This window comes from Pongo abelii, chromosome 2 (genome assembly GCF_028885655.2).
Source record: "Pongo abelii isolate AG06213 chromosome 2, NHGRI_mPonAbe1-v2.0_pri, whole genome shotgun sequence".
In the NCBI taxonomy this organism is placed as follows: Eukaryota; Metazoa; Chordata; class Mammalia; order Primates; family Hominidae; genus Pongo; species Pongo abelii.
In genome coordinates, this window is record NC_085928.1 from 66,257,788 (window position 1) to 66,499,796 (window position 242,009).

At 40.6% G+C, this 242,009-nt stretch overlaps 1 protein-coding gene and 1 pseudogene across 5 annotated transcripts; one reads left to right on the plus strand and one right to left on the minus strand.

The window, feature by feature from the left end:
• Positions 1–48,481: 48,481 nt before the first annotated feature.
• Positions 48,482–195,150, minus strand: PPARG (peroxisome proliferator activated receptor gamma). 5 transcript variants are annotated; one of them, XM_024243965.3, is made up of 8 exons: positions 194,726–194,883; positions 169,505–169,581; positions 103,591–103,818; positions 102,039–102,208; positions 90,297–90,435; positions 76,784–76,983; positions 65,688–66,138; positions 48,482–48,928 (listed from the first exon to the last, which is right to left on the minus strand). In XM_024243965.3, the coding sequence occupies exons 3-8, from the start codon at positions 103,814–103,816 to the stop codon at positions 48,681–48,683; spliced, it is 1,434 nt and encodes a 477-aa protein (XP_024099733.1). In that variant the 5' UTR covers positions 103,817–103,818; positions 169,505–169,581; positions 194,726–194,883; the 3' UTR covers positions 48,482–48,680.
• A 29,139-nt stretch (positions 195,151–224,289) lies between these two features.
• Positions 224,290–224,946, plus strand: LOC100444079 (glutathione S-transferase Mu 1-like; annotated as a pseudogene).
• Positions 224,947–242,009: the final 17,063 nt, after the last annotated feature.

A 242,009-nucleotide genomic window follows, 5' to 3' on the forward strand; every position in this document is an offset into this window, starting at 1 on the left:
AGAGTGAGATCATGTCGCAGCAGTCAGTGGGTCCTCTGTTGCAAGGACCTTAACTGCTAGGCTAGGGAGTTCAGGCTTTAGATAAACTAAAATCAAAGAGCTTTGTGGTAAGAATGTTGCAAAAGAAAGGGAGAAAATTGGCAAGAGTCACAGGATATGGTAACAGGATGGATTGAGCAGGGGAGAGACAGCTGAAGACAGGCTGTAATATCCGACCAGAACATGCAAATTTAAGAAATACTGGTTTTAGAATTAGACGGCTTTAACAATGAAAGGGATTCAGAGGTTGTCCAGTTAAACTTCCTTATTTAACTGATAAGAAAACAGTTCTAGTGGCACTGTGAGTTGTCAGAGATAACCGAGCAGGTCTGAGGTGGGGCTGAGACTAGAGCCAGGTCTCTTAAATCCCAGCTCGTGGAAGGATTTGGGGTTTGCTGATAATGGGATCTCAAATTCCCCTCCCAAAAACATAAAAAAAAAATTTAAAAAAGAAAAAAAATCTGTAAATTTTAAAAAAGAAAGAAAATTTCCCCAAGACTTTCTCAAGTGCATTTTAAACCCTTTGATATGGTTATTTTCAAACATACAACACAAAAGTAGAGAAAACAGTCCAATAAATCATCACTTCTGGCCGGGCACGGTGGCTCATGCCTGTAATCCCAGCACTTTGGGAGGCTGAGGCGGGTGGATCACCTGAGGTTGGGAGTTCGAGACCAGCCTGACCAACATGGAGAAACCCTGTCTCTACTAAAAATACAAAATTAGCTGGACATGGTGGTGCATGCCTATAATCCCAGCTACCCTGGAGGCTGAGGCAAGAGAATCGCTTGAACCGGGGAGGTGGAGGTTGTGGTGAGTCGGGATTGCACCATTGCCCTCCAGCCTAGGCAACAAGAATAAAACTCCGTCTCAAAAATAAAAAATCGCTTCCACAACCTTCAGCCTTTGGTATCTCATTTCTTTTGCATTCTCGATATACACACTTTTATCTCCTTGCTGGAGTATTTTAAAACAATCCCAGATATGATATAACTTCATGATATTTCAGTAGGTATCTCTAATAGATAAGGACTTAATTTTATTACAATACATCTGCATCTACATATATATAATATACACATACACACACACATATATCAACTGTGTAGTTCATTCTCATTATTTGAGGTAATTCTGTTCTATAAAGTTGCCACAAACACTGAATTAGCAAATACTGAACCATGTTTCCAGGAGAAATACAAGGTTAGGTGTCTGTGAGTCTCTGGTCACAGCATTTTCATCAACTGGTCAATACATAACCTCACTTCATGTGTTTCTGTTTAAAGACACCTTATATAATTTGTTGATTCATCAACATTGAACTTGCAGCCAACAGCACTATAACACCTGCCTAAAGGAGGCTTATCTAACACACCTATTTTCTCCAATAAGGCACATTTCTTGGGTAGGGAACACCAGACAGCACTTCAGCACTCCACTTGGGGCCATTTTAAACAGTTAAATCACCAACAAAAAGCACAAAAATGTGAAAAACATGGCACAAACTAGAGTTCAAAAAAGCATACTTATGGTATGAGAGCTGAAACAAGAAGGCAGAGTCTCCTTGTTCAACTTCAGCTGGGAATGTGCACACTGACTGACTCAAATTTTTTGGTATTCTGTGTATGCACATATCTGCAGATGACTGTGACAGTGAAGTATTGATTGTGATGTTACAAATAAGTTTTAGCAACTAGGTGAGTTTGTAAATACAGAATCCAAGAGTAGGGAGGATGGACTATATCAACATATCCCCAGTATCACTAGCACATCTAATACAATGCACAGTTATCGGTGAAATGTGCCACAGAACCTCCAAGTAATATTTGGGATATACTTAAGAAAAAAGTTTATCTGAAATTCAAGTTAATCTGGGTGCCTTACATTTTATCTGGCCACCCTAGTGACAATTTATTGGGCATTTACTATGTGCCAGCCACCTTTGCATCCACGATCTTATTTAATTCTCATAACAGGGCTGTGAGATTGGTGTTCTTACCTCTGTTCTGCAGCCAAGGTTACCGCACATGCCCATGGTGTCATTGCTAGGAAGTAGTGAAGGCCAGATGAGGATATGGATCTACGGGGCTTATGCTCTTTTAATCTGTCATGCTGGATACAGGAGGGCAGTGCATTAACAAAACACGACAGGCCGGGCACGGTGGCTTATGCCTGTAATCCCAGAACTCTGGGAGGCCAAGGTGGGTGGATCACCTGAGGTCGAGAGTTCAAGACATGGCAAAACCTCGTCTCTACTAAAAAAATAAAAATAAAAATTAGCCGGGCGTGGTGATGCGCCTGTAATCCCAGCTATTCGGGAAGCTGAGACAGGAGAATCACTTGAACCCAGGAAGCAGAGGTTACAGTGAGCGGAGATCGCGCCACTACACTCCAGCCTGGGCGACAGAGTGACACTGTCTCAAAAAAAAAACAAAGAAAACAAACAAAAACCACACAACATTCAATACTGAAATGTGAAAAATAACCAACAGTAAGTGTTGGTGGGAGGTCAGGGAAGACCAGGATGGGTTTAAGAGCCTGGGAGGCTTCCAGGAAGAGGTGGCATATGAGCCGCCCCTGGAAGGGAGGTTAGCCTTAGGAGGAGGAGAGGAGGAGGGCAGGTGGCTGTCTAAGGCACAGGGCAGGCCCACGTGCAAGGCTGGAATGGGCCTTGGTTCCGGAGCCAGGGAGGAGCTCGGCCTGGCCGGGGCAGGAGGTTGGAGCTGTGATAAGGTCCGATAGGTAGGGCGGGGACCGATTGTGGAGGTGCTTAAATTCCAGGCTTGGCTTTTGGACTTTACCCTGCAGACAATGGGGAGCCACCAGCGTTTCTGAGCAGGGCAGGGCAGCCCCAGCTATCGCCCCATTGTTTTTCTGAAACAGCATTGAACCATGTAGTATTTCAGAGAGTCCACCAGATGGAGACATTTCAGCAAATTTAAACCACCTAGTGTCTGACAGACACTGCTTAAGCTCTAACTTTTTATTCAGCATCCTCAACAGAAAATGCAAGGGCTGTGAAACAAAAATCAAATCAGAGACATAGTCCAGCTTCACTCTGCTGGTGAGAGAAAGCCTCCGCTAATTTCACCATGTTGAAAGAGACATTGACCCTCAGCAGCTCTTTGAGGTCACTGATATTATCCCATTTACAGATGAGGAAGCTGAGATTCTGCAGCGTACATTTATGCCATTATTTACCAGACTAACACCAGGCCAGGCTGTGGGATAGAGCTGACACTGTGTGTGAAGGGACGGGCTGGTTAAGTCCCCAAGGCATTGCCTTGCTCTTTGGGCTCTTAGGGCCAAGAGTCCCTTGTGCAAAGGGTTAAGAATTACCTGAGATCCAGAAAGATCTGTAGCACTGATGATGAGAGCTACCTGGATTCCTACCATCTGCACTAATCCAGGTGTTTTTAAAAGATAGACCCACTTAATTCTCTCCAGCAACCTCTTTTTATAGGTAGGAAAACAGATTCAGAGAGGTGAGATGAGTTGCCCAAGGTCACACAGGGAGTAAACATCAGAGCAGGAGGCAGGCTCGGTGGCTCAGGCCTGTAATCCCAGAACTTTGGGAGGCTGAGGTGGGTGGATCACCTGAGGTCAAGAGTTCAAGACCAGCCTGGCCAAAATAGTGAAACCCCATCTCTACTAAAAATACAAAAATTAGCTGGGTATAGTGGTGCTTGCCTGTAATCCCAGCTACTTGGGAGGCTGAGGCAGAAGAATTGCTTTAACCTGAGAGGCGGAGGTTGCAATGAGCTGAGATCTTGCCACTGCACTCCAACCTGGGTGACAGAGTGAGACTCTGTCTCAAAAACAAAACAAAACAAAGAAAACAAAAAAACAAAACAAAAACATCAGAGGGTGGACTAGATTTCATACTCCTACTCCTGCCCTGTTTCTTCCCATGAGCAATCAAACAAACTCTAATTCTGTGTAAATTTCCTAGAGAAACTTAGGTATCTGTGCCCAAAGAAATAAATCCAAAGATTTTTATTAAAGCATTATGATTTTTTTTTTAAAGGAGACAACCTTTAGCCACGCATGGTGGTGAATGCCTGTGGTCCCAGCTACTCAGGAGGCTGAGGCAGGAGGATGGTTTGAGGCCAGGAGTTCAAGACTGCAGTGAGCCATGATCACTCCACTGCACTCCAGCCTGGGTGACAGAACAAGACATTGTCTTGAAAAAAGAAAAAAAAAAAAACAAAAAAAAAAACGTAAATGTTCATCCCTAGAGAAGTGGATACGTAAAACGTGGTATAAAATGTTCACACAGTGGAGTGCTATGTAGCAATGCAGCAGCTGAAAGGAGTGAGCAAATTCTTTTTTTTTTTTTGGGACAGGATCTGGCTCTGTCACCCAGGCTGGAATGCAGTGGAGTGATCACAGCTCGCTGCAGCCTTAAACTCTTGGCCTCAAGCCATCCTCCTGTCTCAGCCTCCTGGGTAGCTGGAACTACATGCCTGTGCCACCACACCTAGCTAATTTAAAAAATTTTTGTAGAGACAGGATCTCCCTATGTTGCCCAGGCTTGAGCTCTTTTATGGACAGTATATATTAACGTAGGTAGGTTTCAAAAACATAACATTTGTTGATAAAGGCAAGATGTACACCAATGTGAATCATATGATACCATTTATGTAAATTAAGACATAAATCAATATCAAATGCTAAATATATGGATAGGTATGTTAAAATATTGGAAAATAATGAGAAGGATATACACCAAATTCATTAGTTATCTGTGGGACTTGGGTAGTAGATAAAGGGACTTCAGCTTTGTCTCTATTGTGTTATTTCCTAAAAAGAAAAAAAAAACAATTAGAAGCAAATATGGGTGGTGGGATTATAGGTGATTGTTAAATGATTGTTGTCTTCATTTGTATATTTTAATATTTGTGCAAAAAGATGCTTCAAGCAAACAAATAAGTACAAAGCTAGAAAACAACAAAACCAAAGTAATTTTGCCATTTAAGATCAACAGTTTGAAGATGGAGGTAGCCAGTACTCCGGGAGGGCCTCGAGGAGGCGGGGAAGGAGGTCAGGAGCCCGCAGGTGCTGACCCTGCAAAGCCCAGGTCTGGGCTTTGTTGTTGTGGCAATGTGGCATGCTAGGGTCCCATTCGCCAGCATTTCCAGGGTAAGAACCCAGTCCCGGCATTCCACAAATGATCCCACCACCCTGCGACTGCTGTCCCTGCCAGAGAGAAGTGAGTGCCAGGTGAGGATCACTTCAAGGAGGAAACAGAGGACCGAGGAGCAGGTGCAGGGGCCCTGGGGAAAATGTGGCTCCTCCTGTGGGAGCACCCAGGGTGGCTGGCAGTGGCCACACCTTCTAGTTTCCCACCCTTTTCCCCTTGTTTTTGCCATTTTCTCTAAACTCATGGTCACATAGACCATTTCTTAATGTGTGTTCTTGACAGGCCACGCCCACTTTCCGGCACCAGGTGCTCCAACTGGAATAAAAGGGCAGTCCTCACTTTGCCAGCCTCCCAGAGCTGTGCTGACCAGCATGTGAAATCACGAGCCTTAGTGTTCTTTGGAAACTGTTCCTCACTACCAAGTGATAAAGGATCATCGCTTCTCCTCTTTCCTCCCTTCCTTTCCATTTGTCATAGTACACAAAATAATATGAGTACACATTGAGCCTAGAGTTTAACTTTCATCGGCCTGTTTTCCCACTCTTCGATTCCTCACCACGCCTGTTAGTAAATATTTTTATTCTCCCCATTTTAAAGATGAGGAAAGTGAGACTCGGAGAAGTTAAATAATTTACCCAAGGTAACCCAGCTAAGAGTGACAACGGGGATTTAAACCCATGTCCTCCAACACAACAGGCCCTTTTGCCTATGTTGATGCATTTTATGTACGATGTATTTTATGATCTCATATCTTATCCAAAAAGAAGGTACAAACAACCTTTAGTGCTATGTTTCCTCTCTTTCTTTCTCTCTCAAAATAACGTATGTATCTTCTTTGTTGCAAGTTGTTTTTGTCTTGCATGTGATCCCCCTGTAGGTCCCCACCTCTGAGCTCGGAATTTTAATTTTCTGGGTGGCTGAAAAACTCTGGTCTCCTCACAAGAGAGATGGAAGAAGAGGCTGAACATGGCCCAAACCTGGCTTTCCTGCTTGCCTGGGTACATCTGCCTCAGATGTCAAAAGGCCTGAATTCCAGGCAAACCAGGAATAATGCCCCAGTCATCAAATTTGAAACCAAAACTCAGCAAAGACATATATTTGCTGCCAGACAGCAAATAGCTTTTTCTTTTCTTTCTCATTTTTTTTCACCCAAACAAAACATCCTCTTATGAAATATGTCCAATTTGCAATATTTACTTTCCCTTTATTTAATAACAGGAAAGGGTTTGCTGGACTTTTGTTGATTTTTGCATTTCTTATTAAAATTCTTAAGGGGGTTTTGGGGGAACTTAATCAGCAAAAAGGAGGAGGAAAAAAAATCTCATGTGCATTCCACAGGACTTATTAATGGAGGAAGCTTGCTGTTTGTTTAAGAGCATTTTCTGATGGGAGAAGGCAAATCCTCACGTGTTCCAGAGCCTTCCTCTGACTCTTCCTTTTCTGTGCTTCCTTCTTGACTGTCTCCAGAGCATTTCCGAATCCCTTGTTCTAAACCTTCTGCCCAAGAAGATGGAGCGGAGTTTATGCCCCACTGCTGGGCTGGAGGGAAGCTCACATTCACTGAGTGCCCAGCGCAGTTGCTCTACCCTCGACCTCAGTTTACCTCACACTATCCCTCAGAGGGGGCTGTTATGGGGACATTTGGCAGATGAGGAAACTGAGGCTTACAGCATGGAGTCCCTTGTCCAATCTCCCTTTCCTTATAGCTTATACTCCTTGGGACTAAAAAGAAAGGATTCCTAGTATTCAGAGTCCTACATCCAAGGGAGTCCTCACAGCAACTTTCTGAGATAGCTACACAATCTCCAATTTTCAAGGCTCAGAGAGGTAAAGAGACTTGTAAGGGTCACACATCTACAGAATACAGAGCAGGGATCTGAGCTATGCTCGGCCTGACTGTCACATCCATGTTTATTTCCCTTCCCCAAGGGACCTTGTGGGGGCCAAGAGCAGCATTATGTTTCCTGTAATGGAATACACTCCCCTAAAAGGTCTTGGTCCTGCCTTCCTTGGTTCCAGAACTAGACCGCAAGTAACTTCAAGGACTTTGTCTTTATATTTTCATTTGACCAGAAATACTTATAGTTATCTACATTACTATTAGTATATACATTATACTATCATCATAGTATGTACATTTCTAGAATAGGGCCTCATATGGGGTAAGTCTTAATAAATAGCATTGCAGGATAGTCAAGTCCCAATGTTCTCCTTCTACAGACAAGGAAACTGAGGTCTAGAGAGAAGAAGGAATTTACCTGAGGAGCCAGAAGACTGGAATGAGAATCCAGGTCTCTTGATTCCCTCCACGTGGTGCTTCCCCCAGCGTGTCTGCTCAGTGACCTGCTCATCCATTCAGTTCCTACATGCCAGCTCTGCACTGGAGGGTTGGGACACCCAAATAAACCCAAGGTGATATTTGATGGCAAAGCTCTCACAGTCTAGCAGGGGAGGAAGCTCTGGAAAGTTGGACTCTCAAGTAGTGTGGCCAATGCTAACTGAGGGATGCCCAGGAGGAGGAGGCTGAGGAAAGACTTCTTGGAGGAATGGACTTTTGCTGGGTCTTGGAGAATGGGGAGGAACTGACCAAGTCAGAGAGGGCACCCCAGGCAGAGGGACCTACCTGAGCAGGGCCTCAGAGGTGTGGACACACATGGCATATCCACGAACCATCAGGCAGCCTGCCTGGGAGAAGCAAGCCTGGAAAGGAAAGTGGGGGCCTGGCTGTGAAAGGGCCTCGGATGCTGTCCTTAGGGGCTTGGGTCTTATCCCAAGGGTGGTAGGGCCACAGGGAAGGGTGGAAGGAGGGAAAGTCTCAGCCAGATTTGGTTTTGGAAGGTGGCTCTGGAGGCCTAGGGGCTGAGAAGCTGCAGGGAGGAAGCTGCTGCCTACTCCAGGGGAGAGGTGCCGGGCCTTGTGCGCCTACAGTCTTCTTTCTACCCCTCCCTTCCTTGAGTGAAGTCTTGCCTGTCCTTCAAGCTCAATCTCCTGCTCCAGGAGCCTTCCCTGACCATGCATCTACCCTCCCCCAGAGCCCCTCTGTCTGATTCCTCTCTTTTTTTTCTTGGTGTTACACCATTTAGCATCTTCCTTTGCATTCTCAAAGTCATTGGTAGCAACAGATCTTAGCCTTTTGGAGGTCAGAGACTCCTATGAGGGTATAGGGAGAGGCTTGATTCTCACTCCAGAAAAATGCTCAAGTATATAAATGCTCCAAATATGGACTGCATTGTGGAGTTTGGCAGACCCCCTGGAGTTGCTTTGGAAGAGGGAAGGGGACAATTCCCAGACAACCAGGGAGGCAGACACCCTAAAAGGTGTGAGTTACCCCTTGCAAACCCCTGAGGAATGGGTAGGCAGTCCAAGGAGGCAAGGGATTAGGAATGAAGATTGATGTTGGGCACGTTGGCTCATGCCTGTAATCCCAGCACTTTGGGAGGCCGAAGTGGGAAAATCGCTTGAGCCCAGGAGTTCAAGACCTGCCTGGGCAACACAGCAAAACCTCATCTCTAAAAAAAATACAAAAATTAGCTGGGCGTGGTGGTGCAGGCCTGTACTCCCAGCTACTTGGGAGGGTGAGGTGGGAGGGTTGCTTGAGCCTGCGAGGTCAAGGCTGCAGTGAGCTGTGATGATGGTACCACTGAACTCCAGCCTGGGTGACAGAGCAAGACCCTGTTTCAAAAAAATACATATTAAAAAAGGAATGAAGATTGCCCTCTGAGAGTTCAAGTATACAACCCAGAGGGAAACTAGGCCAGAGAGAGCCCTAAATGGATGCAGTGGAGTTTCTAAAGAAAACATATACATGTCCTTCTGAAGAAAGCTTGGGTAGCCAGGGAGGCAGAGGGAAGAGGAGGAAAAAGAGGACCCAGGCCAAGGATTTGGGGGAGCCTTGTGGTAGGTCTAGCTCGTCCCGATGCTGCTAAACACTGGAGTTCCATAACTGACCCCTCCCTTCTCATTCTGTGCTCACCAAGCACCATTTTGATTTGAACTTGGCTTTCTGCAGAGTGTGCCTGCAGGGAGCTGATGTGTTGGCTGGAGGACACGTGTATCCGGTCCCTTTGGCAGTTACATTTCTCGTTGTAAATTAGTAAATTGGGAACAGACAATTCACAGAAGAAGCAATTCAAATGACTAATAAGCGTATGAAAAAAAAGTTCATCCTCACCAGTATTCAAAGAAATGTAAATTCAAACCAAAACCGAGATTGTTTCCAACCTATTAAATTAGAAAGGATTTCTTTTTTTAAGTTAATACAGATTGCTGGGAAAGGTGTGGCACAAGGGCACTCGGGGGGTTCTGCTGAGGGGCATGCGACCTACTGGGGTGGGTGACACTGGGGCCCATTGTGGATGTTCTTTCAAGTCCTGCAAAATTAATCCAGGCAATCTCATCTGCCTGAAAGCAACGGATGGAGGAGTCTTTCAAGAATCTGTTCGACAAATGTTTGCTGAGCACCCATGACGTTCCGTGCTTACAAGACACCATCTGGGATAGGGGCCACATAGAAATCCTTATCCCAAATGCCAAATGGTCTCAGACCACGAGGGAGGCTGGAGGCCACTTCCTGGGTGGGCTGGAAGAGGAGAAGTAGTGGAAGGGAACGTGAGGGGGAGAAGAATCAGCTACAGGCCATCTCTTCCCCGCAGCCCCACACCCTTCTCCTGCTACTTCCGAAACTTATCAGACTTGATCAAGCTGAGGCTCAGGTGCTCTTGTTGGAACCCCAGGAACCTCCTAGAGCCAAGGTCTCCAATCTGGGTCCCAGAGAGACTGACGTCATTGGTCTCAGATGGGCCTAGCCACAGTATGTTTAAAAAGCATCTCGGGTATTTCAAATGTGCAGTCTGGGTAGAGAACTACTGAGAAAGTGGAAAATAAGAAACTCAGTCCAATGTGGTGGTTAAGAGCACAGGCTTTGGGGCTACATGGATCTGACTCAAGTGCCAGCTTGGTCACTTACTACCTGGGTCCCCTCTGGCAAGACACAAACACTTCTCCTATTCTAGCCTTGGTTTTTTTCTCTGCAAGACAAACATCAAGTGTCTGTCCCATGTTGTCGTGGTGAGGGTTAAATGAGGCAAGGCGTGTGAAGTGCTCAGCACAGTGCTGGATGATATTCATGATTACAACCATTCTGGTCAGCCAGATACTATCACACATGAAGTCCCAGCAGGAACAAGGGGCTCTAGGCTCCGAAGGTTTCAGAAAACGACAAAGAAGGAAAACTCAGCTGAAACAGCCATGGCCGTCAGCTTAATCTTTTCTGTGAGTTGCGAGCAGATCCCCACTGGAGCCTACTTGAGCTCCAGGAATTCTTTTTCTAGCTGACTGTGCAGATGAGGAAACGATGAATGATTCTATCCAGAGAATCATTCCTATAGGCAGGGTTAGTGCTGAACGGCATCAGAATTGCGCTGATTTTTCAATGCCAGGATGTACTGGCCCTTCTTCTGTGAAGACAGCAGTTAAGAGGCTGGGTTGAGGGGGGGACCCGCAGACCCAGTTCTGCCGGATTCCACCACTGACTAGCTGTGTGACCTTGGACAAGTGACTTTGCCTCTCTGAGCCTCATCAGTTTATTTGTCTCTAACATGGGAATTCAACTGGTTCCTGCCACAGCTGGCCCCCGGGAGGACTTGTGTGTAATGCTGGTAAATTCTGAGAGCAGGATATGGCTTGTGTTAAGGTCTGGAGGAATGGCCTCCATATGGGCCCCCCGAGCCAGGAACAGCCCTTCTCACCAGTTTCATTCCCTTATGGCGCTTACCCCAACACATGGGGCCTGGAGGTGTGACTGCTGATGTGTGTGTCCCATGGAGTGCTGGGAGCTGATTCTCCCGTTTCCTTAGGGCCCTTGGTTTACTGTATCACATTTGACCGCTGCTCAGAGGGACACGTGTGAAACTGAACTGACCCCTTTCCTTTCACAGATAAGAAACCTGAGGCTCCCAGAAGGATGACAATGGAGGCCGCTGAGGTCCCACACTCAGTGGGTACTAGAACCATGGTCTCCCCTCTCCTCACCAGCCACCTTGCTCTAGCCCTGGTGCTGGGAAAGAATTCTCGAAGGAACACACACTGAGAATGGAGGGAAGAGGAGTGACCTCCAACTGCCTCCTTGGGCAGTGAACTTGAATGAGTGGGGTTGAGGAGGAAAAGGAGATCGCAGACACCCCGGGGACTCCCGCCAGAAGTGGGCGAGGCTGTGCAGGTGGCTGGAGGACCAGGGTGAGCGAGCGGAGGGGGAGGCCGGGCGAGTAAAATTCGCGTTATTACGGGCAGGGTGACTCATCTGTGCCAACAGGCTGGTGAGACATAGAGAAACCCCAGGTACAGGAAGATGAAATGGGATAATGTGTTTGAAGGTTCTTTGAAAACAGTAAATCAACCTAACAGCAGGGGCGCCAAGAGAGCTGGATTCAAAGCCTGCTTCTGGAACGCACCTAGGACCTTGGGCAGCAGCTTAGCCTCTTGGAACTTCGGCTGCTCATCTGAAAGGTGGGGGTGGGGGTGGTAGCAGCCTCAGCAGGAGCGATGTGGATAGAGTGGGTGGCACAGTCCTGGCCTACACAATGCCTATCAGCCACAACGATGGAGAGGAAGAAACTGGGCCCTCCAAGACGCCCTTCCTCACTGTGTCTTCCTGTCCAATTCTTACCCATCCTTCAGCCTCACCTGATTCCCTTAGGCAGGAAAGCCCTCTCTCTTCTCTGCACTTTCATGACAGCCTTTCCATAGCTCTTATCAGATGAGGCCTGGCATTCATTGCTCTTTCAGGAAGGATGTCATCCAGTGGCCTGGGGGTCTGCAGGGTGGGGCCTGGGCCTTATTCATCTCTGTGCCTTGACTTTCTCCTGAGAGTCATCAGTGAATACTTGTTGAATGGCCAGAAGAGGCGGAAACAGCAGCAGGTGGTAGCTTTCTGGGCCTTGCTATCAGAAAAGAATATGTTATTTAAGCTAATGAAGTAAAGAGGAGAAAGGAATTTGTAAATGCATTTTTTAAAGCTCTACCAAGTTCTTTTTTTTTTTTTCTTGAGATGGAGTCTCGCTCTGTTACCCAGGCTGAAGTGCAGTGGCATGATCTTGGCTCACAGCAACCTCTACCTGCCAGGTTCATGCGCTTCTCCTGCCTCAGCCTTCCTAGTAGCAGGGATTACAGGTGCACACCATCATGCCTGGCTGAATTTTGTATTTTTATAGAGACAGGGTTTTGCCATGTTGGCCAGGCTGGTCTTGAACTCCTGACCTGAGGTGATCCGCTCACCTTGGCCTCCCAAAGTGTGGGGATTACAGGCGTGAGCCAACGAGCCTGGCCTGACCAAGTTCTTTTGATGAGTACTATTTAATTCACTTTTTTTTTTTTTTTTTTTTTAATGAATAGAGCCTCCTGTTTGCTTTTGTCTTTGGGCTCTGCTGCGGATTAATGAATGAGAATGTCCCATATAGCCCACAGGATGATAAATCCACCTGGAATGTTTGTGAAAGAGCTGGGCAGGGAAAGTTGGTCCAATTGTAGAAAGCCCTATCACCAGCCATCAGCCAAGACAAAATAGATAAAGAGAAAAAGCATTCACTCTCAAGGATTAGAAAAATCGAGAGCTTACACTTGTGGGCATTTGTGTGACGTGATCTTCCTAAGCCACGGGTCGCTCATCTGTAAAACGGGGAAAGCAGGGCTACCCCTGCAAGGACACTGAGAGGTTTGACGATGATGTGTGTAGTACCTGGCTGGGAGTGGGTGCACAATAACGCCAGCTACTCTTGCCATCACCACTCGGCGTGATGTGAGCTTCTTTTCTGGGCTAATTACATGAAGTTTAACATGAGCTTCTATAATAAAATGACCTGTATCTATTTCTTTTTTCTTTTCTTTTTTTTTTGAGATGGAGTCTTACACTGTCGTCCAGGCTGGAGTGCAGTGGCACCATCTCGGCTCACTGCAACCTCCGCCTCCCGGGTTCACGCCATTCTCCTGCCTCAGCCTCCCGAGTAGCTGGGATTACAGGCACCCGCCACCACGCCTAGCTAATTTTTTGTATTTTTAGTAGAGACCGGGTTTCACTATGTTGGCCAGGCTGGTCTCAAAATCCTGACCTCGTGATCCACCCACCTCAGCCTCCCAAAGTGCTGGGATTATAGGTGTGAGCCACCGCTCCTGGTGTCCTGTATCTGTTTCTAAATGTGAGCCCAGCCCATTCATGATCTCTTCAATGGATAAGGATTTCAGATTTGGGATTGTGATTTTGAGTGTTTCTATGAAATGGGAGGGAGAGGCCAGGCAGGTGGCTCACGCCTGTAATCCCAGTACTTTGGGAGGCAGAGGTGGGTGGATCACCGGAGGTCAGGAGTTCGAGACCAGCCTGGCCAACATGGCGAAATCCACAAAAATTAGCCAGGCATGGTGGCGGGCGCCTGTAATCCTAGCTACTCGGGAGGCTTAGGGAGGAGAATCGCTTGATCCTGGGAGGTGGAGATTGCAGTGAGCTGAGATAGCGCCACTGCACTCCAGCCTGGGTGAGAGTGAGACTGCGTCTCAAAAAAAAAAAGAAAGAGAAAAGAAATGGGAGAGAGAGTCGGGGAGCCAAAGGAGAATCAGGCAGGAGCTCAGGGCCTGGCTGCCAGAGTTTTCTTAAATAAGAAAATCCAGGAATTAATTCAAATAGGCAGCTGAATCTATGCTTTGTCCATTATTGATGATCCCCAAAACCAACCAGTCAACCAACCAACCAAGAAATAACACCACTCATCTTATAAATATTCAGTGGGCTGCAAGGAATTTACTCCCTCCCACCCTCCTTTCCTTTCTTTTTCTTTCCTTTCTTCCCTCTCTCTTTCCTTCCCTCCCTCTTCCCTTCCTTCCTTCCCTTCTTCCTCGTTCCCTCCCTCCCTCCCTATCAATGTTAAATTGCTCTCCTTCCTGTCTGGTAATTTCCTACATCTAGCTCTTCCCAATCTCAGGATAGAAAGGCCATGGCTCTTCCCCGCCCCTCCTCGCCTGTTGCTCACGGAGCAAATGCACTGCTCCTCTGTGCTTCTGATGTGAGAGCCAGAGTGACACCAACAGAACTGAGTGGAGAGTCTGGGGATGAAATAGTCTGGTTCTGGCTGTCGGACCTGTGGACAAGCCCTGTTTCCTCCCTGCCTCTGCCCTCTCACAGTGTGGTAGGCACAAATGATGCCTCGGTCTCTGCCTCTGTGGCTCCAGTGAAGCCAACTGTGGGTCTGGACTAGGGTTCCAATCCCTGCTCCACTCCCTACAGCTGGGTGGCCTGGAGCAAGGTACACAACCATCAAACGGGTAACACTAGGACCTCCCCTTTAGGGCTGGGGCCAGGGTTAAATAAGATGCTACATACTAAGGGCTTGCACAGTGAGCACTCCATAAATGTTGTCTGCTATTGCTGTTATGCAAAAGAGTATGCAATGGGACATCGGACCAGTCTCATACTGACAATGGACTCAATCCTACAGTCCACTCTGCCAGTTCAAAAACAAGTTAGCCCTATTGGCCAGCACGGTGTCATCTTATTATGTAACACCCATGACAGTGCTGGGTACAGTGGCTTCTGAGCTTCTAGAGAAGCTTAGGCCAGGTCAGGGCCTTGTCCCCTCTGCTCTGGGCTCCCCTTGGCACAAGGCTGAACACATCAAGCCAATCAGGTTGTGTAAATGAGTATCCTGTGTGCCCTGACAGAGCACTGGAGAAACATACCTGGCCTGAAGGCAAGGAGATCATAAACTGTTTTCAAACGCCACTAGCCAAACAAGCTCCCGCAGCCTGATTCAATCTGCAGGTTGCTAATTATGGGACTCTCCAGCTGCAAGACTGCTGGGGTTGGGCTGAATAATGATTACCATCCATCACCACAATTTATTTCTTTATTCATTTGTTTAAGTAACATCTTTATTGAAACAGAATTTACATACCAATTCATCCTTTTAAAGTGTACAATTGGGGGCCAGGTGTGGTGGCTCACACCTATAATCCTAGCACTTTGGGAGGCCGAGGCAGGTGGATCACTTGAGGTCAGGAGTTCGAGACCAGCCTGGCCAACATGGCAAAACCCGTCTCTACTAAAAACATAAAAATTAGCCAGGCATGGTGGCACGTGTACCTGTAATCCTAGGTACTTGGGAGGCTGAGGTGGGAGAATCGCTTGGTGGGGAGGTAGGGGTTGAATCTGGGAAGTGAAGGTTGCAGTGAGCCAAGATCATACTGCTGCACTCCAGCCTGGGTGACAAAGAGAGACTGTCTCAAAAAAAAAAAAAAAAAGTTTACAATTGGGTGGTTTTAATTTTATTGTATTTTAAGCCAAGCAGAGAGATACCAATGGTTGGTTTTTAGTATACTATACAGGTATTCACAGAGTTTTGCAACCATTACCACAATCAATTTTAGAACATTTTTTAGTACCCTAAGAAGAAATTCTGCATCCCTTGGTAATCCCCCCACTCCTCCCTCCAGCCTTAAGCAACCCTAATTTAGTTTCTGTCTATGGATATGCCTTCTCGACGTTTCATATAAATGGACTAATACACCATGTGGCCTTTTGTGTCTGGCTTCTTTCATTTAGTGTAACGTTTTTAAGGTTCATACATGTTATAGCATGTATCAATACTTCATTCCTTTTTATGGCTGAATATTATTCCATTGTATGGATAGACCACATTTTGTTTATTCATTCATCAGTTGATGGACATTTGGGTTGTTTTCATTTTTGGGCTATCATGAATAACGCTGCTATGAACATTTATGTGCAAGTCTTTGTGTGGCTGTATGTTCTCATTTCACTTTTGAAAATATCTATGAGTGGAATTGCTAGGTCATATGGTAAAGTGCATATTTAACTTTATAATCAACCACAGAAGTGTTTTCTCAAGTGCCTGTACCATTGTGCATTCCCATCAGCAGGGAATGAAAGTTCTAGTTGCTCCACATCCTCACCAATGCTTGCTATGGTCAGTATTTTTATTTTTATATTTTTTTGAGACAGAGTCTTGCTCTGTTGGCCCAGGCTGGAGTGCAGTGGTGCTATCTTGGCCACTGCAACCTCCACCTCCCAGGTTCAAGCAATTCTCCTGCCTCAGCCTCCCGAATAGCTGGGATTACAGGCATGGGCCATCATACCTGGCTAATTTTTGTATTTTTAGTAGAGACAGGGTTTCGCCATGTTGGCCAGGCTGGTCTCGAACTCCTGACCTCAGGTGATCTGCCTGCCTCGGCTTCCCAAAGTGCTGGGATTACAGCCATGAGCCACCACGCCCAGCCAATGGTCAGTCTTTTTCATTTTAGTCTTTCTTTTGGAGGTACAGTGGTGTCTAGCAGTTTTCATTTGCATTTCCTTGCTGCATTTCCCTGTCCACACTCTGAACCACTACACCCTGCTAGTGGGCCCTGCATTGGACACAGGACGAGGAATAGATAGTGCCAGCCCTGGAGGGACCCACAGTTGGGGTCCAGGAGCCTCAGTTGCAGAATTAGCCTCAGTTTCAAGGGCCGTCTCTGCAAATCCCTCAGGGTAAACAGAGAAGAGTAAGTGTAGGTAGTGGAAATTAAGGCAAAGTGAAGAGCGTTTGGGTGGCTCCAAGGGGAAGCTGGGCAGGGCCAGAGCAGGGAGCTTACTTAGCAATTTGGAGGTTGGCTGCCTTTGTTTTTTCAGCACGTTGGAATCTCCTGGCTACTAGTCTTTTATTTCCTTTAATTAGCCTCCCCTACTTACGGCGACAGGTCAAGATCTCTAGGAAGTGTTCCAGACGACTCTGCCTGACAGACAGATGTCCCAGAGACCCCTACGTTCACTCCTTAGAGTTAAAATGAATCCTGTTTCCCATCCCTAGACCTGACTTAGGGCAAAATAGTTTTACTTTTGGTGCTTTGACTTTTCATTCCTTGCTTTCCCTCTAACACTAAGAAAGTATATTATTTACGAAATATCTCTATCGCCTAGAAAATATCTCCCTGGGAAGAATTAAACAGTTACCCATTAAAAACTTTAAAAAATGCAGGCATGCATCAGCTGGCATTAGTGCACCAGTCACTATAGTTCCTTTTAGAGTCTATGTGGTAGAAAAACAAGTTACTATGGCGAAACTCTGTCTACAAAAAAACACAAAAATTAGCCGGGCATGGTGGCGTGAGCCTGTAGTTCCAGCTACTAGGGAGGATGAAGTGGGAGGATCACTTGAGCCCTGGGGGGTTGAGGCTACAGTGAGCCGTGATGGTGCCACTGCAGTCCAGCCTGGGCGACAGAATAAAACCTTGTCTCAAAAAAAAAAAAAAAAAAAAAAAAAGAAAGGAAAAAAACAGGTTATTGAAGCTTGAAGGCAAAGTCGGCTCCCTTGAAGGCACTTGGTTGTAAATGCGGGCACCATCAGAAATTCCTTTAACAGCAACTCACATAGTCACCACTTTGGAGGGGGTAATTTCCTAATGTGGTGAGGACGTTTTAAATGCGGGCACCATCAGAGATTCCTTCAACAGCAAAAACTCACACAGGCATCATTTTGAGGACAGCAATTTCTTAAACGTGGTGAGGATGTTTTAAATGCTTATAGTAAAATACTCAGAAATGGACTGAAGGCAAACACCAGAGACAGAGAAATCACAGTGGTCAGTGTCTTCCAGTTTCTATGGCTCTTTGACAGGCATGATCTGGTCTAATCTTGGAAGGTTAGTTACTTTTCCACTTTACAGATAAGCAGGCAGCAGCCAAGGGAGCTCTACAGATGTAGGAGAGACACCAAGACATGGGCTCCCCGCCTGCAGCAATTTCCCCAGCTCCGCATGCCTTGCCTGGGTTTTGAAGGAGATTGTGGCTGCCAAAGAATGTTTGGTACTAAAGAAGATTTTAAAGAAAAAACAGAAGAGACTTTGTCATTGCCCATCCTGCAGGTAAAGACAAGTCAGAAGAGGTCAGCCAGTGCTTGGTGCACAGACACACCCTCCTGCCCTTTCTCCAGGCCAGGAAGCTGAGATGCCCCGGGCTGAGCAGTGGGGACTTCTGAGAAAGCAGGCACAATTCCTAGCCTATCAAGCTTGTGGTCCAGAGCAGGAGACAGATATAGAAAGAAGTAAACAGGCCGGGCCCGGTGGCTCACGCCCGTAATCCCAACACTTTTGGGATGCCAAGACAGGTGGATCACTTGAACCCAGGAATTTGAGACCAGCCTGGGCAACATGATAAAACTCCATCTCTACTACAAATACAAAAAGTTAGCTGTTATATGACAGAGAGGTAGACAGGGCACTATGAAGCCCATAGGAGAAAGCAACTCTTTGGAGGATGGTTTAGGGTTTTCTTTATAGAAAAACGGACATTTGAGTTGGGGCTTGAAGGATGAATAGAAGTTCATTGGAAGATAACCGAAGGAACAATCTACAAGTCAGAAGAGCATGTGTGAGGCATCAAAATGTAAAACCATGGCAGGTACAGGAAGATGTGGGTCCTTGAATGATCTGGAGCATGGTGTGGAAGAGAGGAATAGCGGGAGGAAACTTGGTGAACTCAGTAGAGGCCAAACCCCAAGGAACCTTAAGGGCCAAGCTAAGGAGTTTGGGCTCAACCCGTTGAAGTGTTTGGAGCAGGGGAGTGACCTGATCAGAGTATGTTCTTGAGAAAATATCTTGGCCACCACAAGCAGAATGGATAGAGACAGAAAAGCTGGGTACAATTATGTGAGGCCCTTAGTCAGTGCCAGGCATGGCCCATGAACCTGTGATGTGCCAGCACTGTGCCAGGACCTGGGATTGGAAGTTGGCTGGCAGCACTTCCAAAGGAAGCTAGAATCCACCTGTTGTACCACTGATGGCCTCTTCCCAGTGCCACTCAGCTCAATCCCCAGCAAGCAGAAAGTGGACATTGACCTTATTCCCCTTTCAGGGCAGATTCCAGGATACCACATATCATTCTGATTCCAGGAGGGGAAAATGGCCAGTGCTCAGCTGAGATTGCAGTGGCCTCGGTAATCCAGGCACCACCTTCTTGGTTCACAAATCTCTCACAACTCAGTGTCCTAAGCCTGGTTGACAACCCAGTTCCCCTTATAGCCACAACATGCTTTGGGAGGTGGGCAGCCTAGAGCTGGTTAGACCCCTTGCTTTTTCAGAGGAGGAAATCGAGGTACGGAGAGGTGCCCAGGCTTGCCCAAGCTCTCAGGATTAAGAAACGGTGGATCTGGCCGGGCACGGTGGCTCATGCCTGTAATCCCAGCACTTTGGGAGGCCAAGGCAGGCGGATCACGGGGTCAGGAGCTCAAGACCATCCTGGCTAACACGGTGAAACCCCGTCTGTATTAAAAAATACAAATAATTAGCCTGGCGTGGTGGTGGGCGCCTGTAGTCCCAGCAACTCGGGAGGCTGAGGCAGGAGAATGGCGTGAACCCGGGAGGCGGAGCTCGCAGTGAGCCGAGATCGCGCCACTGCACTCCAGCCTGGGCGACAGAGCGAGACTCCATCTCAAAAAAAAAAAAAAAAAGGAAATGGTGGATCTGTGGATTCTCAAATCATCATTCCAGGTTGCTTCTCACAAAGGGTCAGAAAAATGAACACTGTGATACGTGCTACACATACATTTTCTTATGTCAGTTCTTATGACTACTCCCATTTTGCAAGTGAGGAAACTGAGGCTCCAAGTAAGATTACATGCCGTAAAAGGCCTGACTATCTGAGGCCTTGCAGATGCACCAGTTTGCCTCCCAAATCCGAAAACAGACTTGGATCAAAATATCTTTGTTCACTGCCAGCAGTCGAGCCTGCTTTGCTAAGTAAGAGCTGATGAAGACACAGGCCTCTGGAGATGGCAATATTTTCCTCATTGACATGGCAAATGATTTGCAAAACACTATGGCATTAAGAGAGGTTTTTGCAACAGGACTATTGTGACAAGGCAAAGAGACCACAATGCTCTGGGACTTTTCTTTTTAAAAAAAATCATTTTTTTCTCTTTTTGACAAATAATTCAGATCCTAGGCCAGCATCAGAGCAGCCAAGGGAAGTTGCCCCTCCCCCTGGCGGCACCCACTTCCTCCCAGGCCCAGGAGAGAGGGGCCGTGCTGGTGCTGCTATCTCCCCGGCAGCTGCTCTCTGAGCCGGCCCCAGGTACCGGGGGTTTGTTTTATGGATGGGTCTGTCGTGAGTCAATATGATAATGTTTCCTGTGAGAACTTTATTTCCCTGCATTGTTTGCAAAGTCTGTGTGTGTCTGAGCACGTACTCCTAATCTGTGGAGTTTGTTGTGCCCTGGTGTGCAGGACACCCCTGGGGGTGGGGAGCAGGGACCTCAGGAGGCCAGACACAGGTTGTCCCCAGCCCCGGTGGTGGCAGGGAGAGGAGGGCTGACTCCCTGCTCAGGCCTCGCCTCCAGCCTGTGCTGGGCTGCTGGCTCTCCTCCTGTTGAAGCCACTTAAATCAGTCCTCTCCAGCTGGGAAGGACTCATCGTGGGCCCCATGCCACACCAGCTGTGTGCACCCATGGCCCCTGGGGCCATCTTGGAAGCTTCTATTCAGGAAGGTCAGGAGAGGCCCCTTTCAGCCCCTTGACTTGCAGATGGAGAAATCCAGAGGTTACATGACTTGTCTAAGCTGAAACACCCAGGCCGGAGGTAACGGGAAGACAGGGTGTTTGGAGCCAGCTGGTCCTGGGCTCAAATTCTGACTTTGCCATTTATTACTGGGCAAGTCTCTTGGGCAGTCTCAGTTGCTTCAACGGCCAAATGGGCTCAAAATACTCACCTCATAGACCAGCTGTGATGATCTGATCAGAATACAGACACACAGCACATGCCACAGAAGGTGCCTGGGGAGTATTCATTCTTTCTCCATTCACCCAGGTTGGAATGCAATGGTGCAATCTCAGCTCACTGTAACCCCTGCCTCCTGGGTTCAAGCGAGTCTCCCACCTCAGCCACCTGAGTAGCTCGGACTACAGACGCGGGCCACCATGCCCAGCCAATTTTTGTATTTTTAGTAGAGATGGGGTTTCACCCTGTTGGCCAGGCTGGTCTCGAACTCCTGACCTCATGATCCGCCCGCCTCGCCCTCCTAGAGTGGTAGGATTACAGATGTGAGCCACTTCGCCTGGCCTTCTCATTTTCTCTTAAATAAGGACTGAGGCTGGTATGTACAGGCAAATGCTACACGACAAATGCCATTAAATGCCATTAGGTCTGTAGAGCCATCCACATACCTCACCCAGAACAGTCCTTTTTGGGGACCATTTAATCAAAGCTACTAGGCTCCTGAAGTTTCCAAAACAAAAAGGAAATCACCCTGGCATTAAGAGATGGCTATCAGTATTAGTCAGTAGCTTGGCTGAGAGTTTTAAAAGAAGCAAGAAAAAAAAAAGAAACTTTGTCACTCCCATTCTCTGTGGCTTCCAAGCCCACTGCTCACTTCCTTCTGTGCCCCCTGCCCCCACCTGTGTGTCGTAGTCAGGGCTGGCCCGGCACTCCTGGTTCTGACCTTACCTGGCTTTGTGGCATCTCTTTTTGTTATTTCTTTTGACTCTCGTTTACATCCTTCACTGGTATGGAACTTTCCAGCGGGTAGAGGACATTGATTGTTTTGATTTGCCCAGCATTTATCTTCCCTTCTTCTAAAATCAGAGCCCAGTTTTGGTTTTAAGACCCCCCGCAACACTCCCTTCATGAGATGCAGTCTTTCTAAGAATGTTAATAGGAGCGCCCAATGATTTTTGGCCAAGGGAGGGCATCTGACCCAAGCCAAGCCAATCAGAAGCCCTTCTCCTGGAACTTAAATCTCGAAGGGAATAACACAAGGACCCAACACAGTTAGAACCACATCATCCCATAGAGGTTTCCTAAAGAAATGAGCTGGGTCTGCAGCTTCCATCCTGGGAGCTGCTTTTGACTCTCCCTTACCACAGTATGACTGGCGAGCCCCTTCCCTCGTACCTTCTGAATAAATTGTTTGCCTTGCAGTTACAGTTGGTGTCTGTGGCTTGCAATCAGAGCATCCTAAGTCATACACAGTGTACATACATAAATGCATAGATAGCTTCCTTTTCAACTTGTATCAAGGGCAGGGACTGAGCCATTTATTCATTTTCTCATTCATTGATCAACAAGCCGTTACCAAATAACCTACTCGGTGCCGGTTATGTGCTGGAAGTTGGGAGTGCCGAAATGAACCACAGTCCCTGCTCCAAGAAGCCCAAGTCTACCCTTATAAAAAACGTGGCAGTTCTTCCTTCAGCCCTTCATTCACTCATTCACCAAATGCTCAGTGTGCACCCATTATGAACCAGAGGCTCTGCCGGAACTGGGCTGACAGTGTAGAGGACAGAATCCCTGCCCACATGAGATCCTTAGCAATTTGCACCAAGTTGGTGCTAAAAATAAACTCAGAATCCCAGAGGGTCAGAGTCTGAAGGCCACCCAGAACCCACATGGCCTGCTGGTTTTCAAACAATCCTGCTGGTGGGTCCTGAGGGTTGAATATTGATGTTTCATAAAACATTCTACTTTTTTTTTTACAGCTTTATTGAGGTATAATTTACATACCATAAAATTCACCCATTGTAAGTGTACCACTCAAGGATTTTTTTAGAAAATATATGGAGTTGTGCAACCATCACCACAATTCAGTTTCAGAACATTTCCAGCACCCTACAAAGTTCCCTCATGCCCGTCTGCAGTCACTCTTTGCTTGAAGCATTCTAATTTTTAGTTACATATTTGATACAGGGTCTTACTCTGTCTCCTAGGCTAGAGTGCAGTGGCACAATCATGTCTCATTGAAGCCTTGACTTCCCAGGCTGAAGTAATCCTCCCACTTCAGCCTCCTGAATAGCTGGGACTACAGGCATGCACCACCACGCCAGCTAATTTTTTTTCCATTTTGTGGAGACGAGGGTCTCACTATGTTGCCTAAGCTGGTCTTGAACTCCTGGCCTCAAGTGATCCACCCACCTCAGCCTCCCAAAGTGCTGGGAATACAGGCATGAGCCACTGCACCTGGCCTACATTCTAGTTTTTAAAAAAGAACAGAATTTGAGAACCAGTGACCGATTCTAAACCACTTCTTCTACAGATGGGGAAACTGAGGCCCAGAGAGGAGAAAGGGCCTGCTGAGGACAGTGGTGGGTCCATAGCGTCGCTGAGATTCACCCAGAGCAGCCTGATTTCAAAGCCCAGTTTCCTCCCACTCGTGGGAAGCAGTTCTGAGGTGGAGTTAAGAGTCCTCAAATCACACAGTGGGGGTTCCAATCATGGCTTTACCATTTATAAGCTGTGTGGCTGTGGGCAAAATGTTTAACCTGTCTGGGTCTCAGTTTCTTCATCGGCAAGCGTGGAGAAGCTTAGTCCCTGCCCCAGGGGTTGCTGTGTGGATTGTGCGAGATCACACGTGTAAGATGCATACGTAGCACAGTGCGTGGCACAGAGTAAGCATTCAGGGAAAGTTGGCTAATAATGATCATTTCACCACATCACCCTCTCCCTATTTGTCCTCAGAAATCTGGAAGTGGAAAAGACAGTGATTAAACAAAGCCCTGAGTAGACATGGGTGTACGGAGGCAGCTTTCTAAGAACCTGGTGCAATATCCCACCCTGGGCATCATCACCCCGTGTGGAGAATGGAGCAACTGCTGGGGACTTGCTCAAGTAGCCTCCGACCCCGCAGGGCTGTTCCTTCCTCCCAGTTTCAGGATTTCCCAACAGGCCCACAACAGACGCATTTCATCAGCCTCAGGGGAGCCTGGCTCCCTTCCCGCCCCCGCCTAGAGGCGCCTTATGGGATGGAGGCTGGTTTTATGCTTCTGGATCCCCAAGAATGATAGGGCCCCACCCTTCTGCCCTCCCCAGCAGCGTCTCTCTGCCATCAGTGAAGCAGTTGAGCTTGATGGAGATGGGGCAGGGCACCCAGGAAGAAGGCAGAGGACTTAGCACAATGTTACCTGCTGTGTATGTGTTATCTTCGTCAGCCCTGCCCATCATGCCTGCTTGACATTAGAAGAAATTAAAGGTCAGAGAAAGGGGGTGATATGCCCAAGTAAGGAGTTCCAAAAACATAACAGTCTGAGGCAGACCAAGAGATCAGAAACAAGAGACCAGAGGTGGGATCAGGTCTAGGTAATGTGGCTCCCAGGAAGCAGAGTGACTTTTTTTTTAAGCACACATACATTAGACATAATTTAGACACATTATAAAGAGCTCTGCCTTTGCAATGAAGCAAATACGACTCTGAAGGACTGTCTAGTTTGCTAGGCTATTCTAATGATTAGAGAGCCTGCTAGATGAGTAGCTATTTACCAAGCTCCTCCTGACTACAGGGGATCGAGATTACAAGAGGTAAAATGACACCCCTAATTCCAAGAGCTTCCCAGGCTATGGTGTGGTTGGACAAAATCCTACGATAATCTAAGTTTGACTGTGATGAGGATCAGAATCACAGGACTATGGGAGAACTAAGGAGGGAGTCAGGGAGTGTCTGGCATTGAAGGGTGAATTCACTGTTGACAGCTCAACAAGGCTTCGTGGCCCTGTGTAGCTGGAACTCATGGGTAGGAAGGGGAGAGGCTGGAAAGGCTGGCTGATGTCAGATTGTGAGGGTCTTGAATGATGGGCCTTTTTAACTTTATCATGTAGGTCATAGGGAGCCACTGAAGATGTTTGAGCAAGGGAATGACACAACCAGAGGGCTCTTTAGGAAGACTGATCTGATGGCTGCTACACTTGGAGTCAACAGGAGAAATGAGAGAGAGTGTTCTTTAGGCCCCTTCCTTTTTAAAATTTATTTATTTGTTTATTTATTTTTTTGAGATGGAGTCTCGCTCTGTCGCCCAGGCTGGGGTGCAGTGGCGCAATCTCAGCTCACTGCAACCTCCACCTCCCACGTTCAAGCAATTCTCCTGCCTTAGCCTCCCAAGTAGCTGGGATTACAGGCATGCACCACCACGCCCAGTTAATTTTTGTATTTTTAGTAGAGACGGGGTTTCAACATGTTGGTCAGGCTGGTCTCGAACTCCTGACCTCAAGTGATCCGCCTGCCTCGGCCTCCCAAAGTACTGGTATTACGGGCGTGAGCCACCATGCCCAGCTAATGTGTTTATTTTTTTGAGACAAGATCTTACTCTGTCGCCCAGGTTGGAGTGCAGTGGTGCAATTATAGCTCACTGTAACCTTGAACTCCTGGGCTCATGCAATCCTTCTGCCTCAGCCTTTCAAATAGCTAGGACCACAAACCTGTTCCACCACACTCAGCTAATTTTAAAGATTTTTTTGTAGAGAAGAGATCTCACTATGTTGCCCAGGCTGATCTCGAACTCCTGGACTCCAGCAACCCTCCTGCCTTGGCCTCCCAAAGTTTTGCAATGACAGGCATCAGCCACTGTGCCTGGTCTGGGCCCTTTCCTTAGGCTCCATGACTGAATGAAAGAGCAAACATGATGAACTGAACACCTACTATGTGTTAGGCACTTGCTGAATTTAGAAATAAATAAATGTCTTGTGTTAATGCGGTGATTACTCAGTCACCAGAGAGCAGATGATAATTTGGGGAATGGGCAGTGCTGCTAAAACCCAACACCAAGGAGAGGGGCAAGCTTCAGCAAACAAAGACACAGAAGAACCACAGGGTGGTCAGGAAAACTCGTTCAACAGCCTGGAGGCTGCTCTACAGCCACCCTTAGAGTTCACAGTGATGGCACTGGCGGTGAAAAAGTCACTGATAGTCTGGATGCTTTGCTTGCCAATGCAGGCAACCACTTATTTATCACGAACGTGAATAAATACGCAATGAGCACAAACAAAAACAGTGACAGGTGCAGCCCCTCCCTCTGAGTCCTCCTGGGCTATTGGGGATAGCTTGAATGATGCTCCAGTGAAACCAGATGAAGTGGGTGAAGCTGAAGGTGGACGGTGGGCCACACAGAGTGGCCTTCTCAGTGCTCCTGCCCTACCTTTGATTAAAGGTGGGCCATGGGGCTCTGGCGTTTAATCCAAGACCAGATACTCCGAGACCCACCACCTCTGTATTGCCTGGGCTCGGGCCACCATGCACAGGTGTTGCTGCCACTAACCAGAAAAATGGCTGTCAGCCTTGGGTTTCCAGTTGCTGCAGCCACAGAAGGGGAACCTCCGTGTTGTGCTGCTGGAGATAAGGTTTGGGGGGCTGATGTCCACTGTCCAACTCCATGACTCTCAGTCGAGGTGCATTCCTGCCAAGCCTCCAGCTGCTTTGTCCTGGATACCACAAAGGCAGATGCAGGCCCTGAGCCCACCTTGCTCAAGGCACGTGCCCGAAGGCCACCTGATCCCAGCTCAGGCACCAGTGGCTCCAGTTACTCCGTTCCAGAAAACCTAAGGTCCTAAGAGTTCAAAAGAGGGCGAGGCCATCGAGGGCCGGGATGACCGTGGAAGTGAACCAAGAAAGATGAAGAGAAGAGCTTAAATGAAGTAGGAGAGAAAATATTGAGAAGGGGAATAGAAAACAGTGACAAAAGCTGCAATTGCCTTTTTGTTTAGGGTAGGTGTATGCTCTTGGCAGGATAATTCGTTGGCCTATTAATTTCTGCCTTGTTCTTGTGAACATACGAGAGACCCAAGAAAGAGGCCAAGACCCAAGAAAATCAACTGTCCTCCAGAGAACGTCATACCCCTGAAATCCTGTGCTCCCAGAGGTGGTAGAGCTGGACTATTCTGGAGGAAGAGGGGCTCAAGGGCTAGACAGAATAGAAATCAGGGGGCTGTGTCCATGGAGACTGGTGGAGGCCTGGGAGGTGGCCTGGAGCTGAGCCACCAATGAGTCTGCCGGCACGGAGGCCCACGGCCTGGGGACCTCGGTCAGGGCCTCCTCCCTCTCTGGCTTGACCTTCAGGAACAGAACACCCAAGAAGCACTGCAGACATAGCCATGAGAAAAGGAACACTGCAGACCCCCTCTAGCACCCTTCCAGATTGCTCCCACTCTGAAAACTGACTCACCTGATCTAGAAGGAAAATATATTTATCCTCAACTGTTCAGTGGAACAATTTTGTACCCTGTTATAAAGGCATAGAGACGTCGATTGAAAAACAAATCACCACCAAATATTAGTAGTGGCATTTGTGTCTATGTTGTCCAATGTCTGTACTTTGTATATAATGGACAGGAATTATTTTTGTCAGAAAAATTTTTAAGAGGATGAAGCAGGTTTCCAGATAGCATTTCGGTTAAAAATTATGTAAATGTCTGTATGCATTTGGACAAAAAGCTTGAGAGATGTTAACGGCACTTGTCTCTCAGTTGCCAGCTTGTAGTGGGTTCTTGACTTCTTATTTTCATTTTGAAATGAATATCTGAAATGAATTCACTTGAAACTAATAGAGAATTTCATTCTCTATTTGACTATAGTTTTTTTTCTATAATAAGATGAATTACATGGTAAAGAAAAAAATAAATGGAACATTTTTGAAAGAGCGAGTAAGGAATGGCTCCCTCCCTACCCTCATAGCCCCTCCTGGACACAGAAGAAGGAAGGACATTGGGGACATTGGGGTGGGGAGCTGGTCTAAGTAGAGTCTTGCAGGTGACAGTGAGCCTGGGTTGAGTTGAGGACCATCTGCAGAGGTGCCTGCAGTGTGCAATAAGTTTGGCTGGGTAGGAAGGGTGGGACCAGATTTCAAAGCCTGTTCATCAAAATCTTTTTCCTCCCAGTGTGAGCATTTGCATTAAACTTTTGTGAAAGTGCCTGTATCTACCCTTGTGAGGCAGACAGCCCTGAACCCCATAACTGGATGGGGGGGGTCCTCTCATGCATCATTCAACATGAACCTTGGTTACAATTATTCATTCAACAGGCATTTATTGGGTCCCAACTATGCTAGGCTCTAGGATGTAGGGATGATTGTGGTGGAGCTGGTGGAAGGGGCACAGGCTTCTTCAGACAGACCTGGGTAAGAGGCCCAGTTCTACCTCTTCACAGCTGGGAAGGCTTTGGCGAGTTACTTAATCTCTCTGAGCTTCAGTTCATTTCTCTGTAACAATGATGAGACTACAACCTCCCCTGCAGGGGGCTGTCACCAGGGTTAAATGGGATAATCACATAGGCAAAGCCCCTAGTGTGGAGATGGACTGGCATATCATGGAAGCTCAATAGGGGTCCTGCTCCTATGTCCTTCTCCCCTGGGTCTCCTGAAACCTCCTGGCCTTCGGAGCCAGAGGGGAGAGGCAGATATGAAACAGAATCTTTACACAACAGTCACGATGATGAGCAATATGAATGAGCAATTTTGTGCTCAGAGCCTGAACGGCATTTCATTCTCAGAACAACTCTGGGAGCAGGGGTCATCATTCCTATTTACAGAAAAGAATACTTGGGGTGAAAGAGGCCAGGCACTTTGTCCAAGGCCACACAGCTAGAAAGTGGCAGAGGTAGGACTCCCTTCCAGACCTGTCTTGCTCTTGGCCATGGAACTATATTCTTCTCCAATCTGATCAATGCCAACGCAGGGATCTGTCCAGGGTGTTGCTGGACCTTGAACTATCTGCTGGAGTCTGCCAGGTTCTGGGTCAGGCAGATGCAAGGGTTCTTAAGATGGTGACTGTACCCATAGGGGTTCCCAGGCTCATGTGAAACTTAGATATGGAGCACCTTTCAGGATAGCAGCCTAAATTGATTTAAAAAACACCATCGGTGCATTAATTAGCCTGATTTAGCCACTCCACAACGTATATATATTTCAAAAGATCATGTTGTACACAATAAATACATACCATCTTATTTGTCAATTAAAAACAAATAAAATAAATTAAAATCTTAAAAAACCTCACTAGGTCAATGAGTATTTACCAATTGCTTCCAACAGGCCCTTGAATTCAGGCCCTAGAATTGTTGAATTCTGTCTTTGTTTTTAGATGGGGTCTCCACTGTGTTGCCCAGGCTGGTCTCAAACTCCTAGCCTGAAGCCATCCCCCTGCCTCAGCCTCCCGAGTAGCTGGGACTACAGGTGCGTGCCACTGTGCCTTGTTTTAGCTCACTGAATTCTCACAGTGACCCACAACACAGAGATTCTCATCCTTATGCTAGGTATAAGGAGACTGACAGCACACAGGTCCACAGACTTGTCTGAAGCCCCAGAGCTGGCAAATTATAGATCAGGACTTGAATGCAGGTCTGCTAGTCACTTAATGCCCCACATTTAACCCCTGGGTGACACTGCCAATCTTGACAGCCCTTCAATAGGGATCCTAATGTAAACACAAGGAAATGGCTGCCCACCCAACCATGCATCCTTGGAGCAGGGAGCGTTTTCCTTAAAGTAAGGTGGCAGACTGTGGTGGAGGGTAGCCCTGGGTTTGAATTTCAACCTGGGCACTTAATAACTTTGTGATCTTGGGTGTGTCATGTCCCCTCTCTGGCCTCAGTTTCCTCATCTATAAAGGGTGTTGTGACCATATGAAATAATGTCTATTTCAATGTCCTGTCTCGGGGCTGCCACTCTATGGACACACCCAACAAAAACTTGTTGTGTTTGTATCTAAGGAGCCCAGAGTTGTTTATCAGAGCCTCTGACTGGCAAACCCTTGACCCAAACCGTTGCACAACGCTGGTCCCGATCATATGAGCCTTTGCGCCAGAGCTCAGGTCCCCTGAGTCCCCATGGCCTTATCCTGAGATGCGGAGGCTCCATGCCTGTGGCAATAGTTGCTTCACATGGCGGCAACTCTTCTCGCAATGGGGAACATGGAGGCAGCCAAGAGCTCAGTGGGGTCACCTCGGTGTGCTCTGTCCCAGAGCGAGCCTGCTCTTCTTGGGGATTGCTAAATATGGCCATGTGTCCCTGGCACCATTCAGGGAGCTCCTGCCAGGGCTGGAGAGGGCTGGAGGTAGAAACAGTTCCCAGAGGCCACCATTGGTAGGGGCGTAGATGTCCGATCCTGCCATCTCTTCCATTTGTCCACCTTCTACCCCAGAGAGATCTGTGCTCCAATCTAGGTTCCATCACTTCTTCAGTCTGTGACTGCGGACAGCTCACTTCTCTTCACTGAGCCTTAGTTTCCTCATGTGTAAAACAGGGTATACCATTCCTACAGTTCAGGGTTGATGTAGAGATTAAATGACATGATGAGTGTGAAGAGCCAGGCCCACGACGTGGCCCAAAGAGGGTGCTGAGTACATGTGTTTCCTGATGACCTTGGACAACCCCCTTTTCTCTCTGGGCTTCAGTTTTTTCACATCAAACATGAGATCTGATGGCCTCTGGGGGCCTTTCCTGCTTTCAAGGTCTCCAGGCTTGTCCCCAACTGGAACAACAATCTCAGGTGGTGTCAGCCATTGGGCAGAAAACAGTGGGGCAGGATCAGCTCAATGTCACTCGGCCACCACTGGAGGCTCTGGGTGAGTTGCAGAGGCCTACGGCTTCCTACCCCCACCCTCCAAGCAGTAAGGACCTTCCCCTTGCAGGGTCAGAATAGGGGCACACCTGGCTCTCTGTCCACCACTAACTTATCTGGAGCTACTCCAAGGCCACTTTTAGCCACTTGAGCCTTTTCAATTTATGGTTCTCTTGAGCACTAGCTTGTCTGTCCTCTCCTTATTCAAACTGTACATTAACTTTCCCAAAATAATACAAGCTCTTGGGGAAAGGGGCTGTGGAGCAGGGCTTGCGTGGTGCTGGGGCACAGTCAACAGTCACTAAATACTGAGTGCCTGTACAAGCCAGCTCTATGCTCACACTCCAGGAGGATGCCCAGCCTCCTGGCATTCATGCTCTTGCAGTCCCTTGTTGCAGTGAATAGGGCTGGCCTGTGTGACCTATAGGATCTTGTGAAAATAATGGAATATAACTTCCAAGGCTAGGCCATAATAGGCACTGTGGATTCACCTTGCTCTTTTAGATTCCTCACTCGGGGAAGCCAGCTGCCATGTTGTGAAGATGCAGCAGGGAGGTCTACGTGGTGAGGAACTGAGGCCTCCCGCCAACAACCACATGTACTTGGCTGCTACGGCTGCCATAGCAAAATGCCACAGCCTGGGGACCTTCAACAACAGAAATTAATTTTCTCACAGTTCTGGAAGCTGGAAGGCCAGATCAAGGTGGCAGCAGGGCTGGTCTCTGGGGAGGGCTCTCTCCTGGACTTGCAGACAGCTGTCTTCTCGCTGTGTCCTCACAGGTCCTTCTTCCCTGTGTGTGCATGCTCCTGGTGCCTCCTCCTCTTTTTAAAAAGACACCAGTCTTACTGGATTATAACCATCTTTATGACCTCATCAAACCTTAATTACCTTCCCAAAGGCCCCAAATACAACTACATTGGGAATTAGGACTTCAACATACAAATGTGGGGGGGACACGTTCAGTCCATAATACCCTGTGAGTGAGCCATCTTGGAAATTTGTTATGCAGCAGTAGAATAACTGATGCACTAGGAGTATAAAATGACATATCAGTCTGATTAACTGTTCCTTCCCTCTTCGGAGGGACTCTGACTTGCTCACATCCTGCGGTGCCAACACATGATATTTTATCCTGCATGGAAGTTTTCTGCAATTGTGCTTTGCTGCCCAGCTCTTTTAGGGCCTCCTGGGATGTTGGTCTAGAACGCAGACAGTTAAGACTCTACATGAGACCTATTTTGCAGATGCCTATGCTTTTGGTATCCCGTGTCCCATCCCTCAGCTCACTTATGATTTCAGCCACAGGTGAGATGGTGAATGGTTTGGTGCAAGCTGAGACTCACTTGCATAATCAAAGCCCTTCACAGGTAAACGCAGCACATCTCCTCACCTTCTGCCCCTGGACTTTCTCCTTTCTCTGACTATGGGAGCCTTCTCCGCACACAAATAAATACCATCAGGATGCTCCTGGGGCAATCCTCAACCAATAGGGATGAGGCCTGTCCTTCAAACGAACCATCTTGGGAGTATTTCTCTATGGGGAGAACAGCAACTCTTCCTCCTTCTTTGTCTCACTCTCTCTCACACACGACTGATTCCTCTAAATCTCCTCCTCCAGACACTGCTGCACCCAAGTCCCTGTCTCAGGCTCTGCTTTCAGGGAGTAGTAAGATGTGCTGGGTGCCTTCATTGCCTCTCTGGATCCACACCCCATGCTTTGCACCCTGGGAGGCTGACTTGTATGGTTTGCATCAACAGGCATCCTCCCCCTCTGGTTTCTGGCCGGCTTCAGTCAACGGGATATATGCAGGAAGCCAGGTTGGGGAAACAGAGAGGGATCCGAGATTTATTCCCCCAGTTCCTTCCCCATGGTGTCCCCACAGGCTGGCTGCCTCCCTGGACCATGGTCAGGCTCCTGTCAGGCCACTGCCTTCCCACAGCTGGCTCCCTCTACAGGTTCTGGTGACCTGTGGAAGGTGACTGGTCCTGGACTCGGCCCCATCCCTGTGGTTTCCCTACACTCTGCCCATCCCTTTGTAAATGATCCCTTTATTATTAAGCACTCTTCAAATTACCCACTTTGAGTGTGCCTGCTGTTTCCTGGTGGGACCTTGACACAATTCTCTTTGTGCTCCATGTCCTGTTGTAGATGGAATAAACCATGTTTCCCTTAGGTGACTGTAGTGGTTGCAAGATATTTGCTCCAGAAACAATTTCCTTTTCCTTTGGCAACAGCCCTGGATTTTTGTTTGCAGAAATTCTTGTCTGCCCAGTGTGGTTTGGGTGGGGCTCCAACCTCTGCTTCAGGGATGTGCATGTGACACAGGGTTAAGCCCATTGGCTTTTTGCATCCCCCTGGACACAGTAATTGGTTAGGTGGTGCATCATGTGACCTTGGATAGACCAATCAGGTTGAAGTTTGAACACCAGCAGGGGCTGCCTAAAAAACATGGCAGTTTCTGGTCTGGAGCCCCCATGATCCTGCTAGATTTCTTGGGGGTGACTACTTCACCTTGAGCTTAGCTGCAGTGTGGTGTCTCTGCCGACTTAAAAACTACGTGTCCTTGGGTAAATTACTTAGCAATTCTGTCCCTCATTTACTTCTTAAAAAGGTACATGGTAATTTAATAAGTGCCTCATTGAGCTGTCGTGAAACTAAATGAGATAACTCATGAAAAGAACTTGGAACAGAGATTTTATTAAAGCAACTCTTCCAGGATTTACCCGGAGGCCTTTTCTGTTCTAGGACCCAGATAGAAGTCAATGGAGCTGGGCTGGGAAGACATTTGTGACAGCCTCCTGCTGAACTTGGAATTGCACCTACCACCACAGAAGGCTTTGCTACCAGGTCAAGCTCCTCAGACCCGTCATTCCTCACTCTTTTTTTTTTTTTTTTTTTTTGACAGGGTCTCACTCTGTTGTCCAGGCTGGAGTGCAGTGGTACAAACACAGCTCACTGGAGCCTTCCAGGGTCAAGTGATCCTCCTGCCTCAGCCTCCTGAGTAGCTGAGACTATAGGCATGCACCACCACACCTGGCTAATTTTTTAATTTTTTGTAGAGACGGGGGTCTTGCTATGTTGCCCAGGCTGGTCTCAAACTCCTGGCCTCAAGTGATCCTCCTGCCCTGGCCTCCCAAAGTGCTGGGATGACAAGCATGAGCCACCATGCCCACTCACCACTCTTTAAGAGGCTTCTGGTTGCTCACAGGTCTGGTTTTTGGCAGTTCCATTCCACTGGCTCCCAGATGTACCCAGGTATGTCAGAATCACCCCTCCCCATATCGACACAAATTAGCACCCAAACCTGATTTTCCACACTTCAAAGGGACAAGGCTCTCTGAAGAGGGTGGAAGCTGGGTCCTGGGAAGCATCATTCTGGAAGGGCTTTGACTACTGGCTTGGCTGACACAAGGGGGCACAGTGCTGCCCTGCTTGCTGTCCCTCTAGTCTAACCTTTCCTCCTAAGCCTCATCAGTCATTGCTGCAGAGACTACCCCCAGGACCCTTTGCAAACAGTCATTTGGTCTCAGCCAGGCCTGGACCCTTAGTGAAGCAGGACAAGGAGAAGGGAAGGAGCTTCCTAAGCTGTCTGAAATATGCCCTTGTTAGACCGACCGACCTTCCTTCCATTCCTTCCTTCCTTCCCTTCTTCTCCTTCCTTCCTTCCTCCCTTCCCTTCTTCTCCTTCCTTCCTTCCCTTCTCCTTCCTTCCTTCCCTTCTCCTTCCTTCCTTCCCTTCTCCTTCCTTCCTTCCCTTCTCCTTCCTTCCTTCCCCTCTTCTCCTTCCTTCCTTCCCCTCTTCTCCTTCCTTCCCTTCTTCTCCTTCCTGCCCTTCTTCTCCTTCCTTCCCTTCTTCTCCTTCCTTCCTTCCTCCCTTCCTCCTCTTCTCCTTCCTTCCTTCCTCTCTCTTTTTCTTTTTCTTTCTTCTTTCTTTTTTGGTCCCACTATGTTGCCCAGGCTGAGTGCAGTGGCTATTCACAGGTGCGACCATGGCTCACTGCAGCCTCCAACTCCTGGCCTCAAACGATCCTCTGGCCTCAACCTCCTGGGTAGCTGGGACTACAGGGGTGTGTCACCATACCCAGCTACAGTTTCATGTCTTCAGGTTAAACATTGATGTATTCAGATTCCCCTTTAAAAAATGTAATGTCCAAGAGCCCTTTTAGGAGCTGGAATCTGGCTCATTTCCCATTATTCTTTCATATATGCCCAATGTCCCATCCCCAGTGGATGGCTTAGTGTTTCTGGAACTGGGCTGTGCTTGGTTATACTTCTGTGCCTTTACCTATATTGTTCCTTTACCTGGAGCACCCTTCCTCACTTTTTCCACTTGAGCAGCTCCTACTGAACATTTAAGACACAGCTTAGGCCGGGTGCGGTGGCTCACGCCTGTAATCCCAGCACTTTGGGAGGCCGAGCTGGGCACTTCACCTGAGGTCAGGAGTTTGAGACCAGCCTGGCCAATATGGTGAAGCCCTGTCTCTACTAAAAACACACAAATACACCCGGCTTGGTGGTGCCTGTCTGTAATCCCAGCTACTCAGGAGGCTGAGGCAGAAGAATCGCTTGAACCCGGGAGGTGGAGATTGAAGTGAGCCGAGATCGCGCCACTGCACTCCAGGCTGGGTGACAGAGTGAGACTCTGTCTCAAGGAAAAAAAAAAAAAAAAAAAAAGACGCAGCTTAGTTGTTGCCTCCTCCATCCTCCAGGCTGAGTTAGGGGCTCTCCATTGTGTGCCCATAGCATCCCATACTAAGTTCCGTTATCGCCTGTATCTCTGCTGGTAACTGTTGGTTTACTTGTCTGCCTCACTCACTAGACAGTGCATTTCTTTCTTTTCCTTTTCTTTTCTTCTTTCTTTCTTCCTTTCTTTTTCTTCTTTCTTTTTCTTTCCTTCCTTCCTTCCATCTCCTTCCTTCCTTTCTTTTTCTCTTTCCTTCCTTCCTTCCTTCCATCTCCTTCCTTCCTTTCTCTTTCTTTTCTCTTTCCTTCCTTCCTTCCTTCCCTCCTTCCTTCCTTCCATCTCCTTCCTTCCTTCTTTCCTCCCTTCCTTCCTTTTTCTTTTCTTTTCTTTTTTTTTTTTAACGGGGCCTCACTCTGTCACCCAGGCAGGAATGCAGTGTGCGATCACGGCTCACTGTAGCCTTGACTTCCTGGACTCATTCCCCCACCTCAGCCTCCCAGGTAGCTGGGACTACAGGTGTGAGCCAACACACCCAGCTAATTTTTGTATTTTTTGTAGACACGAGGTTTTGCCATGTTGCCCAGGCTGGTCTCAAATTTTTGGGCTCAAGTGATCCACCCACCTGAGCCACCCAAAGTGTTGGGATTACAGGCTTGAGCCACCGTGCTCAGCCCAGTGCATTTCTTCCCCCCTCCCTCCCTCCCTCCGTCCCTCCCCCCCCCCCCGCTTTCTCTCTTTTTTGAGATAGAGTCTCACTCTATCACCCAGGCTGAAGTGCAGTGGCGCGATCTTGGTTTACGGCAACCTCCGCCTCCCCAGGTTCAAGTGATTCTTGTGCCTCAGCCTCCTGGGTAGCTGGAATTACAGGTGCATGCCACCACACGTGGCTAATTTTTGTATATATATATATATATATTTTTTTTTTTTTTTTTAGTAGAGACAGGGTTTCGGCATGTTGGCCAGGCTGGTCTCGAACTTCTGACTGCCAGAGTGCTGGGATTATGGGTGTGAGCCACTGCACCTGGCCCCAGTGTGTTTCTTAAAGGTAGGGCCCATGATGGGTTCACCCCAGTGTCCTCAGCGTTCAGGATCTGGCTATACAGTAGGTGCTCAAGCGTGTTCTCACTGACTATCTGTATAAGAGGGTGACTGCTGCTGTCCTAACTCCAGCTACCTCTATTGCTAACCTGCTGTCTTCTTAGTTTGGCCTCCTCCAACAAGCAGACCCTGAGAGAGGATTTGAGTGCAAGTAGTTTATTTGGAAGATAAGAGAATACGGGTAAGGCAGTGAGTGAGGAAATGAGACCTGGAAGAGAAGTCAGCCAGAAAAGTTGTTTTCAGGCAGGTTGGCACTGTGGGAGACTGGCTCTGAATCCCACTGGGGAAACTCTGGGAGTCTGTGCAGAACTGATACCCTACCTGAGATGTGAGGGAGCCGGGGTATATATGCCCCAACTAAATTAATCATCAGTCCTCAGTCAAGAGCTCTCCTGGGGAGCACTGAGACCCTGGCAAATCTAGTCGGCTGCATGAAACAGCAAAGCAGACTTCTGTGGCTAGAAAGGGCTCAGGCAAGGAACCACAGGGGCTGGCGGCCAGAAGTCGGGCCAGTGTGCACCCAGGTGGTAAGGCCGAGGGACACGGGCCAGCCTCCTGCATTGGAGCTGCTGCAGCAGCCTCCTCAGTGGTCCCTACCTCCAGTTTCTCCATCCCAATCCCGACCCACACACTGCTGGAGGTCAGGGATTGTCTCACTCATCTTTATGTCTCCAGCATTCAACAATAGGGCCTGTCTCAGAGGTGACACCTGGTGAGTACTGAACAAATGAATGAACAAATGACTGAATATGTGATTCAATGGAGGGCTACCAAATTAGCAAAGTTTTCATGCCTGGCAGGAGAAATTAGGGGTCTGGAGATCCCTGGGAGCCCAAACGCAGAGAGAGAGAGAGACAGAGAAAGAGAGAGAGAGAGAGCACACAGAGGTAGGTGGTGGGATGAGGGCAGGAGGGATGGAGGTGGGCAGTGATGGGGAGGAGAGGGGACTCCCTATGGCTTTGAGGCTGGCTGGCCAGGTGGCCATGAAGAAAGGCTCTTTTCATATATTTTATGGGGCGGGGAGGCTCCCCAGGCCCGAGGGCCTTGCTGCTGTGGGAACAGTTTCCGCCCTGGGCCTGTGGGATTGCGTGACTCCTGGAGCACTGGGCCCAGGGTGTGGAGGCGAGCAAATGCCATTAGCCCTATCAGTGATCTCCCGGCGCAGATATGGAAGTTTGAGGAGGCCCAGCCGGCTCTGCCCAACTGTAAAGAGACGTGATTGAGGCGGGTCATGGGAAGGTGGCAGTGATTAAGGGGGGTCGAGTCCTGCTGACTTCCTGCCTAGCAGGTAGTGGTGACCAAGGGAGTCAGAGGATGGGGTGTTAGTCACAGCAGAAACCCTCTCACGAAGCTCGTAAAGCCCAGGCAGAAAGTTTGCTGGGGGACCTCCAATAGCTCCAGGGAGAAAACCTCATTCCCTTGGAGCTGGAATTGTACCCGCCCTGAGGCCTGACTCAGGAGCCACGGGTACAGAGACACCAGGTCTGGTAACAGTAGTAATAACACGGCGGCCCCAGGAGTGCTGGTCTGTGGTGTTTGCGAAGCACTTTCTCCTCCCATTATCTCATCTAATCCTCCATATGGCCCTGTTAGGTCTGTAGAAAGGAGGATCACCTCCATCTGATTGATGAGAAAACGGAGGCCCCAAGGCTTCATGCTTGAAAACATGGGGGTGAGAAGGAAGAATGGGCGGGGCTTCCGAGCAGGGGCTGACTTTCAGCGCTGTTTTGGCGCTGGCTGGGGTCCAGGGACGCAGATCGGGGCGGGAGGGGGCGGTGGCAGCAGCCCGGGGAGAAGGAATCTGAAGAGTGAAAGGACTCTGCCCTGTGGGGCCCTGCCGTCTGGGCCACTGCTGCCCTGATAATAAAACTCTCTCTCCCAGAGGCGAGATAGGCACTCAGGGAAACTTTCCTTTGAGTTACCGGAGAGAATAAAGTCCTGTGAGGGAGTCAGCAAGGCATGCCTCTTGGACGGTGTGCGCGTCTGTGTGTGGAGACAGAGTGGAAGAAATACCCACTCTGGGGCAGCAGAAACAGCCACAGGGGAGGGGGAGGCCCATTTATGGAGGACCCTAACCCTCAATTCCCAGAGGTCCTTGGTTCTGCCAATTTGAAGGACAGTCACTGTATTTGAATTTAGAAGACCTGAGTCTAAACCCCAGTTCTGTCACTTAATGGCCTCAGTTTACCCGCCTGTGAAATGGAACAATACTATTTCTCTCAGATGGTCACTGTGCTGGAGAAATGAGATGACGGGCAGTTAAATGGGAATCCCATTTCTCCAGCAGCCCCTGGCATGCCGAAGGCGCTCTGTACATCTTTAGGGAGCCAGTGGATACAAAGACAATGCAGACATTCAGACCTCCTGACCCCAGTGGGAAAATGGGGTTTGCGGGGGCAAGACCTACGGTCCTACAGGGAACTCTGGCAGGAACACACGTTGGCCTCCTCTACTGCGGCTGTTCTGTAAGCCTGGTCACCTTCTTCCCCAGCGGGCCTGCACCTCTAAGCTCCAGACACCCATAGATCAAACAGCCAACGAGACACCCCCGCCTGGGTGCCCCACAGGTACCTCACCCTCAGGATTTCTCAAGCAGAACTTATGAATGTTCTCTCCAACAAGCCCCCTAGTCCAATAAAGAGCATGTCCCTGTCCCATAATCCATGTCACCTGAGTATCACCTTGAGAGTTCTCCCTCCCTCACCTCCATGTTAAGTAGATCCGGGACTGTTTCCCAAATCTGTCTACTCCTTCCGACCCCAATGCCAGTGCCATTCCCTCACCATGCCACTGCCACCTCTTATCTGTATGACGGTCACAGCCTCCTAGTGGTCTCCCACCCTCCAGTCAAGTCCTATCTCCTCGGCTGATGAAGGGATCACCAGAGGGAATATCTGATTTGCAACTTCCCTGCTTAAAACCTTCCAAGGCTCTCCATGCTCCCTGGATAAAGTAGAAATCACTCAGTCCATCAGTATAAGTCCTGACCTATATTTAAAAAGCCTTGATTCTATTCTACTGTTCCAGCCATTTCTCCTCCCCTAGCACCCTCATATCCCAGCCACATCTCAATATTTATACTTCCCAACATGCCACATGCTTTTGTGCATGAGCCCTTTGCCAGGTGTTTCTTCCTTGTCTGCCTGGGCCACTCTTATAAATCCTCCCACTCATCTCAAATGTCACCTCCGCTGTGAAGCCTTCCCTTACCTCCCCAGGGCAGAGTGAAACCTCTTCCCCACTTCCATAGCAACAGAAACCACAGAGCTCAGGTTATCTGGGAAATTTAAAATAAATTCTTTCGATGTCGAATCATAAGTGCAATGTGGGGCTGTAGAAACATGGCTGTCTTCTTTCGTCGTGACGTGCACAACCCTCTGTCCCGGCATTTGCGGCATTGGGTTACGTGCTAAGTGCTCTCATACTTCATCTATCTCATTCCTTAACGGTAACTTTGGGAAGTAGGTATGAGCTTGCCCAATTATAAAAGAGGAAACCTAGACGGTTACATGCCTCGCCCACGGTGATACTGCTAAGAAATGGCTGCGTGGGGGATTTGAACCCGCCTGCCTGCCTCCGAGCCATTCCACTCCTGGCACCTGTCGGATGTCTTGTCGTTGCCAGAGTTTATGTTTTTCTCTTCCACGAGAGTGAGTTCTTTGGTGACCCAAATCATGCCAGGCTTATCTATGTATCCCCAGAGCATGGGGACAGCTGGGGACAGAGAATGTCAGTGAGCATTTGCTGACACGGAGCTCAAATCTTTTCCTCTTCCCTCCTCTCAGGCTGACCATGAGCGACCTTTTCTCCCTTTTCAGGCTGTCTCCTGGGCTCCATTTTGGCCAGATTTCCTTTGTCTCCACCGTGCAAGAAGCAGGGTCATGGGACTCAAAGTCTATTACCCAGGAGATGCTGGGCAAGGAACTTCTCTCCCTGAAGGACAAGAGGGTCTGTGCCTCTCAAAGTGGGGTACACAGCCCTCTCTTTAGGGGCACCTGAAGCCATAGGAAAGATGTAGTGCTCCTTCCTGGGGACTCTTTTTCTTCTCAAAGTTTTGGGGTAGGTAGAAATAAATGAAGTCATTTAACTTCTAAATGATACTTTATACATTAATTTTAAAGTTACAAATATATATAATATCTATATATAAGGTATTTACATATATAGGAGTAAATGACAAAGCTCATGTTAACTTTTAGAGGAAAACCTGCGTGGGCTGCATTAGACTACACTCCTCACATCTCCAGGGAACATGATGGAAACATGCAGGAAGCACCCCATAGGGTCGCACCGGGTTCCCAGCTGCAAGGCCCCATCCCGGCTAGGGATGTAAGGAGATGCAGAATGAGTCAAGCTCCCTTTCCTTCTGCCCTGGTTCCTAGGTCCTCTCTTGCAGCGGGTCTCATGTAATGGAAAGACCATGGCTCTGGGGCTAGGAGGACCTAAGTTGGAATCCTAGAATGGAGTTATGGCTCTGTGACCTCAGAGTTCAGTTTCTCTCTTTCCCTTTGAGTATCATGGGCTTGACAATACTGTCCACCTGTGCGGAATATTCTCCTTGCCCCTCAGATACCCCCTCTGCTCTTCTCTACCAGGCTGTGTGCTCCAGGAGGCTGAATCGCATGCATGGTATCCATTGGCTCTTTTGCTCTCTGGCTTCCAGCTGGACTTGGCCAATGGGAGACTTTGGCAGGAGGCTGAGAGGAGAAAAGGACTCCTCTTGGCCATGCTGGAGTGACCAGTGGTTGCATTCCTTGGTGTTAGGGGTGCGACTCCTGCGGGGAGCCTCTTCTCTGCCTGCAGCCCTCTGGAGGTCATGTCACCTTTTCTTCCCTTGTCCTTTAGAGCTGCGCGGGTGGGGGGTAAAGGCTTTCTGCGGAGGCCGGCCTTGGCATGTTTCACTATCCTTTCCTGGTTTCCCTTCATTTTAACCCTCCCACGACTTTGAATCTAGTCTCTGCATGACATGCTCTTCAATGGTCTCTTTTGAGTGTGCCATTTCCCCCTGCTGGGATCCTGACCCATAAACCACCTCACCAGGCTTGTGGAAGGATGCAGCAGACAGAGAGCAGTTTATAAGTAAAGCTTGTACTTGGTGCTGGAGAAGAATACTTGCTATTGTGAGGTGACAGAGTGGGGAGACAGGGGACACGACGGGGGCAGCCCTGGCTAGAATCTTGACAGTAGGAGGCAACTCCTAAAACTCCTCCTTCCCCAGCAACCATCCCCCACCCTGCAGCCCCGGGAGGCCTGGCTGGGGAGAGGCTTTTCCAGGGCACGTTTCCCACTGCTGTGGCAGCAGCGGCAGCATCATCGATAACACGCTGGCTCCTCGGAGGCCTTCCTGGCTCCAGCCCATCTGGCAGGCTCAGGCGGCCAGGGACCCCAGGCCAGGAGCTGCCAACCCGCTGACTCAGCACAACGCCCCTCTCTGAGCAGCTTGGCTTTGGGTGGGAACCAGCCAGCCATCCGGTGTCCCTCCCCTCCCCTTGGAGGTGGCTGGACCAGCCCCAGGACTTTAATAAATGCTGGCTGTTGCCTGGTCCAGGCCTAGGTCGCTCGGAGGGGTGAATGCAGGCACAGGCAGCAGAGAACACAGGCCTCCGAGAGTCAGCCAGAGAGGGCTCTTTCTTCCTGCCAGCCTCCCCTAGAGGCCCCCAAGGCCTTGGGATATCAGAGCTAGAAGGGCAGACCAGCTCTCTGACTGTGGAGATGGGGAAACTGAGGCTCAGAGAAAGTGACTTCCTAAGTCCCACTGCAAACCCCTATCAGACCCAGGCAACACTGGACAGGTCCTCACGGGCAGAGTCTCATGATTCCTTCTCTGGTGGAGGATGCTGGTTACCAATGTCCCCTGGCCAGGATGAGCTCCTAGCAAATCCTGTGAGGTTGGAGGTACTTGTCTTTTGAAGATTTTAATAGTTTATGGGACTTAAGCACTTCACCCATTTATGACCTCTTATTCTCACAACAACTCTATCAGATAGGAATTGGGGACTTCACCAACTAGATGAAGAAACTGAGGCCCAGAGACAGGAAGCAACTTACCTAAGGTTGCACAGATAGTATGTGGCAGAACCAAAGTCAGACTTAAGTCTTTCCTGCCCTAACGCTTTTGCTCTGCCAACCAGGCAACACTGTCTTTGGTTCTTCTGGAGACAGCACAGCATACCAAGAAAGAGCCCTAGCAGGGGTGGGCCTCTGGAAGCCTGAGGTCCAGCCTCAGCCCTGCCTCTCCATTTTTCTGGCCTAGATCCTTCACCTCTGTGGGCCTTTCTTATCTGTAAAGAGTGGTGACCAGGCTTGCCCTGCTTTTTTTCATTTACTCTATAAAACATGCAGGGTAGGTGCTGCTATTCCCATTTTACAGCTAGGGAAACTGAGGCCCATTCATCATGAAGGAATTAGATGTAATTTGCTGAGATAGTTCTACAGGCCAGGTATGATGTCGCCAGGGAGGAAAGTGACCTACCCAAGGCCACATACATAGAAAATGGCAGAGCTAAGTCTCAAACGGACAATGGGGGCTCTAATCTACACTTTCCGGCTTCCAGTATTGTGGAAAAATGGCCAGGGGATCACAATTTTCCAACTCTTGCAGGAAGCCACTAGGATCCTCCTTGAGTCAAGCCCGTGGCACTAAATAGACCCCAGGAATGACACTCTCCTGGGAACTTTTGGCCTGGAACATATTTACACAGCTCCGGAGGGGATGAAAATATCCCAACCCACTCCCTACAGACTCAAATTAGCAATTTTCTTATTCTTTATAACCCCTCTGGAAATTCCAACTATGTAATATTAGTCTAAAATTAGGAGTGTAAGTCACAAGAGAAAAGTCCCACTACTTGGGGAGAGAATGTTTTTGTAGCCTCATCCTGAGCATGTATTCTAAGTCAGAACACAGCAGTTGTCTTTCAAATACTTTTTTTCTCCTAATCCTTATAGATTGGAGGCAAAATCTTTTGAAAGAATGTATTTTTACTCTACTGCCAAATGCCAAATTCAATCCAGGCTCCTCAGGTGAGGTCCAGAACACTTGCACAGGAAGAGCCTGTCCCGTGGGCCCAGAATGCCTCCTTAAAGGTGGGGCACTTTAACAACAGCAGCAATAACGTTACCCGCAGCCAACACTAGGGACTGGTTTGGATGTACCGGGAACCTGTGTGAAGTGTTTTACAACCATTATTACATTTAAGCCTCATAACAGCCCTCTAAGGTGGATATTATCTCATTTTACATATGAGGGCAATTAAGGCCTAGAAAGATTAAGAGATTGGCCAAAGCCATATGGCCCTAGAACCATAGCTGTGAAGTTAGACTTTTAACCCAAATCAGCGTAACTCTGCAGTCCACCCCAGGGTGCCGTCTCCAATAATAGTTGCTATTTATTGAACACATACCGTGTGCTACACACAGTTCTAAGTGTCTTATATAATAATCTCTCTTTTGTTTTTAATATGTGTTTTATTTTTATTTTTATTTTTGGAGACAGAGTCTTACTCTTTTGCCCACGCTGGAGTGCAGTGGTGCGATCTCGGCTCACTGCAACCTCTGCCTCCTGGGTTCAAGCAATTCTTCTGCCTCAGCCTCCTGAGTAGCTGGGACTACAGGCACCCGCCACCACGCCCAGCTAATTTTTGTATTTTTAATAGAGATGAGGTTTCACCATATTAGCCAGGCTGGTCTTGAACTTCTGACCTCAGGTGATGCGCCTGCCTCAGCCTCCCAAAGTGGTGGGATTACAGGCATGAGCCACCGTGCCCAGCCTCTAATTTTCTTGAGGTCTATGACCAATGCAGGCCTTTTCTGGACATGAGATATGGGACAGGCAGGCTTTGACATATGTGGATAAAAATGACTGTGAGATCTCCACGAATTAGATTAAGAAGGTGAAACGAAGCTCCTCGAAGCAGAGGAGCAGAGGACCTTCGTAGCTTGGGGCAATATGAGCAACGGTAGGGAATGGATATCAACAGGGGATAGGGCCAGTGTCCTTAAGCTGTTTATGATTGAGGCAAGAGATTGCAACCAGATGGAAGGGAAGGAGGTGAGCTGGAGCCCCCAGGGCGCAGGAACAAGCATGTGGTAAGTGTGAGCCCAGGGGCAGAGCCAGGCCTGCGGGGTGGAAATCACCCAGGGGCTTAGAGGGGAGAGAGCTTCTTGTCTCTTCAGTAGTTGTCTGTGGGTTGGGCAACCATCAGGAGCATTGTAGAGGGAATTTCTACTTTGGGGAGTGTTGACTTTCGGGGTGCTGACTTTCCAAATTGCCAATTTGACCATGCCTCTCTTCTGCCTGGCAGCATCCCCGGATCCCAGTTGCTACCAACACAGCCCGAGAGAGCTCCTCATCAGGGAGGACAAGGCTCCCACAATTTGCCGCTGACTGGCCACATCCACATTTTAGCCTGGGAGCTGTGGCAGCCATGCCCCTCATCTGGCCGTTTTCTGAACACTTGGAGAATTTCACACTCTTGGGCCTATGCACACGCTCTGCAAATCATTTCACCTCTCTCGGCACTCGTTGCGTCTGCTGAGCTGTGATTACTCATCCACAGACTGTGCCCCCCTTGAGAGCAGGGCCTAGTCGCGGTCACCATCATAACCTGCTAGACATGACTGGAGTATGGACTATGTGTTTAATGAATGCGGTGGGGCTCTGGGACATTGCAGGATCTTTTGAATTCTTAAAACCCTGCTATTTCTTTTCAGTTGGTGTTAAATGGAGGATCTACCAGGTGCAATCACACGGTGAGGGTGGAGATGTGCAAGTAACAACAGCATTCATGATGCAGAGACAGCCAGGGGCTGAGGCCAAGAACCAGGATGTGGGGGGGAGCAGAAGGTAGGGAGGGGGCCACCTAGTGACCATCCGGCATCTTGGTCCTCCTGTCTCATAACCCAAACTCTTGGAGTGAACGAGTAGGAAACGGGGGACCAGAAAGCAATGGGGATGGGCATGGTGGAAATGAGCTTTGGTTCTTTCTCTCAGGATGTAGAATTAGGAGCCCTGCACCACCCCCATCTCCACTAGGTATTTCCAAGGGAATGGATATCCAGAGGCCAACATCCAGCCCCTCACCCAGCTCCTTCCATCAGCACCACATGGTCAGCGGGTGGTGTCAAGCAAGGAGGACTTGTCCACGAAAATACCTGCTTTTTAGCCTTGAGGGAGCCAAGAAAAAGTCATCGGAGTCCAAAAGCCACCAAGAAAGCCCGCCACAGACGCCTCCGCCCCCTTCCCTCTTTGCCCCTTAGTGGAGGTGTCAGAGCTGCCCCTCTGGTTTCCTCTAGTTGGAAATTTGCTATGGGACATCAGCTAGTGCTGCCACCTCTTCCGACCCTGAGCCTCCCAGGCTCCTTGCTCTGCACCCACATTGTAAAAAAGGAGCCAGAAACTCACGCCAGCCTAGTTTCTTATGGTGGCTGGAGAAACAGGGTGTGCAGCTTCGTTTCTTCTGTGTGTCCCCTCTTTGTTCCTGGGCTCCACACACAGCGGGAGGAAGGAAAAGGGAGCCCGTTCCAGGGAGGTGCTGAGGGAGGGCTCTTGTGGGAGCCTGGAAACCCCTTCTTGACTCTTGACCAAGGTTACTTTTCTTCCTATTTTTATTAACACACATCCCTACGTGTGTTTGTGTCCAGAGAAAGTACTATGAATAACTGATGACACATTCGTTAACTTATGATTCATCCTGGGGGAGAGAAAGAGGGAGAAAGGAGCAGGAGCTTTGGAGGCTGAATATAAAGTGTTGTCAAATATTTAGCAAATGATCATCCAAGCCACAGGGAAAAAATCAGAGAGATGGGAATTTGAAAGCTGCCAGGATTTAAAAGCCATTTAATGCTAACCATCAGTGCCAGAGAGCTGAGAGCGTTTCTCTTCCTCCTTCCATTGGCAGCAACAGCTCCGATAACGTGGAAAGGCTTGGATGGGCTGCGGAGCGCTGGTGGGAACTGAGACAAGGCAGCGGGGCTGAAAGACTTTTTGTTTAAGAAAGCTTGTAAATAAGGGAGCGCCTCAGAGGTGGACTCTATCTTGTCTACTGCCTGTACATTCTTTCAAGAAATCCCTGACCATCAGCTCTCTACACAGAAGACTCTAGCCAGTCTTCTGGGTGTTTCAAAATATCCTGACGTTTGCCATCAAGGATGAAAAAAAAAGAGCCATATGACTGACTGAATTTGTCACTTTCCTTCCAAATGTTTTGGTGTTACTTAGACAACGGCTTCAGTCTTTGTCTATCTGTCATTCTAAAGGTTTGAGCTCAGAAGGGTCTCTCCTGAAGGGTTAGGAATCCTACATTTTTAGGGCTGGGGTCAGTACTCACTTCTATAACCTGATTCTTTGGCGATATAGTTATTTTTAAGCAAAAGATGAACAGGTCTTTCTTGATATTTTGGCTTGAAAGCCTCAAGTCTGCAGTTATGTCTCCTGAGTGTAAATATCCTAAGGCAAGATAAATTAAGGGAGAAGTGGCAGGGAAATTTAGGTCAGTGGAAATAAGCGTCCTGCACAACAGACGCCTCCAGATAGTTTGGTTACACTCGTAAGCTTGTCCAACCTGCCTTATTTTGTTGTTGTTGTTGTTTGGTTTGATTTGGTTTGGTTTAGGCTTTTAGTAGCCTGAAACCATGGTTTTTAATTTCTGTCCCTAGTGGTAAGTGGAAAAGAGGGATGAGGAAGGGGCTTTATTGGCCCAGTCAGAAACAGAAACTGAGAACCCATGACTCTATTCTCTCCCTTGGACACCCCGTAAGGCATTCTTCAAAGACATAGTATGATGAGTTCATGAGTAGCCAATGCAAGTGAATTTGGTGGATTGAATCAACGAATCTATTCGCTGTGCCAAGAATGAATAGATGGTCACGTCTTCAGGGAACTTAGAATCTATTTGCTTGGGAGGCAAGCATTCCGTTAATGATGCGGATAGTTAGCCTCTGTGTTCAGAAAACTAAGAGATCTCTGGACAGAGTGGTCCCAAGGAGGAGGACAGGAATAAACACAGCAAAACTGCCCTGCAGAAGGAGAAAACAGAAAGTAGCTCTTCTCCCTCAGTTTTTTTTCCCTTTCATTGTGTTCCTGTTATTTTGCTTCTCTGGAATGTCTGTTCTCCTCCTCTCTACCTATTCCAGTCTAACACTTCCCTGAGGCCCTCTTCAGCAAATCCACAGATTCAGTCTCTAGGATTCCAATCTTCATTCATCTTACTTCCTACAAACTCTTACCATTCACCTGGCATGTGATTTCATCTGTGTATTTGAATCTGTATGGAAAAAGATTAATCTTTTCTCCTCAGTTTATAATCAGTAAATTCTTTTTGGCAGGTGTCAAATCTTTTTTATCTTTTTTAGAGACAGGGTCTCACTCTGTGGCCCAGGCTGGAATACAGCGGCATCATCACAGCTCACTGCAGCCTCAACTCCCAGGCTCAAGCAATCCTCCCGCCTCAGCCTGCGAGTAGCTGGGACTACAGGTGTGTGCCACCACACATAGCTAATATTTAAAACTGTTGTAGAGACAGGGTCTCGAACAAGAGACCAGCTCAATCGATCCATCCACCTTGGCCTCCTAACATGTGGGATTAAAGGCTTGAGACACCATGCCTGGCCCAGATACCAAATCTTAAAACAATTCTGTGTTCCCCAGAGTTTCTAGCAGTGCTCAGTTGCTGGCCACTGGCTCTGTGGGTGCGCAGTGGCATTGATTAGTAGGTAGTATACGAGTAGGCTGCTGGTGGTAAGTGAAACTCTCGGTTAGGATTGTGGAAGAAGACTGAATTCTGGGTAATCCCAGGGATATGCTGCATATCAGCACATCCAGGCTACAAAACACATGCTCTGAGCAGTTTCTGATTCTGAAGTTCCCCTTCCCTTCTTAGTTCTGATTGTTAAAGCAGATGCAGAGTTCCGAAAAGTTGTAAATTGAGTAAAAAATTAATTTACTGAGAATGAAAGTGTATCAGCAGTTCCACTCACATATTTTAAAATGTCTAAGAAATAAAAGAAAAATAAAGGAAGAAGGAAAGGAGGGAAGGGAGGGAGGAAGAGTGAGAGGGAGGGAGGAAGGGACGGAGGGAGGGAGGGAGGGAGGGGAGAAGGAAAAGAAGTAAAAAAGAAAGCCTGGTGTCTAGGGTGGGAAACACACAAGACTCAATCTTCAAATACTATCAGCAATTTCATAATATGGTAATTTTTAATATTAAAAGTAACTTGTAAATGTGTCTTTATAAACAATATGCATAAAATAGATCATATTCTAAAACCTTTTCTTTTTAAAATGCTTTTTCACAGTAAATTTCTTAGATGTCAGATTTTCCCTCAGAATAGTGCAACTGGAAGAAGGGAAATGTTGGCAGTGGCTCAGGACTCTCTGCTAGTACAAGTCCTTGTAGATCTCCTGCAGGAGTGGGTGAAGACTCATGTCCGTCTCCGTCTTCTTGATCACCTGCAGTAGCTGCACGTGTTCTGTGACAATCTGTCTGAGGTCTGTCATTTTCTGGAGTAGCTTGGCAAACAGCTGCGAGGACTCAGGGTGATTCAGCTTCAGCTGGAGCTCCAGGGCTTGTAGCAGGTTGTCTTGAATGTCTTCAATGGGCTTTACATTCAGCAAACCTGGGCGGTCTGGGGAAGCACATATGGAAAACACAACAGGGGGTTCAGTCAAAAAACCCTCTGGGCCCCGCCTTGGATGCCTAGGCAGCTCTACCAAGCAACTCATCTGTGTTTTTGGTTTGTTTTGCTTTGTATCTTAAATAGGTGGGGAGGAAGGGTAAGCAGATAATGGGTAAGAACTGAGGATGGAATCAGAACCAAAATGATCAGAGCTCTTTGCAGGGCCTTTTTCTGGCCAGGATGGAATCTGTGTGGTCAGCGGATGGAGCATGGCATCAAAACAATCCCGTTCCCCAAATGAAGTTTCCTCTGCTAACATGTTTCTACTCAGAAATCTCCTTTTCTTTTTTCTTTTTTTTGAGATGGAGTCTTGCTCTGTCATCCAGGCTGGAGTGCAGTGGCACGACCTCGGCTCACTACAACCTATGCCTCCCGGGATCAAGCTATTCTCCTGCCTCAGCCTCCTGAGTAGCTGGGATGATAGGTGCTCACCACGCCTTTCTAGTTTTTGTATTTTTAGTAAAGATAGGGTTTCACCATGTTGGCCAGGCTTGTCTCAAACTCCTGACCTCAAGTGATCCACCCACCTTGGCCTCCCAAAGTGCTGGGATTACAGGCATGAGCCTCTGTGCCCAGCCAGAAATCTCCTTTTCAACTTCTGCTCCTTCCTGATGAATCTATGTTTTATAGTTTCTACTCAGTTTCTTATCATAGCTTCAAATATGCTTTTTTCACAAATATGCTTTTAAAAAAAGGTTTGTCTTTTTGCTTAATTTGCTTATGCTATGTTTGCTTAATACGGCATATTTCCAAAGGACAAAACACAGTTTTAAAATACTGATATATTTTAACAGAGGTTTCTTTTGAGTGGTCAGATTGCAAGCAATTTTCACTAGTTTTTCTTTAGATTTCTTCTTTAGTTCAATTTGCAAATGGTGAACTTAAATTACTTTTAAATATTTTACTTTTTTCTTTATGTAGATCTTGTTAGATTTATTCCCAAATACTTTATAGCTTCTATTGTGAATGGACCCTTCATTTTCATTACATCTAATATATCCCCGCTGATGTGTAGAAAACTAATTGATTTTAGTATATTGAAACGATTCCAATTTTCTGAACTTTTGTCAGTTCAAATAGCTTTTAATCATGGATTTCTACTTTTTTTGGATAGATAATTATATCAGCAATGGTAGCTTTATTTATTTCTTCTTTTGCAGCGTTAACCTTTCTCATTCCCTCTTCTTGCCATGGTGTGTTGGCTAAAACCTCCAATATGGGATTAAATAATAGTAGCAATAGTAGCAATTCTTGTTTTATTCCTAACTTTGAAAATGCTTCTAATGGTTTATCAGCAACTATGATGTTTGCTATAGATTATGGAGAACATGTTTTACTCCTGACTTTCCAGGGGTTTTAAAATTTTAATTTGTTTTAGTCAGGAATGTTGTTGAATTTTTATCAAATGCTTTTACATTTTTCTATCTAAAGAGCTATGATATCTGAAGAGTTATGGTTTTATCTTAACCTAGCACAGTGAATTACATTAATAGAGTTCCTTATACTCTTGTACTCACTTGCTAATATTTTATATAGAGTTTTTGTATTTGTAGGTGATACCGGTTTAGAGTTATTTTGGGGGCCGTTCTTTGCCTGTTTTAGTAACAATGTTAACTAGCCTTATACACTGAGTTGAGAAGTTTGCCTTCTGTGTCAACGCAGTAATGATCTGTTCCCTGATGGTTTCTTAGAATTTGTTTGCAGACCCGTCTAAGCTTGGTGATAAATCTATCACTATCTTTAATTTTTCTTCCATAGTTTTTATCTATTCAGGCTTTCTACTACTTATATGGTAAAGTTTTAGTAATTTATATTGGAATAAAGTTGTAGATGATATTGTCTTAGAATATGAAATGTATTATTTTTATTCATGCCGCTTAACTTAATCTTAATGCTTTTTTTTTTTTTTTTTTTGAGACAGAGTCCTAATCTGTTGTCCAGTGCAGTGGCATCATCATGATGGCTCACTGCAGCCTCCAACTTCTGGGTTCAGGTGATCCTCCTGCTTTAGCCTCCCAAGTAGCTGGGACCATAGGCATGAGCCACCACACCCAACTAATTTCTAAATTTTTTGTAGAGGTGGGGTCTTGGTACGTAGCCCAGGCTGGTCTTAAACTCCTGGCCTCAACCAATCCTCCTGCCTCAGCCTCCCAAAGTGCTGGGAATATAGGCATGAGTCACCATGCCCAGCTCTTAGAGCTCTTTATTTGTGCATTCTCTCATTAAAAAAATCTGATTTGTCAAAGATTTATCTATATTTTGCTTTTTTAAAAAAAAACATAGCTTTTGTTTTTATTAATCAAGTCTGTTTTTAAAAATTGTGTTTTGTTTTTAATTTATTGAATTCCTTTTTAAAACTTTCTTTAGGTTTACTTTCTTCTCTTTTTCTAGTTTTTTTGAGTTGAATGCTTAATTCATTTGGTTTGGTATTCCTTGTATTCTAATAAATGCACTGAAGCCTCCACATTTTCTTCTTAGTGCCACTTTGGTTTCATCCCATGGGCTTTGATAAACGGTACTCTCATAGTTCTTTTCTAAACAGCTTGTCTTACAATTTTGATTTCATTTTTAACCTAAGAGTTATATAGAAGCATGTTTTTAAAATTCCAAGTGAAAAGTTTGGGTTTCAGTTTTTGTTTTCTATTCTCTAAGTTTTATTTTCTAATTTCTCAGTTTGTTGCCTTGGGTTAGATTATAAGGTTTTCTCAGTCAGGCTCACCAAGACAGAACATTCACTTGATCATCTATCTCATATTGATTTCAAATTTGAGCTCTTGAAGGCTATTTATTTTCTTTTAAAAACTGTAACTCTTCTCTCCTTCATGGTATGAGTTTTACCCACCTTTAATATCCTTCATGACCTGGTCCTGGTCATCTTCTAGCCTCAGTTCTGTTTCATTTTGCTCCATGTTAAGCCATATTAATCTATTTCCATACCAAGTTCCTCAAACACCCTATGTTCTGTCAGGACTCTGCACTTATTCAGATTTTATTCTTCCTGCCTGAAATGTTCTCACGTTCCCTTCACTCTTCTTATTGACTTCAACCATTTCTTCAAAATACAGCCTGTGGTGGGATTCCATCCTGAAATCCTTCCTCAACAGTATCCCTTCCTCTCTCCTGTTCGTCTCATCTCCTTTCTCTGGGCCCTCATAGCACCCTATAAACACCTCAATCACTACTATACTAGTAGGTTACATTCACTGAATGGTTATTATTTTCCAAAGATCGTGCCAAGGGCCTCATATACAACATGCCATTTAATCTTCACAATAACCCCATGAGTTCATACTTTACAGAGGGAGAAATTAAGACTTAGAGAAAAAAGTTGCATCTTACCAAGACAGGCCACTTGCTAGTAAACGCAGAGCTGACATTTGGATCTAAGTCTGTCTGGTTCCAAAGGCTCTGCTCTTATTCCTTATTATCTTATATTGTAAGTTCTGACTTTCTTGTTTCTCCCCCGTTAGACCATGAGGTATTAGAGGGCAGAGATTATGTTCTGATCATTTCTGAACCACCAGTGGAAACACAGGAAGCATTTGGTCGACTGAATTAATGAGCAAGAAAGCTGTTCTGGCCAAGAGCCCTGGATCAAAAGGCACAATTCTCCCGGCTGGTGAACAGGCCTGAAGGCAGAATCCCTACACAATGAAGAAGTCTCCTGTAAACGATGTTTTCCTGTGTCTAATAAACTCTAGTGACCTTTATCCATCGAGATGAGGCTCAAGGGAACAATGTGAGGTGGCAGAGTGGTCTCAGAGTGGGATTTTCAGAACTCTAAATATTCTTCTAAGTTAACTTTCTTACTTTTTTTCCATTAAAGAAGAAAACTGGTCTTTAGTTTGATTTTTTCACTCTCAGGTCTCCAACATATCCCATTGACCAGAATAAGTGTAATTTTCTTTTTAGATTTCAGCATTCAATTTTGGAACCATCAGCAAAAGATCTCAGATTCTGAGAAGGAACAAATGATCTGGTCCTGGCCTGGAGAACTGGGTCCCTGGGAGCATGGGGCCTTCCTCGCAGTTGCTCTATGGGAATGAAAAAGCCACTGATGCTTCACTGAAGGCTGGGCCCCAGACTGGTACCTTGGTTTAATGACTACGGATCTTCCTACTTGATAAATGTGTGCATCTCAAAGGCCAGAGGCAGATGTGCATCTAAAGACAGGTGCTGAGAGAGGCCCTCCTGGGCTGGGACCACTCAGCCTGGGCTAGGCCTCTGCTTACTAGACACTGGCTCCTGGAGCCTTTCTGCCGCTCCTCCTTCCTCCACCTTTTTTTTTTTTTTTGGGTAGAGACAGAATCTCTACATTTTCCAGGCTGCTCTTGAATGCTAGAATGCTAGGCTCAAGAGATTTGCCCTCCTCAGCTCCCCAAAGTGCTGGGATGACAAGCGGGAGCCATCGCTCCCAGCCTCCTCCTTCCTCTTGAGCAGCACCACTGGGGTCAGCCCTTGGGCTGAGGAGATGATGTTAATCTACTAGGTCCCGTTTATCATACAACCAAGCCCTAACATGCAACTGATCAGGGCTTGCTGGAAACACTTGGCTCCGGTGCAGTGTCATGGAACTGGCCTCTCTAGGAGTGGAGAGGGATCTGGTTTGGATTTTCAAACCCCTCTTTGGCAAGTTATTCTTTATGATGTGATGGATGAAGCTTGGCTGAAGGGCTGAAATTTTGTGGCCATGGAGTAAGTATATTTTCTGCAATGACAAGTTAGATCATTTACAGATCAGTCCCATTGTCCCGCTCACTGAGCCTCCGTTAAGGCAAGATGGTTTAGGAAAGGAGGGCAGCAGAGAAAAGTTGCATATTCTACATCTAAAGCTTTCACTCACCAGCTCTGTGACCTTGGGCAAACTGATTAAGATCACTGGGCTCAATTTTCTTGTCTAAACAAAACAGACCGGACTAAATAGATAATCTCAAAGATTCTAATTCAAAAATTGTAAGATATATTCTCATTTGTAATTCCCTTTACATAATTCAACTGGGGAAACATACTCAAACATCTAATTGAAAAAGCATATTAACATTAAACTTAGAACACCTGACTTACTTAAACAACAATAAAGCTTCCTTTGGTCTTTAAGCTGTAGTCAAGGGCAAAAGGGATCTGCCAGGGTTGTTCCCTACCCTCCACCCTCCAACTGGTCACGAGCTCCCCACTAGTCTCTTTCCCCTTTCTGCTCCACGCACACTCAGTCCTTTACTGAGCTAAGCCAGGTGCCACAGTTGTGCCACAGAAATCCATCCAAACACCCACACTGTGCCAGGGCCTTTCTCTTCTCTCTCCATTCCCAACAGCCGAGTGCCTGAAAAGGCACTGTTCCCAGGAGGCCCGCCTGAGATCCTCTCCCTGCACCTTGCTGAGGTTACAGTTGAGTCCGGAGTAGGGCCAGGGCCAAGGGTCCTCTCTGCTGAGGGAGGCTGCCTAGAAGGCCCTTTTGGGAAGTGTGTGTGACTCAGACTCCAGGACTTAGCATTCGAGGAGGCTGGAGTCAATTACTAGTTCCCTACTCCCCAGGCTGTGAAGAATTGGGAAAGAAATCTTTCCGGTCTCCATCCACATGGTCCTGGAATTGATTACAGAGCACTGTTGATTATAGGCAAATCTACAAAGCTTCCATCTCATTCAGATCTGGTTCTGTTAAGTGGAGGGTTTATCTGAAGCAGATTCAAACGTTCTGGTCCTCTTGAGATCTGCCCACCTGGGCTGGGTGTTTCCCTAGCACAGATTTTCTCAGGAGGTGTCTCAATTAGGGAACCAGATGACCACAGCGGAGTCTCCTGAAGGAGAGGCAGAAAAAATGCAGGCGGTTTCGTCTCTATTCTAGGAGCTGCTCTCCCGGCTTTCTGCATCTTTCCCTATTGGCTCTCTGATAGAGACTAATCTGAAACCGACTGTCCCTAGGGCGTTAAAAAACAAAACAAACAAACAAACAAACAAAACAAATCTGATTGCAGGGCAGCTGCAAATTGATCCACAGACAATGAAAGACCTTAGTTCAGGCGTGGGCTGAAAACTGGAGGGGAGGCAGGGCTACTTAGGGAACCCAGTACTTTGCAATGTAAGTTCCTTTTGCGCTTCCTCTCAAGTTTCCTTTATTGCACGGCTCCCTAAGTTTACAGGCATGTTCTAGGAGGCGGTGGATTGGGAAACTGAAGACTTGAGTCCTGTTTCTCTTCCACTTAGTTTCTGTGTGCCTCTGGACAAATCATCTAATCTTTCTGGGTTTAGGCTTAGTTTTCAAGACAATGACATTTCTTTCATAAGCGTATGGTGAGAATGAAATAGGTAGAGGAACTTTAGAACATATTATAATTCTTGTGTTTGTTCGAATAAAGGCAGTTTCCATGGGGTTGGGGTCAGGAGTGTAAGTAGGAGTGGGTGGCATATCAACAGTCAGGAAATTGAAGGTTTTTGAGTTGTTCTTGGTTGGAGCAGAAATTCAGGAGCTCAAGAAAAATAATGCCTGATGCAGACATGTTTGGGGTTTCAGGCAAGTTCTCGTTCCTGTAGTTGAGTGCACATAGGCAAGGTGGTTTAAGAACAATAACAAAACAAAAAACCCACGTGCCCCAATTCACTACTTCCTTGAAGAAATGATGCTGGGAATTTGAGGGTACTTTTCTGATCCAACCATCAGAATCACAGTGGGCCTAAACGGAATTCAGCAAAGTACCATGGTGTGGCCTATAGCAATTCCTTCCCACCACATCCTACCAAAAGGAAAAAATAATTCAGCAAAATTATACATGTGTCCTCTTAATATTTAAATTTGAATCGGAGCTTGGTCTAGTGCAGGGATTACCAATTTTGGCTACATATTAAAATTATCTGGGGAGACTAAAAAAGCAAACGAATGCCTGGGACCCATCCCTAGAGATTCTGATTCACTTGCCTGGGGTATGACCTTCAGGATTTTTAATAGCTCTTGGGTGATTCTAATGTGTGGCCAAGGGTGCACACTACCAGCTGAGTGAGAAGAAGTTGGAATTACAACTTTGCAAGCTAGGTAACCTTGGGCAAGTTCCTTAACCTTTCTATACTTCGGTTTCCTCACTTTAACAATTGGAGCTGTAGCGGTAATTTAACTCATAGTGTTGGTTAGAGGACTGAGGGACATACGGAAAGTGCTTAGCACCGTGTCTGTTGTACAGTAAATTAGCTATTACTATTTTCATTACTGCTCTGTAAACTTGCCTCATTTTCTTCTTACCTTTCTTTTCCTCTCATTTCTCTGATTTTCTTGGGTCCTTTCTATATTTTTCCTATTCTTTCTTCCTCAATTATTGCTCCCTTCAGCCTTTTTCTTTTCTCTTCAGCCTTCCTCCCCTCCGCCCCCCGCTGCTTTCTGGATGTTTTCCCCTTTCCACTCCTGGGCCTGCACCTTGTTGGGGATTTATAAGAACGCTAGCAGGGCCAGCTTAAATCAATCAGAGGTCTGAGCCATGGATGATTTGAGGAGCAATGTCATTTACTGCTGCTTTCAGGGAAAGGGGATGACATAAAATAGAGATCTTGCAAATGCTTTGACAAACAGATAAAGATCATCTGTAACCAGCACATTCTGCAGTGAACACACATGTTACTGGTAGAGCCTTCACTCTGAAGTGGGTTAACATTCTGACACTTGCCGGTTTAAATAACAGTTTCACATTTAATTGCTTCCCCTATCTATGCCCGATAACAATAATATATATGACTGGGCCAGGATGGTGGAGCGGGATAACCATAATAAAAATCAAACCAGCCAATGTTTTCTTTGATCCGCCTATTAAATAGCGATTACATATCAACTTGCCTCAACTCAACACTCCACTCCCACCTCCAATATGCAACTCCCAAACCACAAAACAGAGCGCAAGCCCATCTGGTGACAGGGTGGGCAACCCTTTCCTGTGTGCCATGTTCAAAGCCCCTCCACTCGACAGCACCACCAGTGGAAACTGAGCATGGGCTCTGTCATTTCTGGGTCTCTCAGAGTGAAAATGGAACCTGAGATTTCTGTCCGACCCTGGAAAGCCCTTGTGTCCCTACCTCTGTGCACCCTGGGGTTAGGGGCCCCCTGTCGTTCTAGTCATTCCAGGTCACTCAATTTACGTCCAGCCATGCGGTTTGCTCCCCACCTTTTTGTCAGGACCAGGGGAGCCATCTGCAGTCTCCCCTTAAGCCTAGTGATGTATGTATATTTCTGCTCCTTCTCTGTCCAAGAAGGAATCTGATTGGGGCTGGAAATGCAGGGTGGGAGGTAGAGGAAGAAGGGTGGTGCTGAAATGGGAAGAACGATCCTTTCCAAGTCTCCCACTAACCTGCCATCTCCATGCCCTGAATCCGTCTGGTGGCTCTACCCTGCGATGCTCTGGGCAGGATAAGGGGAGGGAAAGGAAGAGAGAAGGGAAGACTAAGAACTCCTACCCTTCCTTACTCCCTCAACTTCTGGAAATGGCAACAGCACATGAAGGGCAGTAAGTGAAGTTAAAAGCTGCCAGGTATGACTTCTCTCCACCCCACTCCCCCGCTGTCCTCCTTCCCAATGTCTCTGAGAAAAACCTGTGATCTCAGAACACAGGCACGCTCTCTAAATATGGTCTAAACACATGAAGTCCCCAAGAAGTTCATGGGAATTCCTGAAGGCTGGGAATCCAGCAGTCCTGCCATTCCCCGTCTCCTTCGGGGGCCACAGGACGTCCGAATCCTCCCCACTTCGAGGCCCTCCCCTTCCTCCAGGATCTCTTTCCTTCTGGGTTTTGTTCTCAACCCACACCTAATCCCCTTAAATCGATAGTTGATAAAGCGATTAGCTGATATCTCCTAGGAGTATTTATATTGTAATACTCGATCTTAAGAATGACTGTTGGTGGCATTTCCAGCAATGTGACTGGCAGGATTGAGTGGCACTGCTTCAAATCATATCATATAGGGCAAAAGGGAAAATTAGCATTTATTGTGGCTGAACATGTCCCAGGCATTGTGCCAGAGGCTTCACATCATGTTATTTGATTTGCTCAGGGTCCTGATAAGGAAATTAAGGCTCAGGGAGGTAAATAATTGCCGCAAGCACACATCTAGGAAGAGAGAGAGTGGGGATTTGGAACTCCTGTCCCTCTGATTCCAGGGCTTTGCACTGGGCCAGGCTGCCTCTTCTGGTCTACCTACTTGTGATGCTGGTGAACCCTCCAAAGATTTCTCTAGGACTGTGTGATGCCTTCACTACCTCTGTCTGTTAGGAGTGATTTGAACCAGTGCTGGGTTTTCATTCTTCCTCACTTGCAGATGATCTGTCTGAACGTCTTGGTGAACTGTGCCAGTCTGGAAGGCTGCCTGGGGTCACTCAGAGTTTAAACACACATTGTGAGAGCCCAAAATGATAAAGTGCTCCAGAAAGCAGCCCACTGACTGATCGACTGAGCCTCTTCCAGGACTGCTGGTGTGGGGACAGGAATGACTCAGCGTTCGACCTCATAGTCAGTCTCTGAGGGCAAATCCAATTGCTTGCTCGCTCACTGGGATGATCCCAGCCTACCATGCCTGGGCTGGGGAAGGGATTTTATTTCTCAACCAGTCACAGATAAAGATGCTTCTATATTTTACAAACAACAAAAGCCTGTATATGTATATGTTTAAAGTATATCAGATGATTCTAGGATGTTTCATCTCCTCCCCATCATTCTATCCCTGCCCCCAGCTCTGTGGTTTTTAAAAATTGGGTGCCAGTTGAGAACTCATAAATAAACTTCACCCTTGTCAAACCAAGTCTATGGGGTTATGAAAATAGTGAACTAATGGGACATTTCTAGATAACTCAAAGCGAGTCATTATTCAAAGCCATTCTGCCAACTAGCTGTGGAGGCATGATGAGAGGAGTGGCCTAAGAGAGGAGCCTCACAAGCTATGCAGAAACAACATAGGTGCCCGTAAAATTTCTTCCAGTTAATAAATAAGTGTTATTACTCTCAGACACAATCGTAGCCCAGATAGGGGACAGAAACTATGCAGTAACACTCTTTGGCTGTTGTCCTGCTCAAGAGAAAGCAGATATCCTTGTTTATTTGCAATATTACAAGAAAAGAGAGAAAAACAATTTTCACCATGTAGGCACCAGCCTGTCTTGTCCAAAAACACTCTACGGATGAGGGAGCTAAATATTTAGCTGGTACAGGAGAGGTGGGAGAAAGTGGGCTGATTGTTGTTCACAGTATTTTTAATATCTATGTTTTGTAATATTTTGGGTTTGGTCTCCTCTCCAGTTAACTACTAATGTAGATGCTAGCAGATGAAGAGGGGGTGGAAAGCACTGGGCTGTGCAGAAGCAGAGGCTCCATAAGCTGGAGTTTCCTCCAGGAAAGCATTGGCCTATTCAAGCAAGTACATCCTGTCTTTTGTTCCAGAGAGAAGACGACCCTTTCCATTTTAGAGCTGGGAACAGTCTCAAGAGTTTGAAGGGCAGCTATGGGACAGGGAAGAGAGATGAATACTCCCAAATCCAGTGCTCCTCAAACTCAGTGCTGATTGAACACTGGTATTCTGTGAGCTGGAATGAGTGTTCTGCCGTGACAGCTGCATCAGGGTTATTCTGTTTGTTTCTGAAGGGCAGGAACAAATGAAGGGACTGGATGGTATTTCAACAATTTAACATTCCTCTCATAAATTTTTCTGCAACCACTTATCTATATTAGAACCTAGTATAAGATGGTATCTGATTAAGCAGAGATGTGTTTACTTAGTTATTTAAAGTTGACTGTCCATTTTCATGGGGAGTTCTGCAAACAGTACTATTATTTCCAGGTACCTGCTGGCTGAACAAATTAAAGAACCAGAACACCAGTCTTCAGCCCTATTACCAGGCCCTATTCCTTCCTCAAGTAATTTTCAAAACCTAGGGTGTTAATTTTGTTAGACAGATTAAAATGGTGTCTTAAGGAGGGCTTTGGATATTAATAAGTAATATCTGAACTATAATCTGGAGATTTTTTTTTTTTTTGAGACAGGATCTCGCTCTGTTGCCGAGGCTGGAGTGCAGTGGCACAATCACAGCTCACTGCAGCCTCAAATTCCTGGGCTTAAGCAATCCTCCTGCCTCGGCCTCCAGAGTAGCTTGGACTACACATGCATGCGCCATCACACCTGGCTAATTTTTGTATTTTTTGTAGAGACGAAGTCTCCCTATGTTGCCCAGGCTGGTCTCAAACTTCTGGGCTCAAGGGATCTTCCAACTTTGGTTTCCCAAAATGTTGGGATTACAGGTATAAGCCACTGTGCCTGGCCTTGGAAATTCTTAATTACAATATCTGCAGGCAATATGGAAATAGGCAGTTTTTGATAACCGCCAAAGAACTCCAAGACTGAAGCAATTAATTGAGATGCTTCCACATCTCAATACGCAAAAAGTAGGGTCTAATGGTTAATTAAGTGCACCAGTTTTAAAGTCTGAGAGACCTGGGTCTGAACCTTGACCTCACCGATTAGTAGCTCTGTGACCTTCGGCAAACTGCTTAACCTCTTTAAATTTCCATTTTCTCCATCTATAAAATGGAGGTAATAAAAGACCATGTATGCAGCCATGTAGTCTTCCTACCAAGAAACCCAAACAAACAGATTATGGGTGTATATAAAGTGCCCAGGACAGATTCTCCCACATACTGAAGCTTTCAACAAATGGTAGGTAGTATTATAATCATTTCGGATGATTATTCACTCAACAAGCATTTATTGAATAACTTATTCTGGGCTAGCACTAGGCTTTGATTCTACTTTAATTCCAACAAATTTTAAAAAAATCTATCTATCTGGTATGACCCATGGGGGAGCCCCAGGGACCCCAGGTTACTGACCTGATAGAACTAGGTCTTATCCAATTAACATAAAATATCTGCTCCTCTTTGATCTATAAATGTATAGCAATGAGAACAATTCCCCTGCTTCTACCCTATTCTCCTTGCCCACTCAACAGCAGAAAAGTCTATGATCATGCCAAGAACAGCCATCCAAAGTGGCTTCACAGAGAAGGAACAGTGCTGGGACTGCTGGAAAAAGAAGGAGCTGCCCTCGAGGTGGTTTGCGTCACCAGGCCAGACTCAGGAGGGCACAGGAGGAGACTGGATGACTTGCCATCTGCAGCCGTTGTAGTGATATCGGCAGCTTCTCTGTCATTAGGACAGCGATGGCAATTTGCCTTGAAAAATATATTGTAAAATCCAGTTAATTTCCTCCCCCGTATCTTGGAGGTTTAGGAAGAACTGAAATGGATTCCAAACTGTTTTGAATTAACAAAAAGAGCTTTTGCCTGCTGCAGAGTTCCAGCTGGAACTCTCCCACACTTTTTCTTCACAAAACAGCAAACACTCAAGGGGGCAAAACATCCACCAGAGTGTCCTGGGGCTTGTCAGCTTCACTGGGCTTTACGCTTGGCTTTGGCTGCTGGGTAGGTTTTGGGAGTTTGCTAGGGTGGCTGGCATGATGCTGCGGCGCCAGTTGCAAACATGGCTTTGCTGGAGGCAGTTTTATTACTCTTGACGCCGCCCAGCCTGTCAGTAAGACTAGGGAGTGCAAGGGAAGTTATTGTTTACCATGATGACCAAGGAAGCGCTGTTCCTGGCTTCTAGGTATGGGCCTACTTTAGGGATATAGTGAAGAGAGAACAGGTTGCAGCCACCAACACAAGAGTGAGTGTGCTGACCACAATCCACTGGCCAGGGCCAGAGGGGACAGTTACGACATCCAGGTTTCAATGTTAGTTCCACGGTGGCACTAGTTTGTCAGATCTCAGACAAATCGCTTAAGTTTATGACCCTCACTTTTCTTTCTGTGAAATGAGAATTAAAAGCCCAGGAGCACTGTCAGGATCGAATGAGAGAATGGACATGAAATGCCCTTAAAAAGGTACCAAGTCCTGAACTTTGGTTCTAGAATAGGTTGCTGTTCCTTTCATTTAGTCTAATTCTTGCCCCCAAGCTCAGGGGAGAAAGAGAGAGGGGAGAAAGACTCGAGAAGAACTAGGTCATCTTTCTCAGCAACTTGGTTTGAGAGCTGAGTGAACAGCAGAGATGCTAAGCCCAGGCAAATCTAAGTACCAATCAAATGGTATCAGCAGTTTTTAAGGCTGAAGTTCAATGGCAGCAATCTTAGGTAGCAACTCCACTTTCCCCAGCAAATACTGAGTTGGGTCAAATCAGTTACTTTCATCTAAAAATCTCTTTGAGTCCTCTAGGTACACCCCCATTAATCCCCAATTCCTTACCCCCACCCACTCTTAGATGATGTACATCTTGCTCATCTTTCTTTTAGTCTGGGGCCCTAAGTGCCTTTGCTGAAGTGAAGTTCTTCTGTGAATCCACAGCCAGCTCAGAATGAGGCCAACTGGATCCCCAACAAAAGCACTTCTTTCTGAAACCACCAAAGTAATTGATAGACTTTAGAATAAATTGCAGAGGAGAAAACAATCACTCTTGTTAAGATTGGGTAGGATCAGAAATTTGTTTAGCGGATGAAAGCCTCTTGCTTAGCTGAATGGAAAATCTGGAATAGGAGGAAAAACTAATTGAGAAATTTTGTCTTACTCTAAGGAAGCACAATCGGGGAGGTGGATCTCACCCTCGATAGATGCCTGAGATTCAGATCTCACTTCATAAAGCCCAGAATTCTCATGACTGTTTCTTGTCTAGACCTTGCCTAGTAGAAACTAAGTACCTTTGAATGGCTCATTTCAAATGCTTCCCTTTGTATATGTGGGTAGGAATACAAACTGCTATGAACATACACATATGTGTACGTATATATCTATATACGTGAGTGTGCATGTAAACTTCTTGATAGGAAAAATAGGACTTTGTTAATTCTATTTTATCCTAAGGGCAAAGCCCTTTACTTTTCACTTATACTTTTCTGTACTCTTTCAATTATAAAATGACTGTGTATTACTTTTATTTAAAAAGTTAACAAAAAGTATTAACAAAGAGTATGTAATGACATGGGAAATTGACTAAGTGAAAAGAATAGACATGGGATATATAGCATGCTTAGGAAAAATATTTGAAATAAATTAAATATTAATATATTTCCAAATTTTATTAAAAGTAAAATGTGCCTTAAAATAGTAGATAAATAGTCTGGGTGCAGTGGCTCATGCCTGTAATCCCAGCACTTTGTGAGGCTGAGGCAGGTGGATCATGAGGTCAGGAGTTTGAGACCAGACTGGCCAACATGGTGAAACCCTGTCTCTACTAAAAATGCAAAAATTAGCTGGGTGTAGTGGTACATTCCTGTAATCTCAGCTACTAGGGAGGCTGAGGCAAGAGAGTCGCTTGAACCCAGGAGGCGGAAAACTCAGCTGTAGTGAGCCGAGATCGCACCACTGCAAGACAGAACAAGACTCCATCTCGAAAAATAAAATCAAATAAAATGAAGTAAAATAAAATACTAGATAAATAATATCAACTGTTTTTCTAATCTGGTTTTTCAAAATTTAATATTTTTCTTCTGGCAAACCTCTTATATACTGGAATCTCATCCTTTTTTGCTGAATTAATCAAAGATACCAGAGAGCCAGGGATTAATTTAGGAAGTAGATTTGGTCAAGATATTAAACCATGCCAGGTAGTATATTTTTGTTCTACTAAACATAATGTCGGCCGGGCATGGTGGCTCATGCTTATAATCCCAGCACTTTGGGAGGCCGAGGCAGGCGGATCACCTGAGGTCAGGAGTTCGAGACCAGCCTGACCAATATGATGAAACCCCGTCTCTACTAAAAATACAAAAATTAGCCAAGTGTGGTGGCATGTGCCTGTAATCCCAGCTACTCGGGAGGTTGAGACAGGAGAATCCCTTGAACCCGGGAGGTGGAGGTTGCAGTGAGCCGAGATCGTGCCATTGCATTCCAGCCTGGGCAACAAGAGTAAGACTTCGCCTCAAAAACAAAAAAACAAACAACAAACAACAACAACAACAACAACAGCAAAAACCCATAATATCAAATAGTTATTTTAAAGTGAATCACGACTTGACCCTGGACTTAACAGCTCCAAAGGTAAACTATGCCGTATTGTGATCTATTTGCACCCTAGGCATTTAAAGGCCGGTATTCCGCATGATGTGATGGTAGAGAGTGTAGAGTCTGAGCCAGCATGCCTGGCTCACAATCCTGTCTCCATCTTTTGCTAGCCACGTGACCTCAGGCAAATGAGAAAACCTCTCAGTGCTTTGGTTTCCTCATTTGTAAAATGGTCCTTACTTCCCTGAATTGTTGTGAGGATTGAATAAATATGCATGAAGTGCTTAGAACACTGCCTGGCACACAGCAAGTACTAAATAAATGTTTGCTATTCTTATGACTACTGCACTATGCACCTGATTTCAGAAACATTCTCCTTTCAACTGGACAACAAGACGACATAGGGATCGTGCTCTTTATAATACATTGTGCAGTTATACACAGTTTACCACTATCCCCTGATGGGTTTTTCACAGAGGATACACTGTAGAGTACATACAGAAAGCTCACCCGAAGTCCACTTCAATAGGAAAACTTGCCACTTAAAAACAATTTTTATACAGAGAGATGAAAGTATAACTTTCTTCTACTCATGAGAGGCGAATGAAAGTAACGTTTAGATTGTGCGTGGTGGCTTATGCCTATAATTCCAGCGCTTTGGGACACCAAGGTGAGAAGATTGCTTGAGGTCAGGAATCTGAGATCAGCCTGGGCAACATAATGATACCTCATCTCTACAAAAAAATTTTAAAAATTAGCAGTGAATGTTGGTGTGCACCTGTAGTCCTGTCTACTCAGGAGGCTGAGGTGGGAGAATCGCTTGAGCCCAACTGTAAAATGGCCACGTATTACTTTTATGAAGTAGCATGACCATAGCTTACTAACTGCAGTTAGAAGCTGCAGTGAGCTATGATTGTGCAACTGCACTCCAGTCTGGGTGACAGAGTGAGGCCCTGTCTCACACACAAAAAAAAAAAAAAAAAAAAAGAAAAAAGTCACACTCAGACGAAAATCTGGCTTTTGGAATTGGTTAGTCAGATCATGTACTTGCAGGGCCAAAAATACAACAAATTGCTAAATAACTAAATTTATTTCTATGTTGTGTGTTCGGTTCAGATTGCATTCTTAATCACAACTAACTACCTCACAAAGGTACTTTAAGGGAAGCCATCAGAGGAATCCACACAAGAGAGTGGGTGGAGGTCAGTAGGTATTCCTTAATTCCTGATATCACGAAAGCAATTCAAAGTAGTATCTTACTGATGGTGGGGCAGGAGCATGATTTGACCAGAAATACTTAGTAGTCCCTTCTCTACATCAAGTGAGCATTGTCTTAAGCAAAGTTATACATGCCATTACTTACAGGAACCAAAGATTAGATTGGCCTCTAATCTTCCTTTCTGGAAAGAAAAGAAAGAGACAAAGAAAAGAAAAGAAAACGAAAAAGGAGAAGAGGGCATTTGACTGGAAAAAATATATTGTTGAGGGATGAAAGAGACGATCCTGGGTTACTTATAACTCTCACACCGCAAACCTATGATACTCTTTCTTGGTACAGTGTTTTGCATGTGTAGTGATGATTCATGGCATTATGCCATTGACACTTAAAGTGACAATGCAGACTAACACTAAGGAAATCCAAAATTCTTTTGGCCACCCCACCGTCATCCCACCCTCTTTCATAGAAGATCAAAAGACAAATCTTACCTCCACTGAGAATAATGACAGCAATAAATATTGCCAAGTCGCTGTCATCTAATTCCAGTGCATTGAACTTCACAGCAAACTCAAACTTGGGCTCCATAAAGTCACCAAAAGGCTTTCGCAGGCTCTTTAGAAACTCCCTTGTCATGAAGCCTTGGCCCTCGGATATGAGAACCCCATCTTTATTCATCAAGGAGGCCAGCATTGTGTAAATGATCTCGTGGACTCCATATTTGAGGAGAGTTACTTGGTCATTCAAGTCAAGATTTACAAAACCAGGAATGCTTTTGGCATACTCTGTGATCTCTTGCACAGCCTCCACGGAGCGAAACTGGCAGCCCTGAAAGATGCGGATGGCCACCTCTTTGCTCTGCTCCTGCAGGGGGGTGATGTGTTTGAACTTGATTTTATCTTCTCCCATCATTAAGGAATTCATGTCATAGATAACGAATGGCTGCAAATAAAACAGGGAAAACGTGGGTGACTTGGAGATTTCTAACTCACAGTGAATGCCACCCCAGTTCAGAAAACTGTTTATGTAAACTTGCTTTGCTAACTAAAATCTTTAAAGCTGAAGATGCTTAATAATGAGAAAATACTCTCAAGTTCTTTTATTCATCTTAATTATCTTCTGGGACCAAACATATTTCACCAATTTTGGTCTTCTTTCCCTTCAATTTACACTATAACACTTTACCTATGACTGGCTAAGAGTCCTGATTTCCTTTGTTTGGGGAGTCTTCATTGTTGATTTTTATATGTATTTATTTGTTTGTTTGTTTTTGAGACAGAGTCTCACTCTGCGCCCAGGCTGAATTACAGTGGCACAATCAGGGCTCACTGCAACCTCCACCTCCCAGGTTCAAGCAATTCTCCTGCCTCAGCCTCCTGGGTAGCTGGGATTACTGGCATGCACTAACACACCCAGCTGATTTTTATATTTTTAGTAGAGACAGGGTTTCACCATGTTGGCCAGGCTGGTCTTGAACTCCTGGCCTCAAGTGATCTGCCCGCCTTGGCCTCCCAAAGGGCTGGGATTACAGGCATGAGCCACCACGCCCGGCTGATTGTTGATTTTTAAAATGATACAATACAAAATCTACTGTTTATCTTGGCTTTCAACGAAATACACTTTTAACCTTCTTTCAATAAAAAATCATTTCAGCAACTCAGCGTTGAAAATACCCACTTGAACATAAAGTAACTTTACAGGTTTAAAAAAATTTTTTTTCTTAAATTTTTTTTTTCCTTTTCCTTTGTTCTCCTTCACAGGTAATAACTTTTCTGTTTTAGATGAAATCTTCTCAGATCACAAATGAAACTATGTGCACATAAAATATGCTTAATTATTAAAAATCACTCTGAAAGCAGATTAGAGCTCTTGAACCAAGAAAATGTCTATTTCTTTTTTTAATGCTCTGGAAGCCATCTATTTCACAAAGAGCAGATATAGAAGGCCTATAGGTGAATGCTGCAAAAAAACAGTTTTGAATTTATATTTTAAAATATCTGTCCTTATAGGTCAAACAATCAATAAAATACATGCCCCAATTATTCAAGTTTGCAATAGGCTGCCTTCAAAAGTTAAGTCGTTTGGTCATGACATTCTCTGTCTCTTACTTCCCTTGTATAGAACTAACCAAGGTTTGTAGTCATTGAGAAATTCTCAAGGCTGTTCTGACTAAGGGGCATCATTTTACTTATACTGGATACACTGAATGACACATAAGGAGTTAAACCTTGAATCCTGTTCAAATACTTGTACACCTGAAAGCACTGGAAGAAGAGCTGAGGGTATCTGGGTTCCAGCTTTGGTTCTGTGGTGAGCTATGTGACTTGAGAAAAGTCATTTACCTTTCCTAGGCCTTAAATTTCTCAATCAGGGGTTTCCATCTCTTCTCCGGAGGAAATTCTAGTTGCATTTCTCAGAAGCAGGATGTGTGTGGGGAGTGGGCATACGTGTGGAGAGGTGTGAGTGTGCATGCACGACAAACATGAAGTCTCTGATGGACTAAAAGGAAAAATTGTTTTGAGCAGAGATGCTGAGAATTCTCTCCTGAAAGGGCAGAGAGAAGGTGCGTGAGTGGCCGTGGCAGCCGGCTTCAAGATGCACTGCTTGGAGAGTCTATTCATATCTATGGAACTCTATGATTTTCATCAAAAGATTAAGTTTGTTCTAAACTGGAGGAAATAACACCAATATTAAGGACTCTCAGATGTTAAATATATTTCCAAACTTGTACGTCACATCAACACCCTTTACTGGAGTTATTCTGGAAGTTTTTACTTTTGTTACCAAAAAATTCACTTCAACTGTACTACTTAGCAAACTCCAAAAGAGGACAGATTTGAGGACCCCCAAACAGGTTTACTTGGTGGCTCTAATTTTTCAAGGAAATTGGGACCAAACTGTCCTTACCGTATTTCTTAAACATTTTGCTTGGGTGGTTTTTTTCCTTTTTCTTTTTTTCTTTTCAGGATTAATATTATTAATGGGAGGAATACAAGGGGGGCAGAGCAAGTAACATCAATGAAAATTTACTGTATTTTTCCAGAACGTCAGGTTCTAATTATGAGAAAAATTTGAATGCATAATGATGCTTTCACAGAACCTAGAGAAAATGTGTTTCTTGTCCTCCAGGCATTTTATAGTGTATTATAATTTATATTAATGAAATACTGACTCTCTTTTTCTAAAAAAAAATTATTTCATTTTTTGAGATGAGGTCTTACTATGTTGCTCGGGCTGGTCTTGAACTCCTGGGCTCAAGCGATCGTCCTGCTCTGGCCTCCCTAAGTGCGTGCTAGGATTATAGGTGTGAGCCACCACAACTAGCCTTTATTGGCTTTCTTTAATGTCATGAGAAAATGATGGTCTGGACACCTGAAAAGACCAACTGCACATGCAGGAGTACAAATAACATGAATATAAAATCATCATCTTTTCACATGTGGAAAGACTGTACCCTGAACTGCCCACTTCAACTTTCAGACGAGCTTCTGCTCAACCATTTGGCTTCTTGGCACAGAACATATGCATGAAATTCTTTCACCTCCATGTAAGTGATTTATCTGGAACTATGCCCTGATAAATCACCCTTGTCACTCTTCCCCTTTACTTCCCCTGTCCCCTCATATAAAGCTCCAGGTTCCTGTTTTCGAAACTCTGTAATAGTTGAACATAGGGCACAAAATCCTGCTAATTTTCTCTCCCAATTTAACAACAATGTGACTTTAACCCCTTGGCAATTGATGTTGGTCAGGATTTCCTGGCAGTAAATACTCAAGGACAGAGAGAGGAATCAGCACCCCACCATCATGCCAAACCATTTCATTTTTTTTTTTTTTTTTTTTTTTTGAGATGGAGTTTTGCTCCTGTTGCCCAGGCTGGAGTGCAATGGTGTGATCTAGGCTCACTGCAACCTCCACCTCCTGGGTTCAAGCGATTCTCCTCAGCCTCCAGAATAGCTGGGATTACAGGCACCCACCATCACGCCCGGCTATTTTTTTTATTTTTTATTTTTTAAATTTTTTTAGTAGAGACGGGGTTTCACCATGTTGGCCAGGCTGGTCTTGAACTCCTGGCCTCAGGTGATCCACCCACCTCTGCCTCACAAAGTGATGGGATTACAGGCATGAGCCACTGCACCCGGCCCCATTTCAGCTTTTTCAATCCTTTCTGCATTCTGAAGAAGAGGTGAACTAGCAGAGAATTCTGGGTGTTGACATGCAAATGAACACCAGTTTTTTTTTTTTTTTTCCCTAGTCATATCTGATTATACTGTTTTCACTGCATTTCTGAAGGCTGCATAGATTTTTTTCACCCTCCAGGTAGATCTGTCAAACTGCAAGAGTGATCCCTGGGTGGGCGTGGTCTGCCTTTCTTTGCAACCAATTCACCAATTCTTAGATAGCAGACAGTTCAGTTTCATATTTCACAGGGGACCTCCTTACCCTCAAACCTAGTGAGAAGATCGTGGCCAGCCTGCTTTATGGAGAGAGAACCCCTTCAAACCCTGGTTAAATTTGGTCTGTATTTTATCTTGAATCATTAATTTAACATGACATTTGGTACAATGTGGTAAAATGTTCCATACAAAATGTACTGCACTTCCATGGCTGTGTTTTTCTATTTTTTAGAAAGCAAAGTGGAGTCCTTACACTTTCCATCAGCTTGGACAGTATCATCCAAAGATTGCCATTATAGGAGCCGTGTCATCCTCAAATTTTGTCTTAATGATTTTACACTTCTAGTTTGGGGCTAACAGTGTATTTATCTTCAGACCCTACATCAAAAGGCTGGGTAAACATCCCTCCTTAACAGGAAAGAAAGTTTAATTACAACTGGGACATGAGGGGTGAATTCAGGTTTTGTGGGGCATAAAATATACATAGTAGTGGAGCCTCTCTAAGGAAAATATTACAAATTATGAGAATAAAATTGCTTGGGCCCTTCCTCAAGCACTGGAAGGAGCTCTGCACAAGGGAAGAGCCCCATGAAGCTTCATTAGCTTCATGGTGAATCTGTCACTGGTCATTGTGTGCTTGTGCTTTTCATATACTGGACAAACCAGAACGGAATGAAGAAAGCTGCACGTGAACCCAGTGTTTTTCCAGGAAAGCAAAATGATTTCTGTAAGGAGAAATCAATTTTTTGAGGGCTACATCAAATATAATTAATTTTGAATATTTCAATTTTCAATATTTTGACACATTTTGATTTTCAATTTTGACATATTTTGATTCTAAAAAATATATTTTGATTTTCAGGATGGGATTAAAAGTACTATTTTATATAGATAAGTAAATTCAATTATAGATCTATGGCATGCTTCCTATGTAGAATACAAAGACAATGGGGTAAATGGGATTAATGATGAAAATAGAGTAATTAATTTTTTTTTTACCTTTTTGAATGGAGAAATAGAACAGTAGTGTTAATGACAAATCCAATAACATCAGCATTTTAACATGAGTTATGAAAGGTATTATACATGAATGCTGTAAGTTTACACTCCTTTTGAATAACAAAATAGCAAGCTAAGGGAGATAAACATGAAAATCACTCAAAAAGCACAGGGTATTCAGGGTGACTTTTCTAATTTGGCAGATTGAATGAGTGTAGTCAACCCCTCTACTCTCTCTCAAACAATCACTTGAGGTAACAAGTGTAAAAACTGGCTTGGAAAAATGTGTGCCTCATGAAGTGTGGCTTTCCTGATGTTCTTAGTTTTACCAGGGAAAAACACTGAATTCTTAGGGCTCATCGTTTTCATTTTGTTTCCTTCTTCCTTTTTATACATCTGACTTTCATCACCTTTCACACACACGGTTCTCCTCGGTTAGCTACAATCCAAAACTCATTGGTTTGGTTTCCTCAGCCTCTTGTTAGTTTCTGCCCCTGTTGTTCCTGTTTCCCTCTTGTTGAGAACCATGAGATTTATAGGACATAAGGGGTCTTCAGAAGTAATCTGCCCCATCATTCTCTGACTAATGAATAAACGGAAGCCAGAGACATTCCAAAGTCAAAGTGCCATTTATAGCAAACCAGGAACTAGAACCTAAGCCCCGATTCTGGGTTGAGAAATTTTCCCTTTCCATTGCTTTCTATAGGACTTCCCCACTTCTTCTTTTCCTTTTAAAATGACTATTCTAGGATGAACTGGAGATTTTAAACTAACGCTCTTACATGCTGGGGTCTTGGGGCAGTGCCTTGTGAACCACTGTTTCCTAGAGGTGCTGGTGGAGTGCTATGTGTGATGGAAGTGAAGTTTGAAAGCTGTCAAAGATATTCTGCTTTTCTGCAGGGTTTAGAGATTTAAGACAAACAAATGAAAACTTAATATGAAGAATTATTCACACTCTAATGAACTAGCACATAACCACAGCTCTTAAAAAAATCAATTGCCAGCCAAAGAGTTACTCAGCGGGCAAACAAGGGTATTGGCCAACTGAGTCCAGCCATTGGAAAAAAAAAATCCAAGTGCTTTTCTTTTTAACTCTATAAAATATTATTTTTAACTTATTCTCTGAAAGAACACACTGGTTCAGATCTTTTACATCTTTAGCTATTCCTGACAGTCCTGGCAATAGAAGAATTTATTTTATTAATATTGATACATGGATGAATGATCCCAGAAGCCTAACTTCTCCAGCAGCCCCAGAAATGAATTGGCACTACTATCCTGATTTTATTTCTACTGGGGTCCCTAAGCCCCTTTCTCTGAGGATTCTGCCTGATGTCTTTCCTTTGGGGAGCAAATTCCAGCTCAGTCAGGCTTTTCCAGAGATAAAGGGAAAAGAGCCCATATGTTGTTGAGCTGTAAGTGTAGGATTTAAAAGGACAGATATCTTTCCAATAGCTTTGAGTCACTGGGTTTGATGGCCATTGTAAATTTCAGAATGCACAAACTTAAACGGGTAAGGAAATGTTTTCATAGAAGTTTACATTTCCATATTGATTTTATTCTTCACTAGTTTCATATTTCACACACTATTTAGAAAGACCATTTTTTCCAATGGCACCAGTTTGCTCTTATAATTATAAAAACGGTGACTTCACATGTACCTACCATAAACAATGTGATGCTTTGGAACCCAAAGTCCAATATAGCACAAATAAAAAGTTTTATTCCTTATTTGCAGATAGAGTGCAGCCAGAGCTTCGCCATCTCTTAGATAGGGGGTAAAAAGTTGGCAGGCACATCAAGCGTTTTTCTATTTATTGTTTTATGACAAACCATGGCACTGAAAATGGTTTTTGAAAACCACTGTTTATTTTCATCAACAAACATGGGATCATGTGACAATGATACACCCAGTGTGATCATCACACCAGGGTAATAGTCAAACACTGGGCACTTCCAAAGTCCATTCAGTTATCAAACTGCCTTCATGAAACAGAGCACCTAGTTCTGGCATATGCATGGTTTTCAGAGTGCAGAAAGATCTCTTAAATAAGGGGCCTTGGCTGGAGCAAGCCACTGAAAGGGAAATAGGTTGTACGGACAGTCAGTTCCATCCTATTGAGGGTGGTTAAAAGGTCTATTGCTCCTAAAATTTCTTGCCCGGCAATCTATAGCTGACGATTCCATATCCCATCTTTTCCTGGCCCTAAGCCTAAAATTCCCAAGCATACTCTTATTTAGGCAAAACAATGAAAAGTAGGGCATCATACACCAAGGATATGATGTTAAAGTTGGTAGAAGGGGAGCAGGGGAATTTAATTTATCCATTTGAAAGGTGCAAGTGGCCCTAGGGAATAAGATACAGGAGAAGGAAGTTTAGTTGGGGAGGGGAAGGAGTCCTGGTCTGCCTAAAGGCAAATGCTGAGTGGGCAGCGGGCATTCTACAATAGGCAATGGTGAAATTGAGCAGTAAGATACATTTAAAGAATGGCCTCTTCAATCAAGTCATTTCCTTTTCCAAAGGTTCTGGGTAATTGGTCACCCACTATTCTGAGGGCTAGGGTCACCCTCCCCTAGCCTTGGCCTAACCAACACTAATGACATCAGTCTCAAGCAGGGTGTGTAAGAAATGCAAATTGCTCTGCTGCACAGCCATAGCCACTTTTATATACCTCCCACCCTCTCAAGAGTCCACATTTCTGCAAAACTTTTCCTATCAATGCAAATCTTAACTTTCATGAGTCCTGGCCAAGAGATAACATAATACCCCTGAGATAGATGCTATCAAATGAATAACACGACCATGTAGATAAAGAACAAATCTCTAGTCTCGTTGGAAATCACATTTTGGTTTTTTTTTCTTTCCCATATTCCTCTCTGAACTGTTTCTTTCCACTAGTGCTTAATTTGATTTTGCAAGATAAGGAGAAGAGAGGGTGCCAAACAATTGTAGTTTAGTTTTGTGTCATCAGTGAATGGATTATTTTAATTTGGCCCAGTCTCTCTTTTTCCAGACCCTGCCTGAATCCAGATCATCAATGATGTCCAGTTTGGTAAGCAAATATTGGGCTAGAGGCCCTCTGTTGAAAGTCCAGAATTTCAAAGGGCATAGGCAACCGTGTTTAACTCAATTAAGCAAATATAGTCTGAGTAACTATTAGGGGCAAGACACAGTTCTAGTTACTGGAAGAAAATGACAAACGCTTGGCCTCTGAACCTGAAAAGCCCATAATCAAGCATTTTACAGCTCTCTCCTTTAAATAGCTTAATACCTGTTTATTTCATAAAGAACCTCCTTATTTTTTAACTCAAAGATTTAGAGCCAAGGAGTCAACTGGAGTGAGGTATCTTGAGGGTGTCCTCCAGTAACACAGATAACAGCACGTTGGACACCAGTAGTGTAATTTTAAGTTCTTGACCACCGAGGCTTTTTTTTTTTTCTTCAGTCTTTTGCCTGACTTTCTGGTACTATTAAGTTGACAGGATTTCTAATAAGGATTGCAGGTATGAATTGGAGGATGAAAAGAAGGTGAGAAAGCAGTTGATGAAAACTAATCATGGCTGGTGGCTCACACCTGCAATACCAGCTCTTTGGGAGGCTGAGGTGGGAGGACTGCTTGAGCCCAGAGTTCAAGGCCAGCCTGGCCAATACAACAAGACACTCCCACCTGGGAAACAGAGCAAGACCCCACCTCAAAAAAAAAAAAAAAAAAAGAAAGAAAAGAAAAGAAAAGAAAACTAACCAAAACTGTAGATAGTTTGCTTTAGGGCTCTTTCCTTTTCAGCAATCCTTTTAATTTTTTCTTCCTGGATATGAATGGTTTATTTTCTGTAGTCCAATCAGCTATGCAGAGGTCTTCATTTATTTTTGATTTGCTATGGCCAATTTTCTCATTGAACGAATGAGCTTTATGAACACCAGTGTTGTGCAGTCCTGTGCATGTAAAAGCCAGCAGTCCTAGTCAAGGACTTTTGTAATTTGAAAAGAACCGAAACAGCACAAAAATTTTCCAATTGTGAATATGTTGGGATAGCAGATGAGGTGAAGAATTCCTACTATTCTAAAAATTGAGAAAAAACAATCATAGAAAGTTTTCTCAGAGCGAAGCTTTCTTAGTGTATTATATCTCCCTGGCTTACTACCAGCAAGTGGGAAAGACTAGCTTCCTAAAGTACTGTGCTACTGAGGAGCTAGCATGCTACGAATGCTCTGAACTAGAGGCCAGAAAACCTGCATTATAGTCCCAGGTCTTCTATACACTTGCTGTGGGGTCTTAGGGCAAAATGTTTAACCTCTCTGGACTTTATTTTCCTTATCTCTAAAATAAAGAGGATAATAATAGCAGTAGTCAGGTACATGTGGCTTAAACCTAATAAATGTGCAAGGTTTTTTTATACTGTAAAGAATTGAATCCAGGTATATTATTGTTGAGGTATCAAAGACCTATTTTCAAATCAGAAAACTCATTGTCCTTATTACCGTATGGCTTTATGCCATAAGTTTCCTTTTTCTATTAACTGATTCTACTCTTACTAAATGGTTTAGCTAAACAGAAGAACTACCATCTTGAGATAGTCATCAAAATACATGAAAGGTTAATGAGATTTTCCTAACAATATATCTGAATAGGGGAAAAGTTACACATATCTATCAAGTAATTGCATAGCTCTCTGGGAGGTGTTCATGTGAAAATAAATGACTGCATAGAAGGGCTTTCCATGGCTGGGATGGTGTCTTCTCAGTGTGTTCTGCAGTTCTTACAGCCCTAGGAGCATTGTGCAGACATCAGAATCAAAGCCAAACCCTGTCATTAAAAACTGAGCTACAAAGCCAGGCGCGGTGGCTCATGCCTGTAATCCCAGCACTTTGGGAGGCAGAGGCGGGCCGATCACGAGGTCAGGAGATCAAGACCATCCTGGCCAACATGGTGAAAACTCATCTCTACTAAAAATACAAAAAAGTTAGCTGGGCGTGGTGGCGTGCACCTGTAGTCCCAGCTGCTCGGGAGGCTGAGGCAGGAGAATTGCTTGAACCAGGGAGGCAGAGGTTGCAGTGAGCCGAGATCACGCCACTGCATTCCAGCCTGGCAACAGAGCAAGACTCTGTCTCAAAACAATAACAACAAAAAAAACTGAGGTACAGAGACATGATCCAGGTCATCCAAGCTGATGGCAGAATTGGGACTAGAATTCAGGTACAATTTTATTCTATAATTCCATGTTGTTTTCTCAGTTTCCAGTGAGGGAAGAGCTCTGCTGCTTGGAAAACCTAACTCAGTAACAATTACAACCCATTCTGGGTTTTCTAAACAGTGCTGCTCAATGAGTGAACAGATGTTGGAGAGTCCACTGGAGTGGTCCAGGCAGCTCAGAGCCTTGCAGAAGATAAAATTCACATATGTAATAAAAGGATAGAGCTTCTAGTTGCCCCGGAATAATCAAGAATGCTACAAGGAAAGAAAGGTAACATAATATCTAGAATCTATTTTTATGCCTCATGTTGAACTTCATAAGAGGTAACTCTAGACCAGCCTGATCAACATGGTGAAACCCTGTCTCTACCAAAAATACAAAAATTAGCCGGGCATGGTGGTGCATGCCTGTAATCCCAGCTACTCGGGATGCTGAGGCATGATAATCGCTTTAACCTGGGAGGCGGAGGTTGCGGTGAGCCGAGATTGTGCCACTGCACTCCAGCCTGGGCGACAAAGCAAGACGACATCTCAAAAAAAAAAAAAAAAAAAAAAAGGAGGTAACTCTGGTAGTTCTCCTGAAAGGTGAAATAGTGGGATTCAATACCTTTTCTAAACCTAGGTCGGGTTCTTCCCAGAGTAAAGCTTGAATGAATATTGCTGTGGCCAGTTATTTTGATGCCGAGAAAGGAGATGGATCCTAAAAGAGGGTGATAGGCTGAGGGGGCTTAAGTTCATTCATTAAAGTTAGGATGACCAATACATTCTTACACTATTCTCAAAGACTTTATGGACTTTTCTCCCTCTTCAAAATAATGTTGACTTATGCTATCTGAAAACACTTCCTGCGTTTCAGACTCAGCCTGCAATATGTTAACGGCCAACAGTTGAACAATATTCTGCGTGTGCATTTGTAGCGCAGTAAACCATTTACTCAAAGAAACAAAAACCCAAAACAACTCCCCGCCTCCCCCAATGAAGACAGCAGAAGAGAACTAACTGATTTGTCTGTTGTCTTTCCTGTCAAGATCGCCCTCGCCTTTGCTTTGGTCAGCGGGAAGGACTTTATGTATGAGTCATACAAATGTTTTGCCAGGGCCCGGAGGTCAGCGGACTCTGGGTTCAGCTGGTCGATATCACTGGAGATCTCCGCCAACAGCTTCTCCTTCTCAGCCTGTGGCATCCGCCCAAACCTGATGGCTATAGAGGAAGAGGAATGACAGGATGAATCATTGGATTACTACTGCTCTGAACACACACTGTGCTCTCCCAGCCCTCGTTCCCACACGGTAGAAGCCCTCCTCCTCCACTGCTCTTGAGTTCTGGTTTCTGTCTACCACTTTGCTCATGTTTTTATTTCACAAAAGTAGCACAGACCATCAGTAAAAATTAAACTGTTCACTTTCACTTTTAAAAGTTAATGCATAATGCTGCTGAGAAAGTGAAAGAATTCAAGAGTTTAGCAAAGGGAGGGAAGTATGTCGATTTAAATGTGAAATAATTGAGAACCAACTCCTACTCATCCCTCAAGGCCCAATTCAAAGGTCACCTTCTTTGTATCCCCAGCACTTGACCTAAGGTCAGGCACTAGAAGGATCAACACGTTTCATGAATTAAAATACGAAACTGTGCAGAATTCAAAGTTGTACAGACATAGGCTTTGTTCTCAGGGAGTTTGTAAGATCTGTTTGTCTCTGTTAAAAAGAAATATGGATGGTGCTTTATCACATCTTACTAGTCCAGAGAGCACTTTTACACGTAGTGGAGAGAAGCCATAGTTATCTCCCGACTCTCCACAGTTATCACTTAATGATGTTTGTCAGAAAGACAAACTGGCTGCCTGTAGGGTGAGGAAGTGTGAAAGAAGATAATGAAAGAAAGAAAAGCAAGGAGGAAAATGTAAGAGGGGTTAGTGGGGGCTAGTTTGGGGAAAAAATAAACTGTAACTTTTCAACTCAGATATGTTTTCTTTCCTTCTTACCAATATGTTCAGCAAAATATTATTTTGAATCATGTTCCTTTGGGAGCACACTTTGGGTTCTATGTTTCCCATAATAAGGGTACCTGGTCATCACGTCCATTGTTCCCCATGCATACATAGCTCTGTTCTTACACTCACAATGTGGTATCACAGCCATGCGTTTTTATGGTGATCGGCTTCACTAGACTATATGCTCCTCGAGCGCAGAGACTGTCATATTTGTTTATGTCTCTAGCAAGACTCTGTCTCTGCTGAATCCCAGAACAAAGAGATTTTTATTTTATTTTATTTTATATTTTGAGATGGAGTCTTGCTCTGTCGCCCAGGCTGGAGTGCAGTGGCACAATCCCAGCTCACTGCAACCTCCACCTTCTGGGTTCAAGCGATTCTCCTGCCTCAGCCTCCTGAGTAGCTGGGATTACAAGGGGTGGGCCACCATGCCTGGCTCAGTTTTGTATTTTTAGTAGAGACAGGGTTTTACCATGTTGTCCAGGCGGGTCTCAAACTCCTGACCTCAAGTGATTCACTCAGCCTCCCAAAGTGTTGGGGTTACAGGCATGAGCCACTGCGCCCAGCCAGAGATAGTTATTTTATATGTTATTATGCTAAGAGTAGCATTTCTACCATGAGACTTGACAGCACATGACAACTTTCCCATCTGAGTACTCTGTGAATATTACCTTGGATTTTCCCAAGAAGAAATTGACATGTACCCTTGAGTCTCAAATTCATAAATTCATTTCCATTGACCCTAAATAAATTTTATCGCTGACTAATACAACTATTGTTCTGTAGGGGCCTCCTTAGAGACCAGACTTGGGAGTTAGAGGGGAAGAAAATCTTACCTCTCAGTTGGGATTCCTTTAAATTGAATTAGCCTATATTTAGATACTTTTAGTGAATATATCCTTGGTACATGGCCTCTTCATATAGAAACCTTTAAACTAGGAGGTTTTGGTCAAAAATCCTGTTTCGCTACTCACTCTTCCCCATTTCTTTCTGTGTTGCTCCATGGGGCTGGGGTATGGTTGTTCATATTTTTATCTACTGGTGACCCCAGCCCCTGGCGCTAGGCTTGTCTGGGTCCCTCAGGATATGACCTCATCTCACAGCACTGATCACAGGAATTAATCTATAATGTTTTCTTTCCTCCCTTGCCATTTAATCTCCACAAAGGCAGGAATCTTGTTCATTATTGTATCCTCAGCACTTAGTACAATTTCTGGCACATATTAAGTCCTTGTCTACTGTATTTTGAAATACAATGGAAAGAAAACCCCAGATAGCATATTCCTTCAAAATCCTCTGTGACCTCCTGACCACTTGCTCAGATAGAATTCCTTATGCAGTTGGCCCTCCATACCCGCAGGTTCCACATCTGCAGATTCAGCCAACTGTGGATTGAAAATATTTGCAAAAAAGAACCAATAAAAAATAATATGGGCTGGGTGTGGTGGCTCACACCTGTAATCCCAGCACTTTGGGAGGCCAAAGTGAAAGGATTGCCTGAGGCCAGGAATTTGAGAGCAGCCTGGGCAACCTAGAGAGACCCTGTCTGTACAAAAATAAAAATAAAAATAAAAATAATCAGTTGGGCGTGGTGGCGTGCACCTCTAATCCCAGCTACTCAGGAGGCTGAGGTGGGAGGATCCCTTGAGCCCAGGAGTTTGAGGCTGCAGTGAGTCGTGATAGAGCCACTACACTTTAGCCTGGGTGACAGCAAGACTCTGTCTCTAAAATAAATAAATAAAACAATGATAAAAAATAAGACAAATGAAAAAATACGTATAACAACTTTTTTTTTCTTTTTTTTTTTTTCGAGACAGGGTCTCGTTCTGTCACCCAGGCTGGAGTGCAGTGGCACAATCATGGCTCACTGCAGCCTCGACCTCCTGGGCTCAATCGATTCTCCCACCTCAGCCTCCTGAGTAGCTAGGACTACAGGTGTGTGCCACCATGCCTGGCTAATTTTTAATTTTTTTGTAGAGACAGGGTTTCACCATGTTGCCCAGGCTGGTCTCGAACTCCTGGGGCTCAAGGGATCCTCCTGCCTCCACCTCCCAAAGAGATGGGATTACAGGCATGAGCCATGACACCTGGCCATAAGAACTATTTATACAGTATTTATACTGTATTAGATATTATAAGTCATCTAGAGATGATCTAAAGTATACAGGAAGGTATGTGTAGGTTACATGCAAATACTATGCCATTTTATATCAGAGACTTGCACATTTAGGAATTTTGGTATCTGAATGGGTCCTGGAGCCAATCCCAGGGAGTAAGGAGGGATGGCTGTACTACGTTCATTTCTTGTTCACCAGTAGTTCCCAACTGAGGAGTGGGGAGGGTAGGGGAGGCAGAGCATATCAGAGTCACTCAGTAACTTCTGACATTATATGTCTTCCACGGGAGATTTTGATGGGCCATCCATCCACTGAATTAGGAGTATATAAAAAACCTGGGGTTTGGGACAGTTTATAAAAAACTTCCTAAATGCTGGGCTCCTGTTGTATGCATACATTAGCTCATGTATTAAACTGTTACTATACTACAACGTTGGTTTATATCAGTTATTCTACTCAAATATAAATTATATGAGTAACAGGTTTTCTCATCTTTGCTCATAGGTGTAACAAAATACACATAGTAGATTAACAATAAATGTTTGATGGATTAAGCTCCAAAATATCAGGTTTAAAAACAGACAGAAAATGAGACACTATGTCCATTAGTAAGTTTGGGAAAATGATCATGAGAAAAGCACTAAGTAAGAAGGCGTATTAAAAGAAGAAGGAATTTTGGTGTAAAACTCAGAGAAAATCAGTCATCCTATAACAAAATAGAGGTGACTAGAAATCACCAACTATCTGCTGCTCCTGAACTTCTGTTATTTCACAGACCACACAATACTGTCTCTTTATTCAAGGAATAATTATTGAATGACTACTGTGTGCCAGGCATGGTTCTAAGCTCTGATTCAGTTTTTATAGGTAAGAGGCTATAAACATATGCAAAACTTTACACACCTAGAAAAGCAATTTTTTCCTAACGGGTAATCAAAAAAGTTAATTTAAATGGACAAACAGCCAAAGATAGCCACTTACTACATTTACTAGTCTTGCTTTTCTATCATCTAACAAATATAACCAAAAAATACCCCTAAAAACCATTTTAGAATTAGGACATATTAAAAATGAGATCCCTCTGCTATAATCTCACTAAAATGTATTTTTATAAGTTGAAGTTCCCCCCAAAGGCTAACTCTAATGAATAAATTATCTGTATTGTTAAATGCCCATGCTACAAATTAGGTTCCATTTAACTACCAGTGCAACCAATTACATAGGTGATTCTAGCATTTTTATACACCAGAGGTTCATAAAAGGAATGAAAAATCGATCCCATTTGGTGAGACTAAATTCACATAAAACACACACAAATCTGAAATTGTACAGAAAACAAGCATTTTTATTTGCCTACTTTTTTTTTTTGTTGTTGTTGTCTTTCAGCTGAGGCACGCATATCTTTTTTAAGGGGGAAAAAGCCAGTTCTATTATTTCGTTGCTTTTGAGTCCCACATAATCGTACCTATCTACCTCATGTGAGGTGGTAAGAGGAGGCACAAGAAGTGTTTAACACAGTGCTAGGCACATGGCAATGCTTAACAAACACAGCTTTTATTGCTGTGGTCTTGGTAACTATGGCTGCTGTGGGTTCCAGACCAGGCTAGTAGTCATGGCACGCTGACCTATCCCACAGAGAAAGAACAGAATCTGAAAACCTAATCTATGTGTCTATCTGTCTGCCTATCTCTATTTCTATCTTTCCATCTTTAAATTGTTTGTGAGATGGTGTTTTTTAGTTAAGTAATTCTTGAGCCTCAGGTTCTACCCTTTATGTGGAGAATCTGACAACCAAGAGGAGGAAAGCAATGGAGGTTGGGAGGTGTTTCCTGCAAGATTGAAGTGAGAGCTTAGAAATAGAAGATGAACATTCTGGATTGGGGGTCAGAACTATAAAGGCTGAGTGTATTCATATACAAGTGTATTTTTCCAAATCTTCTACCACTGCTGATTAATCTTAAAAGGGAAATGCTTCATGTCTTACTGTGAGTCACTGAGCAAGAACTTTTGGCCTCTCTGGAAAGCAAGGGAATGAATACTGCACTGAATGCAGTCAGGAAGTTTAATTTCTAGTTTCAGCTCAGTGACAAACTAGCTATGTGGCTTTAAGAAAATTACTGAACTTCTCTGGTCTTCAACTGATTTATTTACTGAATGAGGAACTTAGAAAAGAAGATTCTAAAGTTTCCTTCCTTTAGCTCTAAATTTAGCTCTGAAGTTCTACAAATGTCTACATAGTACTCAAGAACATGCTCTGCTCTCTTTTTAAAAGCAGTATTTGTCTAGTTTTTGAGGCTCGAAAAAAATACATTCTGTCTGTTCTACAGATCCGGCACCTGTCACACAGAGCAACTTCCAGAACACTGGCACACGGTTTCCTATTTGGAATAATTCATCACCTACAGAGAAATCTGGTATCTTGGTAAAAAAAATTATCAATATCAGAACTGGTAGGCTCCCTTCAGGAAGACTGGGTTTGACAGAGACTCATTAACTTCTGGGAAAGCATATTAGCATTCCTTTATATAACACACTTCTATTGAGCTGAATGTAGCTACTACTAGCATGTGATAGATTCTGTATTGTGTATTTAGTACTGATATTGCTGAACACACAAACACCAAGCACATGGAATAGTTAGATGTCCTGCTTTTTGGATCTGGGTATAATGCTAAGAAACAATTAATCGGCATGTTTTTAAAACATCTACCTAATTGTAGGAGCATTAAAGACAAATGCTACTTAATTACCAAGGTTAATTAAAGCAGGTTTTCAAAATAATAAATCAATAGAAAATAACAGAATGAAATAAGACAAGTCTTATTTTTGTCTTTCCACATCTAAGGGATGAATTTGCAATCATTATCAGGTTTTTGAAAATTAGTAAGGCTATGTCTTATGGTCAATTTTTCTACTTTTTATATGTTTGTTGCATACAAACAAGAACACGTGCTGTTGCCAATAAGTTGTTTTCCCATCTCTCTTTAAAATTTTTTTTTTTTAGATACAGAATCTTTCTCGATCACCCAGGTGGGAGTGTAGTGGCATGATCATAGCTCACTGCAACCTTCTGGGCTCAAGCAATCATTCTGCCTCAGCCTCCCAAGTGGCTGGGCCCACAGGCACACATGACCATGCCCAGCTAATTTTTTTTTTTTTTTTTTTTTTTTTTGTAGAGATGGGATCTCACCAAAACTCCTGGCCCAAGTGATCCTCCTGCCTCAGTCTCCCAAAGTGCTGGAATTGCAGGTACGAGCCACTACACCTGGCTCACCTCTCTTTATTTCCTTCCTTCTTTCCCTCCCTTCCTTTTTCTTTTTTTCCTTTTTCCCTCCCTCCCTTCCTTCCTTCCTCCCTTCCATCCTTTCTTTTTCTTTTCTTTCTTTTTTCTTTTTCTTTTTTTCTAAAGAGACACGGTCTCATTCTCTTGCCCAGGCTGAAGCACAGTAGTGTGATCTTGGCTCACTGCAGCCTGGAACACCTGGGTTCAAGGGATGCTCCCACCTCAGCCTCCTGAGTAGCTGGGACCACAGGCATGCACCACCACGCTTGGCTCACTTCTCTTTCTTGAGGGAAAAAAAACAATTTGTGCCTGCTGGAGGTTCTGCAGGATTTGGCAATCTAATAACTATCCTTTTGTAGTTCCTCTGAAGTAAAACAAGGAGCAACTTTAGCACTAATATTAAATTATTTTTATGCAGAGGTACCATTTTTCACACTATTTGTAGAGGACATTTAAACATTTTCTTAGGTTTCTTTCAAAAATGAAGATGAGCAAAACACCACCAGCTCACCTTCTAACTCAATCTCTGATTCCCTGAAGTCTTCCTGACAACCTTTAATTCATTCACTGAACACTTGGTTGATGCAACACTGTGCTACACAGATGGGGCTGGGTGAAAGGATGGAAAGGACATGTCTGGTAGGGGAGACTGGATATATTACACAGATGAGTCTTTCTCTAGTGTACCTCTCTGTACTGGCTCTGGCCTTTCTGCCCAGGTTGAAGGTTCTGACTCTACTATTACCTCCTCTTTAAGCTATCTTTCCTCCACCACTGAACTTACTGAAAGAGTTGTTTTCACTCCATCTGTGTTTGTCACTTTCTATTCACTTCTCGATCTACTGCAGTCTAGCTTTGGGCTCACTGGGATTTACCAAAACTTTGTAAAAATCCTGAATGCTTTTCTCTCGGCCAGAACTAACGGCCTCTTCTAAGTTCTCAATAGACTAGGGCTCTTCAGTATTCTCCCAGCCTTTAACTCTGGCGACCATCTCCACCCTCTTATTTCTAAAATTTCTTGTTCTGGTTCCTGCTGTTCTCTGTCCCGTAACATTCTGCCAGCTGCTCTCCAGAGCTCTCTGATGGTGCCTCTCCCTTAGCTTGTCCCTAGTCATACTGTGGTCCCTAGTATGACCTCTCTAACCTACAATGGGTGCTGATGATTCCTGCTCTCTCTTTACTGAAATTTGGAGCCTTATTTTTCACATCTTCCTATATTCCTCTATACGTAGTTGCTGGATACTCCATAGGCATCTCTAACACAATATAAAACTGAATTTAAAATTTTCTCCTACAAACTGGCTCATATTCCTGTGTTCCTTTCTTGGTTAATTCATTCTATCACCCAAATTAGATACCCTAAATTATCTTTGACAACATCTCTCCCTTCAGGAGCTTTTATTCATTGGTCACTGCTCTGATATTTCTCTCAATTTCCTTTCTTCTCACCCTTCTCAATGTCTTATTTCCTAATACTGCATTGGTCTTCAGATGGATTTCCCAGTTCCAGTCTTTTCTCTATCATTTTTACTGCTAACAGTAGTTTTGTTTTTTTTGGTAATATGTATCTGATCACTCTCTTGCTTTTTAAGGCAGAATGTGATATCACAGGAAGGTATGAAACACATAGAAAAGGAAGAGCAGGTAATCAGAAAAGTCTCATGGGAAGGAAGGCATTTGAATGCAGCCTTGAATGTCAGCCTTGAATGTCAGAATTTCCACAGGGAACAGACAGACACATCAACAGAGGCCCAGAGGTATCCAAGAATAAGCCATTTTCCAGGAACAGCAAAATGCAGGGTTTAAACGCCTGAAGTGTGAGTGGAAAGCGGGCAGGGGTGGGGAAAGGAGGTGGGCTCCAACATGCGCGGTTCTGGAGTCCACGCGGGGTAGAGGGACAGGGCAGCTGGAGCAAACATGTACTGCCACATGCATTAGGACTTTGTTACCTTTTCTGAAAGTTAAGATTTGGGTAATTTTTCTTTACACAACCAAGAAGACTAAAGAAAATAGGAATAGGTTAGCCGGGCGTGGTGGTTCACGTCTGTAATCCCAGCACTTTGAGAGGCTGAGGTGGGCAGATCATGAGGTCAGGAGATCGAGACCATCCTGGCTAACACAGTGAAACCCCGTTTCTACTAAAAATACAAAAAATTAGCCGGGTGTGGTGGTGGGCGCCTGTAGTCCCAGCTACTCAGGAGGCTGAGGCAGGAGAATGGTGTGAACCCAGGAGGTGGAGCTTGCAGTGAGCCTAGATCGTGCCACTGCACTCCAGCCTGGGCAACAGAGCGAGACTCTGTTTCAAAAAAAAAAAAATAATAATAATAATAATAATAAAAAGGAATAGGTTAAAGTTGAAATATATTATTTGCCATTCAGAATTTCTCCTTTTCTTTTTTTTTCTTTTATTATTATTATTATTATTATTATTATACTTTAGGTTTTATGGTACATGTGCGCAATGTGCAGGTAAGTTACATATGTATACATGTGCCATGCTGGTGCGCTGCACCCACCAACTCGTCATCTAGCATTAGGTATATCTCCTTTTCTCAATATACACTAGAGCTGCTGTTTGCAAGGCACTGAGAGAACTACCTTAAAAATGTTGAGTGTCGCAAAAATTTGTGAAATCTTTTTTCTGGATTTTTATGAAGCCAATGAGAAACTATTTCGAAAGTTGTCAGTTTTTTTTTTAAATATTAAAAACTCTCTCTCATTTATATAAGACACCCTAGTCAGCAAAGCTAAGATTTCAATAGTTTTTAAATTTATGAAAAACATATTTTTAACCAAATCTCAATGTTATAGAGAAAACCTAACTGAATGATTCATAAATAACATGTCAACTTTTCTCTAGATTATTTTCTTAAATAGGTCAGGTGCAGTGGCACATGCCTGTAGTTTCAGCAACTCCAGATGCTGAGGTGAGCCCAGCCTAAGCAACACAGGGAGACTCCATCTCTAAAAATAGTAATAATAAATACATACAATTTTAAAAATAAAAACTGCACTTAGCCTTAAACTTACTATTTTATTATTTAGTTCATACATTAAAAAGAGCTCTGAATATGAATTATTCACTAGTCAAAATTCTTTTTTTTTTTTTTTTTTTTTGAGACAGGGTCTTGCTCTGTTACCCGGGCTGGAGTGCAGTGGTGCGATCATGGCTCACTGCAACTTCCACCCCCTGTGCTAAAGCAATCTTCCCACTCCAGACTCCCGAGTAGCTGAAACCACAGGTGCAAGCCATCACACCCGACTAATTTTTTTGTAGTTTTAGTAGAGATGGAGTCTTGCCATGTTTCCCAGGCTGGTCTCGAACTCCTCAGCTCAAGTGGTCCTCTGACCTCGGCCTCCCAAAGTGCTGGGATTACAGGCATGAGCCACCGTGCCCGGCCCACTAGCCAAAATTCTTAATGACTAAATAATTTTATTAAAAATAAAGAGGACAAGGCCAGCACGGTGGCTCACGCCTGTAATCCTAGCACTTTGGGAGGCTGAGGTGGGCGGATCACCTGAGGTCAGGAGTTCGAGACCATCCTGGCCAACATGGTGAAACCCCGTCTTTACTAAAAATACAAAAATTAGCTGGGTGTGGTTGCAGGCACCTGTAATCCCAGCTACTCAGGAGGCTGAGGCAGGAGAACTGCTTGAACCCGGGAGGTGGAGGTTGCAGTGAGCCAAGATCGTACCATTGTACTCCAGACTGGGTGACAGAGCGAGACTCCATCTCAAAAAAAATAATAATAATAATAATAATAAAAAATAAAGAAGACATATTTTTAAAATGTGATTACTATAAAGGACTTGGCAGCAGGAGTTTAAAACAAAAATGACTACTTTGAAAATCTATAAAAATGCATGCAAGAGCCCATCTGACTAAAGAAGCAACATTATCCATGAGTCTTTTTATCAAGATTCTGCAGACACCAGCTTCACTAACAAAGAGTAGTTGATGCAATGATCACTTGGTAAGTTACATGCACCGCTGAGTGGCCTAGGAAGCGGGTCTGTATTTCTGCTTCATTTTCATTTTGAGCTTTCCTCTAAGGGCAGTGTCTAGACACAGTAGTGAATTGATTGTGCTTGAGATGACTCAGGAAGGCTTCTGAGCAATCGGTGGAATTAACCCATGGTCTAGAAATGATGGGTTGTTAAATGACCAAAATAATTAAGAACGTGTGTTTATTTTCATTACTTGCAGGAAAAAACATATTTCTGAAGCATATCAATCAGTCCATCACCTGGGTACTTTTTCTACCCAATGCTGAAAGTGAATATTTGAGAAACTATGTTTCTAACTGGAAGAATTCTGAAACTATGTTCTTCTACAACATGTAGGCGATGTGTCACAATGAAAATGAAAGTTCCTTCTGAAGAGCTGTAACCCTACATAGCCTAGGATGCCATTTGTACTTTCTCTAGCCCAGAGGCTCTGGATTTCTGCTCTTAGGCTACATCACTACATAACCATCAAACCAACTGCCCAAAATTGCTGAGCAATTGATCATAACATATAGACCTGATTCAGATATATAAATTATATTTTTATTTTTATCATACCAAAACATATAGGTGAAAACTTTCAAATTCAGGCAACTGACATGCCAGGTGCCTACATATTTGTGAAGACCGGAGCACTGTAAGACACAGAATAGCTGGTTGAAAAGTGAAAAATCCAGTGAGTTAGGCTGTTTGATTATACAGAATCATAGAATTTTCAAAGTGAAAGGACATGGTGATCACTGATTTCAGTGACTATCCAACAACATTAGCAAGAGCCCCTAGGGTTCCCTACCAGTTCCTTCAGAAGCCTCCTTCAAAGCTGTGAGTGCATGGTCAAAGGGGAAGCTACATTCATCAACCAAACTAATCAGAGACCAGACAGCAGAAATAAGGTTAACACAGAATGGAGTACATTTGCTTTGGGGGACGTTCATGTTTTCTTGCACATACCGAAAACAGCTAGGTGCTGATTTTGGTATAACACTCAGAGCCTCTTTTGATAAAAAGGCATTCTATATGAATGAAAACCCTGTTGGCTTCATATTGATCAAAACAATGGATTTTAAATAGTGACTCAACTTCCTAGAAAACTTTGTATTTAGAAATGTTTTCTTCATGCAGCTAACAGGCAAAACTAATCAAAACCTTGTTGTTAGTCTGATGTTTATTTTCTGTGCAGCAAACAAACTCCCATAAAAACCTCTGAGGTTTTCTTAGCTATGTTTGCAATTTTTTAAGCGTTGAACAACTGCCTAAGTCTCTGATGTCATGACACTTAATTCCTATATTTTCTTGCTTTTGCTAGAACTGAACAAATTCTCCCTATCAAGATTGACCCTCTCTAGAAATAAAATAAATTGTCATATGAAGTCAAAATATGACCTATTAAGTTTATGATAACTTTCTTTGACTTTTATGGGAGGAGAAAATTATACCATCCATACTACATAGGTTGAGGTTTAAATAATATTTGCCTATAAACAATAAGCAGTTGGAGATTGATTTTAAGTAAATGTATGCAATGCCTGAAAGCCACAGGAAATATATTTTACATCAATGTATGCACTGCCTGTAAGTAACAGGAATTATATTTTACATGAATGTGTGAAGTGATAATTTTTTAATAGGCAAAAAATAGTGTTAAAAGTGGAACTGGCATGCTTTCCTAGGCTGTCTCAGTGATAATGACCTCAAAGTCAATAATTTCTTCATAAAGATGAAATAAGTTTATTGCAACTTGATTGCATCACCTAAAATACAACCCTTGACTTGGAAGCTTGCCCTTATGTTTTATGAGGTCTGAAATAAAAAGGAAACTGATGGAACTGAACCAGCAAATTATTTTGCAATCCATGACTACAGTTGTATACAGCAGATGTAGTCAATTGTTGAGGAAAGTTGGACCAAATTTCCATCCTGTTCAGTACTGCTGATAGCTCTATTCAAAATACATTCTTGCCTTTAGAGGAACTGACCCATAGTAATCATACGGATAGAATTTTGTGAACTATTTTTAAAGGGTAGGTTATTAATCAATGAGTGACTCTCAAATATCTTGATGGTTTCCACTGTGAAAACCAAGTATCTGCGTGATAGAGCAAAAATTTAATTTTCTCAGATGCTTTAGAGTACATATAGATGAAGACTGCCTTCTTACTAGATCAGTTTTGAGACAGATGAAAACAAAGGAAAGAAAAACTAGGATAGGTGAAGAAATGAAACTTCAAATTTAATTTGATCATGTTGGCATTTTTTTTTTCTTGAGTGCATTGAAAAGAACTGATTAATACTAGACACATATAATACTATCAAGTTACACCTAAAATTTATTTTGTCAGCCAGGCAACCAATCAGAACCAAATAGTGACCAAGAATTATTTTTTCAAACATGTTTGTCTTCCAGGACCTTACTGAGTTAGTTCCACAGATCATGAAAACATGGGTCTTTTCTCAGGTCTTCTACATCATTTCCCTTAAGCTGACACCCAAAGTCATAAGCTTGACTTTAGACACAGGTTTCAAAAGTAGAAAGTTTTATTCTCTTATGTTTCTATGGCTTTGAAGTTTTGCAGAACTATAAAAATAATTTGTTTTACCCTTTCCACAACTCATGGACGTTCCTCGAAGTGAAGGAAAGGAATATTCATCTTTACATAATAAACAGCAAAAAAAAAAAATTAAATGAGTCTAAATTCTCATATGCCATTTAAAGTTTCAGACCCAGACATCTTCAGGATTTTTTTACATTTAAAGTAGAAAGACACTACTGATACACAAAAGTAAATTTTAATTCTGTTTTTAATGCATGAAGCAATATAAAAATTAATCATGATGATCATTATATCTGTTCTAACACGAAAGTTTTTCCCATCATCCCCCAGATTTTTCAAGTCTCTTCTCTCCTCATGGCAGATGCCCAACCACAGAGAGAAAGGTTCTATAATAAAACTTTAAAAACACTGATTAAATGAGAAATGTTTTATCGGCATGCAATATTCTAAATTCTGGCATTTGGTGGAAAAACTGTACACATTTTTGGCAATGGCTTTAGTGTCCACTGGTCTGGCAGCTATAATGAGAATAATAAAGTATATGGTGATGACTGTTTACTTACCATTATGAGACATCCCCACTGCAAGGCATTTCTGAAACCGACAGTACTGACATTTATTTCTACTTTTTTTGTGGATCCGACAGTTAAGATCACATCTGTCATAGATAAGCTTCAATCTGATTGTTCTCCGGAAGAAACCCTGCAAAGGGATAAAAAAGAAGCAAATTTTAAGTCTTTATGACACATGGAAGCAGCAACCTACAGCGAAAGGTATACTGGCCTGGGAATCAGAAAAGGCAGGTTCTTGACATGATTCTGTCACTGGTGACTTTAGACAAGTCACTTAACCTCTCTGGAACTAAATGTTCTTTTCTATAAAATAAAGAACTAGAGGATCTCCAGGTCCCTTTTTTAGCTCTTAGACACCACATCCAGCTGCGGCTTTCATTGGATCTTGGCTCTACATTTGGTTTTCAGCATGCTCTAAGAAGTGCTCTGGATTTAATGTAATGCAAATAAAACACCGTGTAATCAGTTAAGTCTCTCTGCAAATCATTCCCGCAGGATGCTCCAGCCTTTGTAATTGTGCTAAGCAGCCTGGCAAAGTTATAATCATTTCATTCTAAAACATGATCAGGGCCAATAAAAATCCACATGTGGATAATTTTTTTGGAATACTCTATGTTGCATAATTTCCTGCAGAATTTGTTTCGCTTATTTATGTTGTTGAAAGTGTGCCCCATCATTGTTGTGGCTTACAGACAGAAAGAGACTATGGGAATAACATGAGAAGTAATCAGATAAATCCTCACAAAATCGACTGCTATCTCAAAGTGGCAAATACGTCAATTTGAGGCCAACTGAATATTCTGCTATATTTACATCTTTGGAAAGAGCTGAAAAAAATCGAATTGGACGTGTTTTCTGACTCCATTTTTTGGGTTCATCATATTCCTATTCATTTCTATTGTGTTCATCTTCATAAAACTTAACTGCTAATTCTTTCAAATGTATCTGGCCCTGTTTGGTGCAAAAAGCACTGCATTAGTATTGTTTTGGACATTGACATCCATTTTGACTTTCTCCAAACGTCCATTTCGAACTCTGGATGAGTATGTTCTGATATCTTGACAGCTTCATTTAAATAATTAATAGCCATCTCTAAGCCAGCCTGTCCAAATTGAAGTCCTGACCCTCCACTACAAACTCACTTCACTTGCGGCTTTCTCCATCTCAGCAGATGCAACGCCATCCTCCCAGTTTCTCAAGCCGAAATCCTTGAAATCACTCTTGACTTCTTTCTTTCCTCAAGGAGAAAGCTTTCTCTAAATACACACTTGCCTATTTCCTTCATCGCCTTCAAGTTTTGTGTCTCACCTTCTCAATGGGGCTAAGCCAACCTATTTAATACTGTGGTCTGTCCCTGCCCCACCTCTCTTCTGGAACTCTTGATCCTCTTTACTCTGCTCCAGTTTTTCTTCTTTCCAATAGCACTTATGACTTTCTAACACACCACAGAATTTACTTATTATTGTTTTAGTGTTTATTTTCTGCCCCTCCCTCACTGTTCAATTAAAATTATAAGCTCCTCAGGGGCAGGAATAGTCTCTTATACCCCTGGATGGAATCCAAATGCCTATGATAGTGCTAAATTAAAATTTGTGGAATTAATACAGATGTCACGTAACTTCCTTTCTGGGCCTCACCTTTTTCAACTATAAAATGAGAAAGCACTTCCATCTCTGGTAGTTTGTGATTCCCAATTGTGACTGAGATATTACAAAGGCAATAGGCTTGACAAAGTAATCATTATTCTCAATTTTGGGTTTGTCATTTCCTTGATCTTTAAGAAAATATAGGCTGGGTTTGGTGGCTCACATCTGTAATCCCAACACTTTGACAGACTGAGGCGGGTTGATTGCTTGAGTCCAGGAGTTCGAGACTAGCCTGGGCAACAAGGTGAAACCCTGTCTCTATAAAAAAATACAAAAAATTTAGGCAGGTGTGGTGGCATGTGCCTGTAGTCACAGCTACTACTCTGGCGGCTGAGATGGAAGGATCACCTGAGCCCAGGAGGTAAAACTGCAGTAAGCCAAGCTATGATTGCACCACTGCACTCCAGTCTGGGTGACAGAGTGAGACACTGTCTCAAAAAAAAAAAAAGGAAGAAAATACATATATACCATGGAATACTATGCAGCCATAAAAAATGATGAGTTCATGTCCTTTGTAGGGACATGGATGAAATTGGAAATCATCATTCTCAGTAAACTATCGCAAGGACAAAAAACCAAACACTGCATATTCTCACTCATAGGTGGGAACTGAACAATGAGAACACATGGACACAGGAAGGGGAACATCACACTCTGGGGACTGTTGTGGGGTGGGGGGAGGGGGGAGGGATAGCTTTAGGAGGTATACTTAATGCTAAATGATGAGTTAACGGGTGCAGCACACCAGCATGGCACATATATACATATGTAACTAACCTGCACATTGTGCACATGTACCCTAAAACTTAAAGTATAATAATAATAAAATAAAAAAATTAAAATAAAATAAAATAAAATAAAATTACAAAAATTAAAAAAAATAAAAAAAAGAAAATACAGCTTTATCACCTACTATGTAAAACAAAATAATATACTATTTAATTTTGCTTGTTTTGAGGCTTCATTAAGTGGTATTATACTATATGCAGTTTTCTGGGACACCATTAAAATTTGGTATGAGGTTTCTAACATTTAAGTTCTCAAGTGAAAGACTATGATTTACTCATTTTCATAATTATATAGTATTCCATTGTATGACTATACTATAATTTATTAACCTATTTGTATGCAGATGGATGTTTGAAATGTCAATTTTTTGCTATTATGAGAAGAGTTTCTCTAAATATTCCTGTAAATATTTTTAAGTGGCATTTCTGGGTTGTACAATGTGTGAATATTAAAATTTTACAAGATAATGCCAAATTGTTTTCCAAAGTGGCTATCAATTTACACTCCCCATAAGCGCTTTATGAAAATTGTAGTCTCTTCCACATTTGGTGCTGTCAGACTTCTTAATTTTGACAATCTGAAATGTATAAAATTGAATTTAAATCTTGATTTGTATGTCCCTGGCTTTTCACTTCCCAGTTTCTGTCTTTTCCTTAAAATTGAATTTTAGACTTTTTAAAAAAATATGCTAGATATTAATCTGTTGTCTGTTACAGATGTTCAAATATCTTCTCTGTTTGGCTTACTATCCTTGAAATGTACTTTTTCAGTATTTTTGTTTTTTCAACCAATAGATATTTCATTTCACTCTTTTTGTTTTGTTTTGTTTTTTGTTTTGAGACAGAGTCTCGCTCTCTTGCTCAGGCTGGAGTGCCGTGCTGCTATCTCGGCTCACTGCAACCTCCACCTCCCAGGTTCAAGCGATTCTTGAGCTTCAGCCTTCTGGGTAGCTGGGATTATAGGCATGCACCACCATACCTGGCTAATTTTTTTTTTTTTTTTTTTTTGTATTTTTGGTAGAGATGGGGTTTCACCAAGTTGGCCAGGCTGGTCTTGAACTCCTGGCCTCAAGTGATCCACCCACCTTGGCCTCCCAAAGGCCTGAGATTACAGACGTGTGCCACTATGCCTGGCTCACTCTCATTCTTGAGAGATTACTGAGTACTCAGTTATTTTCTCTTAACACTTTGAATTCCATTATCCTTCTGCTTTCATTTTGCTGTTGAGAAGTCTCTTGTCAATTTACTTCTAAGGTGATCTACCTTTTCTCTTTGGTTGCTTTTATACTCTCTATTTGTCTTTAGTATTCAGCAGTTTAACTGCAGTGTGTTTGGGCATGAATTTCTTTTCACTTATCTTCTTGGATATGTTGTTTCTGCATTACAGCTTCAGATGTTCATCAGTACTGGACTCCAGTTAGACAAGTACTAGACTTTCTTATTCTAGCCTTCACATTTCTGAATGCCTCTTTTTTATTTTCCAACTTCTTCTCACTACTTACTCACTAATATTGATTGCCAAAGTAAAAATCAGAACAGAAGCAAAATAACATGAAAATATATAATTACACTGGCAAAAGTAAAAACAAACATTTCTCACTAAAGTTCATTAGTGAGAACAGTTCTGCACTTTACTCTTCCATTGATCAGTGAAGAAGACATACCTCTTTAATATTCAAAGATCCTATGAATCCTTCAAGAACTAAGAGCTTCAAATTCCAGCAGATCCTGGATAGGGCATATTCTTTAAGACACTGTTGGTTTCATTCTGGTAATTTCTTTGCATATCTCTTTCAGTTTCAGGTTTTTCTTCTGCTGTATCCAGTAAGCTATCTAACCCTTCCACTGAATTTTTATTTCAATAATTATACTTTTAACTTTTAGAAGCTTCACCTTTTTTTCTCTTTGTTTTCAAATCATCCTGGTTATTCCTAATAGTTTATTGTTGCAAGCCTATGCCCTCTTCCTTTAAATAATTCATAATAGCTGTTTTATATTCTGTATCAGGCAGTCCCAATTTCTGCTTTCCCCAGGTAGGGGAAGAGCAGGGAGTCTGTATCAGTTTTCTTGTTGATGATGAATGTCATTCAAGATGGTTAGCTTCTCACATGCTTGCTGATATTATTTGGAACTAGTTTCTTGACCTTAAACTGGGGGACTCCTACAAGGTCTAAATTAGGAATTCAGTAGCCAGGGGTGCTACTGACTTATGACTATTTCAGACACTATTGAGAATCCTGGCTTAATTCATAAGCCCTACACTCAGCTCCTTCTCACTGATTGCTCAGAAAACTGCTACAGCCATCCGCCTTTGGGGCAATGCTCACCACTGTACCTCTCTGGGCATCTATCATGGGGAAAACCCTGACCTGCTAAGTGTGCCTGCAGCTCACAATTCAGAACTGAGTGTATGTTTGTTTCATTGATGTTGTTTTGGAGAGTTTTCTCTACCTCTTGTGAGATCAGCAATGTCTTAAAGAATATGCCCGATGTAGAATTTGCTGGCGTTGAAGTCTCTTTAATTCTCAAAGGGTTCTGAGGACCTTCAGATATCAAAAAGTTTTTTTTTTTTCACAGATTAATAGAATGCTAATGTATAGAACTGTTCTCATTGATAAATGTTGGTGAAAATTTTGATGTTTGCCATTGTGATCACAGATATTTTATGATATTCCTTGACTTCTCTTTTGATTCTTGCTTTTTAAAGACAATATTAGTGGGTGAAAATGCTACTTGGCAAGCTGACAGCTGGATGACTCACAGAGTGCTCAGTTATTTGGCATGGTTAGGAGAGGAAGGTTTTTTGATAAAAGAATTATTGATCCCTTCCTTACACCGTATACAAAAATTAACTCAAGATGGATTAAAGACTTAAATGTAAGACCTAACACCATAAACACCCTAGAAGAAAACCTAGGCAATACTATTCAGGACATAGGCATGGGCAAAGACTTCATGACTAAAACACCAAAAGCAATGGCAACAAAAGCCAAAATAGACAAATGGGATCTAATTAAACTAAAGAGTTTCTGCACAGCAAAAGAAACTATCATCAGAGTGAACAGGCAACCTACAGAATGGGAGAAAATTTTTGCAATCTACCCATCTGACAAAGGGCTAATATCCAGAATCTACAAAGAACTTAAACAAATTTACAAGAAAAAAACAAACAACCCCATCAAAAAGTGGGCAAAGGATATGAACAGACACTTCTCAAAAGAAGACATTTGTGCAGCCAATAGACATATGAAAAAATGCTCATCATTACTGGCCATCAGAGAAATGCAAATCAAAACCGCAATGAGATACCATCTCACGCCAGTTAGAATGACGATCATTAAAAAGTTAGGAAACAAACGGATGCTGGAGAGGATGTGGAGAAACAGGAATGCTTTTACACTGTTGGTGGGAGTGTAAATTAGTTCAACCATTGTGGAAGACACTGTGGCAATTCCTCAAGGATCTAGAACTAGAAATACCATTTGACCCAGCAATCCCATTACTGGGTATATATCCAAAGGATTATAAATCATGCTACTATAAAGACAAATGCACACATATGTTTATTATGGCACTATTCACAATAGAAAAGACTTGGATCTGACCCAAATGTCCATCAATGATTGACTGGATTAAGAAAATGTGGCACATATACATCATGGAATACTATGCAGCCATAAAAAAGGATGAGTTCATATCCTTTGCAGGGACATGGATGGAGCTGGAAACCATCATCCTAAGCAAACTATCACAAGGAAAGAAAACCAAACACTGCACGTTCTCACTCATAGATGGGAGTGGAACAATGCGAATGCATGGACACAGGGCAGGGAACGTCACACACTGGGGCCTGTCAGGGGGTGAAGGGTTGGGGGAGGGATAGCATTAGGAGAAATACCTAATGTAAATGACAAGTTGATGCGTTCAGCAGATCAACATGACACATGTATACCTATGTAACAAACCTGCACATTGTGCACATGTACACTAGAACTTAAAGTATAAGAATAATAAAAAAAAGAAAAGATAACCTCAAGGTTATGGTTTTATTGCCCTGTAGAACATTAACCATTCTGAATCTTATTTCAGGATTCTTTCTTTCAGTGACTATATATTCTTGGTCCTTCAAGTTCTTCTTTGAACTAGATTTACCATCCTGCTTTTCCCTCGTTAATGGGTTTTAAATAAATCTTTGACACATGTTCAAAAAAAAAAAAAAAGAGAATTGAGTTTAACTCTTATAATGGAAATTTCTGACATGACTCAGCTGATGCCTTTCAAAAGTGTATCACATTTTTTGTGATGATCCAAGGTCTTTCAATGAATAATCATTCTGAACATTATACACTGTATATGTAAATAAAATCTTGAACTGAATACACAGATCCTAGCATGCATCTTGGAACTTGCTTTTACTTTTTTTACACCAGGTTCATGATAACCAAGTGTTTTCTTGTCATTTGACTCAAGGAATCTAGAGAGGAAGATGTAAGGATATTATCGAGTGCTTTTCTGTAAAATTATTTATTGATTTACAGAACAAGGCTGGCTTCTCCAAATTTTCTTCATATTACTGATGAAGAAACACTCTAATAACACTCTTTTTTATTATTTCAGAGTCCATAGAACAATGCATTTTCAACAACTTACTCTTCTGATGATCAGGAAGTCTGTGATGTGGTGTGTTGGAGATGCATCAGTCACCATTTGAGAAAATTGTTTTGTGTATATATTGATTCTAATGTCTGCACATTTGTCTGTTAGAAAGTAACAGACAAATTTTTCATATCATTTGAAAAATTTTCTTTGATCTCTCCTTAATTGCTTTAATTTTAACAAAACATCAGGGACAATGAGACCTCAGAATGATGTTGTTGATTTTACAATGAAATTAACAGCCCTGTGCTGGGCTTGCAGTTGGCTTTCCCATGAAGCAGTCTGGCCCCTGGAAGTTGGATTAATAAGCTACGACTGGCAGGTGAGAAGAATTAAAACTCTTTCTGAAGTAGGGATGAATAGATATACAAGTGGCTAATAAGCATACGGCATTCTTTTGTATACAGAAATACAAACTTAGATTACATTGTATTGTATGGTAGATTGTATTTACTTATATCTTTAGGTACAGCTATGGTTCCAAAACGATCTTTCACTAAAGATAAAAAATAGGATGGAACTTACCAAAGATAAAAATATGTGTCCAACATGTAAACAACAAATAAATGATAGCTTTCCAAGCTCTAAAGTATATATATCTTTCAGTTGCTAAAGGTTTTATTTTACATATGTTTGCAATATTAACACACCCAAGAATCTGTAACTATTTCACCTTAATTAAAACCCAATCTACTCATTCTCATCTGTCTGACTGAATTTTGGCAAGAATCACTAATACAAACCTGTTCCATTTACATTGTAAAATTGTTTAGGAAGATCTACCAACAGTTGTTTTATGCTGTGTTTATTCTTTTCAATCCATAGATAAGCCTGCAGCTTTGTGGTCAACCGTATTTTAATTATGAATATAACCCACCTTCTACTACAATAGCAAATGTGAAGCTTCCAAAACACCTCTCAGAAAATACATGCAGATGAGTTAAACACATTTGCTAATTCCCTTTTCCTGGCTTTTTATTGCGTATTGGTTATAAGCTAAGGAGATGTCTTTACTGACAGCCACTAGTCTAATGCAGCAGTATTCAGAATGTGGCAGCAATTTTGTTTAGTTTCAAAGTAGCAAAGAATGAGTAACTGCATTTCTTCAGAATGAGACTGAAGGCTTTATGGTTGCAAGATCCCTTTACTTTTTTTAAAATTATGGAAGACTCCAAAGAGATTTTGTTTATGTGGGCTATCTTTACTGACATTTATCACACTAGAAATTACAACTGAGAAATTATTATATACAAGAACATATAAGCAAACATTCCATTAGCTACCAGAGCTATGTCATCATTCTACATCATGTAGCTTCCAGAACACTCCACATACACTCCTGAGAGAATGAAAGTGAAAAAAGCAATAAAAATCATTACTATGAATATAGTTTCAACTTCATGGATGCCTTGAAAGGGTCCAAGCCCCAGACCACACTTTGGGAACTGCTGATGTATACTTGAAGAAGCCAAATGATATTGTTTCATTATGTAACCACATCCTACCAATATCATCTGAATCATTTTATAGATGAGAAAACCTGAGTAGGATGTGGTTAAATAATGATGTATGCAAATGTACCTCACACAGTATCTGATACATACTAAGAATTCAATAAAAATCAGAATAAGAATTCAAAAAAAGTTTCCTTTTTCGACCCATCATCCATTTAGGAATCAAGATGTCCTAATTCTTTCCTAACTGCTGTTCTATATCTTTACGCCGAATAAAAACCCCAGCCGAGGCAGGGTTTATTTTATAAGGTAAATATTTATGAACAATTTATTCTGTGCAATCAGTATATAATAAATGTTATTTTATTCATTGAGTATATTACAATTATTTTAAAAGACTGCATATCAAAATATAAGTGGATTCACATATTTTCTTTATATTAAGTAGTATATTACTAAATGTTTAAATTTTCCAAGAATAATATTTTTCTTATTCTTACCTTTAAAATGTGTAGATGTCTATTTTCCCTTTCCAAGTGAGTAAAACCTTCCTTACATTTTAGTCTAGGAATTCTGGAATCCACATTTTGGATGGTTTGCAAATTACTGCAGGTTAGTATACAATACACTTAGTTTTCTTCTATGTTTGTTTTTTAATCTATGATAGGTTAAGGACTCCCCTAGAGTCTTCAGGTTTTATTAAGTATTTTTTCTCCCTCTCTGCTTTCTACCCTTTCTAATCCTAACTTGAAGGCACCTGGATTTCCTCTTCTCTCTTCTCTTTTTGCTATTCTTCTTCCCTCCTTGCTTTTAAGTTTTAGTGCCCTCAGAACTTAGATTTATCACTATAACCAACTACTGACAATGTTCTTGTCTTTCCATTTTCAGCTGTTTTCATTAATGTTAGCTTTCCACAAACTTGTGACTACTAGGATTATGGTGGAACTATTTGCTTAAAGGTTTTAGTTTTCTAAGTGCTTTACTAGCCCATAAAAAACAATAACTTATTGTGGAACCTTAAACCAACCATGCTGTTTTTATTTATTTATAGTTGTAAATTATCACATGACCAAAACAGAATGGTTTCTTCAGATAAATATGGCTCAGAATTTAGCAACAGTTTATTCACTCAAAAATGGTATCCAACTCAGTAAAAATAAACTCCAACTCATTAAATCTAACAATAAAACTCAATAAAACCAGAAAACACTCAATAAAAAATCCAAGTCAATAAAATGACATGTTCTTACTACTCATCAAGATCTTAGATAATTGACTTAATACAATGATTTTATATAAGGTCATAAATATTTTAACTTGGTTTAAATTACAGAATGAATGGGTTTTAGTGTTTTAAATGAAAGCATCTCTTGCCAGGAGTGTTTCAAAGTGTCATTTTGAAATTACAGACCTTAGAGATGAATAAGACCTTGTGTAGCCAATCTAACCAAGTCATTTTACACATGGGGGACCTGATGAAGGATACAATGTATATGTGACTGGCTAGTGACTTTGGAAAGTGGCAGAGCTGACCTCTGGTTTGTCCCTTTTCACTGTATTAGGTTGCCTTTAGAGTAAAAACTGTTTCAGTTGAAGGAACTTTAGAGATCATCTAATTCAGTGTCATTTTATTTATTTACTTATTTATTTTTTTTTTTTGGAGTTAGGGTCTTGCTTTTGTGACCCAGGCTGAAGTGCAGTGGTATGATCATAGCTCACTGCAGCCTTGAACTCCTGGGATCAAGGGATCCTCTTACCTAAACCTCCAAAGAAGCTAGGACTACAGGCATGTGCCACCATGCCTGGTTAACTTTTTAAAAATTTTGTAGGGATGGGGTCTCGCTATGTTGCCAAGACTGGTCTTGAACCCCTGGGCTCAAGCGATCCTCCTGCCTTGGCCTCCCAAAGTGTTGAGATTACAGGCGTGAGCCACCACACTCAGCCACAATCATTTTATAGATGAGAAAACCTGGGTAGGATGTGGTTAAATACTGATGTATGAAAATGTTACCTCATACAGTATTTGGCATGTAGTAAGAATTCAATAAAAATCAGTTTCCTTTTTTGGCCCATCATCCATTTAGGAACCAAGATGTCCTAAAGCTTTCCTAACTGTTGTTCTGTATCTTTACGTTGAGTAAAAAGCCCAATAAGCAGGTGTTTATTTTATAAGGTGAATATTTATGAGAAGTTTATTCTGTGCAATGAGTATAAAATAAATTAGTACTATTTTTTCATTGTGTATATTAAAATTATCTTAAAAGACTGCATATCCAAATATGAGTGGATTCACATATTTTCTTAATAATTAAGCAAATTAATTATTTTCAAATTAATTTGAAATTAATTAATTAAGCAAATTAATTAATTAAGAAAATTAATTAATTTTCCAAAATACCCTTTTCACAAAGGAAAGAGGTGAGGATAAATAGTATCTCCTTTCCCACACTGTTATACCTCCTTGCCTGTCTGTGTATGTGGCTCACATTGATGCTGGAATAAGGAAACATGAGGCACTGCTTTGAGAGCCAACACCACCTAAGGAGTCAGAGTCTAGACTGAGGTCTGCCACTTACTAAGGGATGACCTTGGCAAGTTTTACTAACCTGTAATTTCTACATCTGCAATGTGGCCATAAAGAAGCCCAATCTTATAGTACTGCTCTAGGGATCCAAAGATATGCATATATAAATAATCCGTAAAATCTAGTGTCTATACAATATTACATGGTACAGCAAAAATAAATAAATAAATAAACAAACAACTAGAGAATGCAGGAAATCTGCATCCTGGTGCCAGATCATCACTGTCTTGCCATGACACCTTGGAGAAGTCACCTTTTTGTAAAAATCTGCAAGATGCAAGGATTAAATGAGATCAGTGTCTCAAAGAATCAATTTGGAGAAAGGAATGTGGGGCAAAGCAGCCCAACTTTTATCCAGTTTTTTAGGCTTTCAAATATTATATCATCCTTTGGGAGGCTGAAGGGGGAAGGATCACTTGAGCCCAGGAGCTCAAGGCTGCAGTGTGCTAGGATAGCACCACTGCACTCTAGTCTGGGTGACAGAGCAAGACACTCTTCCATGAAGAAAAAAAATTCATATATTGTATCAACTAAAAAAGGGGTTCTGCTGAAATGAAATAATAAAGTTTCAACAAGTTCTTTGAAGAAGACTTTTTTTAAATTACCTTGCATCCTTCACAAGCATGAACTCCATAGTGAAATCCAGAAGCTTTATCTCCACAGACACGACATTCGATTGCCATGAGGGAGTTGGAAGGCTCTTCATGAGGCTTATTGTAGAGCTGAGTCTTCTCAGAATAATAAGGTGGAGATGCAGGCTCCACTTTGATTGCACCTGTGTTTGGAGACATGTGAGAGGATAATTATCCCATGAAAACAGTCCTAAAAAGACAACAGGGCAAGCCACCATAGTACACCTTCATGCTGTATTTGTATTGTTTCGGTGTAAAAGCACAGTGGAACATGAAAAAACACTGGAGTTAAGGCAAGAAAAAGAAGGCTTTGTAATCACAGGCAAGTTACAACATCTCTAAGCCTCACCCATAAATATAAAATGGGAACGAGAATTAAGTTTGTGGTTCTATGACCCCCAGTACCCTGCAATATCTAACAGACAATATAGAGGATTTGAGACAAGGAAGCTTATTTTGCTAGGAAATGTTCTGTCTTTGGTATTCATCACAATATTAAATTATACATTTTATTTAAATATTCCATTTTATAAGTACTTTGAAACAACTCTTCCAAAGAACCACAGAAGGAACACCACTGTGAAAAGGTCATGGTATGCCTAGCTTGAGGTGCATGAAAAATACGAGCCCAGGTTACCATTAGTGTTCAGTCAAAAGTGGTGGTTTGTGAAATAATCTTTGACAGAGCATGGCGGAACTTATGGAAGTAAGCCCTACCTTTTACTAGTTAGGCTCAGGGCTACTAAATTTCCATATTAGGCTCTAACTGAAAACCGCACAGATAAATATAACTAAGCATATTATTTATCTTTAAAAGCCACCAGAAATACAGGAAGTTCTTACTTGTCAAGTAATGATTGCCAATTACATAGTGGTGGCTTTGGAAAACCAGCATGTCAGCCCACACATGATAAAAATCAAGGAAAGAGCATCACAGAAATACATTTTATCTCAAAAAGTGCAGTTCTAGTTTTTTCTTGAGTCTGATGTTTTGATGTTGATTTAGTTAATGGCATGAAAATTTATCAATAGGCTACAATGTTAAAACAAATTTGTGCTCAAAAGTAGGTTTCACTATAAACTTCTGAAAGGACATACTAGAAAAAATGTACTGTAGTAGCAGTAATACAGTGAAGATAAGTTATATAATATAAAGTGACTTGGAATGGTTACTTATTAACTTATAAGGGGCCAAAATAATTCAAAGTTTGGATGATGGACTCTTAGCCTGAGATACAACTGGCAGTGTAATCAAGGTAGAAAATGTCCCTAAGAAGGAAGTAAGCAAGAAAGGAAAGAAGAGAGGAAGGAAGGAGGGGGGGAAGGCAAGATTGACCTGGGGCCAGCTCCCTTCCTGGCATTTCATAGATACCTAATATTTCATGGATAAATGGGTGAATAAATGAATGGTGAATGCCTTCTCTATTAGATTTCTAGTCTCTGGACCATTATTTATTACAGGGTTACTGAGAGATGAGTCCAATTCTAGTCCTAGCAGTCTGAAAAGTGAAAATAAACATCATACTTTGGTACTCTTGAAGTTTCAGGTCATACTTATAATCCGCAACCATTGGATCTGTTCTTGTGAATGGAATGTCTTCATAATGTGGAGTAGAAATGCTGGAGAAGTCAACAGTAGTGAAGGGCTTGATGTCAAAGGAGTGGGAGTGGTCGTCCATTACGGAGAGATCCACAGAGCTGATCCCAAAGTTGGTGGGCCAGAATGGCATCTCTGTGTCAACCATGGTCATTTCTGAAAGGAAAAATAGACTAGCTGTGAAGTTAAGTCCTAGAGAACACAGCAATCTCACAGAGTTTCAGAAAGAGAAATGAAAAGAGTCTTTGGCAAAGTAATTTCATCTAGGCTCTCACAACAACAGAAAAGAAGATAACCACCTTCTTAGTGCTGTCTAGGCTGTTTTATGATAGAAAGGAAGTCACCCTTTACCCAGGTATCATAATAGAGGATCCTGAAACAGTGCAGATACATACAGTGTATCCATATAAATGCCTTTTTTCCAACAGGCCTGCTCTCATTATCTTCTACAGAAGGTCATCAATTGAGTCTGTTAATGACTGCTGTTATTTATTTAAAATTTTGTCCAGCTTTATTGAGTATAATAGACAAAAATTTTTAAACTTAAGGTATACAGGCCAGGCACGGTGGCTCACACCTGTAATCCCAGCACTTTGGGAGGCTTAGGCAGGAGGATCACCTGAGGTCAGGAGTTCGAGACCAGCCTGGCCAACATGGCGAAACCTCATCTCTACTAAAAATACAAAAATTGGCTGGGTGTGGTAGCACGCCTGTAATCCCAGCTACTCGGGAGACTGAGACAGAAGAATCACTTGAACCTGGGAGGCAGACGTGGCAGTGAGGCGAGATCACACCACTGCACTCCAGGCTGGGCGACAGAGCAAGACTCCACCTCAAAAAAACCCAAACCAAACCAAAACAAAAAAAACCCCAAAAAACCGAAAAACAAACAAAACACTTAAGATATTCAATGTGATGTTTTAATATATGTATTTACTATGAAATGCTTATCATAATCAAGCTAATGAACATATTCATCACTTCACACAGTTACCTTTTTGAGTATGAATATGTGTAGTGAGAACACTTAAGATCTACTATCTTAGCAAATTTCAAATATATCATACAGTATCACTAACTATAGTCACCATGCTGACTATACTTAGGTCTCCAGAACTTATCCTGCATAACTGAAACTCTGGCTGACATCTCCCCATTGCTCTCATCCTCCAGCCCCTGGCAACCACCATTTTACTCTCTGCTTTTATGAATTTGACTTTTTTAGATTCCAAGTGTAAGTGAGATCATGTGGTATTTGTCTTTCTGTGTCAAATACCACCCAGTTTAATTCTGTTAGCATAATGTCCTCTAGGTTCATCTCTGTTGTCGCAAATGACAGGATTTCCTTCTTTTTTTAAGGTTGAATAATATTCTACTGGGTGTGTACATATACATCTGTATGTGTATATAGGTATGTGTGTATACATATTTTATATATACAGATATATACTGTGTTTTCAAAAATCCATTCATCCATTGACACTTAGGTTGATTTCATATCTTGCCTATTGCAAATAATGCTGCAGTGAACATGGGAGAGCAGACAGCTCTTCAACATACTGATTCCATTTCATTTGGATATATACCCAGAAGTAGGATTGCTGGATCATGTGCTAGTTCTATTTTTAATTTTTTGAGGCAGTCCATTCTGTTTTCCATAATGACTATACCAATTTACATTCCTGCCAACAGTGTACAAGGGTTCCCTCCTATCCACATCCTTGCCAACACTTCTTATCATCTGTGTTTTTGATAACAGCCATTCTAATGGGTGTGAGATGATATCTCACTGTGGTTTTGATTTGCATTTCCCTGATGATTAGTGATGGTGAGTACCTTTTCATATATCTGTTGGCCACTTGTATGTCTTCTTTCTAGAAATGGATATTCCGGTCCTTTATCATTTTTTAACTGAGTTATTTGTTTTCTTGCAATTGAGTTTGTTGAGTTTCTTATATATTTTGGAATATTAATTCCATATCAGATGTACGATTTGCAATCCATAACTCCATATCAGATGTACAGATTTCCCTATTCTGTAGGCTGACTTTTCACTTTATTATTTCCTTTGCTGTGAAGAAGCTTCTAGTTTGGTGCAACCTGTTAATGATTGTTTTTAAAGTGTGCACAGGGTTCAACGACAATTTTACTCTCTTGAAATTAGAAGCCCAAAATATTTTTCTCTTTAGGATGAAATTTTTGCTATTCTACTTGTATTTATAATGCTTTTGTGTAATAGAAAAGTTGGCAAATTAAATTTAGGTAAATGAACTTCTTTAATTGCATCCTAAAATAATTTTGTTCTTAAAATAATACAAAAATAAAATTTTAAAGGGAAAAATTACTCAATTATTACTTCTGTACTATGAAAAATTACTCAATAATCTTTTCTGTGGATGCACCTTTTCTTAAAGAGGAGAGAGTTTTCCCCACATTGAGAATAGAAAGGTTAGAGAGATATGTGGAAACATTTGATCACACCCGAGAGTGTCAAAATCAGACTCTAGCCCAGCATTAATTTTAAACCACTCCCAAAACAAAAACAAAACAAAACAGAGATAGAAACAAGAAAACACATAAAAGACAAAGGAAAAATACTTATATGGATTCTAAGGCCACAGAATAGCAAGTTTCATGAATCATTTGCCCAATATCATGTACGCCACATGCATTTTTCTAAACATGATTTATTGTCACAGTAAGTGCAACAAAACTCTTTTGGTTCACTTCACGTGGACCTGTGAGCCACCGAGTGTGTAGACTGGAAAACTTTCTGCAATAGGTACCTGGACTCTGTTTACCTGAAACCAGTTCATTATTCAAAGTGGTGCCAAAAAAGCAGTCATAGGTATTTTAAATGTTAACTCTGTGGTCAAAAACACCAGTGGAGAACTGTGTAAATTTAGGACTGCTCACACTGGAGACAGAGATGAGCTGCTTATAAACTCCAGGATTCATCAAATTATAGGCGTATCTTTCTTGTTTGCAGTCGTATCCCCACTGGCTAACAAAGGGCTTGTCTCATAGTAGGTGCTCGTTAAATATTTATTTATTAAATACTAAATACATTGATGACTTAATGAGATAGCTGTGAAGTTTTAGCAGAAGGGGCAGGGAAGGAGGGAAGCAAACTGGTATTGATCAAGCACTTCCCATGTGCCCAGTACATCCTACCTTTTCTTCTGCATAATCTGAAATATTCCCACTTTATAGATAAGCAAGCTAGGACCAAAGAAGTAAAGTGAATTGTCCAAGGTCCTCTAGCTAGGAAGTAGAAGATGCAAACTCAAGACTGACCCTGAAACCCTCTTCTGTATATACAGTATTCTCTTGATTCTCTCATTGATGAAACAGGCTTATGGAGGAGGGGCCACTCTCCTCTGTGTATCTGTGCACGGGCCTCTTGCTTTTCCTTTTTCTTTTCTTTTGTTTATTTATCATTTTTTGGAGCAATTTTATTTTAATGCTCTCACTTTAACACCACTTGCTTTTTCTTACCAAGCAGATTGCCAAGAAATTCACTCCAAAGGCAAACTTTTGCATGAGTTGAAGATTGAAGATTTCAGCTGTGATCTTCATAAGAAAAAATGCCTTGAGGCTGGGCGCAGTGGCTCACACCTGTAATTCCAGCCAAATTTGGCCTTTGGGAGGCCAAAGACGGTGGATCACCTGAGGTCAGGAGTTCGAGACCAGCCTGATCAACATGGAGAAACCCCATCTCTGCTAAAAATACAAAATTAGCCGGGCATGGTGATGCATGCCTGTGATCCCAGCTACTCGGGAAGCTGAGGCAAGAGAATCGCTTGAACCCAGGAGACAGAGGTTGCGGTGAGCTGGGATCACGCCACTGCATTCCAGCCTGGGCAACAAGAGTGAAACTCCATCTCAAAAAAAAAAAAAAAAAAAAAAAAAGCCTTGAAAATATAAACAAGACTAGTCCTGTGAATGTGCGTTTGTGGTTTCAAGAGGACTAATTAGGTACCGTACGGGTTCACATGTCTATCTACATAAATAAGTACCCAAACAACCTTAAGTTATCTGTGTTTCAGTGTCAACACTGCACACCAAAAAGGGGAATGTGTACTGGTGATAGTTAAAGGTCATTCTAGGTCTCAATGACATCCAGAAAAAAGTCTGTGCTCCTAAGGACAGGGCACCCATCCAACTGTGTGTCCTTTGTTTCAAAATTCGTCCAAACCTGTCTAACCCAGGTCATTCCATTTACTTTGTCTGTCTCCTTGGCAGGCTTAATTTTCATTTCTGTATCTACTTTTCTTAGTATAACTTATTTTCATATTAAAGTATATTTCCCTTGTCTACACTGTAATATCCACAAATGTGGGTTTATCACCTATTTCTCACTATGCTATTGCAAAGTTTTCTGCATACAGAATAAAGGCTGACAAAGTGAGTTAAAGGTAGTGGATATGCTTTTGTATGAATACTGGGAAATGAAAATAAGGATGCACAAATATCTGGGGTGGGAGAGAAATTGGTTGCTCATGATTTTACTGGTTTAATTTTGCTTTGTTTCATTTTTAACATACAATTTCAGTGACTTCCTATCAATCACAGCCATGCTGCTTTCTTTCCTCTCTCTCTCTCTCTTCCCCACCCCCCTAACCTCACTTTTAAAGAGACAGCATCTCACTGTGTTGCCCAGGCTGGTCTCAAACTCCTGCGTTCAAGTGGTCCTCCTGGCTCAGCCTCCCAAACTTCTGGGAATATAGGCGTGAGCCACTGTGCCCAGCCAAAGTCATGCTTCTTATTACAAAAGTCATATCCATAGGGGTCGTGTATTATATTGTGGAAATTTTGGGAAAATTTTTAACGTGAAAATAGCCATCTATGTGTTAAGGAAAGAAGGAAAAGTTCATGTAATTTTTAAAGATATTATATGAAATTCCTAGAAAACTCTGTACTTGTAGTACATCTCATGGCTAAAAGGATGCTGTTTTCTGTTTTTGTTTTATTTTGTTTTTCATAGTAGCCTTTACTTTTGTGAGAGCAGTTTTAGGTTTACATAAAAATTGAGCAGAAAGTACAGAGCTCTTATAATAGCCCTTCCCCAGCCTCCTGTCCCCTCTCTACAAAGCATGGTTTTCCCCATTACTAACACCTTGCACAGTGTAGTATACTTGCTACAACTGATGAACCAATACTGACACATCATTACCAACTAAAGTCCATGATTTACATCAAGGTCTGCTCTTTGTGTTGCATAGTTCTACATTTTTGTTTTGTTTTTGGTGGAGTCTTGCTCTGTCACCCAGGCTGCAATGCAGTGGCACGATCTTGGCTCACTGCAACCTCCACCTCCCAGGTTCATATGATTCTCCTGCCCCAGTCTCCTGAGTAGCTGGGATTACAGGCGTGTGCCACCATGCCCAGCTAATTTTTGTATTTTTAGTAGAGAAGGGGTTTCACTATGTTGGCCAGGCTGGTCTTGAACTCCTGACCTCAAGCGATCTACCCGCCTCTGCCTCCCAAAGTGCTGGGATTACAGGTGTGAGCCACCGTGCCCGGCCAAGTTCTATGGGTTTTGACAGAGACATAATATCATGCATTCATTAGAGCATCACACAGAATAGTTTCACTGCCCCAAACATACCCCATACTCCACCTATTCATTCCTCTCTTCCTCCACCCAAGAATGGTATGTTTTTGCTGTCCTCTACTAGTAAGGGCATACTGGTGGAAAAGCAGGAGAAACACTGGCCTTTCAGCTTGGCATTCAAGGCCCTCTATGTCTCAGCCCTAACTTACTTTTTCAGTGTTATTTCCACTGGTTATCCCAGACCTCGCTCCCATTCTTGGCATATCTGGTGGCTGGGCATATCATACTATCTGCCCATGTTAAACATGCCCTGCCTCTTTTAGTCATGCAGGTTACTGAGGCTGCTGTATCTTCTTCTTACTCCTCACCTCTTCATGCCACAAGCCTGCTTGTCTTTCAAAACCCAGTCCAAACGCTACTTTCTCCGTAAAACCATCTATGAATCCTCCAACTTAAAAACACTCCATTCTCTGTGTTCCCACAGCACTTTGTACCTCCTCCTTTAACTCAGATATAATTATCTGGATAACTATCTCCATCATTAGACTTCCAGTCTGGAGCAAAAGGACAGCATCTTATTATTCTATTTTCCCATGTGCATATTCTATGCACAGTTTTTTTTTTTTTTTTACCAAATTCTTGCCTATTGATGATCATATTTTATGCAAAGAGTAGAGTAAATTTTCATTTTGCTACTAAAGATAGAAAAATAACAATACTTTCTCAATAGTTTAGTTTTGTTAAGACTTAAGTTCTCTCCAAAAAATGTTAATCTTCAACATTATCAATAAAATACAACTTAAGCTATAACCGTTCCCCCTCAACGACGTATATTCAGTTTTTTCTCTTTTGCTGATTACAAGAGGAAGGTTGTGGTCCTAGATGGTTTTCTTATTTTTCTAAGTTGAAAGGACAAAGTAAGAAAGAAAAACAGCCTGCCTCTTCATCTCTATGAAAACATTGCCCAAACACACTTTTCCCCTTCCCCCCTGCCCTTCTTCCTTCCCTTTTGCTCTGGGACACCTTGACCTAAACAACATTATTCCATGGACCATAGTTACTGGGAGGCACAGTGGTTCCCTAGACATTTTATTTTATTTTGACTTAGAGATGGGTCCAGAAAGCCTGCTTCTAATTTTGTCTCTAGAAAACATAAGCTACTGTTTCTGCCAAGCTGTAAGTTGAGGAGGTGTTTTTTGTTACTCCGTGCAATTACCCATGAAAGAACAAATGAACAAAATATTTGCATGAACAACAGCCCTTCTCAGTAACAAGAACGTGTCTTAACTCTCTAGCTGGTGACACTGAGTTGTGTTGCATCAGCGGTATATCCATTAATTTCACAACCTTTAGAGTGTTTCAAGCAGGCTAAAGTCTTTAGGCAGAACTTGTGAGCAAAGGATATGGATGTGTGCCATTATCTTAGACCTTCAAACTTGGCTTTAAATGCTATTATAGTCAATGCGCAGACTTTTCACAATACTCAAAGGATGAAGTAGTTCAACAAAAATACAACCAATTTCATGTAAAAATAAAGTAACTTCTTTAATCTGATAGGCATTATTATTTGGGAGTATGGAAGTGGGTTGGAAAAGACGCTAAATTGTAAAATTGAACACCAGAAATATATGCTTTACCTTTGGGGTTTTATGTTATCCCTTATGAAAAGAAAAGAAAAACTATGATTAGAATAGCTGATAAAATGTCACATCTTCTTCATATTTACATTAGCTAATACTAACAGGACACTAAATCTGTGCAAAGTACTACGCCAAATACTGTGCCCGGATTGTGTCATTTAATCCTCACAACCAGCCCGAGGAAGTAGGTGCACTTATAATTTACCTTAAAGATGCGAAAACTGAGGCATGGACCTGGAAGTAAGTAACTCGCCTAAAAGTACACAGTAACTAAGCAGTAGAACTGGCATTGAATACAGATGGTCTGAAGCTCCATAGCCCACATTTGTGACTTTACGCTGGATATCGGTTAGAAAAACATTATTTCTTCCTGATTTTCCAGTTCTATATTAAACAATTATTTAACAGTTCCAACAAACTTTCACTGAATACCTATGATGTGCCAGGCAGGCAGGGGGGGCAGGGGATGTACTACGAAGAGTAACTCTCAAATGAAAGCTTTATTAGAGAAATGTGTTCAGCTAGGCAACAAGAGTATGTACCTGAAAAGCCTTTCATAGGTCCTTTGTAGTTTTGTTGGAAATGACCTTAAAAGACACTTAACCGCTGATTTTTTAATCCCTTCTCATTTGTTTCAGGTTAATGTCATGGTACTCATAACTGTGGTTCCAACTTGTTTATCCAGCCCATCCCTACTGATTCATGCAGATCAAGATCACTCTGCAGTGTAAACTGACCTGGGAATTTACTAATTCCTCTCCCATCATGACAGCTGACATCCAGAGACAAGAATCATCCTGAAACACTAGAGCAGAAAAGGCTGTTTTGAGATCATCTGAGTTCTCATTTGACAGATAAAGAAAATGAGGCAAAGTGACCTGCTCAGGGTTTCCTGGTGAGCTAGAGGCTGACTGGACGGGAGCCCAGCTTGGCTCCTCTGAGCCTGGCATTCTCAGCGCTGTGTTATCAAGTTGTTACTATATGTAAATACACTGAAAATGGGACTTTTAACCTTTGCCACTTTTCACAGATCCAGATTTATTTTTTGGGGGTCTTTAGTGAATGTATATGAATGTCATCAAATTTATGAGGGAAAAAGTCTCATGTAAGGAACCATTTCCTGTATGGCAAATTATCACAGAATAAAATGCGAAGAACTAAATCTGTAACAATTTGTTTCTAACAAAAGTCATGAACTCTGACTTAATCAAAAGGTTTAGGGAATAGTCTTGAATAGTCTAATAAAGTAAGCATTATCTTGGTTCGTTTTTACATAGTAAGTACAGATATACAAATTGTATTTGTTCGTTTGCTTTGTGCCGTTTGCTGTTCTGAATATTAACGGTGAAGAAGGATGGGCACAGCTCCATGTCAGATGCCCGAGGTTCCAATCCAACCCTATTGCTGGAAGTTTGTATCTCTTCATATCTAATCTCCATCTGTAGAATATTAATATTGTCTCCCTCCTAGAGTTGTTGTGAGGATTAAATTAGATAATGTATGTAGAGCACTTACCATAGGGCTGGATACTTAATAAGTTCTCAATAAATATAATTAATATTAATAGTATAACAGTAATTTGTGTACACATTAGTCACCAGAGTACTATAGTCATATAAAAGGTGGGCTAAAAGCCTCCAACACTACCACTAGGGGACAGGAAGAGGAAGAACTGCCAGCAAAGCCCTATTGTTTAAACAGGACTACGCCTAAAACAGATGTCCTGTTTTAAAGGCCTCTGGAAAAGGAGAGTCCACAGCTCCTCTTGGTTACTCATTCCAATGCCTAATTGCTCTTTAGCAGCCAGGAAAGTCTATGTCTTATCTGGCATTTCCCCAACTGTGTTATACATATGTTAATAATGTTCCTTTAAAAATAATTAAAAACAAAACAAAAAAATCTGGTGATCAAGTAAATTTAGGCAATGCTGGGTTAAGCAAGGTTAAATAGGTTTACTGTGAGACTTCTTAAACTAACAGGCTAATGTTCACGAGAATACACAAAAGAGAGAAAAAAGCACAGTGTGTAATATTTGAGGAGTTTAATATGTGATGGAATATAGTTTGAGAAATGATGATCTAACCTATATTGAAGTTTGCGACTATCTTTTTTCCCATTTTTTAAACATATAGTTATCATCCTCTGAACATTTGCCTTTTATCACATGTACTTGAAACGTATTCCTGAGTTGTTCCTCAGTTTTTCTTTAACCTTAGAATGACTAAGATCAAGGATTTATGTTGGTTAAAACAGTAACAAAACCCAAGAGAGAAAGGATTTCTTAAACCACACAGAAAGGAACACTGTCAAGATTAATACCCCTTCTATAGAGATAATCATAAGTACTTCCTGACAGGAAAAAAAAAAGTACCATAGAAAGGATCAGGAATCAGAATGACACTGAACTTCTCAACAGTAACACTGGAAGCTAGAAAATCAATAGAACAATGTTGCCAAAATTCAAGAGAAAAAAAAATTTCCAACTTAGAATTTCAGACTCATCCAAATCGTCCATCAAGTATGAGAGTAAAGACATTTTCAGAACGATAAGGCATCCAGAAAAGTTACCTCCCATGTACTCTTTCCCAGAGTTCTCCACCAGAACCAAGGAAGAGAAAAGATGGGACCAGGAAACAAAGGATCTGAAAGACAAGAGACAGGTGGAAGGTAGTCCCAGGCTACAGATGCAGAGCAGCCTAGAGAAAATGCAGGAGGAAGAAGGCCAGGTGGGATCACCTGAGAAACCAGAATGCCTGATATGTTTGACCACTTTCAGAGGAGTTTTTATTACTCTGTCAGAGAGTTTGAGGATGAATTAGTGATGAGTACATAGCAAGAAATGACAACAAAATGAGCAATGACTAAGTGAAAAAAATGAACTCCAGAAAAGTAAATAGAGCTAAGCAGGACAGGAAACAGAATCATAGCACACTGCTTGGCTCAACCTTAAGTAGCACTTTCAGTTACTACAATGTAAGCACAGACAACTGATTTAACCCCAAATTACAAGTAACTACATTGTGAAGATGGAGGGGAGGGAGAAGTATGTGTTTTGGAAAAGGGAGTATGGTAGTAAAAGGACTAAATTATTATCTCCCACAGTAAGAAGTCAATGGATAAGAATACCATTTAAAAAATAATAGTATAAGTTATTATTATTATTATTATTTTTGAGACAAGGTCTCTCTCTGTGGCCCAGGCTGTCACGCTGTAATGCAGTCACAGCTCACTGTAGCCTCAAACTCCTGGGCTCAAGCAATCCTCCGACTTCAGCCTCCCGAGTAGCTGGGACCACAGGCATGCACCACCACTGCTGGCTAATTTTTGTATTTTCTGTACCAACGAGGTTTCACCATGTTGCCCAGGCTGATCTCAAACTCCTGGGCTCAAGTGATCTGCCCATCTTGACCTACCAAAGTGTTGGGATTATAGGTGTGAGTCACTATGCCTGGCCATTAGTGTAAGTATGTTATTCTAGAGATAGGAAGGTAAATACCAGAAGAAATATGTGAAAGAGTTAAAATCACTGCCTATGAGGAGCAGGATTTAGCTGTGGGAATGAGTATCTCTTCTTCAATGAAAGCTGTAGCTATGTACAAGTGTTATTTAGATAAAGGTAAAAATTAAGCTAAAATTCACTATCTTTTAATTGTAATATCTTTCCATGATTTCTCCTAACAGAGGGAATAAGTCTGTTTCTTGCATGTGTTACCGTCCTCTTAAAAGGAATTATCATGCAATCATCTGGAAAATTGGAGAAAATTTTAATGTAGTTTCAAGTAAAATGAAAGAAAATCAGAAAATAGTTTTGATACTTCAGCAACAAATGGCTCTCCTTTTGACTCAAGCATTTAAAAAATAAATTCTACCAACTCACTTCTTTTCCTTCACATAGTATCCTGAGTTTTGTTTAGTGAAGGAGGAAAAGACTCTGGAACCCATCAGCAGAAATACAATTTAGTAACAATAGCTAACAATTATTAAGTGCTTGTTGTAAGTAGTCCTATGTTGTTATACACAAGTATTACTACCACCTAACAGATTAAAAATATTAGACATAAAAAGGTTAAGTGACTTCCCCAATGTTAAATAGGTACTGGGGCTAGAGTTTAAATTTTGTCATGGTTTCTCTGAATATAGAACCTTTTATTTTGGGCACCATGAATTAAGAAAATGATTACAGGCTGGGCGTGGTGGCTCATGTTTGTAATCCCAGCACTTTGGGAGGCCAAGGTGGGAGGATCACCTGAGGTCAGGAGTTCGAGACCAGCCTGGCCTACATGGTGAAACCCTGTCTCTACTAAAAATACAAAAATCAGCCGGGCGTGGTGGTGCAGGCCTGTAGTCCTGGCTACTTGGGAGACTGAGGCAGAGAATCACTTGAACTTGGGAGATGGAGGTTGCAGTGAGCCGAGTTCATGCCAGTACACTCCAGCCTGGGCAACAGAACAAGACACTGTCTCAAAAAAAAAAAAAAAAAAAAAAAGAAAAGAAAAAAATGAAAACTATTAGAAATTAACTATTTGGTGTGTCATTTGCTTCTTCAATATAAACAAATGTATTTTCATTTTATTGTCTACTTAGACTATATTCAAAACCAAATTCGATGTTTCTGCGGTTTGATTTCCCATTGATAGCTTTGAGATTGAAGCATTCCAATATGTATCTTTAGATGCAAATTTCTTTATAATAAGCCAGAAGGTCTCAGAGGAAATTTTCAAATTCAGATCAACAAAGGGTATTAGAAAGACCATGTTTTTTATTATATTTTATTTAAATTACTATTATTTTTTGAGGCAGGGTCTCACTCTGCCACGTAGGCTGGAGTGCAGTGGCACAATTATGGTTCACTGAAGCCTCGACCCCCGCTGTGCTGAAGTGATCCTCCCACTTCAGCCTTCCAAGTAGCTGCGACCACAGGCATTCACCACCACATTCATCTAATTTTTTGATTTTTTTTTTTTTTTTTTTGTAGAGGCAAGGTCTCATTATGTTGCCCAGGCTGGTCTCAAACTCCTGGGCTCAAGCAATCCTCCTGCCTCAGCCTCCCAAAGTGTTGGGATTACAGGCATGAGTCACTATGCTTGGCCCATGTTCATTTTCAAAAGCATATTTTCTCTTGCATGAGCCACATCTTGTCTAGGGAGTTTTCTTACGCTGGTCCTGAGGTATCAGGACACAGAAAAGATTACAGGATTATGCCCTCACCAATATAAACATTTCTTCTGCTTCCTCAGCAAAAATTCATTATGGTCAAACTAGCTCAAGCTTGGTTCCTCTGCTAAAAGTACCTTCATACATTTCTAAAGGGAGATATTACTAATAATCTAATTAGGACTAAGGCTAAATCTGTTGAACAGTTGCTTTGGTTTAGTTGAAATTCTACTTTGTCTAGCACATGAAGAATGAATGAAAGTTATTCCGAAATGAAAGAGGGGTATCATTACAGATCTCATTGACATTAAAGGGTAATAGGCTCTATGCTCACAAATTTGATAATCTAGGTGAAATGAACTCATTCCTTGAAAGACATAATTTTCCAAAACTCATACAAGATGAAATAGACAAATGGAATAGGCCTACATTTATTAATGAAATTGAATCAATAACTAATAACTTTCTGAAACAGAAGGCACCAGACTGGGTTCACTGGTGAATTCTACCAAACATTTAAGGGAGAAATTATACCAATTCTCTGAAATCTCTTTCAGAATATAAAAGCAGAGGGAATACTTCCTAACTCATTCAATGAGGCTAGAATTACGCTAATACTAAAACAAAACAGACATTACAAGGAAAATAAACCCTATAGACCAATCTCTCATGGACAGAGATGCAGAAATGTTTAACAAAATATCAGCAAATTGAATCCAAAATGTATGAAAAGAATTATACACCATGGCCAAGTGAGATTTAGCTGAGGTATGTGGGGTTGGTTCAACATTAGAAAACAAATTAATGTAATCCATCACACTCATACGCTAAAGAAGAAAAATCACATGATCATATCAATAAACACAGAAAAATAATTTGACAAAATAAGAAAACTTCCTAAACTTGATAAAGAACATCTACAAACAAAACGTATAGTTAACATCATATGTAATGGTGAGAAACTCAAGCTTTCCCACTAAGATTAGGAATAAGGCAAGGATAATCTTCTCTCACTACTGCTTTTCAACATCATACTAGAAGTCTTAGCTAATGTAACAAGACAAGAAAAGGAAATAAAAAGGATACAGATTGGGAAGGTAAAAATAAAACTGTCTTTGTGTGCAAATGACATGACTTCTACATAAAAAAATCCAAAAGAACAGAAAAAAAAAAATCTCCTGGACCTAGTAAATGATTACAGCAAGGTTGCAGGATACAAGGTTAATATACAAAAGTCATAATGCTTTCCTATATACCAGCAATGAACAAGCGAAATTTAATATTGAGAACACATTACCCCCAAACAGACATTACATTTCCTCATAATGTCTGTTTTGTTTTACATTAGCACCCTGAAAAGTAAAATACTTAAGTATAAATTTAATAAAATATATATGAAACCTATATAGGAAAACTACAAAACTCTGATGAAAGATATCAAAGAATGAAATAAATGGAGAGACACTGCATGCTCATGGATAGGAAGACTCAGTATTGTCAAGATGTCATTCATCCCAACTTGATCTATGGGTTCACTGTAATCACAATAAAACTCCCAGCAAGTTATTTTATGGATATTGGCAAACTGGTTCTGCAGTTTACATGGAGAAGCAAAAGACCCATAATAGCCAACACAATATTAAAGAAGAACAATAAAGTCAAAGGACTGACATTACCTGACTTCAAGCCTTACTAGAAGGTTAAAGTAATTAAGATAGTAAGGTACTGGCAAAGAATAGACAAATAGATCAAAGGAACAGAATACAGAGCCCAGAAATAGGACCACATAAATGTAGTCAGCTGATCTTTGACAAAGAAACCAGGGTAATACAATGGAGCAAAGACAGTCTTTTCAACAACTGGGGCTGGAGCAACTGGACATCCACATGCAAAAAATAAATAAATAAATAAATAAAATAATAATAATAATAATAATAATTTAGACACAGAGCTTACTCTCTTCATAAAAATTAACTCAAAATGGAACATAGATCTAAACGTAAAGTACAAAACTATAAAACTCCTTGAACACAATATAGGAGAAAACCTAGATGACCTTGAGCACAGATAGGACTTTTTAGATACACCACCAAAGACATGAACCATGAAATAATTGATTATCTGGACTTCATTTAAAAAAAAAAGTCTGCTCTGTGCAAAACAGTGTCAAGAAAATGAGAAAACAAGCCACAGATGGGGAGAATGTATCTGTACAAAGCACATCTGATAAAGCAGGGGTTCCCAACCTCCAGGGCCAGATCAGTACCAGTCCATGGCCTGGGAGGAATCAGGCTGCACAGCAGGTGAATTGCTGATGAGCAAGCATTATAGCCTTAGCTCCACCTCCTGTCAGATCAGTGGCTGCATTAGATTCTCATAGGACCACAAACCCTATTGTGAACTGTGCACGCAAGGGATCTAGGTTGCACACTCAGTATGAGAGTCTAATACCTGATGATCTGAGGTGGACCAGTTTCACCCGAAACTGGTCCATGGAAAAACTGTCTTCCATGAAACTGGTCCCTGGTGCCAAAAAGGTCGAGGACTACTGTGATAAAGGACTGTTATCCAAAATATACAAAGAACGCTTAAAACTCAATAATAAGAAAGTGAACAACCCTGTTTTAAAAATGAGCAAAGTATCTGAATAGACACTTCATCCAAGAAGATACATAGATGGCATGTGAACATGTGAAAAGATCTTCAACATCATATGTCATTAGAGCACTGCAAACTAAAACAACAAGATACCACTACAAATAGAATGGCCAAAATCTAAAACACTAACACCATCAAATGCTGATGAGGATGTGGAGCAACAGAAACTCTCATTCATTGCTAGTGAATGGTACAGCCACTTTGGAAGACAGTGTTGCCATTTCTTATAAAACTAAACATATTCTTACCATACAATCCAGTAATCACACTTCTTGGTAGGTACACAAATCAGTTGAAAACTTAAGTCCACAAAAAACCCACACACAGGTGTTTATAGCGTCTCTATTCATAATTGCCAAAACTTGGAAGCACCAAGACACCCTTCGGTAGCTGAGTGGATAAACTGTGGCTCATCCAAACAATGAAATATTATTCAGTGCTGCAGAGAAATGAGCTATCAAGCCATGGAAAGACATGGAAGAACCTTAAGTGCATATTGGTAAGTGAAAGAAGTCAATCTGAAAAGGCCACATACTGTATGGTTCCAACTATATGATATTCTGGGAAGGGCAAAACTATCAAGACAGGAAAAAGATCAGTGATAGTCAGAAGTTAGGGGGAGAACAGAATGAACAGGTGGATCCCAGAGGATTTTTAGGTCAGTGAAAATATTCTGTATGACACTACAATGGTGGATATATGTCCTTATACATTTGTACAAACCCAGAGAATATAACACCAAGAGTGAATCTTAATGTAGACTATGGATTTCGATAATGATGTGTCAGTGGGGGTAACAAGTGTACCACTTGGGTGCAGGATGTTGATAGTGGGGGAGACTGTGCATGGTGGGGGACAGGAAGTATATGGGAACTCTTTGTACTTCCTGCTCAATTCTGCTCTGAACCTAAAACTGCCCTAAAATAAAGTTATTAATTAAAAAATAAAAAAGAAGAAGAATGGTGTTTAGATCAGAAAAAAGAAGCTGGAATGTTTTCCTCGGCTAGCTCCCCCTCCACGTTTTGGTTTTGGCTTCGCAGTGATAGGGGAATGAAAATAGGGGAGAGGAGAGGAAAAGGAAAAATGAAAGGAATGATCCAGAAAAGTGTGTAATGACTAAGAAAGGAGGGAACCACTGCAGATCCGCCAGAGTACTGTTTCCCTGCTGTGCCCACCCTCAAACACTATAAAGGACTTCCTGCAACTGGGAAAAGACAGATGGGGTCAGGGTTTTAAATCATACTTTACTACTGAAGGTCCTCTAGTAGCTTGGCATTACCATAGGAGGAAAGCCACTTTCTTACTCAGAGTTGTTTAGTCTGGCAAAACCATGTGACACTCTATGCTCTTTTGAAATTATGTTTTCAACCTACTGTGTCAAGCACTCTTAATGAGAAGACAAGGGTGTTAAGCTAAACAGATACTGAGAACAAAAGTGTCAGAACAGATACAGCCAGATCACTAGTGGTTATGAGCTGATTCGAAGATTTTCACTAGTTATACTATACAGTATCTTAAAATGTATTACAATATGATATTAAAGTATACATAGTAGACACTTTTCATACTTTTAATCTTTCTCCTGAGCACTATAAAAAATATTCTAGGCTAGGTACAGTGGCTCACACCTGTAATTCCAGCACTTTGGGAGGCCAAAGTGGGAGGATTACTTGAGCCTAAGAGTTCAAGACCAGCCTAGATAACATAGTGAGACCCTGTCTCTATAACAATTTTTTAAAAATTAGCTGGGTGTGGTGATGTGCTGTGGTCCCAGCTACTGGAAGAGGCTGAGGTGGGAGGATCACTTGAGCCCAGGAGGTTGAGGCTGCGATGAGCCATGATCCAGCTTGGAGACAAAGTGAGACCCTGTCTCAAAAACAACCACCACCACAACAAACTATGAAAGCATTTGATATAATTCAACATTCACTCATAATTTTTTTTTTAAATAAAAAACCTCTTAGGAAGGAGAGGGAATTTCATTAGTCTGCTAAAGAATATCTATAAAAAACAAACAAATAAACAAACAAAAATCCTAGAGTAGCCATCATGCCTGATGGTGAAATATTTAAAGCTTTCCTCTTGAGATCAGCAACAAGGTAATGATACTATCATTACTTCTACTCACCACTGTACTGGAGATCCATCCAATGCAACACAGGAAGAAGACAAAGAATAATTGGAAAAGAAGAAATAAAACTACAACTAACATTACTTACAGATGACATGACTGTATTTTTGTGTTGTTGTTCGTTTTGTTTATTTATTTATTTTTGAGACAGAGTCTCACTCTGTTGCCCAGGCTGGAGTGCAGTGGTATTATCTTAGCTCACTCCAACATCCACCACTGGCGTTAGAGCAATTCTCCTTCCTCAGCCTCCCGAGTAGCTGGGATTACAGGGGCATGCCACCATGCCTGGCTAATTTTTTGTATTTTTAGTAGAGACAGGGTTTCACTATGTTGGCCAGGCTGGTCTCGAACTCCTGAGCTCAAAGTGATCCACCCACCTCAGCCTCCCAAAGTTCTGGGATTACAGGCATGAGCCACCATGTCGGGCAGACTGTGTTTTTAAAAATCCACAAAAAAACTCATAGTTAATAAAATAATTTAGCAAAGTTGCTGGGTACAAGGTCAATATTCAAAAACCAATTATATTTCTATAAGCCAGCAACAAGTAGAAAATGAAATTTAAAAATTATTTTTGCAACAGCATTAAAACAATCAAATACCTACGGGAAAAAAATCTAACAAAATATGTGTAAGATCTTCATAATGAAAACCCAAATACACTATTTAAAAAAATTAAAGAATAAATAAGTGAAAGGATAGTCCATGTTCATGGATTGAAGGACTCAATATTGTAAAGCTTTCAATTATCTCCCAATTTATCTATAGATTCGGAACAATTCCAATCAAAATCTCAGCACTTTTGTGTGGTAATTGATATGCTGAGTCTAAAATTTATAAGGAAATTCAAAAGGCCAAGTGGCAAGGCAATCTTGAAGGGGAAGAGCAACGCTGGAGGATTTATACTACCAGATACCAAACTATTTATAAGGTTACAGTACTTAAGGCAATCTTAATTGGTGCAAAAATACAATGCAATAGACGAGTAAGTCCAGAATAAATCCCAGACCTATATGGTCACCTGGTTTATGACAAAAATGTCACTGCTGGGGAGTGGGGAAATGATGATCTTTTCAATAAACGAAGCAGATCAATTGGATATCCACATGAAAGAGATAAACCCTTACCTTACAACATACGCAATTCTGTGTGGATTATGGATCTAAATGTGAAATATAAAACCAGAAAACTTTTAAAATAAAAACATACTTTATCAACCTTGGAGTAGGCAAAGCTTTCTCCAAAAGGATATAAAAAGCACTTACTGTAAAAGAAAAATCTAGTATATCAGACTATATTGATTAGAAATGTCTGTTTATTAAGTAAACGAAAAAGCACACAGAATAAGAGAAGGTATTTACAATACATGTATCTGACAAGGTATGCTTTAGAACGTTTACCTAAAGTACTCAATATAAAAATGGGTGAAAGACTTGAACAGGTACTTTACAAGAAAGGATAGCCAAATGGACAACAAACACTTTTTAAAATGCTTAACTTTTTAGACATCAGAAGAGGGGAGATTAAAATTAGAATATGATACCAACACACTCACCAGAATGGCTAACGTGAAAAAGACAGAGAATGCCAAGTACCAGTGATGGTGTAGAAGAGCTAGAACACTCATGCACTTCTAGTAGAAGTATAGATTTCTAGAGTCCTGTTCAGAACTGTTGGCAACATCTCCTGAAGCTCAACATACTCTATTATTGGCTGAAGCATATAGCTACCAGAAATGCATAGGCTCCTTCACTAAGAGACCTACAGGACAATGTTCATAGCAGTACTATTTGCAATAATGAAAACCATCTGAATGCCCATCAACAGTAGGATAAATATGTTGTGATATATTTATACAATGAAACACTATACAGTAATGAGAATGAAGTACAATTACATTCAATAGTGTGATTAATCTCACAAATAAATGCTAAGCAAAAGAATCCAGATGCAAAAGAGTAAACAATGTGTAATTCTATTTATATAAAATTCAAAACTGGGCAAAACTTATCAATGAGTTAGAAATTAGAATAGTCAGAGGGCTTCTGGAGTGTTGGTATTATTCTGTTTTTTTTTTTTTTTTGGTCTGGGTGCTAATTTCGCAAGTATGTTCACTTGTGAAAATGATTTGGACATTTTTCCTCTATGTATATTATACTTCAATAAAAGAGTTAATTAAGAGAGAATGTTCCATATGGGTCCTAGGAGTGGAGGAATGACAGAAGGAAACATGCAGACAAACCAAATAAGCCAACAAAAACTCTTCCAGTTGTGTTAAAAGGATTGTCATAGAATTTTAGGACATTCACTTAAAAATTATTCAATTCAGAACTCATAAAACAGTAATAAGGCCGGCCATGGTGGCTCACACCTGTAATCCCAGCACTTTGGGAAGCCAAGATGGGAGGACCACTTGAGGCCAGAGTTCGAAACTAGTCTGAACAACATAGCCCGACCGTGTCTCTATAAAAAAATAACAAAAAGAGCAAAAAGAAAGAAGAGAAAAAACTGTATTAAAACTATTCTTTTTTAAAAACCAACACAAGTATTTTAATAAACTGTTTTTGTAACCAGCTTCCTTGCACAATGAAGGCTAAATACATATTCAATCAAGGACTTCAAATCAGTGTAAATGGCGGAAGCAAAAATTCAAAGGGTGTACATTTTATCTAAAAGAGTGAAGCAGGCTGGGCACAGTGGCCCACATCTGTAATCCAGCACTTTGAAAAGTGCAGGCAGTCGGATCACTTGAGATCAGGAGTTTGAGACCAGCCTGCCAACATGGTAAAACCCCGTCTCTACTAAAAATACAAAATTAGCCAGGCGTGGTGGTGGGTGCCTCTAATCCCAGCTACTCGGGAGGCTGAGGCAGGAGGATTGCTTGAACCCAGTGGGCAGAGGTTGCAGTGAGCTGAGATGGTGACACTGCACTTCAGCCTGGGTGACAGAGTGAGACTCTGTCTCCAAAAAAAAAAAATAAATAAATAAAAAATAAAAGAGTAAGTAGTAAAAGTTTTGTTTTTGCTTTAGCACTGATATATTTGGCTTGTATATAAGGCCTATTCTGCTTTACAAGGACACAGTATTTTTAAACAATGCAGGAAATTTTTTTTTCCCAAATTCTGAGGCCTACGTCAAGAGTCTTGTGTTTGGGAAGTTACTATGTTTGGATCAGCTGAGTAGTCTTTTGAGGCATTCCATTTAAATGAAATAAAGTTAGGAGATTAAATCCATTCAAGCTACCCATTTTTTATAACGTTTTCTTTGTATCAACAATCTATTTTATAAACCTTGCTTCTTAGAAGTTACCATCATATTTTACTAGAGTGTTTCTCTTTTCCAAACTTCCTCATTTTATTTTCTTTGGCATTTTTCTTTCTCTATATCTTCAGCTCAGTAAATGTTCAATCAGTAAGCTAAAACCTTAAATCAAGATAGCTAATCACCTAATACTATGCGCAAGGTGTTTTTCAGGCCTTACAAGAAACACATAGTATTGTGGTTCTTGAGAAGCTTACAAAAGTGAGAGATGTTTAGTAGCAGAAGGAAGTACAGAGACCAGACTCATGATAGAGATAGTAAGTACTTTAGAAATGTGGAAAAGAAAGATACTAACATGTCCTGCAATAATCAGGGATAGCTTTCCGGTAGACATGGTGTCCAAATTATGTGGAGCCATTGGGATGATTAAGATTTGGATGGTCATTCATATTGAAATCCCAAGAAAAAGGTACATGTCCCTGTCATCAACGTGCCGCTTATATTACACGATATTGCTTAAGAAATAATACTAAGTGTATATAATAGCAAAGGTGATGAGACTTTGTATATGGCATACACCTGAAAATTGAGTTGGTTTCTCCTGAGTTAACTGTTTACATATCTTGGGTAACTGTGGCTAGAAGTTTGGCTGTATCAATGGCAAACAGATCCCTTTGTAAATGGCAAAGACTTCTGTGTAAATCTGGCCAACCCAATATCAAACTCACTTTGGCTCTTATTAGCATCATATTTTAATCCACTAAGCAAACTTGCTCAATCTATCTAATAGGTCTATAATTTTATTTACAAAACTAAAGGCACGGCTTTAGGTAAAGTGTAGATAATAGTAAGATAATGTCCACCGATCTTAAATCATGCATACTTAATTGCTAATGCAAGCAAAATAATAAGAATAATGAGAATATTTTACTTTTTCCTAAAGATCTGACTTAAAAGACCCAAGGGGAGACATTATGTCTGTATTAACTTCCATTTCAAAGATGAGAAGAAGACAGAACTGACATGTTTGGCACCTATTACATATCAGGCAATTAATACATTAAGTGCTTCATATATTAGATATTAGGTAATTAAATAAGCTACTGTTTTTTAAACATTACTAGCAAATAAGTGTTTTGGAGGTTCAAATGAATAATGGAAGTATCAAAAGGTGGGTAGATTTGCAGAAGAAGCCAGGGATTTAGGTAACTCACAAACAAATGGTGTTAAAATTAATATTCAAATGATATTCAATGAATGCTATTCAAACTAATGGAGGGACATGGTGCAAATTAACTAATAGATAATTCAAAACATATTTGTGCCTGGTTTGTAGCATATCCAGTACTTGGTTTGTTTATATTAGCATTGGTTTTAGAATAATATTTAACACACACTAAAATTTTGTTTTTATTTGTTAAATATATTCCAGTCTCTGACCTTAGGAGGAGATCAGCTTGGTATTAATAAGTCAACAAGACCTGATTATACTTATTATGTGTTTGGCATTTGTGGAATATAGAATAAAACATGGATCTTTTCTTCAGTGACTATACGATTTGGCTTAGAGAATATGTAAAACAGGAAATAATACCAGACAGTTTTAACTCAGGGCTAAATTGTGTGATAGTAGCCATAAATGTTAGAAGATTCTATTCTTTCATTTAGCAAGTATTAATGAGCACTACTATTCAGGTATTTGGAATACATCAGTGGGTGAACAAACTAGACAAAGATCTCTGCCTTCATGCAGTTAACATTCCAGGGAGGTGAAGCAGACAGTAGGCAATACATACAATCCATCAATAAATTACATGGCATGTCAGAAAACGATAAATGCTTTTTAAATAGGAAATTGTAGAGTAGAGGAGGAAGAGCAATGGGGAGGATAGGTAATTCCCCTGTCCTAGGATGGGGAAGGCCAAGGTCACCCTCACTCTAAGGTAAGATTTGAGCCAAGATTATAGGGAGTTGACAGAGGTAGACCAGAGGATGCCAGAGCAAGAGGGTCCTGGACAGGAACAAGAGCTAGGGCAGGTGCACGAAGGCAGGAGAGCATCTGGAATGTGGGAGGAACAGCAAGGAGGCTGGCGTGCTTGGAGCAGAGTGGGTGTAAGAGAGAGAGAAGGAGAGAGAGAAGACCAGAGGGGTCAGTTGGGGTAGGGCAGGAGGTAGGGGCCAGACTTGGACTTTTGTTACAAGTGAAATGGGGAACCACTGCAGAGCTATGGGTGGAGTGACGGATCTGACTCACATTTGAGCATCATCCCTGTGGGTGACTGGTTGAGACTAGGCTGTTGTGAGGCTAGGATGGAAGCTGAAAACTCCATCAAGAGACTAGCATCCAGGCACAGACAGTGTCCTGGACTGAGCTGAAGGCAGTGGAAGAGGCAGAAGAGAGATATTCTGAACACATTTTCAGTTTAGAGGAGAGAGGGAGCAACGAACAGCAATGTATTCAGAGAATGCTTCACGGAGTAGAGGTTACTTGAAGCTGACCTTGAAGGACAGGGATGATTTGAAAAGGTGGAAGAATTAGGAAAGGCATTCCAAGACATACTAGGCTTGGAGCAAGGGTGGGTTGGGCTTACTCTTGGGACAAAGAGATTAGTGTGAACAGAGCAAGGCAGGCCAATGCCTGGAATGTGGTGAGAAATAAGGTAAAATATATAAAATATGCCTGGATTATAAAGAGCTTTGAAAGCCAGGGAAAAAGTGTCTAGATTTCACAGCATTCACTATGGTGCCTTGAAAATCGGCACTCAATAAATATTATTAGACTGATAATAAAGATAGGCATTTTAGGACCATTGGCAGTTTGCACTGGATGGCAAAGTTTCTCATTTAGAAGGTCAGCTAAAAGGCTATATAAAAACCTGCCATGAGATGATGAGGAATAATTCCCTTGCAGGCAATTGACAGTTGACTGTTTTAAATCTGCTTTACAGTGTTAACCACAAGTGCCATTCACCACTTGTGGGAACCTCGATCTTGTGTTGGCAAATCCCTTGCTCAAATAAAAATTACATGGTTTAAAACACTGTGTACTCAAATAGCCACGTGATCTTGATTCTGAGGTTATAAGAGTTGGATGGCAGTTGCTATCAGTTACATGTGCAATTTCTTCGTCTCTAAATTAGTTACAGGTGCAAAACTGCTTTTACCAAAAAAACAAAAAACAAAAGAAAGACAATCTGGTAAAACTTTACAGAAACTTAATTCCATTAAAACGAGTCTAATTCATTATCACCTATATTTTCACAAATATTCAGCACTAGTAGATGGATATGAAGCATTTACTGGACAACCTCTAGTGCCTATTTTAAGCATCCAAAGGGAGCTAACAGGACAGAAGCTCTGTATCACTTTTGTTGATCTAAGATAATGAAGAAATTTACTTTGCTGAGATTTCCTCTGTCTCGAGGAATATGTACCTAACAAAAGAGCTATGAAGATTTTAGAAATTTTCCCAGGATTATCCTAACAGAGTTATAAGTGAGAATGCTGACAAAAATAGTAATATATGACAACCTCTATGAGAGGTATACAATTGTTTTTCATTTAATGACCCATTTTTATACTGCAATTGGCAGATTAAATGGATAGTTGCTGTCAGGGAGCTTTCAAGACAAGTTGTGTTCCTTAGAGATAGTAGAGGAAAATAAAATTAAAAATGAAACCCTGTATTTTCTTGTAAACAGCTAATGTAAATGATACTTCTTTGGGGTGTTTCCTATAATTCATAATTTTGGAGGAAAGTATGAGACAAATGACAGTTTTCAGAAAAACAGTGATTTTCAGAGTTTAGAAATCTACAAAATCTGCCAAGTACTGGTGATGAAAAAAGAGGTTAATCAGAGTTAAGTCAGAAAAAAATGATAAAGCTAGAGCCATACTCAGAAAAAAATTAATACAGACAATAGTAATATTCAAGAAAAAGGTCTTGAATTCTAATTACATGTGAAATTATGGAATTCAGGGGCAGGCTGCGATGGCTCACGCCTGTAATCCCAGCACTTTGGGAGGTCGAGGCAGGAGAATTCCTTGAGCCCAGGAGTTCAAGACCAGTCTGGACAACATGGTGAAATCCTGTCTCTACAAAAATTACAAAAATTACAAAAATTTGCTGGGTGTGGTAAGGGCCTGTAGTCCCAGCTACTAGTAAGGCTGAGGTGGGAGGATCACCTGAGCCCAGGGAGGTTGAGGCTGTGGTAAGCTGTGATCATCATGCCTCTGCACTCTAGCCTGAGTGACAGAGTGAGGCTCTGTCTCAAAAAAAAAAAAAAAAAAAAAAAAGATCTGTGTCAATAACTCAAATCTTTCTGGACTTCTACTTCAGTGTATGAAAAACATTATAATCTAAGTCTCTCAATGCCTCTGAGAAGAAAACATGTAATTGTCACTTTTATTTTGGCCCAAAGAATAACTTCAATTTCTTCATAGACAAATATTAATGAAAGTGGGAAATAATTTCATCATTTAAAAAAATTAGAGACAAAGATGCTTTCTCTAAGTTTGATCATCTCCTTCTCAAAACACTCACAGGAGATCATGCAGATGCCCCGCTTCATTCATAAAACTGCCACTTACTCTTGTGCAATAAAGAGTTCTGCAGTTTTTGTTTTTCCATATTCCATAAAGTGCTTAAAATTTAGGTTTTTTTTTTTTTTTTTGAGATGCAGTCTCGCTCTGTTGCTCAGGCTGGAGCGCAGTGGCGCAATCTCAGCCTCACTGCAACCTCTGTCTCCTGGGTTCACGCCATTCTCCTACCTCAGCCTCCTGAGTAGCTGGGACTACAGGCGCCCGCCACCACGTCTGGCTAATTTTTTGTATTTTTAGTAGAGACAGGGTTTCATCATGTTAGCCAGGATGGTCTTGACCTCCTGACCTCGTGATCTGCCCACCTCGGCCTCCCAAAGTGCTGGGATTACAGATTTGAGCCACCGTACCCGGCCTTTTTTTTTTTTAACGGAGCCTTCTATTCTAGCCACAAGTGAATAACGCTATAAGGCTAAAGCAATAAATTCCATATAGGGCTTTAGATCTACTTTCACAAGTATTGTGTCATTTAATCCTCCCGTTAATCCTGTGTATTCTGTTAATATATGTGAAAACAGAAGGCCAGAGAAGAAAAATGGCGTGCTTAAATTCACACAGCAAATATGTGGCCAACAAAGGACTGGTCCTTATATTCCCTGGTACTACATGGGTCCCTTTAAACTTCTGGAAAGATGAAAACTTTGGTCAGTTATCTAAATGTTTCTGAATATATAGTTGCCTGGAGCTATGTAACCACAGATTAAGTATCCCTCAATAAAAATGGCATACAATCAATCACTCACTCCTTTCTCAGGAGAGACTCGTTTTGAAGGATTGTCTATTGCAGCATTTATCATGTCTCTAAGGCATATTTCCATTGCTCAATCAGCTCCAAAGGACAAGTGTGTCATCATCTTTCAAGGCTCTGGTGCAACAACTTAAAATTGTAGAATTCACACAGGACTAAGTCTGGCACTAAAAGCAGGAGGCATATTCAGCTTGAGCTTGTGGAAGCTTCCCTTCAATCCTGCCAATTTTTACTAGTGGAAATGGTTTCAGAGCCAGCATGAGGTTACTTGGGGTTGCTTGAGGAGCTCTTGATAAAAAGAGAAAGGGGAATAATATAAAGGGGTCACAGCAATGATGGAGCCTTGGAAAAAGTATGGAAGTCCTCTTTGGGCATAGTGGCTAAGTGTAGTTGAGATTTTTAATCTCATGAATATGACCAATCTACCTGGATATCTGAGTCATTCACACTTTTTCTTTAATAGCAGTACCCAACCATTTGCAACACCCCCAATTTCACTTTGCCTATGATGAGGAAGGAGGAGCACCTAAGAGGACTACTGTACCCACACCAAATACCTCATCTCCACAGTGTTCAACTCAGCTGGCCTTGGCTAATGATGATCACATATCTAATTTATTTTTAAGTCTGTCTGTTTTGGAAGAGGTGGAGTAATTATTTAAAGGTCATTTACAAAATGCAATAGGAGTAACAATCATAGGTCTTGGGCCTTTAGGAACTCACATTTTTAACAGAGAAACAGTGCTTACGAAGAAGTAGTAGCCAGAGACCCTATAAGACAAGGGTTAAATTATTGGTACAAAATATAATGTTTTAATTGCTAATAATTTCATTCTGCACTATGTTAATTAGGAAGAAAAGTACTGGATCATTCTTTTAGAGGAAATCGTGACTCAAAAAAATTAAACTTAGAGTAAATTCAAAGCATAAAATTAGAGATTAGCACAGAATGAAAACTAACTTGAATCACATAACCATCCCTTACCACAAATAGTACTTGCCTCTCAGTTAACCTATTTGTTGATATTTGTTGTACTGCATTCTAGACATGTTCTTTCAAAATAGACAAAACTATCAAATTTTGACTCAAGAACTATATCACAGTATAGCCAGGACATTCTGCCCTGAGGCAGGCTATATTAATAACTGAAGAAAGATAGCAACAATTTTTACGGCTTGCAGAAAAACAGAATAACAGCATTTTATGGAATAAAACAAAACTCCTAGTTAAGAGGCTTAGATGATAGAAATACATGTTGAATCAAATTACTGTAATAAAATAAAACAGTATTTCAGGAAACATTTTCTTACTAATTTTTAAAAAGCTTTATATTTTAAAAATGATGACTAATATGTTCAAACTTCAGGCTTCCAGGAAAATTAAAAGGTTAAAATGTAAAGCCATCCATTTCAGCAATTAAGTGAGTTAATTTTAATGCTTTAGCACTTATAAAACATGAATCACACTAGTTAACAATCTATTTTTACATAGAATCTGAGAAGAGAAAAATAAAATGAATAGAAGTACAGACAATAGGAGACAATACAAAACAGAAAAGGCTGTGCTAAGAAACTCCAGTAGAAGGAGCTATAGAAGTGGAGAACTTATATTTCGCAATGGCCAAGAAAGAAATATTGAAAAGTAGGTATCTGATTCTGACACATCTGAAGAGAAGTTAATAGGTAGTCACTTGCAATAGGCATTTACTGTTTTAGGGACCTCATTTTCTTTATGCATAAAATGTGATGCTTGGAACAGATATTTTTCAAGGTTCCGACAATCTATTCTGCAATGCATTAGGCACTATGCTAGAAGTATCCTAAGAAATCTAATAAAGAACATCACTCGGTCCCACACTCTGGGAACTTACAATTCTTTGGGAGAGCTAAAGTGCACACAAAATATCTAGATTTCAAAGTAGAACAGAAAAGAGCTGAGAGTACTTCAAGAGGAATAAAAATACTGCAAGAGGGATAAAAACAGTTATGAGAGATCTCTAACATATGAGATGGAAAGAGGAAAAAGTGACCCTTCAAGTCTAAAAAGCCCTTATGTATTCTTGGGAAATCTACGCAAACTCAGGAAATAAAAATGAACAGGATTGTTTTTGGATATAACTATACATTTAATGCTTAAAATTCAGGAAATGGGAGCCATGCACAGAGATAAAATACAGATTAGGTTAGGTTTCCTTTTTTAAGGTTCTGAACATGTTTTTAAATGAACGCAATAGCAACGAGCTAAGCATTAAAATACTGGATTGTACACATGATAGTATTAAAACAAACATAACTTGGAAGACAAACTACAAGAGCAATTTTACCCTTACATAAATGCCCCCACGTCCCCAATAGCCATATCTGGAAGGAACTTTACCTTGTGATATGTTTGCAGACAGTGTATCAGTGAAGGAATCGCTTTCTGGGTCAATAGGAGAATCTCCCAGAGTTTCACCCATAACAGCATGGAATAGGGGTTTGCTGTAATTCACACTGATATTTTGTCTATATCTAGCAAAAGATCAATCCGTTAAAAGAAAAAGACTTGAAGTAACAGAATTTGTGAATACACCCATGAGTCAAGACATCAGTTTCCAAATATTTGGGAGAGATGGGAATAAACACAGAAAGGACTGGGCTTGAATTGGCTGGCACTGTCCTATTAGGAGCCAGCTGTGACAAAAAGTTGTGTCATAATGTTCACTGCTTTGGCAAGACTTGGTACATTACAGGGAGAATATTGCCACACTGTCTCGCCGGTGACCCACATGTTCAGTGTCTTGTGAGGGGCGTGAACTGTACTGTATTTAGAATTATCGAGCAGAGACTGTTCAATATCCACTTGCATTTTTTATTGTTGTAAAATTCACATCAATTGCTTCTTAAATGGAGAACTTTAAATCTCTTGCTTATGAAATACCAGAAAGCTTATTTGAGCAAAGTTTTCTTTCGGTGTCTATTCCTGGTTGAATCTCTAATCACATTATTTGAAGAAAAATTTGGAATTCAAATATGTATCCATAGTTTAAACGTTGGTATCAGCATGCTACTGATATGTTATATTCCTAAGGTACTTACTCTACTGATTTCTGAAGCCCAAAATGATACTGACTGCTATCCAAATTCTGTAAAATTAGATAGTTGAGAGAATGAAGAAGGGTTTGATATGGTTTCAATTTTATACATCGGGTTTGCTTTCTTAAAAACTTCAGCTTATCCATCAATAGCAACTGCAGCAATGTTACATCAGCTGATGTTTGAACATCAATTGATGTTTAAATGATAAGTGCTATGTCATAATGAAAAAACGGAGTTCTCTGTGAGAAGAATAACACACCACCAGAAAAAAATAGACTTACGCTGTTAGGTTGGCGAGGAATTGTGGTCAGTTTTGTAATCAGGAAAAAGCTGGCTTCTTGCTCAAGGCCTTTGCCCTTTTTGGCAAGGAGAAACACTAGCTGTGCCAAATTACTGATGTGGGAGCAGGTCTTGTCACATGAGTGGCCTATTAGAATTGCAGTGACTTTGCGGACTTTCAAAGATGCCCCCACACAGGGCAGTATATCAGAAGGCAATAATTCTCTGAATTATACTTATCGTGATATTCCCTGAGTAAAATAAATATATATCTGGTTAATCTCCATTGAGTAACTATTCATTCTTCAAGGGGACTAGTAAAAGTATCCCTGTCAATCATGGTGCAAGAGCTTGATGGGGAAATGCTGGCTGGGTCTGAACAGCACAGAATAAAGTGGGGAGTTGGGCAACTGTGCCATTAAGCCCCAAAACATCTTTATTAGGGCAATCCAAGTTAAAGCAAAACTTGGGTTTGCTAATTTGTCCAAATGACTACAGTGATTACAGTTGTGTAAAATTAGTTTTCTCTATATTCAGTTGAATTCTCAATAAAGGAGTTTCTCCTTTCCTCCCCATGCTTGGAAATTTACTTATACTACAAAGTAATCCAGACACGATGGCACAATACTTAAGGATATGACTGAATTGAACTCAAGTCCTATACCAGTCTCTGTTACTCTTTGGCAACACACAGATGCAGTCTTTCCACCTGTACTCATGTCCTCAAACGGACTCACTTCTGGACTCTTCATCTACTGTTACTTCTATTCTCTTTTGTCTGACACTATTCAACTTCTGAGTCTAGTGGGTAGTGAGGCCTTCTAAGCCTCTAATAGTTCCCATACTGTGCTTTAGATTCTGAAACATAAGATTACATATTTTAACAGTTTATTATTCCATAGCATCAGAATCTGATAACACCTACTCCTATAGCACCCACCACATTCTGACATTCCTTTTTCCCTCAGACTATGTTTTACCTGAAAGCAAAAACCTGTCTTACTCATTGCATTTCATGCATTTGTTTGTTCAACAAATATTCATTGCCAATATAATATATGGCAAGCCTAAAGCTAGGTGCTAGGTATACAATGATGAACAAGATGGATGTGTCAAAAAACAGTCAATTAGCAAAAACTACAATTTTAATAAGCACAGGGCCTGCCACATAGCAGCTCAGTAAATGTTGCTTACACTTTTGGTTGCATACACAAACCAAGCAACACGCAAAGCATCCCTACATTACTAACAAAACAGTTATACAATGTGGATTATTTAATCATATTTTATGTTAATGATAGTTGCACTGCAGTGCTGGGTCACTTAAGAAATAACTTGCTCACATGGACATTCAAATGAATGAAAATAAAGATAGATGAGCCAATCTCATTTGTATCTTATTATGTATCTGTTTTGTCTTCAGATACTGAAAAGATTTATTTTTACATTTATTCATCCCATCATCCATCAAATACCTACTAAGCACCAGGTACTGACCTACGCTTAGGTGGTAAATAATAAGCCAAGGTTTCTATACTTAATGAGTTCACATGTAACTATATCAAAATTATCCAAATATACTTAAAAGAGTGATCTTTTCATTTGCTTAAACTTGAAGGTCAATTGGCATGCAATGATATGAGAAATCATTGATATGAGAAATATATTATTTGTTTAAGTAGAGTCATTACTATCAGTAAACAGTATATGATCATCAGAGAATTTATAAGACATGCACGTGACTATCCCTATCTTCAAAGCCTTAAGATTCCCCCAGTGTCCTGCCCTTTATAATACTGATTGGAAGGATATTATAATAAGATATATAAAACAGCATGCTGGTGATTTACACGATAAGATCTTAGAACTTTAGATCTTGCTTAGGGTGCTTTGCACACCAATGGGTTGTCAGCACTTTGCACATCAATGCAGCAGTCTATTGCTATTCATCCTATGGATGGTCCCCTTGCAGGATAGTCCTTGGTAATGTTACAGAGTGAGGAGGAGTGGTAAAAGACCACTTTCCTTATGCACTATGTACTCCTTCTGTTGAGGGATGTAAGGTTCTGTGCAATGTAGAGGTTGAGAAGAGGGCCATCTCTCCTAGGACTTTGGAGACAGAGGGGTATGGATGTGACTTTGAGTACACCACCACATCCTCAGCAGGAGAAAGAATGGGGATAATGAGGAATGATTCTATAATGAGGAGGATGAAAACTTAACTCTACCCCAGTTCACGATATTTGAAAAAATTGACCGCTTGGTATTAGAGAAAGCTACTCTTCAACATTTAGTCTTCAATATTACTTCACAGAACCTGTCTTTGGCTACAAGAATCTGAATACTGCTCAGCCTTAAAAACTCTCCACACTTTGGTACTTTTAGGAGAAGGCAATTCAACCAATAAAAGCTGTGAATGATTCAATAACAAAAAGTAAGAAAAGGTCTAAAAATCTATAGTTAATAAAATCATGGTATTGAACCTATATAAAGTTATTTTTAGCATTACTTGGTGTTGGGATGACTTACATAAAATATTCCCATAATATAGAATATTAAATATTTTGGAGCTGCATTATTCTTGAAAGCTAATGAAAACTTCGCTCTTTTTTTGCTATAAATTTGGAATTTATTCTCTAGAATAAATTTGAATTTTTAAAATTGCTTAAATTGCTTTTTCTTTTGTGTGAAATAAGCTGTTAGTATTGTTATAAAATTGTATGTACAGTATTTTTTCTTTTGCTATAACCTCATTTAAAAATCTGCTTCATTTAATGCTATAAGTGCTACTAACATTTATGTTAGCTTCTAAAAGGTTAGGCGTTTAGATCTCATTGTATCCCTAGAACCTAGCAGAATCCCTGGTTGGCATTAAAACACACATATTGTTTTTGTTGATGATGAGAGTAACGAAAGAACAGCACATCCATATCACATGTATCATTCAAGAAGGAGTTTAGAGACCTAACAAACTGATAATAGCATCCATTTTCTTCTTGTTTCAATAAGATGTAAATTTCTGGATGATGCTCCAACAGAAGCCAGATAATTGCTAACAACCAGAATGACCAGCCAAGCTCACTTCTCCCCCTACGCAAAAGAATGGCTGCCTTTTCCTAGTGCAATTCAGGTTGGCTTGGAACTTTATTTTCAAGTGGTGGTTGCATCAGTTTAGGGTTTCTTCATAGTCACAGGGGAGAGACAACATGGGAGAAATTCTGGGCCAATGGGACACTCCTTTGAGAAGAACAAATAATCCTGTATCCTGGATGTAAATTTCACCACAACCATCACAACAAGCCAGATATTCCCATAAAAGCAGACAAAGGAAGGTCAATGTTCAATGTATCCATGCCCCTTTTGGAAAATCTTTTAAATTAAAAAAATTTTTGACAGGGGTCTTGCTATGTTGCCCAGGCTAGTCTCCAACTCCTGGGTTCAAGTGACCCCCCTGCCTCAGCCTCCAGAGCAGCTAGGATTTCAGTTGCTCACCACCACACTCAGCTGTGTCTTTTTTTTTTTTTTTTTTTTTTGAGACAGGGTCTCACTCTGTCTCTTAGCCTGGAGTATAGTGGCACAATCTAGGCTCACTGCAACCTACCTCCACCTCCCAGGTTCAAGAAATTCTCCTGCCTCAGTCTCCCGTGTGTCACTTTATTGAAAGGCAAATCCATTCTTCTTTAACCAAAAACTGTAATTTTGTTCAGATTTTCAAAAGTAATATATTTTATGGACATAATTATATTAAACAATTATATTATTTTGATTTAAAGAAAAATAATGCTGCTGGGTGCAATGGCTCACATCTGTAATCCCAGCACTTTGGGTGGCTAAGGCGAGAGGATCCCTTGAGCCCAGGAGTTGGAGACCAGCCTGGGCAACAGAGTGAGACCCTGCCTCTACAAAAAAATAAAATAATTGGCCAGGCATGGTGGCATGTACCTGTAGTGTCAGCTACTTGAGAGGCTGAGGCAGGAGGGCTGCTTGAGCCCAGGAGACCGAGGCTGCAGTGAGCTGTAATTGCATCACTGCACTCCAGCCTGGGTGACAGAGTGAGACTCTGTCTTAAAAAAAAAAGAAGCCAATAACTCCAGTAAATGTATCTTTGGTATCAAAAAAAAAAAAAAGGTCTTCTTAACTCAAAAGCAGTAGAAAAGAACACTGACATTGGAGCCAGAAAGCCTAGGTTTTAGGTTTTTGTCTGGGCTCAGCCACAAACCTACTGTGTCAACTCTTTGGGTCCACGTTTCTCATCTCTAGAATCAGAAAAAGGCCTTTCCACAAAACAGAATAATCCTTAAGGTCTTTTTGAGTTTTAATGTTGAGATACTGAATAATATGACTGTAATTCATTTATTTAAAATTTAATGGAAATTCTCCATATTGTATACTTATTCATATTATAATCCTGAGTTACTATTTCCTTTTCATACTTGACTCATACCTAGGTAACAGTATAAAAGGCACTTTCATCTGAAAAAATAGTGTCTGATGATAAATTAAAAGTCTCAAAAGGAAAAAACCAACTGAAAACTTCCTTTTCTGCCCACCTTCAAAAGTTAACTTCCCTCTAATACCTGAAAAAGAGCCTAACCTGTTTAACCACTTTCTAGGGATCAGCTAAACACTTTTGAAATTACTGTAACTTTGAACCAAAGACGTCCCACCTAAACTATGTTAACTTGTCGTTGCATGTAATATCTGAAATTCTCTAGTAAGCTGTTTCCTAGCATAGTAAAATACCGTGAGCTATATTATCAACTGACACATTTTCATGTTGTGGGAAACCTAAACCTCTAAAATATGTATCTTTTTCAGTTTTCAGATTTTATCAATGAATTTTTCAAGATCAGCTATATGGAGATTTATTGGGTAGCACATCCTGTCACTGGTGAAGCACACTGGGAATTCACAAAGGTTCTACAGCAAGCGTAGAGCCGCAGAGCTGCACTCAGGTTCAGCTGGTGTCACTTACCAGTTCTGTGACTGTACTAAAGGAAATTTACGGACTGTTGAAATCACGGGCTCACGAAACTTAATAGGAGGGAGATTAGCATATTCCAACTCTTAATTTTTGATATAAGGAAAATGAGTTCCAGAGGAATGAAATGATTTGCCCAAAGCATGACCTAGATAAATTAGCAGCAGAGTTTGAGCTAGAAACCAGGTTTCTTGATTCCCAGTCCAAAGCTCCAAACGGTGCTCTATCTCATTAAAATAATGCAGTAAGATGTTCAAATCAATTCTTCAGGTCAATGATCCTTAATGCCAACAGTCATGGTGGAAGTCATCAGCATGAAAGCATTTTTCTATGATGAATCACTTAATGTGGAGGAATTACCTATGAAAATGTCATCATTCACCACAGAGTTTAGATATGGTGCTCTCCACAAAGTAAGTACTCAATCATGACTTGGTAATTAAAATTTGATAATATTTGAACATCAGTTCATGGAGTCATTTTGCTGACAAATGTTCTCTTGCCTCATTCACAGATTCTTCATGAGTCATCCCAGCATTCTGGGGTTCTTCTGGTATGATGTTTTTGTTTCTATTGACAAAGTTCCTTGCTCTTATGAAAATGGTAACATTACTATTTGAAAATTTCTACTTTGAGGTAATAATACTCTAAAAAAAAAAAAACACCTTGGATCTGTATAGTGTTTTTATTTCGTTTGAAACTCACAACAATGCTGGGAGGTTATTCAAAGCAAAAGAAGAAAATAATAACAACTATTGAATAGGGTTTCAATGTGGAACCAGTAATAGTTTTTGGCAGTAAAGCTTTGAGTAATTTGTCTTTATTCAAAATGAATAAAGAGTCAAACAGACCTGGGTTTGCATTCAAGCCTTGTCACATCTCTGTTTTCTTACCTTTTTGGAGTTGTGAGAATTAGAGATGATTTAAATAAATCAGCATCTGGAACAGAGTAGGCTCTCAAAATTATATTATGAATTCTTATAATCAAATATTTAAATCTTACACGACACTTTAATAAAGCAATAAGAGCAGTCATCAAGCAACACTCTTATCGCTCTTATGTTAAAAGGAGCTACATAAATATGTTTCAGGAAGACACGGTATATAGAGTATGGAATCTTCAAAAGCAAGTACAAATTTTTAAAGTTCACTTAGCGGAAGTAGACATATTTTCTTCACAATAACAAATAGATATGTGAAATCAGTACATAATAAACTTAATTTTGATGGCAATTAAACCACAGGCAACACAGAGTATATTTTATGTTTATTTTCCAGTAAGATTCATCAGTCCATTAGTAGTAGATTGGTTCAGTCTAAAAGTTTGTCTCTAACAATCTTTATTAGACACATTATAAATTCTTTCTCAATCTAGAACTCTACATTTGAACTTACAGAATATATCTTAAAGCAGCATTAGTAAAAGTAAGAAGACTTGAAAATATAAACTAGCTTTAAGTAAGATTCAGATTCCACATTTACTGAGTGCCTACTCTGTCAGGGGCTGTGCTAAGTCTTTTAAAATATAAAAATTTGTCTAGACTTTATAAAAATTCTGTGAGATTGGCTGGGTGTGGTGGTTCACACCTGTAATCCCAGGACTTTGGGAAGCCGACGTGGGTGGATCACCTGAGGTCAGGAGTTTTAGACCAGCCTGGCCAACATGGCAAAACCCTGTCTCTACCAAAAATACAAAAATGAGCTGGGTGTGATGGCACATGCTTGTAATCCCAGGTACTCAGGAGGCTGAGGCACGAGAAGTACTTGAACTTGGGAGGCAGAGGTTGTAGTGAGCCGTTTGCCCCACTGCACTCCAGCCTGGGTGACAGAGCAAGAGTCTGTCTCAAAAAAAAAAAAAAAAAAAAAAATTTTGTGAGATTGAATGGTAGCCCCATTTCACAAAAAGGAAACAAGCTCAGAAAGAATGAGGTTGATGTTATGATTAGATAATGGGCTGCTAAATACCGAGCAATACAGTTAAGTATCACATAACTAGGGATAGAATAATAAATAGGACTGAGCATCAATTCTCAAGCCATTTTCCTACTTTTAGTAAAGAGGATAAGACAAGTACAATGCACTCTAATGTACGAGTAGGTGGCTTGAGACAAGTGCAAACAATCACGACCATTACTGGAGTAATTTCTGTTGAGCTAAGTATTCTGCCTCTACTGCAGTACTCGCCACTGACTTGAGGCCCTCAACCCTGTGAAGTCATTTATTATCACCATTTTACAGATAAAGAAATTGAGTTTTGAGATCACATAGCTAATAAGAGGCAGAGAAGGGATTTAAACCAGATACAATGGAGTGCGAAAGATATTCAGAGATGAACAGAGCCCTTCTGACTGTGCATGGAGATGGAAGCAATCCAAAAAGGCTTCAGGAAAGATAGGAAATCTGAGATGAGCCTGAAAGACAGAGAAGCTTTGGATGGCAGGAACAAGGAAAGGGAACAGAGTGAAGAAAGGCAAGACTGAACCAAGAGAGAAGAATGAGAATGAACCAGGGGAATGAGAATCTACGGTATTGGGCACCTCTGTGGGACGTTTTGGGATAGAAATTTCCAAGGGCTACTAGGCAGTGATTTAGATCAACACAGGGGAGCCAAAAACAACAAACGTGTCTTAGACCTACTGTTTCAGGCTGGCAGAGTTCTGTGTGCACATCATTAAATAATACTGTACGTGTGTAGGATAGGATAAAAGAAATCTCTTTAGTAAAGATACTGAATTTCAAATGAAGTACAATACAGTTTACATATGTTAAATCTTTGTATTTGAAAGCTTGGTGGTTTTTAAAGATACTAGAGTGTTTTCTAGTCTTTATATCTTCTTTCCTCAAAGGAAACATTTTTATTTTCCTTGAAGGAAAGAATACACTGCTGCTTTTCTATCTGAAAAGGTAGGGGTTTTTTTGTTTAAAAAAAAAAACACCTTTCATTATTATAGAACCAATCCGCGTTCATTGTTAAAAATTAGAAAATACAGACTGGTAAAAAGAAAATGATTATATTTCCACTACCAGAGATAACCAATGTTGAACTCTTAATGTTTATGCATCTGGGTCTTTTTCTGGGCATATGTATGATCATATGTATATACAGATACATAAGCACATACACATATACATATACACACAGCATGTGTATTTTTTAATCAAAATGAGATATGGTACTTCCTGGCAGCCCTCTGCTTTTTAAAGTCAATAATGTCCATCTTTTCATTTAATTACATTTTCATTTCAAACAATACCCAGCCCATATTCACATTTCCCCAGTTGACCCCAAATGTTCTTTATAGTTGGTTTGTTCCAACCCTAATCTAATCCAGTATGATGCAATGCATTTGGCTGTATGTTCCTAAGCCTTTTTAAATCTAGCATGACTACTCCTTCCCCTTAATTTTAAGGCCACTGAGTAACTGAAGAGGTCAGGCCAGTTATCAGGTAGAATGTCTCAACTTCTGAATTTGTCTGGTTGTTTTCTTGTTGTATCATTTAGCTTGATTCTCTATCCCCTGTGTTTCCTATAAACTGGACACTATATCCAAGGATTTCTGGATTCAAGTTAAACATTTTAGGCTTGAATATACCATAGGGGATGTGTACTTCCTATTCCATCACATCAGAAGGCATAATATATGACTGACCATCAGCCATGGTAAAATCTACCACTAAGTTAGAATGGTGATATGTCTCATCTCTCCACTGTACAGTTACTTTTTCTCCTTCAATTAGACAGTCATCAGTGCAATGTTACTTTGGTATTACAAGGATGTTCAGTTTCATTAATCATTCACCTAAAGGTGTAACAAACTTTATCATGTTTTCCTGAATCAATACTTGGAGTTTATGAAATGTTTTTCTAATTCTACCACTCCTTCCACATTGATTAGTAGGAATTTTTTTCTTTTTTTGAGACAGGGTCTTGCTCTGTTGCCCAGACTGGAGTGCAGCAGCGTGATCATAGCTCACCGCAACCTCTGCCTCCCAGGCTCAAGCGATCCTCCTACCTCAGCCTCCTGAGTAGCTGAGACGACTTGCACGTGCCATCATGCCCAACTAATTTTTGTATGTTTTTGTAGAGATAGGGTTTCACCATATTGCCCAGGCTGGTGTTGAATTTCTGGGATCAAGTGATCTGTCCACCTTGGCCTCCCAAAGTTCTGGGATTACAGGCATGAGCCACTGTACCCAGACAGGAGGCATTTTTCTATAAGGAAGATCTTTCCTTCAGCAACTAAAGACATGTAATTACCCTGAAATATAGTTCCTAGAAGAAAGGAAGACTGCTTGTTTAATTTGTTCTCTTTTATTAAAAAGGTATCTATCTTCAACACCAAACTTTCTTAGGCACATCTCTTTCCTCTGTTCATTGAATGTTCACATCATAAAACACATATCTAAGTTTTTCTTTTTCAGCTATCTTTAGAGAATTTTATTTCAACTTCACTTTTCTCCATTTTCCTTGGCCCTATGGACAATTAACGGGACACCCATCCCATGGTTCTTCAAATATCTAATCCTTTTTTTTTTGAGACGGAGTCTCGCTCTGTTGCCCAGGCTGGAGTGCAGTGGTGTGATCTCAGCTCACTGCAACCTCCACCTCCCGGGTTCAAGTGATTCTTCTGCCTCAGCCTCCCAAGTAGCTGGGACTACAGGCATGTGCCACCATGCCTGGCTAATTTTTGTATTTTTAGTAGAGACTAGGTTTCACCATATTGGCCAGACTAGTCTTGAACTCCTGACCTTGTGATCTGCCCGCCTTGGCCTCCCAAAGTGCTGGGATTATAGGTGTGAGCCACTGCGCCCAGCCATCTAATCCTTTTTATTGCATATACAAAACCACTTACCAACCCCTAATAATATAACTTACGCTTTGGTTTTACCCAGTGATTTCCACCAACAGATTTTCAGTGTTTAGCAGGTAGTTATTCCTAAATTACAGGGCATAGTTAGAATACAAACTTAACTGGTTCTTCCAAAGTTATGTTGTATGTCTGCATAGCTTTAGGAAAAGAGTCCAAGATTCCTGACAGGTTTGTGGACTAATAAACCACATTCCAACCATCTAGTTTATTCTTTATACTCCTGGAGTGCTTTTCTTCAGATACCTCTAGGAAGTAAAATGTTACGTTTTTATTTTTAAAAACACGAGCTCTATTTTAATAAACTTTTTATTTGGAACTTTTGGAAACATTTTATTGAAACACAGAGGGAAGGAGGGGATGATGAAAACTTGGACAAGAAATAACTTTTACCACTCTAAAGTAAGCACCTCTCCCCCGCCATAAAAATAAAAATAAAATTGAGACTTAATTCAGTCCTCCTCCTAATTATGTTTTTGTTATCTATTGCACACAGTCAGATGAATAGCTCAAAATGCCTACAGTAACTCTGGGCAAGTTGACAAATATCCTACACATTGAAATGAGAAGAGGGAAGGAGGCAGATTGCTTAATTGTTACTTGGGAACTCAAGGAGGTGGACAAGCCAAAATCTGTATAGGGATCCAAAGAGCACAACTCCTTCCTTAGGCAGCAGGATAAAACAATGGGCCAGGTTCTCATTCTGTGTAAATCTCATAGGATGGTTCCATTGTATAGCCCATTGTTTCTTCCATGTACTGCCTGAAGGGGAAGTATATTGTTATCTATGGGAGAGCTTCCATAAGAGAGTTACATAGGATGAGAAGGTAGCCTCTGGGAGATTAATGAATGATGGGGAGCCAGTCTTGTATGGAACTTTCAGATCAACACTTTGAGAACTGTGTACCTGAAAGACCTATGCAGTAAGGTCAGGAAGCTTGTGTGAGCAAGAATTAGTGAGACAAGCAATATGCCACATATGCCATGCTGAATAAAGGGGCTTTGTTAGAGTATTTGAGCAGGGGGGAATCACTAGGAGGGAGAGATTCACAGATAACAGAAATGTGAGGATGTGACTGTCATGTGTGCAAGAAATCCTAGAGAACATTTAAACTAACACCCTCTTTATGGATGGGGAAACCAAGGCACAAAGAGGTTAAGTGACTTGCCCAGGGCCTTGCCCAAGTAGAGTCAGTGACAAAGTCAAAGCTAGAATCCACGATACTGTAGTTACTGGATCCATTCTTTGGTTCCACTAAAAGCATTTTTTCAGCTGTGTCTTCTGACCTTGGAAGGGTCAAGGGAGAAAATATCTAATACCTAAATATTCTTAGGAGATCTAGAAGTCTTCATAAAAAGCTTTTAAAACAGCGTTATTGATGTATATTTTACATAGCATAAAGTTCACCATTTTGAATGTGCAATTCAATGAATTTTAGTAAATTTACCAAGTTTTGCAACCATCACCATAAATCAGTTTTAGAACATTTTCATCACCTAGTAAGATCTGTCATGCTGATTTACAATCAAACGCCAATTCCTACCCTCAATCCCAGACAACTATTAATCTACTATACTTTTCTGCCTCTATAGATTTGCTTCTTTTATTAGACATTTCAGATAAATGGAATCATATAATACATGGTCTCATGTGTTTGGCTTTTTTTCACTTAGCATAATGTTTTGGAGGTTCTGAGGTTGAGTCTGGAGGTTCAGGTTGTGGCATGTGTCAGCAGTTCACGCCTGTTTATTGCTGAATTGCCTAGATTAGGCTGTGTATTGATATAGCACATTTTGTCTATCCATTCAGCTGATGGACATTTAGATTGTTTCCGATTTCTGAGGAAAAGTTTTTAATTCTGTTTTCAATTTTACCTTAATTTTAATGACATAAAATGTATAAGAATTCATATTTTAGATTATATGTATGATTTTATAACTGAATACAGACAAGCAGTTTCAGCGCCACAGTTTCTACCTGTGATTTCACTGGTGCCCAATATCACAACTTTAGTTGTCTAAGGTTAGTGAAAGAAGAACAAAGGTAAACTTTTAATATGTAAATGATTCATCTGAGTTAACTGAGGTTCAAACTAGATCCAGTAATACTGTAGAAAGGAATGTTTCACAGAAGAGTTGAAAAAGAAAAAAGTCTTGGAAAAATTTAATCAGATATGGCATTAAGCAGCAAAAGGTGTTGAATCCCCAAAAGTATATGCTATAGCAGTCATTTCCATATTTGTACCTTTAATGTTAAGGGCTTTACAACTTATTTTAAAATTTATTTTGGTTGTGCAAATATATAAGAGCTATAAACATAGTTTACAACTTGTTTTACATATATTTAAGTTATATTTAATAAAAATTATGTGAACACTGAGAATCATAAGAAATTTTTTCCTTGAAGTCTGTGCTGTACTCAAGCAATTGTAAGATATATATATATATATATATAGTAATAAAATAACTGAAACAGAATTTAAATTCTGTCATAATATAAATAAAGACAAAAGAGGAGACACAACTTGTGCAAAAATCACACAGCCAATTAGTGACAGCTAGGTCTAAAACACAGCTCATCAGTGTCATGGTTACAAAACATTTATTACAAGTTGTATGTTGTTAATCTCATTGAGCCTTTCATCATTTTATAAACAAGACTTTTATTAAAATTGAGACATGAAACAGATTCATTTTCTAAGTCATACTTTCCTACCTATGCCTGAATAATGATTGCCTTCCAAACCTTTAGTTTAGGATCTAAGATCTGGTATTCACAGAGTTGGCATGGGGAACTGAAATGTTTTAGCTAACTTTAAGACTGAAGAGGCAGAAGGATATATTTATTTGTCCTTCGGTATTCATGAAGGATTGGTTCCAGGACCTTGTGGATACAAAAATCCAAGATGCTCAAGTCCCTAATCTAAAATAGTGTAGTATTTGAACATAACCTATGCACATTCTCCCATATACTTTAAATCATCTCTAGATTATGTATAATAACTAATACAATGTAATGCTATGTAAATAGTTGTTTATACTGTATTTTACATTTTCTATTTTTAATTATTGTATTGCTATTTTTATTTATTTTTTAAAAATACTTTTGATCCATAGTTGGTTGAATCCATGGATGTGGAACCCATGAATTGGGTGGGGGGGCGGCAACTGCAAATGGTAAAACCAGAAGAGCCAGGCTCGACTTTCAGCTCCGCCACTAACTCGGTTTATGAATTCAGGCAAGTCGCAACAGCTCTGCTCTTAAGTCCCCATTTTTCAAGTGGAGATAGGGAAAGGAGAGTAGATTAGATGGCTTCTAAGATTTTCTTTGAGCTCTTTGTTTCATGAATTTTAAGTGTTAAAAGGAATCTTCCACTATGAACTCTTGCTCTATTCAGAATCAGCCTAACCTTTGCATAGGTTAACAATATTATTGCTATACTCTGCCCACACACCCATCTGTCCTCCCACTTTTTTGTTCACTATTTCCTAACACATAAGTTCTACTCAGAACAATGTACCTACTCACTCCTATGTGCCTATAGTATATAGTAAGTGCTCAAGAAATAGTGAATAGATGAATTAGTGTAGAAATGAATGTATATATTCTTATTTTCCGCCATCCACTAAGACTTGTTTCTGGCTTCCTGATCTTTCTTACGCTGTAACACAATGAGATATTTCTATTGGTTGGCACCAACTAAATGTTCTTTGAATGCCAATTCATCCTAGTAACTCATATAGAGTCAATACCACATAATTTAGACCTGATCTGTTTCACGTGTATCTGTTTTATTTCTCCAAGTATATTATTTGTTTTATTTCTCCAAGTATATTATTAAGTCATTTGAAGACACGAAGGAGTATGCCTTCTACTTCATTTATAATTCTTAGTGCAGCATTAGGTGTTCAAGACTTGATTGATTGATTGCTAAACTCCAAACAGACAAACTACTGTATTTTTAAAGGCCTTCAGGAGAGTACCCTATTCAAACTTAAACGTCCACAAGAAGCTCAGCCCCCTTGCTTTACTTTCGGAAGAGGTTGTAAGAAAGATGGTTATCACTCTTTGCATAATGTCTTTATAAAAACCTAAAGGCCTTTATTCAAATATTCTTCTTTACCTTCTTTTCCCAGCTGAATAATCAGTTGCTCATAACTAGTTCCTGAGACCTGATTCAGTTTTCAGTACTTTAAACAAAATAAAGGCACTTAACTATTATTAAAAAATAATAGCTATCAAATCTGGAGGACTCTAAAGGAGAATATATCCACAGCAAGCCTTCTAGAGTAGAGAAAATTAATTTCAGAGTAGATTATTAAGGTAATCAGCAGGGATGTTCAGCTAATCTTTTTCAAAGAAGAACAAAGTTATCAAGAATAATGTAAATGTTTCCATTTTTCTAAAGAACTATTATCTTCCATCTTTTTTTTTCTCTGAAATGTTTCTAGTAGATATCAGCATCACTAGTCCTCAAAGAGTGTCAAGAGGTGAAAACTCACAACATGGAAAACCTCAGACAGGAAGCTTAACGTTAGTGTTGCATAAAAGATACCACAAACTCCTGACCTGGTTATCCTCCTCCTCCCCACAACTCCCCAAGAGCAACCAGCATTAATCTGATGTATCTTGTGATGTTTAGAATGTGTTCGCAAACCAATTCTCATCTTATTACGGAGAATTCAGATCAGTAGCTTTTTGGTTCCAGCACTGTCTCAACCGGAGTATCATTTTCCCTTTAATATATTCTCATAACTCCCACTTCTTACCCTTCCTAATTAATGTCTCTGAGATAAAGAGATTAAATTAAGATGGGCATATACCTCCTTACCCAAACTGGGACACTTTTAAGTGTGAAAGAGGGCACTATTAAAAAATTACACTAGGACAACAGGCATAAACCGGGACTGTCACAGGCAAACCAGGACATACCGTCACTTTAAGATTAAGCAAGGTAAGGAGATTTAGAAAGGACAGTGGTGTCACGATGTCTTCGGTCCTGGCAACTAGAAACTAGGTCAGTGCTGCCATTCTTGTTTTGTTTTTTTCCCCCACATTGCCTTCTACTTCTAATGATTAGCTCATTGATCTAGGAATCATATTAATACTTTTATTGGAAATCTGTAATTAGAATGTGGTGGGGTGAATTTTCTTTGCTTTGCTTTTCTTCTTCTTTTTACCACTGAAGGTTCACACAGGGCAGCTGTTTTGTAGAGGGTGAGAATTGCAAAGTTTTTGCCGTAGGCTCTCTTGCATTAAGAATTGTTGCATCTGGCCACTTTTCAAGCAACCAGATGTGAAATAAGTAATGCCCGTTTAGATTACAAATCTCATTTTAATATCTTTCAACATAAACAACAATAGTCAATTTGTGTATTTCAAGGCTTCCAAGAGGTGACAGACATTCACCACACAGGAACCACACTCTAAAAATGCTAGAGAAAATAAGTATCCTATTAAAAATATTTTTAAATGGTCAAAGCTGCTTGTTTCAATGAAGGCAGTAAAATAAAGCTTGATTTGATGACTACAAGTAACACAGTAACAAAACCTCAAATAATTCAATTCAGTAAATTCTGAACACTTTGGAAGTCTTAACCATAAGCCTTAGCTATTGAAATGATTATATTCTGGAATTACTACCAACTCCGACAAGGTCTGTAAACACCACCTAAGGCAACACATGCTTTGATGGTACCAGTGCTCACATATTATTTGCAGAGTATTCAGAGCTCTAATATAGAATAAAAATCATCTCAATAGTGAATTCCTAACAATGTACCATTTCTACCAATCTGAAACTGCAAGTAAATGCATTAAACTACCTTAAAAGAAAATTAACAGTAATTTCTATTACTCCCAATTTTGCAATCTGGATCCATTATGATGGGTCTTGTGACTCATCACAGTAGGCCAGTCTGAAGACAGTTCATGCTACTTAAATCCATAGTCGTAAGTTGTAAGTAAATGTATGGGAATAAACAAAATAAAGAATAAAAAATTAGAAATAAACTTAGAGCAAATAAAGATGTTAAAATGTATTGATCTAGATGGTAGGATAACAGAGATAAAAGTATATAATGTGAACAGCTGAAGTACATGTTGGTACATAAAGTGTCTACTGGAGCAATGCAGGACAGGGTGGCTTTGACTATAAAGTATAAAATAATCAGTAATATTTGTATAGTCTTTTAGAGTTCACAGAGCACTTTTGCATATATTATATATTTCATCTTCAGAAGTAGGAATTATTCCCATTTTGTTGAAAACTGAGGAGGTTCACAGAAGCTATGTAACTTGGCCCAGATCATTCAACCAGGGAGTAAACTCTAAACTTAAAAATTTAACCCAAGTCAGCCAGGCATGGTGGCTTCCACACCTGTAATCCCAACACTTTGGGAGGCCGAGGAGGGTGGACCACTTGAGGTCAGGAGTTTGAGACCAGCCTGGACAACATGGCAAAAACCCATCTCTACTAAAAATATAAAAACTGGTTGGGCATGGTGGTGGGCACCTGTAATCCTGGCTACTTGGGAGACTGAGGCACGAGAATTGCTTGAACCCGGGAGGCAGAAGCTGCCGTGAGCTGAAATCGTACCACTGCACTCCAACCAGGGTGATAGAGCAAGACTCTGTCTCAAAAAAAAAAAAAAAAGAAAAAAGGAAAAGAAAAGAAAATTTAAGCCAAGTCAACAAACTTTTTTTTAGTAAATCAGGTCAAAAAATTTGCTATTTAAGAGACACTGTGGGAAATATTATACAAAGAAGTATAAGCCTGCTCTTAAGGAACTTGTAATCTTCTGGGAGAAAGAAGCTGCAAAGAGGTGAAAAGTTAAGTAATGATACATGATTTGAATTAAGAATTGCATCCAATAATAGAAGAACTGTCACAAAGCAGCACCTAGTTAACTGCCAGATAAATGTAAAAAAGCCAGAGTTTCACAGGGACTCAAAAAAACCCATCAAAATGGGCTGGTTGGGGACAATGGCTTCACGGGAGACGGGGGCCTGTATGTGGATCCTAAGAGTATAGCCTTTTGAAAGACAGCGACCATGCAGCTAGGTTATTTCCTATCTGCGTCACTCAACAGAACCTCAGTCACTCATGTCGTATGAATACTGTTGTCTGACTAACGGATGAAATGACTGAAGACTGAATGAACGAGCACACAGAAAGGAAGTGCGGAGCCTTCTAGGCGAGGTAGGGGGCATCAGCATGATGGGGGAGTGTGAATGTGAACCTACTATCGTGCTTTACCATAGCTCAGAACGTGGCTTAGTCAAGGTTCCATAGCGAGATGGCACAGCTGAGGATCACTCGAGCCCAGTAGGTTGAGGTTGCAGTGAGCCACGATGGCACCACTGAACTCCAGCCTGAGCAACAGAGTGAGACTCTGTCTCAAAACAACAACAAAAACACAGGAATATAGGTCTTCTGACTCCCAGAGAGATACAGAGATGGAAAGAGAAAGAATGATGGCTATAAAATTAGATATACTCAAGCTGGAAGCCCTGCATCACCACATGCCAGTGGTGTAACTTTGGGCAAAGCTATTTAACCTCCTTCTGTTTCCTCAGTTGTAAATGAGGATTGTGGTGATGAATATAAGAAATAATATTAAAGAGAATAATGTAAAGCACTTAGAAGTGCTTGGCATACAGTAAGTTGAAATACTAGCTTCCTTCTCCCAGAACTACATTTAAAAGGGTGTTTTTGTTTGTTTGTTTGTTTGTTTTTACAAGGCCCACTTTGGTATTGCTACCACTAGAAAGATCACCTATGCAGTTGGCTCATGACTTCATTTACTCAAACCTAATTTAGACGTAACTTTTCAGAATTTTTATTTTTAGAGACAGGATCTCACTCTGTTGCCTAGGTTGGAGTGCAGTGGTGTGAACATGGCTCACTGGAGCCTGGACCTCCCAGGCTCAAGCGATCCTCCCTCAGCCTCCCAAGTAGCTGGGACTACAAGTATGTATCCCACCATGCCCAGCCAATTTTCAAAATTTTTTGTAGAGATGGGGTCTCACTATGTTTCCCAGGCTAGTCTTGAACTCCTGGGCTCAAACGATCCTCCCACCTTGGTCTCCCAAAGTGCTGGGACTATAGGCATGAGTCACTGCTCCTGGCCTTCGGATGGTTCTTTACTATATACATGTCTACTTGCAATGGTAGTAGAATAATTTTGAAATCACTACCCTATATATGGCGTCAGTGATCAGTAATCAAAGACTATCTATTTGGATGACATTAATAATGCTGAGGAATGTACTGATATACCTAGGACTCTGGGGATAATTACATAAAAATCCACATATTAAACAAAAACAAATGCCATATAACTGTGATTAACTATTAAAAACCCTTAACACACTGAAAGTTGTTCCTCTACCTTTAGAACAAATGGGCAAATGCTAAGGGGGAAAAGGCAGTTTAAAAGTTATTTATTTTTAAAAGCAGCTTCCAGAGCACTTCCTGGGATAATCTTCAACATTTTCTGTATCTATAGTATAATGTTATTTGCTATTCAAAAATAAAACTAAGATTCTAAAAGTTCTTGAATCATCAATTCAGGGCTATCTAAATTCAGTTTAAATTTTATTTCACCCTATAATATTTACCAAGACAGAAAAATGGCTTAATATGTTGAAGAAAGATTTTACACAGGCAGAAATGAAAAGGGCTTTTGGGTTGATTAGGTTAAGCAGAAATTTAAATTTAGTTTTGCCAAGAACAATGTATACACTGTACATTCCAGTTCCTCATCGTTTCACATGACTAGATTCTGGCAAAGGAATTGGAAAAAATGCTTAATATGACAACCATTTGTATATAACTATCTCAGCACATATAGTTTCAAACGCTATGGATATATTAAGACCAAATTTATATCTCTGCCTCAGTCCTCTTGTATGAACTTCGACACTACATAGAAATATCTATTTGGTAACTCCATTTAAATATCTCATAGGCAACTGAAACTCAACAGGTTAAAAACTCCATTCATCCTCTATTCCCTAAAACTGGTCTTCCTTCAATGAGCCCTATCTTAGTAAATGCTGCCACCAATCTCCCAGCTGATCATTGCCAAAAACAGGGAGTCATAACTGATGGCCCAGACGTCCCCATCAAACCAATCTCCATGTCCTTTTAATTCCACTTATTAAACATTTACATTCAGCCACATGCTTCAATCTCTTCCACTTACCAACTGGAATCCAAAGACACTCTCTTCTCTCATATGCACCTTTCCATAGCTTCCTACCTGGCGTCCTGTCTGCCATCCTCTCCTCTCCAATCAATTCTGCATACTACAGCCAGCATGATGCAAATCAGGTTATGTCACTCCCCTGTTTAAATTCTGTTTTGACTTTTGATTGTCTTAAACCCTGAATAACCTAGTTCTTGCTTCTCTCTGAAGCCTCACTGGATTCCTTTTCTCCATTTAAATCAGTGAGTAAACTAAGTTGTTTCCCACATCAGAGCCCTCACATCTTATTTCTTCCATCTGTAATATGGTTCTTCTCACAACCCCCTTAAGGTAACACCAATTCACTCTTCAACTATCAGCACAAAAACCACCTCCTCAAACTCTCACAGTAGCTTAACTCATCCTATGCAACTGCTCTCATTCTACACAACTCATACTGCCATTTCTCTCCGTCACAGCACTCATCATTTTAGTTAATACTTGTTCTTTTTCTGCTTTCCCCACTACCTGTAGACTTAATGAAGACAGAGTCATTGCAAGATCTCCACACTAGTATAAAGAACACTGAGTAAAGCTTCCAAAGATGAGTTTTACTGTTGGTTTTAACTTGCTGTGTTAGCTTGGGCAAGTCACTTCCATCTTATTAATGTAAGAAAACAGTCTTATTCCAGGAAAATATCCTTGTATTGTGAAATTTGGGCTTTATAATGACGTTTTAATTATTGATATAAAAACAGATTATTTTAAAATTCTAAAACTCTCAGAGCCCAAGAATATATATGTGGATCTCCAAGAATCTGTGGATCTCAGTTTGGAAAAGAGATGGTCTCTTCAAGGTGTAAAATTTCTCATCATTCTGAGAAAACGGATTTTATTTTCTGGAATACTTCACAGTGAATCATACCCTAAATGTGAGCTTGTTAAAATGAGATTTGGGAGAGAATACAAGGAATTCCACAGCATCAACGCATCCAGAACAATTCTTTCAGTTGAAGAGAGACAGATTCTCAAGTGATTTTAGCAACAGCACAAAAAGCATTTGACCTTAATTCAATGTATATGGCAATGGAAGGCTGACAGCATTTATCTGTGTTCAAATGAAATCATCTTTTTGACTTTGTGGAGAAATATGGGAGAAAATCAATTTGAAAGTAAGAGAAGAATAGAAAGGCAAAAGGCAAACAGCCCAATTTAAAAATGGACAAAAGTCTTGAATACACATTTCTCCAAAGAACCCATACAAATGACCAACAAGCACACGAAAAGATGCTTAACATCAGTAGCCATTAGGAAAATGCAAATCAAAACCACAATGAGATAACACTTCACACCTAATAGGACAGCTATATATATATATTTTTTAAAAAGGTGTCGTAGCGATGTAGAGACATTAGAACCCATATATATTGCTGGTGGGAATGCAGAATGGTATAGCAGCTGTGAAAAGCAGTTTGGCAGTTGCTTAAAAAGCAAAACAGAATTACCATATGACCCAGCATTTCACTCCTGGGTATATACTCAAAAGAACTGAAAGTGGGGACTAAAACAGATACTTGAACACCAATGTTTACTGAAGCATTATCTGCAATAGCAAAAGGCAAAAACAACCCAAGTATCCATCAATAGATGAATGGAGAAACATAATGTGGTATATCCATGCAATGGAATATTACTCAGCCATAAAAAGGAACGGCATTCTGATACACGCTACAACATGGATGCACCTTGAAGACACTGTGCTAAATGAAATAAGCCATATAAAAAGGACAAATATTATATGAGTCCACTTATATGAAATAATTGGAATATCCAAATTCATAGAGACAGAAAGTAGAACAGAGGTAACCAGGGCTGCGGAGTGGGTGATGTGGAGTTGTTGTTTAATGGGTATAGAGCTGTTTGGGTGATGAAAAAGCTTTGGAAATAGACAGTTGTACAACATTGTGAACGTAACCAATGCCACTGTACCAATGTACACTTAAGATGGGTTAAAATCGTAAATTTCATGTTAAATATATTTTACCACAATAAAAAAAAATGAGAGAATGGGCAACTTGTTTTTTACAGGCTGGACATCTAAAACTGCTAACCTTTTAACGAACGAATAGAGATATAAAATACACAACATGGTTTTCATAGGAAAATTTGTTCTACAATCAAGAATTAGCAGTAATAAGTGTACAACTAATCATCTAGTCTACCTGCTCTTTTTAGAACTATAACGGTCCCAAAAGTGGTTTATACTTATCAAGCCATACAAACTTTAATTCTACAGCTCATGTTAATTATTAATCCTCCTTAGTCATGAATGTTATAAGTCTCAAAGATAATTGATCAACAGTTGAACTACAAATCAAAATATCCTGATTTCCTATTATCCTTTTTATCCCCCTCTAGGGGAGGTGACAATGAGTGATTAAGTGACATCAGAATCGAGGAGAGAAAAGTGAGAGCACTATTACACTATACAGTAGGTTCTAAGAACAGAACTTAATACTATTTATTCCCATTTTACCTTTCCATACACATATTTTGTAAGGAAAACAGCTTTTAAAGTGCCACGTAGATACTAAAGAAGCATTCTCATTTGTTCAGTTTGCTTGCTTTGTATGTGATAACAAAGGACACTCATAAATTTCAACTTGATGAGTGATGCTGATAGAAGCAAGTGCCATTCTTGGCTGAAAAATCCTGGGATTTTAACACGTTTTTTGTGATCTGAATATATTTTCTGAAGAACTTTCCTGAATCTAAGTCCACTGTCCTACAGAACAATTGTCACTCTTATGCCTTGCTCCTGGAAGAGGGGTTCTCCACCTCTTCAGACTGTGGGTCTGAAGCCTTTCTCAACAGTGCCAAAAAAGCATCTGCGCCAGCTGCCTCGGTAGTTCTCTGCTGTGGTCTTCATTCTCTTTCGGTTTGAGCTTTTCAGTCTCTTCAAAAAACCTGCCAACTAGACTATGTCTCTAGTTTTTCTCAGGGTGCTTGGAATCAAACTGCTGAGTGGAAAAAGGCGACTACTCATAACAAAGATTCTGTTCTTTAGGTTTCTCTTTACTGGACCTCTTACCAAATGCCCAGAGGCCATGAGCTCAAATTATCTAAATATAAAGAAAATGCTTGTTGGCAACCTCATTTGCCAAAGTTCCACTTAGACTGCTAATTTATAGATGGTTTGAAAACTCTACGTCCAGAAGATTGCAACCCGAATGGTGATGTTGCCTGCAGTGAGGCAAACAGAACAGCTAAAATAAAACCAGCAGCAGAACAAAGGGGAAGAAGCAAACTGGGTACAAACATCCAGTCTCCTTCTCTTTTGCCACCCGACTCTTCACTCTACCTCTGGTATTTTAAATTACAGGATAATCTCTTTCAAGGTAACTCCCAAATATATCACGGTAAATTAGTCATTCTTTTAAAATATACTGTGATACTGCAGATTTTGAAAAAAAAATAGTTAAAATTGCTAAAATTGAACAAACCTTTAAAGGAGGAAAAAAAAGTAATCAAAATCTTATTTCAAGTTCACATTCTCATAGGATGGCTATCTCACTATCTTGAATCAAAACCCAGGATATCTGTACAGCCTCCACTGAACACTCAATGTTTGAATACTTGGTTGTCGTCTATGGCCGTACCACCCTGAACACGCCCGATCTTGTCTGAATACTTGGTTGGTCTTGATCAGTATTAGTTTCTACCCAAGAATCAAACAGTCATTTGTTAAAATCTCCTTTTTTATATATATATCTCACATAAACAAATACTCTAAATCTCTACCTAGGGAAAGGAAAGATCAAGGATAATCTATGAACTTGAAGCTTAGTACTGAAAAAGAGACAAAGACATCTTTAAAAGTCTACTACCAGTGCAATGTACAACTTTGGCCCTATTTCTTAATCAGAAAGATGAAAACAATGAATGACTTCCAAAACAGCGCTATGTAAAACTGTTAATATTCTGGAAAGTAGCATAAAGTATATAAAAACATGTATTTGGACACATGTTCTTGCAGTCAATTTTCTCATTTGAGAACATTAACCAGAGATGTATCTGTTGATTTTATTACAGCTGTAACTTTTCCACTGTATGAAGTATTAAATTTAAAAGTTGGCTTGCTGTTTCAGTGGTCTGGAAAAAGCATATTGTGTTATCACTGGACTGCTGTAAATATAAATCCATTTCCTCCATTTCTCAGCTCATCTTGGCAGAATAATTCTAACTATAAGTGCAATAAACTATATTGTCATACTTCAGGGTTTTTACAACTCGATCTACCATATTTGGGGGTAGGGGGTGGAGTAGCAAGAACTCATAAGGAAGTAAAAGGTATTATGGTGACATTTTGTAACCTTTAGCTAGCCAGAAGACAAGTGAAATCATGTGTTTAAGATAGGAAGCATTACTAAATTTGGGATGACTTCTTGTGGTTTTCTTTTTCTTACATCAGCATCACTAAATTTGTTCAGAAATAGATTTCTGTTTTTCTAAATCATTTTTCCTCTACAATATAAAACATAATTTCTTCTTATAAAGAAAATATTATTGGTAACATTTAAACTAATGAACGATGGAAAACTAGAATACTAATTTTTAAGTAACTACAAAACTTATTTTTGAAAATCCTATGATTTCCACTGTCAGTCAATTCACAAGTTTAGTTCCCTTTTCACAAAAAGTCAACATAGCAACCAAATGAAAAACCAATTTAAGTGATATAAAAATAGACAATACAGACAAGTGACTGCCTTTTGCACAATTAATGTCCCCTGAATTGTCATGGAAGAGATTGAGAAAAAAAAAAAATCAAAGAGGAGAAAAAAGAATGGGAAGAGTTCTATATAAAGCCTTTATTTATTTATTTTTTTTTGAGACAGAGTCTTGCTCTGTCGCCCAGGCTGGAGTGCAGTGGTGCAATCTTGGCTCACTGCAACCTCCGCCTCTTGGGTTGAAGTGATTCTCCTGCCTCAGCCTCCCAAGTAGCTAGGATTATAGGTGCCTGCCACCACACCTGGCTGATTTTTGTATTTTTAGTAGAGAAGGGGTTTTACCATGTTGGCCAGGCTGGTCTCGAACTCCTGACCTCAGGTGATCTGCCTGCCTCAGCCTCCCAGTGTTGGGATTACAGGTGTGAGCCACTGCACCCAGCCAATGTTTTGTATTTTTAGTAGAGATGGGGTCTCACCATATTGGCCAGGCTGGTCTTGAGCTCCTGAGCTCAAGTGATCCGCCCGCCTCAGCCTCCCAAAGTGCTGAAATTACAGGCTTGAGCCACCACGCTTGGCCACAAAGCCTCTTTAAAGTAGAGAGCAGGATATCATCCTTGCTTTCAAGGGAATTTACAACTAGTCTAATCAGACATCTTAACAATTTTTAATAAGAGGAAGATATTAGCTCTAATTTTAGTTATCTCAACATGTTCCTTTTATAAATAAAGCTATATGGTTGATGTATCTGTGAAAAGATCAAGGCTGCTCCATTCCAGAATGCTTAGAAAGTTAAGCACAGTATTATAGAATGGTCCTAAAAGATCAGTTTGTCTCACCTAATTTAACCTGTCTAACATATGGGAAAACTGAGGCTTGAAGAGGGAAAGTGACTTGATTTGGATCACTTAACTGCCATGTAGTCTTTGTTTTTTGAGATTTCTTCCAGGTAAAATATGACTTTCAAAGTATAGTTGTAACTAGTGCTTTTATACATCTATGCTTGCCTGACACCTTTCTCTTATCCCCCCCCCGCACAGCAGGCACATCAACCTCATTATCCTTTCTTCTAAACTTGGTGGGAGCAGTCTTTTTTCTCACATAGTCTGTCTTTTTAATGTCTATTCTTCTTTTTTTCTTTTGAGACAGAGTCTTGCTCTGTTGCCCGGCCTGGAGTGCAGTGGCACGATCTCGGTTCACCACAACCTCCACCTCCTGGGTTCAAGAGATTTTCCTGCCTTGGCCTCCCAAGTAGCTGGGATTATAGGTGAGCGCCACCACACATGGCTAATTTTTGTATTTTTAGTGGAAACAGGATTTCACCATGTTGGCCAGGCTGCTCTTGAACTCCTGACTTCAGGTGATCCGCACGCCTTAGCCTCCCAAAGTGCTGGGATTACTTAATGTCTATTCTGAGACCTCTCCAACACCATTCCCACCTTCTCCACTGATAAGCACTCTTCCCTACTGTACTTGACTCAGTTGCCTCAGAAGAGAACTGTCCTACGCGCTGCCCAAATTAGCAACGGTCTAGGGTCACTTCCTCCATTAATTTACCATTACCTTCTAAATGCTGAAATATTCCTACCACTATGCTTTTATAATCTTAAACAATGATCTTCTTCTTGAACATTCTAATGGCCTTACTCTTTTTTTTTTATTCTTCTTGACCTTTCATTACCATTTTGCAGCATTTCAATTAAAAAAATACGTGGGCTTGGGGGTTAGACAGACAGATCTCAGTTTAAATTCAGATTAACCTTGCACCAGCAGCATGACATTCAGGCAAGTTATTTAACCACAATAAACTTCACTTAATTCACCTGTCAAACAGGGACAATCATAATTCCTACTTTACATGGTACTGTGAGAATGAAATAAGATTATACAGGTAAAGTTATTCCTACAAGGCTGGGTACACAGAAGTACTAAGTGTTGTCTTCCTTTTCTTAAAAGTCCCCTCCTTTGGCATGGCACTCTCTCCACACGCTCAACTTCCTCTTTTAAACTCCACCTTTGTGTTGTTTCTTAATACCTCAGCTTTCAAAACATTCTTCAATCAATGTTAATGACACCAAATCAAAGAGTCTGATGCTAAAATCTGAATCGAGGTCTGGTCACCTAACTTCACATCTTCATCAAATCCAAAAATCAAGCTAATCCCTCTTCCTCCCGAAACAGAGTCTCTCCTCCCAATTTCTTTTAATACCTCCATCTCTCTATTTATCAGCCAAAAATTCATTTTTCACTTTTTTCATCCTCTTTATTTTTTATTCAGTCTTCAAATCATATAAGCTATCAAAATCTCTCTTTTAGCTGGGGACAGTGGCTCACGCCCATAATCTCAACACTTTGGGAGGCTGAGGTGGCAGGATGGCTTGAGCTCAGGAGTTCAAGACCAGGCTGGCCAACATAGCAAGATTTCACCTCTATAAAAAAAAAATACAAAAATTAGCTAGGCATGGTGTTGTACGCCTATAGTCCCAGCTACTTGGGAGGCTGAGGCAGGAGGATCACTCCAGCCTGGGAAGTTGAGGTTGCAGTGAGCCAAGATGGTACCACTGCACTTCAGCCTGAGCAACAGAGTGAGACCCTGTCTAAAAAAAAAAAGAAAAAAACAAACCAAAAAAAACCCAACTGTTTCACTTGTGCCTTCCAAACACAGCTTTTGTCATCACTTCCCTACCCCCAAATCTTCAAGATCCCCAATACCTCCCAGACCAAGTCCAAATTCCTCAATCTTTGATATCTTTTGATAGCTTGAAATTCTTTCCCCATGAAGCTCCTCATGTTTAAAATTTCCAGCTTCTTCCTTCTCGTGTATCCACATCCTTAAGGGTTCAGCTCAGTGCAACCATCTCATGAAGCAACTACTGATCATTCCAGTTCTGCACGTGTATCTTCTTCTCTGAACTTTTACTGCACGTTTTTCCTCAGATATTGCCTGGCTCTATTATTTAATTCTTTCAGTTGTAGGTATTGTCTTTGAAACAAGACCATGAGCAAGGAATATGTCACAATTCTATTTTGTCTAAAATAGTGCTGCATACATAAAGGTAGTGCAGTAACTACTTGTTTAATAAATAATACATACAAGTAGGAGCCAAAAAATTTAAATGCCAATAACTAGTCTAGTCTTTCATATGACTTAGAAGCCCTGCTTCAAACGCTAAAGAAAGCTAAAAAGCGCTAGCCAGTCTGTGAACTGAATATTCCTCATCCCTAAATTAAAAGTGGCTAGCAAAGGGATCTATGTATTTTTATGGATTCATTTTCAATATCTGCAACAAAAAAGTCTATGCAAAGATTAAATCTACAAAATTGTAAATGCATATCTCTCACGGAAATTCTTTTCTTAATTCAATTCTGTAGCATGCTTTGCATCGCATGTTAATAAATTTAGAAATAATATTTAGTCAAGGCTGCTAATACCACTAAGATTAATTAGTAGAAATAAACGCATATCTGAAAATGTTCAATGACACTGCAATTTTATTACTTGCATAATATTTGGTAGGAATTGTGTTAAGCACTAGGGATCCCTGAACATGGTCTCTAATCTCAAGAAGTACACTATAAAAAATGTTGAATCAACAATAGTATGAAAATCAATCCATCCCAGTCATAAACTCAGCACTGTGAGAGGACATGGAGCAGCCTGGTGTGTCTGACCCATAAGATTTGTGGGAGCAGGTGGAGGTGATGACATCAAAGAGGTAGGCTGGGCCGACCACAGAGTCTCTAATGCTCTCTGAAAGGGGATGAAATATAACTATGGACTGGAGGATGATGGAAACGATGGATTGCTGGGTCAGAGAGCTAATCTGCAATAACCCAAATGAGGAATACGGAAAATCTGAACAAAAATAATAATCAATGGAAATAAAATGGTTAGAAAAATTTATAGTAGCAGCGATCAGTAGGTTCCTATACAGAAAGATTTTGTGTCTCCCTCCACCTCCACCCTGCAGCATTTGGCACCTGGGGGCAGAAGTGTACAAAAAAAAAGAATTATTCTTAGACTCTCATTTGCTGTTGCTATTACTTTTATTCCAAAGTCTGATGCATAAATTAGTTACCCCATATATATTAAGAACATTCATTAGTGAGACTTTTTATAACTTTCATGTATCAGAGGGAAGCAAGACACTCCACCACATGCCAGCCACCACTCATCCCAGCCCAGCTGATCTTCAGAAGGACACGAACTTAAAGGAAGTGAGTCCACGCCATCGGACACAGAGGCCACACATTTTAAAGGAGTCACTGCTGCCATTAAGCATAAAGTCAGCTTTTCCTGGTAAATATGTGGTAGGGTACTGGTGTGGGCCTCTAACATCTCACACTTTTCATGCTGGTGTATAACATAAAAGAGAAAACTGAATTAATTAACACAATGAAGGAGCTTAATGCTTTTCCCAAACAAAAATATTAAAAAGATATTGAATCATTGCAGAGATTCTTTGAACTCACATCACATAGATAAGCATTTAAAAAACAATTTAGTCTTCTCTTCTTTTTTCTTTGACAGGGTCTCACTCTGTCCCTCAGGCTGGAGTGCAGTGGTGCAATCATGGCTCACTGCAGCCTTGACCTCCCTGCTCAAGTGATCCTCCTGCTTCAGCCACCTGAGTAGCTGGGATTACTGGCGGGCACTAGCATGCTTGGCTAATTTTTTTATTTTAATTTTTGCAGAGACAGGGTCTAACTATGTTGCTTACGCTGGTCTCCAACTCTTGGCCTTAAGCCATCCTCCCACCTGGGCCTCCCAAACTGCTGGGATTACAGGTATAACCCACCCACCTGGCCTCCCAAACTCCTGGGATTACAGGTATGACCCACCCACTGTGTCTGGCCTATATTTCTTATAGTAATATAGTTATTGTGGGGTCTGAAACAGAAATAAATAAATGCAGAAATATCTAAGTAATTTCAACAAATGGCTAATGCTACAGATCAGTTTCTAGCAGGTAGAGCACCCAAGTATGTTCCTATAAATCTTAAATTAATGAAAACACATTATTACCAGCAAGGAAATAAATACTAGTAGATACTGGTATTTATTTAGACAATACCAAAAGACAAACACCACATTCTGTTTGGCTTTAATTTGTACTAAGAAAGCAGGGACGCACATTCCTCTAGCAATACATACATGCATACATACATACATATATATATATACATGTATATATACATAAATTTCCAAGATGCATTTCTAACAACGCATCCTCAAAACAGGTTAGTATGTGCTAGGAAACAATCAATCTTTACTGAAAAATGTAATACCTCTGTATGCAGCATAAGGGAGCAGTTTCCATTTACATTCCATCCCTTGAAGAATTACTTAGATTTGGCCAGTGAGTGGGGCACTGATTAGTGTGTACCGGTGACTGTTAGCTTGAGTAAGTTACTCGACCTCTTTCTATTTTGATTTATTCATTTGGAAAAGATAAAAAAGTGAAGGCAATTATTACAGTAATACCATAAATATATGCTGTAAATTATTTCTAAGCCCTTTATATATTTGATCTTACTTGATCCTTAACATAAATATCTCTTACTTAACAGGTAAGGAAACTTAAACGGCGGCCAAAGAACAGAGAGGAAAGACAGTAACTCAGTGACCTGGCTCCCAAAGCAGTGAATTTCCCTGGAATGACATGGTTAAGGTTCTTCCAAAGTATAATTAAAAGCTCAGCATCAGTAAAAAAAAAAAAAAAAAAAAGTAAAAATTGAGTATTAAATATCTCTATAGTAATAGGAAATTACTATTGTATGTAATTATCACAATACTTCATGAGTAATATACTTCATATTTCCAGTGAAAGTGACAAGAAAGATTTTGTGGTTTATTAGTCATGCCAGATTTCTCTAGGTATTCATAATAGATTACTTAAAAAATTAGGTCTTGTCAATTGTATTTATAATTTAGTGGTTACTTCTGTATATAAAAGTACTTCAATTTTATGACACTATCTGGAAGAAGTTCAATAATAGATTTTTTAATACTCTATTCCTACAAAATGATTGTAAAGCTCCATGGGAATTTAGATTTGCACAAGTTATTAGGATGTGACCTTTCCCTTAGATTTCTTATTTTAGGATCAACTTAACATGGTATTTCCCCAGTGGGAGCTGCTGTACTTCCTTCGCAGATAAGAAAAATAGCAATCACAAATTACAGTGAGCAAACTTAGGGAAACATACATCTCTGTGATGCAGACAAAACTGAAATCTTAAAAGGAGAACACACTATGTATTCCTTGGGCTTGAGAGGAAAGCCATGTGGCTTGTTAACAAAAGAAAACAAAAGTCATGCCATTACGGTATTTCCCTGAAATTTATACCTAATTGTTTCTTGTCCCAGCCACCAAGTCTTATGACTTTTAAAGATTATTAAAGATGCTTACGTCACTAAATTTCCTATGTCCTGTGTAGTGGGAGTATAAAAGGTTAAAAATATCTAACTTTTAATAATTTAAATTATTTCAGATCACAGGATCTGGACTGAAGAACAAGAAGTCACGAGCTTAAAGGAAAAAAAAACTAGAACAGTATGAAAGAGAACACAGTTGCTTTCCTTTTGCCCCATGGAACTAGCTTCCAATTATTGAGCACTTACTATGTAACACTGTATATGTATTATTTGTGATATATAAGTTATTGGTGGTACCCAAAGACCCAAGAATGCTATAACTCAGACTGTAGAGCTCATAATTGGCTTTATTTATTTATTTGAGGCAAAGAAAACTGGGGAAGGAGACACTGAACCCCCAAACAGAAAGTTGAGGATAAAAAGGAGAGCGTTTCACCCATAATCTTTTTCCTATTCATTTTAATACATTGTAAACATATAGTTTTGTATCTTAAAATTCTTATTATATCTTTATTCTAAAATTTGTTTCTCAAATATTCAAACCACAAATTTAAAAATATTTGGTTTTAAATAAACATTTTTTAAAAACTGATTTGAACTTATCTCTATGAAAGTCCTACTTTGTTAAATCTGCATTTTCAAAAGCAATCATTTCTTCCTAATAACTAGCAATTTAGACTTAAAGGTCGTAAGGGACCCACAGCACAGTCTTTACATTTTATTTAAATTTGACATAGCCTCAGGAAATAATCTGTAACTTCTTTGCTATTAAGCTGGGTTTTTTAAAAAAACACCATTTGGGAGGCCAAGGCAGGAGGATTGCTTGAGGCCAGACGTTTGAGACCAGTCTGAGCAACATAGCAAGGCCTCATCTCTGAAAATAATTTAGCAATTAGCCAGGTGTGGTGGTGTGTGCCTGTAGTCCCAGCTACTCCGGTGGCTGAGGCAAGAGGGTCACTTGAGTCAAGGAATTTGAAGTTGCAGTGAGCTATGATTGCACCACTGCACTCCAGCCTGAGCAATAGAGGAAGGCCCTGACTCTAAAGAATAAAAATAAAAATAAAAATAAACCACTCACATCGTTCTAATCTCTAAACAACTATTGAAGCACTTCACTCTCCAGCCTCCCACCACTATCATACACCCAAAGCCTTAAGTAAATGATAATTCATTTAAATTAACAGAAATCATTTAAATGTATTTCCAAAATATATTTATGTTTTGTATGTTTTGTTCATTTGCTGTTAATATATCCTCCAAGCAATGTGAAATGTCATAAAATTAATAATGCAAGAGTAAGGTAATTAATTGCTCAAACACTTTAACAAAGAAATTCCTCTCGGCAATTTATCTGAAGAAAATAATTTTTTTAATTGACTGAAATATGTACATAAAGATATTCATGGTATGTAATGGTATAAGAATAAAACATAATTATACAATAATAAAAACACCAGAAGCCACCTAAAAACTGGCTTAGTAAATTACGTGCTATCACTAAGATTATGTTGCCATTACGAAAACTCTGAAAGCCAGGTAGAAATGAAAAATTTACAGGACCTAACAGTGAAAGAGGCTGAGGGCCAAGTGATACATATACGGTAACTGTCAGTAAATAAGAAGCATACACATGTGAACAAAACTGGAAGAAACTAAAGAAGAATAGTTTTTTTGTGTGGTTGTGATCTTTTTATTTTAAAAAATCAGCTTTTTAGTAATAAAAACGAAAAGAAATGAACAAAAATGAAACAAACCCAAAGGCCAAAATTCAAAAGCAAAAGTAATTTGTCTTCGTTCCTGATCGCAGTTTCACCTGCCTTTAAGGTTGGGGCAGTAAGCATTGCCTATGTTTCAACACTCAAGCCCTGAATTCATAGCATGGGTATAGCTAGGCAGAGAGTTTATTTACAGAGGGCAGGACTGAACTTTGCATGTGAGCACATACAGAAAATGATAAAGATCGTTGTGTCCTATTAGTAATTTACAGAATTGTGATTTGCTCCACCCAGTACATCTATAATTGAATTCCTCAGTCATAAAATCATTGAGACCAAACAAGTTCAGATATCTTTTATCTAAACCCTTTTTCTCCCTCACCATCAGTTAGCATATTTCTTATGGGGCTTTTCTTCTTTTTATAGATTCATTTGTCTTAGTTATAAATTAACCCCAAAAGCAACTCTCCCAGCCACCCAGCTCTACTGTTTCCTGTGTACCAGATTTTTTTTAACCTCACAATTTATGGTACACAGGCCATTTAAACTGCCAGTTGGTAAATGATGTCCAGGAACCATCTTTAGATTTTTTTTAAAAAACGGTTCCTAAGGATTAATGGTCCTCTAAGCAGAGATTCCCCTTAGAGCCAGACACCCTGGCAAAGAAGCGGAATATAACTGCTGAAGACTTGTTACTTCTTTTTTAGTTTTTAAAACTGTAATAAAATATACACAATATAAAATTTACCATTTTAACCATTTTAAGTGTGCATTCAATGGCATTAAGTACATTCACAATGTTGTGTAACCATTCTCCAGGATGCTTTCATCTTGCAAAACTGAAACTGTCCCCATTAAACACTAACTCCCCATTCCCTTCCAGTGCCCCAGCCCCTGGTAAGTACCATTCCACTTTCTGTCTCTATGAAATTTGACTACTTTAGGTGCAACTTCTGTTATTTCTTGTTTCACCTAAAAAATGTGAACTAGTGCAGTTTGCTAAATTAGTTGAATATACACAACAGTTACCGGCAAAAAAATTCAGGGTTGAATTCCAAATATTTCACATTTCATTTTTCATGCCAAAATGCTTGAATTTAGACCGTTCATTTTCAGACGCCAAAGTACGTACCTGCTCCTAACTTTGTCTTTTAAGAGTTTGCTCTTTTGATTTTAAACAGCTTTATGCTTTTCTAAAGTTAAACTGATTTTCTAGACAACTTAATGCTGTCATTGATTTCCTTTAAGAATGAAAGTTCCTGTAGTACTACCTGTATTCACTGAATTCCCAGACATTTTTCCTAGAAACAATATGGTCTTCTTCTCTCCTCCTCCCATTCAAACAAATATAAGACTACGAGTTCTAAATTCTTGTTCAAATCCTGTCTTGGGTAATGATGATTGGTAGATCAAGAGATTTTTTTCAAAGTATTTCACGAAATACTTCGACAGTTCTGGTGTGAACATTCAAATCAGACCCTCACTGTCACCAACAAAAAACACTGCTAAGATGTGGTTCCCGAGGAGGCAGAGCTTTGCGGAGTTATTCCAACTCATAGGTTTCTAGAGGGCTGTAAGCAACTGGCTAAAGTATTAAGTACACTAAATAGAGACCAGACTTGCAGAGGTAGGGATGGGAAGTGTGTATGAGAAGGATTAGAAAATAGCTCAAGAAATACTCTTGATGAAAAGAATGCCCCTGCGTTACTCTGCTCTAAGATTTGCAAATGCAGAATCTTACTCTATAAATTAGTGAAAATCTAATGAGAATGATTATTTAGTGACTCCATTGTGACCTGTAAAAAACTTCTTAACTTGAAATAATCTGAGGCTTACAGAAAGGTTGCAAAGATAGTGGAGGGAGTTCCTACGTACCCTTCAGCCAGCTTGACCCCAGTTACCACAGTGCAGTCCCAGCACAATTATCAGTGTTGATACACTGAAGCCAACATACAGCATCCACCTGAGTCCCAGCAACAGATGAATGGATAAAGAAAATGTGGTTCACATACACAATGGAATACCATTCAGCTATAAAACAGAATGAAATCCTGTCATTCATGACAACATGGATGAGCTTGGTGGTGATTACAGTAAGTGAAATAAGCCAGACAGATACCACATGTTCTCACTCATATGTGGAAGTTTAAAAAGTGGATCTCATAGAAGTGGACAGTAGAATAGTTGCTACTAGAGGCTGGGAAGGGCTGGGGATAGCCAGAGATTGGTTACCAGACACAAAATTACAGTTAGATACAAGGAACAGTTCTAATGATATATAGCACTGTGGGATGAATATAATTAACAGCAACCTATCGTATATTTTCCAATAGCTAGAAGAGCAGATTTTGAATGCTCCCAACACAAAAAAATGATAAGTGTTTGAGGTGATGGATATGCTACTTACCCTGATTTGATCATTACACATTGTATGCACGTATTGAAATGTCACACTGTACCACATAAATATGTACAATTATATGTTAATTAAAAATAATAATAAAAGCAAAAAAAAGACCTAATAAACTGAGAATGGCACAATACTATAACTATTTGGATTTCACCAGTTTTCCCACTAATGTCCCTTTTCAGCTCTAGGATCCAATCCAGGATCCCACATTGCATTTAGTTGTCGTGCAATATTCTCCTCCAAATCTGCGGTGGTTCCTTAGTAAAGATGTGTCCTTTATGCCTCTGACACTGTTGAACGGCGAGGGTCAGACATTTTGAAGAATGTGTCTGTATTTAGGTTAAAGCTTTCTCATAGTCAAACGAGATTAAGGATGTTTGGGAAGAATTCGAAAGGCATGATGTGTCCTTTTCAGGACATTCTATCAGGGGCATATGAGCTCACTATGTCTTATTATCGTTGATATTGACCTTGATCATGTGGTTAAGGTGGTGTCCATCAGGATTCTCCACTGTAAAGTTACTATTTTTCCTTTTGTAATTAATGAGTAAGTGGGGGCAGATACTTTGAGGTTATGCAAATATTCTGTTTCACCTTAAACTTTCACTCAATTATTTAATTTAATTAAATTAATTAATTTATTTATTTTTTGAGAGGGAGTCTTGTTCTGTTGCCCAGGCTGGAGTACAGTGGTACGATCTCAGCTCACTGCAACCTCCACCTCTTGGGTTCAAGTGATTCTCACGCCTCAGCCTCCCAAGTAGCTGGGATTATGGGCGCCCACCATCACACCCAGCTAATTTTTATATTTTTAGTAGAGATGGGGTTTCACCATGTTGGCCAGTCTGGTCTCGAACTCCTGACCTCAAATGATCCACCCACCTCAGCATCCCAAAGTGCTGGGATTACAGGCGTGAGCCACCATGCCTGGCCCACTCACTAATTTTAGTATTTATCAGTGGAAGTTGCATGCAGCAATTACTGCTGTGGCTTTGTGACAACAATTTTCTATTTCCCCCATTCCTTTTACATTTATTAAAGTCTTCTACAAGAAAGAGTTCTTCTCCCCCCATTTATTTACTTATTCAGTCATTAATGTATATCAATCTGGACTCATGTGTATACATTTTATTTATAAATAAGATTATAATTCAATATTATACGTAGTTATTGATGAAATTGTTCCAGCTTTGGCCACTGGGAGCTCTTTCAGGCTGACGACAACATCCTCCAGGCTCAGCCTGTATTTTCCCTGCCCCAGCCTTAGAATTAACCACTTCTCCAAAGAGCTCTGGTTTCCTTTAAGGAAAAATGGTATAGATTGAGTATCTCTTATCCAAAATGTTTGGGACCAGAAATATCTCGGATTTTGAATTTTTTTGGATTTTGGAATATTTGCTTAACACTTACTTGTTGAGCATCCCAAATCCAAAAATCCAAAATCCAAAATGCTCCAAGAGTATTTTCTTTGAGCATCACCTATATGCCCGAAAAGTTCGGAATCTGGAAGCATTTTGAATTTCAGATTTTCAGATTTGGGATGCTCAGCCTGTATTTGGAAACCACGATCTAGTTTGCTACTGGGGAGTCACTGCTTCTAGGTCCTCTAGAAGCAGACAGAGTTAGCAAACATATATATGTATAGTAACCCACATATATACACATCTCTATATTAATTTCTGTATCTATCTATCTGATGATTCTTTATTCAATGTTGTGGATTTCATTTATTTGCAGATTTCAGGAAAATGAGCTATTCTGTGATAGCTCATGATTTACCAAAATCAATAATCCTAAAACTACATAAAACCTTAAAGTGACAGGTCTCCTTTTCCTTCCCAAAAAAGTTGGGGATTAAGAACTGCCTTAGAACCCTATAGTTAGGCCTTGGAAGGATAAATTATCCATGGTGGATATCCCAAAACTTTGGGAGCCCCTGGAGCCTCTGAAATCCTACCCCAATCTAGTCAGTTCCAGGAAGGAAGTAGTTTTAATGCCGAGTATAACTTAGCAATTCTTCCTCCTAGAATGGAGCACATTTGGCTTATACGAAGCTACTTTCTCCTTTGTGACCCCAGATTATGACTGTATGGCCAACAGGGAACCAGGAAAGAAATCTTAATTTTTATCTCAATTTAATTAAAAGTATCATAAGAATCTAAAATAATGTAATTATTAAGTAGAAAAATAAGATGAACGTAAAAGACTTTAATTAGAGATTCATTTTTAAGGATTTGAGTTATTTCTCAACTTCTAGGTCATTTTCCTATCTTACCTTTGTTTTGTGTTAGACAAATAAGTTACACTGCATAGTCCAACTGACTGGAAAATTATATAGCAGAAAGTATTATAATAGTCAAAAATCGCTCTCTAGGAAATTTTACAATAAAATACAATGTATAATTTGCATATTCTTTAAAAGGGATACTTTTCAATACAAATGCAGTATAAATTCTGATTTTACTTACCGTTAAAGCCTGACTCTTGTTTGAGAAAATGGCCTTCTTGTTGTATATTTGTGGTTTAGTGTTGGCTTCTTTCAAATCTGAACAATAAAAAAGAAACAAGATTTTCAATATACACACATGTTCAGAATGTGTACACATGTACACAGCCTAGGCTGCCAAAATGTACATGCCCAAATAAATTTACCTTCTCTATTGGATTTCATTCTGAATGTTTGCTTTCCCTGAGCCTACAATGCTTTCTACTCTCTAGAAGTAACTAACAGACCACAAAATGATTCATCATAAATCATGCAGGGCTGGAGAATCTTTTAAAAATTATTTCATAAAAGAAACATGTATTAGATTCACTTCACCTACCTTTCTATTTCCGTCACTAACATGAATGAAGCCCTTTTCCATCTTTTATGTCACATGAATGACGATACCTCTATTACTGCGCAGACTTAAGAAAAACTAGACCTTAAAAGGATTAATAACCCTGAAAGTTAATGTTTGATAAGTTATACATTGCAAAAACGATCCTTAGTAAAATATAACTTCATTCTAGATGACACATGGTTATTAAGCCTAAGGTGACAGTACAGTTGTGTGCCACAACCACTTAGGCACGGCAAATGCAGCACACCCCTCGCGAAGCAGACTTTTCAGAGGATGAACCAGAGAGCAGATCATCTAAGTAAATGGTCCTAGGGTCTTAGGATTCACAACCTTCTCTCTTATGAAAGGCTCAAAGATCCTAGAATAGCTGTATTTTCCATCAAGACAAAACAGCATCTAATGCCAAAAGCCTTATCATCAGGGTTTGAATAGCGCCAACATTGAGACCCGACATTCTACACAGTCTAACCTACATGAAACTCTACAGTATTTTCTCTTTTAAATCTGTACCCTTTAATTTATAATTTACAAAAGCTATTTTATTACTTAACACATGGCATAAATGTAGTAGACCACGAAGATAAAATGTTTTCCCATTTTGTTAACTCTAGCAGGAAATAATATAAACTATAGCCAATGTATTTTGCCTGTTTATTTATTTCTCTGGCATTGTTTAGTACTTCTATTTGAAAAATGAGAGAAAACCTTTTCACTTTGGAAGGCTGAGGCAGGCGGATTGCTTGAGCCCAGGAGTTGGAGACCAGCCTGAGCACCACAGCGAAATCCCGTCTCAACAAAAAATAGAAAAATTAGCTGGGCATGGTGGCGTGTGCCTGTAGTCCCAGCTACTCAAGAGGCTGAGGCAGGAGGAACTCTTGAGTCCCGGAGTTCAAGGCTGCAGTGAGCTATGATCACACCACCGCACTCTAGCCTGGGCAACAGAGTGAGACCCTGTCTCAAAAATAAAAAAGAAAACTTTTTAATACAGACTCAATATCAAAAATAAAGCAACAATGTTCTTTTCAGAATGAGACATGTTCTTCTTTAGAAAGAGCTAATGTGTCAGTGTGTAATGCCCGCATGTTTTATGTTTTCTGGCTGTGACTGCTGACTGGTATCACAGCAATTTACATAAACACACTCTAATGTGTTAGCCAGAAATGAAAGGAGCACCCACAGCGAAACCGCTCATTACACACAACACGCAGAACACATGAGAGATGAGAAACACCTTTATCTATGACAGATTACCACTTGGGTTTTTTTTTTTTTGTTTTTTGTTTTTTAACATTTAAGGCAACTATTAAAAAGGGCTCAAATATGTGAAAACAAAAGGAAGAAATTTTAATCTAAAAAACAGAAACAAATCTGTATGTAAAAATTAAAGAAGTTGATTCCAGGTTAAGATTAAGTCGTACCAGCTTTCCTTGATACTTGTGCCAATTTTCCTTTGAAATACATAGGTATTTCAAAGGAAAAAAGGCAAAAAGTAAAGATTTCTAGAAACTGGTATCTATTCCTAGTGTGTAGCCCCAAGTGTTGGATCAAACAGAACACTTGGCTGGTTCCTACTACTGTCAGAGTCAGGCAGATTTAGGTAACCTTTCCCCAGACCGCCTCCTGCTACTTACTAGTCCTCTTCCTTCTGAACCCACTCAGAATTGCACTGTATCTCAGAAGGAATTGTCCCCAGACGTGAAACACAGTAGGGCAGAGACAAGATCCATTCTGGGGGAAGCAGACACCAAGGATTGCAGTTCTTTCACCTCTGCCATCTGGTCAATTAACTCAAGATTAGTTTATATTCATTCGATTATAAACACCCTACCCATCATCCCTAGAAGCCAGAGAACTGGGCTGTGAAGACAGCAGGCAATTGCCTCACTTAAACACAGCCCATGTTAGATAGGGGCTGTTCATCTCTACTCACACAATGATTTTACATCTGGGATGGGATTTTTACCAGAACGTAAGTAAATAATAAGGCAAGCCAAGGGCAGTTTACTCAGACTAACTTCTCTGAAATGAAATAAATGGTGAAGTTGACTTAAGATACAGAAAAACAATTAACAATGGAAATAATTGAAAACTTATCAAAGAATTACTTCCCCCAAAAGCTATTAGTTTTATAGTTGATTTTTTAAAGTTTTCAAGGAAGAGATAATTTTCTTACTACATAAGCTGTTTCTCAGTAGGAAAAAATATAGTGACATAATTAACTTTTCTGGAGTATCATAACACTGATAGTAAAACCTGACAACAGAGAAAAATATCAGTCCCACTTATCAATATTGATTTTAAATAATAAATAAAATGCTAATTAACAAATTGAATCCTCTGTTAAAATAATGAACCACCATAATCAAGTTACATTTATCTCAGAAAGGCAAAGAGGATTTAATATTTGAAAATCTATCAAAATGTGTCACAGCACTAGGTGAAAAAACCATACGATTACTACAAAAATGACAAAAACAGTCTCAGTAAAATTCAACATCCATTCTTGACAAAATTTCTTTTAAAAAGTATGAAACTTTAAAAACAAGAATATTAATCTCAAACTTTACAATCAGTATCATCTTAATTGTGAAATACTAGAGCAGCATTTCCCAAAATGTATTCTATAGATAACTTGTTCCCTAAGATTTTCCAACAGAAAAGGTTCTACCATAAAATAAATTTGCATATGGTCTTCATTTTTGGAGATGAATAAAGTACATTAGCATAGTATGTACTCTGCAAACCTTGTAATTTAAAAAACAAAACCATCATCATCAATAACAATCTGCTTCTCGGTTTAATTCAACGGTTCGCAAACTTACTTGAACACGTGTTTTTAATTTTTTATTATTTCACTCCTCAACTCACTTCACTGTGGTTTTTGTCACCTACCTTTCTACTGAAACTTAAGTACATGTCACCTCCTTCTTGCTAAATCCATTAGACTCTTCTTGACTTCAACTCTATTTTCTCAGTGGCATGCTGGTAAATATTTAACTGGCTCCCCTTGCAGAGAAAAATGCCCTGATTGGTAGTGTTTGCCAATTTTTGTGGTGTAAATACTCCCATCATGACTGATTTAAAAGCAGCACAAATATTACAGTGTATTTCCACTACTCAGATACCATGGGCATGAATCATCTCAGCAATGTAAAGTAATTAGGAAGTGGTGTGCTTTGTGTATTTATTACTTTTATTTTTAATACAATTTGTTTAACTGTATTCAATTTAAGTTTTAATAATAGCGTGCATAACAATTGGCTCAATAAAATTGGAAAATTTAACAATGTGGCTCCAGCACACCACGGTCTCTGCCTCTGCAGCATTTGATATTTTGCCCATCTTCCACTATTGAATCTGTCTCTTTTCTTGGCTCCTTGAAATCAGTTTCTCCTTTTTTTTTTTTTTTTTTGAGACAGGGTCTTGCTCTGTCATCCACGTTAGAGTACAGTGGTGTGATCATGGTTCACTGTAGCCTCAACCACCCAGGCTCAAGTGACGCTCTCACCTCGGCCTCCCAAGTAGCTAGGACTACATGTGTGCGCTACCACACCTGGCTAATTTTTCATTTTTTTGTAGAGGCGAGATCTCCTTATACTGTCCATGCTGATCTCTAACCCGCCTTGGCCTCCCAAAGTGCTGGGATTACAGGTGTGAGTCACCGTGAGCAGCCTCCTATTATCCTACCATATGATAACTATTTTAGTCCTTTTTCCTGGTACCCCTGCTTTCTGAGCTTTTCTATTTTGTGTTCTCCAAGTTTCTTCTTGGCCTTCATCTCTTCTTTATATTCTTGCCCTCAGCACTGTGACTCATAAACACATCTACTTGCTTACAGCTCCCAAATCTATCCCTAAACACAACTCCTCTCTTGAGAGTTCCAAGAAGGAACAATTCAACACCTAATTGGACAACTCCTCATTCTCTGCAAAATTAAAAGAAATTCCCTTCTTTACCGGGATCTTTCAAAATACATTAAAGAAAATTCAGTTTATAATCACAAAGCAACCCTTCTCATATACTCATTCCCTTTAATTTCCCCTTAATTCCCTTTAATTTTCCTTTAAGTGTTTTCACACACCATGCTCTCCAAAGTGTCTCCTTCACCAAAGGCCATCCTACCTACACACAGTCTTTATTCCCAGCCCAGGAATTTCACGATTCTCCCTCTTCCTCTCATTCCCAGCACTTTGTTATGTATATCAACCCAAATCTTCTGCTTTTCATGACTAGTTCCTTTCTACTCATTCTCATATTCTTTTTCATAAAAATATAGGACTGACCTTGTAAGATCAACTTTTTTAAGAGTAGGGGAAGGGATTATTGTACTGTCAAATTACAATTCTCTTTGGTGGGTTGGGAGAGGTGGAAGTATGTGAACACTCACAAATGACTAATTTTTGTCCTATGCAAGTAAATACACGGATCTGTCCCCTAACCCCACCATAGCTGACTGATTCAATTAGAGGCCAGACACAAGATGAGCCGTTTACATTCCTCTCCAGATTTTTACACCACTGACAAAATTTGCTATATTCAATTGACCTCTGTATCCTGAGACAAAATAAAATGTCTTTACTTAGATTAAGAGGAATTTAAGAAAGAGAGAGACCAAAAAAAAAAAAAAAAAAAGAATTTCCTAACAGTGGTTGTTTTTTTTTTTTTTTTTTGAGACGGAGTCTCTCTCTCTCGCCCAGGCTGTAGTGCAGTGGCGCGATCTCGGCTCACTGCAATCTCCACCTCCCGGGTTCACGCCATTCTCCTGCCTCAGCCTCCCTAATGGCTGGGACTACAGGCACCCGCCACCACGCCCGGCTAATTTTTTGTATTTTTAGTAGAGACGGGGTTTCACCGTGTTAGCCAGGATGGTCTCGATCTCCTGACCTTGTGATCCGCTCACCTCAGCCTCCCACAGTGCTGGGATTACAGGCGTGAGCCACCACGCCCGACCCAGTGGTTGATTTTTAAGTGATGATGAAGTTACTAAATATAAATATTTGGTGATCTAATTTACCTTGTCATAAGCAACAATAGGTACTTTCAAGTTGCTTACTACTTATAAGACACATAAGCTGATTTGCAGTGAATTAACACAACTAAGAGTTTAAATTTAATCCACTGTTACCTGTGAATATGGTTACACTTGTATAGGTCTAATTGTTAAATGTGGAATAGTGGTGGTGGTGGTGATGGGATGTGGACATCTCATTCCCTGGAAGGCCAAATGCTTGCAAAGTAGGCTCCTGTGTATGACAGGGTGGCTGGGTTCAGATTGTCTGGGTTCAAATCCTAGTTTTTATCACCTGGCAGGTTATTTTACCTCTCTGTTCCTGTTTCTTCACCTGACTTTAATACTGTATATCAGGGGTCCCCCACCCCAGGGCCGTGAAGCAGTAGCAGTCCATGGCCTGTGAGGAACTGTGTTCCTGTTTCTTCATCTGACTTTAATACTGCATATCAGGGGCCCCCCACCCCAGGGCCGTGAAGCAGTAGCAGTCCATGGCCTGTTAGGAACTGTGTTCCTGTTTCTTCATCTGACTTTAATACTGCATATCAGGGGTCCCCCACCCCAGGGCCGTGAAGCAGTAGCAGTCCATGCCTGTTAGGAACTGTGTTCCTGTTTCTTCATCTGACTTTAATACTGCATATCAGGGGTCCCCCACCCCAGGGCCGTGAAGCAGTAGCAGTCCATGGCCTGTGAGGAACTGTGTTCCTGTTTCTTCATCTGACTTCAATACTGCATATCAGGGGTCCCCCACCCCAGGGTCGTGAAGCAGTAGCAGTCCATGCCTGTTAGGAATTGTGTTCCTGTTTCTTCATCTGACTTTAATACTGCATATCAGGGGCCCCCCACCCCAGGGCCGTGAAGCAGTAGCAGTCCACGCCTGTTAGGAACTGTGTTCCTGTTTCTTCATCTGACTTTAACACTGTGTATCAGGGGTCCCCTACCCCAGGGCCGTGAAGCAGTAGCAGTCCACGGCCTGTTAGGAACTGTGTTCCTGTTTCTTCATCTGACTTTAATACTGCATATCAGGGGCCCCCCACCCCAGGGCCGTGAAGCAGTAGCAGTCCATGGCCTGTTAGGAACTGTGTTCCTGTTTCTTCATCTGACTTTAATACTGCATATCAGGGTCCCCCACCCCAGGGCCGTGAAGCAGTAGCAGTCCATGGCCTGTTAGGAACTGTGTTCCTGTTTCTTCATCTGACTTTAATACTGTATATCAGGGTCCCCCACCCCAGGGCCGTGAAGCAGTAGCAGTCCATGGCCTGTTAGGAACTGTGTTCCTGTTTCTTCATCTGACTTTAATACTACATATCAGGGTCCCCCACCCCAGGGCCGTGAAGCAGTAGCAGTCCATGGCCTGTTAGGAACTGTGTTCCTGTTTCTTCATCTGACTTTAATACTGTATATCAGGGTCCCCCACCCCAGGGCCGTGAAGCAGTAGCAGTCCATGGCCTGTTAGGAACTGTGTTCCTGTTTCTTCATCTGACTTTAATACTGCATATCAGGGGTCCCCCACCCCAGGGCCGTGAGGCAGTAGCAGTCCATGGCCTGTTAGGAACTGTGTTCCTGTTTCTTCATCTGACTTTAATACTGCATATCAGGGACCCCCCACCCCAGGGCCGTGAAGCAGTAGCAGTCCATGCTTGTTAGGAACTGTGTTCCTGTTTCTTCATCTGACTTTAATACTGCATATCAGGGGCCCCCCACCCCAGGGCCGTGAAGCAGTAACAGTCCATGGCCTGTTAGGAACTGTGTTCCTGTTTCTTCATCTGACTTTAATACTGCATATCAGGGGTCCCCCACCCCAGGGCCGTGAAGCAGTAGCAGTCCATGGCCTGTTAGGAACTGGGCCACATGGCAGGAGATGAGCGGTGGGCAACTGAACATTACTGCCTGAGCTCCGCCTCCTGTCAGATCAGCAGCAGCCTTAGATTCTCCAAGCAGTGCAAACCCTGTTGCGAACTGTGCACGTAAGGGATCTATGTTGCATGCTTCTTATGAGAATTTAACTAATGCCTGATGATCTAAGGTAGAACAGTTTCATCCTGAAACCATTTCCCCCTGCCACCAGTCTGTTGAAAAACTGTCTTCCATGAAACCAGTCCCTGGTGCCAAAAAGGTGGGGGACTGCTGGTGTACATAGCTGTTGAAAGAATAAAATGAGAGAATGTATATAATGTCCTTAAAACAGAGCCTGATATAGAATAAGCATTCAACAAATATTAATTATTACCATCAAGAGCTACATGACTCCTTTGGTGCTTGAGTTAATTATGGAGTAATCATTTAGAAGGATGGCTAAATGACATTTTGGTTCAAGATTTAAACTGCAGAATGGTCTAAAGGTAGAGAGAATGGAGAGAAAACGTTCCCTAAGCACGAAATTGTATGGTTACATTTATAAATTGATTGTAAACTAAGTTACCTTAATGAGTAATATTAGTCCAAAAAGTTATGATGGCTATTTGGGATTAGGAGGTAGAATGACACTATAGATTTGAAATATTAAGCAACAATTATTTGTTAAGCATCTGCTATTTGTTAGCAGTGTTCCAGACAATAAAGATACAGAATTAACAAAACAAATACTCCAGCTCCTGTATGACTGCACATATGAAAGTGTAATAAAAAATTAGATGCTGAAGACCTCTGCTATGTCTGCATTTGGAAAAAAGAGGACAGAAACCAAGGTTGTTAAAGACAATTAGGAGTTATTCAACAAGCCATTATGCTTACAAAAATTTATGAGTCAAAGTTTACTGACCTCCTTCTACCAATTTGAAGGTTAGTGATTCAATACTTAAAAAAAAATCAATCAAAACCCATTTATAAGTGACATCCAACTTTATTTCGTCTCATAAAAAGCAACATAACATTTTTGTTAATGTTAAATTCAGAATAAAAATATCCCTATTTGATCATGTGTTTAGTAGATAAAAATATACTTCACTTCCATATTACAGTCAGAGACAACCAAAGGCAGAGACGGTAGCAATTGGGAAAAAGAGGAAAGGAAGCAGAAATTCAGAGGGAGAGAAACAGAGACAGAAAAAGAAGGAAAAAAGAAAACATAGGGAACACCAGGAACGAAAAAGGGGAGAAGGGTAGAGGGAACAAGAACAAGAGCTAGCGCCACAATTGAGGGGAAAAGAGGAGGAAAGAGAGGAAGAAAGGAAGGAAAGAAGAAGAGAGGAAAGGCTCAGACATTCCGATTAGTCAGAGGCAGTAACTTTTCTACGTTCAAGCTCAGCTATTTGCTTTGGATATCAGTATCAGAGAGAGTCGTCATTAGTTGTTAAATATTAAGAAATTAAGGAGCCACCAAAATTACTCAGCCAAAAAGTTTTCCCATTGTTATTACATATAAATGCAACTTTAAAGAAACCATCTTTGCTTCTCTCTGTATTCATGTTTTCCTTTGCTCATACTATTTTTCCATTTGAAATATTTTCTCCGCCCTCACCTCACATTCATTCAACAATATTCAATAAATATTTATTGGGTAACTACTGTGTAATACCAGGCACATGTGAAATTCTTACATACATCTTAATGAAAAGTATAAGCTGTTTTAATAATACACAATGAAAATTGGCTATTTTAACAAAATATTCTACTAGACTTGAAGCGAAACAAATTTTTTTCTTCTGCAGCTAACATTTTTCTTCACCTGATACCATAAGCATTAAAATCATCCTCATGAAAATACTGTCCTTTATTTGAGTTAAAAACATTCTAGAATTTCCCCCAAAATATAGTAAGGCTATCACTCCTATAGGAGTCTATGTCCTCCACATCCTCTAAAGTGCGATTAACCTGTGATCATTCTAGCTGTTAAATGTAACAGTTTGACGTTTGCAGTAACTAGTCACGTAAGTTGAACAATAAAAGTTATTTCAGCCAATTAAAATGGCATCCCAAATACATCCTCAAGTGAGTAGTCACGTCTGGTCTTGTTCAACCACAACATGACATCACGGGGGCAAGAACGAATGATTTACAGGTCAGCAGCTTGACTGCAATTTATGTAACTCACTTCTGCAGAAATTTGCATGACTTGTGACACACATCACGTGAAAGAGGAACTTACTATAAATATTAAAGTTGGAAATAAGTGAATGTCTGAGAAGGCATTAGAGAATAGTACTTGCTTTAAAAAGAATTGTGGTACTAACTGTACAGATAAGTTCAAAATTGAATCTGCATGTAAATTTAGGTAACTGTAATTCCAAGTGCTAATAGAAACAGACAGAAACTTAGTATATGTACTGATGTTCCAATATAGCCAGTTATGAAGAAAATATGTTCTACTAAGTTCATATTAGAGAATAGGGAATCATGGCACCTTAGAGTTACACAAGACCTTGTAAGTCACTTACACCATTTCTCCCACCAAAGCAAGACTTCTTGAGAGATGATTCAGACTCTGCATGAATATGTCCAATGACAAAGCACTCACTTTCTCACAAATCATCCTTTCCCACTTGGGACAGCTGTAGTTATTAGAATGCTTTCCTTATGCTGAGCTGAACTAGACCTCCCTTTAATTCCTAGCAATCCTTTGGCAAAGAAGAAGGACTATTTATGTGACAGTGAGCTCCACAAGGGAAAGTGTCAGTCCATCTTGCCTACTGCTCTGGTCCCAGTGTCTAGCACAAGGGGTGGGACATTGTAAAGGAGCCATAAAACATGACTGCCTGGCCGGGCACAGTGGCCCACACCTGTAATCCCAGTACTTTCGGAGGCTGAGGGAGGCAGATCACTTGAGGTCAGGAGTTCGAAACCAGCCTGGCCAATATGGCGAAACCCCACTTCTACTAAAAATACCTTTAAAAACTAGCCAGGTGTGGTGGTGCATGCCTGTAATCCCAGCTACTCAGGAGGGTAAGGCAGGAGAATCGCTTGAACCTAAGAGGCGGAGGTTTCAGTGAGTCAAGATCGTGCCACTGCACTCTAGCCTAGGTGACAGAGTGAGACTCCATCTCCAAAAAAAAAAAGACTGCCCTACAGGAGTCAGTCATCAACTCCACTCATTCATCCTTTAGGGCAGCGGTCTTCTAACTCTGGGATGAAGGAAGTTTTCCTGTCTCTTCCACCCACTGTGGATATTGCTATGAAATGCAAAATCATGTGCTTGAATATCATAATAATATTAAAGTTTTAAAGGCTTACCCTCAAATCTATTGTTACTGTGTGCCAGGTCTGTAACTAACACTTGTGGGGCAGCATCAAGCCACGGACCACACTTTGAGCATCTCTCTGCTTCAGAGCATCGTCCACATCTGCCCTTCCACTTCACTCTTACAGGCCCTCCTCATGGTATGTCCGGATTTTGCAGCAGCCTCCTGACTGCTTTCCCTGCATGCTACGGCCAAATCAATCTTCTGATTCAATCATCTCACCCCTCTTCTTACGATCTGGAATCTCCCCACTCCTGAGATAAAACCCACACTCCTTCTCCTGCATTCCAGACCCTTTATCATCTGGCCTAAAATCTACACTTCCAACCATGTTTCTCACTACTCACATCCATGCACTCTCCACTTCAAATTGGTTAATCTCTGCAAACCTTCCCCTAACTTTACGCTTATTCGCTATTCCAGGCTTTGTTTTCTTATACTGGAAATTATTTTCTCTTTTGGTTACCTCAAACCAGGAACTTTTTTTTTCTTAATTTGAGGTAAAATTCACAATTTAAAATGTATTTATGAAGTGTACAATCCAGTGGTATTTAGTAATTCTTAAAGCTGTGCAATCATCACCTCTGTGTAGTTTCAGAACATGTTCATCACCTCCAAAGGAAATCCTGTACCCATTAAGCAGTCACTCCCCCTTTCCTTTCTCTTCAGCCCCTGGCAACTCATCTGCTTCCTATCTCTATGGATGTACCTACTCGGGATATTTTGTACAAATGGAATCATCCTTTAATTCCCTTCTTGTTTCTTTTTCTGTATTGTTTTTAGTATTTTTTCGTGAGGCTATCCTGTCAATCCCTGAGCTTCCGAAGTTTAGTTCAATTCCCACTTTCTCTACGAGGCTTTACCTGGCTGTGCCCTCCACTCCACACTGATCTTAGCCTTCTCTGAATTTCCGTAGCATTTGTTTTCTCCCTTTACTTATTTTAGCCCTTAATCAGATACTGCAGTGAATTGTTAGTTACCTGTTTCAACATTACCCCTTCTTGGCTCACACAGATGATAAGCTCCTAGCTACAGAAGCTCTGGTATCTCCCTTTGTGCCTAGAACCAACTGGAACACATGTGCAACTCTTGTGTCTGGCAAGACATGAAGGAATAATAAATCAAGAAAACTGAAGTCTAGATGATGAATAAGAGAACGCCTCAAACCTGTTTCAGTTCTTTATCCTTCCTTATATTATCTTCTCTTGGTAAGAGAAGCATCTGCTTGTGTCTAGCAGGGCACTTCTTTGCCCTAGTAGCTGAACAGGTGTGGTGGCAGGAGGAGAATGGCAGGTTGCCCAAGGGTGGAGAGCATGGAAGTTCCTTGCGTTGATCTTTAGTGAGCAGACTCCTACCTTCGTTCTACACCCACAGATGAAGGCCTACCAAGAAGAGTGTGTGTCCAGAGATGTCACAAGGTCCATCTATTTGCTTTGCTTGTATATGTAAAGCAGTTTCTTTGGTATTTTGAAGTTGCTCATTAACACATATCTACCTTATAAAAGGAGATTAAGTGTTAAATAATTGTGATGATAATACTTGTGATTCATATATGAACTAGCTGAGCAACTGAATTAAATTACATATTATAAACAAATGAGGCCAAAACTTGATAGTGTTTTATCTAACATTTAACGAAGTTTAAGAAGAGAACCAGTTTTATTTTATGCATGAGTAGTAAGTCTGAATAACATTTCGTATTGGGCATTATTGTAAACTTTCTCCAACTGTGGTACTAAGCAGAGTTTGTTACAGTTGCCATTGAAAGTCTCCAAACAAGAATGCAAAACAATGCTCTGGCCCTTAGGCCATTAAAAAACCTGTTCTTCTGACCAGAACAACTACAAGGTCCAACATAGAATGTTGAAGTCTATAATTAACATTTTTCCCTTTCATATCCCATTTTGCCTGCTTCAGAATAACAAAATGGAAATTTCTCCTGGCATTAGTTTCACATCATTATGTATCATAAAAACAATACATAAAATAGGAATTAATATTTTAAAGAGTAGTTTAGGAAATTCCCTAAGATTGTGGAGAATCCTATACAAGTGATATTGAAAAAGCACACACTTGTCCTCAAAATAAAATCAAGTTGAAAAGTATTAAAAAGTGTATATAGTGCACCCAGTTTGGCTGGGAATTAGGGAAGGTATACAGTGCACAGCAAGGTAAAGAGAATGAGAACTACTATACACATTCTTATCCTCTAGGAACTAACAATTTTGCTTGGTACATGGAATTTTCCCATGAAAATTATAAGACATGACAGCAAATAATCAGCAAATATGTGTAACACAGAACATGGAATATATCAGATTCCATTTCAGAGTAGATCTGCCTTCTAATTATGTTTTACTTAGGCTGATATTAATATTAGTTTGCATTTTCTGAATTCAAAAGCTGGTTTCACCTCCTTTGAGAATGAAAAAAAAAGCTGGGACCAGGATAAATATTTCATACACAATTTATATGACAAAGAAAGTCAACCTGACATTTAAAAATTTAATGTTCATGATAAAAAGAAATTAACTGTGGCTGCATTGTGCTTGGTTAGGATCAAAGATCATACAGCAGGCTAAGTCGAATACCCAGCATGAATTACATGAATGGCTTAAAGACAACCATGGCAATGTGCTGTGTTCAATCACTGAGTCATTTTCTCAGCTTTTATTGAGCCGTGGTAATTTGTGTGCCCAGTGCCAGATACTGCTATGTCTCACCATTTTATAAGGTCATGTTCATAGGTGGGCAGGTTTAATGAGTGGTCATTTGGTAAATGTTTGTAGAACCATACAAATTAACTCTGGTGCAATTTGCAAAATTTGAAGGTTTTGGTTACATCTGTATTGAGTTACACTGTAACATTTCATGGCCCTGCATATATGAAAGAATTAATTATATTTAACTTTATATAAAGTCCATCCAAATTGATTTTCCTTATTATTTTTTCCCAAAAAATTCATGTGGTTCAGAATTTATTTCTAAGTGGTCAATATGATATTTTCTGTCAACTTGAAAACAGAACTGAAATAGTAAACAATTTGTGAATACAGACATTGAAAATAGCTATAGTAAGTAATTTGATCAAAATAATTTGGTCGTTTAAAACAGGATCTGGGTCTCCTTTTATGCAAATATTATATTCTAAGCTTGTAAAAGTTTGTAATGGCCTTTTAAAGAGAAAGTAGCCAACTTTATCTCCCAAGAAAAAAAGTTTTTTTGATGTTAATGGGACATTCTCCATGAACTTTGTTTTACATTTTGTTAGTGGTAAATAATTTTTTAAATTAATTGATTTATTTATAAATTAAATTCACTTGAATAGTTAACCACTTAAATCTACTGTGAAAACATTATAAAAATAAATAATCCTTTTGCAAAGTGAATAATCCTCTTGTCATTTGGATTTTCAAGGAAAGTAATAACTTATTAGCAAAGGATTCATTCTTACCTCCTTTGAAATAACTTCATTACTGAGACAGAAATAAATTATAAATATATTATGCATAATACACAATACAGAATACATGCAACATAACCTAAGATAATAGGATACGTAAGAGAGCTAGGAAAAAATATTCAAGGACACAGATTTAAAAATATTCAAGGACACAGATTTTCTTCCCCATACACTACACCAAACTCAGCGAGAGCCACCTGAGTCCATGGTGCCTAGCAATGCCATCTAGTTACAAGGCACAGGCCCATTCACCCCCTCTTAGTCACCGTCATTCCCACTGAAAAATGTTCTCGTTAAATCTAGATAACAATAATTGTAAACTCAAGGAGGAATGGAATTTGTCTGTTCATTGCTTTATCCTCCTTATCTGAAACAGCTTTTGGCACAAAGTAGGGACTCAATAGACATTTGTTGAATAAATCTTCATTTAAAAAAAGCTTCAGGCTGGGCACACGGCTCATGGCTATAATCCCAGCACTTTGGGAGTCAGAGGCCAGAGGACTGCTTGGGCCTACGAGTTCAAGACCAGCCTGGCAATATGGCAAACCCCTGTTTCTACAAAAAATATAAAAATTAGCTGGGTGTAGTGGCTCACACCTGTAGTCCCAGCTACTCGGGAGGCTGAGGTGGGAGGATCGCTTAAGCCCAGGAAGTTGAGGCTGCAGTGAGCCATGATGGCACCACTGCACTCCAGCCTGGGTGACAGAGTGAGACCCTGTCTCAATAAATAAATAAATAAAATACAAAAATGAAAATAAAAAGCATTAGTCGCAGTAGATCTATTCTCTAAGGTATCATCACATCGAGTTTGTTTTATCCATAAACACATTCTAAGATCTATAAACTAAATATTGTTAGCTGAAGTTTGTCTTGGCTTATCATTAAGGATGAAATCATCCCAAACTGGGGAGGCATACAGAATAAACATTTATAACACTGATATGAAATTTCTAAAAAGCTTTTAAAACTTTAAGATAAAGATTATTCTAGGACATGCCACAAGTTTCACAAAAGAAGTCCCAAAGAAAGTGACAAGAAAAATGTAATCTGTAACCGCTGTCAAAGGCAAAACCACTTAACTTTCTCCTTTGGGATTTCTAGGACAATGCAACAGAAAAGATGAAAAAGGAATTCATTCAAAGGCTATTACTGTGTGTGTGTGTGTGTGTGTGTGTGTGTCTATACATATATATCACTTTCACAATGTTCACACTGATTTTGGGAAACCTCTACTCGCTTGCTATTTTACATTTCTTTTTATTTTTAAAATTATTATCACAAATTATATCAAGGGCTCATAAGGACCATTTGTAACAGAAATTTACCTTTGTGTGCATCTGCATCAGCTGCTATTTATGATAATAAGTGCAACATTCTGTCAGGAGCAGGAAAACTGGGTAACTCTATCATGAGGTCATTCAATTTTAGAAAAAAGGAACATAATAGAAAAAAATTAGAAAAAAGTCAAGAGAGAAGGGCTTTAAAAGAAAGCAACTCTGGAAACTATTTTTTAAAAGCTCTATTTGCCAGCATATGCTAAAGACCAAATAGATCATGGACCCAAATAAATCAACAAAATTAAACTTTATGTATTGCTGAGAACATTAAGAGGCCATAACAGAGATGGGTTTCTTTCCCCATGCCAAATAGAGACTAGGCAAGTAAAATGTACAGGGAAGTCCAATATGTGAAATAAAATTTAGTATAAAATAAATTTTGGGTATAATAGGAAAAAAATCATGTATTGCCTTGATCTTTACTGATCAGAAGCACAGACACACCAAAAAGAAAAAAAGGCTATAAATGTATGCTTTTAATTATAGAAGTAATTTTATATTACTGAATAAACTTTGGGAAAGAGAGAAAAATATAAAAACAAACAAAAAGCCCTCCATATCTCACTACTTCAACATAACTATTATCACTTTTGTATATTCTCTTCCAGACTTTTTCCTATACATACATTTTTGTAAGGTTCCAATCAATAGTTGACATACATTTTTTATCCTATTTTTTAAATATTCTTCAGAGTTGCGAGTAGTTTCTAAATTGTCATTATAATTGTATAATATTTTAACTATTGATTATACCATAATTTACTAAAACATTTCCCTACTGTTGGATATTTAAGTTACTTTCAAATATGGGTTCTTATAACAATGCTTTTATGAAACTCTTTGTGTATACGGCTTTTCCTATATCCTCCAGCCCTTTGGAAAAAGTCCCAAAAGTTACAAAACATTGCCCAATGCTTTGTAAGTAACCTGAACTAAATCTTAGTGACATCAGATATATATGAGTATAAATCTCTTCAATCCTTGAAATTATAGAATTTTAAAATAAAAAAAAACTATTATCAACAATCACTAGGAAGGGAATATTTTCTACTATTACTAAACTGGAATTGAGGTTTACAAATCCATATCTTGTAAATCTGTTTAACATGAACCAGTCCTCTAGGGCCAATCATCCTCTATGATTTTATAAAATCCAGTCTTTGAAGTTGTAGTCTTTGACGCGGAGACTGGGGATTCCTAAGCAGCCATGCTAAGCTAAAAAGAAGCAGTGTTGCAAGGTCTAATTAGTGAGCCGGCTAGCCTCTTGACAAAAGCTTATTGACAACACCACTGAGCTTTTCTAAGTAATAAATGATAGGCCAATGGGGGTAGTTTTACAGGATGGTTCCAAGAGATCCTATGAATGGAGAGATAGGGCAAAGAACTTAACCATAAGCAAGGGTAAGGCCTACTAGAAATCATCCAAAGCACACTGACAAATGGGCCCCACTCTATCAGGTGGGGTGCAAGAATCATCTTGGACCAAGAGTTCCCAAACAGCATATAAAGCAGAGTCCCTAAAACACAGATTGCTAGGCCCACCCCAGGTCTGGGATGGGGTCCAAGAAACTGCATTTCTAACAAGCTGCCAGAGGATGCTCACGATCCCAGGACCACATTTTAAGAACCACTGCCTTAGACTAATTCTTTATTCTCTTTTTTTTTTTTTTTTTGAGACAAAGTTTTGCTCTGTCACCCAGGCTAGAGTGCAGTGGCACAATCTTCTCGGCTCACTGCAACCTCCACCTACCGGGTTCAAGTGATTCTCCTGTCTCAGTCACCCGAGTAGCTGGGATTACAGGTGTGTGCCACCACGCCCAGTTAATTTTTGTATTTATTGTAGAGACGGGGTTCTGCCATGTTGGCCAGGCTGGTCTCAAACTCCTGGCCTCAAGTGATCTGCCTACCTCAGCCTCCCAAAGTGCTGGGATTACAGGTGTGCGCCACCACGACCAGCTGTTTCTTCTTTCTAAAACATTTAAGTGCCTACTAAGCATTGTGCTATATGCTGGAATAGAATCCAGTCAGTACTTGCCTTCAAGAAACTGGTATCTAGATTTTTGCAGACATCAAACTGCTCTAGTCCTAAAAGTCACCAAATTTGAGCCTTTTTTGCCAGGCACAGTGGTTCACGCCTATAATCCCAGCACTTTGGGAGGCCGAGGCAGGTGGATCTCCTGAGGTCAGGAGTTCGAGACCAGACTGGCCAACATGGTGAAACCCCATCTCTAATAAAAATACAAAAAATTAGCCAGGTGTGGTGGTGGGCGCCTGTAATCCCAGCTACTCGGGAGGCTGAGGCAGGAGAATCGCTTGAACCTGGGAGGCGGAGGTTGCAGTGAGCCAAGATGGCGCCATTGCACTCTAACCTGGGCAACAAGAGCAAAACTCCATCTCAAAAAAAAAAAAATTTTTTTTTGAACCTTCTTGAAAACAAACTGTAAAAATACATTATATTGCTTTTAAATAAAATCAGGATGTTTCTAATCAGTTCCAAATTCTTTAGGAAAACATGCAGTAATCCTATATTGCCAAATGCCTGGGTATTTTCTTCACTCTTCTGGATTATACTTGACATATGCAAATGATTTTTAAAGTTCCTACTTCATTTATATTGACATCATTCTTATGTTTGTTCTCCTTTATAAACTTTATCCACCATATAAAACAGAAGAAAGAATTTATATAGGTGCTTTTCTAGATGCAGTCAAAAGCTTGTTTACACAGGTAATTATCAACTGACAGAAAGAATAACATTTAGTAAGGAACACTTTGAGATTCTCTGTTTTAGATTCACAGACTTTAGCAAGACTGTAAAAAATGCATGACGAGTAAGCAATGTGATTAGTCATGAGGCATGAGGGTAGCCCATACCTAACTGCTAAATACCACCTATTAGCTGATTCACAGAATTATGACCTTGCTTTTGAGGTGGCTACTAAGTTTCTGTTTCTAATAGAGATACACTGGCTTGCCATACTATTTTCAGCAAAAATAAAATTAAGTATGTATAATAATAATTATTATTATTTTGAGACAGAGTTTCACTCTTGTTGCCCAGGCTAGAGTGCAATGGTGTGATCTCGGCTCACCGCAACCTCCGCCTCCCGGGTTCAAGCGATTCTCCTGCCTCAGCCTCCTGAGTAGCTGGGATTAAAGGCATATGCCACCATGCCGAGCTAATTTGTATTTTTAGTAGAGGCGGGGTTTCTCCATGTTGGTTAGGTTGGTCTCGAACTCCCGACCTCAGGTGATCCTCCTGCCTCTGCCTCCCAAAGTGCTGGGATTATAGGCGTGAGCCACCGCGACTGGCCGCATGTATGATATCTTCTGATCTGTGGATCTGCCAAAGGATTAAGCATTATTTATACTACTTTGGCACATTATTTTCTGAAGTGATTGAAAAGTTCCTCTCATTTCAATCTATTAGGAAGCTACTTTTAAAGCCTGGAAGAGTTGACTCATGAAGAGACCACATAATTTGTCTAACATCACAGAGGAAATACAAGACATAATGAAGTGATAATATTCAGATATTTAATTACATTAAGATAATACTAGCTCATAACTTGAACTGTGATAACATTTCTTAGGTTAATTGATGTTTCAGAATAACTGTTTTGAGGTCAAAAATGGCTCAAGGAAGATCTGCGACTTGTCTTGACTAAGAGAAAAAAAATGATGGGTAAATATATCTTTTCCTATCCACTGCTATTCCAAATGGTTATTTTCCTATTTTGTTTCACAGTGTCTGGCTTATGAGGAAACTGGGACATGCATTAACTTTATTTTTCCCTCTCCTAACCCCCTCTTTCAAACTCCAAATCTGTTTTCTACTCCTTAAAGCCCTTGTTTTCAGGTAGCAAGGAAATAAGCAACTAGTCTTTCATATTTTTGCTGATAGTGGTTTAGTGAACTAACCCTGCTAGGAACTTTGGCATTTTAAAAGTAGACCCAAAACTTTCAAATTCAAAGACATTTTAAGAGGTGAATGACAGCCAGAGGGGTGTGGTCAAGGTTAGGAAGTTCCTTCCGGAACTTCGTCATTGCACTCGAACAGTTTGACAGTTATGTTTCTCCATTGCCCTCGATATAAAGGAAAATTTATTCCTTAAACATACAGGATGAAAAAGTAACCTCTTTCCATTCCCTTGCCCAAATTATCTCCTTTAGTATACAGCCAGAGAGAACAACAGTGCTAAGAGGCAAACTGAGATGTCCTATGATGTCACCAAGAAGCAGGGTAAATTCTTAGAAATCAACCTTATATTTTAAGACTATACACAGTAATCATGCAACCTGCTGATTGCGGGAGTTGAGCATATACAGATCTGGTACATTCCTACTCAGGGTATTTCCCTATTTCTCTACCTCCCTCATATCTACCTTCTCCTTAGCTGTGGCAAACTGTGAAGGACTTCTCACCCCACGTTTATGCTAATCTGAACTCTTCTCAGAAGGTCAGATAATCTGTCTCAATACGTCTTATCCACACATTATAATCCTCCCAGATGAGTCCACAAATTAAAGTGCTGTTTTTTTTTTAATAGTGACATAGTTAAAACCAAGCAATGAATTTATTTTCTAAAATCAATGAAGTGGAATAAAAATGCTTCCTAAACAGATATTGAATCCAACTGAACTGAACTTACACAATCTAGTTTAAATCCTGACTGGAAGGTTTAAAATCTCCACTTAATGGATTCAATTCCTTTATATCTAAAAAATCACAGTAGGAAAAAAAAATTCATGGCACTGTCCCACAAAAGATTTTCAAGTTGAGAACAGCCTGGCCACTGGAACAGTTGAAGGTATGGCAATGACTCTGAGAAAGCCTACACTGTAGGATTAAGGCAGTGGAAGATAACACAGCTCCCTACTCCCCGACAGGGACGCTCAGCCCACCTACATGCACCAGCGTGAGCCTTTCTTTGCCTTCGCCTCTGCATCCTTTCAGTGAAGTCCCTACTTGGGCTTTGTAGCTCCACACTGCAGTGGGCAGAGCGGCTTGCCAGTCCACTGTGCAGTTTGGGGCCCAGCGAGGGTGGGAGAAGTCCTCTCCGACAATCCTCAGCCCCCGGGCCCACGCACACAAGCCTCTTCACCCCATCACCCCGTGTGCTGTTACCAGTAACTTCCCATCACCAAGACACTGCTTGCAGAGGCCTCCTCTTTGGCATATTCAGTCCACGTCCCTTACTTTCTTAAGCAGGAGACACTTCACAACAATATGTATTAACAATTCACGTGAAGAATTTAAAATTTATTATTTGGATGGTGCACAGTTAATTATATGTTTTTCCACTTACTCCCTACTAGCAAATAGGTGGGTTATTAGGAGACATCTGAACCTTTCAAGCCACTAAAACACTATTTTTTGGTGAGTGCTTCTTGAAAGAGACCCATTTTTAATGATAAGCACAAGTCACTATTTAGTCTTTTAAGTTGTGACACTAAACTGTCTTCTGATCTGATGGATCCTAGGCCTCATTATAAAACGAACTTGCTCCTGGGGAATATACGTTAAGAATTCACAAGGTGTGCCATAAAAATATGCAAAGACTAGAGCTTTATCAAATAAAAGCACACAATCTGTGCCTTCTAGATGCATCGGATGTATAATATTAACATAAGAGGGGCTACACAGGACTCGCAAAGCTGGAATAAAAATAATTACTATGCTGATTTTGGTCCAAAGTCATCAGGGAATGGAAAATACAATTTTAAATGGAATGATATTAAAATATTCCCAGAAACAGTTTATAAATTGATCACCACATGAGAAGCATAATCTTCAATCTTAACAATCTCAAAGTTATTGAGTTTTGAACTACGGTGAACTATTAACATTAGTAAAAGAGTTAGCTATGACATAGATATTCATGAAGGTTCTTTTCAGAATATCAGCTCAATTAAATTCAGGGTCATGGTCATATCATTTAAAGTACATGGGTTTGCTCATAAAGCCTTAAAATTATAGCAAAAAAGCAAGCAATAATAACTGCAACACTTTCCCCGTTTCAAAGACGACGAAATTGAGAGAAAGGATAAGGTACTTGCCTAAGCTATAATAATTGAAACAGTTGAAAATGTAAACAGTCATACTCTGAATGAAATTCTCGGTATTAAAATATTGATGTATACTTATTGTTGAAGAGAAATTTTAAAAATATGTAAATCTGTTTTTATAAAATAATTTAAACATATACTATTATTGGTGACAGATATTATCTAAACGTCTACAAAAGTTTTCCTCAAAACATGGCCTATTGCATTTGAATAGATTTTATCCCAACAACCTACTTTAAGTGCGTTAAATAAAATTTAAAACATGACATTTTAGTTAAATAACAGCTTTAAAACATATACTATATTACTCCCCCAATCTACCTCTGTATTTTGAGAAGACGCAAACAGTAAGTAAGAACTTCCAAGAAGATTTCAAATAATCTTAAATCTAAATTTTTGATTTAGAATGCTATGAAACTAACTAAAGTTGATATGCTGGGGATATCTACACTTGCAAGATGGTTGTTCACAACTCTTACTATTCTTTTGTGGAGTCAAATTAGATCCGTTTCAAAGGACCTTTGTAAGCAATTAAAATCACTGCGCTTTTTGTTGCTTTGGGATGTTAAGAGAGAGAGTAAGCAAAGTGGAGATCTACCAGGAAAAATAAGCAAGTTAGAAATTCAGTTGTGAGGGGTGCATATGTTTACACTTAGAGACTAGTGACTTCACCAAGTTTTCTCTATTAGTGAGTTTTTAAAAATCCTCTACAGCTAATATTTAGTGGAATCCTATGAGACCAAAAACTTCTTCCAGTACATTTGCCACACCTAATGACATACTGTATTTCCAAGTCCAAGTGACAATGAATCCAGCAGAAAGACACCCACAATTAGAATGACCAACTCTGTCCTATGCATTGGGAATATATAGATGCTAGGAAAGAAGTGTGGGCCAGAATGTGTGAAACATTCAGAAAATATCATTTTAACATATTTTCCTACTTCATAAAAGCCTCTTGTTATTAATAATGATTTTATAACCTGAAAACTAAATGAAATGTATTATTAATATTTGTATATGTTCCACGGTTGTGCCTTTTACACAGCTTTCATGCACACAATTATCTTGATAATTAAGGTTAGTGGCAAACATCCTTATTGTCAATTACAAAAGAAAAAAATATTTGTTTATATTTATATAACACTGATTAAAAACAATTCACTATGACCATTAGTAATCCACTTCTAATTCATATTCCTCATGTCACACCTTTTCTTTTGTATACATTTTAAATGTCATAGGAATTTAGAAATATTGCAATTTTTTAAAACATAATCTAGAATTTTTAAAAAAGTAGTTCTGAAACATACGAAAAAATGAACATTTAGGAAACTAGTCCTTCAAAGAAAATATTATATTTTATCAGTAAAAATATCAATCGCAAAAATATTTTCAAAGCACTTAAGTTCAACAAAGAATATGATGCCGGTGGACATTTTAGTTTTAATTTTAAAAAGAAATTATATTCTTTTTAATGTAAAGGAATGAGAAAACAACATCTAAAAAGTCTTCAGCCCGGGATTCTACAAAACTTTATACCTCACTGATGCCATGGTTTTACAGCAGTTATTGTTTAAGAACTAGAAACAAACTTGTAAATATGAAAAAAGTTTTTGATTTTTAAAAAAACCATCATTAGTGTTTCTTTTTTCCTTCAAGTGAGTTTTAAAAGATTGAGATGGCCACCAGTTGATTCAAAGATCTCTTAAGACATAATTATTAGCAAGTTAACTATCAAATATCATATAATTTAAATCAGGGAGAAAAATTATGTGAAGTACACAAGAAGACAAAAATGGATAGTTTTGTAATACACTTCACCTTTTGGTTGAGACATTACCTTTAAAGTTTCGTATATTAAAGTGAATATTCAAATACACTTTATTTGGAATCAAATAAAGTGTATTTGATTCCAAAGTGAATCTGATTGAAAATATACTACACAAAACTTACTTTAAAACTTGAACAGAATGTTTTGATATATTACTCCAAATGCTAACTGGTAGCATCTATGAGTGTTTTCTGTCAAACTTCCCTAAGAGTGAAAGGTATTTCTTTAAGAGAAAAGCCACAGTGAATGTCCATGTCAGTCCCTATACCAGAAAGGTTTTCTAAATCATCTAGCACCATCAGTTGGTTCTGTTCTCAGTCAGCAATCGATCACTTAGCTATAGACAGAAAGACTGCCATAAAATACCTGAAACCTGTCGAAGATTTGCCCAGGTCCTTTTAAAGAGTAAGTTATTCACTGTTCTCTTAATAACTTCAGTTAACAATTTGTCTCACGAATGACAGAAACAGTTGGGGTTAAAATAATGTACTTCAAAATCAGAGGTTTTCCAGGAATAGGTATTATACAACTCAGTTTATCATTGTCTGGTTTTATATCCAAATGATAATTTACACAAATAAACTTTACATTTTGTCCCTAATCTTGCAAGGAAAAGAAGAAAAATTTTAGTTTCTTCATGGCAGACGACTATTTTTGACTTGATTTCTTTTATAACAATGACACTATTTTTACAACCGTTAGCCTAAGACCCAAGTGAATTGGATTCTTCTTATAAAACAAGAGCACTGCAAAAAAAATGATATAAGGATAATATAATAATTTTGCAAATTTCGGACCTATCACCAACACATTCCAACAAAATGCAATGAGAGTGAGCCAACTCACCTAAGGAAAGGGAATTAAGCAGAATGCAGAAATGCAGCCTTCTGGTCACCAGGAGAGGTAAAGGCCCCTTCCTTACCTACCACTGACCTTATATAAAAGCCGCAGCTCGGTTACTCCCCGTTTCTGACTCTTTACCTTAGGCTCCTCCCTAAACACCCAGGCGTAAAGTACCACGACTACACACCCACCTTCCACCAAGGGACCTGAGATTTCTGTTAACCTCTGCTGCCTCTACCCCGCTCAGTTAGGCTCCCAAGAGGAGTGGTTAGCGCCTGGCATGTGCAGGAGCCCACAACGCAGCGACTTCGCCTTTCCAGCCCCCCGGGGTGCGGCTGGTGGTCCAGGCTGCGCGCTCCATCCGCCGAGGCACGGAGGAACCGAGTCCCCGTCCCCAGCCCCTCCGCCGGGCGCAGGGCCAGCACAACGCGTCAGGGCACAGGGCCTGGCCAGCCACAAGCGCGCCCCTCGCTGAACGGTCCTCCGGTCCCCACGCGGCGGTCGCCCCTGGGCTCTGAACAGCGAACGGGACCTCCTCCTCAGCAGGGGTGCCGCGCGGCCTCAGGACGGACGCACGGGGATGTTCGCTTCCCCGGGTCCAGACCCTGCTCCAAAGTTCCCCCAGAGCGGCTCCCGACGCCTGCGCACCTCCGCCGGGGACGCGGAGGTCCCCGTGTCCCCAGCTCCGCGCCCAGCCGGCGCTCTCCCGAGGGGGGCTGTCCTGGAAGCCGGGACTCACCGGCTCGCGTCCACTGGAGTCGGCACCGGCCGCGGCTCTCTGTCAGCGCGCCTCGCGCGCTGCCCGCGCCCTCCGCCTCTAGTGCGCGCTCCGGTAGACGCGACCCTCAGCCCGGGTGCCCTCAGCCCGAGACCCCTTCACCCGGTCACCCCTGACCCGCCCGCCCGCGACCCGTCAGTCCGGGTCCTCCCGGACCATGACCCTGCCTCAGCCCGGGACCCCTCAGCCGAGACCCCCTTTTCCCCAGCTCTCATCCGTCTGGGACCCCATCAGTTCCCGTTCCCTCGGTCCCGGCCCTCCGCGCCCCCTCCCAGAGCACTCCCCGCCCCGCCAGCAGCCGGGTCCCGAGCGCCGCGGACACCCGGACTCTGACCTGCGGCCACGGCGGCGTGGCGCCCCTCTCCGGTGTCCCCGAGGCCGACCCGAGCGCCCCAGGCGGCGACTGCAGCTCAGGCTCGGGCTCCGAGTGCGGTGGGCCCCGCCTGCCCGCGGCGGAGCCGGGTCGGGCCGAGCCGGGCCCGGCGCGGGGGCGGGGGCGGGCGCGGGCGCCGGCTGGGGGTGGGGGCGGGGGCGGCGGCGGCGGCGCGCGGTTGGGAGGGAGCTGCCCGGGCTCGGCCGCCGCCCGCGCACAGTAGGGCCCGCGGCGGGAGCCACCGGCTTTCCCGCGTCCACTGTCTGCCCCGCGGCAGCTACCTGGTGTCGTTTGCTCCTGGCCACCACCGCTGGGAGGCGGCCCAGAGAGTGTCCCATTTCCGAGGAGGGATCCGAAGTTTAGGGGGATGCCCCCGGCTAGGGCCGGTCTGGGGAGAGCCGAGGTGTGGGGCTCCCTCTCGGCCAGAGTGGCTTGCCCTTCACAACGGCGGTCGGCCAGGCTGTCTTCCCAAGATGTTCTTTCCAGTGACATTTTAAAAGAAAATTTAATTAAAGCATATTTCGGGTCCCTTGGTTTTCTCTTCTGAGCCGGTGGTACTGCACACTTTCAGAGTTCCTTGCATTTGTAAGTTACATGGTTATTCACAAGTCACTGAGTTTTAATCATTAAAAACATTTCTTAAACTCATTAACAGAATTTCTTAAATTTCTTAGCAGTGTTTCTGACACCGAGGGACTCAGACAACATGGGTGGGGACGGAGTGGGGACGTCAGGCATGAGAAAGTTTCTCATGTGTTGGGCAGACAGTGACCTTTTCTTTTCCTGCCACGCTGTCCATCATGACCTGTCCAAAGTGGGTTGGCAGGTGCGCGTTCAGAAAGCCGCTGGTCTCCTGGACTTGAGGCCCCTCTTTCCCTTTTTCCAGTCTTATTTCTGGAGCATGCTGTTCTGGGGCTGATCCTGTTTGGAGAGGCAACGATGCCTGAGGCCCCCCACTTCAGGAAGCTTATGGACTATATGCTGGGGTGCTCTGCATTTCTTCCTAGCTTCATTGTGGTTATCGCCCCTCTGGTACAGAAGGTCCTCGTTTGTGGTTGAAGCAAAGTTTTGCGAGGATGGGTATCACAAGGGAAAATATTCAGAGCTTAAATCAACAGACTCATGTCCTTCCTCCACAGCCCCTAAGAAGCTGAGAGCCACAGATCTTACAGGGACTGACCACTGAAAGACCATTTATTGGCCTGTGATTAAGGTAGTCAGGTTGACGCGGATCCACAGTCTCCACTCAGGGAGAAGTGCTGCGTGTGTCCTACTTCTTGTTCATTCCAGAGTTCCAATCTGCTTTCTTTTTCTTTCTTCCTTTCTTTTTCTTTTCTTTCTTTCTTTCTTTCTTTCTTCCATGAGACAGGGTGTTGCTGTGTCGCCCAGGCTGGAGAGCCGTGGCGCAATCACGGCTCACTTCAGCCTCGACTTCCCGGGCTCAAGGAATCCTCCCACCCCAGGCTCCCAAGTAGCTGGGACTACAGGTGCACACCACCATGCCTGGCTATTTTTTTTTTTTAGTTTTAATTTTTAGTAGAGACTGTGTCTTGATATGTTGCCTAGACTAGTCTGAAACTCCTGGGCTCAAGTGATCCTCCTGCCTTAGTTTCCCAAAGTGCTGGGATTACAGGCACCAGCCACTGCGCCTAGCCTGCTTTTTAAAATTACAGCTTTTTTGAGGAATAATTAATATAATCTAAAATGTAAATACCATACAAGTAAGATGTACAATTCAGGCCGGGTATGGCAGCTCACGCCTGTAATCCCAGCACTTTGGGAGGCCGAGGCCGGTGGATCACTTGAGGCCGGGAGTTCAAGACCAGCCAGGCCAACACAGTGAAACTCCTTCTCTACTAAGAAATACAAAAATTAGCTGGGCGTGGTGGCATGTGCCTGTAATCTCAGCTACTCGGGAGGCTGAGGCAGTAGAATCGCTTGATTGAACCTGGGAGGCAGAGGTTACAAGCCGAGATTGCCCCACTGCACTTCAGCCCCAGAGCAAGACTCCATCTCAAAAATAAATAAATAAAATGTACAATTCAATGAGTTTTAGTTTATTCACAGAGTTGTGCCATCATCACCAAATCTACCCTTAGAACATTTTCATCACTCCAAAAAGGAACCTCTTCTCCATTAACAGTCATTCCACAAACTCTAGGTAGAGATATTCTTTCTCTATAGATTTACCTATTCTGGACAATTCATATAAATAGAATCACAGAATATGAAGTCCTTTGTGACTTTCTTCTTTCACTTAGCATAGTATTTGTGAAGCTCATCCATGTTATAGCTTATATTAATATTTCATTCTTTTTTATGGTCAATATTCCATTATACGCATATACCATATTTTGTTTACTCATCCCATGAATTGATGAATATTTAGATTGTTTCTACTTTTATGGGCTATTATGAATAATGCTGCTGTGAGCATTCATGTACAAGGTTACTTGTGGACATATATTTTTATTTCTCTTGAGTATATACCTAGGGACAGAATTGCAGGATCATAAGGTAACTCGGTGTTTTTGAGGAACTGCCAGTCTGTTTTCCAAACTGGGCACACCATTTTACAATCCCACCAGCAATGTGTCAGGGTTCCAATTTTTCCACATCCTTGTCAACACTTGTTATAGTCTTTTTTATTTTAGCCAACCTAAAGGGTATGAAGTGATATCTCATGGGGTTTTGTTTGTTTGTTTGTTTTGAGACAAGGTATTGCTCTCTCACCCAGGCTGGAGTGCAGTGGTGCAATCATAGTTCACTGCAGCCTCAAATTCCTGGGCTAAAGCAATCCTCCCACCTCAGCCTCCCAAGTGGCTGGGACAACACGTGCATGCCACCACACAAGTTAATTTTTGTATTCTTTTGTAGAGATGGGATCTCACTATGTTGCCTGAGCTGGTGTCTCATGGTTTTGATTTGCATTGCCTTGGTGACTATGCTGTTGAGCATCTTTTCATGTGTTCATTGGCCATTTATCTTTTTTGAAGAAAGTCTACTTAAATCCTTTCCCTGTTTTTAAATTGGATTATTTTTCTTTCTATTGTTGAGTTGTAAGAGTTATTTATTTATATATTATATATCCAAGTCTCTTATCAGATACATGATTTGCCAATATATTATCCCAGGCTGTAAGTTGTCTTTTTACATTTTAAAATAATTATTTATTTATTTATTTATTTATTTATTTAAAGATGAGGTCTTGCTATGTTGCCTAGGCTGGTCTTGAACTTTAGGGCTCCAGCGATCCTTGGGCCTCAGCCTCCTGAATCGCTGGAATTACAGGCAGATGCCACCATGCTTGGTTCTTTTTACTTTCTTGATGTTGTCATTTGAGTTTTTAATTTTGATGAAGTCCAGTTTACCTGTTTTTTCTTTTGGTGTCGTATCAGTGACTAACCCAGTCATGAAATTTGCTCTTAATATTTATTTTAAGAGTTTTATAGGTTTAGTTCTCACCTTTAGGTTTTAAATTCATGTTGAGTTAAATTTTGTATGTAATGTGAGATGGGGGCCAATCTGTTTTTTGGTTGGAAAATTCCCATAATTCAATAACAGTGACTAAGGGGAACCCCACAACAGTGAATTCATAAGTGGTGCAAAACTTTAGAGTTGAGCTGAATATTTTCTAAATTCCCTCTGGATCAAAAATTTTGTGTTTTTTTTTTTTTTTAAGGAGACCTATGGGTAGTTAAGTGTATAAATGTAAGGGGTTAAGTAATGTAAACTGAAATAATATGTCCATTAGTAGGTTATGAAATCAATTTATTCAGTCATAACCAGTATTTTTTAGTCAAGCAAAAAGGACAGGAATAATCAGAACATGCCTACTGTATTAAAGAAAGTGCTGCTTCATAACTTTTGTGTAATGCATGTGTGTGTGTATCTGAGTATACCAGGAGTTGGTATAAAATGTGATTTTTACTGTGGGCCATATCTTTTAAAGTTGGAAAAACACTGTATAAACTATAGCTGTAGAATTCTTTCTTTCCACAAACATTTTATTGAGTGCTTATTTTGTGCCAGGCCCTCTGCTAAGTGCCGGGAATAAAATGATAAACAGCACATGGTCCCCACCCTGCAACTTTGCACATAGGCAGTGCGATCCATATGGGGTACCTAGAGACAAAATACTATGCCCGTTTCAATTTTCCCAAACCATGAGGACTCCTTCCAAATATTGGTGTTTGGTCCCTTGGGACTTTTTTTTTTTTTTTTTTTTTTTGCAATTAATGCTTAGTTGTTTATCTCATTTGAGATTTGCATACATATTTACTTTTCTTTCAATAAAGAGGACTTTGTTCCCAGGTTTATAATTGCATACTATGTTTATTATATTAAGAAGAGAGTGTAAGTCTAGAAATAGAAGTTTACCATAACTGAATTGTTTTCCATTTTACTCCAACTATATTTAAATTAGTCTCACTGGACAGACCTCAGATATTTTATAGTAGTGTTATGCTACTTCTTAAGGGAAAAATTTAAAATCGTAGCAAAAATTTTCTTTATTATCCAAGTGTTCGGCAAAACTGGGCATTGAGAATAGTGACATGTAAACCATTTTGCAGATTGAGTTTAGGAAAATTAGTGTGCTGTATTTGCAGTCAAGCAATCAAGCCACTCATTTACAGCAGCTGTGTGTAATCGTAGCGCTGACATTTGCTCCTTCTCTTTATCTGACACCATTTATCAATCTCTAAGCCTTATAAATTCCCAGGAGGTTTAGAAGATCTTAATTTAAAATTTCAAAAATCATAACCAGTTGAACATGCCAGGCAGGTTAAACGTACACATATGCACACACACACTTCCACAAATGTATCTACTTTTTGAATGACTCTGACATGTTCCCACTTGTGATTTTTACGTCTAGTTATGAAATTTTACCCACAACCTCCTAATTTTACTTTGAATTTCATTAAGGTCCTTTTCTCCTCCTCTGTTTATTCTGCCTCCTCCAATGTTGCCCTTCACAAAATAACTTGCTAATCTCTTACAAGGTCTTAAGGACCAAAGCCAGGTTTACAGCCTTTTCTTCTAACTTAAAATTGCTTAATCTTCTCATATACTGTACCCCTCTGTTTCACTCAGCATTCTATTTCTATTTTGAATGGTTGCCTATAAATAAATAAAAATTTCTGGGACATTTTAATGGAAATATTAATCTTGATTATATTCAAGTCAAGAATATAATATAGCTATGTATTGGTTCAAAAAACCCACAGAGAGGCCAGGCGCAGTGGCTCACGCCTGTAATCCCAGCACTAGGCCAAGGTGGCCGGATCACTTGAGGTCAGGAGTTCGTGAACAGTCTGGCCAACATGGTGAAACCCCATCTCTCTACTAAAAATACAAAAATTAGCTGGGTGTGGTGGTGTGTGCCTGTAATCCCAGCTATTTGGGAGGCTGAGGCAGGAGAATCACTTGAACCTGGGAGGTTGCTGTGAGCCAAGATCGCACCACTGCACTCCAGCCTGGGTGACAGAGGTGCGATAGCACCAAAAAAAAAAAAAAAGAAAGAAAAAAAGAAAAGAAAAAAAACCACGGAGAATATAGCCAAATTAGTAATTTTTCTCTTGATACACCAACATGGAGCTTTCCTCTAGGTAATTTTTTAAAATGGAAAGAAATATAATAACACTCTCTTAAAAGCACTGAATGAAATAACTCCTTGGTTTTTTTTTAACTCATCTATTTTTGAAAACTTTTTTTTTATAATTTGGAAACGCCTATGAAATTAATAATGACATTTAATTTCAGAGAGATTTCACTTGGTAATTTCAACAGTTTTGAGTTAGACTATTTACATTTTAAGATTTTAATGGTTTAAGACACATTTGAAAGGTTCAAAAGTGCTTTTGGTTTTCAGGGAATAAAAAAAGGGCCATTTGTCCTGCTTTCTCAATTTTTCTCCACTTTTCTCCCTAAAAATGGACCTACTTTGGGTATCAGGTTATCCTCTAAGTATCAAGAGGTAGGAAGCCGATTGAGTAAAAGTTAGGATGATGGGAACTCATGATTTTCTTGGAGGGGCAAGTCCTACTTTCTAGTTGTTTTCTCCTTTCTGAAGAAAGAAATTCTGTTTTAATCAAGTACTGGTGTAAAGGAAAGAACCCCGGCCTTTATTTCTGCTCGTTGTGACTTTGAACAAGAGATTCAACCTCTCTGAGGCTTAGTTCCTCATCTGTAAAATAGCAATACAATATATTCTCAGGCCAGGACTTTGAGGCTACAGTGAGCTGTGATGGTGCCACGGTACTCCAGCCTGGGTGACGGAGCAAGACCCTGTCTCTAAAATATACATATATATATATACACACACACACACACACACACACACATTTTATATATATTTATATATATTCACAGATGTTTGTGTCTGTCTATATATATTTTAGAGACAGGGTCTCTAAAATAGGAATATATATATTATTAGAAAACAAAGAATATACACATATATATTCTCTTAATCTCATCAGTGAGATAACAGGAGGAATTTCCAAATCAGGCTCCCAGTGGGAACTCAATAAATGTTATTTACCATCTGGATGAAAGCATTGAGAATACTTTTACTGCTAGTCAGTCACTAATCTGAAACAGTCACTCATTAAAACACAGTTTGGATGTTAAAATCTTTAAAAATATATGTTTCCTCTTTAGTTATCAGTCTACATGGACATTCTACTCTCTTTTTTGCATATGAAAAAAAAGTCATGAGTCTAGTGGGTAGACTTTGAAATAGCTATGAATCCGAGATTTCTGCATGAACATGTTTTTCTCAGGACACTTGTGTGAATTTATAGATTCTGCTTTGTCTTATAAAACTAAACACAAAACCAAAAACTTTTTATTATGGAAAACACTAGACTATATAAAAGTAGGCTGAATAGTCTAATGAACCCCCCACGTACCCTAACCCAATGTCACGCCCTGGGCAATCTTGTTTCATCTGTACCCTCACCCACATCCCTCCCTGCTCTACATTTCTGAAGGAAATCCCAGACAATGCATTTCATCATAAAACCTTCAAACTCTGTTAAATGTTGTCTTTATAAGTCTTCTGTTTAAACGTTGGTCAGAATAATTTGCTCTGGGGGAGTTTGGATTTATCAGAAAAGTTTCTCTACTGAAATATTTTCAACCCTTAACGTCTATCATGGTCGAGTTGTAAAGTGTGTTAATTGCCGAGAGGACTTGTGTGCACTCTACAGCTTCCGGAAGACCTAAGGACACAAGCATGCTCAGGCTAAGAAATGCTCAAGGAATCTAGACCTGGGGAAAGATAGGGTAGTTTCAGTTACTGAAAAAAAACAAGCAACAAAAAGCGTGTCTGTGCCAAGAACAGATTACAGCAGAGCTGGGTCCCCTAAGCTTTGGGATAACTGGGTGGGGCCTGGGTTGGCAGATCCCTGGGGGGCAGTCACTTTCTTGCACCTTTCTTGACCCCTTTTTGTTTATACATTGGGAAGCAACACATGGCCCTCATCTTCCACCTCTGCTGCGTTTCTCTCTTCGGAATACCTTCTGGAAGACCTTACTGGGAAGTCACTTTGTTCCTCTGTGCTTCTGCACTGCTCTAACACTTGTTATATGTCAGTATAGATTGCTGTGGAAATGTCTATCTTCCCTTACTAAGATGTAAATGCCCTGACAGCAGAAGCCACAGTTGATTAATCTTTTTATGCCCAGGACTCACTGTACTACAGCGCCTGAAATCAAATAAGTGGACAATCAATGTTTGTTGAATGATTGATTGCCGAGTGACTAGCTTGTAAAACCAAACCTACTCTTAAGGAAATAATTCAAATGTTGCCCCCTAAGAGTCTTCCATCACTGTCAATTCTTCATACTCTTAACAGCTTTATTTTTTGTCATATGAGTTATCATTGCCTGAAATTATATATTTGTTTAACTTTTACTTGTACATTGTCTGCCTTCCCACACTAGAGGGTAACTCCAAGAAGGCAGGGATTTTTAAATTCACTATTGTAACCTTAGCACCTAGTGCATGGCAAGTGACTAGCACCTAGCGAACAGCTCTCAATAAATTTGTATTATTGAAATAATGGTGGTGTCATCAATTCAGTCAGCATTACAAGTTGTATTTTCAGCTGAGCGTGGTGGCTCACACCTGTAAATTCTAGCACTTTGGGAGGAGGAGGCAGGCATATCACTTGAGGTCAGGAGTTCAAGACCAGCCTGGCCAAAATGGTGAAACCTCGTCTTTATAAACATACAAAAATTAGCTGTGCGTGGTGGCGCACTTGTAGTCCCAGCTACTCGGGAGGCTGAGATACAGTAGTACCAGCTACTTGGGAGGCTGAGGCTGAGGCTGCAGTCCCAGCTACTCTGGAGGGTGAGGCTGAGGCACAAGAATCACTTGAACCTGAAAGGCGGGAGTTGCAGTGAGCCGAGATTGTGCCACTGCACTCCAGCCTGGGTGACAGAGGCAGACTCCGTCTAAAAAAATAAAAATAAATAAATAAAAACAAGAGGCCAGGCGTGGTGGCTCACGCCTGTAATCCCAGCACTTTGGGAGGCCAAGGCGGGCAGATCACCTGAGGTTGGGAGTTCGAGACCAGCCTAACATAGAGAAACTTCGTCTCTACTAAAAATACAAAAAATTAGCCAGGCGAGGTGGTGCATGCCTGTAATCCCAGCTACTGAGGAGGCTGAGGCAGGAGAATCGCTTGAACCCAGGAGGCGGAGGTTACAGTGAGCCAAGATCGTGCCATTGCACTCCAGCCTGGGCAACAAGAGTGAGACTCCGTCTCAAAAAAAAAAAAAAAAAAAGAGGTTGTATTTACATTTTTATATGCCTACAACATTGATTAATATTCCCTTAGTTAAGTCCCCAGCTGCTGATTTTTGCATTACTTAGGTAGCCACAGGCTTTTCTGTTTTTATAAACAAAAAACTGTTTTGAACATTTGGACCCATGTGCCAGTTTTGAACATTCTGTTTTGAACATTTGGACCCATGTGCCAGTTTGGCTCTTGATACATTGAATACCTACTGTTGATACATAATTTATATTTTGAGCCAAGTCTGAGGACTGAGAAGGCTCAAGACCAAGGCTTCCTAACAGAGTGATTTCAGATAGGCTGTTCCCACTATGATTGTTCAGTAATATAACTTCCCTTTCCCCGTGCCTATTTCTTAAATGCCCGAGGGTAAGGATGTGAGCCAAGCTGCCCGCAGACTTCTTGCTGCCAGGGCCTTCAGGAGAGCTCTCTTTCTGGTCTTCGGTTGGAGCCCCTCTCTGGGGGTGACACTTTGGCATTGGCAGAGCTCTGTTTTGCATTTCTGCTGGATTTTTAAATGTTTAGGTATCTGGTAGATAGTCATGAATTGCATTTACAAGTTTAGACACTTTTGTACAATAGTAACAGGAGGTAGAAGAGGGAGTTAAGGAGGTGTGAGGGCTTCACTGAAGAGTGATATTTGGTTTACTGACATTGTGTTTTGGCGGCATCTCTTCCTACCACCATAACATGGACACTTTTTTCCTTCTCAAAGTATTTTTCTGATTTTAATCTATAACATTCATTTATTCTCTTAGTAAAAGTGCAGTATGTAAATTTCTTTCAGATCAATTTCTGCACACCTTAGTATGCAGAGTTTTTATTAAAAAATTATTTCTATAGTAGTAAGAAGTTAACTCTTCCTAGTTTTAAAAAGATAAATTTGATTGACCTCTTTAACTGTTCTTCCACCAAATGGAACTGCAGTAGTCTACATGATCTGTATAATTTATTAATGATTGAAAGTAAACTGTTAGCCTTTAAGGCATTGTTTACCATGGCTCTATAAAACACAGTTATCACTGTGATTCTTCAGTGATGTAATCCAAGTATCTCCATACATTTCCAAAAACTTTTAAAAAATCTGTCACATAGCATGCTTAAAGGAGGCAATGTTGCATAAAACATATTTATAAGCCACAAGATTATTAACGATTTAATATATGGGCAACTCAACTCAGTACAACTAAATAATGAAAGGATATTTGAATCAGGGGAAAAACAAAACTAAAAAAAAAGAAAAAGAAATTACAACAGGGGAAAAACAAAACTAAAAAAAAGAAAAAGAAATTACACACTTAGCCTTTTATGAAAACAACTTTTTTCTTTTCTTTAAAACTATTTTAAAAATTACAGAATATAAGTTTCTTGTAAAGGTCAAGCCACTTGTATGCAAATGTTTGTAGCAGCATTATTCATAATAGCCCCAAAGTGGAAACAACCCAAATGTCCATCAACATTGTGTGTATCCAACGTATATGCCACACTGGATACAGAAAATGCGGTCTACATAGCCAATGGAACATTACTCAGACAAAGAAAAGGAGTGAAGTACTGATACATCTACCACATGGATGAGCCTCAAAAACATTACACTAAGTGGGCCGGGCGGTGGCTCACACCTGTAATCCCAACACTTTTGGAGGCCAGGGCGGGCAGATCATGAGGTCAGGAGTTCAAGACCAGCCTGGCCCATGTCGTGAAACCCTGTCTCTACTAAAAATACAAAAAATTAGCCAGGCATGGTGGTGGGTGCCTATAATCCCAGCTACTCGGGAGGCTGAGTCAGGAGAATTGTTTGAACCCAAGAGGCAGAGGTTGCAGTGAGCCGAGATCACACCACTGCATTCCAGCCTGGGTGATAGACTGAGACTCCGTCTCAAAACAAACAAACAAAAAATTACACTAAGTGAAAGACGCCAGGCACAAAAGACCAAATACTGTATGGTTCCTTTTATATGAAATGTCTGGTATGGGCAAATCCATAGAGGCAGAAAATAGATTAGTGGTTGCCAGGAGCGGGGGAGAGGAGAACATAGGGAATGACTGATAATGGATGCAGTTTCTTTTTGGGGTGAAGTGTTTTGGAATTAGAGAGTGGTGATGATTATACAACTTTTTTTTTTTTTCTTTTTTCGAGATGGAGTTTTGCTCTTGTTACGCAGGCTGGAGTGCAATGGCGCAATCTCGGCTCACCACAATCTCTGCTTCCTGGGTTCAAGCAGTTCTCCTGCCTCAGCTTCCCAAGTAACTGGGATTACAGGCTCCCGCCACCATGCCTGGCTAATTTTGTATTTTGTAGTAGAGACGGGGTTTCTCCATGTTGGCCAAGCTGGTCTCAAACTCCCGACCTGAAGTGATCCACCCGCCTTGGCCTCCCAAAGTGCTGGGATTACATGAGTGAGCGACCGCACCCAGCCACAACTTTATTAAATATACCAAAGCCCATTGAATTATACATTTTAAAGGGTAATTTTATGGGATGTTAATTATATCTCAATTTAAAAAATGTTTTTAATGATACTGAGAAAAAAATGATTATTTCTATCCTCCCTTTACTAAATAAGAACTAGCATGTTTTTAGCTTCCCCTTTCCACCCACCTACCCTGTTTTGTCATTCTGTTATTCCAGGGCTGCAGCATATTGATGTGCAGTTTAACTCTGCTCGAAGGTAGCCAGCCAAGTGGATGAAGCGGGGCTGAAATCCTAGCAGTGTGCTCACCCTACCTGAAAGAAGGGATATCTTTGCCTAATTCATTAAAAAATCGCCTATAACCTAGCAGTGGCTTTGATCTTTTTAAAAACACTTTCCTCCCTTCCTCCCTCCTCCCTTCCTCCCTTCCTTCCTTCCTTCCTTCCTCCCTTCCTCCTTTCCTCCCTTCCTCCCTCCCTCTTTCTCTCTTTCTTTTTTTTCCTTTCTTTCTTTCTCTTTCTTTCTTTCTTTCTTTCTTTCTTTCTTTCTTTCTTTCTTTCTTTCTTTCTTTTTCTTTCTTTCTTTTTCTTTCCTTCTTTCTCTTTCTCTCTCTCTCTCTCTTTCTTTTCTTTCTTTCTTTCTTCTTTTTCTTTCTCAGGGTTTCTCTTTGTTGCCCAGACTGGAGTACAAAGCTCACTGCAACCTCAAACTTCCAGACTCAAGTGATCCTCCTGCCTCAGCCTCCTGAGTAACTGGGACTACAGATGCGTGCCACCATGCCCAGCTGATTAAAAAAAAAATGTAGATAGTGTGTCTTGCTATGTTGCCCAGGCTGGTCTTAAACTCCCGGCCTCAAGTGATCCTCTCTCCTGGGCCTCCCAAAATGCTGGAATTACAGGAATAGGCCACCTCACCAGGCCAAGTGATCATTTAAGATGATCATTTTAATGGAGTTTTGGGACTATTTTTGGAGAGCTGGTAAATACATATACTTCTTCAGGTCTATTCTCTTGAATTAGAAGTCAAGCACTTCATTTTACTCTCATACTATAATGAATATACTATAATGGATTATTTTCCAGAATAGAACACCATTTGGCATTCTCTTAGCAAATTGGGTTGGAAATTATCCGGTTAATGTTAAAAAGTACATTTTTAGTTTAAGTGTGTGTTCTATAGTCCCTTTAATTTTGCTTTTTGTGTTTTAAGAGAATTCAGCATATTGTTCAACTTTACCTTATGATCCCTGAATATGTTTTTATGGTTGATATCACTAAAGTGCCACCACTACAAAGGGGATTTCCTGATACTTACTTGTTCTAACAATGCAACTTTTTCTGACAGCATTCTTGTATAGATTTCAAAAGAGCTCAAATAATAGTATTTTCTATACTAAATTTAATCAGTGACTCAACACACATTTATTGAATTACTATTATGTTCAAAATAACACGCTATTCCAAACAGGAAGAACTCCTCAAATCCCAGCACTTTACATACAAAGTGCTTGTGTGCCTGATACATGGTAGGTACTCAGTGAATATTTATAAATGGATCAATGCATAAAGAACAATCTTGTTAATTTGTGGTGCCTAAAGATTAGACACTATCTAATAACCACACAATTTAATAGGCCCTTTATTCAACTGGCATTCTAGAAGGGAAACTATCTAATGTAAAAAATGTGACATAGGCTGGGTGCAGTGGCTCACACCTGTAACTCCAGTACTTTGGGAGGCCGAGGCAGGCAGATCATGAGGTCAAGAGATCGAGACCATCCTGGCCAACATGTTGAAACCCCGTTTCTACTAAAAATACAAAAATTAGCTGCGCATGGTGACGCGTGCCTATAGTCCCAGCTACTCGGCAGGCTGAGGCAGGAGAATCGCTTGAACCCAGGAGGCGGAGGTTGCAGTGAGCCAAGATCTAGCCACTGCACTCCAGCCTGGTGACAGAGCAAGACCCTGTCACAAAAACAAACAAACAAAAAACTGATATAATTTGGACTATTTCTAAGATAAATCTAAGAATTCTGGCAAACTAAAAACTTTCAGTGTTAACTATTTGTAGTGTTTTAAACTGATAATTTTTTTCAGCAATTTTTTTTTTGCTACTTTGTCAATTTGTTTATGAGAGAAGTATCAGTTCTTAAACTGATAACTTTCAAGATCACTTAAAAGTGTTTCCACTTAAAAATCAATAATCAGCCGGAAAATGGCGTGAACCTGGGAGGCGGAGCTTGCAGTGAATCGAGATTTCACCACTGCACTCCAGCCTGGGCGACAGAGCGAGACTCCGTCTCGAAAAAGAAAAAGAAAAAATCAATAATCAGTGGTTCTCATATCCATGTCAAACACTTAGTGTTTTGTTATTGTTATTGTTTTGTTTATTTGTTTGTTTCTAATCCCAGAAAGGTGGGATCTAGGATTCCTGGACTAATTAGAACTACCTACTTGAGTCCATGAATCTGAAATTTAAGATGCATATAGGGTGATATTTTACGATTTTTTTTTTTTTTTTTTGAGATGGAGTCTTGCCCTCTTGCTCAGGCTGGAGTGCAGTGGCATGATCTCGGCTCACTGCAGCATCTGCCTTCCAGGTTCAAGCGATTCTCCTGCCTCAGCCTCCCTAGTAGCTGGGATTACAGGTGCCCACCACCATACCTGGCTAATTTTTGTATTTTTAGTAGAGACGGGGTTTCACCATGTTGGCCAGGCTAGTCTCGAACTCCTGACCTCAGGTGATCCACCCACCTCGGCCTCCCAAAGTGCTGGGATTACAGGTGTGAGCCACCACACTCGGCCTAAGTTTTAATTTTAACTACATAAATTTTCGTAAACAATTTTTTCCTTTTAAACAACTGAAAGATTTCCAAAAAAGCCATGATATTTTCATTCCCAATTCCATCTCTCATTCTTTGACTCAAGTGCTTTTCACATACGTTAAAATTTGAGAACCACTGCTGTAACGGGAAGGTCAGAATGAGTAAACTGAAAAATTTTGTTAGAGCTTAAAATATAAGGCTAGTTTTTTTTTATGTTGTTCTTTATCATGCAAATTAGAGTCTAAATCCCACACTCTAAGACAGAGAAAAATTGCATTTTCAAATATTTAAGAGCCATCATTTAAGATGATATCTTACCAAAAGAATCTCTTCCTTCTCACGAAAAAAAAAAGTTTAATTCCAATTACTGTCGGTAAGAAATGCAAGCAATGGAAATAGTAAACATATTCAGCATGTGGGGAAACAGTTGGTATTCAGTAAACAGCAACTAATTTATTGACTTGGCAAGACTCCCTTGAACTCCAGTACACAGTTAACTCTTAATGATCTAGGAATAGATTTACTATTTTGTAAATTCTTTAGAATGTTATTGAACTATCTGTCCCTCATCTTGCTAAATTCTAGGCTGACATCAGTATGCCTGAGACAGCAGTGGAGTTAATCAAGTTTGAAGGGTGAGCTAAGTACAGGTTCACTTTCAAATCCTCATTAAGCACATCCTCTTTTCCCTGCACTGTGTTAGGGTGAAAGACAAAAGACCCTGCTTTTAGGGAGCTCATAGTCCAGTAGAGGAGGCAGAAAGGTTAAAAAAAAAAAAAAAAAAGATTACAATGCAGAAAGTGCAATAAACATGGCAATAACATGGTGCCATGGAGGTACATAGGAAGGGGAGAAACCTAACCCAGGTTGCTTAATGGGAAGACTTCCCAAATAAGAAATACCTGAGCTTAATCTTGAAGGATGAGTGGGATGTAGCCATACAGAAATACTTGGGGTCCAAAGGTGGTGGATCACGCCTGTAATCCTAACACTTTGGGAAGCAAGAGAATGGCTTGAGCCCAGGAGTTCGAGACCAGCCATAACAACATAGTGAGACCTTGTCTCTACAAAAAATTTAAAAAGTTAGCTGGGTGTTGTGGTGTGCACCTGTAGTCCCAGCTACTTGGGAGACTGAGGCAGGAGGATCACTTGAGCCCTAATGGTTGCGGCTGCAGTGAGCTGTGATCACACCACTGCACTCCAGCCTGGGCAACAGGGTGAGACTCTTTTTTTTTTTTTTTTTTTTTTTTTTAACAACCTAGAAGGTAGAGTCCAAGGCCTTTTAAAAAACAAACAAACAAAATCATTTGTACTAGACAGCCTAAGTTGACCTCAGGTTTCCGACGTGAGCAATTGGGCTCAGTTTGAGACGTGAAGTTTTTGGTGTTTGTGGGGAAGAGCCAGGTGAAGATGTCCACAGACCATAGTTATCCATGCTTGTTACTTCGGGAAGGGGTCTGGGATGGACATGCAGTGTGGGGTCATCATTGTCTGCCTAGCCATGGAAGCCGTTGATAGGAAAGAGGTCTCCAGGAAGGGCAAGCTGGGGTGGCCTCTGTGGGGAACGTGAGCTTTTAAGGGGTAGTGAAATCTGAGAAGGATCAGCTAGAAGGGCAGAAAAAAGAAAAATGAGAACGACCTGGGAGGATGAAGGTCAAAGGAAAAGAGCAGACAACACTGTCATACAGCACAGAGAAGTCCAAGAAGATAGGCCTGGGAACTCTGACGAGAACCAAGGCAGCAGCGGAAGGCACGCCAGTCAGAAACATTTATTAAGCACCTACTGTGAACGTACCAGGCACTGTAAACTGCTGTGCTATTTAATTTTCACTATGGTCCTTTGAGGGAAGGCATTATTAATATGAATATTATCATTCTTAGATTACATATGAGTAAATTGAGGCACAGAAGATCTTGACCAGAGTCGTACAACTAGTTTGCAACAGAGCTGACTGTGACTCAGCTTAGCCTAACTTGTGAGTCCTGCTCTCAGTCATGTGCTGGTTACCGACAGTGGTGAGAAAGCACAGAGAGTGAGTGTCCCCTGCTCTTTAGAAATCTTTGTCAGTGGAGGCCGGGCGCGGTGGCGCATGCTTACAATCCAAGCACTTTGGGAGGCCGAGGCAGGCAGATCACGAGGTCAGGAGATCAAGACCATCCTGGCTAACACAGTGAAACCCCGTCTCGACTAAAAATACAAAAAATTAGCTGGGCATGGTGGCGGGCGCCTGTAGTCCCAGCTACTCGGGAGGCTGAGGCAGGAGAACAGCGTGAACCCGGGAGGCAGAGCTTGCAGTGAGCTGAGATCGCGCCACCTCACTCCAGTCTGGGCGACAGAGCGAGACTCCGTCTCCAAAAAAAAAAAAAAGAAATAAGATGACAGAGGCTTGCCCATGATAAGGAAAGACAGCCAGGGAAAAAAGAAAAAGCCTTCAGAATGAAGGGACTGATGCCTGTCTAGCCACACTTCCACTTCTGGGGCTGGATCACAAGAGATCTGAAAAAAAAACCTGCCAGTGTGAACAACCGAAGCTGTTTGGTACTGCGTTAAGTGTGTTTTAGGAAAGAAATCACCTGCAAAAAATGTCCATGTCACCTTTTCTCATTTAGGAATTCATTAATACGATGAACATCATTGATAATGAAGTAGACTGAATTTCTTGTGTAACCACAATCCGGAACTACACTTGCCACATCCAACCAGGCCCTACCTATATCTAGGTTCAGGGCAAATAGTAGCAGCTGGGGGAGGGGCTCCACGTACACTTTTCCTTCCTGTGTTCACACTGTAAAATCCAATACCTTCTTTCTTTCCATTGGTTGCTGTTCTCAGTAGAGCACTGAGACCTCTTTTTTTTTTTTCAATAGAAAAAAATGATGCCCATTGCAGAGCTCTTGGCCAGTCCTGCAGCAGAACTAGAAGTTACTAGTCCCTGTTCTCTCAGATCTTATTTTTGAAAACTATGTGCCAAGTGTGGTTAAACTTTATTTAAACTGAACTTCTAATAACATACTAGAAAAGAAAATTAATCCCAGTTTTTATTTGTAACTTTATTATAAGGACTTACAATGAAATTCATACCCAGAGCTCTTTGTAGATTCCTCCACAAGGTAATGGCTTTGCTGGTCTGTGGAGCAGTGGCTTCTAAATCACACTCTAGGTAATTATTTTAAAGGTTCAAGAAAGACATGCGCTACTGGGGACCTACTGAGCAAAGGCACTAATGCTAGGGCTGTGGGGAAAGTGCAAAGTGCAGTGCAGACATCTTTTCTGGGAGCACTCAGCTTTCTTAGAGATGAGGACCAGATTCAGAGTAGTGAAGCACCAATATAAGTAGTAAAAGCATGTTTATTTCTTTCATTTAAAAGCAATGATATCAGTAATGCATGAATATATTCTTGCAGAAAGGAATATAGAAATCTCTAGAATAAATTGTTCAGGTTCCCCCTCACAACCTCCCCACTTCCACTTCCCTTCCCAAATTGAGGTGTTTCTTGCTAGTCTCTTTTCTATGCATTTCCACACAAACAGAAGCAAATATGTATACTTCTACACATATGTAATTTAACATATGTACTTTTATTATCGTTCAGCATAAATTGTTCAAAATACATTTTTTCTGTGAACTTTTTCCTTAAGAAGGTCTATTCATGTCAGAACATATAGATGTACTCTTTTTAAAGTCAGTGTAGTATTACTACAGAATAAATTAATAAACGTATTAAAACATTAGAATGTATCCCACACATGAGAGTGAAACAAAAACTACTAAATTCTAAAACATTTGATTGGCAGACACTAGTGATTAATTCCATGTTTAATTCCATGTTTAATTACTTGTTTGAGTAGACTTAGCCTCATGGAAATTTTCTCCACTTTAATCTTTTAAAAACATAGATTTAATATTAATACCTTATTTTGACATATAAAAGCCCTTACATAAATGTTTTGCTTAAAACCAAGCATCTTAAAAGGAATACTTAAGTGGAAAATACTGGAATGCTACCTAGTTAGCATATATGATTGAATGCTATGGATCCCACAAGGCAGGACTAGAATGAAATAAAAGAAAAAGATTCTTAAATATCTCAGGAAAATGGGAATTCTTGTGGTACCTAAGGACAATGGGAGTTCTTTAAAAACTGTGAGTTCTGGCTGGGTGCAGTGGTTCACGCCTGTAATCCCAGCACTTTAGGAGGCCAAGGCAGGTGTATCATCTGAGGTCAGGAGTTTGAGACCAACTTGACCAACATGGTGAAACCCTGTCTCTACTAAAAATACAAAAATTAGCCGGGCGTAGTGGCAGGCGCCTGTAATCCCAGGTACGCAGGAGGCTGAGGCAGGAGAATCACTTGAACCGGGCAGGTAGAGGTTGCAGTGAGCCGAAATGGTGCCATTTCACTCCAGCCCGGGCGACAGAGCAACTCTGTCTCAAAAAAAAAAAAAAAAAGAAAAGAAAAGAAAGTCAGTTCTTTTCTGATCATTGTTAAACTGATAACTAAAATCTAAAAACAAAACAAAACAAAACAAAAACAAAAAAACCCCACTATCTACTTCTTGTTTAAAGATATATTTGGCCAGGTGCAGTGGCTCAAGCCTGTAATCCCAGCACTTTAGGAGGCTGAGCGGGCGGATCACCTGAGGTCGGGAGTTTGAGACCAACCTGACCAACATGGAGAAACCCCGTCTCTACTAAAAATACAAAAAAAAATTAACAGGGTGTGGTGGCGCATGCCTGTAATCCCAGCTACTCAGGAGGCTGAGGCAGTAGAATCACTTGAACATGGGAGGCAGAAGTCGCAGTGAGCCGAAGCTGAGGCAGGTGGATCACGAGGTCAAGAGATCGAGACCATCCTGGCCAACATGGTGAAACCCCATCTCTACTAAAAATACAAAAATTAGCTGGGCATGGTGGCGCGTGCCTGTAGTCCCAGCTACTCGAGAGGCTGAGGTAGGAGAATCACTTGAACCCAGGAGGCAGAGTTTGCAGTGAGCTGAGATCACACCACTGCACTCCAGCCTGGGCAACAGAGCGAGACTCCATCTCAAAAAAAAAAAAAAAAAGATATATTTGTACATGCACATGTATGGAGGAAAACCATAAGTTTATGTTTTAACAGTGGTTATCTCCAGGTGATGGTGCATATTCAAGTGATTCTTTATTCTTTATCTTTTTCTGAACTTTCCAATTTTAAAAATAATGAATATATATTAGTTTTCTTAATTAGAGAAAAATGAAATAAAAGGAATTAATAATGAATGGAATGAGCATGTGTCTTGGCTTGAGAACAGAAACTCTGCCTTCTTTATCTTTACGTTTCCCCACATTACTTTTACTTAAGTGTAACATACACAATTATAACCTTGGGTCAAACAAACTTAAAAATAGGCTTGTAATGTATAAATAAACATAACATCTAAAGCAGTTTTTATTCTAGTACTACTAGGCCAGCACACAAAATACACCTTTATTTACTAATGTGACATCTCTTCTGTTAAATAATTAATTTTTAAAATTTATAATTTCACAAAATTTATTTTTTTAAAAAGCTTATTCTTGTCATTTCCAAAAAAAGAGAGGGGAAAGGAGAGAGGAAGCTGTGCTTAGTGGGAAAGTTGCAACATTCGGTCCGTAAGTAGTTTTTGCTTTAGATATTTTTTTCAACGACTTCTCTTACATAAGAGTCCTGTGATATCTCCATAGGGAGAAATAACCCTCGGCTACATTATGTCTTTTTAATTTTTCCTCCAGATAGTGTTTACAAATCAACATGTAGGAATGACTCCATATTTAAAGTTATTAGCCAACTTTAGTGTCTATTTGCCATTAAGGACAATTGGTAATTTTAACAATCAATGAGAGTTTATTTTAGGAGAAAACTTACTGAAATTTTCAGGAAATAACCTTTTTGTTCCAAAACAGCTGTCATTGAACACCATTATATCTACAACAATTAAAATTATCTTTGGTGACTTTTAGCATCTGGCATCGCTCCATTATTGTTCAGTTAAATATTTTTCAAGTTTGCTAGGACTTTTGCCCACCGTGTGCTTACGGCTCTTTATTGTCAATATGTATCTTAGAATTCACCTTTGTGACATTAGTTTTTTTGTATTGTGGGAGAGTGCATAATTTCTATAGTGAATTGCCTGAGAAATGAAGTAATATTTATTAGGAAATTGCAGTACGTATCTACAAGTTACCTACAAACATACAATTATAATTTATTCTGTTATATTTAACAACAAATGTTCCCTTCTCTCTTTTACTAGATCCTTGTGAAAAAAAATTCCTAGTTTAAAGAATTAGCTAATGTGCAGTGGCCAAAAAAAAAAACAAACAAACAGCAAAGAGCAACATGTCATTTTGATCAATTTAACTGAAAAATATGAAGGACATTTCCACGTTGAATTCACCCAGACCATTAGTGCAGGGAATTGATTGTTAAAAACAAAACTAAAGAAAAACAAACACATACTATTTTGCATCCCAATGGAAGTCATAAATATGTTAGTTAAAAACTCATCCAAAATGAGTCCTGTGTGTTAGAAAAAAAATAACAAACCTGAGATCCTGTAATACCTCACCCAATTTAAATCTTAATTAAGACTTCATGTTTGTTTCATTTTGAGACAAAGTGAATGCTTATCTTTGGAAATGACTAATTAAGCATTGAAATATAATAGCTTCAGGATCCTAAATGCATCATATGTAAAAGAACAATACTTTTATAATATCTCAGGCCTTGATCACTATTATTGAGCTAGTATATTTTGAGGGAAAAAATTTACATGCCATGATTTTACTCAAACCAAAAAGATATTTGGAAAATATTTAAGAATTATTGCTGATTATTGAAATCTAAAACACTAATACCAGTGAATATTTTGTACACCCTAATACCTCTCTGAACACTTACAAGCCAATAATTAACCATTCAGACTGAAAAAAAAAACTGGAAAGGATTTATAAGGACGAGTAGGGTGAAATTTATTTACGTAACTTAAAAAATCTGCAGAATTTGAGCAATTTGAGCTCTGTGTTATGGATTTGGGGGACTGTCAATGTGCACCGATTGTCAGACTGCCTCTCTTGGATCCTCTTCTCTCCTCTATGCCACAACTGATATTTCTGTTCCTGGAATGTCCCCCATCCCTACAAGTTCACATAATCAAATCCTGGACTATTTTTTATGAGAAACAGTAGCTAACAAAATTGTTTTCCCACCCTAGGCAGTTGAAAATGGAGGACGTGCAAAACATTATTTAAAAAGCAGGTTGCAAAACTAACTTTCAAAAAAGTTAAAATTGACTAAAAACTCGAAGACAGATTACTCTGAATCATTAAAAAGGTCTTATCTCTGGGGGACAGAGTACTGGTGATTTTTCTTTTCTCGCTATTTTCTGCATTTTTCAGAGATTTAGGTATTACATTAATAGTTATCAAAATAGTAAAAGTCAAATATGGGGAAAAGTATCTCATGGGTCATGAAAATGTAAATAAAATATGCAAAACACTGAATTGTTTCAAATAATTGTTTAAAAACTACTGTTGTAAAAGAATCCAGGCCTCCAAGCTCTTCCTCTCATTTGCGGAACATAAAGCATATTTTGGATCAACACATGGAACATTCCAGACAATGTGAAATCTAGAAAGGAACTGCACCTGTATCCCGACACGGCGCCAAAACAACGTAGCTACTGAATAAATATTCATCCTAAATTGGGAAAAGGAATTAAAGTCCATTTTCCACTTACTCCTATGCAGAAAAGTGAAAGTTTTATTCTTGGCATGAATATGACAGAATTTGTGGGACAGTAACTATTATTAAGAAGTAACTATTACTTTTCAGAGTTTGACTCCACTGAGCAGTTTTAAGTGGAAGAGAAGGCATTGCAGAATATGAGCGAGTGCTATAACTGAAAACTTGATGGTATTGAATTAAACTCTGGCTATTTACTTTGTGAGTTTTGAGAATCACTTGATTAATTTTTTTTTTCAGATGATTACTTGTACCACACAGAGAAAGAACATCGTGTATTTAAGGATTTGTTTACCTAAACTGATGTGCTTGGTGGGGAGGAATTTAGCTTCAGCAGAATTTTCTGTAAGAAGAGTAACATTTACATAATGGCAATGCTAAAAAAGTCATCTTTTTCAGAGAAAAATGTGAAGCAATGTGTGTGGAAAGCTGCAAAATCTGGAGTTGCAGGCAGATTAGGCAAGGGGCACTTGGTGAAAAAAAAAAGAAGAATTAAATCATGGCTAAAGATTTCTTTCCAGCAAAAGTAGTTAATATGTGGAACAAACTGTTAACATGGCTTTTAAAAAAATAATCAGAAGCTGTGAAAGAATTCTGACAGGGGAGATGAGAGACACGAGATAAATGGGGAAGTAGAGAATAGAAGCATGAGTATGTGATGGCACATGTGAATTTGCCATTAATTTTATTATCTTTGCAGAAGACCTTAGATCAATGAGGAAAGTGGATCGAAGACAGAACAAGCTAAAATTAGCTCTCTAAATGGAATCTTCTGCTTATGTTTTTTTCTTTTTATTTTTTTCCCCACTGTGTTTGTTTCTGGGGATTAAATTCTATAGCAGAAAGACTCCCCCCAAATACTCTACAGTTTACCAAAAAAAAAAAAAAAATTGAAAAGCATACTATGTGAGACTATTGTCAGACACAGATAGAAAAGAGATCAAAAATAAATCTTCACCTTTGCGTCTTCAATTTCAACAGGTGCATTGTATGTTCCTTTAAAATCTGATGCTTTGGCTACACTCAGGCCTTTTTGCAGTAACCTTAGCAGATGCTTAAAGAATCTAAATTGCTGAAGCCAGTTCCAGTCTAATAAAATGGTCTGTATTTCTTTCTTCAATGAACTTTTTTTTTTTTTTTTTTTTTTTGAGACAGAGTCTCACTCTGTTGCTCAGGCTAGAGTGTAATGGCCTGATCTCAGCTCACTGCAACCTCCGCCTCCTGGGTTCAAGCAATTCTCCTGCCTCAGCCTCCCAAGTAGCTGGGATTATGGGATTACAGGCACACACCACCAGGCCCAGCTAATTTTCGTATTTTTTTTTTAGTAGAGATGGGGTTTCTCCATGTTGGCCAGGCTGGTCTTGAACCCCTAACCTCAGGTGATCTGCCTGCCTCTGCCTCCCAAAGTGCTAGGATTACAGGCATGAGCCACCGCGCCCAGCCTGAACCTTCTTTTTAATCTTACAGTTTCTCCATTTATCAGAATGTGCAACTGCTCTTGAATTCACTCCCTTCTACTTAAATGTTGGATCCCACAATCCATATGCAAAAAATGGATTGTGTGATCCAACATTTCAGTAGAAAATCTATATCTCAAGCATTGTGCTAGATACTAGAGATACAACACTGGATAATTTGGGAAGTTTCCCATTCTGTGTACATCAAGTTCTTCCCCCACCCCCTGCCCCACAAAATTGTGTAAAGCTTCTAACAGTCTCTACAGTGGTATCAAAAATAATTTCTCCTTTCTAATTTGGAAAACATGAACATTAGCCATTATTTATTTCTCAGTAATTTTCCACATGCCAGTCATCCTATCTTGGAACTCCTCCTCCATCTCAGACCAAACCTCTCTCCTGCTGCATGACTTTTCCCATGTGACCCTTTAAATAAATTCTAAGATTTTTCCCATAATTAATTAATCTCAGAAATCAAAATTAAACATGTCACCAGGGTCTTATTTAAAGCCAAGAAATCTGTTGGCTATTATCCAGCCTTCTTTCTAAATTAAACAACCCCAAATACTATTCTCACCATCCTTGTTTGTTAATATTAGGCATTTTCTCCTCAGAGAACGAGGGCCTATACAACAAAGACTTTTGATATGTGCACCACCTTAATAAGAAGCACACTTATATTTCATTTCAATGATATATAAGGACGTTTTCCTCTAAAATTTCCACATCCATGTGCTTTAAAAAGACTCACATAGTAGAAATGAAATTTCCTGAGTAAAATACTACCATTTTTCATTTTCTGAATGATCCAAAGTATAACAGCTCAAAATCTTTTCTCAAAGTCTGACTCTTTGGGCCTAGTAACAATTTAACATACAAATAAATCTTTACTCAAAGTCTGACTCTTTGGGCCTAGTAACAATTTAACATACAACTAAATCTTTATGATTTACTGATGGATTACTTGAATTATACTTTATCTTTGGTGACTCAGCTCTTCCCCACCTTTGCCACTTTGCCAGGTTCAAGGATGCTGGAAAGGAAACACAACTGAGTCAGGGTCAAACATATAGAGTCTAATCATGGGGTGTGTGTGTGAGAGAGAGAGAGAGAGAGAGAGAGATTTGTTTAATTCCCAAGCCAAACTCAAGATGGTCCATTGTATTGCTGGAGGAGATGGTTACCCCATTCTCCATGATGTTTTTATTTCACAGGGCCATGCCTGTATCAAAACATCTCATGTGTGCCATAAATATATGCACCTACTGTGTACCCACAAAAATTAAAAATAAAATAAAGAAAGCTGGAAGGCACATTAAAAAAAGACTGTTATTTTTTAAAGTCTCTCCCGTTGAGTTAAATTATTACACATAACTAAAGAGAAAGCTGGACACCTTTTCTTCCTGCCTTCCTTTTCCCCTTTTCCCTCCCTCACTCCTTCCTTTCTTCATTTCTAATATTCTCATTTCAGCTTAAAGCAAAAGGTTCTTTAGCAGCAGGGTATGTAGGATACCCTACATCCAACCCTCAGCTTGATTTCTTCTAGTCCTTAGGGTGACATTGACCTGGTTCCGAGGACCAGTGCACTCCAACTGCCCTGATGTGCTCTCTCGGCTTGTTGAGACCACAGCCTCTGCACAGCAGTTCACCCCGGAGCCTCCTGTGCCTGGCTGCCTTTGTCCTTCTCTCTCCTCTGTTTGCTCCCCGCTCATTCCCGTCTGCCTTTCTCTGTCTCTGTCTCATGCCTCCCTGCATCTCCACATCTGCTGTTCTTCTCTGTTTCTCTTTCATTCACTAACATTTTCTCCTTTTTCTCACTGAAACCTCGAAATTATAATATAAAACATTTTTATTCTTGAATTTAAATAGAAAAGGTGATTTGATAATTTCTTTAAAGATATAATTGTTGCAACTTCTAATTTTTTTCCCAACAAATTGGTGACCTTTGACAGAAACACAGCAGCATCACTGCAGCTTACAGAATTACTGCTTAGCAAACGCATGAGACATTCAGAGGGACTTCTGATTAGTTTTCTGTTTCTTATGATTATCTTTTTTTTTTTTTTTTTTTTTTTGAGGCAAGATCTCACTCTGTCGCCCAAGCTGGAGTGCACTGGCTCACTGCAGCCTCTGCCTCCCAGGCTTGGGTGATCCTCCCACCTCAGCCTCCCGAGTAGCTGGGACTTCAGGTATGTGCCACCACACACAGCTAATTTTTTTTTTTTTTTTGTATTTTTTGTAGAGATGAGGTTTCACCATGTTGCCCCAGGCTGGTCGTGAACTCCTGGGCTTAAGCCATCCGCCCTCCTTGGCGTCTCAAAGTGCTGGGATTACAGGCGTGAGCCACCACGCCCTGCCTCATGATTATCTTAGAAAGAAAACATAATAAACATTGAAATGCATAATGATCATTTGTAATTTTGTTTGAAACGGAGTCTCACTCTGTCCCAGGCTAGAGTGCAGTGGCACAGTCTCGGCTCACTGCAGCCTTTGCCTTCCGGGTTCAAGTGATTCTCGTACCTCAGGTTCCTCAGTAGCTGGGATTACAGCCGCCTACCACCATGCCCAGTTGCCCAGCTAATTTTTGTATTTTTAGTAGAGATGGGGTTTTGCCATGTTGGCCAGGCTGGTCTTGAACTCCTGACCTCAAATGATCTGCCTGCCTCGGCCTCCCAAAGTGTTGGGATTATAGGCCTGAGCCATCGCACCACACCTGAAATGCATAATGCTCTTTCAGCAGGGTTGCCAACTTTAGCAAATAAAAATACAGGATGCCTAGTTAAATTTGAATTTCAGATAAACAAATCATTGTTTAGTGTATGTCCCATGCAATATATGAGACAAATTTATACTAAAAAAAGTACTTGCTGTTTATCTGCAATTCAAATTTAACCAGGCACTGTGTATTTTGTAATTGACTATATTCATAATATTTGTGTGTGTATATATACATGTGTGATATTTGTGAGCTGGGTGCTTGTTTTTTTTTTTTGAGACAGAGTCTAGCTCTGTCGCCCAGGCTGGAGTGCAGTGGCGCAATCTCGGCTCACTGCAAGCTCCACCTCCCAGGTTCATGCCTTTCTCCTGCCTCAGCCTCCCGAGTAGCTGGGACTACAGGCTCCCACCACCAAGCCCGGCTAATTTTTTTTTTGTATTTTTAGTAGAGACGGGGTTTCACCGTGTTAACCAGGATGGTCTCGATCTCCTAACCTCATGATCTGCCCACCTCGGCCTCCCAAAGTGCTGGGATTACAGGCGTGAGCCACTACGCCCGGCCGAGCTGGGTGTTTTTAATTTGGGGACTAACTATTTAGTTTCCTTGCTATTTCTCCTCCCTTATGCAGTATATAAAGTATTCCCTTTACATTTTACCCCTTGGGTGTATATACTTTATCCCACTTCCTTCCAACTTTATCTTAAAAGTAGATGGCTTAAGAGAAAAAGGTACCTATGTATTCAATTCTCTATCACCTCCCTCTGAAAAAAGTGTTTACTTAATAAACATCAGGCAAGGGCAGCACTTCTGAACCTCTTTTAAAACAGTCACCTTTATGGTTGCACTAAGATTTTTTCTTAACCTCTCTCTCTCATTTTAAAACAAAATGTCTGAAATTATGAATAACTATAGTAATGGTAGCTAACATGTATTGAGCACTTACTATCAGGCACTGTTCAACATTATATAATGGCTTAAATCATTTATACCCCACAAACCCCTGATGTAGGTACCATTAATACCCCTACTTTGGAGATGAGGAAAGAGACACAAAGAAGTTAAGGCAAATCCCAGTTTCCCGTTATTAATATTTTACATTAGTATGATACATTTGTCACAATTAATGGACCCATGTTGGTATAGATTATTATTAGAGCCCATGTTTCATTCAGATGTCCCCAGTATTTCCCTCGCATCCTGTTTCTGTCCCAGGATCCCATCCAGGGTGCCGCATTTCACTTAGCCATCCTTTTGCCTTGGACTCCTCTTGGTTGTGAGTTTCTCAGGCTTTCTTGGTTCTTGATGACCTTGACAGTTTTGCAGAGGACTGGTTGGGTATGTTATAGAAAGTCCTTCAGTTGGGGTTTGTCTGGTGTCTCTCATGGTTCGACTGGGGTTGTGGGTTTGGGGGAGGGAGACCACAGAGGTAAGCGCTGTCCTCATCACATCATGTCAACCTTGACCACCTGGCTGAGCGGGTGTTTGTCGGCTTTCTCCATGATAAAGTTATTCTTGTTTTTTCCCTCTTTCCATACTGTACTCTTTGAAAGGAAGTCATATTTCTAACCCACACCTGAGTGAGGAATTATGATTGAGCTATTTTTTAAACATCAGCTTTATCGAGACACAATGCACATGTTATATAATGCACCTGTTTAAAGTGTGCAATTCTGTGGCTTTCAGTATATTCAGAACTGTGCAAGCACCACCAGGATCTATTTTAAAACATTTTCATTACCCCAAAAAGGAGCCCCATACCCATTAACAGTCATTCCCCTTTTCCCTCCCCTCCTTGCCTCCCCCAGCCCATGGCTACCATGAATCTACTTTCTGTCTCTACAGATTTGCCTATTCTGGACATTTCATACCAAAGGAATCATACAGTATGTGGTGTTTTGTGACTGGCTTCTCTCACTTAGCATGTTTTTGAGGCTCATCCATGTTGTAATATGTTTTAGTATTTCATTCTTTTTTATTGCTGGATAATATTTTATTGTATGGATAGACCACATTTTATTTACTGATACATCCATTGCTGGACATTTGGGTTGTGTCCACTTTTTGGCTTCTATGAATAAGATTGGTAGGCACATTCAGGTACAAGTTTTTACATGGACATGTTTGCATTTCTCTTGGCTAAACACCTAGAAGTAGAATTACTGGATATACTTGAGCTATTATTAAAAATAATAAAAAACGGCCAGGTGTGGTGGCTCATGCCTATAATCCCAGCACTTTGGGAGGCTGAGGTGGGTGGATCACTTGAGGCCAGGAGTTTGAGAACAGCCTGCCCAAACATGGTGACACCCCATCTCTACTAAAAATACGAAAATAATTAGCCAGGTGTGGTGGCGGACACCTGTAATCCCAGCTACTCAGGAGGCTGAGGCAGGAGAATAGCTTGAACCCGGGAGGTGGAGGCTGCAATGAGCCGAGATTGCACCAGTGCACTCCAGCCTGGGCAAAGAGAGTAAAACTCTGTATCAAAAAACCAAACACCAAAAACCAAAACATAGCTGACTAGGCTGTGGGCTGTCCCTGCTTCAGTTCTCCATACTGGCTAGGAAAATTTAGCTGATTGTCCTATAAAACCATAAAAGACCCCTCTAATCTCTGGGCAAGTACCTAAACTGCAAGCATGTTGAATAAGATGAAAGAAAACAGCTTCTAAAAAGCCTGTCTACACATCCCATCCTGTAAGTCTAAGGCGAACAACATAGCTTATCTGTACTGAAAAAAATACAGATCCCATATATTACTAGTTTCTGTTAAAAAGTTATGATAGGAAAGTTGTCTGTCCTAAGTCTAGATGTTCTTCAAGGTGCAAACAGTGAGTTGTTTATACCACATTTTCTTTATCCATTCCTCCACAGACAGACGCTTAGGTCAATCTTGGCTCCATATCTCAGCTATTATGACTAATGCTGCAATGAACATGAGAGTGCAGATAGGACTTCAACCTACTAATTTCATTCCTGTTGTATATGTACCCAGCAGTGGGATGGCTGGATCACACAGTAGTTCCATTTTTAATTTTTTAAGGAATCATAATACTATTTTCCATAATGGGTATACCAATTTACATTTCCACCAACAGTGTACAATGGTTCCCTTTTCTCCACCCCTTTGCCAATACTTGTTATCTCTCATTTTTTTGATAATAGCTAGCCTCACAGACATGGTACATACATACATACATGCAATGGAAAGTTATTCAGCCATACAAAGCAAGGAAACCCTGCCATTTGGAACAACATGGATGAACCTGGAGGACATTATGCTGAGTGAAATAAGCTAGGCACAGAAGGACAAATATTGTATGATCTCATTTATACGTTGATATGGTTCGGATTTGTGTCCCTGCCCAAATCTCACATTGAATTGTAATCCCCAGTGTTGGCGGAGGGGGCTGGCAGGAGATATTGATCATGGGGGCGGATTTCCCCCTTGCTGTTCTCATGATAGTGAGTGAGTTTTCATGAGATCTGGTTGTTTAAAAGTGTGTAGCACCGGTCTGCAGAATCTGCACCAACCAGCACCATGCCCATGACACTGGGGTACGGGGACATCCACAGGCTGGCACATGCCATCCGTCTGCTCCTTGAATACACAGACTCAAGCTACGAGGAAAAGAAGTACACAATGGGGGACCTTCCTGACTATGACAGAAGCCAGTAGCTGAATTAAAAATTCAAGGTGGGCCTGGACTTTCCCAATCTGCCCTACTTGTTTGATGGGGCTCACAAGATCATCCAGAGCAACACCATCCTGTGCCACATCGCCCGCAAGCACAACCTGTGTGAGGAGACAGAAGAGGAGAAGATTCGTGTGGACATTTCGGAGAACCAGACCATGGACAACCTGATGCAGCTGGCCATGATCTGCTACATCCCAGAATTTGAGAAACTGAAGCCAAAGTACCTGGAGGAACTCCCCGAAAAGCTAAAGCTCTACTCACAGTTTCTGGGGAAGTGGCCATGGTTTGCATGAGACAAGATCACCTATGTGGATTTCCTCGCCTATGACATCCTTGACCTGAACTGTATATTTGACCCCAGCTGCCTGGACGCCTTCCCAAACCTGAAGGACTTCATCTCCCGAATTGAGGGTTTGAAGAAGATCTCTGCCTACGTGAAGTCCAGCCAATGCCTCCAAGGTCCTTTGTTTGGGAAGTCAGCTATGTGGAACAGTAAATAGGGCCCCGTGATGCCAGAAGATGGGAGGGAGGAGCCCACCCTGCTGCCTGGGAGCCTGGAGAACAGCCCGACTCCCTGAACCAGACTTCTTCCTTTTTCCTTGTTTCCACTCTCTTCTTTTCCCTAAGGCCTCGTTGGCTTCCTTTATTCTAACATGATCCCTCCCCGCATCGAGGATCTTTAAAGCTTCAGCTCCCCACTCTCCTCCATCAAAGTCCCCCTCCTAACATCTCCCTTTTCCTGCACTAACACCAACCTGACTGCTTTTCCTATCAGTGCTTGTCTCTTCTTTGAGAAGCTGGACTGATCCCTGAGCTCCCCAGCACTGTCCTCAAAGACCATCTGCAGGCCCTGCTCCCTTTGCTGGGTCCCTACCCCAGCCCTGTGTGATGCCCAGTAAAGCCTGAACCATGAAAAAAAAAAAAGTATGTAGTACCTCCCCCTTCACTCTCTTCCTCCTGCTCTGGCCATGTGAAGACGGGCTGTTTCCCCTTCACCTTCTGCCATGACTGTAAATTTTCTAACGCCTCCCCAGCCATGCTTCCTGTAGAGCAAGCTTGTCCAACCCACGGCCCACAGGCCACATGTGGCCCAGAATGGCTTTGAATGTGGCCCAACACAAATTCGTAAACTTTCTTAAAATATTATGAGATTTTGAACTCAAGATGGATCGACTTAGATCTAAGACGTAAAACTATAAAAACTCTAAAAGATAACATCGGAAAAAGCCTCTTAGACATTGGCTTAGGCAAAGACTTCATAACCAAGAACCCAAAAGCAAATGCAACAAAAACAAAGAAAAATAGATGGAACTTAATTAAACTAAAAAGCTTCTGCACAGCAAAAGAAACAGTCAACAGAATAAACAGACAACCCACAGAGTGGGAGAAAATCTTTGCAATCTATACATCTGATAGAGAACTAATATCCAGAATCTACAAGGAGCTCAAACATATCAGCAAGAAAAAAAAACAAAAAAATCCCATCAAAAAGTGGGCTAGGCTGGGCACGGTGGCTCATGCCTGTAATCTCAGCACTTTGGGAGGCCAATGCAGGTGGATTACAAGGTCAGGAGATCGAGACCATCCTGGCTAACACGGTGAAACCCCATCTCTACTAAAAATACAAAAAATTAGCCAGGCGTGGTGGCACATGCCTGTAGTCCGAGCTACTCAGGAGGCTGAGGCAGGAGAATCGCTTAAACCCAGGAGGCGGAGGTTGCAGTGAGCCGAGATCGCGCCACTGCACTCCAGCCTGGGAGACAGAGTGAGACTCTGTCTCAAGAAAAAAAAAAAAGTAGGCTAAGGACATGAATAGACAATTCTCAAAAGAAGATATACAAATGGCCAATAAACATGAAAAATTGCTCAACATCACTAACGATCAGGGAAATGCAAATGCAAACCACAATGTGATACCATCTTACTCCAGCAAGAACGAGTGGATAAATAAATTATGGTATATATATATATATATATATATATATATATACACATATACATACATACACACACACATATACACACACACACACCATGGAATACTACTCAGCCATAAAAAGGAATGAAATAATGGCATTCGCAGCAACCTGGATGGAATTGGAGACCATTATTCTAAGTAAAGTAACTCAGGAATGGAAAAACAAACATCCTGTGTTCTCACTCATGAGAGCTAAGCTATGAGGATGCAAAGGCATAAGAATGATACAGTGGACTTTGGGGACTTGGGGGAAAGGGTGTGAGGGATAAAAGACTACACATTGGGTACAGTGTACCTGCTCAGATGATGGGTGCACCAAAATCTCAGAAATCACCACTAAAGAATGTATTCATGTAACCAAACACCACCTGTTCCTCAAAAAACTATTGGAAAAAAAAAGAAAATTAATCGAGCAGTACAGTGATATGTATATGTTCAGTAAAGTATTGCATGTTTAACAGATGTTCCAAAAAACAAATACTATGCATTCAGGCATGGCACCAGTTATTTTGAATGGCTCCAACAAATAGTGTGTGTGATGAAAATAAAGTCATAAACCAAAGCCATGCTATAAAGCCTTATACACTGAATTGAGGAGTTTGAACTGTATTCTCAGAGCTAGAAGACTACGCACATAATCTGAGTGTGTGGTGCAGCTGAGAGGTATTTCAGAATGTGGCCTCTAGCATTTGGCACCTGGCTTCATGATGTAGTTACTGTGTGTGAACTTTGATCTCTGCATCTGCAAAACACACTAATACTTGTGTTTGCCTTTTAAGGATATTTTGAGAATTAATACACACACACACACACACACACGTATTAGATTTTTTTGCAATTTTTTTTTTTTTTTTTTTAGCTCATCAGCTATTGTTAGTTAGTGTTAGTGTATTTTATGTGTGGCCCAAGACAATTCTTCTTCCAATGTGGACCAGGGAAGCCAAAAGATTGGACACCTCTGCTGTAGAGCCTGCGGAATCATGCGCCAATGAAACCTCTTTTCTTTATAAATTACCCAGTTTTAGGCATTTCTTTATAGCAGTGCAAGAATGGACTAATACATACATGAAATCTGAAAAAGGCTGAACTCATAGGAGCAGAGGGTAGAACAGTGGTTGCCAGGGGCAGGGGTACGGGAACTGGAGAGATGTTGATCAAAGTACAAACTTTCAGTTCTAAAATGAACAAGTTCTGGGGATCCACCGTGCAGGATGGGTGGTGATGGACGTATTCATTAATTTGATTGTGGTAATCATTATACAGTGTGTATGTGTATCAAATCATCATGTTGGACACGCTGAATATATTCAATCTTTATTTGACAAGTAAAACTTCTTTAAATGAAGAGTAGTTTCTGCCTAAGTTTTCTTGTTGAAACTCCTCTAAGGCTGTCACTATCGCTATTGGAACTAAGTATTATTTATAAGGAAAATAGGAGCTAGAAAAAGGCACAGTAGCTACCACTTTCCAAAGCAAGGGATGCATGTGCCATTTTAAGGAAGCATTAGGTAAAAGGAAAATGTAAATGATTTCACAGCTTTATGCACCAACACTTCTACACTGGAGAAGTGGGAGGGACAGGAACAAATAATGAATCTATATAGTCTGGAATACCACCCCTTCCCATTAGCTGCTCATGGTAGGAACTAGTTTAGCTAATCAGCAAGATTAAAAAATCAAAAAATATTTGATCATTTTCCTATCCTTGGTGAAATGAAATTAAGCCTGAGCAATTTGCAATAGGTAGCATTTTAATTGTTCCCTTAAAAATGAACAGTTAATGGTACTTTTATAAAATTGCCTTTTTCCATATCTATTGTTCCTTTGAAATATGTTCACCAAAATTAAGCAGCACATTTTTAGGGATAGTATTTTAGCAGAGAATAAGAAAGGTGGAAATAAGTCTGTTTGTGATGCATCATAAGACACCAGAAGACAGTGGTCAACATAAACTCCTCACCTCTTCTCTTTCTTTTGTTCCTTTTTCCTTCCTGAAGGATGTATTATAGGGCCCCTCACACAACCGGAATAAAATAGCTGTTGGCTGATTGCTAACTGATTTACTTCTGTCTCCACTTACAGAATTTTGCTGACACTTGATAGAAAAGATGCTTATTAAGCAATCTATTGAAATGCAAGTCATGTTCTGGTCGTTCTATCTAAGGTACAGCATAACGTTAGGGTATTATACAAAAGAAAGTGACAGGAAATTGCTTCTTTAAAGAATGCAATCATGGGTGTACACTAAAATAAAGTCCTTAAAAATGGTAGTGGTGGCTAGACTAGTGTATGGTTTGAAAGGAGGAATCTCTGGCTGCTATTCAGAAGGCAACATCTGAGGAAACAGCCAAAGGAGAAAAACTACCTAAGGAAGAGGGAGGAAATCTCTTTTCCTGGGGACATTTACAAGCTGACTAGACTCAACTCAGCCTGGAATGATGTAGATCAGAGGTGGTGTGCAGGGAATGCGTCTCAGGCAGGTTGAGATAATGATCATTTTAGCCCTAGGGGAAGCTGGCCAGGACTGGGGCCCATGGAGAACCAAGGCTGATCATTTGTGTCCACGGGGGCCTCTTGTATTTACCCCTGTGTGCCATAAAGATATCACTTCTGTCGACTCTGTGATTGAAACAGGTTGAGAAGCTCGTGTGTAGAGGAAGCTTGACAGAGGCTGACCTAGATGATTATTCAGCAAGGGTTAAGGATAAAACAAATTCTCCCTCACTCCTTCTCATGAAGATAAACTATGGTACAATAATTGCAATTCATTTTTTATTTAGCTTTAGAATTTGATTTTGTTTTTAGATTAAAATATGGGCATCGGTAATATCTTCAGGGAGTGGGAACCAAAGGGCTTTAGTCTAGCATTATAGGACTCAGCACCAAGTTGTTCTAGCACCTAATTTAATGTGTTTCTTGGTTACTCGATTCTCATAACCGGGGTTCCACCTTATTCTCCTCTGCCTGACATCCTGTCATGATGTTTTGCCTTGTACCCCAGAACCCCTGGAACTGAGGCCCTTCTCTTGTTCTTACAAGTCTTTTCTCCAAAGGAATGAACTTCTCCTGAAATCAAGCCCAGAGCATTCCAGGAAGAAAAAACAACATCTGTAGAGATGCTGAGACAAGAACAAACATGGCGTGTGCGGGGAGCTTACAAGTCGTTCAGCATGACTTAAGTGAAATGGAAAGTTCTGAGAAGAGTAAGCTGTCAAACTAGAAAGGTAAGCAGCAAACATATCATGAAAGGCCTGACCTGTCATCTTAAGGATGACATAAGGTCCTCATGCCCTCATCCTGCTGAGGACATACTGTGGATACACAGATATTATGTATAGCATATGTAAACATAATACACATTTTAACATACTTTATTATAAAATAATGCACCTTATTATAAAATAACATACTTTATTATAAAATACTGCATGCTTATTATAAAACACTTGGAAAATGTGGAGAAATTTTTTTTTGAGATAGAGTCTTGCTCTTTTGCCCAGGCCGGAATGCGGTGGCGCTATCTCAGCTCACTGCAAGCTCCGCCTCCTGGGTTCACGCCATTCTCCTGTCTCAGCCTCCCAAGTAGCTGGGACTACAGGCGCCCGCCACCACGCCCGGCTAATTTTTTGTATTTTTAGTAGAGACGGGGTTTCACCGTGTTAGCCAGGATGGTCTCGATCTCCTGACCTCATGATCTGCCCGCCTTGGCCTCCCAAAGTGTTGGGATTACAGGCGTCAGCCACCACGCCTGGCTGAGAAATTTTAAGAAAAATAAAAATATCACGTTATCATCCCATTAGCAAGATAGTATCATTGATGATATTTTGGTGTATTTCTTTCCAGATTTATTTTATGCACATGACATATCATTATTTAACTTATGTAGAGTGGTCTGCTTCTATCACTTAACAGTACGTCTTCTACTTTTCCCACGTTGCTAAAATTCTTCCAAAACACAATTTTAATGTTATATGACATTTAATCTTAAGTAGTGCAATTTATTTAGACATTCCCTTAGTATTTGAAAACGGGTTGTTTTAAAATTTTTTTTCTTATGAATAACAGTGCAATAAGTGCTCCTGTACATAATGCTTATATTCGTCACTGATTATTACCTTGGATGGTTTCCTTGCAGTAGAATGTCTGGGTCAAAAAGCAAAAACCTCAAAGTTTTCTTTCTAAGAATTTTCAAATTATATTTCATCAGGGTTGTGTCCACGTTTATTTGTGTCAGAGTATCTCGTTACACACTTCTCAACATTTAAAATTAAATTTTAAAAAACCTGCCAATTTGACAAGCAAATAATAACTAATTTTTTATTATTGACAAATAATAATTGTAGATATTTATGGGGTACAATGTGATATTTTGATTTACATACATTGTAGAAAGATTAAATCAAGCTAATTAACATATCTATCACTTATCTTTTGTGTGTTTCTTGTGATAACATTTAAAATCTAATCTTTTAGCAATTTTGAAATATACAATATGCTATTATTAACTATGGCCACTACGCTGTAGAACAGATATCTAAAACTTATTCCCTGTTTGACTGAAACTTTGTACCATTTGACCAATGTCTAAACTTTCCCTATTCACCCCTCACCCCCAGTCCTGGTAATCCACCTTTTTAAATTATAGTTTAATTAATTTATTTAATCTAAGAACAAAATTGGACATAGGGTTAAGCCTTTGTGCAATATGTGAGAACAATGCAAAGAAGAATGGCTTTTATTCTTTGATGAGACTCCTTAAAAAGGTACAATTTCTAAATCCGTGACTCTATCACGGCAAAAACTACTTACTAGAAATGAAATATTCACTCTAAACAGCATCAAATAGTCAGTTAGATGAGATCTTTTTCAATGGGATTTCCTTTGTTATGTAAACAGAGCCTTATTTAATTTTACACATAGGTGAAACAAAATTTCTATTTATTTATTTATTTTAAAGCATTTTCAACTTTTATTTTAGATTCATTGGGTACATGTGCAGGTTTGTTACCTTGGTATATTGCATGATGCTGAGGTTTGGTGTACAAATAATCCCATCACCCAGGTACTAGGCATAGTACCCAATGGTTCACTTTTCCATTCCTAGCTCCCTCTCTCCCCCCGGCAGTCTCCAGTGTCTATTGTTGCCATCTTTATGTCCATGAGTACCCAACAGTTAGGTCCCACTTACAAGTGAGAACATGTGGTATTTGGTCTTCTGTTCCTGTGTTAATTTGCTTAGGATAATGGCCTCTTGCTGCATCCATGCTGCTGCAAAGCACACAATTTTTGTGTGTGTGTGTGTGTGGCTGTGTAGTATCCCATGGTGTACATGACCACATTTTCTTTATCCAATCCATGGTTGAGGTAACCCACCATTCTACATTCTACTATTATGAGTTAGACTTTTTTAGATTCTACATATAAGTGTAATCATAAAGTATTTATCTTTCTGTGTCTGGCTTACTTCACTTAGCAAAATGTCCTCCAGGTTCATCCGAGTTTTTATACAGAATTTCCTTCTTTTTAAAGCCTGAATAGCATTCCACTGGGTATACATACCACATTTTATTTATTCATTCATTTGCTGATGAACACTTATACATTGATTCCATATCTTGGCTATTGTGAATAATGCTGCAAAAAACATGGGGGTATAGATACTTCTTTGAAATAATTATTTCAATCCCCTATACCCACAGTAGATTGCTGTATCATATGGTAATTCAGTTTTTAATTTTCTGAGGAACCTCTATACTGTTTTTCATATGGCTATACTAATTTACACTCCCACCAACAGTGTACCAGGGTTCCTATTTATCTTATGTCCTCACCAACACTTACCTTTCTTTTTTTTGATAATAGCCATTTTAGCAGGTTTGAAGTGATAGCTCATTGTGGTTTTAATTTGCATTTCCCTAATGATTAGTGATGTTGAGCATTTTTTTATGAACCTGTTGGCCATTTGTATGTCTTCTTTTGAGAAATGTCTGTTCAGGTGTTTCTCCCATTTTCAAATTGGGTTATTTGTTTTCTAGCTATTGAGTTGTTTGAGTTACTTATATATATTAGATATTAGCCCCTTATCAGATGTATAGTTTGCAAATATTTTATCCCATTCTGTGGACTGTCTTTTCGCTCTGTTGTTTCTTTTGCTATGCAGGAACTTTTTAGTTTGGTGCAATCCCATTTGTCTATTTTTGCTTTTGTTGCCTGTAGTTTGGAATCCTACCCAAGAAATTGTTTTACCTCTGTGTTTTCTTCCAGTAGATTTACAGTTTCAGGTCTTACATTTAAGTCTTTAACCTATTCTGAATTGGTTTTTGTATATGGTGTGAGATAAGGGTCCATTTTCATCCTTTTGTATGTGGATATCCAGTTTTCCAAACCCCGTTTACTGAAGAGACTGTCTTTTCCTCATTGTGTGTTCTTGGCACCTTTGTCAAAAACTGGTTGACCGTATATGCATGCATTTATTTCTGGACTTTCTATTCTGTTCCATTGGTTTATGTATCTACTTTTATGCCATTACCATGCTGTTTTGATTACTATAGTTTTGTAACATATTTTGAAATAAGGTAAAGTGATGCCTTCAGATTTGTTCTTTTTGCTCAAGGTGGCTTTGGACATTAGGGGTCCTTTGCAGTTCCATACAAATTTTTGGATTGTTTTTCTATTTCTGTGAAAAATGACATTGGAATTTTGATAGAAATTGCACTGAATCTGTAGATTGCTTTGGGTAGTGTGGATATTTTAACAATATTAATTCTTCCAATTCACGAATACAGGGTATCATCCCATTTATTTGTCTCATCTTCAATTTCTTTCCTCAATGTTTTATAGTTTTTAGGGTACAGGTCTTTTGCCTCATTGATTAAATTTATTCCTAAGTATTTTATCCTATTTTAAAAATTTTATTGTAAATAGGATTGTTTTCCTTTTTTTAAAATAATTCATTGTTTGTGTATAAAAATATTACAGATTTTTGTATGTTGAATTTACATCTTGCAATTTGCAGAATTCATCAGTTGTAAGAGTTTTTTTTTGTAGAGTCTTTAGATTTTCTATATATCAGATTAGGTCATCAACAAATAGATAATTTCATTTTTTTCTTCCTAATTTAGATGTCCTTTATTTCTTTCTCTCACCTTATTGCTCTGGCTAGGACTTCCAGTACTGTCTTGACTAGAGTGACCATCCTCGTCTTGTTCCTGATCTTAGAACAGTTTTTGACTTTTCACCATTGAGTATGATGTTAGCTGTGGGCTTTTCATATATGGTCTTTACTGTGTTGAGGTACATTCCTTCTATACCTAACATCATGAAAGGATATTGAATTTTGTCAAAATTTTTTTTTTTTTTTCTTTAATTGAGACAGAGTCTCTCTCTGTCACCCAGGCTGGAGTGCAGTGGCAGGAATTGGGTTTTCTATTATTTTGTTGAAGATTTTTGCATCTGTGTTCATCAGGGATATTGATCTGTAATTTTCTTGTCTTGTAGCATGCTTGTCTGGTTTTGCTATCAGGATAATGATGGTCTCGTAACATGCATTTGGAAGTGTTTCCTCCTCTTCAATGTTTTTGGAAGAGTTTGAGAACAACTAGCATCAGTTCTTCTTTAAATGTTTGGTAGAGTTCAGTTGTGAAGCCATCCAGTTCTGGACTTAATTTTTTTTTTCTTTTTACATATAGGGTCTTGCCATGTTGCTCAGGCTGGTGTTAAACTCCTGGGTTCATGCAATCCTCCTGCATCAGCCTCCGAGCACCTGGGATTACAAGTGTGCACCTCTACACCTGGCTTGGGCTTTTTCTTTTTTTTAATGGAATGGTATCTTTTTATTTAAATGCATTTGATAGCTAGTGAGGTAAACATTATTTTAAATGACTGTTTGTATTTTTTCTTTAAATCATTTGTTAATGACCTTTTCTGATTTCCTTATTACAATTTTAGTGTTTGACCATTAATAAAAGTGCCCAAGTGGCCATTTTTATGTATGGGCTTGTTGGGTATACCTAAGTAGACGATTAAAAAAGCACTCTGTTAAAACTTAAGAAGATCGGCCGGGTGTGGTAGCTCACGCCTGTAATCCCAGCACTTTGGGAGGTCGAGGCGGGTGGATCGAGGTCAGGAGATCAAGACCACCCTGGCTAACATGGTGAAACCCCGTCTCTACTAAAAATACAAAAAATTAGCCGGGCGTGGTGGCAGGTGCCTGTGGTTCCAGCTACTCAGGAGGCTGAGGCAGGGGAATGGCGTGAACCCGGGAAGCGGAGGTTGCAGTGAGCCGAGATCGCGCCACTGCACTCCAGCCTGGGGGACAGAGCGAGACTCCATCTCAAAAAACAACAACAACAACAACAACAACAACAACTTAAGAAGATCATGGAAGTTATTAAATTTCTTCACCTTTGTTCATACTCTACTTACCAAATCACAGTTACACTACAAATGGACAGACAGCCTGTGAGATAATGCTACTCATTAACCTGGGTAGAATTGTCTAAGTATGTTATTATTATATTTACTCTTTCCATGAGAGTTAAAACAATCAAGTGTATTTTGTTTAAAAGATCATATCTTCCGTCTTCTTTGGGGCTGTGGGCTGCTGGTAGGAGTAAGTATATAGAAATAATGATGACCACGAAAGGTCTTTTTTAAGACCAGGTGAAAACATTCCAATAAAGATCTGAACGCATGATTTGCCATAAAGAATTTCAATGCAAATAAACTCAACCAACCACATTCGCAACAGAGAAGATATATACAATATGAATTTGGAAAGACCTTTAGACGGCAGCTAGAATGTAGGATTACAAAACAATTTTCTTCCCCAAATTGAGCCAAATGTACCAAATTAAGTGAAAAGAGAAAAGAATATACAATCAATGTTGAAACCATGTGAAGGTCTCCATTTCATTCCACAAACTTCAAAAACTATTGTCAGATATAACACAAATTTTATCCAACTAAAAGAGCTACAAGGAATAGGCTCTTGACTTCCTCTCAGAAGGAAATGCAGTGGAGCAATCAGTATTGAGTGAAAATTTCACCGAGGTTTTGGTATGAAGATTGTATATTTAGGTGACAAACAAAATGCAGAAAACTATCTTCAAGCCTCTCCCTCCTTAGATAAATAGATCATAAGCCTCATTTTGAACAACTCACAGAATTTAGCTCTTTTTCCCTTTGGCCAGGTGGAAAGTGAAAGAGAGTTTTTGTTTGTTGTTTAAAGCAGCAAATAAAATCTCTGCGTGGAGGGAGGAACACTAGACCACATCACACTAAAAGTTGAAACACCCAATGCTTTCACACTAAGTGCACCAGCTCGATGGTTTACTCTGAAACAGGGGAACACTTTGAAACTCAAGAGGGCCTCACTGCCTCAACTCTTTGTCTACAGGGACAGACCCTTTTCCCCCTAACTCAATAGAATGCCCTTTTGATTCAGAGCTCATTACAAAGATTGGTGACAAAGCTTCATTAACTCATCTGCAACAAGCACCAACTCTCTCTTCTCATTCCTTCCTGCTCTCTACAGGCAAGTGAGGGATGTAGCAAAACCACACCCCATTCATATCTGCCCTTCAACACATGTTCTAAAGGGTGGATCCAAATATTACCCAGATAAACTCCTTGGAGTCAAGGAGAATTTGCCTACACTATCTTGGGGGCAAATAGTCCAGGATAGGATTGCTTTGTCAAAGATGGGTAGGCAAAACAAGTTGGATGCAGGACTCATGCAGAAATTTGTTACTCTCCCCTCTACAAGCCCCCAAAAAGAAAAAACAAAAACCAACCATGCAGAACTGGTAAAGAATCCAAACTTACCCCGGAAGGAGAAGAAATGCTCAGATACCATATTCTTCACACTCTTGAGAGATTAAAGGGAAGATGAGATAACAAAACTAAAGAATAAGGCCCCCAAAGAGCTGGAAATGTTGAGGAAAGAAACTGAGGAGAAAACAATACAGTTCCAGAACAAAAAAAATGTGTTAGGAGTAAAAAAGCACAGAACAAACATGGAAAACCAAGTCAAAGACATATTCAGTGGCAGGAGGAAGAATTACCGCAATGATTACTTCAATTTGCACAACAGAGAGTCTTGGGGAATACATAGGAAATAATCAATATCAAGAAGAATACTAGTGAAGCTGCCGAAGATAAAGAAAATTCCTACAAGTATCCTGAAAGAGAGGATCAAGCCACCTGCGCAGGGAAAAGGAATTCATTAGGTGGGCTCGAGACTTCTGCACAGGAACATTTGCCTAAAACAGTGAAGCGATGTCTAAACATTTTGAGTGAAAAGCACATGCCTGAAAAGTTCTATGCTCAATGTCATTCATTGGTACAGGAAACAACAGGCAGCCTCACAGAGGCAAGGATTCTGGACGCAGACCATTTCTAAAAAGTCTAACTGTTGCCCAAATGCTCCTCAAAGTGGCTGTCTGGATTTCCACTGTATCATTTCAATTTTCCCGCATGCTTGTCAACACTTAGTATTCCAAGATTTTAAAATTGTTTCCAACCTGATGGACACAAAATGGTATCTCCTCACTGTTTTAATTTGCATTATTCTGAGGTGAAGCTCCAAATGGCCCTCCAAAATGGTTGTACCAACTTTCACTGCCATGAGCAGTATTTTAGTTTTTGCCCCATATCATTGCCCTCTCTGATATTTGGTGGAATGAAGGTGATCACCAAGTGGTCTAAGGTATTCTGCAAATTTGCCATCACCTGTCTTAACCATTTGTGTAAGCACTGCTGGACTCCCTCTATAAATATGTGAATGTTTCCCCCATTGCAAACACGGACTGGATCTTACCATACACACCACAATGTCCTTCATTTACTCAATGATACATTGCGGAGGGCTCCACAATCCCCTTTCCCTCTTACCTCCCACCATCAATAAACTCTGTGAAGGAGTTGTATTGAAAATATTCCTCTCTTCTCGTATCACAGTACTGAACTAAAACTCCATCAAGGTTTACTGGAGTACTGGGTGATATATGAATTCTCTTCCCTTTGGTCTCGTGGATCCTCTAGTGGGTCTTCCTTTTCTACTACATCACTGCTTGAGAAGAGAAATAAACTTTACCGGCACTCTGGCTATGGTTTCACACACACAAAGTGAACAGTGATAAATAAACTGTTAATTTGGACAAATTGATTAATTTCCAGTTAGTTATATAATGATAAAATATAATTCTCTTATGTATCTAAGTAATATTTTATCATGCAAACATGGTAAAACTAGTAAATCCCTGTGAGATAAGTCAGTTACACCCTAGGTAGATTATACTTCACAGTGACCCTTCAGTTCTATTACTGTGGAAAGTCAACCACAGGTTCCCTACTTCGTCATTGTAGCTTGGGTTTGTCTGCATTTCTGTCAAAAACACATATTCTCCTGTTGAGGATGTCAATGATAACTTAGCAAGAAAAACCTAAGAAATAAGTGTTTAGAATGGTGTCTGGCATCTAATAGGTGTTGAACATGACTTGCTGAACATACAAAAACTAACTTCTGTTTTCTGACTAAATTTTTTATTAAATCCATCCTTTTATCTTATGTTGTACCTGAATTATGATTTTCAGTGGTGAAATGGAGGTCATTTGTAGCCAATCCATATGGCAATCTCTGTTACTGGGTCTACTTGAAGTTGTTCCATTTTGTAGATCCATCTTGCAAAGGCATGTGGGATTGTGCAGATGAGATATAATATTACATATTTTATAAAGAAATGGGATGTGAATCGCTTCTCTTCACACCCTGCCCCGAGCAGCTACGTCACATTTTCCCATACACTATTCCTTTAGGATCATGTCTTTCTCCCGATTACAAAACAAACTTAGGTGCACAGCACTCAGACCCAGGAGCCATTTACGTGTGGTTTGGAAAGGAATAAGGGCAGGCAGCTGGAATGCTAATTACAATCTTGGACTTTGCTTGTCTCATCCAGATTCAAATTTTTGTTCACATTCCAGTTAAACAAAATGGATCCAATGCATATCTTTACCTCTGTTCCCCTTTGAAACATCAAAATAACAAAATAGGAATTTATCATGGCACGAACTCACCAGTACAAAGGGAATCAAAAAGGAGACAACAATGGATGGAAGATTGTCCACATTTTTAGAAGGTGGGAAGTAGAAGGACCAGTGGTAACTGACTTAGTAGAGTGGAGAAAGCAAAAATCCAGGTCTACCGATGCAGAGAGCAATGAGAAGAGGGTTGATTCATTCTACAGAACCCTAGAAAGTTCAGGAATTGGATGTATCAGGTGAATCTTGGATGAGGAGAATCGAAGACTACCTGAAAACCTGTATCAAGAACATTTCCACATCTATTCCATTCCTTCATCCAGTGAAGTCACTGTGCCTCCATTATCCTACAAAAGAATGGAGGCTCATTCCTTGGAGAAATTGAAAGAGGAAGAGAGGTTCTGGCACAAGAACTGTAGGCATAATGGAGGGTACAGGTGAGCACTGTGACACGAGTCCCTCCTCTGTTCTCTGGCTTCCAACCTTATAACCCACACTTTCCCCAACCATCCCTCCAGCCCTCCTAGCCCCCAGTATGCTTTCTCCCCAACAGAAGATTGCATGATTCTCCCCTGGAGAAACTACTTTAGGAGAAAAAATATTTATAGTTAATGACATTTAGGGGCATCTCAATAGAATAAATGGGCCTTACTGAATCACATCAGAGCAAAGTCCACCATTCAACAAACACTGATCATGCCTCACTCTTAAAAATAAACTGTCAAATATCACCAAACTTTTGAGAAACACCTCCACAATGAAAGGGACACAAATAATTAAAAAATCAAAGCAAATAATCTGAAAAAAACAGAATTCAGTGAAAATAATGCCAGAAGCAGAAAACAGGTGCAACAATATTCTGGGAGACAAAGAATACATTGTACCTATCAAATAAGAACAATCACAAACAAGCAAGAGCTCTTGAAAACCAAAAAGATAAAAGTAGTCAAGACATGTATTAGAAAATGAAGTTGAGAAACAGTCCCAGAAAGTAGAACTAAAAGGCCAGCAGGTGAAAAACAGAGAGGAAATATAAGACAACTAGAGGATTGTGCTAGAATTTTTAAAATAGGAATTCTAGAAATACAGAGTAGAGACAGGGAATGATAAACCATTGGAAAAAAAACATCAGAAAGCTGAGTCCATACCAAAGAAAGGGAGATAATAGATGGATGGATGGATAGATAGATGGATATATGGATAAATAGATGGATAGATGGGTGAATAGGTGGATAAATACATTGGATGAATAGATGAAGAGATGGATGGATGGATGGACGGATGGATGGCTAGCTATTGAGTGGGAGGGTGGATGGATGGATAGATGGATGGATGGATGGACAGATATTGGATGGGAGGGTGGATGCAAGGGTAAATGGATGGGTGGCTGGGAAGAGAAGGGAGGGCTCTTTCTTTCAGTAGAATGCTGAGGGCTTACTGGTGAATGTGAAGGGAGTGCAGGAATTAAATTGTCATTTGCAACCATCATAGTAAAGATTGGCTCAGGCAAGAATTATTAATGGATTCTGGTTCAGGGCAAATTTTCAATAATTAAGAGGATAATAGCATGGTCTTAAAATGTCTTCCCACAGATTGCTTATTGCAGGGGGAAAAACAACTATACATGGAGAAATTGAATAGCACCTTGACCAGGTGACCAAAATTAACATCACCGGTGAGGGGCAAATGGGCAGTAGGTGTCTCTTACATGTGGTGTCCTAAAAAAGGACACATCATTGAGGAGGTATTCTGACTAGAAAAATGCATAACCTGAACCATCAGGAAATAAAAATGAAGAGCATTTTATTTAAAATAAAAGGGAGAGGGCTTTATTCTTTTTAAAAAATGTGTAAAGAAGGAAAAAGACAGAAGTGGAAATTTCCAACTAAAGTAGGCTAAAGAGACATGACAACTAAAAGCAATATCTGACACTAGACTGGATCCTGTTCTAGAGAGAAAGATATACACAAAAAACATTTTTGGATCAGGTGACAAAATAGGAATATGGATGGTAGATTAGATAGAACACTTGGCCCAAAAAATATATACATAGACTCTCTCTTTCTCTCTCTCTCGTGTGTGTCTGTGTGTGTGTGTGTGTGTGTATAAAGCAAACAGAATAGAAAAGAGAATCTGGGTGATTGTATTAGTGTACCATGTGATATTCTTGCAGTTCTTCCATAATTTTGACATTATTCACAAATAAAAAGCTTTTTTAAAAAATTGCCTCCCACTTACTTTTCCTTAGGAAGTTTTAAAAATTGCTTCCCACTTACTTTTTCTTAGGCAGTTACTACAGAATGTGCTCCAACAAAATGGCAGAGTAAACTAATTACAAAGAAGTCGAGAATCCAGGAACCAGGGGAACCAACACCGGAGAAAGGGAGGGCAATTCTCAGGATGACAGTAGAGGCAAGGTTGACGCGGGGTAGGAGGCCAAAAAAGGGCAACTAGTCCCACATGGAGTGGGAGGATAGAAGGGTTCCCAGAAAGATGTCACCCCCAAAATTATATCTATAGGTTACCTATCCGATGTGTCTGTGTTGAACTGAGTTTTACAGTTCTTTAGAGAATTTGGGAAGAATTGGTGGTAGTAAAAACAAATACATGAGCAAAAATGAGGCAATTATTAACTCGAGAAAAATTAACTTGTACAAAAAAAGTAAGTGGGAGGCAATTATTAACTCGAGAAAAATTAACTTGTACAAAAAAAGGAATATACATATAATGTACTATGTGGCTTGCTCATGAACAATATTTACATGGTAATAATAATGTAAAAACAGGGCTAGGCACAGTGACTCATGCCTGTAATCCGAGGGCTTTGAGAGGTTGAGGTAGGAGGATCATTTGAGCCCAGGAGGTCAAGGTTGCAGCAAGCCATGGTTGTACCACTGCATTCCAGCCTGGCAACAGAGCAAGACTCTTCTCTAAAATAATAATAATAATAATAATGTAAACACAGAACATTCATTTATCCAAAAATTATGATAAAACTATATTGGGAGGCCCAGCATAATGGCTCATAACCTGTAATCCCAGCACTTTGGGAGGCCAAGGCAGACGGATTGCTTGAGTCCAGATATTCAAGACCAGCCTAGGCAACATAGTGGGACTCCATCTCTACACTGCACACACACACACACACTAGCCAGGCATTGTGGGGTGTACCTGTGGTCCCAGCTACTCAGGAGGCTGAGGCGGGAGGATCATCTGAAAGTAGGGGTTTGCAGCTGCAGTGAGCCATAATCGTGCCACTGCACCTCAGCCTGGGTGACAGTGCAAGACCCTGTCTCAGATACACACACACACACACACACACACACACTATATTGAAAGAAAGAAAGGAATAAAGGAAAGGAAAGAAGGGAGGGGGTGGAGAGTAAGCCCACTAAATTAACACCTTCTGTAGCTTCAAGTTGGGAGAGTCCTGAGGCTATTAAAAAGGCAACGTAGGCCGGGTGCAGTGGCTCACGCCTGTAATCCCAGCACTTTGGGAGGATGAGGTAGGCGGATCACCTGAGGTCAGGAGTTTGGGACCAG

Coding starts and splice junctions, on each gene's coding strand:
- PPARG (XM_024243965.3), bottom strand. CDS start 103,816: ATGACCATGGTTGACACAGAGATGCCATTCTGGCCCACCAACTTTGGG. Junction 90,436..102,038: donor ATGCTTGTGAAGGATGCAAG/GTAATTTAAAAA, acceptor ATCCCTTTGCAG/GGTTTCTTCCGGAGAACAAT. Junction 76,984..90,296: donor AGTGGGGATGTCTCATAATG/GTAAGTAAACAG, acceptor CTTCCTCTATAG/CCATCAGGTTTGGGCGGATG.